This window comes from Homo sapiens, chromosome 14, assembly GCF_000001405.40.
Source record: "Homo sapiens chromosome 14, GRCh38.p14 Primary Assembly".
Taxonomy (NCBI): domain Eukaryota; kingdom Metazoa; phylum Chordata; class Mammalia; order Primates; family Hominidae; genus Homo; species Homo sapiens.
In genome coordinates, this window is record NC_000014.9 from 90,253,568 (window position 1) to 90,471,752 (window position 218,185).

Below are 218,185 nucleotides of genomic sequence, written 5' to 3' on the forward strand. Positions count from 1 at the left end.
TTGAACCTGGGGGGTGGAGGTTACAATGAGCCAAGATTCTGTCACTGCACTCCAGTCTGGGTAACAGCATGAGACCTTGTCTCAAAATAATAATAATAATCAGAGTAGCTGATACCTAGAGTAATTGTCCTATGCCAAGTGCAATTCTCAGCATTTTACTTTAGTCCTCAAACAATGGCACCATGAAGGAGGAACTATAAAGGTCCCTATTTCACAGACGACAGAACTGAGACACAACAACACAGCTCACTGGTGACAAGGCTGGAAACGAGACCTGGCGTTAACCCCTTGGCTGTTTGATTAGTAATTATTCTTATTTTTTAAATAAAAAGTCATTCTGATGGCTTCTTCCAACACACGAATGGGCCCCTGGGCCACCAGGGTGTGGCTGCCCTGCTTTGCAGACCAGTGTTCTGGAGTTCCGGCTCTAAAAATGTGGTGTATGAGTCACCCAGCCTCAGAATCCCTTGGGGTATCTGTTAAAATGCAGGTGTCTGGGCCCTGCCATGGGCCTATAGAATCACAGTCTCTGGCGGATGGCACCAGAGTCTGCATTTTGTCAGCATCTGGGCTGGTTCTGATGTGCTTGAGGTTGCAGGGGGGCTGCTGAACAGGATGCACGCTCGCCTCTGGCACCTGCCCTCTGTCCACCCCGGCCCCGCCCCCTCTGTCCACCCTAGCATGAGCCCTCCGTCCACGTTTGGACACCTTCCTACCTCAGCCTCCATTCCATCTACTTTTGGCAAAAATCTCTTAAGAATCAAAAAACAAGAGTTTTATCCTCTCCGTATCCTCAGCCGGCAAGGTAGATAATTATCCCGTTATACAGATGAGAAAATGAGGATGACTTGCTGATGTCACACAGCTAGAGCAGAGCCTCCGGAGAGGAAACCTGTTGGTATCTTGATTTTAGCCCTGTGAGACCCAAGTTGAACTTCTAACCCAGAGACCTTCTAGCTTTGAGCACTACATTTATGGTCACTTTCTTTTTTTTTCTTTTTGAGATGGATTTTCCTTCTTTTCGCCCCGGCTGGAGTGCAATGGCGCAATCTCGGCTAACTGCAACCTCCGCCTCCCAGGTTCAAGCGATTGTCCCGTTTCAGCCTCCCGAGTACCTGAGATTACAGGCATCTGCCACCACTCCCAGCTAATTTTTGTATTTTCAGTAGACATGAGGTTTCACCATATTGGTCAGGTTGGTCTTGAACTCCTGAACTCAGGTGATCCACCCGCCTCGGCCTCCCAAAGTGCTGGGATTACAGGCGTGAGCCACGGCGCCCAGCCCCTGTGCATCTCTTTTGCCCTATGGCTGACTCTCAATCCTCCCCACCCGGTTGACAGTCATCTCTGCAACTCTCCCTCTTTTCCACTTGCAACTTCCAACCTCCCCAAGTGCTGAGCACTCCAAGTAGTCTTTCTAATCCTCTCCCTGCTTTCTCTTAGCTGTCCATTATGTAGATAAACTTAAATTTTCTGCTTACTTTATGTCACTTCCTACAGCCACAATAGGAAAGTCTGATGCCAACGTTGGCTACTCTCTTCATTACTGGGTTCTATTGACTCGCCTTTAACCGCTGAGCTTCCACTGGGAGTTATGTGCCTGTTTCTGACTTCTTCACTATATGGTGTCTCTAATCTCCATCCTCTGCAGCTTCTACTGCAGGGCCTCTGCCCTGGCTGTTCCCTCTACCTAGAAAGCTCTTCCACCAGATATCTGAATAGCTTACTCCTTCATGCCTTACGGGCTTTTGCTCAAGTATCATCCAATTTAAAGTTAAAATCACCCACCACTGCTGCATGCTCCTAATCCTAGGCATTTTTCCTAGGCATTAATTTTTCCTATGGCATTTACCACTATGTGGCATACTATATATTTTACTATTTACTTGTTTCTTGTAAAATGCATTAGGGAAAGGATATTTATTTTGTTTTTTAAATTTTTATTAATTTTTTTTTTTGAGACAGAGTCTCGCTCTGTCACCTAGACTGGAGTGCAGGGGCGTGATCTCACTGCAACCGTCGCCTCCCAGGTTCGAGAGATTCTCATGACTCGACCTCCCAAGCAGCTGGGATTACAGATGCCCACGATGATGCCCGACTAATTTTTGTATTTTTAGTAGAGATGGGAGTTTCACCATCTCTATCCTATGTGTGATACTGTCCTATCGTGTGATTTCATGTGTCATGTACACTAGATGCCAGATTTGTTAACAGAGGTCGATAGTGCTAAGACTTTCTATTACCGTGTTGCAGTGATGATGAAAAGGAAGAAGTATACCTGTTGTGTGTTCATAAGGGAAATATTTTTAGTGTTTCACAACTAAAATCCCTAAATCAATCTGGAGCAGAAAAAAAATCATCCATTTCTCCAGTTCAGAAAGATGCAGTATTTTGAGCACTTGTTAATGAAATTTCCAGAAACAGAAGGGATTGTTGCCATTTTTCTGATGTCCTGGAGGGTGTAACAAATGAGGAACTTTACCAATCAGCTTCAAGATGAGGAATTTAAGACATTTGGCATCATCACAAGTCACAGGTCATCAGAAAAAGACAGGTTTAGAAGACTCGTTACACACATACTCCCAGATGTGCAGGTTAAATTCCAGAAGCTGAATAATAACTGAAATATTTGTGCAAATGTATATGTCAACTTCCCAGTTCCAAATACCATTCCAGTTTTTAGAACCATAAAGTTCTTCCCAGTTATAAATTTTGCATAATTTAAATATTTTATATTTTCACGATTGTCCTAATTCTTTGACAGTAGGGGTCATTGTCTTAAGTTGTTGACAAGCGCCTCATAACGGGTATTCAAAAATTTCTTTCAAGTAAAATATTTATAAAGTTCACTTTATGCTTATAAACTGCTGCGTTGCCCTAGACCGCCCGCACAAGCCCTTGGAGCACAACTTGGTCAGCGCAGAATTTGGTTCCTATCAGCTTCCGTAGCGTCCCTAACGACTTCCGCCTCTGGCGGGCCGCAGTGGTGGAGGAACTTCCGGCAGCGGCAGCTCAAGTGGCCAAGGCAAGATGGTGAGTGACTAAGGGTTTCTTTCCGCTGGTCGTCGCGGTGCGATGGGGTCTCAGCAGCCTGAGGCGAGAGAAAGAGGCGGCTGCCCGAGGAACTGGGACAGCCCTCTTCTCCTTTTGCCGGCCTGATCTTCTCGGCGGGTGGAGGCTCCCAGAGACCGCGCTCATGTCCACCGCGGGCCGGGGCCGACCAACGGGCCTTGCCCGGGGATCCTGGGGCCGGGGCTCAGAGCAGAGAGAGGGTCTCCTGCGTGGTCTTGTGGGGCGGCAGAACGGATCAGGCCGCTGGCTTTGCTGCTCCGCCGACCAGGGCTTTGCTGATCGGCGCTGGGAGTTTCGGGGGCGCCTCCTCGAGTCACCGGGAAAAATGCTTTTTGAGTCGGGCAGGTGAAGGGTGCTGGAGAAGAGGGTGGGATTCATTCCACCTGAGGAGTTGAGCGCGGAGTCGTGGAAGGCCTTTCGGAGCTGGGGGCATTTGAAGGAGGCCTTAAAGACGTTGTTATGACAGGCGGAGCTAAGACGGAAAGGGCCCGTGGTGCAGTAGTAATAATAAAAACAGCTAGCATTTATTCATCAATTCACTAAACAAGTATTTACTGAGCACTTGGTGTTTTGTTGTTGTTGTTAAACTTTTGGCTAGCTTCTGTTGTAGACACTGAGGATTGATTGAAGTCCCTGCCTTCATAGTGCGTACATTCTAGAGCAGAAGGCAGACAATCATCAGAAATATGTAATATGATGTCAGGGGTGGGGTGGTCATTGTTGTATGGTTATTGTATAGAAAGGGATAGCTTGGAGGAGTGGCTGCTTTTTATAGAGTCAGCGAAGGTAGCTCTGAGGAGGTGAAATTTGAGCGGACCGAAATTGAGGGAGTAACCCCTGCAGATGTCTGAGGGAAATGTGGTCAAGGCAGAAGATACAGCAAGTGCAAAGGACCTGAGATGGGAATGTTTAACCTGTATCATGAACGGCAAGAAGGCCAGATCTCATAGAGGTCTTTTTTATTTTAATTTTAATTTTTATTTTTTTGAGACGGAGTCTTGGTCTGTCGTCCAGGCTGGAGTGCAGTGGCGCGATCTCCGCCTCCCGGGTTCAAGCGATTCTCCTGCCTTAGCCTTCCAAGTAGCTGCGACTATAGGCGCCCGCCACTACGCCCGGCTAATTTTTGTATTTTTGTAGAGACGGCGTTTCACTCTGTTGGCCAGGCTGGTCCTGAACTCCTGACCTTATGATCCGCCCGCCTCGGCCTCCCAAAGTGTTGGGATTACAGGCGTGAGCCACCGCGCCCGGCCTCATAGAGGTCTTATACGGATTTCTGGGTAGTATTCTAAGCATGTACCAAGTACTTTTCCAGCATTTTCTCATTTATTACAACAGTTCCCTCGAGGTAATTACTACTGTCCTCATTTTGATAAGGAAGAAATGGAAACACAGTAAGTGGCTGTGCTGGAACACAAGCCCCATCGTTTTTTTTCTAGAACAGTAGAGAAACACCCAGGTTTTGGCATTCAGCAAACCTGAATGTGATTCCTGGCTCCATCTCTGACAAGCTTTGTGACAACAGGCAAGTCATTTAAGCTCTCTGGGCCTTGGTCTTCTTATCTGCAAATGAGGGGGTAATGATGGTACCAGTGTCATCGTGTTTGTAAGAATTAAGTGGGATAATACTTGGAGAATGTTTAGGACACTGCCTGGCATATAGTAGGGGTTCAGTAATTGATGTACTTGTTATTTAAGACTGAGAAACATGTAAAATGCCCAAGAGGTGAAGAAGTGTTGGTGTATTAATTTAGAAGTGCCTGTGTGGAGCTGATTTGAGGGAGCTGAGTGGGCCCTTCTAATCAGTAAGTTCACTCATCTTTATATTTGAAATGCCACCATTTCTGAGACATTGCTCAGTGTTAAGCATTGTCCTATAACTGTAGGGTCTCTTAAAATCAGGAATCCCACTGAGTTTATTAATACACTAAGTTCTTAACACCTTAAGGTGATGGAGCTTTTCAGATTGAGAAGAAAGACCTGCCCCAGAGCCCCCTGGCTTTAGGGGTAGGAATTGGATAAGGTGCTATTGGAAGGAAAGTCTTCTGGATCTTGGTGTGATCTAAGTAAGGGGTAAATGATTGGTAAACGATTTTTGAGTGTGTAAAATGACGTAGCTTTCATAGCCTGATTTTATGGAATACATTCTTGATAGCTTCAGTCCGGTAGTTTCCTATCAAGAGATGTGAAGCTCCATATTTTCCCCTCAAGAGGGGGGTGATCTTAAGACTCTCAGCCTCTTTAGTTGTATCTACTTCTCAATAGAGTTGTTCTTGATTCTAAGATGCAATCAATTGCCAGGTGCACCAGTAATCTATCGAACATCTTTTCAGGGAAAAAGAAATTCTGCCACACTAAATGCACACATTGACTGCAAGTATTACATCTTGGGTTCAGAAATGTTCAAATGAGGGAGAAATGTTACTCACAGGACATGTTATAGACTCACAGGACAGTATAAAGTTATTCTTTTGAAGTGATCATATTCTGAATTTACATCTGTGCCTGATTTTTCTCCTCCAGGGTCAAAGTCAGAGTGGTGGTCATGGTCCTGGAGGTGGCAAGAAGGATGACAAGGTAAATATGCCAGATTTGTCCTGTGATATGAGCAAATTGTGGAAAATGTCATGGGTCTCGGCTGAGAAGTTCTGTGGGGATTCATGAATTTTAAAAAGTAGAATGATCCAGTAGTTTTTAAACTAGCCTGTCCTACAGATACAATAAATATGCTTTTCATGCTTTAGAAAAGGTTATTGACCTAACCATCAGATAGGTATTTATGAGTTATTTATTTGTGTAAAAGCAATGACATTATAGAAGTATTAAAGTAAATTGCCTATAATTTTGGTGTCTAATAGCCTGAGGTATGAAGATTGTCTCAGGTTACCTAAACTTTTGGCATATAACTTGATTCTTAACCCTCTATACCTTATTGGAATAATATGGCTAATTGTCACTTATGTGTATGGTAAAACGATTACATTTATTTTCATTTGTTATTATTATTATTATTGAGACGGAGTCACCCAGGCTGGAGTGCAGTGGCATGATCTCGGCTCACTGCAACCTCCGCCTCCTGGGTTCAAGCAATTCTCCTGTCTCAGCCTCCCGAGTAGCTGGGATTACAGGTGCCTGCCACCACACCCGGCTAATTTTTGTATTTTTAGTAGAGATGGAGTTTCACCATGTTGGCCAAGCTGGTCTCAAACTCCTGACCTCAAGTGATCCTCCCGCCTCAGCCTCCCAAAATGCTGGGATTACATACGTGAGCCACCACACCCAGCCTACATTTACTTATTATAATCATATTTACTTATTAAAATTGCAGGAATGTGAAACAAGTCAGGTTTTTAATAACATCCTAAAAGATAAGGAAAATTGTACCACCTGAAAATAGATGATGGTGGTACAGAAATAAATGTGTGTTTTAATATGATTTTCATGTGATTTTTTTTTCCTGCTATTCTAACAACTCAAGGACAAGAAAAAGAAATATGAACCTCCTGTACCAACTAGAGTGGGGAAAAAGAAGAAGAAAACAAAGGGACCAGATGCTGCCAGCAAACTGCCACTGGGTAATGACATGGCTTCTCCTTGCCATCTTTCCAGTTCTTAGGATAAACCATCTCTGTGCATGTAGCTTAGAGTCTGAAAGGGGTAACAGGAAGTAGAGGGGCAACTGAAGCTCTAGCTTTGTGATTCATTTCTACCTCACTCTTGAGTGTGGCATTCCTCTAGGTTGGCATACAAGTTATCTTTTGTTTTAAAATACAGTATTATATGATTGTGTCTCACTTTAAGAAATGTCACCGTGGCGGGGTGCGGTGGTTCACGCCTGTAATCCCAGCACTTTGGGAGGCCGAGGCGGGCGGATCACAAGGTCAGGAGATTGAGACCATCCTGGCAAAACACGGTGAAACCCTGTCTCCACTAAAAATACAAAGAATTAGCTGGGCGTGGTGGCGGGTGCCTGTAGTCCCAGCTACTTGGGAGGCTGAGGCAGGAGAATGGCATGAACCCGGGAGGCGGAGCTTGCAGTGAGCTGAGATTGCACCACTGCAGTCCAGCCTGGGCGACAGAGCGAGACTCCGTCTCAAAAAAGAAAAAAAAACAAAAAAGTCACCATTTTTCTTTAACTGGCTCCTCTAGTGGATTGAAAGTATAGTTTTAACTCGAACCCAGGAGGCAGATTGCAGTGAGCCAAGATTGTGCCACTGCACTGTAGCCTGGATGACAGAGCAAGACTCTGTCTCAAAATAAATAAATAAAATAAAAGTATAGTTTTAAATGACAAAACCCAGGTTGAACTTTAGTAACTAAGAATCATGTTTATTTCATGAAATGAAATGCCACTGTATTGAAATTCAGATCATGCAAGCCTGAAGTTATAATAAAATTTTTCAATGGCTTCCTGCCGAACATAGAATAAAATTCATACCAAGTGACCTGACCCAGCCCACCTCTCCGACCTCAGCCCTGCCACTCCCCCTTGCTCATCGGTCACACTGCCTGCCTTATGTTTTTTTGACTTTTGTACATATCAGGGCCTTTGCCCTTACTCACTCCTCTGCTTAAAATGTTCCCCCAGTTCTTCTCATGGCTACTTGCTTCTCATCCTTTAGGCTTCAGCTCAAATACCTCCCCAAATGCTCATCTAAATATGCTCTTCCCTGCTTAGAAGAAAAAACTAAGAAGAAATACTTAAACTACTTTAAAAAATATTGTTCAGTTAATTGAAGGAAATCAGTAAAACCAGCCATTGGTCTACCATAATGAATTGGTATGGTATTGGTACAGAAAGAGGCCACCAGAACAGAGTAGGAAGTCCAAAACCAGTCATGTTACATGGATATTTAATATACATTGAAGGTGCCACTTCAGGTCTGTGGGGAATAGGGTGGGTTATTTAATATAAAAGGCATTTCCATCAGAGAAATGCAAATCAAAACTACAATGAGATACCATCTCACACCAGTTAGAATGGCAATTGGCAATCATTAAAAAGTCAGGAAACAACAGGTGCTGGAGAGGATGTGGAGAAATAGGAACACTTTTACACTGTTGGTGGGACTGTAAACTAGTTCAACCATTGTGGAAGACAGTGTGGCGATTCCTCAAGGATCTAGAACTAGAAATACCATTTGACCCAGCCATCCCATTACTGGGTATATACCCAAAGGAATATAAATCAAGCTGCTATAAAGACCCATGCACATGTATGTTTATTGCGGCACTATTCACAATAGCAAAGACTTGGAACCAACCCAAATGTCCATTAATAGGCTGGATGAAGAAAATGTGGCACATATACACCATGGAATACTATGCAGCCATAAAAAAGGATGAGTTCATGTCCTTTGTAGGGACATGGATGAAGCTGGAAACCATCATTCTGAGCAAGCTATTGTAAGGACAGAAAACCAAATGCTGCATGTTCTCACTCATAGGTGGGAATTGAACAATGAGAATACTTGGACACAGGGTGGGGAACATCACACACTGGGGCCTGTCGTGGGGTGGGGGGAGGGGGAGGGATAGCATTAGGAGATATACCTAATGTAAATGACGAGTTAATGAGTGCAGCACACCAACATGGCACATGTATGCATATGTAACAAACCTGCACGTCATGCACATGTACCCTAAAACTTAAAGTATAATAATAATAAAATTAAAAAAATATAAAAGGCATTTCAAAAGTTTTTGTCCAGAGAAAATGAAATTAGATTCTTGACTCTTGCCAAATGGAATACAGGTATACATGTGAAAATAAATAAATGAAAATTCAGAAATATATTTAACCTTAGGGAAGAAGACAGTTTTTGAAGTAACTTGGAAAACCCAGAAACCATAAGAGAAAAGGTTGACATATTTATCTGTAAAAATGATACAATTCCCAGCACTTTGGGAGGCTGAGGCAGGTGGATCACGAGGTCAGGAGATTGGGACCATCCTGGCTAACACGTTGAAACCCCGTCTCTGCTAAAAATCCAAAAAGTTAGCTGGGCGTGGTGGCACACACCTGTAATTCCAACTATTCGGGAGGCTGAGGCAGGAGAATCGCTTGAACCCAGGAGGCAGAGGTTGCAATGAGCTGAGATCGCGCCGCTGCACTCCAGCCTGGGCGACAGAGCAACAAGACTCCGTCTCAAAAAAAAAAAAAGACACAATTCTTACGTGGCTTGAGACTTCAAAGCCAAAAGAAACAATAATGTATGGAAAAAAAATATTTGCCATATATGTGATAAGCAGGGTTAATATCCCTGATATTTCAAAATTCTACAAATAGATGAGTATGTATATAGCCAGCATACAACAGTGTATACTGCCTGAGCAACATATGTAACTTTTTATTAGTACCTATGGGAAAAAATAAACCAGACCCAGGTATCTGATGGGTCAGTAGCTTTTTTCTTCTTTAAGTATACAGACTATTCAGCCAGGGTGTGTCATTTGGGGCTAGCTATTTGGTCATAAACCCCATCCCCATTTTGAAGGGCTTGATTATATAACAGCCACACTCCCCTTTCCATTTTGGCACCGGTTTACTTAGAGTTACCAAACTGAATTTTTCTGAAGCTATCGCCAACAAAAATGAGCGTATTTTAAAATCTTAATATTTTTTCCTTACTTGCAAACTTCAGGGTCCACATATAATGAAACTTTATATTTAAATTTCAGTGACACCTCACACTCAGTGCCGGTTAAAATTACTGAAGTTAGAGAGAATTAAAGACTATCTTCTCATGGAGGAAGAATTCATTAGAAATCAGGAACAAATGAAACCATTAGAAGAAAAGCAAGAGGTAAGTTGAAAAGTTACTATCATTTTCTTTTTTACAAATTGAATTCTATAAAATTGTCAACAAATAAATGAAATTCAAGTAGCTGAACCTGTCCAGGCTTTCATGAGTATTATTAGCTGCCTTTTACAAGCATCGGCTGCTTTGTAAATCTAGCGAACTATCAGGATCATCTACTTTGAGGTCTAGTCTGCTTTTTTCCCTTGGCATTTTCATATGTAGGAGGAAAGATCAAAAGTGGATGATCTGAGGGGGACCCCGATGTCAGTAGGAACCTTGGAAGAGATCATTGATGACAATCATGCCATCGTGTCTACATCTGTGGGCTCAGAACACTACGTCAGCATTCTTTCATTTGTAGACAAGGATCTGCTGGAACCTGGCTGCTCGGTCCTGCTCAACCACAAGGTGAGGTGATAGTCTTTTTCAGAAAGCCCACGGAAGTGCTTTCTCTTCTCACTTAGGTTCATCTTCCTGTCCCGTGGAAGTAGATCACCAAAGCACTCCTCAGGCAGAAGGATGCCATGACTGGCATTGCTTTGCTGTAAACAGATCCAGCAAACCTCACGTTCCTGTGTTAAACCTTGATGTTTCCTGTTAGGTGCATGCCGTGATAGGGGTGCTGATGGATGACACGGATCCCCTGGTCACAGTGATGAAGGTAGAAAAGGCCCCCCAGGAGACCTATGCAGATATTGGGGGGTTGGACAACCAAATTCAGGAAATTAAGGTATGATTGATTGGTAACCATCTCTGGGTTTCAGTTTTGGTTTCTGTTGTCCCATTTAGGATACTTTGCAGGTGTTTTGTATGTTTGCTTATTTATTAATCAAACCAGTAGCTGAGTCAGAGCTTGCCAGTTGTGGTATTTTTGTATTTGTTAATACTGAGTTAGGTGATAGAAATAACAGTCAGTTGTGTGATAGTTCCTGCAGCAGCTGCAGCTTCCTTCTTTTTAGTGTAATGTTGAATGCATTGTCTGTGTGAATATGTAATGTTTCTGATTATGTTGACTTCAGTTGTGTTTATCTGGAAGCCTCCAGTGCTTTGTGGAGATAGCATGTGTACTTGCACACATTTAGACAGCAGTGGGGTTGGAGCATAATCCCAGTGCCTTCAGCAGCCCTGGGGGCTGGACCATATGCAGGGCATATGGTCATTGAGGATGGCCGTCGGCTCTCTGCATGATCTTTCATAGGGAAGTCATTCCGAGCCATCACAGATCTCTGCTAGGGACCTCTGAGGCAGCTGAGAAATAGCTGTAATGTCCCTAGATGGGAACAGCCATCAGGAAGTCTTTCCTAGTCCTATCTGTAGTTTAATTGAAAAGGGTCAACTTGAGCTTTATTAAGTCTCTCTTGCTCAAGAAGAGCTCCAGGCTGACTTCTACTAGAAAGTAAAAGGGGAATTGGGTGTGGTTAGGGAGATGGAACGGGTGCGGGGAACTCAAGCAGGACAGGTGTCATCTTCAGTATGTCTTTGCTGCTAATAGAAATCAAGCACATTGTCTCTAAGAAGAGTAATTGAGATTTTTACTTATTTTTGTTGAAAGCAAGATATTGTCATGTTGCCAATTAGTAAATATGCTAATAATTTCAGTAAAGCCTTTCATTCATACTGTTTTTCATAGGAATCTGTGGAGCTTCCTCTCACCCATCCTGAATATTATGAAGAGATGGGTATAAAGCCTCCTAAGGGGGTCATTCTCTATGGTCCACCTGGCACAGGTATGCTCTGTTTTTGACACTTTCCAGGCACCCAGCTGGTCTCTTGAGCAGCAGCATTGGCTAGTTATAATTACTGAACTAATAAGAGAGGACACCACAATTCCTTAGTTTAAAACAGGGCTGCTCAACCTTGTCTGCATGTTGGAATCACCTTGGGAGCTTTAAAAATACTGATGGAAAAAAAAAAAAAAAGCCTGAGCAACTTGGTGAAACCCTGTCTCTATAAAAAATTAGCTGGGCGTGGCCGGGCGCAGTGGCTCACGCCTGTAATCCCAGTACTTTGGGAGGCAGAGGCGGGTGGATCATGAGGTCAGGAGTTCGAGACCAGCCTGGCCAATGTGGTGAAACCCCGTCTCTACTAAAAATACAAAAATTAGCCGGGTGTGGTGACGTGCGCCTGTAGTCCCGGCTACTCGGGAGGCTGAGGCAGGAGAATGGCATGAACCCGGGAGGCGGTGCTTGTAGTGAGCGGAGACAGCGCCACTGCACTCCAGCCTGGGTGACAGAGCGAGACTACATCTCAAAAAAAAAAAAAAAAAAAGATTAGGTGGGCGTGGTAGTGCATGCCTGTAGTCCCAGCTATCCAAGAGGCTGAGGTAGGAGGGTCACTTGAGCCCTGGAGGTTGAGGCTACAGTGAGTCATGATCACACCACTGCATTTCAGCCTGGGCAACAGAGTGAGACCCTGTCTGAAAAAAAGAAAAAAAAAACTGATGCCTGACCCTTCCTCAAAGATTTTGATCTATTCATCTGGAGTATGGCCAAGCCTAGGAGCCATAGTGGAGAAGTGCTACTTTAAAAGCTCTATTCTGAGCATGGTGGCTCATGCCTATAATCCTAGCACTGTGAGAGGTCAAGGCGGATGGATGACTTGAGGCCAGGAGTTCAAGACCAGCCCGGCCAACATGGTGAAACCCCATCTCTACTAAAAATACAAAACTAGCCAGGTGTGGTGACACACATCTGTAGTCCCAGCTACCTGGGAGGCTGAGGCAGGAAAACTGCTTGAACCTGAGAGTCTGAGGTTGCAGTGAGCTGAGATCGTGCCACTGCACTCCAGCCTGGGTGACAGAGCGAGACCATCTCCAAAAAAAAAAACAAAAAAAACCCACCCTATTCTGCAGTATCAGATTCATTTGGTAGAGCTCAGGACTTAGAAGTTCATTGCTGTGCAGATTCCAAAGGAAGCACAGTCATTTGAGAGAATTGACAGTGTTCCTAAGAAGATCCGTGCTGAGGGGTACCCACAATGGAGAGACGGAGACACCTGTACCCAGAGGCCGAGAGCTAGAAGAGATCCCTCTTCTACAGCCCCTCATCTTACAGCTTAGGAAATTATGTTTCAGAATGGCCGGTGACTAGCCCAAGGCCCCTGTGGGAGTTGAGCTAGTAACAGGGCTGGAGCTGGAACACAGGCCTCCTGACCCACAGCTGCAGGCCCCCTGTGGGGCTCTAGTACTAAAGGGGCTGCGGTACAGGGCTGGGAGGCAGGACTGGACAAACAAGTCTGTCAGAGGAGCGGGCAGCTTGTTCAGTGAGCCCTCTGACCGCAGAAGCAGCCCACTGGCTAGACTTGGCTGCTTCTGCACGATAACATCCTATCCACTGGAAAGGTCCTATTTGTTTTCTGTTCACCTTCCCTCATTGATGCTTTCAGGGAGCAGTCCAGCCTTTGCATCTGCTACTCTGCCTGTCTAAAAGCAACATCATTGCCACATGTTGCAAAGCTGAGCTTTGTGTCAGCCATCCCATTTCTGGAAAGTCTTCCCTGTCACACACCAGCTAGCCACCTCCACACTCCTCCCGTGCTGGCCCGAGGCTGCCAGCTCTGCCCCTAACTGCCTCTGTATCCTGAGGCACCTACCCAGCCCTTGTCAAGGTCCTCACTGACCACCAAAGGATCCCAGGTCTTCCAATTCAAAAATTCTCAAGTTGGGCACTCTTTGCTGACTCTTGTTTTTCTTTTCTTTTTTTTTTTTTTGAGACGGAGTCTTGCTCTGTCGCCCAGGCTGGAGTGCAATGGCGCGATCTTGGCTCACTGCAATCTCCGCCTCCCGGGTTCAAGCGATTCTCCTGCCTTAGCCTCTCGGGTTCAAGCAATTCTCCTGCCTCAGCCTCCCGAGTAGCTAGGATTACAGGCATGTGCTGGCTAATATTGTAACTTTTTTAATAGAGACGGGGTTTCTCCATGTTGGTCAGGCTGGTCTTGAACTTCTGACCTCAGGTGATCCTCCTGCCTCAGCCTCCCAAAGTGCTGGGATTACAGGCGTGAGCCACCGCGCCTGGCCAGCTGACTCTTGTTTTTAACCTGAAACAGAAATATCAGCAAGTAGAGCAGTATTGGAAATGATGTTTGAGCTCTTCCCTGAGATCAGTGGGAGGAACTGCCTCTCCCTTGGAAGGGCATGCCACAGCAGCTCTCACTGTGGCGTTCATCAAGAGCTGGTCCTGTCTCAGCTGTCTGAGCTGGCAGCAAGCCCACCCAGTAGCTACTTTTCTGGAGCAGTAGGCACTGCATGCCTGGAGCTCAGGAACACTTCGTGTATCTCCTTAGGGCCAAAGCTAGGATTCCCAGACCCTTTTTTCCAGCACTGATGGTTTCCTAGGAGTTTACTTTGGCTCTACAGCCCTGGGTTGGATGGGTCAGGTTAATGTATGCAACTTTGAAGGGGCCCAAGACAGACTCAACCAGAGAAAAAAATGAGATTTATTTCATTACTGGAATGAAGCAATTCTTCGTACAGGTAATTATAGTTCGCAGCTTTTCAGGGGAAACTGGGTCAAGGTTGGAAAATAACCAAGTAAAAAGTATTTTCTGACGTTATCATAAGTTCAGCAAAATAGCTAAGGATAATCCAAACATGTTAGTAGATTTTTCTAAATGTCCTCTTATCTACTTAGGAGAATGGAATGTCGTGACACTTGAATTGGTGCCATGCCTTAGCATGAGGGCCCGCCTGTTTTTGGTGTCCATTTAAGGTGGTAATGATACGAGTTTTTAAGTTAAAATGGCACTTAAGGTGTCTTTTTTTTTTTTATCTTTTTCATCCAAAATAGGTAAAACCTTGTTAGCCAAAGCAGTAGCAAACCAAACCTCAGCCACTTTCTTGAGAGTGGTTGGCTCTGAACTTATTCAGAAGTACCTAGGTGATGGGCCCAAACTCGTACGGGAATTGTTCCGAGTTGCTGAAGAACATGCACCGTCCATCGTGTTTATTGATGAAATTGACGCCATTGGGACAAAAAGGTAGACTTTCTCATACTTATTTTGCCTTGTTTAGTAGGGAACACCGCATAGCTCTTCTCTTGAGAATGAGCAATCTCAGGGGGCTCTCCCTATGGCCACAGTTCTTGCTGTGCGTGGCCTTCCATGCATGCTTTAGGCTCTGCTCTCCCAGGAGCCAGCTAACAACTGCCCAGTAACTGTGAACGTCTGGAGAGATTGGTCAGTTATGAATAACCATGTCTTGAGCACCCGCCCTGATCCAGGACCATCTGGACTCTAGGGACACAGTTGTGAGCACAAGTCTCTGCCCTGGAGGAGCTCACAGGTTGTAGGGATCAGATACCAAACATGGAAACAGAATAAATGATACAATTTCAGACACAGAAACTGCTATGAAAAAATATGATCTGTAACTTGGCTGATGGGAGCGTCTTAGTCCATTTGTGCTGCTAAACAAAATACCTTAGGACTGGTATTTGTATAAAGAATAGAAATGTATTTCCCACAGTTCTGGAGGCTGAGAAGCCCAAGATCAAGGCACTGGCATTGATGTCTAGTGAGGGCTGCTCTCTGCTTCCGAGATGGCACCTATTCTGCAGAGGAGACAAATGCTCAGGGGACAAACAAAAGAGCAAAAAGGGCCTACACTAGTTCCCTGCAGCATTTTTTATAAGGAATACATGCTGTATAAGGCCTTTTTCTCTTTTTAGAAGGAACTCATGCTGTATAAGGCTCTGCCTCATGCCTTTAGCCCTTTCCAAAAGGCCTCATCTCTTAGCCACACAGTAGGGATTAAGTTTCAACACATAAATTTGGGGAAATACATTCAGACCATGGCAAGGGGTGCTGAATTTATTTTTTCCGAGCATAATTGAGGGAGTGCCATGTGAGTTGAAACAGGAATGTTTGTTAAGGTGTTTTGTCACAATGAGGTCTTTGCTGTAATTCCCCTTGAGCAGGCGATCAGTTGAGTCTTCATTCCTTCCCTTTTTTTTTTTCCAAAGATATGACTCCAATTCTGGTGGTGAGAGAGAAATTCAGCGAACAATGTTGGAACTGCTGAACCAGTTGGATGGATTTGATTCTAGGGGAGATGTGAAAGTTATCATGGCCACAAACCGAATAGAAACTTTGGATCCAGCACTTATCAGACCAGGTTAAATTTGCTTTGGTTTCATCATGGAGATTAATGTGTTTATATATTTGTGTTTAAGTGTGCTTTGGGAGGCCTATAAAATGATACATAAAAAAGCAAATACTGCAGTGAAACTTAGGATAATTTACAAAAAAATAGGTCCTCTTGAGATGAGGGTTAAAACAGAGCATGATATGGTCTGTGCACCTTGGCCCTTTGAATTCCAGTCTTATGTCTTGTCTTTTCTTTTCCATAACATTCCCTTTTTAGCCTCAAGAACTTGCTGCTTTTTCTGGAAGAAATAATTCATGTGATGGTAGGATTTGTCCTTTTTACATTCAGGTAGCATCAGAAGAAACAGTGATTTGTTTGCTGTCTTTTGTAATGTTTTTAACACAATAGGTCTGCCCAGTTTCACTCAGGAATTGCTCCTTTCATTTATTTCTGAAGGTACCAAAGCAGAGAGAGTTTCTTTTAAATGAAGAGAATTCAAATGTAGAAATCTACAAACTACAAAAATATATGTTTACTTTTTAAAATTTAGACATCCTTCCCACAGAATTCTGTCCGACTGAAACTTCGTATGTAAGGAGATGGGCTGAGGCCTCTGAGCCATGGCCGAGCCTGGGTTTGGATGTTGGTGTGACTTCAAATCTCTTTGTACCTGCAGGCCGCATTGACAGGAAGATTGAGTTCCCCCTGCCTGATGAAAAGACGAAGAAGCGCATCTTTCAGATTCACACAAGCAGGATGACGCTGGCTGATGATGTAACCCTGGACGACCTGATCATGGCTAAAGATGACCTCTCTGGTGCTGACATCAAGGTGAGAGCCTAGCCGTGTCAGCTTATTTCTGGGAATGTGGCCGTCAATCAGGAAAGAGTCTATATGTGCTCTTGGGATGGTGGTTGGCCTGGACAGGTGGGTGTCTGTATTTTAATCATCATATTGGTTTACGATTACATCCAAATGGTATATGTGCTTGATATTGAAGTCATTCTTAATGCATCATTTTATGCAGTGAATGACGCTAAATCACCTGGAGCCACAAGGCTGAGTCGCTGGTACTAAGCCTTAGGCCCAGGTGACTTTCTCAAGGTGTGTCAAATGTAGCTGCTCAGTCCCAGGTCAGGGGAAGGGTATGTCCTGGGAGAACTCTCCCCAGAGCCGCAGAGTGGGGACCAAGCACCCGCTGCATTCATCTCCCAATCTGTGTTCTGGAAGGTTGTACCAGATTATACTTCTTGGTTTTATGACAAATGTACATGAGTTAGGACATTTCCTCCCAGCTGACCAGAATTTACAGCAAGGTCTGGCAGCGTTGAATATGGGTTCTACCTGCTTTTCCTGGAAAGAGCTGGGTTTTCGTTGGGCATAAATGCCATGGTTAGGTAGGGACAGCACAAGCAGTGCCTTTCCAGGCCAGCACCTGCCCTGAGCCCACGGATCATTGGCAGTTAGTCCTAGAGAACTAGATGTCTCTGTTGGCAAGTAAAATCTATCTTCTTTTTTAAAAATTGAAAGATCTTAAAATTTTAAGATAAGAACTTACTTTGACAATTTTCAAGCCTTCAAAAAAGTTGCAACAATAGCACAGTGATTTGCCAAGAGTTAACATTTTACCTGTTTGCTTTTTCTCTTTCTATACACAAAACTTTCTTTTCACCCGAACCATTTGAAGTAAATAACCTGATGGCCATCACCAAACAAACTTCTGTGCCAGGATTGTGTTTTTTGCCACATCTTGTTTTTGCCACAGTAATTACTGGCCAAAAGAAAAAGAAAACAATAACAGTAACCCACATAATATGTTTGTTTGCTGTCCTTCTCTATCTATTTCCTTCATTTCTCTTTCCTTTCTAAACAGATCAGGCCTAAAACAATAACAGTAACCCATGTAACATGGGTTATTGTTTTCTTTTACTTTGGGCCAGTAATTACTGAGAAATTAAATATATTGGAATAAATGCTATACTCTGTAGTATTATTCCATAGTATAGATACTGCCACTTACAGTATCTAACCAGAATACATGTTCTTTTATGACTATAAGTAAATGAAATAGACATATACTGTCAATTGCCTCTAAGTTTCAGGGCATAATTTTGTTTATTTCCTAGGAATATTATTCTCTTTAACAAAAGTGGTGTTGTACAAGCCACATAGCTTGTTAGAACCTGAGCCAAAACTAGAACCCACAGCCCTGACCCTTGGGTCAGTCTTAGTTACAGTAACTCCCAGTTTAAGCCACTTCACATCCTTTCAGAAAATAGGATGCTTAAAACATTTTTTTTAAAAATCAAATCTTTCCCAAATAAGCAATTTGTGTTTAGTCTAGGTGTCTCATGCTTTATTTCAGAACAGATTTTTTTTTTTTTTTTTTTGAGGTAGAGTTTCGCTCGTTGCTCAGGCTAGAGTGCAGTGGCGCGATCTCGGCTCACTGTAACCTCTGCCTCCCGGGTTCAAGCAATTCTCCTGCCTCAGCCTCCCGAGTAGCTAGGATTACAGGTGCCTGCCACCGTCCCTGGCTAACTTTTTGTATTTTTAGTAGAGATGGGGTTTCACCGTGTTGGCCAGGCTGGTCTTGAACTCCTGACCTTAGGCGATCCACCTGCCTCGGCCTCCCAGAGTGCTGGGATTACAGGTGTGAGCCACCGCGCCTGGCCTCAGAATAGGTTTTTTGGAATTCCTTGTTAGAATAAAAATGAGTATGTCACTTTCTGAACACACTCTTCTTTCTTACAGGCAATCTGTACAGAAGCTGGTCTGATGGCCTTAAGAGAACGTAGAATGAAAGTAACAAATGAAGACTTCAAAAAATCTAAAGAAAATGTTCTTTATAAGAAACAGGAAGGCACCCCTGAGGGGCTGTATCTCTAATGAACCATGGCTGTCATCAGGAAAATGGTTGGGAGATTTCTCAATCCCTGAAAGGGATGAGGTTGGGGGAGTTGCCCAGAGGAATCCCTGTTCCCACTGATTTTTATTAGCAAAACATCCTGTGTCTTTTGGAGTACGATGTGTAAGTGCCCATTGGGTGGCCTGTTGGTCACTGTGCAGCAGTCTGCTTCCCAATAAAGCGTGCTCTTTCACAAACACTTCCTGTTTCTGCAGTCTCCACACACACCTACCGCTCAACAGCAGCCTGTGGGTGGACCCAGCTACAGGGAAGCCTTTGGACAGGAACTCAGGCTGCGGTCCCAAGGAGTGTGGACCTCACTATGCGTTCGCCACATCACACCCCCAGAGCTGGCGTTCAACGGTAATTACAGTGGGAAATGGTCACTACCACAGAGCCAGGGATATTCGTTGTTTAAATAATAAAGGCTGCGTTAATGTGGCTATTGCTTCCAAAGGAAGTACAGCTTTCCTTTTTGGAAGTTTTGTGGACCATGCATGTTCTTAGCACTCTGAGGGCAGAAAATAACTACTGGTGTTCCCAAGAGACTGAGGATTCCTAGAGATATCTTGAAAGCCCTTCTGAGCCCTTGGGCTCAGAAATCTCATCCCTTTCAAGGTGTTCAGAAACATGTCAGAACTTCCCCTTCCCTTTCTCCGTCTATTTCCGTCATTTCTCTTTCTGAACAAATCAGGCCTAAAGCTATTAAGTGGGACAGATCAAGGTAAGCGTTCCCTTGACAGGTGGCCTGGTGTGGGTTGTAGGGCCCACACTGAATGAGGAGTGTGTATTAGTTTTCTGTTAATACTATAACAAGTTACCACAGGCTTTGTTTAAAAACAGCACAATTTGGCCAGGCACGGTGGCTCACGCCTGTAATCCCAGCACTTTGGGAAGCTGAGGCAGGCGGATCACAAGGTCAGAAGTTTGAGGCCAGCCTGGCCAACATGGTGAAACCCCATCTTTACTAAAAATACAAAAATTAGCTGTGCGTGGTGGCAGGTGCCTGTAGTCCCAGCTACTCAGGAGGCTGAGGCAGGACAATCGCTTGAACCCAGGAGGCGGAGGTTGCAGTGAGCCAAGATCCCGTCACTGCACTCCAGCCTGGGCGACAGAGCAAGACTCCGTCTCAAAAATAAATAAATAAATAAATAAAAACCACAATTTTATCTCAGTTCTGTAGGTCAGAAGTCCAACACGAGTGTCTCCAGGCTAAAGTCTTGCTGTTGGCAGGACCGTTCCCTCTGGCGTCTCTAAGGGAGAATCCGTTTCCTTGCTGAGGATTATTGTTGGCAGAATTTAATTTCTTGGAGTTGTGGGCCAGCTGAGGTCAGCATTTCCTTGCTGGCTGCCAGCTGAGGCCTTTGCCAGTCTGTGAAGGCCACCCTCCCTCCTGACTCGTGGCACTTCATTTTCCACCAGCAGCAGCAGGCCCAGTCCCTCTCTCCCACCGACCCTTCTTTCTGCCTGCCTTTTCTATTCTTATGGATCCTTGTGATTGCATTGGACCCATGCAGATGATCCAGGATAATTTCCCTGTTTTAAAGTTTACAATCTTCTTAATTTTTATCTGCAAAGTTCCTTTTGCCATGTAACATTCACACGTTCCAGGGCTTAGGGTGTGGCCATCTTTAGGGGCGCCACTCTGCCTACCACAGAGGACATCCACACGTGGGGGTGGCCCAGTGCAGGGTAAGGACGGGGTGCTTGTGGGGAGGGCGGGTGTCAGCCCAAGTAGGGTGTGGAGCTGTCCATGTGGAGGAACACCACAGCACGGGGACTCAGCATGGGCAGGGTGAGGCTGGCATCCGTGTGGGGTGTATGTGCAGGGCTGGGGTGGTCCGATAGGGGGAGTCAGTGTGGGCAGCCTGATGTGCAGTATGAGAGCCCAAGTGGGTGAGGAAGGCATCTGCAGGGACGGGGTGGTGGCAGGGGAGGGAGGCTGCTTATGTATGGAGGCAGTCAGGCAGGTAAACAGGACAGTGGGAGCCAGGTTTCTCTGAGGAGTTAGACACAGAAAGAAGAAAACAAGAACGACCTCTGTCCACTGGGAGCACCTGGGAACAGTGACACCCCAACTGCAGTGAGCACCCCTAGACCCAGACCTTTGCTGCTAAAAGTATTATTCTCCACTAAAAGGAGTGAGGGCTGATTCCGGGGCTAGGCAGGGAAAGGACAGGATGAACCCAAAGTCTGTTTTGCCAGAAAGCAAGGGAGTGCTCAAGGAATGATAAGGACATGTCCTAAGGACACCGAAGCCTATGTGAAGGGGCTTCCACTGGCCAAACTCGGGACAATCTGAGCATCCTAACAAACAGTTACTATTAATGGAATACAGTATAGCCCTTTAAATAGGGAACTACACACACACACACACACACACACACACACACACACACACACACACACACACCCCAATACATATGAATTGATCTGAAAGTTTGCTGAGGAAGGGGTATTTACAGATTTTGAGAGTCTGCCACAAAACACTGTTCAGTTAGAAAGGGAAAGTCACACTGGAGATGCCCAGCAGACACCGTCTTCACCAAGTGGTCAAATGCACATCATCAGTAATGGGCACTTTGAAAGTACGTGCCACCCAAGAGTGTCAGTGCTGTCACACTCCTGCCAAAGATGCTTAGCCTGAATCCAGTGCTGAGGAAACACCAGGCAAACACAAACTGAGGAACATTCTACAAATTCAGAACACTTCAAAAGTATCCACGTCTTGGAAGTCAAAAAGCTTCCAATCAGAAGGAGACCAAAGAGATGACAACCAAGTGCAGCTCCTGCTCCTGAACTGGATCCTTTTCCTAGAGGACATGACTGGGCCTGAGGACCTGCTAGGAGTACTGCGTCCATGCTGACTTCCTGTTCAGTGTCTGTATCGTGGGCGGGTAGCAGACTCTCAGCAACTGACTCACACGGTTCAGGAAACAAAATTCTTTGTAACGCACTTGCATCTTTTCCTAAGTTTGAGATTAAAAAAAACAAAAAACCCCAGCACATCAGTATTGCCTTTTCCTCATTGGTAATAGCTGAGCGTTTTCCTCTAGAGGGACAGTCTCCCTCATGTCAATTCTACAAAAGCAGCTAAAGCAAATGCCAGGGCCTAGAGTGTCAGGGTAGCGGGCTGAACTGCGCCCCACCCCAGCTGCTTCTCCAGTTTGCTTACTGACCAAAATGCTGAAATTACCGTTTCGGCAGCTGGTCACTGAGGCCTGCGGTGCCAAGTGCAGGGATGCAGGTATGAAGTGCTTGTGAAATAACAGAATTCCCACAGTAATTTCTTCCCTGGCTTCCTGCACTGGTGAGCCGGACAGGGAGAACCCCGTCTGCCTGCGGAAAACCCACTGGCTCTTTGGAGCCCTTCCTCAGTAGAACAATTTAAGGTGAACTCTCCCATCACTCCCTCTGCAGCAAGCCTATCTTCACTTTTCCAATGCAAAATGATATGTGTGCCTTACAAGTAGTAGCTGCCTCCTCCTACTGGGAACACAGCACAGAGGTGCCTCCTGGCCTCCTGCAGGCCCAGCAATCCTGTGCCAGAGGCATTGCCACTGCTTCATTCCAGGAAAGAACACTGTCCCAAACCCGAGGTGGGCCGACCCCTGTGGTCTGATGTGATCAGTGACTCCTTCGGGGAAATGACGAGCGTTCCTGATGAAACACATGAGCCACTGTTTGACTCCAGCTGGGAACCCCCTTCTCAGCCCTCCAAGCTGACGGTTAGTCTTGGGAGGCACGTAGTCATCTTTCAGAAGTTCATGTCAGCAATCTCAAACGGGCTGTTTTTTTTTTTTTTTTTTCGAGACGGAGTCTTGCTGTGTCGCCCAGGCTGGAGTGCAGTGGCGCGATCTTGGCTCACTGCAAGCTCTGCCTCCCAGGTTCACGCCATTCTCCTGCCTTAGCCTTCCGAGTAGCTGGGACTACAGGCGCCAGCCACCACGCCCGGCTAATTTTTTGTATTTTTAGTAGAGACGGGGGTTTCACCATGTTAGCCAGGATGGTCTCGATCTCCTGACCTCGTGATCCGTCCGCCTCGGCCTCCCAAAGTGCTGGGATTACAGACGTGAGCCACCGCGCCTGGCCTCAAATGGGCTTTTAAATAACAACAGTGATGCTCTTGACATCTTGTTTTCTGTAAAATGCCCTCAAGGAATCTTTGATTTGTTTTAAACCTCCTCCCATGCAGCAAGTAATGTGCTCGCAATCTGTTCGAGCAGCCGCTTTATCCTCTCGGGGGCTCACTGCCCACTGCTAAGAGCCATTCCTGGCTCTCAAGGGACAGGTTGCCACTGGGGTTTGGAGGGAACCAGCTGATCAGAGGCCACGCCCTTCTAAGTTCTGAACCAGATGAGAAGAGACATGAGTCAGATGGGGACTGAGGCGCCAGCTGCTGTCATGGGGAGCATGGTTTGGTCCTGGACTTCCTACTCCCTGCCCCCAATCAGGTCGGTGACATGTCTGGCTGATGTCTGCCCCACGCAGAGGACAAGGGTGGAGAAGGTCCCTCTTTGTGGGCAGCCAGGAACTCATGACAGTTCAAGCCAGTTAGCTCTCAGGGAGGGGGAGCAAGTCCACCTCGGAGTGGAGCTCTCAACTTCCTCAAGTTGAGGGTTGTTTCTGTGAAAAGGCATCAAGGGGAGCAGCTGACGACCTGTCTGTCGCTAAGGAACACCCGGTGGGCTTCTGCCTACAGCCACCTGTAGCTCAGGGACTGGGGACGAGCAGGAGAGGGCAGTAGTGGGGCTGGGCTGGCCAGTTTCCCACCGTGCCCTGGGAGGTGCTCTCGTGCGCTGCCCTGCCTGCTGCTGCCCGCTGCGTCCGTCAGTTGCCAGCCAAAATTATACACTGGCTTTTCTAAATGTGCTGAGGAGATACAAGTATACAGCAATTCTAAAGAGAGGAAAACAAAACAAAAAAAGCCAGAGAGAAGCTAGCCAGTCTAGAGCTCGGAGAAGATAAGAAAACCATTCCTTCCAGCCATATGTTAATAGTGAAAATCACTCAGCACTAAAAATCTCTTCGGAGGCAGAACAAGTCTGAAAAATGGATGTTGACATTTCATTCTGTTCACAGCCCTCGAATGCAACACCAGAACCAGGCCAGCCTTGGCCTTCATAGTGTAAGCAGCGTTGCTGCACAAGCGTGCCGGGCCCCTCATGCAGGCAGGGCTGGGGCTGGCGGTACAGCGTGCTCGGCTCCTAGACGGCTTGGGAGCAGGCTTCCCCCAGAGGCTGCCAGTGCCCCGGGCAGCCTTCCACACTCAAGTGGCCTGGGACCTGCTGAAGAGCGGGTTCTGACTCCACAGGCCTGAGTTTTTCAGCAGCCCCAGGGCACGCTGCCCCTCCAGCTCCAGGCGGAGGCATCGCCGCCGAGGTAAACTCAGGGAACTTGCCACACACTGCGTGCAGGCCAGAACACCAAGCGTTAACTGCGGGTCTCAACACAAGAGCAAAATCTCCTGCTCACCAGCCTGGGGAAGACATCCTAGTGCTGAAAAACCAGACCTTTATCTCAGAGAGGGCCTGGCAGGACCACCACGACACCAGCGGAGGGAACACATTCACCGTGCGGGGGCCAGTGCTGGCTGCGCACAGGGAGAGAATGAGCAAGGACGCTGCCACGCCTCAATCATCATCGGTTTAATGACCACGTGGCATGACTCTCTGGCTATGTACATATATACACATATTCACATATATAATATGTAAATAACTTTTGTGTCATTTACACACCCAAAAAGTGTGCAAGATGTGAGAGGCTGGCAGCCCACATTATTACTATCGAGAAAGAACATTTCAAAAGCCGAGTTCTCCTAACACACACGTTCTCTGCTCGCGCCTCCTAGCTCCGCAGGGTGGGCAACTTGGCCTCGCAGGCACAGCCCGTTTTCCCGCTGCTCTCTAATCCTCCAGCAGCAGCTCCAGCTCCTCCAGCGGCAGGCGCACCCGGAGCTCCTTCTCAGTCATCAGGTCCAGGATCTCCTGCATCTCATCGGGGAAATACTCCACGGCGTCCAGGTACAACACCTAGGGGGCAGGCAGGAAGGCCGCCCCACTCAGCCGCCACTTCCTGTCAGCCTGGAGGAGCTCAGGAAGCAAGGGCCAGGTTCCTGGTGACCCTGCCCTCCTGTCGCCCTCCACGGCCCCTGCTCCCCTTGGCTGAGACTTTCTTAACTCGGGCAGCACTGGGCATGTTCAGGAAGGACACTGAACTCGCAAAAGTGAGCAAACGCCAAGCGAGGCCTTCTCTTTTAAAAGGGGTCCAGGAATTGCTGGCCGTCGCCCTCAGTTTCACTTCTGAGTGTCACCTGACCTGGGCTCTCACAGCCAGGCTGGGACATGATCCCAACTCTTTCAGCATCTGGGCTGGACTCTGACCAAATGCTGGGAAACCAGCTACCCACGGCAACACTTCCATGAAGCACCAGCCCCAGGTAGGGCCAGGCTCTGACTCCACAGGGGACAGTTTCACCAGGAAAAGGCTCTGGATGTACCTTGGGACAGGGTATGGCGTCCATGAGCCGAGCATCCCCGGTGCCGCGGGGCAGGCCGGGAAGACACTAGCTGGACGGAGACCTGGCGGGAAGTTTTCGGGAAGCTGAAGACACCATGGCCTTTAACACTTACCTTTGCCCAAGGGCAATTCTGAAGTGCTTTGTAGAATACACCTTTGCTTCTTTCTTTATTTCCTAAGGAAACCTGAGGTGAGGGGGAGAAAATACAAACATGATTAGTTGACACAGAGAGGCTAAGGCTACACAAACGCCCCTGGATGACGGGCACAAGCCCTCAGCTGCAGTGAGCCCACCTGTGCAGAGGGCCTGGCACCGTCACGGTGGCTGTGGGACAGGGGCAGGTGCCAGGGAGCACTCTCAGAAGCCACTGCTGTGTTGGGGTTGTTTCCTCCCATTCAAATGGCCCCAGAGTGTCAATCCTGAACACTACTGACTTTTTAAAGTCTCAGATCTCCTCCTTTGCTGTAGGCTGTCACCTCTGGGTGTTAGTAACAGTGCTTGAAACCAAGGAGTGTCAGTGAGGTGAGGCTGAAGACATTATACAAATAGAGAAAATCTTCTACAATACTTATCTTAGAAAACATAGAGAAGACACTTGCTTTAATACTTGCCATTTTCTGAAAACTATCTTTTAGAGAAAAGAGATGGCCAGGACTGTGATCACTGACCTTACAAAAGGTGCAAGTTCCATCGGCAATCTCAGTATCTGTGTGGATATTCAGCACGTGTTCTCTCTAGATATAAAACCCTCCATCTCGACTCAGCCACACAGCCTCCTTCCCAGCCCAGTGTGGAAGGAGACCCAGCCTGGGACCTCCGCTGACAACAGCCCCTCTCAAGCCCTCCAAGGAATCACAGCCCACACGGGCAGCTCCACAGGTAGCTGTGCAGCCAGGAGTGGGCACAGGCAGGGCTTGTGGAGCTGAAGTCTCTGTTTCCACCCACCCCGTCCTGCAGGCTCCCCTCCCTCAGAAGGTTCTAGGGGACGCCAGCCCTGCCCAACCAAGCGGCCGGGGCACAGCATCCAGCCCGGGACCAGTGAGGGCTGCTGACCGGCTTCCCAGAAACCTGAACAGTGGCATCCAGGGACTCCACTCTCCAATTTACATCTCAGGAACTCCATCTACCAAGGATGGCCTCACTCCCTTTTCTATTTGTTTTTTGTTTGGTTTTTTTGGTTTTTTTTTTCACTGTCTATGTTGCCCAGGCTGGCCTTGAACTTCTGGGCTCAAGCAGTCCTCCCACCTCAGTCTCCCAAGTAGCCGGGACTCCATGGCCAGTCCTTCTCAACCGTTAACTCCCACAGTCACAGGGACGGAACTGTGATAACCTTGCTTCAGGCAAGGCCCAGTCTTTCCCCAGCCTCTGTGAGTGCCACGCACAGGGCCAGCTGTGAGGCTCGGAGGACTCCTGCGTGTCCTCCCTGGTGGAAGCCTCCAGTTCTGAGGCTGAGCCTCTGAATTTATAACCAAAGAGCCACTGAGCGCTGTCCTTCCTTCCCATGCTAACATACTTCAGTGTCCTTTCCTAAGATACTGACAAAATGTAACAACCATGCACAGCTAATCTCGGAACCCAACAAATCCAGGTACACAGCTGGCCAGCCTCCATCAGCGCTGGAGATGCCCTCACTGCACGGAGGTATGGAAGGGCTGGATGCCAGGTGAAAGCTTGGTGGGGACCACGTGTGGCTTCCGTCCATGATTTCATCTTCTGAGACGTGGCCTGCGTGTACCTTTGACCTCTGACTGGCGCAGTCTCGAGGGAGGGAAGAGTTCATGGGCGCTATCTGGCTCTCCTGGTCCTCCTTTCTCATCTTCTGAACTGACAACTGAGACCCCTCATGAAATTCCTAAGTCAGGACTGAAACATAACAGGGGGCAACTCTTCTTTGCTGGAGTTCCCATGGTACTGTGTCTGCACCCTATGGGATTGTGTCCAGGTAAACGTCTCCTCAGGTGGACTGGGAGCATCTCAGGTAACCAACAGGGTCTTTGCTGGGAACCTAAGAAAACAGCTAATGGAGGAGCAGAACTGCCGTGATGGGTGCCCGAGTGAGTGTGTGATTCGGCCAAGGGCAGTCTCCCAGAGGGAAGCAGGAATGGAGACTTCACACAGAGGCCACTTCCCTCACACGAAGCCCCAGGAACCGAATCTCATACAAACCATCTGAAGAACTCAGCCAACAAGATGCTGGCCGGACACGGTGGCTCACGCCTGTAATCCCAGCACTTTGGGAGGCTAAAGAGGGCAGACTGCTTGAGCTCAGTAGTTCGAGACCAGCCTGGGCAACATGGCAAAACGCTGTCTCTACAAAAATATAAAAATTAGCCCAGCACAGTGGTGCGCACCTGTGGTCCCAGCTAAGGTGTGGGGAATGCTTGAGCTCAGGAGGTTGAGGCTGCAGTGAGCTGAGACTGCGCCACTGCATTCCAGCCTGCATGACAGAGCAAGACTCTGTCTCAAAAAAACAAAAAATGCTTATGACTCAGACCTGAGCTGGGCCATAATAATTCTCCCCTGTGCGACCACGGGGGAGGCGAGTAACAGTGGCAGGCAGCTGCCCATTGGCTGCATCACTAACGTCCCAAGTGTTTGAGTCCTCCGTGTAGAGAAGCTATTTGGTGCTTTGTAATCACTTGTTTTGGCATTTGTCTACCTTCTTAGCAGACGTGTGCCACCTCCCCATGGGGGAAGCAACATCTCTAAAAAACGAGGAAGCTGAAGGTCTTAAGGCTTTTGCAAATTTTGATTCTCTTTTTTTATCTCCTTATAAACAAATGTGAGCAACTGTTAGCTTATACAATTTTTTATGTAACAAAACATAACCAACCTTGTCCAAACAAAAAAAGATGCATTTCTATAATGCTCCCTCCATGTGCTCCTGAGAGAAGACTGACACTCTGCTGAGAGGTTTATTGGTTTATCTCTGATAGAACTCAGGGGGATTCTTTTCCCTCCCACCAGCTCTTGTAAATGATGGCCTTTCAATATATACCAACTCCTGCCAGCTGTCAACAGGATGGAACAAATTATACTAGAGGGTAAAAGAAAATCTAATGATTCACAATTCAGAAATGCCACTGTTCCCTTTTTATTTAAGACTTCATCAATCCCATGAAATCAACTAACTGGCTTATATACTCATAGTTCCTTCTTTATTGTGTAGGTAGATGACCAAATTAAAGGATTTTAAGTATCTTGAAAAAACTGCAATTTTAGCTAAAACAACAAAACAATAAACAAGCCAGGCGCAGTGGCTCGCGCCCATGATCTGAACACTTTGGGAGGCTGAGGTGAATGGACTGCTTGAGCCCAGGAGTTCGAGGCTAGCCTGGACAATATGTGAGACACCATCTTTACAAAAAATAAAAAAAACAGCCAGGCATGGTCGTGCATGCCTGTAGTCCCAGCTACTCAGGAGGCTGACGTGAGAGGATTGCATGAGCCCAGGAGGTTGAGGCTGCAGTGAGTCGTGATAGTGCCATCGCACTCCAGCAGCCTGGGCAATAAGAAAGACCCTATCTCAAAAAAAAAAAACAAAAAAAACTTTGGCTGAGAGTGTTAATGTATATGCAAAACAGCGCATTTGAAAGTCTCTCCTAAAAATGAGGTTTTAACCTGCTAAATTCCAACATTAGTGGAAAATTTTAATTGCTGTTTGTCCAATTCCTTTCCCTCCCATATTCTCCGTGGCCAAGAATAAGCTTTAATTCCTTCAAACTTTTTTTTTTTGAGATGGAGTTTCACTCTTGTTGCCTAGACTGGAGTGCGGTGGCGCGATCTCGGCTCACCGCAACCTCCGCCTCCCGGGTTCAAGTGATTCTCCTGCCTTAGCCTCCCGAGTAGCTGGGATTACAGACATGTGCCACTACGCCCGGCTAATTTTGTATTTTTAGTAGAGACAGGGTTTCTCCATATTGGCCAGGCCGGTCTCGAACTCCCGAACTCCTTCAAACATTTTTACAGGGAAAAAAGTGCAAGCAAGCAAATAAGCTTGCATGCATGTTGCAAGAGTATATGTATGTGCATATGTATAAGCAAGCACGTATATGCACATGTACACAAAAAGGCACAATCGCACAACCAACCTCACAGCCCTCCTCCAGGGAGCCTTAGCCTTCCCCCCGGCCTGCGAGGCTCCCTTCTCCCGCCTCTTCAGGCACTCGCTACCTTCACCTTGCATGCTGGCCCTAATGTGATTTTTCACTGTGTTAACAAAGTGCTAGGAGCCTGCCCAGATGCCTCAGGAACTGCTAGGGGCAGTCTCTGCTCTAATTAGTCCTTAGTTCCAATACTACCTTTCCAAAAAGAGAGAAATTCTCTAAGGGGCCAGATCTTTTTTTCAAAGCCAATAAGCACTTTTTGTCTACAACCGAACCAAACTAGGCTCATGGAAGATTCTTAGTAAAAATATTGTACATTTGCACCTTACCCTGCCTCTACCTGTAAAAGACTGGGTAAGTTAAACTGGCAAATGTGCAAACTCCACCATTTTAAATGTAAAGATGGGTGGAATCTTTATGCTGGGAATATCAGGGAGCATCTGCTCTGCTCCCTCAGCTGAGCAGCCTGATGACAGGAGTGGAGGTTTCACTAAAACCCTGGGCTCCTGACTCTGCTGCCTCAAACTGTTGTCTCTACTAACAGCAGCATCCTGCCTGCAAGTTTCCAGCTCACACACGAGTCAAACCATAAGATCAGAGCTTCTGGGTCTGAAGAATAAATGTTAAGAGAAATGCATAAACTTTTGCAGGTTTTTTGTTTTTTTTTTTTTTGAGACAGAGTCTGGCTCTGTCGCCCAGGCTGGAGTACAGTGGCGCAATCTTGGCTCTCACTGCAGCCTCTGCCTCCTGGGTTCAAGCGATTCTTCTGCCTCAGCCTCCCGAGTAGCTGGGACTACAGGCACCTGCTACCACGCCCGGCTAATTTTTTGTATTTTTAGTAGAGATGGCGTTTCACCGTGTTAGCCAAGATGGTCTCAATCTCCTGACCTCGTGATCCGCCCACCTCGGCCTCCCAAAGTGCTGGGATTACAGGCATGAGCCACCACACTCAGACTTGGTAATTCATTTTTGATGCCAACTTCTGCCCCCAAGAATGTGCCCATTATTCCTGAGTGTGCCCATGAGCAGCTGTCCTGAGGTCACAGGTCCTGCCCAGCCCCTCAGGCCTTCAGTGCCTGGCTCCTTCCAGAGGTCAGAGAGACACACCCGATGAATTCTGGAATCAAAGACAGGCATGAGTGGGGGCCCAACAGATACGGATACTCGCTCTGTATCTCTTTACACTCCAGTTTTGTCATGTGTAACATGATCAAGTTTTGAGAATTTATCCTATGGAAATCTTCAGATATATACGTAAGATTTATGAGTAAGGAGGTCACTTTGTTTTTTTTCTATTTTTTTTTTTTTTTTGAGACAGGGTCTCACTCTGTTAACCAGGCAGGAGTGCAGTGGTGCGATCTCAGCTCACTGCAAACTCCGCCTGCAGCTCACTGCAACCTCCCTGGTTCAAGCGATTCTCCTGCCTGAGCCTCCCAAGTAGCTAGGATTACAGATGCCTGCCACCACATCCAGCTAATTTTTTTTGTATTTTTAGTAGTGACGGGGTTTCGCCATGTCGGCCAGGCTGGTCTCGAACTCCTGACCTCAGGTGATCCGGCTCCCTCAGCCTCCCAAAGTGCTGGGATCACAGGCATGAGCCACCACACCTGGCCAGGAAGATCACTTTTGATTTCCGAAACGTACAATATTCATTGAAGACCACTTGGATATGACTGAGTACCCCTGAACTAAAGCAAGAGGCCTCGAAGACTGTTTCTAAAAAAAAGTGCAACTTGGCAACAGATGTGTTACAATAAACGAGGCCCAGCCCAATGCCAGACCTTTAACCCAAGGCTGAGCCAATTCATAGACTCTATTAAGCCAAAGAGCCACCTTTCAGCTTGTACATTCACATTCACAAAATTGAACGGTGTCTCACCATATTTAATCTCTATGGTACTTTTAAATGAACACAAAGCTGCTTTAGAAATGTCGATTTTAGGCCGGGCGCAGTGGCTCACACCTGTAATCCCAGCACTTTCAGAGGATGAGACAGGCGGATCACTTGAGGTCAGGATTTCGAGACCAGTCTGGCCAACATGGCAAAATTCTATTTCTACTAAAAATGCAAAAATAAGCTGGACTCACGCTTGTAATCCCAGCTACTCAAGAGGCTAAGGCAGGAGAATTGCTTGAACCTGGGAGGCAGAGGTTGCAGTGAGCCGAGATCCCACTACTGCACTCCAGCCTGGGCAACAGAATGAGACCTTGTCTTAAAAAAAAAAAAAAAAAAAGGAAATGTTGATTTTTTTTTTCTTTTTTTTGAGACGGAGTCTCACTCTGTCGTTCAGGCTGGAGTAGAGTGGCATGACCTTGGCTCACTGCAGCCTCTGCCTCCCGCGTTCCAGCGATTCTCCTGCCTTAGCCTCCCAGGTGGCTGGGATTACAGGTGCATACCACCACACCCAGCTAATTTTTGTATTTTTAGTAGAGACGGGGTTTCGCCATGATGGCCAGGCTGGCCTCGAACTCCTGACCTCAGGTGATCTGCCTGCCTTGGCCTCCCAAAGTGCTGGGATTACAGGCATGAGCCACCATGCCCAGCCGGAAATGTTGATTTTAAAAATTACATTCTAGATTACATTTTTTTTTTAAGAGACAAGGTCTCATTTTGTCACCCAGGCCGGAGTGCAGTGGTGTGATCATAGCTCACTGCCACCTCAAACTCCTGGGCTCAAAGAATCCTCCTGCCTCAACCTCTGATGTAGATGGGACCAAAGGCTCACAGGCACCATGCCCAGCTAATGTTTTAATTTTTTTGTAGAGATGGGGTATCACCATCTTGATTAGGCTGGTCTCGAACTCCTGGGCTCAGACGATTTTCCCGCCTTGGCCTCCGAAAGTGCTGGGACTACAGGCCTGAACCACGGCACCCAACCTGAACCTTTTAATAACAAAACAATCAGGACCTAGAAATTCTTATGAGCAGAATAGCAAAGAATATAGGTCTCTTTCAAAGGAAAGCTCTTAGACCATTTTGCAAGTTACCGACTTAAGTCAACTCAGAGAAACCCACATTAAATCCTATTGCACTGAATAGCCCAGTAACTACTCAACTTCGTTCTACCAAATATTTCGAGAAGATGGACTACTTGCAACCTCTTCCCAAGTCCTGAGAGATCTGACATTATTCCATCAGGATTTCTTAGAGATTCACCAATGCCAAGAAGATGAGAGTGAAATATGGCCTCCCAGCTCTCCTGGGCAGGGGCTACTTCTCATTTCATAAATACCTTCTCATTTATGAAGGAAGAGGTAGAGCTCTGCATGAACACAAAACATCTCAATATTTTCTTACCAGAAAGTTCAAATACATCCTCCACAGCAAGGGGCACTGGCTGCCACTGTCGCTGCGCATGGCATTTTCAAACAGGGCTTGGATCCGATGCATTAAGCCGGTCTCAGGAATTGTGGCGTGGATCTCTCTACCGTCTAACCTGCAAGGCAAAGGCTCACGTGACTCTGACACAAGCTCTCTCATCCTACATCACAGAAGGAAGAGATGCCTGAGTGATGATAAGTGTCAGCAACAACCAGATCAGACAGACTCAGGGGAGAACTGTCCCTCAGGCGTAGAGCGCTGTGTATGGGGCTTCTCCAAGGCCAGGAGAAGGCACAGGCCAGAGTTCTGTGGTTTCCACACCACATCGAATCTGTCTTGAAGTCACACAAAAACCCACTCGCCTCTGTTTTCTAAAGAAAGCTACCCTTTGCTGGGCGCAATGGCTCATGCCTGTAATCCTAGCACTTCGGGAGGCCAAGGTGGGTAGATCACAAGGTCAGGAGTTGGAGACCAGACTGGCCAATATGGTGAAACCTTGTCTCTACTAAAAATACAAAAATTAGCTGGTGCCTGTAGTCCCAGCTACTCGGGAGGCTGAGGCAGGAGAATTGCTTGAACCCGGGAGGCGGAGGTTGCAGTGAGCTGAGATCACGCCACTGCATTCCAGCCTGGGCAACAGAGTGAGACTCCGTCTCAAAAAAAAAAAAAAAAAAAAAAAAAAAAAAGAGAAAGAAAGCTACCCTTTAATCAGCAGAATGCAAATTCTACTTTACAGGAAGAAAAGACCTTTTGATTTATAATAGAGAAAGCAAGGCTCACATAGAGTGAACAAAATCCCAATGGAAGAAATAAAAAACAAGTGAAATATTATTCAAAGACAATTTTGGCTTATAAGGTCAGAGTGAAGCAACAGCAAAGATTCTGGGAAAACAATGATGCCTAAGCTAATGTGTCCCCCAGATTAACATTTAACCTTTAGAGAGAAAATACTGGATCAGGCCGGACACTGTGGCTCCCTCCTATAATCCCAGCACTTTGGAAGGCTGAGACGGGTAGATCGCTTAAGCTCAGGAGATGGAGACCAGCCTGGGCACTATGGCAAAACCCCGTCTCTACAAAAAATAAAAAATAAAAAAATTAGCCAGGCGTGGTGGTGCCTGTAGTCCCAGCTACCGGGGAGACTGAGGTGGGAGGATCACTTGAGCCCAGGAGGTCAAGGCTGCAGTGAGCTGAGACTGCACCACTGCACTCCAGCCTGAGCGACAGAGTAAGACCCTGTCTCAAAAAATAAAAATAAAAAAAGAAAATATCGTATCAAAGATGGAATTTAAACATGACACTTCTGTCACTAGGAATGCTGACAGAAGCTCCCAGTCATTACACACTTTGTACCAAGCACTTACCTCACTGACCCCTCAGAGAGACCCTATGAAGTAGGTTTTTCATTCCCATTTGACAGAGAGGGAGCTATGAGAGGGGAAGTGGCCTGCTCGAGTTCACCCAGCCGAGAAGAGCTGGCACTGGAATCCAGAAAGCTGCCACCTGGCCCCGGTGCTCTTAGCCATCAGGCTTTCGTGACGGCTTCTCAGCATTCCCGTGATCTGACAGCCACCACCCATGCACACAGAAACAACATTCATACTCCCCAGAAGCACACCCAGGCGACAGCCACCAACCCCCCTCCTGAGAGGCGCCGCTACTTTGTGTCTCGCTTGCCTTTCAATCCGTTATCCTATGACACCTACAGCCCCACGGCAGGTGTTCTGGGCACCGTGCCATGTTCATCCCTGTCTTCCTGAGACCCAGCAAGGTCAGGGCAACACAGCAAGCATTCCATAAACATTTGCGGGGCACACGAACAGAACGGTCTGGAATTACCTCTGGACAGTTTCCACCAGTCTCTTCCTCAGTTTCTCAGCTTCAATTGCAAACAACCAAGGCTCCAAGGGTTTGGCAGACCTGGTGATTGTGTCAAAAAATCTCCTGGTTTTGCTGGCACTGTGGGACTTATTCTGAATCTGTACATAGGACCTCCAAAGAACCTGGTTGCCTGGATACAACTTTAAAGCCTGTGAGAGTGCCTCTCGCAGAGGGGCCAGCGGGTAAACACTCACTTTCATGTGGAATCTCAGCAGGCTCGTGTGCATCAGTGTGATGGCTTCGAGAACACTGGTCCAACTCTGGGAGCTGGCACTGTCCCCCTCGCCAGAGCCTTCTGGGAAAACAGAACTGTTCAGTTTTGCAAACACCTGTTCGTATATCTGCACAGCAGCATCAATCCCTATGGTCAAATACTGGAAGAGCATGAAGCATTTAGCCAGGCTAATTAGGCGGCTACAGGAATCGGTGGGAGCTGGATTGGAGACACAGCTGTCACCCAAACAGTCCTGCAGTGCGTGCTCATAAGCCTTTCGCGCTTTCAAAATGTGAACAGCCAACACCTGTCCAGTGTAGGGCCCATAGGGGCTGCTCTCAGTCAGCTTGGTTAATATGTGAACAGCTCGAGCTGTGGCAGCCCTTCTCACTTCTGGCGACAGCTCCACCTCCAGCTCAGCATAGAGCAGACTGAGCTCACAGAGGTCAGAGTCTTTCAGTTCTCTGCTTCCTGCCATGCCAAGTGCTGTGTCAAAAACTTTTCTGGCATCCTCCGTGTTGCCAAGCAACCACTCCAGATGTGCATACTGCTTCCACAGGCAAAAGTTGTTGCAGTTTTCTGGCTCCTTAAGGAGATTCTTGGCTAGTTTTTTGCAGTTCTTCCCTTGAGACTTTAATCTCTTCTTGTTTTTAGTGTGCAGGCACCAAATGACCTACAGGGAAAAAGAGAAGAATGACTGCAGGTGCTCTGTAATTAAGGCGTCCTCTGCTGCCAACTGTAGAAAGCACTGACAGGAAAAAAGGCGTCTACGCTTCCTCCCTTTATCACGGGTCTGGTAAACACTGAGGCTCTCTGAGCTGGAAAAGAAATAAGGATTTTTACCAGGGCCACAACTGCCCCCAAATTTATAATCCAGGGTTCCAGCTGAAATCTCTATAAACAAAGCTGATACCTACAAATGTTCTTCTCCAAAGAGATGTGGCCACAACATTTCAACACACTATTTCAATACAGCCTGGTGTGTGTAATCTGTAGTTGAAGCTTCAGAACTTGGGTGCTAAGAGAGCCAGTACTAACTGTGGCCAGCAGAGGACAGAACAGCTGATCCAGACTCATTTCTAGCAGAAACAGGAGGGTAAGTATTATCAGTAGCTTATCTATTATTTATTTTTGAGATGGAGTCTCACTCTGTCACCCAGGCTGGAGTGCAATGGTGCGATCTCAGTTCACGGCAACCTCTACCTTCCATGTTCAAGCGATTCTCCTGCCTCAGCCTCCTGGGCAGCTGGGATTACAGGCACACGCCACAACGCCCAGCTAATTTTTGCATTTTTAGTAGAGACGAGGTTTTGCCATGTTGGCCAGGTTGGTCTCGAACTCCTGACCTCAGGTGATCCGCCCGCCTCGGCCTCCCAAAGTGCTGGGATTACAGGCGTGAGCCACCGCGCCTGACGCTGATCTATTTTAATAAGCCCCTGAATGCTCTGACGCTGCTTTAAAACTATTTTGAGCACTCATTGTTCATGTAAGGACGGGGACCTGGTAGTGCAAGATAATACAATAAACAGCTCGAGAGTCACTGAGGTAGCCTGACTCGTTCCTGCCTTACTCCTCTTCACTGCGGACCCTCAGAAGGGCAAACACACACAAGGTGCCTTCAGGGTCACTGGAGGAGGAGGTGCTGGGGCATAGTTCCAGGGAGAGCACTCGGAGGCTTACAATCCCGTTTATAAACACTGACATGAAATGAAAAGTCCCCAAACATGGGAGGACGAGTCTGGAATTACCTTTGCAATCTCATACTGTAACCAGGAGAAGCAGAGCTGGGACTTCTCTTTGCCTGAAAATAAAGGCATGACAAGGTGGAAGACATTGCGGATGAACTCCTCGCCCTCTCGGTTCTGACCCCTGGTCCAGCGAGGATAGCCCAACCTATCCATGCGGCCAACACAGCTAGCCCCAGAAAACAAAGGGTTGAAAAAAGTCAAGGGCTTTTCATCATAAAGTCCATTATCAAAGATGCTGTTCTCATCCATGGCCAGATAAAGACAGGAGGCTGGAGGAGTAAAGCCAGAAGGCACACCCAAGAACTGCAGGAAGGCCTCCACCAGCTGGAACTGAAGATCATGGCTGGAAAGTCTGATCAAAGATTGCCCAATATCATCAAACAACACCTGCAACAAAGACAAAATAAAGCGACCCATGTAACAAAACAAAACCCGCACATTTGTCACAATTCTCTTTATATGCATGTACTAATGGTTCAACATTATTCAAATTAAATCAATTTTAAACAGACAGGAGCTAAGCTCTCTGTTAGCACAAGCCAGAGGCCTTGCAAGGCAACCTGGACAGCTGGAGAATAACTGTTAGGCAGCCCTGTGGTGCCATTAACATTTCAACACATGGGAAAGCCTGAGGAGGAGAGAAGCCATGAACGGGTTTAAGCCAGAAGCTTTCAAAGTATCCTGATGGATTTGTAGAAAATCTAGAAACATGTTCACTTCTGAAAGCATACATAATTGCTTTTGTACTTTGATAACGCATGATGGTGAAAAATTTGTATTGTAAGATGGAAGATAAGAACTTTACTATTTGTGGTTTCCTTGTACAAAATTGCTCCAAGAAATGAAAAATATACTCAAAACTAGATAAACAGACAAAACTAGATAAACAGACTCAAGGTAAGAAGGAACCTACAGGAGCAATGGAGCACATTAAAAGCAATTATAAGAGCCTAACACTAACTGTAAATGTCTACAGCTGAGTTCATGTAATAATTTAAAAACATAAGGGCCAAGGAGGCCACCCTTTGTGTCCTGGTGCTGCTTATCTGATTGGTCTTTGTGGCTCTCAGCAAAGCGGAAATCATAACACAAGCACAATAAACTAGAGTATGTGGGACTCAATCAAAACCATCAATTAATCAGAAAGCTGCTCTTTATGTTAAAAATAAATTAGAAAGCTTTTCTCCCCCAGGCTTTGATTACAGAAAAAGCTAAATGGCAAGAAATCGCTTGCAGCAGCAGTCTGCTCCAGAAATCTGCTTCCAGGAGACTGCTGGGACTCTAAGCCTTGAGAAATGACTTCCAGAAGGGTGGCTGTGAACTCTACAAAATCCTCAGATACCAAAGAAAGATTCCACTCTTCTGCAGACATTCAGCTTCAGCGAGGCAAGAGGCCTCCCAGGTAAGTACCCTCTCCAAGACTTCCAGTGAGTTGAGGCTTCCCTAGAAGCTGGCCCCTTCTTCCTCCAGAGATCACCTCTGTCTCTATCCCCACTTCTCTGTGTCCTCACTCCAGTCTGGCCACCCCATTCCCCACTCCTCAAACGCTCCTGGCACTCTGGGGCCTTCACTTGTGCTGATCCCTCTGCCCAGAGCAGATGCTCCGTCATCAAACAAATATTCCTTCAACATCCAAGAGGATTCACCGAGTGCTCACCACAGGACAAATGCTGTTCTAGGCACTGACGTCAGAGCACTCAACAAAAGGGATAAACTCCTTGCCTTCAGGGCGCCTCGTTTGTAGAAAAGGTCACAGAGCTCCAAGACACAGAGTTGGTATCTGGTTAAACTGGATCAATTCCAGGTATCGAGACAGCATTTCTTCATTTTAATTTAAAACCTCCAGAGCTGCTGGCCACTAAACACAGAGCAGCATGTAACAAGTCACACGGTAACAGTAAATGAGATAACACAGATGAACTGCCTGGCACGCCACAGGTATTCAATAAACACTAGTTTCTTCTTCCGCAAGACACGCTGATGCCAACTGTCCAACATGGACCCTACGGCCAGTCCCTCTTGTCTTCTAGAGTCCAGTCTATCTGCTACAGCTTCACGGACCCAAGAGTGGGGTGGGGAAAGTGGACACAAGGAAAGAATCTAGGACAGTGATTCCGAGTTTTTTGAATAATCTGTATGTATCCCACAGGGCTCCACATGAAAAATTAACTGAATGACCTGGAAGACAATCTCCAGAGGGGTGACCACAAGGGCCCACCCACCTACTAGGGGACAGAAGCTCTCTGGTCAAGCACCTATATGCTCCCCCATCACCAGCAGCCAAGGAAATTCTACACTGATATCCAGCAGGAAGGAAGTTTCCACAGATGAGAACAGGAGCAGGTTAGCATCTCCTAAGCTAGCCAACTGCTAAGAGAGCTCCAGCGGCCTCCTTTCAGATAACCAAAGCGCATGGGAATGGAAAGCAGGCAGGGACCCCCTGGACAGCTTCCTGCCTGGGGCGGAGGATACATGCCTGTCTCTCGGGATCCTCACAGTCTTCCTCGGTTTGCTTCTTGGTCTTATCAGGGCGCCAGGGCCGCCAGTGCCTCTGGTCACGGGAACGCTCAGCAGCAAGCCAGATCTGCCACCTGGGCAGAGTCTTATCTTTTATTTCCTGGTCATCCTCTTCTGGTTCATCGTCATCCTCATCTAGACAAGAATGAGACTTCTTCACCTCATCAGCAAATAAAACCACCATCGCCACTCAATCAGCCTGCTATGTCAGGGACTGTTGGGCACCCGCAATGCCAAGATGTGTAAGAGCCATGCCAGTCTCCCAGGATACTCAGTGGCATTTAGGAACTCTTTGTAATCAATCAAGTCCTCAGGAAGCAAAGGAAGACAAGGTGATCAAATCAAATTATTTTTAATAGTATAGTGATTAAAATGGAAATGACACATACTCTAGAACAGTACTGTCCAACAGAACTCGCTGTGATGATGAAAATGCCCTACATACCTGCATTAACAGGGTAGCCACATGTGACTCACTGGGCACTTGAGATGTAGCTAGTAAAGGAACTGAATTCCTTTTTTTTTTTTCTGAGATGGAGTCTCGCTGTTGTCGCCCAGGCTGGAGTACAGTGGCACAATCTCTGCACACTGCAATCTCCGCCTCCCAGGTTCAAGCAATTCTCCTGCCTCAGCTTCCTGAGTAGCTGGGATTACAGGTATGTGCCACCATGCCTGGCTAATTTTTTGTATTTGGTAGAGATGGGGTTTCACCATGTTGGTCAGGCTGGTTTCGAACTCCTGATCTCAGGTGATGCACCTGCCTTGGCCTCCCAAAGTGCTGGGATTACGGGCATGAGTCACCAGGCCTGGCCTGAATTCTTAATTTTATTTAATTTTAAATAGCCACATGTGGCTAGAGGTTACTGTATTAGACAACACAGTTTTAGAATGCTAAATGACATTTGATGATGGCACTAGTTTAGATTTTCTTAAGTCATCCGAATTTTTAGCCAGGGACCGTATAATTAATTATGACCTATGCTCACTAGAACTTGCCTTTAAAAAAGCCAAATCAATATCCAATAATTTATTTCACTTTGTTTCCTAACTCTGAACATGTAGAAGGGAAGAGGAAGAAAGCCAGAGTTATCTGTAAAGTTCAAGGTTAAAAAATAAAGTATACAAAATGGTACAGCCACACAGGAAATCATTTTGGCAGTTTCTTACAAAACTAAACATGCACTTAGCATAACTGCACTCTTGGGCACTGATCCCAGATAAATGAAAACCTACGTTTACACAAAAACCTATATGCTAATACTCAGAAGCAGCTTCATGCATAATCGCCAACACCTGGAAACAATCCAAACATCCTTCAGTAGGTTGAACAGTTAAGCTGTGGTCCATTTACACAATGGAATACTACTCAGCAATCAACATGAACAAACCATTGATATATGCAACAATTTGTAGGTATCTCAGGGAAGTTATGCTAAGTTAAAAAAGCCAATCTCAAAAAGTTACACAAAACACAACTGTTCCCAGGGATGTGGACAAATCGGAAGCCTGGTGCCCTGCTGGTGGGAATGTAAAATGGTGCAGCTGCCGTCTGCTGTATGGAAAACAGCATGGCATACTAGACACAGGATTACCATATGAGGCGATTCCACTGCTGAATATCTACCCAGGAGAACTGAAAGCAGAGTCTCAAACAGATACTGTACACCCATGTTCATAGCAGCATTATTCACAATGGCCCAGAGGTGGAAGCAACCAAAATGTGCATTGACAAATGGATGGTATACACACATAGTGGAGAAGTGTTCGGCTTTAAAAAGGAAGGAAATCCTGGCGTGACATGGATGAACCCTGACGACACTACGCTAAGCGGAATCAGCCAGTCACAGGAGGTCAACTACTGTATGATTCCACATCCACCAGGTTCCTAACGTAGTCACATTCATAGAGACAGAAAGTAGAATGACTGCTGGGGCCTGGGGGGAGGGAGAAGTGAGGAATTTGTCTTTAATGGGTACAGACTTGGGGAAGATGAAAAAGTTGCAGAGGTCGATAGAGGTGATGGCTGCATGGCAGTGTGAATGTACTTAATGTCACTCAACTGTACACTTAAAAATGATCAATTTTATATTATATTTTACAACTAAAAAATTTTGTTAATGTTATATACCTTATGATTCCATTTATATAACCTTCATGAGATAACAGGAAAACAGAGAGAGAACAGATTAGTGGTTCCCATGAGTTAGGAGGGGGAAGGGGCAGACGTGGCTAAGAAAGGATACTGTGAGGGAGCCCTGCAGTGATGAAACAGTCTGATCTTGATTGTGGTAGTGATTACACAAAGCTACACACGTGACAGAAACTGCCTAGTACCATAGAAACACACACACCAATGAGTGCATGTAAAATGGTGAAATGTGAATGAACTGCAGACTGTACCAATGTCAGTTCCCTGGTTCTGACATTATACTGTGGTACTACCACTGGAAGGAACTGGATGAAGGGTGCACAAAACCTCTGGGTACATTTTTTCTACTTCTTGTGACTCTATACTATTTCAAAATAAAACATTTTTAAAAACTTAAAACACATAATATGTATACGTAGTATAATAATAATATATTGTGTATATTAGCATTATAGATCATATATATTAGCATAATGTATATATTAGCATTCTATTATTCCACCAATATTCTGCCTAAATGCTCTTCTGAGTTTCTCAAAGAAGAAAACTGAATGTATTTATCACCTTCTTCTAAAGATCTATGTTTAAAGTAATCCTTTAATCACCCTGAAAAACTCTTATAAGAGAAATTACCTTTGTGAGTCATACATCAGACTTAGATACCTGAATTTACTACATTAAGGACTCAAAAGATTACAGAGCTTTGGACACACATTCATGTATAACAACTACATACTAACAGAAAGTGAGGGCAAGAGAGAAGAAACATGCTATGATAAATGCTTGACTGCAGGATGAAATCAACTACCCTCTCAACGCTAACCTTTCAGGGTAAATAAGAGAAGTTAAAAATAAAATAAAAACAAAAATTGTTATCAATTAGGTTTGCTGGAATCAAGAAAATTTTCAGCCTTTCTTTTGACCCTTCTAGTTTTTTGGAGGACTTCCATTAAATTCATTAGAAAGAAATTCATAAATTCAGCAAGTTTCTCCATAATGGAAATGTGTGAGAAGCTTGCAGAGAATGTAAGTACCAACACAAGTCTCTAACTTGATGCTAAAAGTCAAGGTTTTGATATTCATTTGCATTCCCTTTTGGAGAAAACTAACTTTACACCTGATTTTAAGTGACCATTAGATATCTGGAAACTTATCAGAAGTAAAATTAGTCTGTGGACACTGCTATGAAAACTTTATTGTCACAGAAATGCAGAACACAGCAAACCGTGTAACAGATACTATGCATTGTAATGGGCTCGCTCTCTAACAAAAACCAAACAAAACCAAAAAACAAAAAAACTAAGCCTAAAAACACAGACCCATGCTAAGTCAGTCACTCAGAGAGGAGAGTTACTAATCAGACTTCTGTTTTTTTGGCCTTTGCTTATGCGGTCTTGCAGACTCAGTGGCTGAGTGCAATACCTACTTCCGTTTCATGCAGGCTGTTTTTCTTCATACATAAAACCACTGGTCAGCCTGATGAATAGTTCTCATTCTTTTTGGAAAAGAACACTCCAGGGAAATCTAAACAGCTGAGACTCTGACAGCCCCAAGTGAGGCATGATCACTGCCTGACAGCACTGCCCAGAGGAGAGTTACCCCAAAACACCTGAAGGGCCCCTCTCGCTTCTTAGTGGTAATAGAGATGCTCCCTGGCCCGGAGCTCTGAACTGTCGTGCAAGACAATACCTAATCCAAAGTTTTCATGGTGCAAATGAATAAACAAAGAAAGGTCACACCTGTGAGAAGAGGCTCACTGAGCCTAGGCAAGGAGTCAATCTCCTGAGTCCTTGTCCATCACTCTTTCCCTATAGAACTTTCAACGAAATCATCATCTGCCTGGCAGATCTCTCTCTATGCTGGAACTGCCTTTCGGGGAGTGAAGCAGTTCCTGAATGTCTTAGAGTTGTGCTGTCCAATACGTCACCATTAATATGTGGCTATCAAGCACTTGAAAAGTAGCTAGTCTGGGCTGGGTGCGGTGGCTCACATCGGAAATCCCAGCACTTTGGGAGGTAGAGGTGGGCGGATTACTTGAGGTCAGAGGTTCCAGACCAGCCTGGACCAATACAGTGAAACCTTGTCTCTACTAAAAATACAAAATTAGGAGGGCGTGGTGGTGCATACCTGTAATCCCAGCTACTTGGGAGGCTGAGGCACAAGAATCCCTTGAACCTGGGAGGCGGAGGTTGCAGTGAGCCAAGATCGAGCCACTACACTCCAGCCTGGGCAACAGACCAAGACTCTGTCTCAAAAAAAAAAAAAAGAAAAAAAAGAAAAGTAGCTAGTCTGAACTGAGATTTGCTAAAAGTGTAAAATACACACCAGATTTCAAAGAGTACTAAAAAAAGAATGCAAAATACCTAGTTAATAATTTTTTTTCTTTTTAAAGCATGCAATTGGCATCTGAATCTCTGGTTAATAATTTTAAAATACTAATTACATACTGAAATGTTTTGATATACTAGATTAAGTAAAATACACTATCAAAATTAACATCATCTGTTCCTTTTTACTTTTTTAATGTGGCCACTAGAAAATTTGAAATTACACAAGAGGCTCACATTATATTTCTATTGGGCAGCTCTGTATTAGAGTATAAATCTGGAAAGTATTTGGGGGTCATTTAGAGTGACAGTTATGTAAATGCTAGGTAATAATTACTTTATAATAGTCCTAAAAAGGTATTTTTCAAAGTATCTGTTGGTCTGTACACTGACAGGATAACAAAAAGACTGTCTGAAATACACACTAAAAAAGAATGGGGTCGGGCGTGGTGGCTCACACCTGTAATCCCAGCACTTTGGGAGGCTGAGGCAGGCAGATCGCTGGAGGTCAGGTGTTTGAGACCAGAGAGACCAGCCTGGCCAACATGGCGACCCTATCTCTACCAAAAATACAAAAATTAGCTGGGCATGGTGGCAGAAGCCTGTAATCCCAGCTACTCAGGAGCCTGACGCATGAGAATTGCTTGAACCCAGGAGGCAGAGGTTGCAGTGAGCTGAGATCCTGCCACTGCACTCCAGCCTGGGTGACAGAGCGAGATTCTGTCTCAAAAAAAAAAAAAAAAAAAGAATGAGGATTGGGGCAGTTATTAACAAGATTCCTTCTTCAGTTGCAGCCTATAAAAGGAAAAAGGGAAATTACAGAAACTTTCAAATCCTCAAAGCATTATGTACTGAAGGAATAAGTCCACTGCTTTAAAACTTCTAAGGGGAACCCATGACATCTACTTAACATTTTTGACATTTTGATGTTTGTGCAATATTCTGAAGCTACTGATAAATAGCTTAAGCAGATAAATAATCATGAGGATGTAAAAACAAATTCCAGAAGAAACAGAAGTACACGTCTTCAATGAGAGGTGACTTACCTGGGTTGATGACCACCCAGCCACCTCGTTCCTGCTGGTGCATCCACGCCTTCCAGCCTCGGGCTCCCTTCTCCCCAGCCCGGGGCTCTCCACTGTCCCAAAAGGGTTCAAAGAATTCCACCTGTTCAGATTTTAGAATGGACGTTAGACCTCACTTGTATAAAACTGCTGAGTCAGTGGGCAAAATCCGCGCTGGTGGATATAAGAGAAGCTTATGATCCTTGAAATCATGTTTGCCATCAGTCTTTGAAGTAGATACATGCTACACACCCCAAGATAGAAAAAAGATCTATCTAGCGTGGCAGGCAGCTTCCAAGATAGCCCCCATGACCCTACCTCTGCCTTGTGGTTTTCACACTCGCATGTGAGCTGGACCTAGTGATTCCAACACACAAAATATGGCAAAAGTGATGGGGGGTCACTCCCGGGATTAGGTTACAAAAAGACCAGCTGAGGTTCAGCAAGAAGGGTCTCCAGATGGGTAGGAAGGGAGTAGTTTCCTAGTTCTTATCCTGCCAGGCCAGTCTAACCAGGGACAGTGGCACTGCCAGTTCACCTAGTATCACTGGACCCCCGAGCTAATTCCTAAAGTCATGCCGCTTTCAAGATATTTTGAGAGGAAGGTTCCAACAAGACAGACCATGAGCTACGTGACACAACCATATCTTAAGTAACTATATATTCCTAACACCTGGCACAATACTTACTGCCTAGCAGGGACTCAATAAACGCTTGTTGGCACAGATCTGAACAAGGCAGGCGACCAGGGAGTAAAAAGGTCTGCATTTTTTATTTTTATTTTTGAGACAGAGTCTCGCTCTTGTTGCCCAGGCTGGAGTGCAGTGGTGTGATCTTGGCTCACTGCAACCTCCACCTCCCCGGGCTCAAGCAATTCTCCTACCTCAGCCTCCCGAGTAGCTGGGATTACAGGCATGAGCCACCACACCCAGCTAATTTTGTGTTTTTTTAGTAGAAACAGGGTTTCTCCACGTTGGTCAGGCTGGTCTCCAACTCCTGACCTCAGGTGCTCTGCCCACCTTAGCCTCCCAAAGTGCTGGGATTACAAGCCTAAACCACCGCGCCCAGCCTAAAGGTCTGCATTTTAAAGCCTGGCCCCATTAGCACCTCCCTCATTCATTCGAGCATTAGGTGTGTGGTAAGCAGCTCACTGGCAATAAATCTTTCCCTATGGAACAGAATGTGAACACAGCAATGAACAGAAACGTGATCATGTTATCAACTGGAAACAGGACTGTGAAAGTGAGCCAATAACCTACTCAGTGAAAGCTTTTGTAAGAAACCTTTTGAAGAGGACAAGCAGGCTTCCAGTGGGCACAGCATGGGCCATGAGCCACAGGATTATCTAGCCTGAGCCCTGGGCAATGCCACACACGCCTGGAGGAGTATTGCCTCCAGGAGAGTCACGTCAGGGCAGGGCAAACGTCCTGACACGTCAGTCATCCTCAGAAAGGGGAACCAGGACGACTACGCTCCCTCTTTAGAGGTCTGGCTCTTGTAAGAGTGAAGAAAGAAAGTTTACTTAAGAAAAAAAATTTTTTTTAAATAGTGTGATAAATGAGTATAATCTATTTGTTTATTCCACAGAAACGCAGACCAGTAATATCAGACCTGCCTGTGTTAAATCACGCTACTGTGTTCACGGTAACAACGTCTCTCAGTTATAAAAGCAATATGGAATATTAGTAAATAAGAAACTTTATTCCAAAGTTGTCATGTAAATGCTTTGGAATCACATGTGCTATTCGTGTTTAAAACCTCAAGCACGAGGATCGGGGTCTCCCAACACTTTAGAGCAGTGGTCTTCGATGGGTCACATTTGTAGGCAGAACCCTCCACCCATCACTCTGTTCTTATCACAGAGGGTCTTAGGAAAGGGGCAGGGGGAGGGGGTGAGAGAAATTCTGATCCTGACCCACAAGGTTCCTTAGAGTCAGCTGAGAATCACTTCTGTAGTACAGCCTATTCTTAAAATCTCACAGCATGTCTTAAAATTACTCTGTTATATGGTTTATTAATGATTGATTATAGCAATTTAACTGGTATAATTCTTTAATCCAATTTTTTCTAGAGGTAGCATCATGATAAAAATGGTCTTTACTGGCAATTCATGAAACTCCCACATGACGGAGGCCTTGGCCTCTCAAGAAACACTTTTGAATGTTCACCATAAACTCATATATTCTATTTATCTTCCACTAGACATCTTTACAGAGTAGAAAACTGAGTTTTATTTAGTGGAAAAAGGGAAAAGATACATTTTCTTATATACATAGCTCTATAAAAATTCTTTATTTCTTCACTTATCTTCATTTATCTCAAACATTGGCAATGCTCGCTTGTCATCTAAAGGATTAACCCTTCCCCAATAAGGATCACTGTTGACAAGGTATCTCTGTGTAATTTCATTTGCAACTCTAGCGAAGATTGTGGGTACTTAGAAGGTTAACTGAGGAAGTGATGCAAGACCCAAACTAGAATGTGTAAGGGTGGAAGAGAGTAATACAAGGTTTAAAATGGCATGACAACTGTTTCCCTGACTAGGGGAGCCAATCAGCATTTAAACAAAGGCAGAAAGGGGATGGGGGGGAGGAGGGGAGGGGAGGAGGAAGGGGAGGGGAAGGGGGCAGGGAAAGGAAAAGGAAAGGAGGAACACAGGCAGGCAGGCAGGCAGGCAGGGTGGGAGGGTGAGTCCTCAGAGAGCCTTTATGTTGTGAAGGAGGGGGAAGCTTCTTTACCTATCCACATCTCACCATTTTCATTACAAAACTTTCCTCAGATCACTGGACTATTTCTGAGAATTCCTCCTCAGCAGACTGATATAAAGGAGGATATGATATTTTAAAAACACTACCACACCACCTCTCATTATCCACACCACCTCTCATTATCCACACCTTCCCCCTCTCCCTCCAGAGAAAGAGCCAGGAAGAGAGAGATGAGGCGAGCAGAGCTGGGTACCTGTCCTTTGGTAGGCAGATCTTTCACGCTGTCGGGTTTGAAGAAGGTGAAGTCCACCATGGCCTGGAACAATGAGATGGCCTTCTCAGAGTGGCCAGCCTGCCGCAGAAAGTGGCACTGCTGAAGAAAGAGTGCTGCGAACAGGAGGGCAAAGGGGAAGAAGCCTGGTTGATACCGTTAAAGGGAAAGAACCTAACTTCTCAAAACAGGCAATTAACACATTGAGAACACCTTTCACCTGCAATCACTATTAATTTACAAAGCTGTGATACATGTCTTGATTTAAAGCGTCTCACACAGTATTATAATCCAAGTATGTTTGTTCTAATTTTTGTATGAAAGCATCACAGAACACAAATATTAACAACAAAAACTATATATAGTACATAAAAATAAGTCAAGAGGTTGGTCTGAATGCTATCAAATAATCACAGCTCATTATCACAAGAAAAATTATAGAAAAAGGATGGCGTAGCAGATTTTTATCAGAAAGCAAAGAGCTGTATTCAGTTGATCACTAGATGGCATTACTCACCAGCAACTTTCATCCTATGTTCAGAGTCGGCTGTAAACAAATCAAGGTTCCATGTCTGAACATTCCAGTTCATCTTACTTTTGGTACAATTCCAGCTACTAAATAACACTAAGCTATTTGTGTAGATCACATACAGTGACAAATTCAAGACTCTGTGTCAGTGTGATAAATGCTTATATTTTGAGAGCAATGTATTTCTATCTTTAGATGCCAACAGTAATTAATACTCAATAACAGGGGTTGTGATCAAATAAATGCCTGCTCTGTGCCGGACACTGAGCTAGACTCGCCATGGATTATCTCGTTTACTGTGCAACACAGTCCTGTAAAGCAGGTTTATAGTATTGTTGCTGATGGAGAAACTGGGGCTCAAAGAGGACCTGCCCAAGGACACAAGAGAGCCAGTGAAGGGCAAACCCTTCAGGATTCAAGGTCAAAAGTGATACTCTCTGGCTCTGCATAACATGCAGCCTCCAACATCTCATTACTGTCAAAATTAATGTTCCAGGTTCCTTCAGGACACACCAAAAATGTTAACAGCATAATAATACCCAAAACTTCTATTTATGCAGTGGTTCCCAGTCAGGGCATCTCACGGACATTACTGCCTGGGACCCTACAATTGGGTGAGACAGGTACATGCATCTCGACAGATAAGGCCACCGACTGCCAAAGCAGTTAAGAGACTTGCCTATGTTTACTTGGCTAATCAGCAGAACCTTGTCCAGTGATATCTTAACTCTACTGGCCCTATTGCCCCCACCTGCCCTGGGAGCTGGGGGCAAATTTGTTATCAAAAAGAGTCGTAATACTTTTTTAAAAAAATCAGTTCTATCAAACAATTTAGACTTTTTCTAGAATAAATCAAAAATAGATCTTCATTTTCAAGTAAAGCCAAAAGAAAGTCTAACTCCTCCCACGTAACTGGATCTGGTTATCTCCTTACCAAACATGGCCTCTTCCGTGCCAGGCAACGCAGGGTGAGATAAGATGCTGCCGTCCTTAACAGCAGACAAAGTGCTCAAGCATTTTCCATAAAGACTGTGAATTTTTGATATCGAAAAGGTACTAAACTGGCTCTGGCAAAATAAAAGGTATTTCTGCCAAAGGGCTGTATTATTGGGATGCAAAAATATCAGTTTCTGCCACTCTTTGACCAGAGTGGAGGGCTCCCAGAACTCTGTGCAGAGCTTCAGCTTGGCCAGTTTCAGATCCACACTGCTCTGGTTGCTCTCAATGGCCCGCTCCAGAATGGCCAGCTTCTTCTCCAGAATGAGCTTCAGGGACCTCTTTCGCTTTTCCTGCTCTCCTTCCTCGATGGCATACAGGCCAGGACTTTTCATGACCTCGTCCTCAACAACAAAAACACCAATTTACAAATGCAAATGGACCTGGGAGATCCTGAGTTTCAACAATGCTTACTGATTTTCTTACCACCCCCTAGGGACTTTCTTAAACCACCAGTTTGCCACTATTTCTTTTAAAGAAAACCTGGATCCTAAAGTGCTTGTGTCACCTGATATGTTTGATCTTGTATTTATCACTTAATTATCCACTCTCTGCCATTTTAAGCTTTGATTTCTGCATCAATGACTAGCATACAATGCCTTGAAAGTCTTTTCTGAAGAGCAGACCTTACCAATAAAAGGGCCAAATGTGGCACAAAATATGGTAATTGTATGAGTGGTTCAAAATTAGGGATTCAGACAAACCTACAAGTTTTCGAAAGAGAATGCATGGCTCTAACTGGGTAATACACTGAACAGCCCTCTCTCTTTCACAATTCCGTGAGCTCTGCCTGTTCTGTTTGTACTTCAGGAATGCCTCTCCCTACCTGGTGAACATCTCTTCTTTCAAGATTGTGTTGAACTTCACCTTCTCCTTGGTAGCTCTTTCTCCTCCCTCAACACAAGCCATTCCCTCACTCCACTCCCAAGTTATACATTACAGCATTTACTACCCCAGGGTGCACTTATTCTTCGCATGTCCATTTTCCTCATTGGACTTTGAGCGAGCTCAGGGCAAAGGCTCTATTCTAATAATCTTTGTATGCCCAGTGTCAAATTTCCTCATTTGCTCAAAAATTGCTGCACAGTCCATCAGTTTGCCCAAAATCAGGAATGTCCTTCTAAGGTAAGAGAATTGGGATGGCAACACATACCTGAAAAGCAACAAATGCCATCCACAGCTGCGTATCCCGAGGATTCTCCCGCACCCTCCTGTTAAACTCCTCCACCTTGGCCTTGAGAGCCGCACTCTCGCTGTCTGGCTGTGCGTCTGGCTGCTTTGATTCCTGCTCTGGAGGACCCTGTCCTTGTAGCCAATGTGTGGTTGACTGATCATAAATCCCCAGAGGATTCAACCAGGTTGTAACAGGAGCCGCATCTTCCAAGTCCTTCACTGGTATAAAGGAGATGGGCTCAGATGAGGGAGGTTCAGTTTTACTGCTAATGGCAACTCCATCGATGTTCATTAATCCCACACTCTTCTTAGTAAAATAGCGTTCAACCTGCTTGCGTGAATGCTTCTTCTCTGTGGAAGTCCCTTCCCAAGATATGCACTGCTTCTTAGGGTTAATGCCAAGGCAGGAGTCTCCTTTCCTCTTGTATCTGATATTAGAAAAAGAAAAAAAGTTACTGAGGGAATACGTGTACTACCTCTGAATGACTAAAGGCGCATTAGACCTAAACTCTCGTTATGCAGGTTCACTGCATATAACCAAATTCACCTCACCTTCAGATTGTTTCTATTTGGAGATACACAAGGACTAGTAATTAACTTTCTTTCTGCCTGGCTTGACTTCTTCCTATAACACTTCAACTCTTCTTTAACATCTCATGAATTTAAGATCATGCCTGTCTTCTAGATCTTAGTAATTTCTATTTTCCTGGAGCCTTGTAAAGAACTGTCACACACATTATGTCATTTGATCATCACAGCCATATGTGACAGGCAAGGCAAAAATTATCATCCCTTCTCTTAACTGTTCCTAAATAAGGACACTGAGGCCTGGGAACCTGGATCATCTGTTTCCTAGACCAGTCCTGTTTTCTCAATATTTTCCTGTGTCCCTACTTAAGAAGATAACATATAGGCCTAAGATTCTTTTTTTAATCCTGAAACAAAGTATGTCAAATGAAATTACATTTGGTTATTTTCTACTCTAGAGGAAAAGAGGTTGGGTTCTAAAACGCTTTTATGGAACATGTAGGCGTCCCCAGAGTTAACAAACACATGACTACTGAATATTTGCACAGGCAAAAGCTAAGGAAAATTGTACATTTTTCTGTATGTATGTTAGCAAACAATTCAATTTTAAAAACGGGCAAAAGATCTGAACTGAAATTCCACAAAAGAAGACATGAATAGCCAATAAGCACATAAAAAAAAAAACAACTCAACATCCTTAGTCAACAAGGACATGCAAATTAAAACCACAATGAGGTACCCCACACACCAACTAGAACAGTGTTAATATTTAAAAGGCTGACAACACCAAATGTTGGTGAGTAACCTGTGGAGTAACCAGGACTCTCATCCGCTGTCAGCGGGAATGTAAACTGGTATAATCACTTTGGGAAAAGATCTGGCTGTTTCTTAAAAAATTCAACACAGACCTAACCTATGACCCAGCAATTCTATTCCTACATATTTACCCAAGAAAAAGGAAAGCACATGTCTACACAAAGACATGAGCACAAATGCTCTCGGCAGCTTTATTCCTAACAGCCAAACACTGAAAGAGTCCACGTGTCCATCAATAGAAGATGGATAAGTAAACAGAGGTACAGCCATACAATGGAATACTACCAGCAGTAAAAAGGAGCTACTGGTAAGTGCCTTATGGACGGATGATCTCAAAAACATTACACTGAGTGAAAGAAGCCAGAAGCCAGATACAAAAGAGTACACACTGTATAATTCCACTTACATGCATTTTAGAACAGGTAAAAACGAATTGAGGGTGGAAACAAGTAAGAACGGTGATTGCCTCTGGGAGAATGGGGTACAGACTTACCAGAAAAGAGCACGAGGAAACTTCTGGCGGTCAGAGTAATATTTCACATTTTAACAGAGGTTCGGGTGAGAATGAAGCTTTGTGCATTACATTGCATGTAAATTTTCAATTAAAGGAATAAAACTAAATAAATATTGACCTCTAGTTAATAATACACATGCTGAAGTATTTAGGGGGTTGTTTATTGATCTGCAGTTTACTTTGAAATGCATCAAAAAAATAGGATGGGCTGATGGATGGACACATATGACAAAACAAGTACAATACAAACTTAATGGATACAAAGTTAATGGTAGATGTAGGGGGCAGTTATACGAGCATTCACTGTAAAAATCTTTCAACTTTTGCTGTATATTAAAATTTTTTCCTAATAAAACCGGAAATGCCGTGGGGAGAAAAAGGCAGGGGAGAACTGCCTTCATCTTCTGTCAGCTCCCAGGAAGCTCCGCTCCACTTCACCTTGGTTCAGGGCCGGGCTCTCTCCCTCACCTCTGTGGCTTCTCTGCGGTCAACAGGTCCCCTCTCTAAGTGCCTCTGCCCTCCTCACTGACCAAACACAGCAAATTCCACTGTAGGGGACTATTTTCTCACACAGACATAAATATTCTCTCTCAAACCTTTTATCTAGCCTCCCTCCCAATTCTTTCAGACTATCTCATGACAGTCTCTTGCCATTCCATTTATGAGTCAAAAACAACCTTAACAAAGGTGTGATGAGATAAAATAGCACTAATGTAGGCCGGGTGTGGTGGCTTATGCCTGTAATCCCAGCACTTTGGGAGGCTGAGGCGGGTGGATCACCAGAGGTCGGGAGTTTGAGATCGGTCTGGCTAACATGGTGAAACCCCGTCTCTACTAACTATACAAAATTAGCTGGGCGTGGTGGCACACGACTGTAATCCCAGCTACTTGGGAGGCTGAGGCAGGAGAATCACTTGAACCCAGGAGGCAGAGGTTGCAGTGAGCCGGGCTCAAGCCACTGCTCTCCAGCCTGGGCAACAGAGTGAGACTTGGTCTCAAAAAAAAAAAAAATAGCACTAATGTAGTTCTAAACAAGGCTGCCATTCCCTAAGGAACAAACTTTAAGTTAAAAAGCTAGTTTTGTTCTCCTTTATCCTCTTTTAATAGTATTGATTCCTCATTAGTCTCACAAAAAATATACAGTATTTTAGATATTCATAAAATCTCTTGAAAAATGTTTACTGTTTCCTGACTTTAAACTAACAGCTGCATTTTTATAACAAATTAGATGAAAATGATAAGGGAAGGGGAAAAATGTTACTGGCCTATATTACTATCTACTTTCAGACACTATATGTGTTTCAGTATGTATATATATGTGTGTGCACATACATCCTTTTTCAAAATAGTTGATATCACATAGTTTCAGGCCTGCCTTCCTACTTTAAAGCATCTCCTCATACCATTAATCTTAGAAAATATAATTTGTATTGACTTCAAACTGTTCCATTGTATGGATGTGCCATAATTTATTTAACCATTTCCCAATCATTAGACATTTAGGTTATATCCAATTTATCACTTAGCATGAGATCTTAATAATTATACAGGACCTAGGCTATAATTTAACACAATGTTTCCCTAAATGAAGGCACTTTTGCTATAAAATCCTTATCAAATAATCAACTAACGGCCAGGCGTGGTGGCTCACATCTGTAATCCCAGCACTTTGAGAGGCCGAGGTGGGTGGATCAATTAAGGCCAGGAATTTGACACCAGCCTGGCCAACATGGTGAAACCCCATCTCTACTAAAAATACAAAATTTAGCCAGGCTGCTCTTGAACTCCTGACCTCAAGCGATCCGCCCGCCTCAGCACTTTGGGAGGCCAAGGTGGGCGGATCACAAGGTCAGGAGATTGAGACCATACTGGCTAACACGGTGAAACCCCATCTCTACTAAAAATACAGGGATTACAGGTGTGAGCCACTGCACCCAACTACAGAAAAATTTGTAGGGTTTCCCTCTGTTACCCAGGATGCAATGATGCAATATAGCTCACTGCAGTTATGCAATATAGCTCACTGCAGCCTCAAAATCCTTCAGCAGTCCTCCCACTTCAGCCTCCTGAATAGCTGGGACTTCAGGCACATGCCACCACACTCAGCTTATTTTTTGTAGAGATGCAGCCTCACTATGTTGCTCAGCCTTGTCTTGAACCCCTGGCCTGAAGCGATCCTCCTGTCTTGACCTCCCAAAGTGCTGGGACTACAGGTGTGGGTCACTGCACTTGGCCAAAAATGTTTACATAAGTCCTTAGAAGAGTGTCTGCCATATAGTAAGGGTTAGATAAGTTTAAATTATTATTTTTATCAAAGTTGGCTCCTAAACATAAGCCAACTATTTTATCTGGTGTATAGCCAAAGAAATAACAATCTATTCCAAAAATGGAGAAAAAACTGACTGAGCTGAACTTCACCATCAGACAGTATATTAGTCTTAAGGAATTTTCCAAATATAGTTTGACTCTAATTTTCAAGTTATACACTAACTTTAGAACCTAACCCCTGCCTACCACAATACTCCCATACACAGTGTCACTGCGGGATGCTCACGGGAGTAGAGGATGTGCTACTCTATACTGAACCAAATCTGACTTCCCGGAACTTCCACTCATTAGTACTGGTTCTAACTTCACAAGTCACACAAAACATTGCCAATCCAGCCTCCAAGGGACAGTCCATCCAAGCTTAAAAGACAATGATTGGGGGTGGGAGGGAGGAAAAAAAGAAAAAAAGACAATGATCATATCCCTGCTTAAGGCCAAATGCCCATCTAGTCCTCACATGACAGTGCTGGTCAAATCCTAACCGTTCACCTTCATTTCAATGTTCTCGGCGTGTCAGTGTTCCTCCTAAAGTGTGAAAATTCAGTACCTGACACAAAATTGTTAACTGCAGAACCAGTTCAAACTACTTCAGCTTTGTCAATAACAGAACAATGAGTTGTTGTTCAGTTGCAGTGGACCCACAGCTCGCAAGTCACAAGCATGCACAGATGAATCAAGCGTGCCCAATTGGTGACCCCAAAGCCAGGGAACAAAAATGTCAACCGCACAGGGAACCAAGGTACCTAAACCAAGGAGCACGGACCAAATTAAGAAGTGAGGAGAGTTGCTGCAGTATGAATTTAAGAGCCAATAACCCACAGGCCGGGCGTGGTGGCTCATGCCTGTAATCCCAGCACTTTGGGAGGCTGGGATGGGCGGATCATGAGGTCAGGAGATTGAGAACATCCTGGCTAAAACGGTGAAACTCCATCTCTACTAAAAATACAAAAATACAAAAAAACTAGCCGGGCATTTACCTTCCCAGAGTCCATGCATGTGAGTTGGGTCGCACGCATTGGCCCAAGAGAAAAAAGAAAGAAAGAATAAAAGCTGGAGAGAGGGAAGCAAATGGAAGATACAAAGTGGGATGGAAGAATTAAATCCAAAGCGCCAGGCAATCAAGATGAATGCAGGCTGAATAAATTTGGGCGAATTTTAGTGGCATACGGGAAAAAAAAAAAAATTAGCCGGGCATGGTAGCACTCGCCTGTAGTCCCAGCTATTTAGGAGACTGAGGCAGCAGAATTGTTTGAACCTGGCAGGCGGAGGTTGCAGTGAGTCGAGATAGCATCACTGCACTCCAACCTGGGCGACAGAGCAAGACTCTGTCTCAAAAAAAAAAAAAAAAAAGAACCAAGAACCCTACACTGTCTGTCTCCATAACCCAATCAAATCACGCCTCAATGCACTTTCCTATCTCCCTCACAGTTACTCTCTTCCTATAAAACACACAGACTCCATCTGGGGGAGACAGATTCAAGTGCTGCCTCCTATTGACCTTGCAATAAAGCTGTTGCTTCTCTCAAAAGCTGGTGCCATAGTATTGACTTCTATGCACTTGAGGCATTAAGCCCATTGCTCAGTGACAGTATTCCCACTGTCCTCTGACCAGCTCAGACTGCCATGGGATCAACATCTTCCCAGACCTGGACATTAACAGTTATATAGCTACTAATCCAGGCAAGATTTGTCTTGTGTAAACTTTACCAAATGGCTAGGAAATAACAATGCCCTAAGCCCTTTAGCAGTGGTATCCTTGCAGTTTAGATTAATAAGGCTGTTTCCAATTACTCTCTCCCTAAGCCTGTGCCATTCATTAGCAGAAGCTCAAGAGCCACTCTTTGTTAGTACACTCCCCTCCTTTCACCTATTAATAAATACTAACCCTTTATATTTGCACACCAATTTCCAATTCCATATCAAATATTCTGATACTTGAGCGCAAGGCATGGCAGAAGTTACAATTTCCAATTTACAAATGAAGCAACAGAGGCTCAGACAGGTCAGGTGATTTGCCTGGGACTTTATTGCTAGTAAATGGCAAAGTCACAAAGAGAACCAGAGTCCTCTGTTTCCAAATCTAGAAAACGTCCTACCACACACCCTGTCTCATCTTTCTGCATGGGTGGTGAAAGAACATTTGAAATGTGAAGTCAAAGACACGCGGGTTCAAATCCCAACCTTGCTGCTGCCTGGCTGCATGATCTTGCGCAGTTACTTAACCTCTCTGCGATTCCTTTTCCTCATTTGTAAAATGAAGAGGGTTCTCCTCGTCCTCCTCACAGAGCAGCTGTGAGGATCAGACAGGCTAACTTAAGTGAAATAACGCACACAGCACCACAGCCACTACCTCATGTCCAATCTCTGTTTGTTGACTGCCCTTTTTTTTTTTTTTTTTGAGACAGAGTCTTGCTCTGTTGCCCAGCCTGGAGTGCAGTGGCACAATCTTGGCTCACTGCAACCTCCATCTCCCAGGTTCAAGCAATCATCCTGCCTCACTCCCCTAGCAGCTGGGATTACAGGCATGTGACAACATGCCCAGCTAATTTTTGTATTTTCAGTAGAGATGGGGTTTCACCACGTTGGCCAGGCTGGTCTTGAACTCCTGACCTCAAGTGATCCCAAAGTGCTGGGATGACAGGCGTGAGCCACCATGCCTAGCCCAGCTGCCCATCTTTTACTGGGAATCTACCACATCTGGGGTAGTACCCTGTGGTGGCATGGAAAACCAAGTAATACCTCAAGGAGCATTAAGATAACTCAAAAATATATGAATACATTGAAAATATAATAGTCATTTATACTCAACCATAAAGTTTCCATTGACAGTAGGTAGATTAAATATGTACTGAATAAAACAACTGTTATTAACTCATTGGGAAGGAAATTTTAGTTGGAATTGCTTATGTGGTGAGGTATAATGTCAGGATGAGTGACAATAGGATTAAAATTTGGAGATACAGCAAAGTAATGGAAATGGACATTTATTTCACAAAGTCATTAGTCTATAAAGAATAATAATCTTCAAGATCTCCTCTTGGCTTTATATTCTAAGATTGATGATTCTCTATCTTCAATTCTCATTATCTGTAAACTATCTGGGAACAGACTGTGTGTTATTGTTCTTTATGTTCCCCACGGTTTCTCACAAAGTACTAAATGTCTAAAGCAGGGGTATCAGATATGGTTTGGCTCTGTCCCCACCCAAATCTCATCTTGAATTGTAGTTCCCATAATCCCCACGTGTTGTGGGAGGGGCTTGGTGGGAGGTAATTGAATCATGGGGGCAGGTCTTTCCTGTGCTGTTCTCGTGACAGTGAGTGTCACGAGATCTGATGGTTTTATAAAGGGCAGTTCCCCTGGTTTTATAAAGAGCAGCCACCATGTAAGACGTGCCTTTGCTCCTTCTCCACCTTCCACCATGATTGCGAGGTCTCCTCAACCACGTGGAACTGTGAGTCCATTAAAATTCTTTTTCTTTATAATTTACCCAGTCTCAGGTATTTCTTCATAATAGTATGAAAATGGGCTAATACAGTATCCAATCTTTTGGTTTCCCTGGGCCCCACTGGATGAAGAACTGTCTTGGGCCACACATAAAATACACTAATACTAATGATAGCTGATGAGTTAAAAAAAAAAATCACAAAAAAAGTCATAATGTTTTAAGAAAGTTTACAAATTTGGGTTGGACAAGTTTGGTCTAAAGGGTTTAGTAAGTACTCAAATATTTTTGATTGCCAAATTAGAGGGGAAAAGTTCAAACTCATTACTAAAGCAAATATCATCTATTTTTATGATTATCTGATGGTGTATGCCAGAAACATTTTGAAAAAGTCCTTACCACTAAATGTCATTTTTTAAATGACAGATGTGGGGAGTGGATAAATGAAAGCTTTCCAACTTTAAAAAATGACATATAGGTTAGACCAAATGGTTACCAGATAGTCTGTCACAATTAATTATTACAAGGTACTTTTGGATTCATTTATTCAACTAATACTTATTGAACGCCTACTGTGCCAGGCACTATGCAAAGCACCAGGGATAAATAAGATTAATCTGACTTGACTTCAAGTGTTAAGCCTTCATTTTAGAATAGGAGATGAGACATGTGCCTGAACAATGCAATAAATAAAACCCAACAGAACTGATGAAAGAGAGAAACAGGCAGGCAGACAGTGCCAAGAGAGTTCCGAGGAGAAAAAAGTCACTTTCCTACAGTGAAAACTGGGGGAAAACAAGGTGACTACCTTGCTATATCCCCTCGGTAGAGAGACTTGTACTCCCAGTTCGCAGGATCTGGTTTCTTATCTGTTCTGAAGGTTTCTCCCGTCACAGCCTGAATGTCCTCAAGCCAAACAAAGCGATGTCCAGTATCAGCTGCAGCATTATTTCCTTGACTGTGGGACAAAGGAAGAAGAAGAAGGGAGAGGCACTTTAAAAAATCTTCCAGTGACGCAGGTGGCATTTTCAGCAATATGAGAGTTAAACACTTCAAACTCCACATGGCATCAAACACACCTAAGCACATTAAATGTACATGTGCCACAGAGATGGAAGAGGACTCTAGCTCTGGGCAAAGAGTTTTAAAAAATAAAGCAAAACCTGTCACCACTAAATGACACTCTACCAACAAAAGAAGTCTTCCTATCTCAAAAATTAACCTGAAGAATATAGGTATACAGCAGTTCTTTTAAAATATTTCATTTAGATTACTGTAACCTGAATTTCAAATATATTTATAAACAAGGTCTTTTCCTAAAAAGTATTCCTGCTCTGAGGCACCTTAGAGGGCTAGGCAGAGGGAACTCCCACACCTCCAAAGGTGACAACACCAATAATCAAGTGTGCTGCCCTAACTTCGCCTAACTTACTTGAAAGTGCCTAGATACTTATTCCAACTCAAAACTTCTCTAAAAAGCCATGGTTCTGAACTGCTCAGCCTCCAACATCACTTAGGCTTGGTCTCAGCCTCATTTTTTTTTTTTTTTTTTTTTTTTTGAGACGGAGTCTCGCTCTGTCACCCAGGCTGGAGTGCAGTGGCGCCATCTCCGCTCACTGCAAGCTCCGCCTCCCGGATTCACGCCATTCTCCTGCCTCAGCCTCCTGAGTAGCTGGGACTACAGGTGCCCACCACCACACCTGGCTAATTTTTTGTATTTTTGGTAGACATGGGGTTTCACCATGTTAGCCAGGGTGGTCTCGATCTCCTGACCTCATGATCCACCCGCCTCGGCCTGCCAAAGTGCTGGGATTACAGGTGTGAGCCACCGTGCCCGGCTCAGCCTCATTTTTATGGTCTGGACTCTGTATTCGCTGTTTTGCTTATACATCTGGACCTCGTAAATAAAGGGCAGAATCACGAGGCTCCCCTGAAGACAAGACCCTAATGTATCTCTCTGAACCAATGTGTAGGCTGGCAGACTTTCAGCTCAGATCCAAAAGGAACCACTCCCGGGGCGTTAAGTGAGAGGGAGGGAAGGTTTCTCTGGCATCTAACATCTTCTTCCTCTAAAGAAAATCAGTTCATAATGCTGCTGACACAAGAAGGTGACAAAGTAGTCAAAACAGCCATTAACTGTTGTTCCATCTCTGCTTTTCAGCTCTGCCCAGGTACAAATAAAGATTTTGGAGGCTTCTTAATTATTCTTGGCAGGGAATATAAGGGAATGGCATTTCAGGAACACTAAGTAGCTATTCAATAAATAGTTGTTGAATGATGAGCCTCAGGTTAATGTATGGAGATTTTAACACATTTCCCAACTGCAGAGGGCTTCCTGTCTACAAAAACCATAACGGGCAATGAAAAGATGGAGAGCCTACTGCAAACTGATTGATGCATTTGAGAAATAAATGGAAAGCCAACTGGGAGAAAAAAAGGAGAAGCCAGCTGCAGACCGCCCCTGAGGAGTCAACAGGCCCTTTCCTCTCCCCTCGGCGGTACTGAGCTAAGGAAGCAGGATATGGTAGTCTGGGCTGTGTGCAAGGAAGGAGCTGCCTCCACCTGAAGGTGAGGGAAAGCTCATCCCAGAAACTCAAGGTCAATTAGTAGCTGTGGCCTCTGGGGAAGTCATTTGTCATCACCCTGAAACAGAGTCTCATAGGGTCTGCTACCCTCACGAACCCACTTTCCTGACATCACAGAAAGACTCTCACAATTCACTAATATTGTAGTCCTTGTCTATGTGGAAATAAATAATTCTTCCAGGTCACCTTCTTGGGAAGAGAATACATAAGTTAATAACAAGACAGTAAAAGAGAAGGACAAGAACAATCTTAATAAGGATATTCTATAAAATATCAATAAACTTAAAAATGCTATCTGGATCATAAAACTATCAAGAGGCTGTAAAGATTCCCTGACATGATTAAGCATAGGCTGAAATTAACTATCCTTCAAGTTCTAAAGATAGTTCCTGTGTGGTTTCAGGAAATCCTTTAAAACTCATTTTCCCCAGCTATAAAAAAGGACAAGTAGCTAGAAGTTGAGTTTTGGGAAGACGTAACAATTAAAGTAGCTTGCTTTAAAGACACAGTAAAAGGTAAGGACACCAATAACATATTCATTCATTCATGTAACAAAAACAAATTCAGTGCTTACTCTGTAATGGGCCCTGTGCACCACGTGCTGTGGGAATATGGTGGTAAGCAAGACAGGCCTGATTCCTACCCTCAAAAATTCAGTCAAATTCAGAACCTTTTTGCCGGACTGCTTTATTTTTTCCTCTAAAGAGCAAGCTTGGGGGCTGGGTGCGGTGGCTCATGGCTGTAATCCCAGCACTTTGGGAGGCAGAGGCGGGTGGATTACCTGAGGTCAGGAGATCGGAGATCGAGACCAGCCTGGCCAACATGGAAAAACCCCGTCTCTACTAAAAACACAAAAATTAGCCGGGCGTGGTGGCACATGCCTGTAATCCTAGCTACTTGGGAGGCTGAGGCAGGAGACTTGCTTGAGCCCGGGAGGCAGAGGTTGCAGTGAGCCGAGATCGTGCCACTGTACTCCAGCCTGGCCGACAGAGCAATACTCTGTCTCAAAAAAAAAAAAAAAAAAAAAAAAAAAAAGCTTGGGTTACAAAAATTAGCTGGGTGTGGTGATGCATGCCTGTAGTCCCAGCTACTTGGGAGGCTGAGGCATGAGAATCGCTTGAACCCGGGAGGCGGAGGTTGCAGTGAGGCAAGATCGTACCACTGCACTCCAGCCTGGGTGATAGAATGAGACTCTGTCTAAAAAAAGGAAACAAAAATTCCTGAAGAGTTGCAAAAACCTCAACAGCACTATTTCTTTTTTAGAGATGTTCTAGACAGGTACCTAAGTTTTCTCCCTTCTAGACCATATGAGCAAATAAAGGAGAAAGTTAAATGAGCAATAATTCAGGTAGTTTCACCATATACCACCTGTCCCACCTACACGCAAATACCCCTCTACTTAGGAAGACATTCAACTAGGCACAGAGAAAAGGCTGTATTGAGCACCTATGCTGTGGCCATTCTGTAGAATGAATTGAACAATATGCTCAAGGTAGAAAGCAGAGTAGGCCACAGTGGCTCATGCCTGTAATCCCAGCACTTTGGGAGGCTGAGGCAGGTGGATCACCTGAGGTCAGGAGTTCAAGACCTGCCTGGCCAACATGGTGAAATGCCATCTCTACTAAAAATACAAAAAATTAGCCAGGCGTGGTGGCAGACGCCTGTAATCCCAGCTACTCGGGAGGCTGAGGCAGGACAATCGCCTGAACCCAGGAGGTAAAGGTTGTGGTGAGCTGAGATCGCACCACTGCACTCCAGCGTGGGCAACTGGAGTGAAACCCCGTCTCAAAAAAAAAAAAAAAAAAAAAAGAAAGAAAGCAGAGTAAAATATGGGAGAAATAAAGCCCCCAAGGAATGGAAACACTGTAATCATGAGCTGTTTTCCACTGCCTTCGACATAGTGGTCTTAAACAAATATGAAAAAGAAAAGGAAAAGGACAAATGTAACAATTATTTAAGTGCTACGTTAATCTTAAAGTGTGTGTGATCATGTATACACACAGGAGTTGATAGGAGTGACTGAATGAAAGATATATCAAGGCAGAGAAAGAAGATGTTTCTCCTACCCAGAGTGTGGAGACCCACGGCCCTCAGAGAGGGAACCGTTATCTATGTGATAACGGCACTGACTCACAGACCCACTGTGGCACATCTGCCATCTTTTGAAAATCCCAAAGACTTTTTGTCTAAAAGAGATTCACACAATCATTACTGTGTCTAAATAACATTTCTCAAATAAAATCGTGTCCCTAATTTTTCTCCTTCTCTTTTTTAAGCTGATATAATGGTAGAGCTCTCTTCCGACTGAGTGACTAAATGGTTATTCAAATATCTAATTTGCGGCAACAATTAAGGGAGAAAAACTCAAGACTTAAAATATCATAGGTGCTTGAGAACAGCAACCTACTTCGGTTCCTCAGATTCCTTTTTACTGCCTCCAACGCCTCTGGAAGGTTTGTCCTTTTCAGAATCGGTGTCTGTCTCAGACCTGCTGCTACTCGACGGCCCATGCTTCCTCTTTGTTTTCTTATGATGCTGATGCTTCCTTTTTTTCTTTTTCTCTTTCTTCTTTTTTCTACTTGTTTGTTTGAGCTTTTTGTTAGTGTCACTTTCATCTGAAGACTCTGATTTCAGATGACTCCTGTTTGGGAAAATCAACTTTAAAATTACTTTCTAAAAAGATGTAGGAAAAATAATACTATGTAAATAAGTCAACAAATATTTAAGATGGAACTATATAAATGTTCACACAGATTTACTATTTGCCCATATATTACACAGTAACTTACTGGATTACACCTCACCTGCAAGACTTAGGAATTGGATCTAAAATAATAACAGGTGAAGAAATTCCAATTTTAATAGTTTCTAAACCTATACTTTCTTATTTATACATCTTTAAATGAAAGTAACCTACCACTTAACAAATATAGTATTTTTAAGACATTATTAAAGGTTGGCTGGGTGTGGTTACTCATGCCTATAATCCTAGCACTTTGGGAGGCCAAGGCAAGAGGACTGCTGAAGGTGCTTGGGAGTTTGAGACAAGCCTGGGCAACGTAGCAAGACCTCATCTTTATTTTAAAAATAATAATAATAATTTTCAAAAAAAATCATTATAAAAAGGTTTATTTTCAGTGCCACATATTATGTCAACATGTTGTTAATAAAAAAACCAAAACATTTAATTGTGGTCCTTGTTTTTGGAGATGACAATGAGCTCTTCTTCCTCATTACTGAAATATCTAATATCTACCAACTTCCTCTCATACATCAACTCTTCTCAATTTCCAAAGGCTTCTTACACATTTAGAGTACCGGGTTTCACAACCTATTCACCCTATTAATGAAATCTAGTCTGTATTTGTAAGACAGCTTATTTCTCAGTTCAATGATCTAAAACAAAATTCTTTCACAGCTGAGGAGAGATGTGTGCCATCTTGCTTTCCCTGACGTTTTGATGCCATTTTTAATCTTATACAAGCTCCCTCTCTATTTTTACAAAAGGGTTGAAAATGTAACTAAAAAAATACCTGAATTATGATGTTCTAAAGGTTACTAATGAGGCTAGTAAAGTTACTCGAGAATCACAATGATGCCATTTCCCTCTTGGCCTAATTACAGGCACTAACTGTGTCATGTACTTGCCACTGCAAAGCAAAGAAAAAAAAAAGAATACAAGAGGTAAGGGAAAATAGTCAAAGATCACCTTATTACTTTAAGTAAGAGTTTTACATACCTCTTTTATTAGAGTTTTCTAAGGAGCTTCATTTCAGCTAAGCTATAGACAGTAAACTGACAAAAACGAAAACACATCTGTCAAACAAAAACTACCTTGTCAGCGGTAACCCTTCAGAAACATGGGCTGGAGCTGCTTCAGTTTGTTGGCTCAGGGACGTTATGGATCCAACACAAAAGCTTGGGTTGCTCAGCCAGTCTAACTCTGCACAGGCAAAAGGAGAAAAGATCAATGAAATTAGTTCAATATGATTCTAAAGCAGGAGATCTATCCATCTTATCAGCTGACATCCTAATTCACAGCCAATGCCAGCCAGACGTTTTGAACAGTCAGTCCAAAGTCCACAGAAGCTGAACAGAATCCATGAAATTTTTATTTCACAGGGCATGGCTTTAATACCCTCTAAAATATTCTAGACCAAAATCCTTCCGTGATATCAAACTGCAGCTTAAGCAAAAGCCATGTAACAAGTACGGGCTAAAAGGCAACAAGGCATTTTGCATTCCATCCATCCACACTGTCTAATGAGTGTGAATGCTTCCAAAGCATTAGGTTTTTATGACCTCAAATTTGATTCAGACAATTCCTAAAAGTTAAAAGATCAAATCGGCTGGGTATGGTGGCTCATGCCTGTAATCCCAGCACTTTGGGAGGCTGAGGAGGGCAGATCACCTGAGGTCGGGAGTTTGACACCAGCCTGGCCAACACGGTGAAAAACCATCTCTACTAAAAATAAAAAAATTAGCCGGGTGTGGTAGCACACGCCTGTAATCCCAGCTACTCGGGAGGCTGAGGCAGGAGATTGCTTGAACCTGGGAGGCAGAGGTTGCAGTGAGCCGGTATCACGCCACTGCACTCCAGCATGGATGACAGAGTTAGACTCCATCTCAAACAAAACAAAACAAAACAAAAGCAAATCAAATCATGCATAAAAGCCCACCATGCTTAATATTATTACAGAAGATTAAGATCTTTTAAAAAATATTCCATGTTCTACCTTAGTACACTAACTTAACAAACTTTTCCTTATAATAGTACTCTTCTTTGGAAATAAAAACCTAAGATGTTAACTTTTAATGCTAAAATTATATAAATGTGAATACTGTGATGATTATCTCTAGGTGATTACATTAAATGTCTAAAGATTTTCTTCTTTCTGCTTACCCCTAATTTCTTACTTTTCTACAGTGAACGATTTCTAAATTACTTATTTTCTAACTTTTAGGAGTCTTAGCTGTGAAGGGAAGAAAAAAAACATGGGATGGCAGCAGCAAGGGAGCCCACGGGGGGTTTGTATTTTGTCCTGTTTTGTTTGGATGGGAGGCCAGAGCTTATTCATATCCTAAAGAGGAAGAACCCGTTAAATGGTTGAAGGTACAAAAGAGGAGGGTGACTGCATTTTTGAACAGTTTTATTGAGATATAATTTACATACCATAACTCAGCCATTAGTCATGTACAATTTAACAGATTTTTAGTATATTTACAGAGTTGTGTGGTCATCTTCATAACTTTAGAACATTTTCATCATCCCAAAACAAAACCTCAGACCTATTAGCAGTCCACTCCTATCACCCACCTCCTGTTTCCCTGCCCCGCCCACCTCACCCCTAGCCAAACACTAACCTGCTTTCTATCTCTCTAGATTTGCCTATTTTGGACATTTAATATAAATAAGCTCATATAATATACGTGGTCTTTTGTAACTTACCACAATGTTTTCAAGGTTCATCCATGCTGTAGTGTGTATCACTACCTCATTCGTTTTTATTGTCAAATATCTCATTTTATGGATTTACCACATTTTACCTGTCCATTAGTTGATGAACACTTGGGTTATTTCTTCTTTTTAGCTAATATGAATACTACTACTCTGAATATTCATGTACAAGTTTTCATATGGACACATTTTCATTTCTCCTGAGTGGATACCTAGGAGCGGAATTGCTGGGTGATATGGTAACTCATATTTAACATTTTGAGGAAATGCCAGATTGTTTTCCAAAGTAGCTGTACCATTTTAGATTCCCAATAACAATGTATAAGAATTCCAGTTTCTCCATATCCTTTTTTGTCATATTATCTTTTTTATTATAGTCACCCTAGTGGGTATGATGTGTCATCTTGCTGTAGTTTTGATTTCCATTTCCCTAATGACTAATGATGCTGAACATCTTTTCATGTGTTTATTAGCCATTCACAGATCTTCTTTGCAGAAGTTCTTTATTCTGGGTACTAGCTCCTTAAGTAACTGTATTAGTCCGTTCTCACACTGCTATAAAGAAATACCCAAGACTGGGTAATTTATAAAGGAAAGAGGTTTAATTGACTCGTAGTTCCACATAGCTGGGGAGGCCTCAGGAAACTTACAATCATGGTGGAAGGTGAAGAGGAAGCAAGGACCTTCTTGATGTGGTGGCAACAGAGGAAAGAGTAAAGAGCAAAGGGGGAAGAGCCCCTTATAAAACCATCAGATCTCATGAGAACTCACTCACTATCGTGAGAACAGCATGGGGCGAACTGCCCCCAGGATCCAATCACCTCCCACCAGTTCCTCCCTTGACACATGGGGATTATAGGGATTACAATTCAAGATGAGATTTGCAGGGGCACACAGAGCCAAACCATATCAGTATTTGCATCTTAGTATGGAGGAGATACCATAATGTATGCTTCCTGACAACAGGTACTGTTTTAATCACTGGCTTATAGTAAGTGTTCAACAAATACTTGTGAGAAAGAAGGAAAAGAGGAAGGAAGGAAAATCCCAAAGAAAGAAAGGCATATTAAACAGCACAGAAAAAAGGGAAAGAAGTGACAGGTTCCAACTTAAGTGCCTACAGCAGGCCAAACACCAGGCTAAGAACTTACATCCTTTTCATCTTTTAATCCTCACAACAAGGCTCTATGGGAGGTATTATGATCACCATTTTATAGAAGAGGAAACTAAGACTCAAAGGGGTTAAGTAATTAGTAATGTCATACCTAGTAAATGTTAAACAACTGCTCATGCAACCTTCTACTCTCTTTTTCCTTCTGAGGTTGGTTCCCTTCATTTGGGCCTAATTCCTGGCAAAAGATATGTGAAACTAGTTCCTGTTGCTCACTGAGATCAAAATTATTTCCACAAAAATCAGATTCTATCATGAAAAAGTGGAAAAAGATGGAACAAACAGTATTCAGGAAAAGATGCTCTCAAACAATTCCAGTATATTTCTATATAAATATTCTAGATAGTGATGACAGCTGGAAGAAAATGTAAAGAAATACAGACATCACAACATACAGTGTGTGACTCTTCAAAGTCCTTCAGAAGACACAAGAAAGGCTTTTTAAATTTGAGAGATGGGGTCTTGCTGTGTTGCCCAGGATGGCCTCAAACTCCTACACTCAAGCGATCCTCCTGCTTCAGCCTCCCAAGCAGCTGGGACTATAGGCGTGCCACCACTGTGCCAGGCTTTTGAGGATACAATTGAGGCTTTGCTGTATGGCACTACTGTGGGGGAAAAAAATTCAGAAAGAAAGAAAACTTGGCCAGTATATCTATTATACTAGCACTTTGGGAAGCTGAGAAGGGAGGACCACTGGAGCCCAGGAGTTCAAACGAGCCTGGGCAACATAAGCAAGACCCCAGCTCTATTAAAAAAAAAAAAAAAAAAAGAAAAGAAAAAAAGAAAGAAAGCTCTTGGGTTTTGAACATGAATCATCATGGATCCTCTGTGACCTTCATGCCAATCAAATGACCTCCTGTGGAGCAAAAGGTATTTTCATCTGACAAGAAGCTCTGTTTTGCTTTATTTTTTGATAGCATATTAGCAGTGCACATGCAGGGAATACTAGAAGTAATAATCACTGTATGGTAGGCTTGGAAAGATTTTGGAAGTCCTCTAGTCCATGGACTTCCAAACTTTTCTTAGCCAAGGAACTCACTTCAAACAGAATCTTCCACAGAAGTCCAACATGAAGAACAGAAAAGGCAGGGATGCTCTCTAGTTGGGAGTTCAGAGGGAGGGGCTGGGTCTGAGATGGCTCTTCAGAGCACAGCCTGGACACCACCTCCTCCCCTATAGACCAACAGCTGGAGGCCCAGCTGTGGCCAAGGGCAAGCATCTGAACCTGAATCTGTGACTCTTCATCCAGTTCTCTCCACCCCACGCCACGGAGCTTCTCTTCACTTCCTCAACTAAGGAGGCTGGTTCTCCTAAAGTCTCCCTGCAATTAGTACACGGGGCTCTTACGGCAATCTTCACATTGTAATCTCATTATCTTCCCACTATACTCTAAGCCAAGGGTCAAAAACTCAAATCCTTATAGGGACCAGATTAGTAATGACTACTGTGATACTACAGAAGTGGCAAAAGAAAAAATAAACACCAACTAGCTTACAACTCTTATATCCCAGTTTCTAGCTCCCTCCCCTCCTCCCACCTGTCACTTCCCAAACTCCATGAGGGCAGGGCCATGACTATTCACTACTGTATTCCCAACTCCTAGCACAGTGCCTTGGTACAAAGCAAATGGACTCAATAAATACCTGTTGAATAAATAAAATGAATGAGGATATGCACCATATCTTTGCATGTTTATACCCCCAACACCTAATCAAATGAACTGAAGAAATTAGAAATCTTCAAAAAAAAATCCATTATCTAGGTATAAAGTACAACTAGTGTAATTCTTCCTTTCTTCATTGTAAATGTATATTTAATCATTACATAAGTTAATGAATACCAACTACACACCCAGGCACAGGTCTAGGTACTGGGGGTATAGTGGGGAACAAGAAAGGTTCTGCTCACATGGAGTTTATAATTATAACCTTCACTGTCAAATAAAAACTTGCATTGTTAAATTCAATTTTAATTCAACAGAATTCTGGAGAGAGTTATCTGAGATGAAAAGATGCTTTATTAATCAGACTGCAAAGTCATTTTCAACAGTTACATCCTCACATAATTTACATACTTGATAGATATAAAATGTGTACATAGATAATTGTGCCAATACTAAGCAAGATGTAACATTTATAGAGAAGACCAGCAGCACACCAAATGCCTACGGTTTAAGAAAGAGAATCCCACTGGCTGACAAGGCTTTTGTCCTTGCAGGTTAGTAAATTACGAGTTGGAATGTGCCTGGAAATTAACACTCTGCCATACATTGTATTATGCATACACACCAAGAAATGTGGAAACATCAGGCAGAAAAACCACTTTAGAACTACCGCCTAACAAAAATAGGCAGGTGTCTGGTAGAAATGTAGCATGTATAAATTTTCAGGGTAATTTAACAGAAAATAATATAATGAATCATCGCTGAATAATTTAAGCTCAAATACTTTTTATGAACATTTATTATGTAACCCTATTTCTCTACCACTAGTAAAAATGCTTTAATTTAATTCTATTACACATAGAGGGAGGAAGGAATTGCCATGAAAAGATTTGAACTTTAAAATATATTTTTAACTATAATTGGATAAAATATCCAAGTTCTACATCCATTCCCCTTCTATTATAATGAAATAGCACTGATTACTAGTTTGTTTAAGTGAACTCAGAGGTAAGTGCTCCTCCTGAGATGGTAATTCAAAAAACATTTCTAGGGCCAAGTGTATAAATAAAGTAGTGTATATATTATGGAAGAAGATTTGTTCCTTTAAAATGAGTAAGTCTAACAAAGGATCTGGGAGTACAAACCTATTTATACAAAAAGCACCAGCAAACATGGCTGAGAACTGCATTTAAGATGATTATTACAGAGAACCTGAGCAAATTCAGCCCTTCCATGGAGTTAACCTACAATTTGAAGAGGCCCAGGAATTCCAAAGGTATTATATAAAGGACCAAAACCCAATGTTCTAATATCGTAGCATGGCTTATAACACAAGCTCTGTACGTAGAAGAACTTGTATTCAAACTGGCTGTTTCTTGGTTGTGCAACTCTGAACAAAATAATTTATCTGAGTCTCTTTTTTTTTATTCCGTAATTTTTTACTGACAGCCAAGTACTGGTCTAGGTGCTAGGAATGCACGATGAATAAGACAAACCCAACACTACCCTCATGGAGCTGCCCTACTAGCAGTCACTTCTATGCAACGTGACAAATGCAAAGAGAGAGAAAATAGGGAATAATGACAGCACGCTCTCTAATTCAAACAAGGTCTGGATCAGAGAAAGCTAACTGAGAAAATCTCTCAGCTAAGATCTAAAGGAGGAGGAGTGAAGGAAATATGCTCCTAGAAAGTGTTTGGGAAATAGACAGTGAGAAATAGGAGAAGCGATTGTGGCTTGGCCATTGGGACTGAGGGGAAATGGGGGCAAAATGAAGCAGGAGAGGTAGGGCCTTAAAAAACATGTTTGAGAGCTTGGCATTACCCTAAGAGCAATGGGCAGATGGTCATGTTTTGAATGAGAGTGACAAAATCAGATATACTATTTGAAAGATGAGCAGCAAAGAACAGCGTTTAAGAACACACATTTTAGGCCGGGCGGGGTGGCTCATGCCTGCAATCCCAGCACTTTGGGAGGCCGAGGTGGGCGGATCACTTGAGGTCAGGAGTTTGAGACTAGCCTGGCCAACATGGTGAAACCCCATCTCTACTAGAAATACAAAAATTAGCCAGGTGTGGTGGCGCACACCTGTAATCCCAGCTACTCGGGAGGCTGAGGGAGGAGAATCGTTTGAGCCCTGGAGGCAGAGGTTGCAGTGAGTGGAGACGCCACTGCACTCCAGCCTGGGTGACAGAGCAAGGCTCCGTCTCCAAAAAAAAAAAAAAAAAAAGAGCACACACTTTGAAGCTAAATTGTGTGAGTTCAAATCCTGACTCTGTGACTTACTAACCATGTGACCTTCAGAAGTTACTTACTGGTTCCCTCTGTGCGTACATTTGAACAGCACTAACTTCATAGAGTTGTTACGTGCATTCAATAAGTTAGTATTTGTAAGGCATTTAAACCAGTGAATGGCACATAGTGTTTTTAAATAAGGACATTTAAAAGTTCTTGCAACAGTGTGGAGAGTGGCTCAGGGAGCAATGGCAGGACTAACGGCGGGGACGCTATTTTAGGAGGCTGTTGTAGTAATCTAGGAGACGATGACGGCAAAAGTTAGGTAATGGTAGTGAGACTATGAAGAAACTAAGGACTTTCAGAGTTGTTTGGAAGGACTAAAGAATTGAATGGGTGGAAGTGGGGAGTCAAGGTACGTGTCTAAGTTTTGGTTTGGGTGAATGGTAGTGCCATTTTTTGATTTGTGGACACGGGAAGAAAAAGGTTTGGGGGAAAAAGATAATGTGTTTAGTTTCTTCCCCAAATATGGATAATATGTCTGCTTCATATAATATGAAGATTAAATAAACTAATATACCATCTTCCATTCCAAATCTGTCAAATATTTGATTCCCAAGCAACAATGTTCTAGGGTACACGATCCTAGTCAACAATCTGAGGGTAGGAAGAAAAGCTCCAGAACTGAAGGGGTCAGATGCTGGGCACTCTCTGCTGCTCCTGACACAATGGCTGCTCCTATTCTTGTTTCCTGAAAGAATGAATTTTACTAAACATAGTCCCACCAGACTCCTTACTGAATGTGATGCCTACTTAAATCCTGGCCTCTTTGCTTTTTTTTGTTCTGAGATGGAGTCTCACTATGTCAGCCAGGCTGGAGTGCAGTGGTGAGATCTCAGCTCACTGCAACCTCCACCTCCCAGGCTCAAGCAATCCTCCCACCTCAACCTCCCGAGTAGCTGGGACCACAGGAACACACTACCACACCTGGCTAGTTTTTGTTGTTATTATTAGAGTCAGGGTTTTGTCATGTTGCCCAGGCTGGTCTCAAACTCCTAAGCTCATGTGATCTGCCCGCCTTGGCCTCCCAAAGTGCTGAGATTTCAGGTGTAAGCCACTGTGCCCAGCCCTTGGCCTAACTTTTAATGGTAGCCAGAAAGAGGAGAACAGCACCCCTCTCACTCATTTTGGTATTGGCTGTCTTTCCTGTCCAGGAGTTTAACGTTTTTTTTAATTGAAACTCTGCACCCACTTCTTGCTAACACTATTTTACATTTTTATAACATTTTTTATACTGTAAGGCAAAAAGTACACTGCTTCTATTTATAACAGCCAAAGACTGGAAAGAGTCCAAATGTCCTTAATAGGGGACTGGTTGAATAAAGCATGTGACAGCCACACGATGGAGTTCTGTGCACTAGTAAAAAGAAATGAGGAAGATCTCTATAGAGTGTAGAGCGATCTCCAGGATCTAAGGTAAAATGCAGAATAGTATGCATTTAAGAAAGAGAGGGAGGCCGGGCGCGGTGGCTCACGCCTGTAATCCCAGCACTTTGGGAGGCCGAGGCGGGTGGATCATGAGGTCAGGAGATCGAGACCATCCTGGCTAACAAGGTGAAACCCCGTCTCTACTAAAAATACAAAAAATTAGCCGGGCGCGGTGGCGGGCGCCTGTAGTCCCAGCTACTCGGGAGGCTGAGGCAGGAGAATGGCGTGAACCCGGGAAGCGGAGCTTGCAGTGAGCCGAGATCGCGCCACTGCAGTCTGCAGTCCGGCCTGGGCGACAGAGCGAGACTCTGTCTCAAAAAAAAAAAAAAAAAAGAGAGAGGGAAAATGTAGTTGCTCTTATAGAAGGGAGGGAAAAAAAATGGGAGGATACCATGGGCTAATGAAAATGTTAGTCTGCAGGGGAAGGAAAGTGACAGGTTGGAGAAACAGAGATGGAAGGTTTTTCTCCTCTGAATATACCTGGTTTACAATCTCAACGTTAGGCTAAGCATTTTACATCATTATAAAACAAAATCAAATTAAAAAGAAAAACAATCCCTAAAAATGGAAAATATTTATATCACCATATATCAAACTGGTGGTAAAACCACACAGGGAATTGTTTCAAGTGATTTTCAAACTCAGTAAATTGACCGCATATCCACTGTGGGCCATGTCCTTAAAACAAATAGAACCATAAAAAAATCTGAAACTGTTAGTATTAGTCACATTAATACTGTTATTTTGAACAAATAAAGAAATTTAAAAATTAAATCAAAGAAGTAAAAGCTTCATAATCTTACATTTGGACTGGAAATACTAATACGAATTCATGATGTATTTTTCTCTTCCTGGTTCCATCCACTGAAAAAGTCTAGAAGTAATGACAACACAGTGGTGATGATACCCCTAACAACCCAGTGTGTGGTTTTCATATATCCATATCATTTTCCACTAAAAGAAACCAGGATTCCCTGGAGAAATGGCCAACTCCAGGCCACAAGAGAAAATGTAAGTGATGATTCCTGGACATCTCTTAGGACAGAAAGCAAGAAAGCTATTAAATAAAGATGATTGGGTCAGGCCCGGCATGATGGCTCATGCCTGTAATCCCAGCACTCTGGGAGGCCGTGGCGGGAGCACTGCTTGAGGCCAGGAGTTCAAGATCAGCTTGACCAATGTAGCAAGACTCTATCTCTAAAAAAATAAATGAATCAGCCAAGTGTGGTGGTGCACACTAGCAGTCCTAGCTACTCAGGAGGCTGAGACAGGCGGACTGCTTGATCCCAGGAATTGGAGATTGTAGTGAGCTGTGATTGCGCCACTACACTCCAACCTGGGCGACAGAGTGAAACCTCATTTCTAAAAAAAGAAAAAAAAAAAAAGCCTACCTGCAATGGATTGAAATATAAACATTAAAAATTCATGACTTCATAATGAAAACAAAAAACTTCACACCTCACTGGTCACCTCTAGAAGTTACTGGGACCCCCAACTCATTATTCTGAAACTAACGAAAGGAATGAATCAAGTATTTATCCCAGGCTAGGCGAGGTGGCTCACGCACTTTGGGAGGCCAAGGCAGGTGGATCGCTTGAGGTCAGGAGTTCGAGACTAGCCTGGCCAACATGGTGAAACTCTGTCTCTAGTAAAAATACAAAAATTAGCCAGGAGTAAGCTGGGCGCAGTGGCTCACACCTGTAATCCCAGCACTTTGGGAGGCAGAGGCGGGCGGATCATGAGGTCAGGAGATTGAGACCACTCTGGCTAACATGGTGAAACCCCCTATCTACTAAAAATATAAAAAATTAGCCAGGCGTGGTGGCAAGCGCCTGTAGTCCCAGCTACTCGGGAGGCTGAGGCAGGAAAATGGCGTGAACCCGGGAGGCGGAGCTTGCAGTGAGCCAAGATCACACAACTGCACTCCAGCCTAGGCGACAGAGAGATATTCTGTCTCAAAAAAAAAAAAAAATTAGCCAGGAGTGGTGGCGCATGCCTGTAGTCCCAGTTACTAGGGAGGCTGAGGCAGGAGAATCACTTGAACCCAAGAGGCGGAGGTTGCAGTGGGCCAGATCTCACCACTGCACTCCAGCCTGGGCGACAGCTAGACTCTGTCTCCAAAAAAAAAAAAAAAAAAAGAAAAAAGTATTTATCCTGTCTTTCCTGCCTAACTAAACTGTATTCAGGGTATCCCAATAGTTCTTCATAGAATAATTGATGTTAATAAATACAGGAGGAATGATATAATTAGAAAACAACCATTTTGCAACCTCAATGAAATAATAATGAACCTAAACAATAATCATAAATGGCTGCAAAAATCATTAGGTGTAAGGTTCATGGGCTGCTTCATATGGGATGAAACAGGTTGCAAACACATGAATCCACTGGTCAATCTTAACATCACTAAAACAGAGAACGTTAGACAGGGCATCCTCCTGAAATGATTCCATAGCAAGTGCATTGCTCCCCCAATGAGGTACTTTCAACAAAAAGATTAAATCTCAATCTAATTAATTGACTAGAGGTAAATACCAGTTTACAGGAAATACTGGAATACAGAAGCATGTTAAGTGACACTATGAGGATTTGGTGGGAAACATTTACAGGACAAATGACACGGTTTCCTCAACAGATCGATCACATGGAATGAAGGAGAGGAAGAAACCGATTTATACTGAAAGAGACCTAAGGCATATATCCACAAAATGCAATGTTGGCTGTATTTTGGAAATTGACTTGGACAATCCAACTGTAAAATCCCATTTTTGAAACATCTCGTGAAATTTGAACACTGACTGGTAAGTGAAAATGACCAGAAAAGAATTAAGGCTTTTTTCCATTACAAGAGATGATGCTGTGTTTATATTTTTTCAAAAGACAATACTTTATAAAACATACTTTTACACACATTTTCCTGATTGTAGATATCCAGAGGATGTCAAATAAATACTATTTAAGAGTAAGACTCCTCTGCAAAAGTTCGATTTCCCCCTCTCAAAATAAAAGGATAAAGCTTTGACATGTTATTAAAGATCACTATCCTCCATCACCACCAGCCCAACCATATTTCCCAAGGCTCCTCTTTATGCCACTACACCTCCAGACAAACTAGATGATTTGCAGTTCTCACACTTTTCTTCTGCAGGACTTGAAGGCCCTGGTATACACTTCCCCCATTTTATTTGTCCAAATCCTACTCTCTTGAAGATCCATCCAAAACTTAGCTCCTGGCTAGGCACAGTGGCTCACGCCTGTAATTCCAGAACTTTGGGAGGCTGAGGCAGGAGGATCACTTGAGCCCAGCAGTCTGAGATCAGCCTGGGCAACATAGCAAGACCCTGTCCCTACTTAAGAAAAAAAAAAGTAGGCTGGGTACGTTGGCTCACACCTGTAATCCCAGCACTTTGGGAGGCCGAGGTGGGCGGATTATCTAAGCTCAGGAGTTCAAGACCAGCCTGGCCAACATGGTGAAACCCCATTTCTACTAAAAATACAAAAAATTAGCCAGGTGTGGTGGTGCATGCCTGTAATCCAAGCTACTCGGGAGACTGAGGCACAAGAATCACTTGAAGCCAGGAGGCGGAGGTTGCAGTGAGCTGAGATTGTGCCACTGCACTCCAGCCTGGGTGACAGAGTGAGACTGCCTCAAAAAAAAAAAAAAAAAAAGTAAAAGAAAAAAATATTAGTTCCTACATAAAGCCTTCTTTGAACCTTCTATTAGAAGTAATTATTCCTGGGCTGGGTGTGGTGGCTCACAACTGTAATCCCAGCACTTTGGGAGGCTATGGTGGGCGAATCACTTAAAGTTAGGAGTTCGAGACCAGCCTGGCCAAAACAGTGAAACCCCATCTCTACTAACAATACAAAAATTAGCCGGGCATGGTGGTGAGTGCCTGTAGTCCCAGCTACTCGGGAGGCTGAGGCAGGAGAATCACTTGAACCCAGGAGGCGAAGGCTGCAGTGAGCCAAGATCGTACAATTACACTCCAGCTTGGGCGACAGAGCAAGACTTGGTCTCAAAAAAAAAAATAAATAAATAAATAAATAAAAAGAAGTAATTAATCCTGCAGTTCACCTATGGTATCTGTAATATCCCACCTTGTACTATACACTTCTTTTAGGTGCACTCATGCATTCCTGCAACACGTAATTATTAAGTAACTACTATCGATCTGTACATCCAGAAAATATTTATTGAACACCTATTATACTTTGGACCTGTGCTAGGGGCTAACTATGCTACAATGAATAGACAAACACTGCCCAACCTGATAGAGATTACAGTCTAGTAAGGGAAGACAACAATTTTACACAAGAAATTACTCACAATTATGAGAAATAGGACAAGCGCAGTGGCTCATGCCTGTAATCCTAGAACTTTGGGAGGCTCAGATAGAGAATCGCTTGAGCTCAGGAGTTCGAGACCAGCCTGGTCAACACAGTGAGACCTCGTCTCTACTAAATATTAAAAAAAATTAGCCAGGCCTGGTGGTGCACACCAGTAGTTCCAGCTATTCATGAGGCTGAGGCAGGAAGTTAAGCCCAGGAGTCTGAGGCGGCAGTGAGTTATGACAGTGCCACTGTACTCCAGCCTGGGCAACAGAGTGAGACCCTGTCTCAAAAAAAAAAAAAAAAATTAGGAGAAACGTTACAGAAAGTGTAGGAACTATATTAGAGGATATAACAGACAGGTAAGACTCAATTGCGCCCTGTCACATATGGCACATAATTTAGAATTACTTTTTTTTCTTTTTTTTTTAGAGACAAGGTCCCCCCACCCCAGGGCAGGATGCAGCGGCACGATCATGGCTCACTGCGGCCTCAAACTTCTGGGCTCAAGCAATCCTCCTACCTCAGCCTCCTGAGGAGCTGATACTATAGGTGTGCACCACCACGCCTGGCTTTTTTTTTAAGAGACAGGAGTCTCGCTATGTTGATCATGATGGTCATGAACTCCCGGGCTCAAACTATCCTTCCACCTACAGGTGTGGGCCACTGCTCCTGGCCAGGATTAATTACTTCTTAAATGAACTATGTACCCCAATTTTGAACAATGCAGCTCTGCTGGAAATGTCTGGGACTTAAGTAAAATGTGTAAAGCCATAACCTGATACACACTAGGCCCTCAAGAATAAATGTTAGTTATTTTCACTGGGTGCTGTGCCCCTCCAGAGAGAAACTGATTAGGTTTTGGATACTAATCCCCTAGCTCTAGGCCGCTAAGTAATACCAATCTAATAAGCATTTCAGAAATAAGTATAACAGGAAAGGAAGTAATATGTAATAAAAACATTCTGCATTTGCATCAAGGGTTTCCTCGAGATGTCGAGTATCATTATTCCCAATTTAAAGATGAAGTAACTGAGGCTCGAAAAGAAGAACAGGACCTAACAACATCGTACAGAAGTCCCAGCTCCAGGGCATCTGCTGGTCTTTCTCCACCCCTCCATAACTCTACAACCTTGGTCCAGAACAGGCCTCTGGGCCCCAGACCTCGGAGGGATTGAGCCTTTCCCAGAAGGCTTTGCAGCGCCGCGGAGAACTCTGGGATACAAATGGATACACAAATCCAAAGCAAAAGTCTAGACCTGGGCCCGAGAAACAGCCTCTTAAGCCCCCCAGGTGCCTTCTTCGGCTCGTTTGTGTGCTTACCTTTCCTGGAGCTCCCGCCATCGGGAGCCTCACTAAGCCCCGCAAAGGCTGGGAACAGCGCCATGACCACAGGCCGTACCTCCGTTCTTCTCTATAGGGATGGCGCCGGCGAGCGAGCGCCGGTCTGAGGACCCCTGCCGTCGCGGTGCACTCTGGGAAATGTGGTTTTCGCGGCGCTCTCTGGGGCTTGACCCCGAAGCGGGAGGGGCGGGGCCCAGAGAGGAGGGTCGTCAAGGGACTGGGGCGCGGCGGGGCAGGGAGAGGCAGGGCAAAGCAGGGTGGGGCGGGGCCAAGGGGGGCGGAGCGAGGAGTGACGGGTTCCTAGTGGTTGGGACCCTGTGAGAACCGGAACTGCGAAAACCGGAGAAGGGAATTGTTGACCGCGAAAGGGACTAAGGAAATTGGGATTCCAGTTCGACCCCTAAATTCACACCATCCTTGCTAACTGGGTCAACTTAAACGCTCTAAGCATTACTTTCCTTATCTGCAAAATATTGAGAAGATTAAATGAACATATTTATAAAGGGCCTAGCATTGAGTCCGGCCCATGAAAAGCACTTAATATGTGTTAGCTATTATGTGAATTACGACTGCAAGTTCGGCTCAAAGTCATGTGAGATATCCGAACTTCAATCAGGTTACCATATTAAATACCCCAGAACAAGGAAAAATGGAAAGTCCCATCAAGTTCAAGGGTCTTTGATAGTTAGGAAATACCTGTCTGTGAAGCATTCTTGACCCCGGTTCCTCCCACCCAAAATCTAATCACACTTGCTACCAGAAATATAGAGAGTAAAGGAACAACTTAGAAGACTTTGTACTACCAAGAAACAATTAGCCAAATCTAGAATATGGGAAATTATAGAAAACAACCGTGCTTCCTTAACATATCAAGGGCTTTAAGAGGGCAGGAGATTGTAATAGATACGAAGATCTTACAGACACATCAAGCAAATACAACATATTTGTGGCCTCATTATAATTCTGATTGGACAAACTGTAAAAAGACCTTTTTAAGATAGATGGAGAAATAAGAAGGTAGGCAGAGTACAAGCAATTCACAAGTAATTCTTGTGAATTCTGTTAGATGTACTAAAGTACTTATGTCACTGAGGTGACCCTTATTTATTTATTTTGAGACAAGGTCTCCTTCTGCCACCCAGGCTGGAGTGTAGTGGTACGATCTCTGCTCACTGCAGCTTCGAACTCCTCGATTCAAGCAATCCCCTCACCTCAGCCTCCCAAGTGGCTGGAACCACAGGCATACACCACCATGTCTGGCTTAATTTTTTTTTTTTTAATAGAGACAGGGTTTCACCATGTTGCCCAGGCTGGTCTCGAACTCCTGGGCTCAAGCGATCTGCCCCCCTCTGCCTCCCAAAGTGCTGGGTGCCTGTGCCTGAGCACCCCCCAACCCAGCCTGAGATTACTTTTTAAAGTTCTTATATATTAGAGATATATACTGAAATATTTGCAAGTGAAAATAGATAGGTAAATGAAGATATATTTATTGGGATCCTAGGGAGTTAAAGATCTTTAGTTAGGAAATACATTATAAACCAGAGATGCAAATGTAATCATCTAATCAAGGAATGGATGGACTCTGATGAAGTCTGCAGACCTGCATAAGAATTAGGTTCTATGAGTCCAAAATAGACACCCTTAATGCTTTGAAGTCCCTGGCAGAGTACTTACAAAAAGGAGCTTAGTATGACAATAGGGGCAGTAATTCCTGTATGTCTTCAACTTTAAATCTCAGGTTCTGCCAAAATCTTTGACTCTAAGTTACCTCAATTAATTGGGGCAGCATTTGTCTTTCTTAGCAGATCACTTCAGGTAACTGGGATGGAAATAGTCTATCCCAATGCCTCCTATCTTTCCACCCCAGAAAAGTAAGAATTAATATGGAAGTTTTAAGAAATTAAAACCATAATAATAATGTTTCTGTAATACAAAGGAATCTGGGTATACTAGGTATATTGTGTACTTACAAATGTATAAGAGAATGTTGCTCAAGAGACCCTCCTCATAAGAACAACTGAAAGTGTATAATCAAGTAACTGATACAGACTCCTGGTTTTAAGTTAAAATCTTTTTGTGTTTGTTTTGTTTTTGAGACAAGATCTCCTCTCTCGCCCAGGCTGGAGTGCAGTGGTGCGATCATGGCTCACTCCAGTCTCGACCATCTGCCTCAGCACCCCGAAGTGCTGGGATTATAGGTGTGAGCCACCATGGCCGGCAGTAAATTGAAATCTTAATGAGGTTTAAGCAGTTTCAGGATATCCAAGAGAATCTAAAGCTCGCCATATTTGTAAGTGTAATTGGTTAGCTTTATAAGAATAATGGGGTCCTATTGCAGGAGCATGAGGGAGGCTGAAGATTCCATTTCGAGGCAGCTCTGAGCTCACGAAATAGACACCATGAGCAAAGCTCACCCTCCCTAGTTGAAAAAAGCTTTTGGACAAGAAGTTAGAAGCCTTAGAATGAGTATAAATAATGGCTGTTCAACAATAATAATAACAATAGGAACAAACTACTGATACATACAACATGAATGAATCTCAAAATTGGTATGCTGGGTATAAAAAGCCAGGCACAAAGAGTGTTTACTGTGTTATTCTCTTTATACAAAATCCTAGAAAATACAAATTAATATATAGTGACAGAGAGTGGATCGGTGTTTCCCTTGCTCTGGGAACGAAGAGAGGGATATTCCACAGAGGGGTGTGGAGAATGTTTTGGGCTTGATGGAAATATTCTGACTCTTGTTTATGGTGGGGGTATCACAGGTGTGTAACTGACCAAGTTCTTAAAAGCTTAAGAACAAACAAGGGTTTTCAATTTGTTTTTAATACATTGGATGCCAATCTTTTAAACACTGTGTCTGCAAATTTTTTTCTGGAAAGAGTCACATAAAACATATGGTATTGGCTGGATGCAGTGGCTCACACCTGTAATCCCAGCACTTTAGGAGGCTGAGGCGGGTGGATCACTTGAGGTCAGGAGTTTGAGACCAGCCTAGCCAACATAGTGAAACCCCCGTCTCTACTAAAAATACGAAAATTAGCCGGGAGTGGTGGCAGGCACCTGTACTCCCAGCTACTCAGGAGGCTGAGGCAGGAGAATTGCTTGAACTTGGGAGGCAGAGGTTACAGTGAGCCAAGATCGTGCCACTGCACTCCAGCCTGGGCAACAGAGCATGACTCCACCTAAAAAAAAAAAAGACATGTGGTCGCAACCACACTGAAATTTGAATTTTATACAATTTTCACATGTCATAAAATGTTATTTGCCTATTTTTTCAACATTTATATACGTAAAAATCATTCTTAATGCATAGGTCATACCAATTGGCAGTGGGCTAACCTGACCTATTGCCGTAATTTTCTAGACCTATGCAAACTTTTTATTATTAGAGTCAACTAAAAGTAAACTTTTGAGTAGTCTTCTCTGCATTGAAAAACAATCGCAGAAAGAATAAAAACAACTCACTTTATTATTATTATTATTATTACTATTTCAATCTATAGGCTTTGGGTATTTCCAGTGCATATGGCAGGGATTTCTCAGAATAAACAAAGATGTTTTCAGATAATGATTTGGCTTTGTATATAGCTTGACTAAAGGAAGGGACTGAATTTCTCAACCACTTTTAAGTATCTCTCTTCTTTGTGGCAGAAATAACTCACTCTAGACTGTTAAGTTGCTGTTTTGCATCTATCTCATTCTCTGGGGTATTCTCATTAGCCTGTATTTGTCACAGATCTTGATCGCCTCTGGACCCTGACATGAGTGAATCTTTTCCCTGAAGATGGCAGGAAGGAAAAGGAAAAACAAAAACAAAAACAAAAACAAAAATCCTGCAGGAGAGAAATGTGAAAAGAGGCTTTGTTTTAGTTGCAGAGGAGTTGGATAAGAGTTTTGATCTTAATAAAGCAGGCAGCTAGTCTGTCCATAAAAAACAAACAAGAGGCTGGGTGCAGTGGCTCATGCCTGTAATGCCAACACTTTGGGAGGCCAAGGTGGGAGGATGAGGTGTTTGAGACCAGCCTGGGCAACAAAGTGAGATGCTGTTTCTACAGAAAAAGTTAAAAATTAGCCAGGCATAGTGGTGCATACCTGTGATCCCAGCTACTTGGGAGGCTGAGGCAGGGGGATTGCTTGAGCCCAGGAGATCAAGGCTGCAGTGAGCCATGATCGCACCATTGCACTCCAGCCTGGACAACAAAGCAAGACCCTGTCTCAAAAAAAGAAAAGAAAAGGAAAAAAAAAAAAGAACGGAAAAGAGGTGGGTATGAGTGAGAGCTAAAAACTATAGAAAACAACCTTTAGGTTATTCCAGAAGACATGATATGAACAAAAGGATCGGCAAGAGGCAGCTAGATACAAAATAGGTAGGTACTCAGTACTTGTTTGCTGGCAAAATACTGCATACATAATTCCCACTCACTTTTGGAAGAGGATATTATAGAAAAAGGAATAGGGGGCCAGCCATGGTGGCCCATGCCTATAATCCTAGCACTTTGGGAGGCTGAGGCAGGTGGATTGCTTGAGCCAAGAACTTCGAGACCAGCCTGGGCAACATAGTGAAACCTCGTCTCTATCATTTTTTAAGTAAAACTAAAAAAGGAAAAAGGAATAGGTAGTGAACATGTTTTATTTTGTTTAACTGGCAGGCTCCTTTCTGAATCCACAAGAAGTCCTATCAGTACAATGTGGTCTGGCTGTCCCAGCCCCATCTGACAGGTTAGGGTAAGTGCATGACCCAGCTCGGTCATGTCCTTAGTTGATAGGTGCTCAACCCAGCTCTGACCCAAGCCAGGCCAAGCAAAGTTCTTTTCCATGAATTTTGAAACTAGAACTGAAAAGGAAAAAGTTGTCTGTCTTTGTGTGTCTAGACTGCAAGATATAATAGTCCAGGAGCTGGTGGAGAAGCAGAGTAAACTGCCTGTAGAGAGAAGATAAAACCAGGAGTGAGCTGGACAGGACGGGCCCTGGGATTTTGGAACTCTAATTCTAATTCTCCCTGGAGCTCTGCTGCATTCCTATGCTTGGGTTCTAGGAAACCCAATATCAATATCATTATAATACATCTCACATTTCAGTAAACAAATTCTGCCACTTGCTACCAAGAGTCCTAAATGATACAAAATGAACAAGTGAATGAATAAATAAATGATACCATTTCCACACTCAAAGTCACAAACTCAGAACCTGAGGGTACTCCAATTATTAATAGTTCGAATGACAAATGACACTTTTAAAATGGTGTACTCAGAACATGTATAAACAAACTTCATTCACCTTAAGAGGGAAAGAATCCTCACTCACTGATCAAGAAAACTGGAGAAACGGGTCTATCAACTCCATCAATCTTTAGGAATTTTCTGGTAGTTCCTATGAAGTCAAACAAAAGAAAATGTGCCCTTTGGACAGAAATATCAGCAAGGAAATAAAAGAGCCTGAGCCACTTCACTGGTGTGATCTTTTTTCTGTTTTATTTTATTTTGTTTTGTTTTGGGGTGATGGGGGTCTCAGGTTGGAAATGTCTCAATATGTGGACACAATCCCAAGTAACAGATCTTCAGTCATAGCTAAACCAGCCTATTTATGCCTAACTCACAATTCACGCACTCCAGAACCTGCTAAAATACGTAAGGTTATGCAGAAATTAGAGAAGAATGACACCAATAACACTTAATAACTATACCGCCATCTAGAATAATCATTAAGAGAACCCTGCTTGGGTTTACTGTGCTATATGGAGGCTGGTGTATTCTGGGTGAGGACATTTTTAAGAGCCTTGGATAAGAGTGACTTTAACCAGAGTTTTAAAAGGTTAAATCAGTATTCTTGGGTAGCTCACTCTTAAACTAGCCCCTCTTCCCAAAGTGCTCTGAAACAATTTTCAGCTTTCGTTGTGATTATAGCTCTTCCAGAAAGTGATAGGTTTTATGTTATGTTGATAGTGAAAGAGATCAATGAAACAACACAAACCTCTTTTTAAAAAAATAATTAAAAAATAGGCAAATAGTTAAATCCCCACTGTTCAGGCTGCCTTTCTTTGACTAGAAAAATGACATTTTAAGAACTGGTTTGGTCCCAGTCTCCATTTAAAATCTCCTTTTTTGTTGTTGACTTTTGTCTCTCTGGCAATTCTCCTGGCTTGTGGGTGCCCATTTTTAAAGTGTGGCCAGAGGTATTGGCTGGTTCCTGTCTTCCGCCTTGTATTCCCATCTGCACCTCTCTTCATTGCCTCCTCTCATTGCCAAAAAGAGCAAAAGTGTGAATTTTTTCACCTGTAAATTTCCAGTTACAGGAGAAAGTATCCAAATTAAATTTGTTTTCACCTTTTGCCTATTTATTTAGGAATACAGAGAGGAACTATTCTCTCCTACCATTTTAAGCATGATACAAGAAAAGTTTTCAATACATGAAAGTATAAAAAAGATGGGGAATGATCACCCATGTTTCCATTACCCAAAGACAAATATTATTTTGGAGTTTGTTTTTATATTTTATTTTATTATTATTTTTTATTATTCAGACAGGTCTCCCTCTGTCTCCCAGGCTGGAAAGCAATGGTGAGATCACGGCTCACTGTAGCCTCAACCTCCTAGGCTCAAGGGATCTTCCTTCCTCAGACTCCTGTGTAGCTGGGACCACAGGCGCACATCATCACGCCAGCTAATTTTTTAATTTTTTATAGAGATGGGGTCTCATTTTGTTGCCCAGGCTTTGTTTTGTTTTTTTTTAGAGATGGATTCTTGCTGTGTTGCCCAAGCTGGAGTGTCATGGTACGATCATAGTGCATTGCAGCCTCAAACCCCTGGGTTCAAGCGATCCTCCTGCTTCAGCCTCCTGAGTAGTTGGGATTACAGGTCTTTCTTTCTTTTAGGTTTTTCCTGTGTCTTAGATTATGGATAATTTGTTTCATCATAGTTGTGATTGCTCTTTCTCTTCATGTTATACAAAAGCCTTTCTGTTTTATTACAAACCTCATAAACATGTAGTATTAGGTTGGTGCAAAAGTAAGTGCGGTTTTTGCCATTCCTTTCAATGAGGAATGGCATTGAAAGGATGTGTAATATTTCATTCAATAGATGGAATTACAACATACTTAACGACTCCCTGTAGCTAGATATTTAGCAAACCTCACCTCTTATGTCATCTCATCAATATTATCTATGAGTTCTCTAAACTGTGAACTGGCTGGTCAGGATTGTCAATCATAGGATTTGATTTTATTTTATTTTTTGGGATGGAGTCTTGCTCTGTCACCCAGGCTGAAGTGAAGTGGCATGATCTTGACTCACTGCAACTTCTGCTTCCCAGGTTTAAGTGATTCTCTTCCCTCAGCCTCCCAAGTAGCTGGGATTAGAGACACCCACCATCATGCCTGGCTAATCTGTATTTTTAGCAGAGATGAAGTTTCACCATGTTGGCCAGGCTGGTCTCGAACTCCTGACCTCAAGCGATCCACCTACCTCTGCCTCCCAAAGTGCTGGGATTACAGGCGTGAGCCACCATGCCCTGCCAACCATAGAATTTTAAGTTGTAGCTTGTCCACCAGCAGCCAAGAGGGACATTGGTGATGATGAACAGCCACTTCACTGGAGCATGAGGAATGAGGTGTGAAAAGAGGAACCAAGAGGGGCACAATGACACTTTCTAAAAAGACAAATACGGCCTGGTGCGGTGGCTCACGCCTGTAATCCCAGCACTTTGGGAGGCCGAGGCAGGAGGATCACCTGAGGTTGGGAGTTCGAGACCAGCCTGACCAACATGGTGAAACCCCATCTCTACTAAAAATACAAAAATTAGCTGAGCGTGGTGGCAGGCGCCTGTAATCCCAGCTACTGGGGAGGCTGAGGCAGGAGAATTGCTTGAACCCGGGAGGCGGAAGTTGCAGTGAGCCGAGATCATGCCACTGCACTCCAGCCTGGGGCAAGAAGAGTGAAACTCCATCTCAAAAAAAAAAAAACAAAAAAAAAAAACAAAAAAAAACCAGACAAATACAACTTCAGGTAATAAAGGCAAGGTTCTACTCAATGAGTATTCAGCAAAGGCCATATGCTAAGTGCCAAAGGTACATACGGGCATCTCAACCAACAAGTCTGCCTGAAGAGTTAAGTGCAAAGATGATCTATAAATGAACAAAGGATTACTACCAGCACTGCGGAGGTGGAGATTAACTCTGCCCCTTTGGAAGGCTCCAAGGAGATGGAGCTACTTACCTGGGTCTTACAAATGAGAAGTAGTTCCTGGGACAGACAAAGGAGAAAACAAACATAGGCAGAGAAAACAGCATGTGCAGAAGTCCCAGGTTATGAAACAGCAAGGTGTGTTCAAGGATCCTCAAGGGTTCTCTGGCTGCAATGTAATGGGAGAGGCTGGGGAGACTGCGAAGACTGTCTGGGATCAGGACGTGAAGAAATCTGATGTCATAGGTTGTTTAATAATTTGTCCCTGGTTCGGCTGGGTGTGGTGGCTCACGCCTGTAATCCCAGCACTTTGGGAGGCTAAGGCGGGGGAAATTACGAGGTCAGGAGATCGAGACCATCCTGGCTAACACGGTGAAACCCCATCTCTACTAAAAATACAAAAAATTAGCCGGGCGTGGTGGCGGGCACCTGTAGTCCCAGCTACTCGGGAGGCTGAGGCAGGAGAATGGCATGAACCCAGGAGGCGGAGGTTACAGTGAGCCGAGATCGCGCCACTGCACTCCAGCCTGGGCGACAGAGCGAGACTCTGTCTCAAAATAATAATAATAATAATAATAATAATAATAATAATAATAATAATAATGGTTCTTTCCGGGTGTTAAACTCTAAATCTTTGGAATTTCCCCAGTGATAGGATAGGAGTGACTTTGTTATTCATGGTGCGCCCCAGACTACACCTGAGTTTATGCTAACAAGATGACTCAGATGGGGGATGCCTGGAAAGACCAACTCTGTGATTAGAGAGGTGGGGCTTCTAGCCAGCCCCACCTCCAGGGAGTGAAGGTAGCTAGAGACTGAATTTGATCATATTTAATAATGAGCCAACAATTCAGTCCATCATTCCTATGTCATGGAACCCCAGTAAAACTCTAGACACAGGCTGAGCAAGCTTCCTGGTCGGTAAACACATCAGCATGCATCCTGATTCTCAGAGGGCACAGAAATTCCACATTCAGGACCCTCTCAGAACTGTCATTTTGCTGGTCTTGATCGATATCTTTTTTTTTTTTTTTTTTTTCGGGCAGAGTCTCTCTCTGTTGCCCAGGATGGAGTGCAGTGACACAATCTCTGCTCACTGCAACCTCTGCCTCCCAGGCTCAAGGGATTCTTGTGCCTCAGCCTCAAGTAGCTGGGATTACAACTGTGTGCCACTATGCCCGGCTATTGTTTGTATTTTTAGTAGAGATGGGGGTTTCACCATGTTGGTCTCGAACTCCTGGCCTCAAGTGATCCACCTGCCTTGGCCTCCCAAAGTGTTAGGATTACAGGCATGAGCCACCGCGCCCAGCCCTGATTTGTATCCTTTATAATAAAACTGTAATAGTAAATATAGCACTCTCCTGAGTTCAACAAGTCATTCTAGGGAATTATGGAACCCGAGGGTGTCATGGAAACTGCCAAATTTATTGCCACTTGAGCCACTGGGTGTGGTGGCTCACACTTGTAATCTCAGCACTTTGGGAGTTTGAGGCGGGAGGATCTCTTGAGCTCAGAAGAGTTCAAGACCAGCCTAAGAAACATGGTGAAACCCCATCTCTACAAAAAATACCAAAAATTAGCCACATGTCATGGCACATGCTTGTAGTCCCAGCTACTTGGGAGGGTGAGGTGATGATCAGGAAGAGCCCAGGAGGTCGAGGCTGCAGTGAGCTGAGATTGTGCCACTGCACTCCAGCCTGGGTGACAGAGCAAGACCCTGCCAAAAAAAAAAAAAAAGAAAAGAGAGAGAGAGAGAGAAAGAAAAAGAAGGAAGGAAGGAAGGGAGGGAGGGAGAGAAGGAAGGGAGAAGAAAAAAGAAAGAGTAGGTGGCCTGAGGACCTCTGGAACCTGCAGCTGGCATCTGAAGTCAGGGTGGTCTAGTTGGGAACTACGCCCTTGAATCTGTGGAGTCTGTGCTTACTCTGGGTGCCTCACATAAGAACTGCATTGCCGGCCGGGCTCGGTGGCTCAAGCCTGTAATCCCGTCACTTTGGGAGGCTGAGTTGGGTGGATCCCTTGAGATCAGGAGTTTGGACCAGCCTGGCCAACATGGCGAAACCCTGTCTCTACTAAAAATACAAAAATTAGCCAGGCTTGGTGGCACACGCCTGTAATCCCAGCTACTAGTGAGGCTGAGGCAGGGGAATTACTTGAACCCAGGAGGCGGAGGTGGCAGTGAGCCAAGATCAGGCCACTGCACTCCAGCCTGGGCAACAGATGGAGAGTCCGTCTCAAAAAAAAAAAAAAAAAAAAGAGTTGCATTGCAGTATTTCATAATGCATACACCTTATTTTGAGACGTTTTAAGTGAGGAAATATCAAATACTTGTGTCAGAAAAACCAATCTGCAGCAGTATAAAGAATGGATTAGACAGGGTAGAATATGAAGGGGGGTGTGTTGCAGATGGCTAGGAATCAGGATGATCAATAAACCAGGCCAACATACAGTGATCAGGAGTGAGACTGTTCTTTTTGAGTTAACTTTTAGGACAACAGTGTGTTTAAGAGAGTGAATTACAAACATCTCTGTGAAATACGTGTGTGCAGAGGCAGATGAAAGAGCAGCACCCCCAGGGGTTAGTTCTGCATGTGACCAGCCTGGCGTGGGACAGGAGGAACACAGCAGTTTATTGGCAACATATCGCTTTAGATTATTGGTGAGCTAAAGGATTTGGGTTTTTTTGTTTTTGTTTTTGTGTTTTGTTTTGTTTTTGAGACAGAGTGTCGCTCTGTTGCCAGGCTGGAGTGCGGTGGTACATCTCAGCTCACTGCAACCTCTGCCTCCCAGGTTCAAGCAATTCCCCTGCCTCAGTCTCCCAAGTAGCCAGGACTACAGGCATGCGCCACCACGCCTGGCTAATTTTTTTTTTTTTTTTTGTATTTTAGTAGAGACAGGGTTTCACCATGTTGGCCAGGATGGTCTTGATCTCCTGACCTCATGATCTACCCGCCTCGGCCTCCCAAAGTGCTGGAATTACAGGCGTGAGCCACCGTGCCCAGCTTGGATTTGGGTGTTTTAAAGATACGTTTTCCTTTTGAGTTTTTGGGAAGAATTTAAAGATACAAAATAATAAAACAGGCCAGATGCAGTGGCTCATGCCTATAATCCCAGCACTTTGGGAGGACAAGGTGGGCAGATCACTTGAGTCCAGGAGTTCGAGACCAGTTTGGGCAATGAGGCAAAACTCTGTCTCTACAAAAAATACAAAAATTACCCAGGTGTGGTGGTGCACCCCTGTGGTCCCAGCTACTTGGGAGGATTGAGCCGGGGAGGTTTGAGGTTGCAGTGAGCCAAGATCACACCACTGCACTCCAGCCTGGGTGACAGAGTAAGACCCTCTCTCAAAAAATAAATTAATAAATAATAATAATAATAAAATAAATGATAGAGTGCTCTCTCCCACCCCCAATTTAGCACATGCTAACATTTTCTTCACTTGTTCTATTTGTGCTTATTTGCTTTTTATTTAAATCAATGGCTCTCAACATGATGGTGTGGGGAGTGGGGGTGCTGTGGGGGGGAGTGGGGGCGGCGTGGGGGGGAGTGGGGGCGGCGTGGGGGGGAGTGGGGGCGGCGTGGGGGGTAGTGGGGACGCTGTGGGGGTAGTGGGGGCGCTGTGGGGGGGTAGTGGGGGGCGGTGTGGGGGGGTAGTGGGGGTTGGTGTGGGGGGGAGTGGGGGCGGTGTGGGGGGGAGTGGGGGCGGTGTGGAGGGGAGTGGGGGCGGTGTGGGGGGAGTGGGGGCGCTGTGGGGGGGAGTGGGGGCGGTGTGGGGGGGAGTGGGGGCAGTGTGGGGGGAACAATTTTATTTCCCAGGGGACATTTGGCAAAGGCTGGAGATACTTTTGGTTGTCACAATTTGGGGTGCTATTGGCATCTAGAGGGGAGAGGCCCGGGATGCTGCTGAACATCCTACAATGCCCAGGACTGCCCCAACCACAAAGAATTATCTGGCCTCAAATGTCAATAGTGCTGAGACTGAGAAACTCCAATTTAAATAAAATACATAAAATATTATAGATAAAATCGAAGTCCCTTTGTACCCCTCCCCAAACCTGAACACACTTCCATCCACTGTCTCCCCCAAAGCAACCACTATCATGAGTTAGTTCTAAGGACAGAGGGGTTTTGTGTATTCCAGCCAAATGGAATTCTGCAGATAAATCTACTTTTATAACTAGGGACAAAAACTCACTACATCAGCACATATTGGTATTGTACCTGATTGGTTTACCAACTAATTCAGTCCCAGGCATGACATCGCTTTCCCTTAGTGAAAAATCATCCCTATTTGCTTCTTATTTTGAAGGCGTTTTTGTATAGAAAGAATCAAAATTCAAGTCAGGGCCCTTAAATTCAAAGACCTCAGCAATGAAATGTTGCATGGTGGTGACAGTCATTTAGACGAAGCAACATTCCTAGTGCAGTTCTCCATCCTGCCTCATTAGAGATGCTTATGTCATGGACAGAACCTCCACAATGCAGCTTGATTGGCTTAAGCAGAAGACACAGATCTTTCCATGTTAGACTGAAAGGTGGCATCGAGGATGGAAATTCACCCCCTTATTTTTCACTATCCTCAAATGTTTAGCTAACGGATTCATCAGAACTAGTGAGAGCATAATGTCTTTCAACATCTCTCAGGAGTATCAAGCAGCTGATTGCAACTTTTCACATTCCCTCAGCATATGGGCTGTATAATCTACAGGGGATTCTGCAGAATATGCTGATAATGGTTTCCTCCTTGACCTTCAAGCTAATTATCAGCAGGGAATCTTTAATGCTTTAAAAATACATGTCGCTTATTTTGCTTGCAAGTCAGTGGTTTAATAAATGCCAGCGTATATGTTAAATTTTGTTAATGTTTAATATCTTTATCAGCCAAAGTGCATTAAAAATTAAAAGAAAATTAATTCCCACTTTCCCGTTTTTATGCTGTGGGGTAATGTTATTTTACATCGTGCTGTAGTGTTCTACAAATGGATGTTCAGTGCTTTGAATTAGTGAACTTGGTGATTTATTTACCACCTTGGGTGTTAGTCGTTACTTTTTCAATTACTGTAAACTTTATGCATCACAGCATGAGACTCTGAGAAAGCAGATAAACAGTGCTGGGGAGATTTTCTTTTAAATGGGATCACGTAATAAAGACAAAAGACTAAATTAGTATCTCTCATGTGCCAGCCAGCAACATTGGTTTCCATGTTTGTGAGCTTGTGAATAACCTTCCAGAAGTGAACCTTTCACAACCAGAATGCATGGGAAATCCTGGTCTTCTGCCTTTGAGTCACTGTACAAGTCATAGCAAGCCATCCTTATCCACACAGCTCAAAAGCAAGAATCTCTAGGATCCAGTGTATTAGCAAGAGGAAGCTGAGATTTTGACAGGACTGACATTGTGTCATATCATCCTACAAACCTTTCAAAGTGCCAGCAGTGATTGCTATGCTATGCACCAATACCTCAATGTGTCCATGCATTTGATTTCTTTTCCTATTTATTTTATTTATTTATTCATTTATTTATTGGAGATGGAGTCTCCCTCTGTCGCCCTGGCTGGAGTGCATTGGAGCCATCTCAGCTCATTGCAAGCTCCGCCTCCTGGGTTCACGCCATTCTCTTGCCTCAGCCTCCTGTATAGCTGGGACTACAGGCGCCTGCCACCATACCTGGCTAATTTTTTTGTATTTTTAATAGAGATGAGGTTTCACCGTGTTCAGCAGGATGGTCTCGAACTCCTGACCTCATGATCCACCCGCCTCAGCCTCCCAAAGTGCTGGGATTACAGGCGTGAGCCACCACACCCGGCCCTCCTATTTATTTTATATAGCCCTGACAAGATTCCTAGCACTGTCCTGGGCTCTAGGGGTTGAGAGCATATAACACCGAGATGACATGCCCCTGGGGGAGGTTTTAATCTCCTGGAAACCCTGTGTCATTACCAGGAGGGGCATGCCACTGGAACATGGTCCCTGCTGTAAAACTCACAGGGAGGTGAGGCTGAGGCAAAGAAAGGTTAGAGGAGGCCTCATTGGGCTGCTTCCAGAATCACTACTAGAGCAGTGGGGAGCGAGGAGGAGCCGTTGGCAAGGTGACAGAAGCCGCAAATGGGCTCAGTGGGAGTCCAAATTCAGCACCTGCAAGCCCTGCTGGCCTGACTGTGGTAAACACACAGCCACAGGGATTCCAAGTAGTCCCTGGACTGAAGGTTTCTTCCAGTCTGTTCAGCCCACTCTGCCTGGTGGTCCTAGACCTACAGGTATTTAAAATGTGCCAATAAAAAACAAAAGGAAAAAAATGTGCCACTTGAAAGGAAAGTGTTTCAGGACAGGTGTGGCGACTCATACCTTTAATCCCAGTGATTAGAGAGGCAAACCCAGCATTTTAGCTTGAGCCCAGGGGTTCAAGACCAGCCTGGGCAACATAACCCACTTGTCTTTCTTTTTTTTTTTTTTTTTTGAGACGGAGTTTCGCTCTTGTTGCCCAGGCTGGAGTGGAGTGGCACTATCTCAGCTCACTGCAACCTTTGCCTCCCAGGTTCAAGCAATTCTCCTGCCTCAGCCTCCTGAGTACTGGGATTACAGGTGCCCGCCACCACACCCAGCTCATTTTTGTATTTTTAGTAGAGACGGGGTTTCACCATGTTGGCCAGACTGATCTTGAACTCCTGGCCTCAGGTTATCCTCGTGCCTCAGCCTCCCAAAGTGCTGGGATTACAGGCATGAGCCAACACACCTGGCTTTTTTTTTTTAATAAGGGGAAAAAATTTATTAGGTCCAGAAATCAAAGATGACTTAGGGTAGAATTATGATTACATGCAGAATTGGATGGTTAGAAATGAAACCAATCTATTTAAGTCCAGCCTAAGGTTCTGATAGCCAATCAGTAGACACAATGAGAGTAGTAGTATTCCTAGAAACCCGGATAAATCTCCAACTTGCGTGAGTTTAATGAACCAGGTAGATTATTGTATATCTGCCCTTATCCCATTCTCAGTCAGATGAATTTTCTTGCTCATGAAGTCCACATTGAAAACAGCATGCTCAGAAATGGGAGTGAAACCCCCTTCTCTACAAAGAATTTAAAAGTCCCAACTACTCAGGAGGCTGAGGTGGGAGGATGGCTTGAGCCTGGGAGTTTGAGGCTTGAGCTCCTTCCCTGCGTCCTCCTTGACTTAAACCTCTCCCTTTGATGAGGCCTGTGTAAGATCCTCCAGGAACTCCTCACTCAGGACAGGTTCCCACCCAGCTGACCCTGGTTCCTCCAGCTGAGCAGAACCAAGGCAGGTTTGGATCATTTGCTTTTTTGGGGCCAAGGAGAAAAATCTTTGGCTTCAAGTCTTACTGTTGTGGACCCAGGAAATCTGAGACAGGTCTCAGTTAATTTAGAAAGTTTATTTTGTCAAGGTTGAGGATGCGCCTGTGACACAGCCTTGGGAAGTCCTGATGACATGTGCCCAAGGTGGTCGGGACACAGCTTGGCTTTTTTTTTTTTTCTTTTTGAGATGGAGTCTCGCTCTGTCACCCAGGCTGGAGTGCAGTGGCTCAGTCTCGGCTCACTGCAAGCTCCGCCTCCCGGGTTCACACCATTCTCCTGCCTCAGCCTCCTGAGTAGCTGGGACTACAGGCGCCCACCACCATGCCCGGCTAATTTTTTGTATTTTTAGTAGAGACGGGGTTTCACCGTGTTAGCCAGGATGGTCTCAATCTCCTGACCTCGTGATCCGCCCGCCTCGGCCTCCCAAAGTGCTGGGGAGCCACCGCGCCCGGCCTACTTGGCTTTATACATTTTAGGGAGACACGAGATATCAATCAGTATATGTAAGAAGTATATTGGCTCCATCTGGAAAGGCAGAACAACATGAAGCAAAGGCAGGAAACAGGGAGGGAGCTTCCAGGTCACAGATAGGTGAGACACAAATGGCTGCATTCTTTTGAGTTTCTGATTAGCCGTTTCAAAGGAGGCAATCAGATATGCATATGGCTGGGCATGGTGGCTCACACCTGTAATCCCAGCACTTTGGGAGGCCAAGGTGGGCAGATCACTTGAAGTCAGGAATTGGAGACCAGCCTGGCCAACATGGTGAAACCCCGTCTTTACCAAAAAATAGAAAAATTAGCTGGGCATGGTGGCGCAAGCCTGTAATCCCAGCTACTCAGGAGGCGGAGGCAGGAGAATCGCTCGAACCGGGAGGCGGAGGTTGCAGTGAGCTGAGATCGCACCACTGCACTCCAGACTGGGTGACAGAGCAAGACTCTTCATACATAAATAAACAAATGACAGACTTTGGGAGGTCAAAGACGAGGCATTCCTTGAGGCCAGGAGTTCGAGGCTGCAGTAAGCTATGACTGTGTCACTAGCCTGGGCAGCAGAGTGAGTATAAAATAAATAAATAAATAAAATAAATTAAAATAAAAAAATAAAATGAATAAATAAATAAAATAAAATAATTCCAGTTTTTGCAAGTTCTGGAGAGTGACAGTCTTTTAGGCCTATTATGCCATAACCATCCTAATGGGTTCCAAAGGCTATGTAGCCCTTGGGAAGTAAAGATTGCTTTTGGCCTCTGAAACTGACACAGAAAGTTATTTTAGCAAATAAACCTCTCTGCCCAGAAATACCAAAATAATGCATTCTAACGTGTCTACTTTCCGGGTTCTTCAGATAAGTGTAGGTTATATATAGTGAACAGAGGGTGTAGGTTCTGAGAGTCATGACTAGCATTCATATCTGGGGTTCATATGGCATGGTCAGTCCCAGCCTGGACCCATGCAGTGTTCTACGTGGCCTGTCCAAGGACCACCAGACCACCAGACCCTTCGGGAAGGTGGCAACGGCCTGGGAGGGAGACTGAGGGAAGATTCAGAGAGACCTCCCATCTCAGTGTCTGGAATAGGTGTGTCACTTTGCTCCCAGTCAGAACTGATGAATTCCCCAAATCCAAATGTCAGAGTTACGATTTCTTGAACAAGGTGGACGACAGCCCCAGATATTTTGGAAACTAACCATATTGTTTTCCCTTACCTCTCTTAGGAGAGCAGTTACCAAAGAGTTCCCATCTGAGTACAGGTTACAGGGTCAATAGACACTGATGCTCCAGCTGTCAAGGGAGTGATTTAGGCAGAGAATCTAGAACAGCAAAGAGACGTGCTATTTCGACTTCGACTCACACTGCCTCCATGCAGCAAAGAGGTTCTGGAAAGTGATTTTGAAAAGTTCAGAGATCTTGACATGTCTGTTCATCTTCAGCTTATTATAACTATAATTTTATTTTTTTTATTTTTATTTTTGAGACAGGGTTTCACTCTGTCACCCAGGCTGGAGTGCAGTGGTGCGATCTCAGCTCACTGCAGCTTCCGCCTCCCAAGTTCAAGCAATTCTTGTGCCTCAGCCTGAGTAGCTGGGATTACAGGCATGTGCCACCATGCCTGGCTAATTTTTGTATTTTTTGTGGAGACAAGTTTTCACCATGTTGGCCAGGCTGGTCTCGAACTCCTAGGCTCAAGTGATCCGCCCACTTCAGCCTCCCAAAGTGCTAGGATTACAGATGTGAGCCACTGTGTCCAGCCAAGCTTATTATAACTATAATTTTAAATTATCTGCTTCTATTCTGATCTTGACTCTTACAACTGAATTTGTAAGCTTTATAATGAATATTAGTGGAATAATTTACTTAGGAATTCACCTGGTGTCTATTTTTTTGTATGGTTTTAATGACAGTGATCCCAAACTCTTCTATGAATATTACCTGCACAAATATTGCCCCTATTATTTATTTTGGAAAATACTTGACTGCTTTCTGCTTTTGTGTTAATTCAGAGAGCTCATTCATTCTCAAAATGGAAACTGCGATTTAACCAAATGACTCAGATCTCTGCCCCCCGCCCCCCAACATGCTGCCAAAAGCACAGCTCCCGTCACACGTCCTGTTGCATGAAAATAAACTTGTTAAATTCTTTCCCAAACTACTTCCTCTTCCAAGTTTCCCTATTGATTTCCATCAGTTGCCCTGTGCAAATATACCTCTTTCCTTTGGGGATCTCAAATTCATTTATTTTCTTACCCACCAGGACTCATGAACCTCCCCAAATTACTTAGTACACGTATGCATATTTTTCTGGGGAGAAGACCCATCGCTTTCATGCTATTCTCAAGGAGCTCGTGGCTCTCTCCTCCTCCAAAAGGATCAAAATGATCTGCCATTTTAATCCATGCCATCATCACATAATACTAGTATTATTAAAATCAGCTGGGCGCGGTGGCTCACACCTGTAATCCCAGCACTTTGGGAGGCCGAGGCGGGCGGATCACTTGACGTCAGGGGTTCAAGACCAGCCTGGTCAACATGGTGAAACCCCCTCTCTACTAAAAATACAAAAAAAGGCCAGACGCAGTGGCTCACACCTGTAATCCTAGCACTTTGGGAGGCCCAGGCGGGCGGATACAAGGTCAGGAGATCGAGACCATCCTGGCTAACACGATGAAACCCCATTTCTACTAAAAATACAAAAAAATTAGCTGAGCATGTAGTCCTAGCTACTCGGGAGGCTGAGGCAGGAGAATGGTGTGGACCCGGGAGGCAGAGCTTGCAGTGAGCCGAGATCATGCCACTGCACTCCAGCCTGGGTAACAGAGCGAGACTTCATCTCAGAAAAAAAAAAAAAAAAAATAGCTGGGGATGGTGGTGCGCGCCTGTAATCCCAACTACTCAGGAGGCTGAGGCACGAGAATAGCTTGAACCCTGGAGGCGGAAATTGCAGTGAGTCTAGATCCTGCCACTGCACTCCAGCCTGAGCGACAGAGCAAAACCCCGTCTCAAAAAAACAAAAAACAAACAAACAAACAAACAAACAAAAAACAGCATCCTGACTAGGTCACTCCCATCTCCTCCTTCCAGCCCATTCGGGACGGGACGAGGACGCAACACCACTGCTTCAATCAATGGAATACAGGGGCTAGCCACTCCCACTCCTGTCTGTCTGAAACGTCTGCAGGAGTCTAAAGCCATACCATCCTGAACATGCCCGATCTCATCTGAAAGGTTTGCAGGAGTCAGGCCAGTCTACTCACCTTGGCGCCACCATTTCACCTCTATTCCTAATTCGTTTGCTGTTTTCTTCCCGAGAACCCCTCCCATACCCACTTCCCCACACCTATCCACACTTCAAGGCCCAGCCAAAGATGCTTCACAGACCAAGAGCAGCCCAGAGAGAGTTTAGTTTCAGACGACAGAATAACTGAGTGGGCATGTGGCTCCAGAGTATAAATATTTGGAAATGTTAATATGATATATATCATAATACATAATAATATTATTATAATAAATGTTAATATATATTAAACATTTGGAAATATCTGCACAGAGCTTAAACCCTTGTAAAAAGATGAGCTCTCCAAGGTAAATAAAAGCAGAAAGCAGTCAAGTGCTTATTCTCAATTTCTACCGCACTTAGGCGCCTAGCCCAGTGCTTAGGAGAGAGTAGCACTTGACATTTACAGAATAAATGTGGAATGTTATATTTAAAATAAAACATATGGAGGCCAGGCGCGATGGCCCACACCTGTAATCCCAGCACTTTGGGAGGCCGAGGCAGGTGGATCACCTGAGGTCGGGAGTTCGAGACCAGCCTGACCAACATGGAGAAACCCCATCTCTACTAAAAACACAAAATTAGCCAGGCGTGGTGGCATATGCCTGTAATCCCAGCTACTTGGGAGGCTGAGGTAGGAGAATCACTTGAACCCGGGAGGCAGAGGTTGCGGTGAGCCGCAATCGCACCCTGGCACTCCAGCCTGGGCGACAAGAGTGAAACTCCATCTCAATAAATAAATAAATAAATAAATAAATAAATAAATAAATAAATACAAACATATGGAGCTGGGCACACCTGTAGGTTCAGCTACTCAGGAGGTCAAGGTGAGAGGATGGCTTGACCCCAGGAGTTCAAGTCCAGACTGGGCAATGTAGCAAGACCTTGAACCTAAAATAAAAGTTAAAAAATAAAAATAAATGCCTAATTAACTTTTGAGAGGTGTTCAACTCCACTAGCCATCCTGAAAATTCAAATTTAAATAATACAATACCATGACCTAACCATCAGAATAGCTAAAATGAAAAGAAAAGAAAATGCCAGGCTGGGCGAGGTGGCTCACACCTGTAATCCCAGCATTTTGGGAGGCCAAGATGAGCGGATCACCTGAGATTAGGAGTTCGAAACCAGCCTGACCAACATGGTCTCTGCCAAAAAACACAAAACGAGCTGGGCGAGGTGATACCTTCCTATAGTCCCAGCTACCGGGGAGGCTGAGGTGGGAGAATCGCTTGAACCTGGGAGGCGGAAGTTGCAGTGAGCCAAGATCACACCACTGCACTCCAGCCTGGGTGACAGAGCAAAACTCTGTCTCAAAAAAAAAAAAAAAAGAAAGAAAGAAAGAAAGAAAATGCCCAGATTGATAAGGATAGGGAGTAATCTACACTCATGCACTGCAGGTGGGGATATAAACTGGTACAACTACTATGGAAAACTGCATGGCAGCCCCTACTAAGGCTGAACATATGTATATATATGACCCAGCAATTCCACTCATAAGGACATACAAGCCCCCTTCAAAAAAATAGCAAGACCTCAACTCTAAAAAATAAAATAAAACCCCTTCCTATCTAAAGGGGATTGGGAGTTTCACATGGTCAAAATTTGCCAGCAAAATGTGTCGAACAAAGTACTTTGTAAAAAGTAGATGAATTATTGCCCTAGTCCTTGCATTCAGAATGGTTTTTACAAAAGCATGGTAGTTGTTAAGCAACTGAAAGCAGTGCATTACATGTCAAATGACGTCTTTAATAGGTGTATAGTAAATACACACCTTTCTAGCAACATTTGTCATAGATATGATTACAAAGTCAATTTAAAGTGGAGGGAAAGAAAATACACTTTGAATTAATAATTAATAAATAGTCATCTCAGGCATTTATTAATTACTATTACAAATGTAACTAACCCCAGGCATAATTATTTAGGAGAGAATTCAGGTCTTCTCAGAACGCATTCTAAACTGATATTGTTGGTCTCTAAGGAGTAAATGTGTTCACAGCTAAGTTAGGTGTTCAATATTATGAATCAATATTAATTTTAAACTTGGGCTGAAGAGAGAAAAATGGGCTAGTGCACAGCTGCATAACCATTCTCTCGCCTGTTACTTATGCAGACAACTCCAAGTCACCCCAATTTTTTCTTTTTCTTTTCTTTTTTTTTTTTTTTGAGACGGAGTCTTGCTCTGTCGCCCAGGCTGGAGTGCAGTGGCACCATCTCGGCTCACTGCAAGCTCCACCTCCCAGGTTCATGCCATTCTCCTGCCTCAGCCTCCTGAGTAGCTGGGACCACAGGAGCCCACCACCATGCCCGGCTAATTTTTTTTTATTTTTATTTTTAGTAGAGACGGGGTTTCACCGTGTTAGCCAGGATAGTCTTGATCTCCTGACCTCGTGATCAGCCTGCCTCAGCCTCCCAAAGTGCTGGGATTACAGGCATGAGCCACCGCGCCTGGCCTTTTTTTTTTTTTTTTTTTTTCAAACAGAGTCTCACTCTGTTGCCCAGGCTGGCGTATAGTGGTGTGATCTTGGCTCACTGAAACCTCTGCCTCCTGGGTTCAAGAGATTCACCTGCCTCAGTCTTCTGAGTAGCTGGGATTACAGGCACGCATCACCACGCCTGGCTAATTTTTGTATTTTTATTAGAGACAGGGTTTTGCCATGTTGGCCAGGTTGGTCTTAAACTCCTAACTTCAAGTGATCCACCCGCCTTGGCCTACCAAAGTGCCGGGATTACAGATGTGAGCCACTGCGCCCAGCCCCAAGTTGCCTAATTAGGCGTTATTGAAATGGAAGACCAAGCAGGAAGCTGGTGGCTCAGAAGATGGGGCTTGTTCTTCATGTCCACGGTGCTCACTAGTAGAAGGTTCGGGCAAGTGCTTATCTTCATTGGAAGAGGATGATGGCTAATATCAAGACCAGAAAAGTTCAGTCACTTGCATAGGTCCCAGCCTCCAGGCACATAGCAATGTTAGACCACACCTCCACCTGACAATCTATGCCTTCCCCAATCTGCAGTGGTTCTGTGTCTCTAAGTTTCCTTCTGGACTTAAGCAGGCCCCTTTGAGCCTCCACACACAGAGGGCCTGCTAAAAACCTTTCCACTAAGCTCCTAAGAGCTCCAGAAACAAATCACTGGAGGCCGGCATGGTAGCTCACGCCTGTAATCCCAGCACTTTGGGAGGCCGAGGTGGGCAGATCACCTGAGGTCAGGGGTTCGAGACCAGCCTGGCCAACATGGCAAAACCCTGTCTCTACTAAAAATACAAAAATTAGCTGGGCACGATGGCACATCCCTGTAATCCCAGCTACTTGGGAGACTGAGGCAGGAGACTTGCTTGAACCCAGGAGGCGGAGGTTGCAGTGAGCCGAGATCGTGTCACTGCACTCCAGCCTGGGCGACGAGTGAGACTGTCTTAAAAAAAACATCACTAGAGCCCTCCACCGAACCCTCATCCTCAAGGCTGGCTGGCCACTGCATTCCACCAGTGCTCAGACCGCATGGCGCAGCTGCGCCCCAAGCCCACAGGAGAATTTCAAAACAGGAGAGCTCACAACAGCCACTGCCCCTGTGTACAATGTTACGGGAGATGACAAGGAGGTCTGGAAAATCTGAGATCTGAGCCACAGACCAGGCAGCTGGCTCATAGCCTGGCTCCTCCCAGTCCGGGGTAGGCTTCCCAGGATCCCAGTCCTTCCAGCTACTGGTGACGGTGGAAACACCACACAAAAGAGAGCTGGCTTTTCAGGAGGTGCAAGTAGGGTCCTTTAGGATAACGGTCCCTAATGGTCTCTAACCTTTTTGGCACCAGGGACTTGTTTTGTGGAAGACAATTTTTCCACGGATGGGGAGGGGAAAGGAGGAGGGGAGACTGAAGGGAAGGGATGGTTTGAGGATGAAACTGCTCCACTTCGTATCAGGCATTGGATTCTCATAAGGAGCCTGCAACCTAGATCCCTGGCATGCGCAGTTCCCAAAAGGGTTTGTGCTCCTTTGAGAATCGATGCCGCTACTGATTGGACAGGAGGTGGAGCTCAGGTGGTAATGCTCACCCGCCTGCCGCTCACTGGCCTGCTGTATGGCCCCGTTCCTAACAGGCCATGGACAGGTGCTGGTCCACAGCCTGGGGGTTGGGGACCCCTGCTTTAGGAGTTCTGAACACCTGAGTTTTTTAGTATTACTGGAAAGATATGATGCCAATACATTAGATTTTTTTCCTTATACAAATTGATCCTCCACCCTTGCCAGACCCTTCCTATTCATTTCCTTTGGAAACAGTCTACCTTATTGCCCCTACACTGTTACCCAGTTTTGTACTCAGGGATCCCAGTCTACTAGACCCCTTTGTCAAGCTCAGTGAGCACTGGCAAAGAATGGAAGGAAAGGGCCAGAGCTTCAGAGGTTTTATGATGTAACCAGTGGCCAAGGTCTGGGACGTGAAACTTGCCTGGGGTACCCATGACTTCAGGAAAGGCTTGAAGGTGGCTTGGCAGAGCACTCACCTCCATGCCGGTATGGCTCAGGACAGCCCTTCTGCTGATGAGCTCTGGGGAGGCCCTGTCCTTCCCTGCTCCCTCACCCTTTCATCCTTCCTCACTGGTGTAGGCAGATGGCCCAATTCGTCAGCAACCAAGGCAGAGACAATGGGCTGAGCTGACTCATTTAGGAACAGTAATTCTTCCCAAAGAAGATTCCCCATTCATTTAGACACTGAAGCAATTATTTGCGGGCTGACACTTGTAATTACTTTTTACTGCAGGTAGGTAACTGTTCCAAGCTAATAGGATTACTGGTTTCTGAAGGACTTTTGGAACAAGCAATTTTCAAATAGCACAGCATGTTCAATGAACTTTCCACCCAGGGCAAATTCCTTCCTCTGTGGCTCCTCATGACAGGCAAGGTGTGGATTCCTGGATAGGGGGCACTTTGGAACTGCAGGGGCATTTTTCTTCCATGCTCCTTTGTTTGTAAATGGGACCAGAGCAAATTATGCCTGGTGATATTTTATGGGCTTGCAGGTAATTATTCTAAAATTTTCAACTGTTCTGAAAGTTGGCATTAAATTATATCAACCAATCAATCTTCTTAGCAATAGCAGGGAAAATCATTTTCCCAGTTATGGTATCTCATGGTTACGCCTCCCTCTATATTACGCATTTCTGAGGGGAAGTTAAAAAAAAAATCCAGGCTGAATGTGATGGCTCATGCCTGTAATTCCAGCACTCTGGGAGGCTGAAGCAGGAGGATCACTTGAGCCCAGGAGTTTGAGACCTGCCTGGGCAACATGGTGAAACCCTATCTCAACAAAAGTACAACAGTTAGCCAGACGTGGTGGTGCACACCTGTAGTCCCAGCTACTCAGGAGGCCGAGGTGAGAGGATTGGCCTGAGCCCTGGAGGTCGAGGCTGCAGTGACCTGTGATTGTACCACTGCACTCCAGCCAGGGTAACAGAGTAAGACCCTGTCTAAAAAACAAAATCAGGAGGCCTTTTTGTCAAGGTTTTTTGTTTGTTTGTTTGTTTGTTTGAGACGGAGTCTCCCTCTGTCACCCAGGCTGGAGTACAGTGGTGCAATCTCAGCTCACCGTAGCCTCCACCTCCCAGGTTCAAGCGATTCTCTTGCCTTAGCCTCCTGAGTAGCTGGTACTACAGGTGTCAGCCACCATGCCCGGCTAATTTTTTTTTTTTTTTTTTTTTAGATGAAGTTTTGCTCTGTCGCCCAGGCTGGAGTGCAGTGGCGCAATCTTGGCTCACTGCAACCTCTGCCTCCCGGGTTCAAGCAATTCTCCTGCCTCAGCCTCCTGAGTAGCTAGGATTACAGGTGTGCACCACCAAGCCCAGTTAATTTTTGTGTTTTTAGTAGAGATGGAATTTGACCATGTTAGCCAGGCTGGCATTGAACTCCTGACCTCAAGTCATCTGCCCACCTTGGCCTCCCAAAGTGCTGGGATTATAGGCATGAGCCACTGCACCCAGCCTTAGTCAACATTTCTAACAAGATGATCAACTGTTGTAGACCGTAAATAATGATTTTGCAACAAGGTTCTCTATTTGATAAGAAAAAGTCCATTTGAATGCTTGTCAATATTTGACCCTATCAACTGGTTTGACATTTAGCAGTTTAAAAAGCACATCCACAGTCTGTTGGAATGACAGTTTCTCTTACTGAGAAGGTATTTGGTTGTTGTTGTTGTTATTCTTGCTTACTCAAACATTCCCAACTGCTCCACTGTCCATCCGCTAGTTAGACAAACTCTGAGGGGGTCATAACCATTCTCTTTGTTTGCAGGAACCATCCTGCCACCTGCCCTGAAGAGCCTGCAAAATGCAAAATTATATGGCCAGGAGAAGATTGGGAGAATTTAATCCTTGCACCTCAAGAAGGAACAGTTCTGCTTTTAAGTAGAAGAGGACAGTGAGTAGCTGAGAATCCAGGGAGCGTGAACCATGTAGACTGCTGATTTGGAGAGTAGTTTTTAGACTTCTAGACATAGTCGATGCCTAGAACTTGTAAAGAAATTCTATTATCAGTAATAGGTACTCTCGATTTGGTTTGCTGATATGCAAACTCATTCAAGTCTGGGATCTGCAGAGAAGGAATTGTAATCCCACAACAAATGTCATTTGCAGCCCTTAGAAATAAAAAAACCTCATGTATTGTTAGGAAAATTGAGAGTATGCTACAGAGCAATCTCCAAAGCCTGAAAAATGCTTAGCTGAAAATCTGATTTTATTTATTTACTTTTTTGAGATGGAGACTCACTCTGTCACCCAGGCTGGAAAGCAGTGGTGCAATCACAGCTCACTACAGCCTCAAACTCCTAGGCTCAAGCGATCCTCCTCAGCCTCTCCAGTAGCTAGGACCACAGGCACACGCCACTATGCCTGGCTAATATTTTTTAATTTTTTGTAGAGATGGAGTCTCACCATGTTGTCCAGGATGGTCTCAAACTTCTGGGCTCAAGCAATCCTCCCACCTTGGCCTCCCAAAGTCCTGGGATTACAGGCATGAGCCACCATGCCCAGCCTGTACAGGCAGGCACCTGTAATCCCAGCTACTCGGGAGGCTGAGGCAGGAGAATTGCTTGAACCCGGGAGGCAGAGGCTGCAGTGAAAACAGGTTTAAAATTTTCTTTTACTATTTAAAATTATAAAAACCTTTAGTATTACCACAACCTTTCAAGTCATTCTGATAGGGGCAACTAAAGTCATCCTCAATTGCGAGCCCCCAGCTCTACAATATCAGGGGCATAAAGTTTGCAAATTGAGAGCAAGTAAGTAAAAGTACAAGTTTGGAATCAGACAGAATTGGATTCAAATCACTCCCTAATACTTCGAACCTGTGTAGAATCATTATCTCCCTCATAAGGGTGGAGACAATGAGATCACACATGTGAAGTACTTAGTACTATGCCTTGTGCATAGTAAATGCTCAAACTGTGATCAACACATTACCCATACTGAAGAGTCATGCTTCCTCCATGACATTACCATTAACATTTCTGAATGAAGCGCACACCATTTGCTAGCCAAGCCTCCTTTATGGCAGATCTAACCTTCTGGGATTGAGAAAGTTTCAAAGGTACCCGTGACACCTACGCCATCATAAAAGGTCAGTCCAGTCACTGGTCCCAAAGGGTGGTCAGGCGGCCACTGCACCTGCATTACCAGCAGTGCTTGTTTAAAAAGCTGGTCCTGGCCAGGTGCAGTGGCTCACGCCTATAATCCCAACACTTTGGGAAGCCGAGGCAGGAGGATCACTTGAACCCAGGAGTTCAAGACCAGCCTGGTCAAGATGGCAAAGTCCTGTTTCTACTAAGAACACAAAAAATTAGCTGGGCATGGTGGCAGGCACCTGTAATCTCAGCTACTCGGGAGGCTGAGGCAGGAGAATTGCTTGCCTCGGCCTCCCAATGTGTTGGGATTATAGGAGTGAGCCATAGTTCCCAGCCTTCTTATGTATGTATTAGAATTCTTCATATATATGTATATAGGATGTTACGCAGATCTGACATATATTCCGCAAATATATTCTCACAGATTGTTTTGCATCATAAGTTTTTGCTTAAGTTGGAATTTATTGTCATGTGAAAGTTTTTGCAAATTCCTTTTAGTCAAACCAGCTTATTTTATTGTTTCTGCTTTTGGTGTCATGTTTAGAAAAGTCAAGGCCATCCCTAGAATATATAAATATTCATCAAAATTTTCTTCTAGTTCATTCTAGTTTCAATTCATACATTTAATTCTTTAATTAATCTGAAATTTTATGCTGATGTATGATGTAAAATAGAAATCAAACTTTTTTTTTTTTCTAAACACAAGCTGGCCAATTGTTTCAACTTATATTGTCAGGTAGAGACTTGGAAGACGTTAATTTCCACTAAAGCGAACTAAGATTCCAACATGTGCTGTATCCTCCTTCAAAGCCCAGAATCTTAGCTACCTGCTTTCTAGAGCACTATCTGTGCTCCTGGGCATCCAGGAAGAGGTGTCAGCAGCTCCTCCTAAGACACGTCTGCTTTTGCCACATTTCCAGACTTTCTTGGATCTCTGACCGAATGGATTCTGGCAGTAGTCATTGTCATGGTGCCCACTCAGTACCCAGCCCCTGGTCAGCTCCCTCGTCAGAAGCTTGGAAGATTTGTCAAAGCAGAACAGGGAGTTCCAGGGAAGCACAGGTTGGGGAAGTAGTGGAGGTAGAAGGGATGCCACAGATCTTTTCCCCAAAAAATCGAATACATATGCCTAGGATACCACTTCTGTGAACGTAACCTAAAGAAATACTTTCCCAGGCGGGGTGCGGTGGCTCACGCCCGTAATCCCAGCACTTTGGGAGGCCAAGACAGGCGAATCACGAGGTCAGGAGATCGAGACCATCTTGGCTAACACGGTGAAACCCCATCTCTACAAAAAATACAAAAAATTAGCTGGGCGTGGTGGCGGGCGCCTGTAGTCCCAGCTACTCGGGAGGCTGAGGCAGGAGAATGGCGTGAACCTGGGAGGCGGAGCTTGCAGTGAGTGGAGATCGCACCACTGCACTCCAGCCTGGGCGACAGAATGAGACTCCGTCTCAAAAAAAAAGAAAAACCAAAAAGAAATACTTTCCCATATGGACAAAGATGGAAGAGTAAAACTGTTCATTGCAACATTATTGTTAACAGCAAAACACATCAATAGAAAATTGGTTACATAATGATACATCTGTATTATGGAATACTTTGCAATGTTTGAAAAGAATAAAAGGGAGAGTAGAAGGGAGGAGGAAGATAAAGACTGCAAAAACATAGGAAAAGAAAACCAAGTCATAGAATATTATGTACAACATAAACTTGTTAATGTAAAAAAAACCTATAAATACGTAAATATATATACATATATATTCATGAATATATGTGTATGTATACACATACACATCCAAACATACATATTCATATATATTCAAAAATATAGAAGTATTTCAGAAAAGATATTGAAAGGATGGAAACCCCACTGAGAAAAGAGTGGATGGAGTTGATAGGGGAGTGCTAGAAAGAGAGATGACAGAGGTAGTTTTTTTGGGTTTGTTTTTTTTTTTTTAGCATATTACGCTAAATACTTCTGTATTTTAAAAATCTTTTTTTTTGTTTTTGTTTTTGTTTTTTGAGACGGAGTCTCACTCTGCTCACTCTATCACCCAGGTTGGAGTGAAGTGGTGGGATCTCAGCTCGGCTCACTGCAACCTCCACCTCCTGGGTTCAGGCGATTCTCCTGCCTCAGGCTCTTGAATAGCTGGGATTGCAGGTGCCCGCCACCATGCCCGACTAATTTTTTTGTTTTTTGTTTTTGAGATGGAGTTTTTCTCTTGTCGCCCAGGCTGGCGTGCAATGGCGCGATCTTGGCTCAATGCAAACTCTGCCTCCCATGTTCAAGCGATTCTCCTGCCTCAGCCTCCTGAGTAGCTGGGATTACAGGCGCCTGCCACCATACCCGGCTAATTTTTGTATTTTTGGTAGGGACGGGGTTTCACCATGTTGCCCAGGCTTTTCTCAAACTCCTGATCTCAGGTGATCCACCCGCCTCAGCCTCCCAAAGTGCTGGGATTACAGGCGTGAGCCTCCGTGCCCAGCCCAGTTTTTTTATTTTTAGTAGAGACGGGGTTTCACCATGATGGCCAGGCTGGTGTTGAACTCCTGACCTCAGGTGATCCACTCACCTTGGTCTCCCAAAGTGCTAGGATTACAAATGTGAGCCACTGTACCCTAAAAATCTTTTACAATAAAACATTTCAGGAAATGCATATGTAATTTCTTTTTTTTTTCTTTTGAGACAGAGTCTGATGCCCAGGTTGGAGTGCAGTGATACAATCACTGCCACCTCCACCTCTGGCATTCACGCAATTCTCCCACCTCAGCCTCTCAAGAAGCTGGGATTACAGGCGTGCACCACCATGCCCTGTTAATTTTTTTGTATTTTTTGGTAGACACTGGGTTTCACCATGTTGGCTAGGCTGGTCTAGAACTCCTGACCTCAAGTGATCCACCCAGCTAGGCCTCCCAAATTGTTGGGATTACAGGCGTGAGCCACCACACCCAGCCATAATTTCTTAAAAGACAAAAATTAAAAAGAAAGGTTTTCATGGAAACCCTAAGGCTATATACACCAGGATGAACTGGAGTGTTCCTGAGTTGGTCACCAACTGGGGCTCAGTCTTTCATTATCAGTAGCATTAGTAAGCCCAAGAAGGCTCAGCTGAAAGCCAGCCTACACAGGCATACCTGGGGCACAAAACTGGATGTAGAAAATGCAGAATGAAATACATTAGAACAGGAAAACACGAGAGAATGTCCAGAATGCCCATATCAAGGACCAATTTAATCTAGAATTCAAAAAACAAAAGGAGCCATAAATAGTGAATACAACAGGATGAATCATCTCCCAGATGGAGAAGACTCGATGGCCTTTGTTCTGGGTTGAACCTGGACTAATCCCTGCATGAAATAATCATATAACTTTTTTCCCACTGCCTCAGAAGGAAAAATAGAAGGGCAGCCTGGGCAACCTAGCAAGACCTCGTCTCTACAAAAAACAAAAAAAATTACCCGGGTGTGGTGGTGCACACCTGTGGTCCCAGGTACTGGGGTACTGGGGAGCAGGAGGATCCTTAAGCCCAGGACATTGAGACTGCAGTGAGCCATGATCGCATCACTGCACTCTAGCCTGGGGGACAGAAAAAGACCCTGTCTAAAAAACAAACAAACAAACAAACAAAAACAAAAAGAAGAAGAAGAGGAAGAAGAAGAGGAGGAGGAGGAAGAAGAAGAAGATGAGGACGAGGAGGAGGAAGAGGCGGAATGCCTTGAAGTGACTGAAAATTACAAAGTTTTTTTTTGTTTGTTTGTTTTTCTTTTTGTTTTTCTTTTAAAGTGGGAATGATCACCTATTTTGACACTTTGGCATGTCTCATGATTTACTCATCAGATTAGTCTTCATCTGTTTGGGCTGTTATAACACAATACCATAGACTGGGTGGCTTATAAACAACTGAAGTTCATTTCCCACAGTTCTGGAGGCGGGGAAGTCCAAGATCAAGGTGTCAGCATGTTCTGTGTCTAGTGAGGGCTCGTTTCCTGGTTCGTAGACAGCTATCTTCTGGCTGTGTCCTCACATAGCAGAAGGGGTGAAGGAGCTTTCCAGGGTCTCTAATGCCATCCAACCCTCATGACCTAATCCCTGTCCAAGGTCCCACCTCCTAATACCATCACACCGGGGCATTAGGATTTCAACACATGCATTTTGAGGGGACACGAACATTAAGTCTATAGCAATTACCAGAACTGACTTACTAAAGACCTGACCTTTGGATCCTCCTATATTCACAGCAGCTGCCAGATTAGACTCTAACAAACAGGGAAGTAAGAAGCCCCCTGTCCCAGCCTGCAGCATCAACCCAGTTCTAAGGCCCATTTGAGGCAGGAGGAGTGGGGGTCTCCCATCTAACACACTGGAAGCCTACTTTGCTTTGTCACACTGGAAAGCCAGGAGGGCAAGACGGTGGGCACAGTGATCCCCTACCTGTCAAGTGCCAGAGAGAGAGCACTCAAGTGACCCTGCTCCTCAGATGTTGACTTGTTGAGGGCAGAAGCACACAGGAGGTGGGAGGGAAGCAGAGAAGCAGTGGATCCTGAGGAAAACACTGCCAGCACCATCTTTAACAAATCCTCTCCTTGCAAATTTATTTCCCACTTCCTTTGTCTCTTTAACTCAGCTCAAACTTTCTCAGGGAATGTGTCCTGGACCCCCTGGCTGGGCCCAGGTGGTTAGATACACACAGCGCTGTTTCTCCTTCATAACATTTACCACAGTTATGACTTGACATTGCTGCATATAATTATTTGACAATATCAGAATCTCTCATGAGACTACAAACAGCAGGAACTGTGCCTTTCTTTAGCTCATCTTGGCATTCCTGTGCCTAGCCTAGTGCATGGCACATACTGGAGCTCTATAAATAGTTGCTGAATAAACGAAGGAGAGAGAGCAGTAGGAGGAGGCATCTTGGAGATGAGACTGGAGGCTAAGACCTTAAAAGAAGGCAGGATAAAAGAGAGTTTAACCTGATATAATTTCCAGAAGGGCCCTAGAATACATTTGCTGCCAGATGAATCTATCATTCCATAACTAGAAAAGTTTGAAATGTACATACTCCTGAGAGAGGTAAGACATTAACCTAAATTTGCATTTGCATATTAATAACACTTCCTTTCCAGAAAGCTTGCAGAGAGGTTATGCTGTGGAGAATACAAAATCAATACCCTGAGCCAGGCACGGCGGCTCACGCCTGTAATCCCAGCACCTCAGGAGGCCAAGGCAGGTGGATCACCTGAGGTCAGGAGTTCGAGACCAGTCTGACCAACATGGTGAAACCCTGTCTCTACTAAAATACAAAAAATTAGCCGGGTGTGGCTGCGGGTGCCTGTAATCCCAGCTACTCAGGAGGCTGAGGCAGGAGAATCTCTTGAACCCGGGAGGCAGAGGTTGCAGTGAGCCGAGATCACGCCACTGCACTCCAGCCTGGGCAACAAGAGTGAAACTCAGCCTCAATAATAAATAAATAAATAAATAAACAAATAAATAAATAAATAAATACCCTGAACATCTGAAGGTGGAAGCTGTGGCTTGATGACCATGGAGGAGGAAAAGTAAAGACCATGGTGAATGGTGTCAAAAACCATTCACCATTCTTATGTCATAGTTTTGCTAAGGGTCAGCTTACTGTTGGTCAGAAACAAACCACAGTTCACCCTGGTCAACAAGACCCCTTTGCAGTGCTGCATGGAATTCTAATGCAGTGCTGCATGGACGCTGGACAGGCACTGGCAGCCAGGGAGCCACTTCCTCTTTCAACTAAATGCATGCTAAGGGGTGGTGGAAGATATGCAGCTGGTATCCACCCAAAAGGAAGAATCATGCCCTTGAGTTCTGATCACAAGGCTCTTCTGCCGTAATTAAAATGGAATAATCTTCACCATCAACCAACCTCCAGATCCTACAAGGTACTGCCACCAAACATGGCTAGTTATCGAAGGATAGTCATCTCTTGGGGAAGATCAAACTCTAGAACCTAATAAAAGAAATGAACCTCACATCCTATTAAAAAAGGACTTCCTGGCCAGGCACAGTGGCTCATGCCTGTAATCCCAGCACTTTGGGAGGCGGAGGCAGAGGGCTCGCTTGAGCCCAGGAGTTTGAGACCAGCCTGGGCAACATGGTGAAACTCTGTCTCTACAAAAAAATATGAAAATTAACTGGGCATTATGGCATGTGCCTGTGATCCCAGCTGTTCCGGAGGCCGAGGTGGAAGGATCACCTGAGCCCCGGGAGGTCAAGGCTGCAGTGAGCCATGATTGTGCCACTGCCCTCCAGCCTGGGTGACAGAGAAAGACCCTGACTCAAAAAAAAATTTTTTAAAAAGAACTTGCTGAAGATTATACAAAAAGAAAAGAAACTTGAAATGGATAATTGCTTTTATTAAGCTACAGGAGTTGGATATTTTTCTCTCTCTACTATCAGGATGCCTTTAAGACACCAAGGTGGGAAACAGATTTTTCTGCGTAGCCCCAACTCAGGATATATTCCCATTAACAATGACTGGATACCCTAAAAATGCCCCCCATTCATACCCTCTGAAAGTGTTAAGGTTAACTGCATAAAAGATCATTTGAAGTTTACTAAAATCTTAGATTCTTAGAAGGGATCTCTGAGTACATCTGGATTATTTTTTATTATTAATAACAAAAAAATTCTATGGAAAACCAAGAGTGATCCTCAACTTATGCTTGAGTCTTCACAGAAATAGGATCTATACAAGATGAAATGGGCCAAAAAAAAAAAAAAAAGAAGGATCTGGTTTGCTTCTTTTCTACCCAACTTATTCCCTTATTCCATTATTAAGCAATTCTGCTTAACAAGCTTTTAAAATACATCTTATTACACAAGGTCCTATATAGCCAACTGGCTCAGTTTAAATGTACACTGGTACCTTGTTCTCCCAAAAGTAATTGCCTAAAGAAAAATATTTTAGTTGCATAATTAAGTAAAAGGCAAAAAAATGGCAATGATTTCATTTCTGGATTTATGGCCACTGGAACATTCCTGTGGTAGGACAGAAAGTAAACTGAACTTTGAAATTAAATAGATAGCTATACATTTATGTTTTGGCGTGTAAATTACACATTTGCAGTCCTTCACTGAAGCCCAGTTTCAGATTTATTTATTTGTTTTTTAGACAGGAGTCTCACTCTGTTACCCAGGTTGGAGTGTAGTGGCGCAATCTCGGTTCACTGCAGTCTCCGCCTCCTGGGTTCAAGTGATTCTCCTGCATAGCTGGGATTACAGGCACCCACCACCACTCCTGGCTAATTTTTGCATTTTTAGTAGAGACAGGGTTTTGCCACGTTGGCCAGGCTGGTCTGGAACTCCTGACCTCTGGTGGTCCTTCTGCCCCGGCCTCCCAAAGTGCTGGGATTACAGGCATGAGCCACTGCACTCGGCCCTATGTTTCAGAATTATTTTAAACCTTATCTTTTTTTATGTGAAACTTAGAGCCTCATAAAACACTATTTGTGAGGTATCTTTTCCATAGTGATTTATTCTTGTGAACAAAATTTCATTTCTATAAAATATATTGTTGGCAATTGGTATAGTCATTTAATTTTATGACAGTGTATTTTAGGAATAAATGCATTCCCCAAAGGGGCACTGACATATAATTAGCAATGGAAATGATGTCACTGCTGTAAGGAAATTCAAAGTGGCTAAGATTCCAGAGACCCCTGCAGAGGTCTATAGCCTATGGATTATTAAACACTGCTACCTGATTAAGGGGGGGACAAAAAGAACAAAAACAAATGTACATGATTTAGAAATTCTGAAACATGATTTGAGCAACTGGAAGTAGAAATGAAAAGCTTTCTCAAATATGCTTTAAGTAAACTATCAGAGTCAGCCTACAAAAGAATACTTTTTTTTTTTTTTTTTTTTTTTGTAGCCCAGAGGTCCTTTATTATTATTATTTTTTTTAACACCTATTATGCCATGAATTCACAGGGAATAGGTTCCAGCAGCTCAGGCTCCTTCCCACTGGTTCTCACAAAGTGTGCTTCTCTGGGTGGAGCAGGCTGGCGCTTTAGTTGAACCCAGGTACCTTTCTCTTTGGCTTCTTTCTTTTTCTGATCATTTTCCTTCACGCGTTTCAGGAAGCTATCTTGGCTCTTAGAGTGCTTAATGTGCTTAATACGCACATTAATTCTCTTGGCAAGAATCTTGCCCTTAACTTGTTTGTTTACAACAATGCCAACAGCATGCTGGGTAACACTGTAGACTCTTCCAGTTTTGCCATGGTAACACTTGTGGGGCATTCCTTTTTGAACAGTACCCATTCCCTTGACGTCTACAATATCAACTTTCTTATAGATTCGCATATATGTGGCCAAAGGAACAACTCCATGTTTTCTAAAAGGCCTAGAGAACATATATCGGGTGCCTCTCCTCTTTCCCTTTGTGTTCGTCATTTTGGCGAATTACTGGAACATGGCGGTTCCGGCCGAAAGGCAAAAGAATACTTTTTAACTTTGACCAGCAATTTAAAACTTTTAAAGTATTTATAAAAATCTTAAATATATAATCAGTTTATACAGAAAAATAGGCCAGGCGTGGTGGCTCATGCCTGTAACCCCAGCACTTTGGGAAGCTGAGATGGGAGGACTGCTTTAGCCCAGGAGTTTGAGACCAGCCTGGGCAGCATAGTGAGAGCCCCTCTCTACAAAACACTTAAAAATTAGCCAGGTGTGATGGCATGAGCCTATAGTCCCAGGTACTCCCAAAAATCATTAATAAGACTTGATCGGCTCAAGAGGAAATTCTAAAGAAAGGGGATCTGATAATTAAATCATGAGATGTGTCTTGGACCTCCTGGCATTAACCTTCTGGGAGGCAGCAGGAAGGAGGTAATCTCAGCCAATGTCTCTATTCAGCAAAAAAAAAAAAAAAAAAAAAATGGAGCCCAGAGAAGCTAAAATGGTTGGGGTAGAACTCCACAGTAGTTCTCTCTGATTGATATGGGCTGTCTATGTTTGATTCAGTTGTAGGAATCCATATCAATGAAAATTGGTTATGGCAGGAGCTTGCACTTGTCAGCCATGACCCACTATTGCCTTCTACTACACTATAATTACATTTCCACTCGAAAGAGATTAGGACCTCCACAAATACTGAAGTGTACTGAAAGTAAATTGAAAACCAGTGGGAAACAAAATGCAGTTTAAAAAGCGTCACAAAACCAGCAACCTTAAACAGAAGAATTACCATTTTGCCCCAGATAAAATCTCAGGATGCCCATCAGAAGCAATACTTTAAGTATTTCAGGGTCTCAAATTGTATTAGTGGGAAGGAGGCAAAACAATTCTATTTGGATTTGCACTGAACCAAAGTTAAATTAGAGACAAATTCCATAATTTAACTGGGAATCAGAGTCTTTTTCCCTTGTCTTTTATTTACTTTTTTTTTTTTGAGATAGGGTCTCACTCTGTCACTCAGGCTGGAGTGCAGTGCAGCAATCATGGCTCACTGCATCCACGACCTCCCAGGCTCAAGCGATCCTCCCACCTCAGCCTTCTGAGTAGCTGGGAGTACAGGCACACGCCACCATCCCTGTCTAATTTTTCATCTTTCGTAGAGACAGGGTTTCACTAGGTTGCCCAGCCTGGCCTCAAAACTCCTGGGCTCAAGCAATCCTCCCACCTTAGCCTCCCAAAGTGCTGAGATTACAGGTGTGAGCCATCGTGCCCAGCCTATTTACAGTATTTTTAAAGTTACAGCTTTGAAAGAGTTGAAAAGTGTTTTCACTACCTAACTCTACCCATGCTCATTGTGAACAGAAGTTCTGTGTTTTGGATCCTCTACGTGACAGAAGATAAATACTAAGTGCATCAGCGGGGGCGGGCGGGGTGGGGGGGTGGAAGAAGTGAATTCCATAAATGCTCACCCTAATGTTTTCTGCAACAGAAAATCATCTATTCTCATCTTCTTTTAGCTATATAAAAAGAAGAAAGGAAGACTGTTTCACAGTCGTGGATGAGTAGCTGATCACAGCTTTCATAAAATATGCATGCCAGCACTTCCGCACAATTATCTCGAAGAACCAGTCTCTTGTTCCAAACATTTCAACAGCAAAAGACCTACCTGTAGCCAGCTATTTAGAAAGTGAAGTGTTGCCTAGAAAATAATTATTGAAATCAATAAACAATTAAAATTGGGGGTGGGGAAGTTCTTAGATTTACCTGATTTTTTTCCTACAGATTTAAAGTTAAGAATTATCAAAGAAAATAAATTTCAAACTACTGTATAAACTCCTGTGGATACAAGCTACATGTACATAAGCAGGTATTCTCTTAATTTGTGTCAAAATTATCTCCTGACACTATCAGACATACCACCCTTTCTAGTAGTACCATTCAGGATCCATAAGATGGCAGGCCTAGATTTCACAGTAGTAATTATAAGTGTATACACACTGATTGCTTTGAAAAAAAAAATACATCATATTATCAGCAGCATGTGGCTGGTAACAATCTTAGGGGCATCTATCAAATTAAATTTGTAAATTGAAAAACACAGCAACTATTACCAGGTTAATGCATGCTATTAATTCATATTGAATCACAAAATATTATTGCCAGAAGAAAATTAACATCATCTACTTTAGTCCTGCCTATTTCTATGTAAAGAAACCAGAGTGCAGATACCAGAGCTTTGCCCAAGATCACATGACAAAGTGAGTAGCAGAGAGAGGACCAGAATCCTGGTCTCCTTCCTCCCAATCTGTATCAGTCCTATTGTTCCCAGTATTTCTTCAACTCCTCATGGTGGCATCAAAGTCCAAATGACTGCTCTGCTGTCGAGCCCTATCCTTGCAGTTTGCCACAGATTGCTGTTTCCTTGTCAAAGAGTCACTCATGAGTCACCACTAGGACAAGGATCTGGACTCCACATGGAAGCATGGAATTCCACAACTCTCTTCATAAACCAGTTGTGTGCATCTCAAACTGGGTGTGATGATGTGTGGGGTACTTGAAGTCACAGGATAAATAAGTACTATCTCCTTTGATGATTTTGGTGGTGGTGGGGGGCAACATCTTTTTAATTAGAAGGAACATAAAATGTGTATGAATGTCAAACATGAAATGCATAAAGGTTCAAAGTAATGTGTAGCTTTATGTAGGCTAGATCAGGCCACTGTGCAGGCCTGCAGCAGTACAGCTCTTCAGTCCTCTGTGCTATCAGGGACACTGTGGTGGAAAGCTTAGAGAAGTATCTCATTAAGAGGCTCCCTCCTTCAGTACATAACCTGGAGCGCACCTTGTCTTCCATGATGTATAGAATAAGCTCACCTTACACTTGTGTCTTGGAAAAATTGACACACTGCTATCCAAATACTATGTGGGTAGTCCTAAGGCATATTTAACTTCTATATGACAAGCATTACATTATAAACATTAAGATATTCACCAAATATCAACTATTATATATGATAAACATGTAACAGAGGTCACTGCTGGGCAGAATTCTTAGACAAACCCAACACAGTGGATGGAATTAATAAAAATAAGCCAAACTACAACTTTTTGTAAGCATTATGCTACAGAGAAATGTACAGAGATCCAAGAAGCAGGAGAGCTGGAGGATTTTTTATCACTCATCTAATGTGTCTTACTCTATTTTCTCCTATTTACTCATCTATAAAAAGGAGATTGGATTGGGTTAGAACAGGGGAAAAATTTAGAATTCTAAGTTGTTTTTTGCTCACCCTTTGCTCTAGCATTTCCTTGGGCATAATTTTTTAAGTGAATGTAACATAAGATAATTAGCACCTAAGCATTTGCCTGTGCATTTTGACAGTGATTAATTCAGTTTCTCGGAATATACTCACCTCCTTAAAAATTCTCGGTATATTGATTGGCTAGAAATCAGTAAATTAGTTAATGTCATGAAAAACAAAGAAAGACTGGGAAACAATTTCAGATTAAATGAGACTAGAGAAAGGACGTCTGAATGCAATACATGATCCAGGATTTCATTTTGCTATGAAGAACGTTATTGCCATTATCGACAACTGGCAAAATTCAAATGACCACTATAGAACAGGCAATATTAGACAATGGCGTTGTATCCATTTCCTGATTTTGATAATTGTACTATGGCTATGTAAAAGAATGACCTTGTTTCTGGAATTACACACTGACACATTTAGGGACAAAGGAGCATCATGTCCACCGAGAGAGAGAGACAGAGAGAGAGAGAGCGCAAGCCTAGATGCCAGTGTGGTAAATGTTAAATCTGGGAAATATGAGTGAAAAGTACATAGGTATTCTTTGTACTATTCTTGTAAATTTTCTGTAAGACTGAAATTATATTAAAATAAAAAATTAAAAGAAAAAATCTTAAAGACAACCTGTTTGATGGCTGCGTATAGAACTGCAATGGAAACCAGATGTAGAAAGATTAATAAAGAAGGCAAAATTACAGTTGAAGGGAATCTGATTTATTCATAACATATTTGCAATTTATGAGTTTAAGATAATAGACATACTATACTATACTGTGTCTTGTATAAAAGGATGCATCTGGTGAACACTCATCTAAAAATTCTTATTTGATAAATATTGTTATAATGTCACCCTGTAGTTTATTTCTTGGGGTTTAAAAAATTTATATATAATAACTATAATATGTCTTTATTTTTCTTTCATGTTCTTCTGTAGTAAATCTTTACCTATAACCAGTGTTATAACTTAAAATCTGTTCACAGACAACTCACGGGGAGACTTTCACTCAGAATCTATGTAAAAACATAACCAAAATGATTAAAGACAGCTTTTGACTACGAAAGAGAAAATATATATGTTGAATAAAAAAGCAATTTAAAGCAAATTATAAAAAACAAAATGAAATTTCAAAAATACTTTTACATTGAGTGCCATGGTGCACACCTATAATCCCAGCTACTTGCATCACTTGAGTCCAGGAGTTTGAGACCAACCTGAGTAATACAGTGTATTTGTCTGTTCTCGTGCTGCTAATAAAGACATACCCGAGACTGGGTAATTTATAAAGGAAACAGGTTCAATTGACTCAGAGTTCAGCATGGCTGGGGAGGCCTCAGGAAACTTACAATCGTGGTGGAAGGGGAAGCAAACACATCCTTCTTCACATGGCAGCAGCAAGGAGAAGTGCCCAGCAAAAGAGGGAAAAGCCCCTTGTAAAACCATCAGATCTCGTGAGAACTCACTATCACGAGAACAGCATTAGAGTAACTGCCCCCATAATTAACTTATCTCCTGCTGGGTCCCTTCCACCACACATGGTTATGGGAACTACAATTCAAGATGAGATTTGGGTGGGGACACATAGTGTCCCCATGTCACATAGTGAGACCCCCATCTCAAAAAAATAAAACATCATGTTATATCAACAAACGGTAAGATAAAACAAGACACTAGACAATAAATTCTGGTCTATACCTCACCTGCATGCATAGGTAGATTATCTGTTGTTCCCAGGATTTAGCACATAGAAATGACATTGTTTAATATTTTTTCATGATGATTTTCAAAGGGTAAATGATCTCCCATATGACTATTTAAAAACTATATTTATTTTTCAGTTGCTCAGTACATGTAAACTTTAAAAATTAGCTTTTTCTTCTGTAAATACTTGTTTCTGACTTACACATCTCAAAGTGAAAACACTTTTTTTTTTCTTTTCTTTTCTTTTATTGAGATGGAGTCTCGCTCTGTCACCCAGACTGGAGTGCAATGGTGTGATCTTGGCTCACTGCAACCTCCGCCTCCTGGATTCAAGCGATTCTCCTGCCTCAGCCTCCTGAGTAGCTGGGATTACAGGCTCCCACCGCCACACCCAGCTAATTTTTGTATTTTTAGTAGAGATGGGGTTTCACCATGTTGGTCAGGCTGGTCACGAACTCCTGATCTCTGATGATCCACCCGCCTCAGCCTCCCTCCCAAAGTGCTGGGATTACAGGCATGAGCCACTGTGCCTGGTCCAGTGTTTACCTTTTCATATAGTTAGCTGATAAAAAAGCTTTTGTGTATATACCCTGCATATCAAAATGGGGATAAATTAAAGTTAAACTGAGATGATTTTCATCCATATCTGAAACTCAAAAATCTTGATCAGTTGATAACAAATTTCACACAGCCCACTTATATCTACAAAGTGAAGAGTAACCGATCTACTCAGAGCGTGGCATCATCAGAATAAAACATTTTGAAAGTCCGTCCTTGAAGGACTAACACAAAAGTATGTTCTCATCTTTACACGAGGACTCTAGATTATTTTCCATGCTTTTGTGATGAAGTGCTGTTTTGTTATATAATTTTGACTTGGATTCTTCCCAATTATACTTGTTTATGTAATTTCAGGAGGAATACTGAACATCTGAGTTCTGGATGATACTATTATAGTAAACTAATAATTGCATAAGTTAAAAAAAAACCTGCATCAATTGCACCATTGCACTCCAGCCTTGGTGACAGAATAAATCCCATTTGTTTCTTTCTTTCTTTCTTTCTTTTTTTTTTTTTTTGAGACAGTTCTACTCTTGTTTGCCAGGCTGGAATGCAGTGGTGCAATCTTGGCTCACTGCAACCTCTGCCTCCTGGGTTCAAGCGATTCTCCTGACTCAGCCTCCCAAGTAGCTGGGATTACAGGCATGTGCCACCACGTCCGGCTAATTTTTGTATCTTCAGTAGAGACGGGGTTTCACCATGTTGGCCAGGCTGGTCTCAAACTCCTGAATTCAGGTAATCCACCTGCCTTGGCCTCCGAAAGTGCTGGGATTACAGGCATGAGCCACCAAGCCCGGCCCCCATTTCTTAAAAATATGAATTCATCCAGCCTGGTCAACATGGAGAAAGCCCGTCCCTACTAAAAATACAAAAATTAGCTGGGTGTGGTGGCGCATGCCTATAATCCCAGCTACTCGAGTGGCTGAGGCATGAGAATCCCTTGAACCCAGGAGGCGGAGGTTGCAGTGAGCCGAGGTCACGCCACTGCACCCCAGCCTGGGCGACACAGTGAGACTCTGTCTCGAAATAAAATAAATAAATAAGTAAATACATACACTACATACATGAAATACAAGCAACATTACAAAATAGACGTTCTCCTTATTTCATTTAACTGTTTTTTTCTCTCCAGCTATTTTAATTGATTCAAGATGTTCAACATATATTTATTTAGCAACTAGTACATGCCAGACATGGTTGTTAAGTATTGAGAATATAAGCAAGCAATATGTAATGAAAACCTGCATAAACAAAAACATGGTCTCTGGCTTCATCCTGGTTACAATCTAGTCCTGAGAACTTAAGTGCAGGAATGGGTTTTACAAGCTTGGAACCCCGCCGAGTGCCTTGCATACGCAAGAACCACAGTAACACTCACTGATAATACTGATGATGTCTGCACTGCCTATAGATCTTTCTTATTGGTAGAAGAGAGATTCTTCACGCTGTAATCAGATCTTTTTACCTTTGAAAATAGGCTTTGACCAGGCGCAGTGGCTCACGCCTGTAATCCCAGCACTTTGGGATGCCAGGGCGGGCGGATCACGAGGTCAGGAGCTAGAGACCATCCTGGCCAACATGGTGAAACCCCATCTCAACTAAAATACAAAAAATTAGCCTGGCATGGTGGTGCACACCTGTAGTCCCAGCTACTTGGGAGGCGGAGGCAGGGGAATTGCTTGAACCCGGGAGGCAGAGATTGCAGTGAGCTGAGATCGTGCCACTGCACTCCAGCCTGGCAACAGAGCGACACTCTGTCTCAAAAGAAAAAAAAAAAAAAAAGACTCCAGCCCAGCTGGGCCCAGTGGGTCACACCTTTAATCCCAGCACTTTGGGAGGCCGAGCAGGCAGATCACCTGAGGTCAGGAATTTGAGGCCAGCTTGGACAACGTGGTGAAAACCCATCTTTACTAAAAATACAAAAAAGTAGCCCGGCGTGGTGGCACACAACCGTAGTCCCAGCTACTTGGGAGGCTGAGGCAGGAGAATCACTTGAACCCGGGAGGCGGAGGGTGCAGTAGGCCGAGATCTGGCCACTGCACTCCAGCCTGGACAATAGAGCGAGATTACGTCTTAAAAAAAAAAAAGAAAAGACTTCATCCAGCAAGAAAGAAATCTGTCATACCGGATTCCTAAAAGTCAATTGGAATCTCATCCTTTTTAGTAATCTCAATAGCCTTGTCTTACTGAAATAATAAAAATTGCAACAGGTTTCCAGGCACAGGCAAGGAGCTGTGGACCTTTGTAAACATTTTTCAGTGTCCAGTAATCCCTTTGTTAGTTATTCACATGCAGAATAAATTCTCAAATAACAGCTCTTGCTCCCTCTCTGCACCATTTAACACACATATTTTACACAAATTAATTGATCTCATATACACAGCCTCAGGTTCTAGATGACAGGGCTTACTCTTCATCAGTCTTTTTTTTTTTTTTTTGAGACGGGGTTAGGCTCTGTCTCCAGGCTGGAGTGCCCTGCCGTGATCTTAGCTCACTGCAACCTCCACCTCCCGGGCTCAAGTGATCTTCCCACCTCAGCCTTCCAGGTAGCTGAGACCACAGGCGCCCACCACCATGCCCAGCTAATTTTTTTGAGTTTTTGGTAGAGATGGGGTTTCACCATGTTGCCCAGGCTGGTCTCAAACTCTTGAGCTCAAGTGATCTGCCTGTCTCAGCCTCCTAAAGTGTTGGGATTACAGGTGTGAGCCACCATGCCTGGCTTCATCAGTCTTTCTGTAATAAAAAATCCTTGTTTTTTTTTTTATACAGAGTCTCAGTCTGTCGTCCAGGCTGGAGTACAGTGGCATGATCTTGGCTCACTGCAATTTCCACCTCCCAGGTTCAAGCAATTCTCCTGTCTCAGCCTCCTGAGTAACTGGGACTATAGGCGCGAGCCACCAGGCCCAGATAATTTTTGTATTTTTAGTAGAGATGGGGTTTCACCATGCTGGCCAGGCTGGTCTCGAACTCCTGGCCTCAAGTGATCCGCCTGCCTTGGCCTCCCAAAGTTCTAGGATTACAGGTGTGAGCCATCATGCCCCACCCTTTCCATAATAAAACTTAGCAAATGCTGATGTGAATCAGAAACATCAGTACAAAGGAAAGAACACAAAAAACCCATTGGTAAGTGGTTCTGAAAATAACTCATACAATCACTGTTCTCTTTGATGAAAATATTTTTTCAAGATGATAAACAAGCACTGCAGATACCTACCATTGTGTTGCCTACAGTATTCAGTACAGTAACATACTGTGCAGGTTTGTAGTCTAGAAGCAATAGGTTATTCAGTATGGCCTAGGGGTATAGTAGTCTACACCACCTAGGTTTATGTAAACATACTCTATGATGTTCACACAACGATGTAACTGCCTAATGACACATTTCTCAGAACATGTTTCCACTGTTAAGTGATGCATGACTGTACGTTAATGTATGTGTGTTTTTCTGGGAGAAGGTTCCTATGACTTTCATTAAATTCTCAAAGGTGTTAATGATCCGAAAACTTCCTAAGAACTATGACCCCAAAAGAAAATAATCAGCACTCGTATTCTAAGGAAACTGGCACATAGAATGAATTCAATAAACATTGTGAAATGAAATCTGAGTAAATAACTTTTATGTAGAGTATCATTAAACTTTTTTAATGCTGCCATCAGAGATACATGATCAGTATGAAAGATAAATCAGAGAAAAGAGGAGAAAAATGACAAATCAAGATGGAGTGACTACTACATTCCGGACGATAGTGCAGGCGGTGGGAGGACTTTGTTAAGGTAATTTCTGCTTTTTAGGAACATATGATCTAATTGGAATGATAAAACATACAAAGTGGTGTAAGAATATTAGCAAAGGGAAAAAAGCAGTCAGTGTATTATACAATATATACTAGAATTTCTAAAGGTGATAGCCTCTGAGTGAGAAGTCTAGGTTTGAAGGAGTTTTTCACATATACAGGGTTTAATTGTGCTATCTGCAATAGGAAAAGACTGGAAGTATGAGGTATTGAATAGAAGGTATTGGAATAAATGAAGACTGCCCCTTCCTGCTCCTCTTTTTACAGGTTTCAGCTATCACGAAGAGAGCACCAGGGCAATGGGAAGCAATCCAGCGGTTTCTGAAGGGCGCACTCCCTGGCTCAACCTCCTTATGCTACTTTTGTGTTGGGGGGTTGGGGGCAGTTTGCTGACTTGACCAGAGGATAAGGAAATCACTCCTCCAGTGCCCTGAAATCATTACAGATTTTTATTTGTTTTTATTTTTATTTTTGGAGACGGAGTCTCGTTCTGTTGCCTAGGCCGGAGTGCAGTGGAGCAATCTTGGCTCACTGCAACCTCCGCCTCCTGCATTCAAGTGATCCTCCTGCTTCAGCCTCCCAAGTAGCTGGGACTACAGGCATGTGCCACCACGCCCAGTTATTTTTTTGTATTTTTAGTAGAGATGGGATTTCGCCATGTTGGCCAGGGTGGTCTTGAACTCCTGACCTCAGATGATCCACTCGCCTTGGCCTCCCAAAGTGCTGGGATTACAGGCATAAGCCACCCCGCACCTGGTCCCATTATAGATTTTGAAACAGGTATTAGCCCAAGAAAGATCTTTACCCAGAGGCAAATGCCTTGAAAAATTCCAGTTTATATTTGGGAAATGTCCCCAGTGGGAATATTTGAAAGCATAAAAGTACACCTCCAAGCCAGTGGTGCTGCCACTTCCTTCTGTGAGGCTTCTAAGAAGTTCCAGCAGAAGGCCAAATCCAACTGGTATCTAAACTCTTTCCCCATTTTGCTATTATGACTTTTCTTAAAGTGAGGCATATCTGCAGCAACATATTTTGCTTACTGGTATCTTATTTTTTTACTATAGAAAAGTATCTAGGAAATATGTGATGAGGCCATTACTGGGGGAAAAAAGCCCAGGAATTTAGTCCAACTATGGTGATATTTGTTGTTTTTTCATTCTTCACCTCAAATATAGAGTACAAAAATATTACCAGGCATAGTGGCTCATGCCTGAAATCCCAGCATTTTGGGTGGCCGAGGCGGGAGGACTGCTTGAGCCCAGGAGTTCCAGACCAACCTGGGAAACATAGTGAGACACTATCTCTACAAAATAATTAAAATCAAAAATTTTAATAATAATTAAAATTAAAAAATTAAAATAATTAGCCGGGCATAGTGGCTAATGCCTATAGTACTAGCTACTCAGGAGGCTGAGGTGGAAGGATAGCTTGAGCCCAGGAGTTTGTGGCTGCAGTAGCTATGATCATGCCACTGCACTCCAGCCCGTGCGACAGTCAGACCCTGTCTCTAAAAAAACAAGCAAAACAAAAATACTATCACTTACAAAAGTTATCATTTCTTACATCTTCTCCTTCCCTAAACCCACTGCAACCACTTTCAGATCATAATTAACTTAGGGGCTGAGTACTACAAACCAGAAAATGAGTTCAACTTCCAGCTCTGGATGAACCTGGACAAGTTATTTATCCTTTGTAAGCCTAAAGTTCCTTATTTGTGAAAAGGAGTAAATAACAAGGTTTTTGTGAGCAATAAATGAGATACTGCAAGTAAAAATATTGGATGGCATACTGTAAGTGCTCAATAAGTATTTGCTATTATTCTTATTACTGCCTTCACTAGTCTCCCTATCTATAGTCCTTTGTAAAATTCACCACGTGGCTGGGCGTGGTGGCTCATGCCTGTAATACCAGCGCTTTGGGAGGTCTAGGCCGGTGGATCAACTTGAGGCCAGGAGTTAGAGACCAGCCTGGTCAATGTGTTGAAATCTTGTCTCTACCAAAAATACGAAAAATTAGCTGGGTGTGGTAATGCACACCTGTAATCCCAGCTACTGGGAAGGCTGAGGCACAAAAATCGCTTGAACCTGGGAGGCAGAGGTTGCAATGAGCTGAGACCGCACCACTCCAGCCTGGGCGACAGAGCGTGACTCTGTCTCAAAAAAAAAAAAAAAAAAAAAAAGAAAAGAAAAAATTCACCTTGCACTTTGCTAACACATTTGGCTTTTTATTTTATTTTATTTTATTTTGAGACAGGGTCTTGCTCTGTCACGCAGGCTGGAATGTAGTGGCATGATCACAGGTCACTGCAGCCTCGACCTACCAGGCTTAAGTGAGCCTCTTGCCTTAGCTTCCTGTGTAGCTGGGTCCACAGGCATGCGCCACCACGCTCAGCTAATTTTTCTTTTCTTTTTCTTTTTTTTGGGAGGGGTATTTTTTGTAGAGAAGGGGTTTTGACATGTTGCCAAGGCTAGTCCCAAACCCATGGGCTCAAGCAATCCACCCACCTCCACCTCCCAAAGTACTGGCATTACAGACAGGCGTGAGCTGTGGCACCTGGCCATATTTGGTATTCTTTTATTTTTTCCCCCTTTTTCAACTCATTGCTTGCTAACACATTTGATATTCTTAAATCACCTTTGAGTTTTGTCAGTTTCTTTTCAAAACTCTTCAGTGGATTCCATGCATACAGGATAGTCTTATCTTCTTGCCTGGAATGTGTAGCCATTCCCTATCTGGCCTTAACAAACTTGATACCAGCTTGGTCGTTCATGATGCTCGTTAATAACAGACTAAACTTCTTCCCCTTCCCCAACACACCCTGCTCTTTCAGCCTCTTTGACTTTTTTCCTGGTGTTGTGTGTGTGGAATGCCTTCTCTATGTACATCCATATGGGGTGCTGAAGATGCCACCTTCCCCCACAAGGCTCTGATCCCTCTAGCAGAGCAAACTCTCTCTGGACTCCTGAAATACTTGTTATTTTCTCCTATCTTGAAAAAGTGTTATTTAGGTTCACATTATCTCCCAACCTAAAATATAAGTCCTTTAAAAACCAAGGTTCACGTTTGTTACATTTTTACATACTCATGGCCCAGGGTCACACTCACAATTGGTACAAATACCCATTATGAAAGTAGAACGTGGTAACAGAAGACAGTGAAATAAAGTGCTGAGGGAGCCCAGTGGAGGAAGAGTTTATTTCAGTTGCCTTCACATTTGAAGTAAACCTTTAAGGATATTAGAACTGTGTTGGGCAGAAAAGATGGAAATCGGCAATCTAGGCCAAGGGAGCGACATGAATAAAGGTGGAGAGAGAAATGCACAACTGAAGAACAATTTGTATGACTAAAATTTCGGTGGCAGGTTGTTAGGACTGAAAAGGCAGATTATGGAGGGCCCTGAAGGAGCTCCTAAATGCATTTGGACTCAATTTTGAGGCCATGGGAAGCTACTGAGGCTTTTGAGCAGGGAAATGACATAGTAAGATGTATGTTTTAGGAAAATGACTATCAGCTGGGCATACAATGGAACTAGGGATGAGACCATTAGTTTGCATGTATGTGTCCTTCCAAAATTCATATGTTAGAACTTAAACCCCAAGGTGATGGTATTAGGAACTAGGGCTTTTGGGGAAGTGATTAAGTCATAAAGGCTCCACCTTCGTGAGTGGGACTAATGGCCCTATAAGAGAGGCATCAGAGAGCTGCTTGGCCCTTCCAGCTCTTCACTCACGTGAGAACACAGCATTTATCCCCTTTCACCCGTCTGCCTTCTGCCACGTGAGGATGCTGCAGCAAGGTGCCATCCTGGAAGCAGAGACCAAGCCCTCACCAGACACCAAATATACCAGTGCCTTGATCTTCAACTTCCCAGCCTCCACAGCTGTGAGAAATAAATTTCTGTTGTTTATAAATTACCCAGCCTGTGGTATTTTGTTACAGTATCAGGAATGGACTAAGGCAAAGACCAATAGTTAGAGACTTTCACAATAGTCAGGAAGACAGTGACGGTATCTTGAACTACAGTGGTGGCAGTGAGAATGCAAAGAGGCAAGATGTGAAAGGAGACAGAGTGGAAAGAGAACTTCAATGGGGGGTGATGGAGAGGAAGCAGGTGTTCTCAACCTGGAGTCTACGGAGAGAACTTAGGAGGGGTCCATAAACTTGGACAGAAAAATAGAACATCTTTATTTTCATTAACCTCTAAGTTAAATGTAGCATGCCTTCAATTACGAATACAGGCAACACACCAACGGCACCGGACTTCATCAAATTGGCAAAGGGATCCATGGCATAAAAAATAATTTCTTCACTCTAAGGGCCTAAAAGTCTGGTAATGTCTTTACCAGAAACAAAGACTACAATTAAATAGGAAAACTTTAAAACATTAAAAATAAAAAAAAATTAAAAAAAAAAACCCAACAATGTGTGGGGACTGAGGGAAGGAAGAGTAGTAAAAATGGAAAAAGTTCTCAGTTTGACTTTGGATGTGTCGAGTTTCAGGTGGCAGCCCACCCTTATTTCATAAGAGGACATCTGATTTCTTATGTCCAGTCGCCTTCAGCTGCAGGGAACCTGAATCATCTCTATACAGTAGGAATCTGCATTTCTCATTCTGTTCCTCCTCCCATCTCTCAGCATTGAAAAGAGTCCAGGGGTGACCAACTGTCCTGGTTTGCCTGGGACAGAGGGGTTTTCCAGGACACATTCAATGCTAAAACCAGGAAAATCCAAGCAAACTACGATGAGCTCATCATCCTAAGCGCCCCTCAAATCTGGCACTGTATGCTAATAAGGCTATAATAATACTATCTACATTACAAAACTATGCTATTTAAGGTTTCTTTTAGATCTGAGTTTTGTCCATCTGTTCTTCCCATGAGATGGAAAATCCTGAAGGAAAATCTTCCTCTCATAAGGTCAGACTCAACAAATCCATTAGTAACTGCATATCATTATGTCAACAGTTCTACAATTTATACAGTTCTGGCACATTCACATATCATGCAATCCTCACAAGAACTCCATGAGGTAGCTTGGATTCTCTTCATATCACAGAAACCGAGTCTCTGCAAGATTTATTACTCCGCTTTACCTCACCCAGCAAGCAAAGTGGCCGGCTCCTAGCACTGCAGCTGTCAAAGAACACTGAGACACTGTGTGCTCTGTACAGAGACAAGAGTGGCTGTTGCTACACGGAGATTATGCAAAGCTGCAAGTTTCTTTCTATTGCCATGCCCAGGAACTCAGTGCTTTGACATTACACTGATTTACAATAATATGAAGTGTTAATTTTAAGCACAAGGTACCCTAAGGTAAGGTGTCGGCTGACCTAAGGGAAAAGGCAAAAAAGCCAATACATAAATGTCCAAAACCAGTAAGATTAAGCAAGAACAGCAATAATCTGCAAATCAAAATGTATGGCAAATGGTACAAAAACTATGCTCCCAGATGCAGCATCTAATCAGAAAATCTACACACGGTAGTGAGTATACCTGTATTAATCAATACAGAAAATCAACATGCCCGAGTGTGCCTGCATTGATCGATCCAGGAATCTTGGCCGGGGATGGAATGGTGAAAGCCAGGATAGATAAACCACGGTAGTAACGTACTACTAATGCTCCATACACTTAAGGGGCCTGGCCCTGCCAGGTTTATTGACCCTGCAATTCACCAGCTACCTCCTCCTGTCGCCATGGCAACACCCACACCCAAGCAGCTCCAGAATTCACCTTTGGATATCCAGAATTCACCTTTGGATATCCACAATCCACCGAATTTGCACCTACGCAGTTCAAATAAACCAACAAAAGATATCCCCACCCGCTAAACTGAGACAACCACGACCTTTTCCATTTCCCCGATCTCTAATTCATCCACGGAACATGTCTTTAATTTTTCACCCATATCCACTGAAGGGAGGGTGAGTCCTAAACAACGACCACTTTTGATACAGTAAGAGGTTTTTTCCTTTCCTCCCCCTCCCCCACTCTTTTTTTGCGGGGTTGGACATCAGAGACGAATGAAAACCGGATGCGCACACAAACAACATTTGCCTAAAAAAGACAAGTTAGTTGGTATGATCAAAATAATTTTCAGCCAACGTCTCGTGGCACGTCTGTCAGGCAAGCTGAGTTTTGCCTCTGCAGGCGACCGCCTCTGGAGCTGAGAAATAGTTTCCAGCGCGGCTGTTTGATTTACAGCTCTCAAAAGCAAAAACGCATTCTGTGCCGACGGGACCGCGCACAGCGTGAGCAACAACCATGACGTATTCGGGAGAGTTTTCCAGAACGGCTCTCCGGCTCCAGCAAGATGCCCAGGCAGCAAATCTCATTTCTGCTGGGAGAAATGGAATCAAATCGCACCCCACTGCCCGAGCCCACAGAACGCAAATCAAGCGGTTTCATTACAACGGTAGTTAAACCCTTCCTCAGACCCTGAGCTCTGCCCCGAGCCCCGGGGCCTCGCTTTCTACCCCCACCACATCCCTAGGACCTGGGAAAAACAAAACGACCCGCCGTAGAGGAAAAGGAAACCCCAAACAAAACTCGGGCGCAGAGCCTATTTCTACTGGCCAAAGAGCGCCGCCAAGACCCCTTCCGTCCGGGGCTGTCCGCGCTGCCACTAGTAAAGATGGCGGCCATAGGCGGAGCCGCTCACTCCGAAGGCCGCAGGCTACCCTGCCGGCCACGACCATTCACGCGGAGCCCTCCACGCCCTTCGCGGCTTGACGCATTGCAGGTGCAGCGCGACCAATCAGACGGCGCGGCTCTTTTCGGCCAACCACTGCAGGGTCGCGCCGGCCTATCAGAGCGTCCTTGTCAAACTGAACGAGGAAAGAAGCCTCAGCAGCGCCAACTAAGCAACCGGCTACAGACCGCGTTCCGGTGCGTGTGTGACGACACCGCCGTGTGCTCCTCCGCTGGGAGATATAGTGCCCTCGCCCTTGCCTCGCCCCGCCCGCGAGCGCTCCAAAGGCTTGGGCGTGCGGCTTGCTCTTCCTCTCCGCTTGACGGGCGGTGGTTCCCCCGAGACAGAAACTTGACTGAAAAATAATACCAAATACCCGTGCTGCGGCCCGTGGCCCTCCATAGGGCCACCTGAACTAGCCTCGCCTGTCCCCTTGCTCTTTGCCGTTCGTCCTTCGCGTTTTGTGAAAACAGTTGGCGCCGCAGAAATGAGATAAACGCCCCTGAGCTCGAAACCCGCACTCGAACTGCCACCGAGCCGACCCTTCCTGTTTTGGAACTCAGGGCCCGGCCACCCGAGAAGCACCCTCATGGGCACTTTGTTTCTACAAGGGCCCGTTTCCATTTCCTTCCTAAGGTTTCCTTATCCCCTGCGGCAGGAGGGGCCCGCTGGGCTCGGGTTTTCAGCTGCGTTGGAGCTGCAGAGGCTGCGGAGTGAACGCGGCCAGGAGCCCGCCTGGGAGCGCGCAGCGCTCTAGGAGCCGAGAGCCGCTGCTTGGCCCTCGCTGGCCGGGTAAACCGAGGGGAAGCTCCTGGCCTCCTTTCCCTTAAGCCCCTTATTGCTTCTGTGGGGAAGGCCCTCCTAGGTAGAGGCGAAGGACCGGGGAGATAACCTCTCCCATGGGCCACATCCGCTGCCATGGTCTGTGTCGTGCCAGAAGGTACCTCTCAGCCCTCAGTGCCGTGAAAAATCTGACACTCAAGAAGGTCGATTGACACGCCTAACGTCGCACAGCAATTTAGTAGCACAGCACAGAATAGAAGCTACCCAGGCTGGCTGTCTCCCAAGCCTGTGTTTCTCTACCACACACAGTAACACTGCGTCTTCCAGAGCTGAAGCTGTAGTCGTGAGATGGCTCAAGCATTTGGGGGAACTGGAAGGCAGACCTGGGAATGAAGAGAATTGTTTTCTTTGAGCAGAATTTTCAGTCAGTGGCCTACAGAAAAAGTAGAGAAGAAACATTACTTGGTTATTGTCACTGTTCCAAGAGGCTAGCTAAGAAAATTAAATCGTGTGGATTTCTTAAAACTGCTGTTTCGTGTAACCTCCAAACATCTATCTGTGACTTTGGCACAAGGTGGCTTGGATGTCTGATCTTTGTGATTGAACTATATTCACATCCTGTTTCTAAGATTGTGTTACTAATGGTTTTTCCTGAGGTTTTACAACCAGTAGTGGTGTCTGCGCTGTAGTCAAGTGAAGGTTCTTTGATCTAAGGCTATACTTGTCAGTTGCTGTTTATTGCTTCTTAAACTTTTACTCAAAGTCTTCTTCAAAAAGGAGAAAAGCTGTGGTTTTCTTTCTGTAGGCGGTTAGTAGTCATTCCCAAAGATGTTTGCCAAGTGAGCAAATATATTGGAACTTCCAAATGAGCATTTCACTGTAAAAATACCTGCCCCAAAAACAATACGACATGTTTCTTTTGCAATTTATATGGTATAGGAAACATGTTCTGTGACTTCTTTGTAGCAAGCCAGATCCTGATGTGAAAAAAGAGATCTAACTGTGCCAATAACAAATTGAGAATTCTTGAGTAAGTTCCTTTCCTGTGTTCTTGGGACCTCAGTTTTCTTTTTGTTTGTTTGTTTGAGACGGAGATTCGCTCTGTCGCCAGGCTGGAGTGCAGTGGCGCGATCTCGGCTCACTCCACCTCCACCTCCCAGGTTCAAGCGATTCTCCTGCCTCAGCCTCCCAAGTACCTGGGATTACAGGCATGTTTCACCATGTTGGTCAGGCTGGTCTTGAACTCCCAACCTCAGGTGATCCGCCCGCCTCAGCCTCCCAAAGTGCTGGAATTACAGGCGTGAGCCACCGCGCCTGACTGGGACCTCAGTTTTCTAGTATGTAGAATTTGAGGATTGGATTAGAGAATTTCCAGATTCCCTTCCAGCTCTAGTATATGATTCCACTGTGGAGAAATTGGACCATAACTTCATTATGTCATTATACTTAGGCTTATCTGTTTCTGTGTATAATGCTTGACATTGTACAAGTTGCTTATATGTTTATTTTTATATTCAGTCTTCCCAATATTTATTATACTTCCAGAGGAAAGGGTCCCAGTTTTACAGAGAAGTTAGGCTTACCAGGAAGCCTGAACTACATTTATCTAAATGTGAATTGGTGTGCCACAAAATATTCCTTGAGGCTTATTACTTCAATCCTAGTACATGTAAAACTTGCTTTTTAGTCGTCAGCAAATGAGCTCACTAAATTGTGAACTCCTTAAGGACAAGGCCTATTCGATTCATCATGATATTGTCTGTGCCTAGTGAATTTCCCTTACATTTCTAGATAAAGATTTACTGAAGGAATGAATGAACAGTAATTAGGACAATAGTAGAAGAATCTGGATTTGAAAGGGTCTTTGAGTCCCAAGAAAATCAATCAAAGGCCGGATGCAGTGGCTTACACCAGTAATCCCAGCACTTTGGGAGGCTAAGGTGGGCAGATCACTTGAGCCCAGGGGTTCGAGACCAGCTTGAGCAATATAGGGAGACCCTGTCTCTACAAAAAATAACAAAAATTAGCCGGGCGTGGTGGTGCGCACTTATGGTCCCAGCTAATTGGGAGCCTAAGGTGGCAGGATCACCAAAGGCCAGGAGTTTGAGGCTGCAGTGAGCTATGATCGCACCACTGCACTCCAGCCTGGGTGACAGAGTAGGACCCTGTCTCAAAAAAGAAATCAACCAATATTTATGGAGTATCTACAATGTAGAAGGTTCGGTTTCTTTTTTCAACACAATTTTTTTTTCCTCTGGTTGAGTTGTCTCCATTTTTTATTTTTAAATTAAAGAAATATCATTATGGAACACTAATGATCTTAAATATCAGGGCTTATCTCCAAGCTCTCCTTTGTATGTATTCTGTTACATTCTTTGAAGAATACAAGGATTTAGAAGAAAATGACTTTTAAAAAACCTATCTGACTCACTCAAACAAAATTGCTCACTTTCCTGATCTATTGTTGCTTTTCTGGTCTTTGGAAAGAGATGATGTCTTCTACCCGGCCTTGGATTTTTTTCTTTTTTGTCCTTCCTTTTTTTTTGGTGGGGGCAATTTTTGGAAGTAAATGTCACAATCGATCAGTCAATCTGAGTAGGCATGGTCTAGTCTGTCCTAAGTATTTTATATGAGTACCATTTGACAAAGTCAGAATTCTATAATGATTCTTAACATTTTTTTTTTTTTTTTTGAGATAGTCTCATTCTGTCACTCAGGCTGGAGTGCAGTGGCGTGATCTTGGCTCACTGCAATCTCTGCCTTCCGGGTTCAAGTGATTCTCGTGCCTCAGCCTCTGGAGTAGCTGGGACTACAGGCGTGTGCCACCACACCTAGCTAATTTTTGTATTTTTTGTAGAGATGGAGTTTCACCACGTTGGTCAGGCTGGTCTCGAACTCCTAGCCTCAAGTGATCCACCCGTCTTGGCCTCCCAAAGGGCTGTGATTACAGGCGTGAGCTGCCATGCCAGGCAGATTTTTAACACTTCTAAAAAGTTGTAACTCTTGAGACAAGTCCACTGTGACCTCAGATGTATATACATCCACATCTCTAAGAGTCTCCTGGTTACTAGGGAATTCCGCACAAGTTCCTCACAAAATTCACAAGCAAGAATATTTAGAATCATGAAATTCTAAATCTGGGAAGAACCAGAGAAAGTCCATCTGGTCTAACTTTTACATTTTCCAGATAAGAAAACTAAGTCCCGAGAAGGGACTAGTTAGGGAAAGAGCAGGCTTTTAGACTGCTCTTTCCTTTGACCTTTGAAAACATTTTAATCAAAGAACAATCATAATAAGGGGAGTAGAGGAATGTTATCATTCACAGGGCTTCCAAGTGACTGTGGAAAATCTTGGGAGGCTTTGCTTTGGACTTTGTTATCCATTTAGGGACTGGCTGTTCTGAATTGTTCTCTGTGCTAGGCCTTATCTAAACCGCTTGCCTTAAATCTTTGACCTTCATTTAAATTGCTGACACTTTCCCCTTGTGAAACTGTATCATAATTTCTTCTGTCTTCTTTAGGCTAGCAGCATTTCCCTTTCTTATTCCCAGAAGAGCTCAGAGAAGCTTATTTTTTTAGATGAGTGATGCATAAAAAGGAATGTGGCTGCACAATTCTAATTATTTCATAAAGTTCTGAGGTATTTTTAGGGTGTTGCAAAGTGCTAATAAAAAATAATCATATTCATGGACATACAGAGTGGAATAATAGACACTGGAGACTCCACAAAGTGGGAGGGCAGTGAGGGATGAGAAATTACCTGTTGGGTACATCGTATACTACTCAGGTGACAGTCACACTAAAAGCCCAGACTCCACCACTGTGCAATATATACATGTAACAAAAATGTACCCTTTAAATCTATAAAAAATAAATCCTTTCTAGCCCAGTTTGCTAAGGGTTTTTTTTTTCATGAAGAACATTTATAATAAACTCTTTGTTCTGCATAAAAAAGGAATAATGTTTATGTCTTTATTTCCCATTATGTGACTTTTAGGCTGCTTTCTAAAATTTTGATTTCTTTTCTTCAGGTGGTTAAAACAGTATGATTGGACTTGTTTAGAGCATGGTGCTCTTTCACAGAAAGAGAAACTTGTTCCAAGGCTTCAGCAGTATCCTAACCCCCTAACCCAGCTGGCCGTCTAGCAAATATTCACAGCATACAAGTTTCGAAAGTCAGAATGGCTCGGTGGGAGCCTATGGTGTCACCATACGGAACACAGTTTGAAATGTGTGCTCAAACCACGAAGTATTCCCATATGCAAAGGTTCCCACAGGTCTCAATTGAATCTGTATAAAAAATTAAAAAATAAAAATAAAGTTCCCACAGGTACAAAGCGCAGAATACCTTTTCTCAGTTCTTTCCCCTTCTTTAGGACTTGAAAATCAGAAATGCCTCTAGTAGAATCTCCGTGTCAGCAGACCATTTAAAATATGGCTCATATGTTTTGCTGCTATTCAGTTTTAAGGTCATTTCCTAAGTTTCAAACTTTGTGGGAAACAGGTGCAACTGTGAACCTTCGTGTGGCAGGGAAGAGCTGGAGCAGTGAAACATGAAACTACAAATCAGTTCTCTGAGTCACAAATCTCTTGGGCTGCTGTGGAAGACAGTGATGACTCAGCAGAATTGCATGGGACTGGTGGAGGGTGAGGCGGCTGAGGGCTCAGTGCCCTGAGTACCAACCTGTTGGGGGTGCTGCCAAATGATGGGAGACCGAGTTGGATCTTCCCACTGCTGAGCCCTTCCGCAGACTAAGTCAGACCCCCTGACCTGGGTTCTGAATGGATTTCTGACCCACCCATTGCCATTTAGCACAATGATATTTTAAATATTATACGCAACCACATCGTATATTTCCCTAGGGTTTGTTTATTACACTAATGTTACAGATGAGATAGCTGAGTCTGCCTGGCTAAGTGGCCAACGAATCAGCCATTTAACCTAGCAAATGAGATGCAGCAATATGGTCCTCTTCTTGGGAAAAAGCTATTTGCTTTGTCAAAACAATGAAAATAACAAAGCCTTGAGTAACCCTTCATCAAAATAAGACAAATTTTCTGTCTATGCTTTTTGGTTTATGAGAATGAGAATGAGAAGGAAGGTGACACACTGATACTCAGTTGTACAACTTGAAAACACTCCTGAAGGTACATCTTTTCAGTGGCCAAATGATTCAATCATCCCGTTGTGATGCCTGGAGTTGGTTTATTAGCCAATGACTCAGAGCCTCAACTTAGAATGAATAAAACTCAATAAGCATCTTCACTAGATTCAGATGGAGGTGGTTTTTCTGTTCAAAGACAACTTCCCTTTGACCATATTTTCTCCATTATAGGAAGCAGAGGATGGATCCAGTTATGTGAAAGTCTGAAGAAAATTGCCAAAGGATGGGTCAGCCAAGGTATACGCTTGCTCGTGACTGTAGAAGGATACAGGTTGGGATCAAAGCAGGGATAGTTCAGGATGTTCCTCAGGAGGTGTGGCCTCCCACCTTGCTTTCAGAATTAAAGCAAAGGACTTTCTTTTCCTTTTGTATTTTGAGAAATTCACTTTTAATATCCTCTTCAGTCCTGAGAGTGAATTGAGCTCAACACTAATCAATTAAATAGTTGACTGGTGTTTAATGAGTCAAATGCTATGCTGAGTTCAAAAAGTATATCTTGGCTTCTACTACTATCTGGTTGATGTTAGATATATGAAACGATAATATCAGGTAGAAAAGGACAAGAGGGGTAGGAATTCAGCGGAGAGGAAGTTCATTTGGAGTTGTGATAATCAGGAAAGTTTGAAACATGTTGCATTTAAACTGGGCATGAAGGACCCGTAGGATTTAGATAGGTGGTGAGGATATGGATAGGCATTTGGACACTAGGAATGGCATGGAAAAGGCAATGAGTTGAGAGGAGACAATGTATATTCAGGGGACAGAGACGATACTGATTTGTCTGAAGCAAAGAATGTATAGAATAACAAAGGATGGTAATGCTGAAAAAGTAGATTGGCAAACTGTTGAAAGGCATTGGGAGGCATTGAGGGTTTTTGAGCATGGGAGTGACATGATGAAACTGCTGGCAGCTGTGCATTGGATGGATCAGAAGGGGACAAGCTCATTGGGATAGACAAAGATCATGGATGTGCTATTAGAAATTTTGGGATCCTCAACATTCCTGATCCAGGCAAACACAGATACTTCCTTTTTTAAAATTTCTAGAATGGAGCTATCTGATGTAACTTATTGGAATGATGGAAATGTTCCATGCTGCCCAATATGGTAACCACTAGCCATATGGGCCTATTGAGCACTTGAAATGTGGCTATAAAGACTGAGGAACTCAATTTTAAATTTTAATTAAGTTTGATTTAAATAGCCACATGTGATTAGTGACTACTGGATTGGGCAGCACAGCTCTAGAAGGCAGGACAGAGGCTATTTATTGATTGAAAACCAAACCACACAGTTGCCAAATTAGATCTTAAGTCTGTTGGAATTGGTGGGGCCAATTCTTTAATATAACCCACAATCAGCATCAATTTACCTGATTTATCATTATGGTCTGGTTTTCCGTGTATCAAGACCTCAGCAACAGTACCCATTTGTGCCAATCACTGGTTCTGCTCTACAGGCAAACTGAGTCACCCCAAAACCCTGCCATTTCAGTTTATCGCTGTGGCCACATATCCCTCAACTGAATAGCTGTTAAATCATTTGTAAACTGCTAAATGTCTGTTGCTGCGTGGATAAGCTTTAGACCTGTTCTATGGTTTGACCTGCATTCTAGCACATATGTTGAAATATGAAGTTGCTGGTTATCGTTTGGATGCTAATTGAAGTTACTATTGCCCTTGCTTTCGGATTAATGAGGAAAATGATAGTTTAAGAATTTCCAGGCCTGGCTGGACACAGTGGCTCATGCCTGTAATCCTAGCAATTTGGGAGGCCGAGGCGGGTGGATCGCTTGAGCCCAGGAGTTAGAGACCAGTTTGGGCAACATAGCGAGACCCCATCTCTAAAAATAGTAATAATAATAATAAATTAATTAATTAAATTTAAAAAAAGAATCTCCAGGCCAGGCGTGGTGGCTCACTCCTGTAATCCCAGCACTTTGGGAGTCCAAGGCAAGAAGATTATTTGAGCCCGGGAGTTTGAGATTACAGTCAGCTATGATCATGCCATTGTACTCCAGCCTGGGGGACAGAGCGAGACCCTATCTCAGAAAACAAAAAAAGAAAGAAAAAACCCAGCTTGAAGTTAGTGTAAACAACTAAAGCACAAAACTATGATCTTATCCCACTGGACATTTTACTATCTGAATTCACTCACAGTACTTGGTCCCTAAGTCTGTGTAACCATTGCTGGCTGCCTTTGACTTAAGGGCTCAGTTGGTTAAAGCCCAAAGCTGAGGCTCAAGTCATGGGTCCAGTCTCATTAATGGCCAGTTATTTTGCTCTGTTCTTATTCTATATCCCGGACCCCACTTTCTGTGTTGCATATTTATGACGTTGGTCACGAGGGTGGCTTGACCAGAGAGGGAACAGAGGAAGGCAAATCCATCACCACAGCTACTAGCAAAACAAGCACAAATCCTGTGAATGGAGGATAAGATATGTTTTCTCCTATAAAAAGCAAAGTGTTTCAAAATAAAAAAAAAAAACAAGAATGAGGCACTCAAAGCTAGTGAATGGTGCTGTTTGGAAATACTGCACTTCAGACTACTGAGTATACTGGTGACCATCACAAGCTGGAACATACAACAGGACAGTTAGTCTGGCTATGAGTCATTTGAAATCATGGGACACTAGCCGGGTGCGGTGGCTCACGCCTGTAATCCCAGCACTTTGGGAGGCGGAGGCAGGCGGATCACGAGGTCAGGAGATTGAGACCATCCTGGCTAACACGGTGAAACCCCATCTCTACTGAAAATACAAAAAAATTAGCCAGGCATGGTGGCGGGTGCCTGTTGTCCCAGCTACTCAGGAGGCTGAGGCAGGAGAATGGCGTGAACCCGGCAGGCGGAGCTTGCAGTGAGGCCAAGATCGTGCCACTGTGCTCCAGCCTGGGCTACACAGCAAGACTCCGTCTCCAAAAAAAAAAAAAAAAAATCATGGGACACTAAACAGACGCCTTATATGCTAAAATGGATAATATTTTTCTCATGGTAAGTTGTCATGGCCTAACACTTGCTTATTATGTTCTGATGGTAACATATTTTCAAATTTAAATGTAATGTAAGAATGTTCCCTCTGCTCATTACCTATATGAGTCATTCATAAACATTATAACAACAAAAAAGATAATCACAAAATTTTAAATGGAAAAATAATGGAGTATTTTATTTATTGATAGAGATAACAAAACTTTTTGTAATAATCCTGAATAGAATTTAATGAAATGTAAATCCAAACACAAACAGCAAGAATCTGTTCTGGCAATTGGAGATGATTAGTGAAGCGGAGAATCCTGAATGGTGGATATTCATCTAAGTACTATTGGACCACGGGGTGGAGAAGGAGGGAGTCGAGGATGGTGAAGAGGTATTACTGACTCTCAAACCAACCAACCAACCAACCATATGTGTCTCTACCTCTCTCTCACACACACAATTGGATGTTTGACAGTGAGCAAGCCTCTTGACCTCTCTAGACCTCAGAGGCAAAATGAGAAGTGTCCTCCAGCTAGAAAGCATCACAAATTAAATGTTTTGCTTTAGGTTTTCTTCCCCAAACACTCCATATTCCTTATGTAAAAATAGAGCCATTACTACATTCCTATGATCGTATTTTAAATTATTGGGTAAGAAGTATCTCTTTATAAACCAAATTTTCATCTTAATCTTTGCCACTTCTGCCTCCTACCCCAAATTAAAATAAAAATAAATTCTACTACATTGCAGGAGATAGTTATAATGTAATGCTTAAGTGCTTGGGCTCTCAGCTAGATTTTTGGGTTCCACTTAAATTAGGCAAGTCACTGACTCGTTCAGTGCCTCAGTTCCTTTGTAAGAATAATGATACCTGTTTCACAGGATGGGTAGGAGGATGAAATAATACATTTAGCACAAGGCCTGGCCATAGTCAATGCTGAGTAATTATTTTTTATTTTTATTTTTTGAGACAGAGTCTTGTACTGTTGCCCAGGCTGGAGTGCAGTGGTGCGATCTCTGCTGACTGCAACATCTGCCTCCCAGGTTCAAGCGATTCTCCTGCCTTAGTCTTCTGAATAGCTGGGATTACAGGTGCCTGCCACCACGCCCAGCTTATTTTTTGTATTTTTAGTAGAGACAGGGTTTCACTATGTTGGCCAGGCTGGTCTTGAACTCCTGACCTCATGATCCACATGCCTCAGCCTCCCAAGGTGCTGGGATTACAGGTGTCAGCCACCATGCCGAGCAAGTAATTGTTATTTTTAAACTATTTCCATTTCTCCATTTGCATTCTCCATTTCTCCATCTTCAATATATGTATATGTGTGTATACATATATATGACAGAGGTTATATATGTATATGTTATAATCATATAACCTCAGACACAGGGTTTCACAGCTAGAAGGAATTTCTACATCAAGTACAAAACTCTTGTTACATCTGTGTCCTTTCTGTCAGATTCAGAGGGTTAGAGTGATTTGGTTAGTGACGGAAATGATACTTAAACATGAGATTCCTGGCTTGAGGCTGCATCGTTTTTACTTTTCTTCCATTTACTTTTATCTTATTTAAATAACTTCCTATAGAACAATTTCCTTTAAATATGAAATGTTCCATAGGTTTTTGGTTCTCAGTAAATTATGATATTACAATAATGCGGTTTATTCTCCTGATTGCTGATCTCTTCATAAATTAGGACGTGTATTCACTTAAAGCAGTCTATTTGATAATGAAAACCCAGTGATTTCTAAATAGGCAGTCAGAAGAATCTGCTTTATGAAACAGACAAACCCCTAACATTGGGCCTTTAAAATGTTCGGATATCAAGACCACGAATATATTATCTAAATTAGAGCCCCTGAGCAAGGACTCAAGCTCTATTTTATGCCCCATCCCTGACTCACAGTAAGATCCTGGGCAAGTCACTTGACCTTCTTATATTTCAGAGTGTCAAACTGTGAAAAGCATGTCCATAAAACTGTGCAAGCATGACCTCATTATAAACCCGATGAACTTGAAAGCAAAGATGTGCTTTGATACATTAAAGAATTACCAAAATAGAACTCTAGTTTGTAAAATATGAAGAATCAGGAAAATAAATTTTACTATACTAAGTAAAAGGATTCTGAAATGTACAGTTTTTAGCAAGTAAAGTCATAAAAAGTTTCAAAATGTTATATTTAGGTGAAATAAGGTTAATGACAGAGGAAAAATATTATTTTAGAGAATGCTTGGCTTTCAAAACCATAGATTGTAGCAACTTAACCAAAATAATCACAAGGAATGGAAGACTATCAGAAACGAGTAGATCCTTAATAATTAAACACATTTCTAGGCCATTATTTCCCCCTACTTATACAATGCATATCATGTTTTAAAATGTATTTCACTGGCTGGGAGCGGTGGCTCACACCTGTAATCCCAGCACTTTGGGAGGCCGAGGCAGGTGGATCACTTGAAGTCAGGAGTTCGAGACCAGCCTGGCCAACATGGTGAAACCCCATCTCTACTAAAAATACAAAAATTAGCCAGGCGTGGTGGCAGGCACCTGTACCTGTAATCCCAGCTACTCAGGGGGCTGAGGCAGGAGAATCGCTTGAACCCACAAGGCGAAGGTTGCAGTGAGCTGAGATTGCACCACTGCACTCCAGCCTGGGCAACAGAGTGAGGCTCTGTCTCAAAAAAAAAAGAAAAAATGTATTTCACTAACTACTATATGAAAAGCCCCAGAGAAAGAATACCAATACCCTTAGGAAAGAAGCAGTTTTAGTATTATTATTATTATTGGATGGAGTCTCGCTCTGTCACCAGGCTGGAATGCGATGGCGCTATCTTGGCTCACTGCAACCTCCGATGCCCTGGTTCAAGGGATTCTCCTGCCTCAGCCTACTGAAAGTAGCTGAGATTACAGGCACGCGCCACCACACCCAGCTAATTTTTGTATTTTTAGTAGAGACAAGGTTTCACTATGTTGGCCAGGATGGTCTCGATCTCCTGACCTTGTGATCCGCCTGCTTCGGCCTCCCCAAGTGCTGGGATTACAGGTGTGAGCCACCGCGCCCGGCCAAGATGCAGTTTTAATAAGGAGTTTGGCCATTTAGGCTTGTAACTGACTGGATTATTGCATATTCTTTAAAATTAATTTGTATTAGTCCCTTTTCTTCTATTTCCTTATCTCCAACTCTCGCATTAGTATGCACGCTTTATTCCTACTCAGGTTTTCCCCTATGAGCCCAGGAGTATTATTATTATTTTTTTGCAGGGATTAGGATCAGGTTTGTGAAGTGAATAGTGTCTTTCTAATCTGCAGAGGGAAGGCAGCATCCCCTGGCTTGCTGCTGCAGCCTCTCTTTAAATTAAACAGCAGGTTCACTCTTTCTGCGGCATTCCAGAAGGAACATCAGTAGGAACAGCTCCACAGATGCTGACGTCTTGTCTAAGGTTATCCCAAGAAGTCCTGTGGCATTTGCAATGTGCCTGTACATTTTTCCTTTTTTAAAAAACATATTCCTGCAGACTTTGTTGAAAGCAGAAACAAACACAAGCAAGCAAAGCCCTTTCTAGCACAGCATGTTAATCACACACTTTGCCATATTCTGTGAAACAGTAAGCAAATGATAACCTCCAACTGTTGCCCGGGCCCTGTAAAACAGAAGATCAAATTCTGTGTTCTGCCTTGGCAAGAAAAGAAACTGCAGCATTTTGTCTAGATTTTTACAAGTCCTGGGGTTCACATTACTGGCTGAAATTGTTCTTTCTCTACTTTACAGAAAAATGGAAAACACTAGTAAACTTAAAGATTTAAATATTATTTTAAAAGGAATATAATAAAAAATGGAAAACACTAGTATATTTAAAGATTTAAATAGTCTTTTAAAAGGAATATAATCAAAACTGTAGTTTAAAATACAATCTAGCTCCATAAGAGAGGCAATTGGCTGTGTGTTCCACTTGTAATGCAGAGGATTTGAAGCATCTATTTTTTCCCTTGTTTCTATGGATTTATGAATAAAGACTCTGACCCTTCTCAGGATCAGGAAAATTACGAAAAATTTAAAGCCTGGGTTTAAGGTCTGTAGAAGCTGCACAGGTACACTAATTTTAGTAAGACGGGCGCCAGGAAAAAGAACAAAATAGTAGGGGAGAAATATTCAGGCATCCTAAAAAATATTCAGTGGAAACGTAAAAACATTAAAGACTGATTAAACATCGCAGCATGACACAGATTTAGCAACTGAGCATAAATAATTTGACTCGGATACTGCTCCAAAATCCGAAGAGGACCAATTTCTTCCAGGAGGACAACTACCTCGTCCTCTGCAGACCCCTCTCCTCGGCAGCTGAAGGAGTGTGGCCAATCTGCCTCCACCTCCCCGCGGACCCCCTACTCTCAGGACCTCCTGCAGCACCCCAAACTGGAAGTGGCCGCTGCAGACCCAAGGACGAGGGGCACGCGGGAGCCGGCAGCCCTAGTGGAGCGGTTGGAGATGTTGAGGTGGGAGGGTCACCCAGGTGGGGTGAGGCTGGGGTAGGTAGCGGAGTGAACGGCTTCCGAAGCTCTGGGCCGCCCCCAGGTTGGACTAAGCAGGCGCTCTGTCTTCGCCCCCGCCCAGGGTGGGCGTCTCCTGAGGACTCCCCGCCACACCTGACCCGAGACCGCGCGCCCAGCCTAGAACGCTTCCCCGACCCAGCGTAGGGCCGCCGCGACTGGCGCGCAGGGGGCGGCGGGAGGCCTGGCGAACCCGGGGGCGGGACCAGGCGGGCAAGGCCCGGCTGCCGCAGCGCCGCTCTGCGCGAGGCGGCTCCGCCGCGGCGGAGGGATACGGCGCACCATATATATATCGCGGGGCGCAGACTCGCGCTCCGGCAGTGGTGCTGGGAGTGTCGTGGACGCCGTGCCGTTACTCGTAGTCAGGCGGCGGCGCAGGCGGCGGCGGCGGCATAGCGCACAGCGCGCCTTAGCAGCAGCAGCAGCAGCAGCGGCATCGGAGGTACCCCCGCCGTCGCAGCCCCCGCGCTGGTGCAGCCACCCTCGCTCCCTCTGCTCTTCCTCCCTTCGCTCGCACCATGGTAGGTCGGGAGTGGCAAATGCCGGCGTAGCAGCTGCCCGAGATTTCTTCCCAGATTTCTAGTTGTTTTGTTTGTTTTTTGTTTGTTTTTGGTTCTTGGAGGTTTTTCTTTTCTGAGTGTTACGCAGCAGCTGCGCTTAAAGGAGGTTGCATTTTGGATTTGCATCTCGGCGACCTCTGCCAGGGAGCTTCATTTATTGGTTCCCCTTGGAGCTGGACTTGGTCGTAGGCCGTCCACGGGCAGGGGCTCCGGCCGCAACTGCAGCGGGGGTTTCTGCATCCAATCCCCCTGCCCCCCGCCCAGCCCCGCACCCACTGCATCCACTAGCGCCGCACCCGGGCTGCCTGCAGCGCAGCGTTTCGGCCTGGGAGCCGGGCGGGGCCGGGCACTAGACCCCCCCCCCCGGCCCGCCCCTCCCCACCCCGCTTCTCCGCCGGCGCGAAGGTGGCAGGTCGGGCGGGCAGTGGAGAATGAATGGGCTGGAGCTGGCCGGTGGCGCACATTGTTCCGGCCGGGTGTTGAGGGGCGCAGTCAGCGCCCGCCACCTCCCCACTTTGGCCGGCCCTGCTGGGCGCCCTCCCTCGGTCGCTCTCCCCTCCTTCTTCCCGGGGGGCGCGGCGCGGGCGTGGGCTGGGAAGGAAGGAGCCGGGGAAGGGTGGGGTTGGGGGCAGGAAGGCGAGGGGTTGGGGGCGGAGAGGGCGGAAGCGGCGGCCGGGCCGCCCTGCGCCCGGGCGGGGCCCTGCGGTGTGGCCGTGGCTTGTTCCTGCCGCTTTCGCACCCTGCGGCCCCCCACCCAGTGCAGCAGTGCGGGCGGGCGTGAGCCTCGGTGCACCAGGAGGCACTTCCCGCGGGAGGCGCTGGGCTCGCGCTAATTGGGGCGGGGGGGGGGGGCGGCGGGGGAGGAGGGAACTGGCGCGCGGCTTGGTTTCCATTAGAGACGCAAAGTTTCTGCTCCGGGAGGAGGCGGCGGCGCCGCGGGCTCGTCGCCTGGGGGAGCAGAAGCGGGTGGGAGGTGCGGGTGGCCTTGGCCTCAGCCCTGGTGCGCGGGGGCCGGGGGTGGTGACCCTCCTGGCCGAGGAGGGGCGGCGTCCAGACGCCCGCTCGGGGGCCGCCTTCCCCCCCACGCCTGCCCCCGGGCACGCGCCCTGCCCGGTCCCTCGCCCCGCGCCACTTCCAGTCCGCAGAGAGATGCCCTCCACGTTTCTGCTTTCTCTGCAGCCTCTAGATTGCCAGATGCGACTGTGCGCCTCGCTGGGTGTGTTTTCCACAGCCCCTTCCTCCTCGGCGTGCAGGGCTGACATCACCGACTGCGTTTCTGGTTTGGCGGGTGGGGAGATGGTTCCCCGCAGGGTTCTGGTACACCTTTGCCCCCAGGGCTAGCGCCATTTGGGGGAGGAGGTTTTCGTTGTCGAGAAAGTTGGATGCTCCTGGTAACCCCTCTAACAAGAGAGTTCTGTAGCGAGGTGGGACTGTTCTCCCCATAAGGTGACAGTTTCTCTTGCGAGGTGTGGCAGCGCTTCCTGTTGTACAAGACAGATGTTGCCTTGGCGTTACGTAAATCATCGTGTCTCCGTCATTTAAAGAAAGCCAATTTTTAGTGATTGAGGTAGAAAGAAAGATCCGTTTATAATTTGTAAAAACAAATTTTCACCCAGAATCAATATATTGGAACACCATTCCTACTGTTAAAGTTTTCACTTAAGAGTATAAACTTCATCAGCTTTCTATTAGGACTTATTTTGTAATTGGCTTCTTAGGCATCCTTCTTTAAAAGAGAAATCCACGTTAGCTCTCCTTGAGGTCTCGAGTTCCCTCGGCTGGAGGCACAGGTTCAGTGGAGACCAAATAATGCAGGTGAATTACCTTCGTGGCCATTACTGCCTCCAACGAAGTGTGTTTATTAAGAACAGTTCTTATGTCATTCTTAAGGTAGGTAGGGTTAATACTCTCCAGCAAATTTAGTAGATACTCTTTGCCAGAAAAGAGAGGAGTATATATAGTTTGATAATTATTGTGTAGTTTTCTGTGTACTTAATTTTTGCAGTTTTGTAACACTTCATTTGTAAGATGGTACCATTTTTTCCTGGCTTCTGAATCATAGGATAGTTTGACCCAGGGCATTAGCCATTGTAATGGTAGGCTTTTAACAAATAACTGCCTAATTTAAAGGATTGGAAAGCATTTGTTACATGGAAATGAAGTTGGTGGCGTACCCAGTTGCTGTATCTTTATTTTTTCTACTTAATTATTTCTCATAAAATGGATATAAAAGCCTGTTAATCCAACCCAATGCCATTATGTAACGCCAGTTTGGAGATTTCGAGGGCCTGGAGCAGTGCGCAAGGTGCGCTGAAAGCCTGCCCCTGGATGAGATCCTTATCCTGGCTGTGATGGCAGTGGCAGTGGGCTGGGTCCCTTGTTGAGTGGAAAGGGGGACTGCGGTGTCCATGGTGCAGTAGGTGGCGCTCTTCTGTCTTAGAGCCTGCCGCCACTGCAGCTGGTGCCAAGGGGCCTTCTGCCACTAGAGGTGCCATTTTTCACATGATGAACTTAGCCTAGTTAGATCGCAGAGCAAGCTGTAAGCCATGGGCCCAGAAAAGAAAACTTGAAGTGAGCAGATGTTGTCACTTCCTTGTAATCCTTTGTTAAAATAGCATAAGGAGTTTTCTTTATTCTATTTACTTTCATTAAATGACCGTGCTACAGGTTTCAAAGGATTTTAAGATTGATTTTTGAAAGATCACAATATTAAAAGTATAACTGGAAAACCTATGTTGAAATCAACCAAACATGTCGTGGACTGAATGATAACCTTTTCTTTCTTCATATAGGCTGATCAGCTGACCGAAGAACAGATTGCTGGTAAGTTGACAACTCCAAGGAGTCCCCAGAAGGCCAGAACTAGGCACTGACTCAGTTTTGGTGACTCCTCTGTTCCTCCCCGCTACAGTCTGGGCAGTTTTCTAAGAATTTATTTAAATAAGAACAGTAAGCAGAAACACTGAGGTCAGATGTTATTCTTGCCAGTACTTTATAGATGAGGTGAAAGGAAGTAAAACTAAGGATGCCCACATGTTAAACTCTGGAGAATTTGACCATGTTTCACAATGTGCAAAGTTTGCGTATGATTAATTGTACTGAGCCTGCTACTCAGCGGTTTAGTTTACAATTCTTATGCCATGGGTCTTTCAGTAATCTGCCACGAAAGCTTGTGCTCGCTATCCTAAAATAAATGGAAATGGGTGAATATGAGTGTTAGGACCACTGTAGTAATTGGGAAGAAAGTTACATTAGTTAAACTCTGTTGCCCAGGCTGGTCTCTAACTCCTGGGCTCAAGCAATCCTCCTGCCTCAGCCTCCTGAGTAGCTGGGACTACAGGCATGTGCCACCACGTCTGGCAGATTTTAGCTTTTTAATATTCCTGGAGGACTTGTTTTGAGACTGTTTCTCGTTAGGAAACCAGGAATGCTTCTGAAATATTCTAAAAGTCATGTGGAGAGAGTTTACCTGGGAATGTACATTTCTAGTAACCATTTTATTTGTTATGAAACAAGGGATTCTTATGGCTTTAGAAATGTAACAGGAAGGGATTTGAAGGGGGCACATGGACCAATCTTGTCAGATTGGATTTAGTCCCTTGAACCTGGGAGGCAGGGGTTGTAGTGAGCTGAGATTGCACCACTGCACTCCAATCTCGGTGACAGAGCGAGACTCCATTGTTTAAAAAAAAAAAAAAAGATTGGATTTAGGACTAATTTAAGCATGTTCCAGCTTAGCCGCCTTGAAACCTTTGGGAATATTGTGGTGTGTGGCACTGTTTATTGGGAGCAGTGTTTGCTTTATGGGCTGCTGTATGAAGGCCAGTCCAACAGGACTATTGTGGTCATTATTTCAGTAGATAAAGACCAGACTTCTGATACGTTGCACAACTTGAATGGCTGGCTTTGGCAAGCCCCCGGCAAGTGTGTATTGTGACTGGGTTGGATAAAGACATTGATTCTAACGGGTCAACTTTTGTTTTCAGAATTCAAGGAAGCCTTCTCCCTATTTGATAAAGATGGCGATGGCACCATCACAACAAAGGAACTTGGAACTGTCATGAGGTCACTGGGTCAGAACCCAACAGAAGCTGAATTGCAGGATATGATCAATGAAGTGGATGCTGATGGTAAGAGCTTTAAAACCATGAATGAGGGCCATTGTTGTGTAATTCAAGTTCAGACATGTTACAGGATTGTCTTTCAGGTCCCCAGAGCAAAGCAAATGTGCAAAGATCCTTTCTGTGGTTGCCCCAGGGCCATTGACAATTAAAATAGAAGATGATGGGCCTTGCGTCCATCCTGCTTAGTGTCTAGAATGTTTTCTGCATGGGATCACTATTGTTTTCTTCCTGCTTGGTGCGACCTAGAGCTCAAATCTATTTTTTTTTTTTTTTTTGGAGACGGAGTCTCGCCCTGTCGCCCAGGCTGGAGTGGCACTGGCGCGATCTCGGCTCACTGCAACCTCTGCCTCTTGGGTTCCAGCGATTCTCCTGCGTCAGCCTTCTGAGTAGCTGGAATTACAGGCGTGTGTCGCCACGCCCAGTTAGTGTTTTGTATCTTTAGTAGAGATGGGGTTTCACCATGTTGGCCAGGCTGGTCTCAAACTCCTGACCTCGTGATCCGCCCTCCCCGGCCTCCCAAAGTGCTGGGATTACAGGCGTGAACCACTGCTCCTGGCCGAGCTCAAAGCTTTTATCAACTGGCCCATGAGTCTGCACTGAGTCTTGAGGGGGGAGGTGAAATTAAATAGCCATAGAAAGTGCTTTTTAACAAACTTACTGTGTTTAAAGAGGAGGAGGAACCCCCAGATGAAGTAGGTGACGAGCACTCTTAGAAGTTACCATAAAAGTGAGTACAGTGTGAGCTGTAGATGTGTTTGCTGCAGAGGAGCATGTGAGGTTTGGAGGCGGATGTGTGGTGACTCCAGGGGATAGATTTGCAGAACCTAACGGAAAGGGAAGCTGTAAGGTGCAGGGCCAGAGGGAACCAGCAGTAACCCTGATAGCGGTCTGTCATCTGTTCCTCTCGACTCTACAGCAGCGGACAACAGAACTTTGATTGCTGATTTCCATCAGTAAGCAGGCTTTGAAGCACACTTCCCCACCCCTAAAAAAAAACCACGTATTTTGGTAAATCCTATATATATTCTAATGTACTGTATGACAGTATAGAACATGATTTTTAAAAGATGAGTTGGGAGGAGAAAAGGATAAAAGAAAAAATAAAAGAAGCATTAAGAATAAACAATTCGGATCTAGATTTTACTTTCTAGATGATTGACTCGAGGGTGGTGTAGTAAAATCGCTTGTCTGGTCACAAACATTTGGCAGCAGAGCTTTTGATTAGGTTCTTTGACAAAGCCTTCAGCACGTTAGAGTGGTTTTCACTAATAGTGTTTTGGAAAGAAAAGGTTGTCCATAGTTCTCTAGTTTGCTAAGATGATCAGCTACCCAGGAACGTGGAGTAACTTCCTCTTGTTTGTGGGAGCCCCGGGAATCTGTGCCTGGGGAGGGGAGAAGTCTGTTAGGCTCTTGGATTGTGTGGAAGAAGGAGAAGTTGTGCCAGGCTACAGAATCCTGTGTTTGCACTGAGAAAACAGGATGGTACCTGACCTTCTCTGCATGGCTGTGAGATAGCTTAAAATAATTTCTTTTGTTTTTGATGAATATGAACAATATCTTAAAATTTTTGAGGCTAAAAAAGTCTTGAAGGGATCCCTGAGGTATTTTCTTTGAAAGGTACTGGTGAAAATGAGTAACTTAACCTAAGGGTTTTTCTTTCTAATTTTATTTCCATTTAGTTCAATGACACTGTTAGTCTGGAGTGCTTGTCTTTGGGGGTATTCATCTCTTAGTTTTAAAGAGGAGTTGTTTGGAGTACTGGCCGTAGAACAGATTGTTCTGACAGTTCCCTAAGTGTTACTAGTCTGAGCTGTGAGAATGCTCCTGAGCTTTTCCCTTAATGGGAAATAAAGATACTGAGTTGGAAGAAAACAGGTGGCTAACCATCATAGCGTGGCCAAGAAATGATCCTGGAGAAGACTTGGTAAGACTTCATGGCCCATGCATGGCATAACAGAATCAATGTTCCTCTCTCATAATCTTTTCTCCTCTGAAACACTTTATACACTTAACCTGCAGCTCAGTTCTAGGCCTTTTTTGTGTTACTGCTGTCACTAACCAAGGCAGAGTGAGACCTGAGTGATTTCCCTAACTCAGGGATGGCAGTCGGGGGCGCTTTCTTCCCTCGGAGTGGAAAGATTCAGCCTGCGGAGTGGTGTATGCTATTTTTCTCTTGAACTGTACAGCCCTTCATGACCCTTCCATGGGCTTGAATCCAGATGTGCAGTTTCCTTTGTATAATTAAATACTATCCTGGGCACTGATGATGAGTTTGAAATTATGTGAAATTGCCCTGTGAAGTGTTTGAACGTTTTAGACCTGCAGATGATTGAACCTAGTAAGATAGTCTGCCCCTTTGTCCTAGTACATGTTTACCGTTCCGTACAGTGGTTCTGAAATGATTACTGCAGAGCAGCGTTAATGGAGTGCTTACTTTACATGAGCTTTTTGTTTTTTAATTCGAGGTAATGGCACCATTGACTTCCCCGAATTTTTGACTATGATGGCTAGAAAAATGAAAGATACAGATAGTGAAGAAGAAATCCGTGAGGCATTCCGAGTCTTTGACAAGGTAATCCAGCATCTACATAGCAGATGGTACTTAAGTATGGCTTCTTCCGCTTTCACTTCTAAAAGCTATAATAATGTTATAGACAGAAGACTTAAATCTAACTGCCTGAGCCTCTGATCTCACTTTCAAAAATCCTCCTTATGGTAACCGTATCAGGGGAGGGTAGGCATAATAAATAGGAATTTTGGACCATGTTTCTTGACTGTTACTTTGAATTGTTGTGAGCTTTTGCAAATCCTGTTTTCTGCATTAGCTGTTTGCATGTATTTAGTAGGTTAGAGGTGGGAACTAGAGATCAGAGAATTGTTTATGGCAGCAGAGTTAGCAGTAACTTGAGAGGGCATAGCTAAGTCAAAGACCTACTTCCCCACACTACATCATTAGCAATAACAATTGCTGAATGTTCACAGGATGGCAATGGTTATATCAGTGCAGCAGAACTACGTCACGTCATGACAAACTTAGGAGAAAAACTAACAGATGAAGAAGTAGATGAAATGATCAGAGAAGCAGATATTGATGGAGACGGACAAGTCAACTATGAAGGTAAAACTAAATTCTCTGAGCTCAGTGTTTCATAGTCTTACCTTTAGATCTGTAAGCAAGCCAACTGCTTCACTAGACAGCCTTTGACTTTATTTTATGTACAGTAAAGATGTTGTGTTCATTAAAGCTGTTTTCAAAGATAACCAAAAGTTACTATTATATTTGTCTTTTCAGAATTCGTACAGATGATGACTGCAAAATGAAGACCTACTTTCAACTCCTTTTTCCCCCCTCTAGAAGAATCAAATTGAATCTTTTACTTACCTCTTGCAAAAAAAAGAAAAAAGAAAAAAGTTCATTTATTCATTCTGTTTCTATATAGCAAAACTGAATGTCAAAAGTACCTTCTGTCCACACACACAAAATCTGCATGTATTGGTTGGTGGTCCTGTCCCCTAAAGATCAAGCTACACATCAGTTTTACAATATAAATACTTGTACTACCTTAATGATAAGGACTCCTTAAAGTTCCATTTGCTAATGATTAATACACTGTTTGGGCTGGCCAGTTTTTCATGCATGCAGCTTGACGATTGAGCACAGTCAGGCCTTTGTATTAAAAATGAAAAATGAAAAAACAAATTCAAAACCTATTCAAATGGGTTCTAGTTCAATTTGTTTAGTATAAATTGTCATAGCTGGTTTACTGAAAACAAACACATTTAAAATTGGTTTACCTCAGGATGACGTGCAGAAAAATGGGTGAAGGATAAACCGTTGAGACGTGGCCCCACTGGTAGGATGGTCCTCTTGTACTTCGTGTGCTCCGACCCATGGTGACGATGACACACCCTGGTGGCATGCCCGTGTATGTTGGTTTAGCGTTGTCTGCATTGTTCTAGAGTGAAACAGGTGTCAGGCTGTCACTGTTCACACAAATTTTTAATAAGAAACATTTACCAAGGGAGCATCTTTGGACTCTCTGTTTTTAAAACCTTCTGAACCATGACTTGGAGCCGGCAGAGTAGGCTGTGGCTGTGGACTTCAGCACAACCATCAACATTGCTGTTCAAAGAAATTACAGTTTACGTCCATTCCAAGTTGTAAATGCTAGTCTTTTTTTTTTTTTTTCCAATAAAAAGACCATTAACTTAAAGTGGTGTTAAATGCTTTGTAAAGCTGAGATCTAAATGGGGACAAGGCAGGTGGAGGGGAGGCCAGTGTACATGTAAATGCCCACAGCCCAGCATTGGGTTTCCCTCCCAAGGCCCCAGCACCAACCTCTGAGCCCAAGACCTTGCCTGAAAACAAGCAGATACCGATTGCTTCATCCTATTTATGGACATGTAGGTCTAGTTGCATTTTCACTGGGGGGAGGGGGGAAGGTGAATTATGGTAACTTTTAATGATCTATTCAGGCAGTAGAGCTCTTAAGGAAAAAAAAAAACCCACTTTCTCTCAAGCATGTATTTAGGGGTTGTTCTCAATTGTGCTGCTGATTACCTGTCTTATGTAACTACTTGAGACCATCTGCAAGAGACATGATTTAGTGTGTCTGTAATTCAATCTTCGCTGTGTGTGGTAGAAGCAGTAGTCACTTTTGTAAGCCAGTCTCTTCATGCCTAAAAGACACTACCAGTCACCTTTGATTCGCGACTTTTAATTTATGATTATACTTAGCCTCCTCCTCCTTTTTTTTTTTTTCCCAAGTTGACTTGACTTTGCTTTTTTCCCCCCAAGTAGAACTAATGCTAGCTTCCAGCTTGAAAGTAAAACTCCAGTGTGGAGTGAATTTTGTGTCTAATTATAAACCTGTAACCAAAACTCAGACATCTGGTACTGGTCTTTGCATTGAGATTGGTCCCTGTAAAACCCCCTTTAAAAGCATATTGCATTTAGTACAGAGCTCTTTTTTGAAATGAAGGCTGGAGATGTGCATTTTTCACGGTGTTAACTGGTTGTATCTTATTAGCAAGGAGATTGGGGTTTTGAGTGTTTGCGTGGGTGGTTTCAATTTGCCAGGGAACAGTGGCAGGCTGCTAGCAAGGCAGTGAGAAGCTCTTGGCAGCCAAATGGGTGCATTCAGGGCTGATTTATAGAGACCCTTGGCTTCTCCTTCTCCTACTCCCTGTCTTTCTGGCATTTTGTAGCTTGTTAGATTTTCTGCCAGAGGGGTGGGTCAGAGCAGTGGAGGGGAGACATCGCCCATGTGCTTCTGCTACTGGTCCTTGGGCTGGGTGGTTGGTAGAGGAGATGTTGACACTATGAGCTAAGGGTTGGCTTTTGTAATTACCTGAATCTGAAAGGAATGCCTAAGGTTACCTTGGGGTTTCTCTTCTGGTGAGATAGGGTTCCTGGTTTGAGTAAGTTAATGTCCTGGATATTTCTTGTGGCAGGGGGTGGTCAAAGAGCCTGATTGCTGACCCAGTCTCAGGCCTGTGGTCGATGACCTCTCGGTAGTTTCAAAGGGGGCTGGAGGGGGATATTTGACTTGTTTTTTCGAAATGTAGCCTTCTAACCCTCAAGTCTTTAGAAGCTGGGTGGACTCTTAGTGGTCCTGCAGCGTATCCTAAAAGACTACCTTTGAAACAGGATTCTTGTATGGCCAGGATCCTGTCTGGGAACCAGAAACCCTACACCCTCCCCCTCCAGGGAATGCTGAGTTCCAGTTTTGAGCAGAGGTGAGGCAGAATCCACTGTAGCCTTCCGCCCTGGTATTTGGGGGGATGACCAGCCCAGGCGTTGGGTGTTAGTCTGCATGAGTTTGTGAGAGGAAATAGCTGGGTGTCCTGGCAGTGCCCTTGAAGTTGGTTAGGACCTTCCTGTAAACTCTTGCCCCTACTTCTAACTACTCTATAAATATATACATATATTTATATATAAAGTGATTAGTTGAACTGGCATCCTGCTTTAGCCTGAGACTTGCCATAAGAAACTGCTGAGTACTTGGCAAACCCTTTCATAGTTTTGTTCTCCATCTGTTTGGGGTAGGTGTTGAGCGAGGCAAATGGATCTCGATATTTCAGATGGGCTTTTGATGCACTGTTGCCAAGGAAGGCTTTTTCTGATTTTTTGACAAATGAATTTTTGCACACTTTCATTGGTGTCTTTCGGCAACTTACACACATTGAAAATGAGCTATTGTACATATTTTTATATTCTCTTTATAAATGCATGTCTGATTGTACTTGTAACAATATTGTAATGAACGGCTGTGCAGTAGGCCCAGCGCTGCTGTGTCTCGTCAGAGGAATAGCTTACCACGAACCCCTCAGCATACTGGGAATCTCTTCCTGAACAACGAATGTAAATTTGGTCAAGTCTACTCTTCCGTTCATTCAATTATTTTAAGCATTTGAATTATTTATTGTATATCCTAAATATATTTCTCCTTTGGCAGTGACTAGATTTCCACTAATGTGTCTTAATCTATCCCTCCAGCTGGCAGTTACTGTTTTTTTAATCCCCTGAAGTTGTCCTGTAGGAGACAGAAATTCTTTGCTGTCTGTATCCCTTGGAGTAAGAAGGTAGTGGCATGGGTGGAGTGTGTGTTCTTTCTCCAAATCTATTATGATGTTTATTAAACACTTCTGTAGCAAAGATGGTGGTAGTTCTTTTGTTACTGAAGTTGCCCTTCACCATGGCTATTTGAAAAGGAGATGTACTTGGACGTTTCTGTAAATCTTGAGATAAACTGTTTGGAGATTTAACCACCTCTCTGATGGGGGACCAACTCTATGGAAATTGTAAATACGTTTTATTTATAAACCTGGCACTGTATTCAATAAACATTTCTGCAGCCTTTCATCTCTAACTGCGAACTGTGTAGGTTTCTAGCTTGCATAGCTTTCAATTCCTTTTGCTCTCAACAAGATAGACCTGCCCTCAGATGTAATTTCACTGGGTCTCTAGTACTGTGAGAGTGAGGGGCCAGAAATAACCGTAGACACATCCCACAACCGTCTTACCCTAGTTTTAAGTAGTTTGAGTGTTAATAGCTGACATTTTAACCTATTCTCTTAGCCTATTAACTTGTCCATGCTTGCTTTTTATGCGGAAAATTTACACCATAAGGATTAGTTTCCTTTTAACCCCAATCCAAGCCTCTTTAGGACTTGTATAAAGAAATACATTTTTTTCAATAAGATGGGAATTTTAGATGACAACCAAGATGATACCTTGGTTCATGTCAAGAGCGGGACAGCTGAGGAAAGTGGGGTGGGATGCAAGTACAATTTAGGACCTTGGCATTGAAGCCTTCCCCTTAGTCAACACTGGCCCAGACCCTGGTTCTTAGATGTAGCAGGAGAGGCTGCCTGCTTCTGCCCCCTTTGCTTCCAGAAAGGCCTTTTCCAGCTGCCTCGTGTGTTTCCCACTCTGCCCAGAAGGAGTGAGAGGGCTGAAAAGCGGGGCGGGATAAGGCCCTGCTTTCGACAGAAGGCTTGAGACACATCTCCAGAAAGCATTTAAAGAGCCCCTCCTGCACATAGGAGCTGGGACTATAAGGACATGGTCATCACCGTGGAGACGGCCCTCTGCTCTGAGGCTTTAGACCTGGCTTCTGGATTTGGTTCTGTCCCTCCAGCCTCAGGCAGGTTCTTTACCTTTCCCAGGCCTTGGTATCCTCCTTGGTAAGATCATATTGGACTTGGTACCTTCTGCCTGTGGCTTTCTAGGATTATGACCGACCTGGTTTGGCATCACTTTGTGTTTAGATAGATGAAATTGCAGCCTAAAGGATGGGAGGCAAAATTGTGTAGGAGTGCTGTGTCCTTTGAGATGACAAATGGGATTTAAAAATTCTCACCAGCTTCATGTTGGAGGTGGAGTGGAGGTTAAGCTTGCTATTAAGACGTGATGTAATATTGGAACCTGGGTCAGAGAAACTGATTGTTAAGTGACTTCCATTCTCCCAGGACGGAAATAGGAGGCTACCACTGGGCCTGTAAGGGATTCAGTCCAAGTGACATCATCTGGTTTTCAGCAGCTCCGGTTTAGAAAAACACACACACATTTCCGATTCAAGCTGAACTTTCCCGGGCACTGGGGGGCTGGAGCACCCAATGACTCAGGATGCCTTAGAAGGAAATAAAACATAAAGCTTTTTATAGCTTGGTGCTTCTCTCCCACTGCCCTCAACTCTCTGCCAAGGAGTGGGAGGAGTTAGCTCATGGACCAGAACTCCCATTAAAGCCCCTGAACTCTGATTAAATCAAGTGGCAGTTTTCCTCATGAGAATTATGTTCTTTGTGTCAGGAACCTTAGGAATGAGTGTGAATTGACACATTCAGATTGTGGGGTTTTTTTTTTCTCTTTTGAGGTGGGGTCTCATTCTCACTCAGGCTGGAGTGCAGTGGCACAATCACAGCTCACTGCAGCCTCCACCTCCCAGGTTCAAATGATCCTCCCACCTCAGCCCCCCCAGTAGCTGGGACTACAGGGATGTGCTGCTGTGCTCAGCTAATTTTTAAATTTTTTTATGCAGACGCGGTTTCACATGTTGCTTAGGCTGGTCTCAAACTCCTGGGCTCAACAAATCCTCCCACCTTGGCCTCCCAAAGTGTTGGGATTACAAGTGTGAGCCACTGTGCCTTGGCTCAGATAATTTTTTTTTTTTTTTTTTTTTTTTTTTGAGACAGAGTCTTGCTCTGTCACTCAGGCTGGAGTGCAGTGGTGTGATCTTGGCTCACTGCAACCTTCGCCTCCTGGGTTCAAGCAATTCTCCTGCCTCAGCCTCCTGAGTAGCTGGGACTACAGGCGCACACCACCACGTCTGGCTAATTTTTGTATTTTTAATAGAGACGGAGTTTCACTATGTTGGCGAGGCTGGTTTTGAACTCCTGACCTCAGGTCATCTGTCCGCCTTGGCCTCCCAAAGTGCTGGGATTATAGGCATGAGTCACTGTACCCAGCCCCAGATAGTCTTTTCAATATCATATCTTAGTTTTATTTTCAGTTTTACAAAGGCTAAAAGGAAAATCCAGAGTTTCCTCTAGCAATATAATTATTTGAACATTTTGTTACAACAAGATCTTTAGATCCTGGCTGTATGTAAGCATGTTTGCTTTTAAACTGATTTTTCATTTTGAGTCTTTGTATACCCTTCAAGTTGTGATTTTTTTTAAGTTACTGCATTTTTTAGCAAAAGATAGATTTTTTCCTGCATAGACATATCAGAATCAAGATTTGAGATAGATTGTTTTAAAAATGGAAAATAAGTAAAAAAGTAATTATAAAATCATATCTTAGTTAAAAGGAACAGGTCATATAGGTAAAACTTCCTCTGAGTGCAGGTATCCATATCTGGTGATTCTCAAACTTGGAATACTTCTAACACTGGACATCTAATCCTGTTTCCACAAGGCAGAACTTGGGCTTTCTCCCTTTCAATGACAAGAAGTTAATTAACAGCCCATTCCCATTTTTATTTTTATTTTTTTGAGATGGAGTCTTGCTCTGTCGCTCAGGCTGGAGTGCAGTGGCCTGATCTCCACTCACTGCAAGCTCCGCCTCCCAGGTTCACACCATTCTCCTGCCTCAGCCTCCCGAGTAGCTGGGACTACAGGCGCTCACCACCACACCCTGCTAATTTTTTGTATTTTTAGTAGAGACGGGGTTTCACCGTGTTAGCCAGGATGGTCTCAATCTCCTGACCTTGTGATCCACCCGCCTCAGCCTCCCCAAGTGCTGAGATTACAGGCATCAGCCACCGTGCCTGGCCAACCCATTCCCATTTTTACAAAAGCATTTTTCTGAATTTAATAGAAATGCTGTTGATTATTTAAAATTTGTGATGTCAAATGACCCATAACCTATAAACTATAGCTGAGACTCTGTATTTCCTTTTGGAATTTTTTTCTCACCATATGGATGCAGAGATAGGGTTTACAACATGGGGTCCCACTGTATGTGTAAGTTTTTTTTTTAATAAGCATACTATTCTTTAGTATGTACAATTACATGTTGTATATATACGAATATATTACAATCTTCTTACTCCTTATAACTTTTTCTCCTCACGATATAATTTATGTACCATAAAATTCACCTTTTAAAAATACACAATTTGGTGGTTTTTAGTATATTGACAGGGTTGTACAACCATCACCACTATATAATTTTAGAACACTTTCATCACCCTGAAAAACCCTGTACCCATTGGCAGTGATTCCCATCTTCCTTTCTGCCTCCTTCCCCCCATCCCCTAATCCCCGGAAACTACTATATTTTCTGTCTCCATGGATATGCCTATTCTAGACCCATATAAGTGAAATCATGTATTCATACTTTTTAAATCCTCTTTTTCCCTTTTTTTTTTTTTTTTTTTTTTCTGAGACGGAGTCTCTCTCTGTTACCCAGGCTAGAGTGCAGTAGCCCAATCTTGGCTCACTGCAACCTCCCCCTCCCCGGTTCAAGCGATTCTCCTGCCTCAGCCTCCCAAGTAGCTGGGATTACAGGTGCACACCACCACACCCGGCTAATTTTTGTATTTTTAGTAGAGATGGGGTTTTGCCATGTTAGCCAGGCTGGTCTTGAACTCTTACCTCAGGTGATCCACCTGTCTCGGTCTCCCAAAGTGCTGGGATTACAGGCACGAGCCACTGCACCCAGCTTCTTTTTTACTTTTTCTACTGAACATTTCTCCATCGCTTTACATTCTTGAATATAATTTTTAAGATCTGGCTGTATTAATACAGCATCATTTAGCTAACCAATACCCTAATAAAGGCCATTTGGCACATTCCCATTATTCTTTTCTTATTTCTCCAAGAAACATTCCATTTTAAGCTGCTTTAACTGTGAGCACATTCTTACTAGGCTGGAATCTGCTTCCTTTTAACCCCACCCATTGGTGCTATTGCAGCTTGTGGAGCTAACTCTAGACATCTAATCCTGTTTCCACAAGGCAGACCTTGGTCTTCCTCACTGTCATGGACCCCTCCCGACTTGTCAGGCTTAACATTTTGCTCCTTTTTTATTTTTTATTTTATTTTAATTAATTAATTAATTAATTAATTAGAGACAGAGTCTCACTCTGTCGCCCAGGTTGGAGTGCAGTGGCGCAATCGCCACTCACTGCAACCTCTGCCTCCTGGGTTCAAGTGATTCTCCTGCCTCAGCCTCCTGAGTAGCTGGGATTACAAGCGCCCGCCACCACGCCTGGCTAATTTTTTGTATTTTTAGTAGAGATGGGGTTTCACTATGTTGGCCAGGCTGGTCTTGAACTCCTGACCTCAGGTGATCCGCCTGCCTTGGCCTCCCAAAGTGCTGGGATTACAGGCGTGAGCCACTGCGCCTGGCTGGTTGTGTTTTCGTTAAGTGCACTGGTTTTGAGTTGGTTGCTCCTTCTTTTTTAAAACCACTCTTTGAGAGAAATCAACAAGATGTAGTGAAATTTACCCAGGCTGTGTATTCAAACATCTGTGTTCAAATCCTGGAATTACTGGCATGTGCCACCACACCCAGCTAATTTTTGTATTTTTAGTAGAGATGGGGTTTTGCCATGTTGGCCGGGCTGGTCTCGAACTCCTGGCCTCAAGTGATCTGCCTGCCTCTGCCTTCCAAAGTGTTGGGATTACAGGTATGAGCCACCATGCCTGGCCTACAACATATACCAACTTTAATATGTAAGAACTGATGCAGGCATAGCATGAAAATGCATCAAGTAAGAATTAACAATGGTAAGAATAAGAAATCCATTATTATAGAGATTTTAATATACTTCTGGTAATTGAGAAATCAACCAGACAATAGAAGATTTGAACCACAGAATTAACAAGTTTGATCTCTTGTATATACATAGAACATTAGACCCAGCAAGTAGAGAATGCACATTTGAAATATTAAATATTAATCAGCACTATTATTAATCACAAATTAATAAACAATATAACTATGTGGTTATAATATATAATTGTAAATACAAATATATAATTATATAAACAACAAATTAATGATATTAGTGTAATAAAGTTACTAACAAATATCAATTAAGAAGATATTAATTAAATAGATAATTAGGATTGACTACCTGTTAGATCATAGGGTAAATCTCAACAACTACTTTAAAAATCCTATCATATTGACCTAGAAAATAATTCCAAAAATACAACTTTAAAAATAACTGTTTAGAAAATTAAAATCCACTTCTAATAACACATGGGTAAGAAGAAATCATAACGAAAATCTAGAAAATATTTAGGATTGAATGAAAGAAAATTCTACATTTCAAAATGAGGTACAACTTAAGCAGTACTTAGAAATGTATAGCCTTGGCCGGGTGTGGCGGCTCATGCCTGTAATCCCAGCACTTTGGGAGGCCAAGGTGGGTGGATCACCTGAGGTCAGGAGTTCGAGACCAGCCTGGCCAACAAGGTGAAACCTTGTTTCTACTCAAAACACAAAAATTAGCTGGGTGTGGTGGCAGGCACCTGTAGTCCCAGCTACTCAGGAGGCTGAGGCATGAGAATCGCTTGAACCTGGGCAGTGGAGGTTGCAGTGATCTGAGATTGTGCCGCTGCTCTCCAGCCTGGGCAACAGAGCAAGACTCCATCTAAAAAAAAAAATTTATAGCCTTAAAATGCTTATAATGGAAAAGTAGAAAGGCTAAAAATAAATAAGCTAAGCATCCAACTTAGGCTAGCAAAAGAATAGAATAAGCTCAAAGAAAGTAGAAGGAAAGTATCAAGGATAACCACAGAAATTAATGAGAAACAAAACAAAGAAGATCGACACAGACAAAAAGTGGGCTCTTTTACAAAAAGCATGGCAGTTTGTCAAAAAAATTAAACATGGAATTACCATATGATCCAGCAATTCCAATTCTGGTTACAGACCCAAAAGAATTGAAAGCAGGGACTTAAATAGATATTTGTACACTTATATTCATAGCAACATTTTTCGAAATAGGCAAAGGTGGAAGCACCCAAATGTCCACTGACGGAAGGAAAGATAAAATATGGTACAGACATAGAAGAGAATATTATTCAGCCTTTAAAAGTAAGGGAATTCTGACACATGCTACAATGCGGATGAATCTTGAAGACAGGCTAAGTGAAATAAGCCAGGCACAACAAAACAAATACTGTATGATTCCATTTATATGAAGTACTTAGGGTAGTGAAATTCACACAGAAAGTAGAATGGATGGTTGCCACAGACAAGGGAATGAGGCGTTATTGTTTGATGGGTATAGAGTTTCAGTTTTGTAGAATGAAAAACTTCTGGGCCGGCTGCAGTGGCTCAAACCTGTAATCCCAGCACTTTGGGAGGCTGGGGTGGGTGGATCACCTGAGGTCAAGAGTTCAAGACCAGCCTGGCCAACACAGTGAAACCCTGTCTCTACTAGAAATACAAAAATTAGCCAAGCATGGTGGCACATGCCTGTAGTCCCAGCTACTTGGGAGGCTGAGGTGGGAGAATCGCTTGAACCCAGGAGGCAGAAGTTGCAGTGAGCCAAGATCACACCACTGCACACCAGTCTGGGTGACAAGAGACAAAAACAAAAACAAAAAAAAGCAAACTTGTGGAGATGGATGGTGGTGATGGCTGCACAACAGTGTGAATATACTTAATGTCACCGAGCTGTATACTTAACAATGGTTAAAATGATTAATTTTATATGTTTTACCACAATTTTTTTTAAAGTCAAGAAAGTGATGAGAACATTACAGAAACCTAATGTTATCCTGGAACCTGCTTATATTGCAGGCGATGTTTCATGTATCATTGATTATTTTCTCCTATTATTGCATTCACTCATATGCTGTTTAATTATTATAGCTTTAAAATAAAATCTAATTTCTGGTGTTTCAAGTGAAAAAAAGATTATTAGACAAACTTCAGGGAGTGCTGATTTTTTAAAAAATGGTTCTTTTTGTTTGTTTGTTTTAGAGACAGGGTCTTGTTCTGTCATCCAGGCTGGAGTGCAGTAGTGCAATCATAAACCAGAGATTTTTTTTTTAAGTGTATTATTAAAAAGTTGATGTGGCCAAGCGCAGTGGCTCATGCCTGTAATCCCAGCACGATGGGATGCTGATGTGGGAGAATAGCTTGAGGCCAGGAGTTTGAGACTAGCCTGGGCAATATAGCTACACCCCCTCTGTGTAAAAAAAAAAATAAGAAAAGAAAAGAAAAGATTGATGCTAGTAAATATGAAGATGCATAAAATGGACAATTTCCTAAATTTCCTAGAAAATGGACTCAAGTAGAAATCGAAAATTTAAAATAAACTGTTCAAGAAATTGAAGCAGTAGTTTAAAGTATATGTATTTGTGATGGATGCTTATAAAATGATGTTACTTTCCCACTGAATGAGGGAAATCTTTGTCCCATAATTTTTTTTTTTTTTTTTTTTTGATATGGAGTCTCACTGTGTCGCCCAGGCTGGAGTGCAGTGGCGCGATCTTGGCTTACCGCAACCTCCGCCTCCCAGGTTCAACCAATTCTCCCACCTCAGCCTCCCAAGTAGCTGGGATTACAGGCGCGTGCTAACACACCCAGCTATTTTTTTTTTTTTTGTATTTTTAGTAGAGACAGGGTTTTGCCATGTTGCCCAGACTGGTCTTGAATGCCTGGCCTCAAGTGATCCACCCACCTTGGCCTCCCAAAGGGCTGGGATTATAAGCATGAGCCACTGCACCTGGCCAACTGGGCCATTCTTTCTGCCATCCCCATCCAGGTGCCAGACATGTAAGCGAGGCCATTTTGGATCCTCTAGACGAGGTCATTCACCAGCTGAATAACACCAGGTAGCCTCAGTTGACCTACACAGAGTGGAAGAACCATCCAGCTGAACTCTGCTTGAATTCTTCACCCACAAAATCACGAGATAAAATAAAATAGTGGTTGTTTTAAGCTCCATACCATATGGAGTCCTCTGTTTTGAACTAATAGATAAAGCACTACTGAAAACAAAACAATTATCCCAGAGAATTTAAAAAAAATCACACTGTGACTTTTTACCTATTCTTGATAAATTCTTCCAGAAAAATAGAATTTAAAAAAAAGAGCTTATATTAAGACCAATTACCACACAAGAACAGAAGAAGGAAAAAAAATTACAGGCTGGTCTTATGTACATAGATGCAAAAATATACAAATCTAAATATTAAACTTAATTTAGCAGTGCATTAAATAAAACATATCATGACCATGTTGGTTTTCACCCAACCATTCAACGCTTATTTCAGTGGAAGAATTGAGTCCCATGAGGGGAAGAACAGGCTAACAACCAAGCCCATGGAAGGGCAGATGTCCTGTGGCTTCTTCGGCTTTTCTGGAACTGAGGACTCCCACTCCTCCATCAAGACTCTGTCTCTCTTGTCTCGTGCCTTGCCTTCCTTCCCATTTCCTGCAGTCTGGCTTTTCCCTACAGCAGGAAACGTGGCCAGCACGATTTCTAAGCTTTACGTCCTACAGCTTTAGCCAGGCAGAGATAATCTGGCTCAGTTCCAGTTGCAACACTTGTCATTTTTATTATTTTTTTAGAGATGAGGTCTCACTGTGTTGCTCTGGCTGGCCTCAAACTCCTGGGTTCAAGCACTCCTCCCACCTCAGCATCCCTAATAGCTGGGACTACAGGCGCACGCCCCCACACCTAGTTCCAGTTTCATTTTTGAGAAAGGATTCTGGTACAGTTTAGCTAAGCTGCCCACCCTTGGACCAATCAACTGTAACAGGAATTGGAGTCTAGAGAAAGGACTGTGTATCAGTTTTCCTCACGGGTTTGGGGGAGGTGGGGAGGTCAGCAAGTTGATGGCAGGGTTCGGTCCTGGAGGAATGGTCCTGGCTGGAGAGTCAAGGCAGAACCCAAGAGGCTTTAATGTAATGTTGTTCTGATTGTATTCTTATAGAGTCTAGCATATAGCAAAATTTAATACATTATAGCTTTTTTATTTTAAAATATTACAGTATAATTGCCTTTCTCCCTTGTTTTTTTGTTTTTTTGTTTTTTTTTTGAGATGGAGTCTCACTCTGTTGCCCAGGCTGGAGTCCAGTGGCAAGATCTCAGCTCACTGCGACCTCTGCCTCCCGGGTTCAAGCAATTCTCCTGCCTCAGCCTCCTGAGTAGCTGGGACTACAGGTATGTGCCACCACGCCCAGCTGATTTTTTGTGTTTTTAGTAGAGATGGGGTTTCACTGGGCTAGCCAGGATGGTCTTGATCTCCTGACCTCACGATCCACCCACCTCAGCCTCCCAAAGTGCTGGGATTACAGGCGTGAGCCACCATGCCTGGCCCATTGTTTTTATTTATTTGTTTGTTTATTTATTTTTTATAGAGGAGGGATCTCACTATGTTGCCCAGACTGGTCTCGAACTCCCGGGCTAAAGTGATCCTCCTGCCTCTGCCTCCCAAAATGCTGGGATTACAGGCGTGAGCCACTGTGCCCAGCCTCTCCCTTGTTTTTTTAAAAACTGTGACGAAATTCATATAAGATAAAATTAACCATTTTAAAGCGTACAATGCAATGGCATTTAGTACATTCAAAGTGCTGTACGACCACCACCTCTATCTAGTTCCAAAACATTTGCATCACCCAAAAGAAACCCCTGTGCTCATTACCGCTCGCTCCCCATTCCCCCTTCCTCCCAGCCCCTGGCAACCACCAATTTGTGTTCTGCCTCTATGGAATTACCTACTCGGAAAATTTCATATAAATGGAATCATACCATATGTGGTTTTTGTCTGGCTTTTTTCACTTAGCATGGTGTTTTCAAGGTTTATCCACATTGTAGCAGGTATCAGTATTTTGTTCCTCTTTATGGCTGAATAATATTCCACTGTCTGGACATACCACATTTTGTTTACCCATTCATCAGTTGACGGACATTTGGGTTGCTCCCATCTTTTGGTCTCCCTTGTTTTGGTCAGTGATACATGCATCTTAGCAGGTTTTCAGTGACCTAAGAAAATGCTGGCCCAGTGTGTGTGATGCTGCATATCACAAGTGAGAAGATAGCTTGTGCCCCACAGTCCCTGTGCCCATTTTGCTGCCTGTGGGGACAATGCTAAGAACCCAGTCACTGAGTCACTGATATCTGGGTTTGAGCCCTGGCTCTGCCACTTAGGCTCGCAGGACCTCACCTACTGAATGAATGAGTTGGGAGGCTCCATAGATGTCAGAAACCTTTGCAAGCTGGGAAGCTGAGCTGAGGTGCAGCTGCTGTTCATCCCCAGGCTGATTCAGAGTATAAAACCCCAGGCTTAGTGCAATCCAGGATGTTTGGGTTCAAACCTCAGCTCCTCTCTTTACTAGCTGAGTGATTTCGGCAGGTTGTCAGCTTCTCTGAGCTACTTTTCCTACCTGGGCCCCTGAGCCCTGCTGGGCAGGGAACCCCTTTCTCCTGCCTCCAAACTTCAGACTCCTTCCTCTGAAACCATGGAAGGGGACACCTTTTATTAAACTGCTGTGGTGAGATGAGTGACAGGCTCTCTAGTGAAGCTGGCCTGTATGAGCTTGAAGATGCAAACCTTCACATGGACATACACACATGTACATAGTCACAGGGCAATTGTCAAGATGTGTAACAACAGGGAGGGTCCCCTGTTCTTTCCACCAACCAGAACACTCTCTTGCTTTTGCTGGTGCAGGGTTGAGAGTTAACCCTTCAATTGGAGGCTCATGGGGGAGGTCCCAGGGGTCCAGGGAGGGAGCTGGGGCAGCAGGGGGCCCTCAGGGGGTGTTGAGGCCGGTGGCTTTTACCAGCAGGTAAGGAAGCTTTAGAATATTTTAAGGCTGTTATGGCCACGATGGTATGTATCAGACGAATGCCAGCATCGCACACCTGTGAACCCTTTCCCATGGATAGGCCCATACAAGGGCATGCGCCTTCCCACACGCACACACACACACATCCTGCCACACATCAGACTTCCTAGCTTCCTGCAGTTAGTTTTCCTCGAATGAGCCAAAGCTGGGCTGACTCAGGTGGCAAACTGCCAGGATGCTGATATTTCCCTCGGCTCTGGCCTGAGAAGCTTCAGGGAAAAACCCACTCACATCCTGAATCCTCACCTGCTCCAGGCGGGCCTGCAGGCCTCCTGGCCCGGGCGCCGGCGGCAAGAGCCTCAGTGACATCCTGCTCTTCCTGAATGCCAAGCATATTGGCAGGGAGAAAACCCTGCCACACCCAGGGTTTCTCCAGAGTCCTCCCAAGGAAGAGGTAGAATGAGGCTGGTTTTCTTAATGTTTGGAGCTGGAAAGTTATGCTGAGATAACTGGTCTAGGCTCCCACTTTTTTTTTTTTTTTTGGTAGAGACAGTGTCCAGCTATGTTGCCATGGCTGGTCTTGAACTCCTGGCCTCAGGTGATCCTCCCACTTGGCCTCTCGAAGTTCTGGGATGACAGGCATGAGCCACCACACCCAGCCCCAGGCTCCCACTTAATAGGTGAAGAATTTGGTCCCAAACAGAGACAGAGAACCAACCAAAGTCCCACTTGCAGAGGGTGGTAAGCCCAGGACTGAACCCCGGCCTCCCGATGCCCCAGCCAGCACCTTCCACCCAGCAAGCCACAAATGACTGGATTCCCCCATTCGGTGTTCTGATTGCCTCCTGGGCAGTCCCCCATGGACACAATGGCCTAATCGGCCAAGTTTTCTCTTCCAGTTCTGCCCCATGTCATTCTGGAGGCCTGTCTTTCTCAGCTCCCAACAGAACTTACCTCGCACGTGGTAACAGAACTTACCTCGCAGCGTCAAATAGGTCCACCTGTTCGGCCAGCTGATGAACATACTGATGCACTTTATTTTATTTTTCTGAGACAGAGTCTCGCTCTGTCACCCAGGCTGGAGTGCAGTGGTGCGATCTCAGCTCACTGCAGCCTCCGCCTCCCGGGTTCAAGTGATTCTCCTGCCTCAGCCTCCCAAGTAGCTGGGATTACAGGTGCCTGCCACCATGCCTGGCTTATTTTTGTATTTTTAGTAGAGATGGGGTTTCACCATGTTGGCCAAACTGGTCTCGAACTCTTGACCTCGAGTGATCTGCCCACCTTGGCCTCCCAAAGTGCTGAGATTACAGGTGTGAGCCACCATGCCCGGCCTGATGCCTTTTTTTTTTGAGACGGAGTCTTGCTCTTTCGCCCAGGCTGGAGTGCTGTGGCGCGATCTCTGCTCACTGCAAGCTCCACCTCCCGGGTTCACGCCATTCTCCTGCCTCAGCCTCCTGAGTAGCTGGGACTACAGGCATCTGCCACCACGCCTGGCTAATCTTTTGTATTTTTAGTAGAGATGGGGTTTCACCGTGTTAGCCAGGATGGTCTCGATCTCCTGACCTCGTGATCCGCCTCCCTCGGCCTCCCAAAGTGCTGGGATTACAGGTGTGAGCCACCGCGCCCAGCCGTGATGCATTTTAATTAATTTCCTCTCCTGGGTATTCGGGAGGCCTTCACCTGGTCAAAATCCATAGGCTCGGGATACCTCCCAAGAAGCGATTCTGATAAGTAGGGGCCTGTGGGATCTTCCATGCCCACACGGGCTGCAGCTGTATGCGCGTGGGCATGCCACATTGTGCGTTAGTTCCTTCGTTTGGTTATTCGACCCCATGCACCTTCCTTCCCAGGGCTATTACCTGTGGTTTTCTCCCTGTCCACTGCACAGCTCCATGCATTGTCCCCCAGACACACTCTGCCAGACCCCTGCTGGGCCTCTGCTCCAGATGCACCTTCAACCTGGGGTGCCTCCCTTCAGAATCAGCCAAGTTGCTGTTACAGACACAGAATTCCAGCCCCTGCCCCAGAGAGTCCCACTTGGTAAGTCCAAGGTTCACAGACAACACTGGTCCTTCCAGGCCCAGGTTCACTGTCATGTCCTCCAAGGAGCCAATCTCCCTCTTCAAACACTGCGATTGATGGACTCTCCCTGAAAAGGCATGGGTTACAGATGCTGTCTCAGCTCGACTGCTGACAGCTGGGGAGGTGTGTGTCCCCTCCCCACCACGGCGGGGGACTGCGACCTACTGAGGGGTGACAAAGCCTCAGAGGTCATCCCATCTACTCAAGCATTGTTCAGCACCTGCTCTGGGGATTCGTGGCATATCATCAGTCACTTTTCTCTGCGCTGCTGTGTCCTAGCATGGGGCCTGGCCTTGAGCAGATGAGGCCTGCATGAAACAGAGGGGCCTCCAGGCTGAATGCCTGAGAGCCCCTGACCCTAGGGCTGATGGATCCATGTGACAATCACTTTCATTTAGCAGAGAGTCCCCCCAGGAGCCTACAGCATGGAGGGGATATAGCTCAGTTGACAGTGATCATTTTCAAAGGTCAGTGTTGTCACAGTGGTGGGGACAAAACTCCTGGGAACAGAGGGAGGAGTACACAGGTGGACAGATGGACCAAGCCTTTGTCCCTGGGCTGCCAGGAGGTGTGCCGAGGTCTGCGGCACTCAGCCCTGAGTTCTGGGCCAAGGTCAAATATCCCAGGCCTCCCTCTGGCCTCTACCCCCTGCCCCAGCCTTTCTCCCTCCCTGGGACTTGGCATTTATTTATTTATTTATTTAGACAGAGTCTCACTCTGTTACCCAGGCTGGCTCAATCTCAGCTCCCTGCAACTTCTGCCTCCCGGGTTCAAGTGATTCTCATGCCTCAGCCTCCCGAGTAGCTAGAATTACAGGCACAGGCTACCACTCCCGGCTAATTTTTGTATTTTTTTTTTTCAGTAGAGATGGGGTTCCATCATGTTGGCCAGGCTGATCTTGAACTCCTGACCTCAGATAATTCACCCACCTCGGCCTCCTGAAGTGCTGGGATTACAGTTGTGGGCCACCACACCTGGCCACTGGGACTTGGCCTTCGAAAGCTTCCCCTTGAGCGAAGACAGAATATTCGTCCCCACCCTCTGCCCATCCTCTGGTGCAAACACAGTGTCTGAGCACGGAAGCCGTCTCTTCTCTACTAAGCGTCCTTCAGTGGCTCCCATTTTCATTCCTTCCTTTGAGAGCCCATGTGTCTTGGCCCCTGGCCTCCTTTGTGGCCTCTCTCCTACCCCTCTACCTGTCACACACTCTGCCTTGTTGCTTCTTGTGCTCACCAAATGTGCTCTTGCCTCAGGGCCTTTGCCCTTGTTGTTCCTTCGGTCTAGAACATTGTTCCTTCCAGAAGGCCAGATGGCTCCTTCTCCCCATCCTGTGGTCTCTGCTCATGCCCAGAAAGCAGCCACATTGTCTCGCCTGGACCCCGTCCCCCGTGCCTCTGGAGAGTTGGGGGGGGGGGTGTCTTTTTCGATGATGGCTGCTTAGACCTTCTTTTTTATTTTATTTTTAAATATTTATTTATTTATCTATTCTTTGAGACAGAGTCTTACTCTGTCACCCAGGCTGGAGTGCAGTGGCACGATCTCAGCTCATTGCAACCTCCACCTCCCGGGTTCAAGCAATTCTCCTGCCTCAGCCTCCTGAGTAGCTGGGTCTACAGGCATGTGCCATGATACCTGGCTAATTTTTGCATTTTTAGTAGAGACGGAGTTTCACCATGTTGGCCAGGCTGGTCTTGAACTCCTGACCTCAAGTGATCCACCTGCCTTGGCCTCCCAAAGTGCTGCTATTACAAGTGTGAGCCACCCTGCCTGGCCTGCTTAGACCTTTTAAAAATTATTTGCATTTAACCCAAATTTACTTCCGGCCACACCACCCATCAGTTCCTCCCTGGATTCTCTGGCTTGCTTCTAGATGCTAGGTCCAAACGACTCAGCCTGCCACCCTGGTCCACTAGCATTGGCCCGAGGTGTGTGTGGTGACAGGTGGGCATGGGCGCCTGGAGCCAAGCATCTTCCAGGCCCAGGCCTCTTGTTCCCAGTCCTCTCCCACCCAGTGCACTAGGCTGAGAGCGTCTCAGAGCCCAGGGCTGGTCCTATCGACCCATCCTCACAGAGCCCGGCGCAGGCCCCAGCTCTGAGCAGGCAAGTTGGATGCAGCAAGGCCCCAGCGCCCCCTCCCCGGCAGGAGTGTCCTGATTGTGAATAGGAGGGCTGGGGAGAGGTCTGGGACTCGCCAGGAGCGTAAGTTGTGGGGTAACTCAGCTCCTCCCATGGGCAGTGGGGAGCTGCTGGGCCCTGTGGAACTGGTTCTGCTCCGCCGCCCAGTCTCACCCCTGGCCGTTCCCTGCCCTGGCTCCACATCATCATGGGCGTCCCTGCCTCTGGCTTCCAGGCAGGGCTGGCCAAAGGGAGGCACCATGGGTGACTGAGGAGGGAGAGAGTGAGGCCAGGTGTTGATTGCCAAGTGGCAGCTGGGCTGTGCGTTAGCAATGGCTGTGTCCTTCAGTGAGGGTCCCAGCCTTTGTGGACAGCCCTTTCCTGCCGCTCTGGCTCAGGCCCACCCTTCGACCCCTTAAGGGCAGGGGCTGGTGCCTGTCTAGCCCTGGGGTGCTTCGACATTCTGTGTTGGTAGCCCTAACCCTGCCCATACCCTGTAGACAGCCCCAATCCCCCTGTCTGAGTGTGGCCCCTGTCGCCTGCCTGCCAGGACACTGGCAGTGTGTCCTGCCAATTTAGTGACATACCCACGAAACTGTATTTACGACATGGTGCATCAGGACGAGAGCTGACAGACACCATTTTGGAGAATGAGGGGAAGGGGCCAAAAGCAGAAAGCATCGTAAGTGGGACTCTGGGGACTCCAGCTGGCAAAATGGAGGCTCAACACCAGAACAGGCCCCTTTGGGAAGCGAGACCTCTGAGCATAGCAGTTTCCCAGATTCAGCTGGGGCCCTGGGGCTGAGGCTGCACAACCAGCTGAGGCCAGAGAACAGTGAGGGGGACCCCAGCCTGGCTCCCAGGAGGAAGAGCTCAAGGCTGCCCTTCACAGGCCCAGGCATTAGCGTGTCCAGGTGCGCAGACAGGCATCTCAGGAAGGCTGGGGCAGGGTGCCTGCTCCCACCCCGCCCCCGAACCCTGCAGCCTGAGACCTGGGCTTCTAGCAGGCACATGTGTTACTGGAAAGGGGTCCCGATTGAAGAGAGGGTTCTTGGATCTCATGCAAGAAAGATTTCAGAGTGAGTCCCTTGTGCAAAGTGAAAGCAAGTTTATGAAGAAAGTAAAGGAATAAAAGAATGGCTACTCCATAGACAGAGTAGCCCCCAGGGCTTCTGATTGCCTATTTTTATGGTAATTTTTTAAATTATATGCTAAACAAGGGGTGGATTATTCATGCTTCCTCTTTTTAGATCATATAGGGCAACTTCTTGATGTTGCCATGGCATTTGTAAACTCTCATGGCGCTGGTGGGAATGTAGCAGTGAGGAGGACCAGAAGTCACTCTCGTAATTGCCATCTTGGTTTTGGTGGGTTTTGGCCGGCTTATTTACCACAATCTGTTTTATCAGCAAGGTCTTTGTGACCTGCATCTTGTGCCGACCTCCTGTCTCATCCTGTGACTGAGAATGCCTTAACCTCCTGGGAATGCGGCCCAGTAGGTCTCAGCTTCATTTTACCCTGCCCGTATTTAAGATAGGGTTGCTCTGGTTCAAACACCTCTGACACGTGGACTCTTTGGAGCTCGATGGAATTGCCCTGAGCCTCAGGGAGACGTAGGAAGGGGAGTGAGGTCTACTTGAGGACTGTTCAGACTCCAGCTTTGCCCAGTCGGTGGTGAATCCTGGGGGGCAGCTCGTTACACTGGGGCTGCGGCTTGCCCCCTTCCCGTGCCTGGACTTTGATCCAAGCCTACTTAAGAAGCTGTGGAGAGCTGCCTTGGCCTCTCCAGAAAACTGGAGCGAACAAAGAAGCAAACTTACCAGTTACCATGGAAACCATCCAAAATTTAAAAGACTGAAACAACAGTTTAACGTTTCCAAAACCCTCCTGGTTTTTGTTTTTCTCTATTAAAAACAGACACACATACAAATCCCACCGTATCACATTAGTCTGATGAGACACTGGCCTGGAACGAGAGAAGGGTTCAGGATCTTAGGGGGCCATGCGGCTTATGGAATGCCTAGAATTAGTTTTAGGGATTTAAATCAAAACATGAATAACATTTAAAATGCAAAAATCTAAATCCTCGGGCTCCTCTGCAGATGAAACAAGGTAAAAGCTTTTTGCTGGATTAAAGGCAGCGATCATATGAGGGTGGGGAGGAGCTGGTGAAGCCAAATGGGCACTGGTGGAGGGAAGGCTGGGAGCCGAGGCCCTGCCCAAATCCCAGCTCTCGGCTCAGCCATCACTCCAGCCCCAGCTGGCCTGTTGCACTCTCTGTCTGCAGGGCCTGAGAGGTGAGGGGATATCCTCAGTGTTGCATGGGGTTGCTGTGGGTAAGTGGGGACTGAGCTCACTCACTCTTTGTGGAGGCCATCGGGTCACCGTCTAAATGCTGGGTCTGTACCAGGTATAGTGGCTCACGCCTATAATCCCAGCACTTTGGGAGGCCAAGGTGGCCAGATTGCTTGAGCCCAGGAGCTCGAGACCAGCCTGGGCAACATGGCAAACCGCATTGCTACAAAGAATATAAAAATTAGCTGGGCGTGGTGGTGCACGCCTGTAGTCCAGCTCCTCAGGAGGCTGAGGTGGGAGGATTGCTTGAGCCTGGGAGGTACAGATTGCAGTAAGCCAAGAGGTAGAATTTGCAGTGAGCCAACATAGTGCCACTGCACTCTAGCCTGGGTGACAGAGCGAAACCCTGTCTCTAAAATGAAATGAAATGAAATAAAATAAAATAAAGTAAAATAAAATAAATGCAGGGTCTGGCTGGGTGTGGTGGCTGAGGCCTGTAATCCCAGCTCTTTGGGAGGCTGAGGCAGGAGGATACGGACGCTGCCCTGGTGGGCCCCTTGCTGCCATTCCACACTGCTGGCGGGAGGAGCCCCAGGGTTTGCCCGCTGCCCTCTGCTTCTGGGAATGGTTTCCTTCACGTTCACAGGAAATCACCATCCTCCGGGCTCAACCACATGTTTGTATAGAACTTAATCCCTTCCCCAGTTCCAGGAGAGAGGCCTGATTTGCCATAGGGATTGGTTAAATGACAGGTAAGGATCCCAGTTGGGGCAAGTGACCTGCAATTAGATGCTGGCCTGGAGTTCTGTGAAAGAGACGCCTATCTTCCTCTGGCCTGGAACCTGGAAGTGTGATTTTGAGCCCTCCTGAGCCCACGAACGGGGAAACCTCCCTGGAGAAAGCAGCCTGTACTACCCAGCCCCACACCCAAATTCTTCAGTTATATGAGCCAATTCATTCTTTTTTTGGGCTGAAGCCAGTTTGAGTTGGTTTTATGATCATCCCCTCCTGAAAAAATTCTACTTGGGACAAACACTCAACCCTGGGCCTGGCTGGCATTCAAGGGTCTTGTCATCTCTCCCCTTCATTTTCTTTCCCTTCTTCCCACACTCCCACCGCTGCTCGGTGCTATTCCTTCACTCAGCACACGGATCCAGTCGGCCTCTTCCAAGCACTTGGCAGGAGTCCATCCACCAGACCGCTGCTGTCAGCACTCTCCCTGCCCGGAGTGCCTGCCCCACTTATTATCTACATACGGCTTCCTTAGCACTAAGTGCTACTCCTCTAAGTAGCTACTTACCTTCCAAGGCCTTCCTCCCTCGTCCAGTGAGACTTCCTTGCAAATCTCCCATGCATTGCCCTGGCTGCCCAAGTTTCTCGTCTGGCCTGGACGAAATACATCAGGTGGTACCAGAACCCTGATTATCATCCCTGATGTAGTTCAGCAGCTTCCCAGAACTTTTTTTGTGTGAGATAGAGTCTCTCTCTTTTGCTCAGGCTGGAGTGCAGTGGCGCAATCTCGGCTCACTGCAACCTCTGCCTCCTGTGTTCAAGTGATTCTCCTGCCTCAGCCTCCCGAGTAGCTGAGACCGTAGGCACCTGCCACCACGCCCGGCTAATTTTTTGCATTTTTAGTAGAGATAGTGTCTCACCATGTTGGCTAGGCTTGTCTGAAACTCCTGACCTCAAGTGATCGGCCCACTTCGGCCTCCCAAAGTGCTGGGATTACAGGTGTGAAATAGCTTCCTAGAACTTATTCTACGGAGCCATTCCGGCATGGGAGCTGTGCCTCAGGAGAGCTCTCCCCAGACCCTGGCCTCGCCCTGTTCAGAAAGGAGATGCAATGATCATTTCATACTCGTTTCCTCCTTTGGTCCCCACAACGACCCTGAGAGGTACAAGATTTCAATCTCACTTTAAGAAAAGGATCTTGAGGCCCAGAGCAGCCTAGTGACTTGTCCAGAGTCACACTTCCCTGCCCTTGTGAAAACAACGACCAGACCTGTGACCTCAAACCCAGGTGTTCTGATTCTACCCCACTGCGTTCCCTTGCTCTTTCGGCTGATGAGAGACAGATCTGAATGTGAGTGAGAGGCCCCAGGGGATGAGTGTGCATCGCTCCTTGGCTCTGCTGAGCCAAGGTGGCACCTGTCACCTCCTGGCCTGGCTGGTGTTCTTCCATCCTGGATCCGGCAGGCCAGCCTCATCCTGACCATGTTGAATCCCAGAGGCCTTGCCGGGGGGCCGTGCCTCTCCAGATGAACAACATAAATTCATGGAAATGTTTTCACAAGGGCGTTTTTCCTCTGCTGGCCTCCATTTCCTTGAAAAACACAGACTTGGAGGTAAACAGTCTTTGCTGTTGCAAGGGAGCAAATATAGACTTCCTTCCACATCCCCCACCCGGCAGCTCCGCTTCCTCCACCTTCCTTCCAGCCCCCTCCAAAGTCCCCAGGGAGGTCAGAGAGGGCGAGGCTCCAAGGATGGAGGGCGCCCCACAGTGGGGGGTGGCACCTGGAGCCCCGGATGCTTCTGTCTCACCAGAAGTTAGGGTCCCCAAGTACCTCCTGCCCGCTGACTCCCCCCACTCCCATCAGACTGGGTCTGATGCCCTGGAGAAGCAAAAGAGGGGGGCATTGCTGAAAGGAGGGGGTGTTGTCAGGCGAAAGTGGAGGCTCCATCCTAATGGGGGAAGATAATCTGTAGGCTTGAACTATGCTTTCTTCTTAATTCCAGACCCTGGAATTTGCTCATAAACAACACATCGTCAGCTCAATTCTTCAGCTTCTTGAAATTAAACACCCTGTTAGGAAGGATTTGAACGAACTCTCCTGACAGCACAGGGCAAAGTGAGAGGAATTACTTTGTCTATTTACTCTGTACACTTTATGCTTGCAAAATGCTCCAAAATGCATTTGATTTTGTCTCTGAGTTCCCCCACCCCGCCCCAAGATCCTTGTGGGGATGCATCCTTCTGGTAGTTCTTGGATACGGATTGGAGGAAAACAGTGGTGGAGTGACCCATCCTCAGCCACTTGCAAGATAGAGATCAACTTGATGGGTTTGCCTGGGCATATGGGATTATTGGTTGCAATTCTTCACTCCCTTGTGCTTGTATTATACACCCACATGCTTGCCACAGCCTCATGGGGCAGAGTAGATTTCCCTGCCCCACTGACATTGAGGTTGAGCATGTGACTTGCTTTGACCAATGGCAAGGAGACAGAAGGAACAGTGTACCAGTTCTCAGCCTGGGCCCCAGGAGACTGTGTGTTTCCACTTGTTCTTTGTTTGCTTTTTTTTTTTTTTTGAGATGGAGTCTCGCTCTCTTGCCCAGTCTGGAGTGCAGTGGTGCGATCTTGGCTCACTGCAACCTCTGCCTCCAGGGTTCAAGCAATTCTCCTGCCTCAGCCTCCTAAGTAGCTGGGATTACAGGTGTGTGCAACTACACCTGGCTAATTTTTGCATTTTTAGTAGAGACAGGGTTTCGCCCTGTTGGGGAGGCTGGTCTCGAACTCCTGACCTCAGGTGATCCATCTGTCTCAGCCTCCCAAAGTGCTGGGATTACAGGTGTGAGTGACTGCACCCAGCCTCCACTTGTTCTTTGCACTTCTGCCATCTCTGTAGCAACCATTTCCCCTGTAGCCCCTTTAGCCTGGGCCCCAGAGTGAGCACATAGCAGGCAGAGTCTTGCCCCAGTTGACCTGCAGACCCTCGAGTGAGGGTAAATGATGGCTGTTTAATTCTCTGAGTTTTGGGGTGGTTTGTTACACGGTATATCATGACAGTAGCTGACTGATACAAGTATGCAGTAGAAGTTCTGTAGATAGTAGGTGATTGATAAATGGCACCATTCCTGGCACACGTGTTACATCCAAATTTACAGAGCATCTGTTTGTTTTGTTTTGTGTGGCACTATGATATCTTAGGTGCTTGGGAAACAGGTAATAAAAATCAATAAAATAATAATAATAACCAACCTTTATTAAGCACTTACTGGTTTCCAGGCATTGTGTTGATCTAATTTCATTTCCCCAATATTCCTATGAAGAAACTGAGGAAACCGGGGCTTTGAGAGCGTAAATGGCCTATTCCAGATCATATGGCTGGAAAGACCCAGTCCCTGTTCTCAGGAAACTCACAGTCTGGCAAAGAGGGACATGTTAGTGGCAAACACTCGTGCATGCTTATTGTCCAAGTATGGATTCTGTAGCAAGGCAGCAAACGGCAGACTGGCAGTTTTGATAGAAAAGTCTGTTTCACTCCTATCTTCAGGCACAGCCCTTGGAGCTGAGGGCTGCTAGGAAGTCAGGGGACAGTGAGGTTACCATCTGGCACCAAATTGCATGAAGGCTAACATGCCAGGAAACCCATGGAGGCTGAGGAAATCCCTGCCTTCCGAGTTGTAAAAGCTTAAAACTGGGTTTCTGTAGTTCTGGGCCATCTCTCCCGCAGGCATGTTGTGTGATCTTGGGTCCATCCCTTGCCTTCTTTTGACCCTAATCTCCTCACCTGGAAAATAAGCTAGGGGATGCAATTGGGTGAGCTCTATGGCAACTTCTATTTCAGAGATGCTAGAGCCCTGGATCCCTGCTTTGGAAGGAAAATTCCTCCCTTTCTCTTTGCTGTTGTTATCTGCAAGAGGGGAGGAGTATGGAGTGAACATGTCCTTTCAGCAGTTTTTTTTTTTTTTTGAGACAGAGTTTTGCTCTGCTGCCTCAGACTCCCAAGTAGCTGGGATTACACCACGCCTGGCTAATTTTGGTATTTTTAGTAGGGACGGGGTTTCTCCATGTTGGTCAGGCTGGTCTTGAACTCCCAACCTCAGGTGATCCGCCCACTGTGGCCTCCCAAAGTGCTGAGATTACAGGCGTGAGCCACTGCGTCTGGTCGTTATTTTAGCACTTGTGTTCAAGGCAATATAAGCAGTGTGTCTTCATGTGCCTTCCTCATAATGTGATGTTTGTTTTGTTTGATTAGAGACCATATTTACTGTGGTCCTTTCTCCTGAAAACTGAACTGGCAATAAACGCTATGGAGCAGGATTTTAGCACTAGCATATGGGGTGTGTGTGTGTGTGTGTGTGTGTGTGTGTGTGTGTGTTGTGCGGGTGGTGGTGGTGTTCTGTGGGTTAAATTTAGCTTTCCAAAGCGAAAGATTACAACCATAACAATAGCTACCGTTCATTGAGCAACTATTATGAGCCAGGCACTTGCATTGTCTCAATCAATCCTCATAGTAGCCTTGAGAGGTGCCTGGTAGTAGGGTTTCTCCATTTTACATTAGGGGCCTGCCATAGTGCTTTCTCTTGCTCAAGATTTTCTCCCCTTAGCTTCTCTTGGGAGAGCAAGATGTTCCTCATAGCTATGTGATTGTGGACAAGTTCTGAAACTTCTCTGAGCCTCAGTTTATTTATCTATGCAATGGGCATCTGATGTCCTTCCTCACACTGTTTCACATTAAGTAATATAAAAAATCTGGGACATAGAAGACAATCAATAAAGGTGATCATTTTCTTTAATGCATAATAATTATGTACTTACTTGAAATAAATTAGTAAGTCATCTTCAGGTGAAATACTTCCAACTCCATCTTTTCCTAGAAATTTCTGTTCTGCTTTTACAATTATTTTGCTCAACTCAATTTAAACCACAGAACCCCAGAATGCCAGAGCTCATAATCACCCAGGGTCTCCCAGTCCAATTGGTTTTCATATTTTTCTGTTGTTTTTTTTTTTGGGGTGGTGGGGTGGGGTCCTAACCGGAGAACACCTTTTTCTAACTGAACCTTATGGGGAAGCCCAATGAATAAAGCATAGAGTAGGCCAGGTGCGGTGGCTCACACCTGTAATCCCAGCACTGTGGGAGGCCAAGGTGGGCGGATCACCTGAGGTCAGGAGCTCAAGACCAGCCTGACCAACATGGAGAAACCCTGTCTCTACTAAAAATACAAAAATTAGCCAGGCATGGTGGCTTATGCCTGTAATCCCAGCTACTCGGGAGGCTGAGGCAGGAGAATCGCCTGAACCTGGGAGCTGGAGGTTGCGGTGAGCAGAGATCACGCCACTGCACTCCAGCCTGGGCAACAAGAGCGAAACTCCACCTCAAAAAAACAAAACAAAAACAAACAAACAAAAGCATAGAGCAGCAGGACTGTTCTGGTTGAGGCAGGAAGGGTGGGTGGTGCACGGCTGGAGTCCTGAGCAATGGGGGTCTCTCCTCTCCAGAGTGGGGGCTCCTCAGTGCCCCTGAGGAGACTTGCCCCACACTCCTTACACTGCAGTTGTGACCCACTAGGGTCGTCATCATGAAATCAATTCAGAGGTCACCACCTAAACAGAATAAAATGAAAAACGCCAGTGTGCATCGCACATGGTAGGGGTGAGTGTTGGTATGTGTCAGTTCTGTTTCGGTTCCGTGGTACCCATGTGTTCACCGGACTGGGAAGTAAGCAGTTGTTTCGCATTGTGACTTGCCATCAAAAAGTTGGAAAATCACTGCCGTTCACTCTAATCCCCTCATTTCATGTTTGGGAAACAGAGCGCAGAGGAGGGAAGTGACCTGCCTGAGTTACAGCTGCAGCCAAGATAAGAACAAACGTCTCTGGCCTCCTTGCTCCATGTCTTCTTTTTGAGACAGAGTCTTGCTCTGTCACCCAGGCTGGAGTGCAGCGATGCGATCTTGGCTCACTGCAACCTCTGCCTCCCGGGTTCAAGCAATTCTCCTGCCTCAGCCTCCTGAGGAGCTGGGACTACAGGTAACTGCCACCACGCCCAGCTAATTTTTTCTTTTTTTGTATTTTTAGTAGAAATGGGGTTTCACCATATTGGCCAGGCTGGTCTCAGACAACTGACTTCAGGTGATCCTCCTGTCTCGGCCTCCCAAAGTGCTGGGATTACAGGCATGAGCCATCGCACCTGGCCCCCTTTTTTTTTTCTTTTGAGACAGTCTTATTTTGTCACCCAGGCTGTAGTAGTGCAGTGATGCGATCACAGCTCACTGCAGCCTTCACCTCCTGAGTTCAAGTGATCCTTTCACCTCAGCCTCCCAAGTAGCTGGGACCACAGGCACACACCACCATGCCCAGCTAATTTTTAAAAAAAATTTTGCAGACAAGCCTTTGTTCAAAGATAAGCCTTTGTCTTGAACTCCTGGGCTCAAGTGATCCTCCTGCCTCAGCCTCTCAAAGTGCTGAGATTGCAGGTGTGAGCCACTGTGCCCAGTGCTCCATATCTGCTTGAAGCACCACACAATGGAAGGGTTAACAGTTACTGAGCCTCAGCCTCAGGACGTGCCAGGCACTGCACTCAGTGCTTCAGATTGAGACCACCTTTGCAAAATTATGACTGAGACAGTGAAAGAGACCTAACTTAACTGAGTCCATCTTGCTTCTAACCTTCAAACCGTCCTTGTTTATTCCTGGGCATAGGTTGAACTAACTTTGGGAGAAACTTAGTTTATAGCTTATAGTTTAAACAAAGACGGTAACAGCCCTTTCTCAAAGCAGATCTCCTTCTTGCCTAGGGACTAGATTGCCTTTGTAGGACTAACATTAGCCACAAGATTAGGAATTATGGTTTAGGAGTCATGCAGCTGGAGGTTACAAGATACTGACCCTCCACAAATTGCTCCTAAGATCAGTGCTTGAGATATTTTGCAGACCTTGCATTTGATGGATCAGCTGTCACCACTCAAATCAATAAATTGGCTCACCTGATCTTGTGGCCCGCACCAGGAACTGACTTAGTATGAGAAGACAGCTTCGACTCCCTGTGATTTCCGCCTTGACCAATCAGCACCCCTGACTCACTGGCTTCCCCCCACCCACCAAGTTATTCTTAAAAACTCTGCTCCCCTAATGCTCAGGGACACTGATTTGAGTAATAACAAAACTCCGGTCTCCCGCACAGCTGGCTCTGCGTTAATTACTCTTTCTCTATTGCAATTCCCCTGTCTTGATAAATCGGCTCTGTCTAGGCAGTGGTCACAGTGAACCCCTTGGGTGGGTACAAGATAGGAAGTCATTTCATCCCCACCATGACTGTATCAGTCACCTAAGGCTGTATAACAAATGCCACAGACCGGTGGCTTAAAAACAGAAAGTTATTTTCTCATAGTTCTGGACGCTAGACTTTTAAGATCAAGGTGTCAGTAGGGTTGGTATCTCCTGAGGCCTCTCTCCTTGGCTTGCAGAATGGTCTTCTTCCCCCTGTGTCTTCACAAGGCCTTATCTTTGTGTCTGTGTCTTAATCTCCTCTTCTTTTTTTTTTTTTTTTTTTTTTTGAGACAGAGTCTTGCTCTGTCCCCCAGGCTGGAGTGCAGTGGCGCAATATCTGCTTACTGCAACCTCCACCTCCCGGGTTCAAGCGATTCTTCTGCCTCAGCCTTCCGAGTAGCTGGGACTACAAGCGCACACCACCGTGCCTGGCTAATTTTTGTATTTTTAGTAGAGATGGGGTTTCACCATATTGGCCAGGCTGGTCTCAAACTCCTCACCTCGTGATCCACCCACCTTGGCCTCCCAAAGTGCTGGGTTTACAGGCGTGAGCCACCACGCCCAGCCTAATCTCCTCTTCTAAGGACACCAGTCACACTGAATTAAGGCCACCCTAATGACCTCATTGTAACAAAATCTCCTCTGTAAAGACCCAATCTCCAAACACAATCGCATTCTGAGGTCCTAGGGGTTAGGGATTCCATGTAGAAATTTGGGGATGGGGATGTAATTCAGTCATAACAACCTAGCAGTAATAATACCACTGCTACTATCATCTTCATTGACAGGCGAGGATATTGAGGCACAGAGAGGGTAAGCTGCCAGGGCCCACGGGGAGGAAGAATCAGACCTGATCCAGACCTGGACATGTGGCTCTGAGCCTGTGCATCACTCACAGTGCCCTGCTGCCAGGAAATGAGGGGAACTCATGGGGAGCCCGTGGGCTGGATGGGGAGGTCAGACCAAGGAAGAAGGAACACTGCATTTCACCTGGCTAACGACTGCAAAGAGCCCAGATAGTGAGTGGGTTGGGGAGCTCAGAGGAAGGGGCAGCAGGGCGGTCCCCTCCCACCTTCCATGAAGACTTACTGCTCTCAGCCAGGCTTCTGCAGGACAGGGAGTGGCATGCCCAGGCTGGGGCTGGGGGTCCCCACTTGCTGCACCCCAGCATTCCCGGTCCTGTTCCAGAAACATTAGGGAAGGCAGGGAGCAAGGGGGGCCTATTAGGGGACAACCTTGAACCTCAAGTTCTATTGATATGAATTTGCAGCTTTACCCATGCAAATTACTCAACACGCACCTTCCCGGTGATCTCACTTGAGACACTGAGGTGGAAGGCAGTAGGCCTGCAGCAAAGAAATCGTGATTTGGTTTTTCTTTTTAATATTCATATTCTCAGCACAGCCCCTGCGACTCTTCTGTCCTGTCTTTGTCTCCTTCTTCATCACTGTCCCAGACTCTTGCTGTGTCTCCCTGGATGATCCAGTCTTTCCCTACGGGCTCTGTCTGTCTGTCTCTCTGCGTTACCATTTCTTCCTCTCTCTCTGCCTCTCCCTCCTTTTTTTTTTTTTTTTTTTTTTTTGACAGAGCCTTGCTCTGTCACCCAGGCTGGAGTGCACTGGCGTGATCTGGGTTCACTGCAACCTTCATCTCCCAGGTTCAAGCGATTCTTCTGCTTCAGCCTCCTGAGTAGCTGGGACCACCAGCGCCCACCACCATGCCTGGCTAATTGTAGTATTTTTAGTAGAGACGAAGTTTCGCCATGCTGGCCAGGCTGGTCTGGAACTCCTAACCTCAAGTGATTTGCCCGCCTCGGCCTCCCAAAGTGCTGGGATTGACAGGCGTGAGCCACCGCGCTGGCCTGCTTCTTCCTCCTTTGTTGCTAATAGGAGCAGAGCCTGGCTGCTCTGAATTCACAGTTGCCACCCCATTGCTAATTGTACCACTCAGACCGAGAGACCAAAATCACACTGGAAAACGCTTTCTTGTGCAAACTTCAGAGTGAGCCCCCCTTTCCCATTATTCTCCCCTACTCTTGCCCTAGGAACGGAAGGGGGCTGTTAGAAGCTGGTTTCTCTATGGGAAGCACTAACAGTGCCCTGGCAGCCACTGCGGGCCTTGAGTGTCAATTCCTGCCCTGGGGTCCATTCAATTCCAGAGGGAGCCAAAATATCCACACTGGGCAGGGCAGGGGATCGCCCTAACACTAAGACACAACACTGTTTCCCTGTAGCATTCACAGGGATCTTCCTAGTTGTGCTGTGAGGGAGGCCAATACTGTCCTCATTTTATAGGTTGGGAAACTGAGGGACAGAATGGCAAGCGAAGTGACTCGACAGAGGTCACACGGCCAGTTCACAGCAGTCAAGACTCAAATCCAGATCTTTTGACCCCAACTCCAGTGCTTCTTCCCTGAGACCTCTTGAGATGGAAACTTCAGGAAAATAAATGAACATTGGTGGAGAGAGACAAAGAGGAGGAGGATGCTTAGAATTCTGTTTCCTCGGCCGGGTGGTTCACACCTGTAATCCTGGCACTTTGGGATGCCAAGGTGGGCGGGTCACCTGAGGTCAGGAGTTTGATACCATCCTGGCCAACATGGAGAAACTCTGTCTCTACTAAAAATACAAAAGTTAGCTGGGCGTGGTGGTGCGTGCCTGTAATCCCAGCTACTCGGGAGGCTGAGGCAGGAGAATCGTGTGAACCTGGCGGGTGGAGGTTGCAGTGAGCCGAGACTGCACCACTGCACTCCAGCCTGGGCGACAGAGCGAGACTCCGTCTCAAAAGAAAAAAAGTCTGGGCCGGGCGCGGTGGCTCACGCCTATAATCCCAACACTTTGGGAGGCTGAGGCAGGCAGATTACCTGAGGTCAGGAGTTTGAGACCAGCCCAGCCAACATGGTGAAACCCCATCTCTACTAAAAATACAAAAATGAGCCAGGCATGGTGGTGGGTGCCTTTAATCCCAGCTACTCAGAAGGCTGAGGCAGGAGAATTGCTTGAACCCAGGAGGCAGATGTTGCTGTGAGCCAAGATCGAGCCATTGCACTCCAGCCTGGGCAACAAGAACAAGACTCTGTCTCAAAAAAAAAAAAAAAAAAAAAAGAATTCTGTTTCCCACATAGCCACCTCCTCTATTTCTTTGGGTTAACATGAAGAAAAGTAGCAGTGGCCTACTCCCAGAAGGGTGTAGGGTCCTCAAGGCAGGAGGGGCGGTGGAGCAGCTGGTGGGTGAAGCCCTCACACTGCCCCGAATCCCATGGGGCTGGGGCAGGGCCTGTGGGCTTGGAGAGAGCTGGAGCCAGCAAGCCAGATGGCCTGGCTGCAGGCGACTGTTTATTTCCCCTTTGGCATCGCAGGGATCCTAATCCAGTCTTTTTTTTTTTTTTTTTTTTTTTTTTTTTTTTTTTTTTTTTTTTTTTAGAGAAGTCTCTCTCTTGTCCCCCAGGCTTGAGCGCAATGGCTCAATCTCAGCTCACTGCAACCTCTGCCTCCCAGGTTCAAATGATTCTCCTGCCTCTGCCTCCCAAGTAGCTGGGATTAAGGCACCTGCCACCACGCCCGGCTAATTTTTGTATTTTTTTTTAGTAAAGACGGGGTTTCACCATGTTGGCCAGGCTGGTCTTGAACTCCTGACCTCAGGTGATCCACCCGCCTTGGCCTCCCAAAGTGCTGGTATTATAGGTGTGAGCCACCATGCCTGGCCGATCCTAATCCAGTCTTGATTAAAGGTTTTGGTCTGCTGCTGGGTGGGCAAAGGGGAGTGAAGGGAAATTAGAAAGAATGGTAAAGAGGGGGCAGCACCCTGGGCCCCCAAAGACACATGGTGGTAGTGTGGCAATGAGTGTGGACGCCCTAAAGAGGGTCTGGGAGACCCTCAACAGTTGGAGCTGTAGGGGCCTCTCTCTTCACTGTCAGCTCTGAAAGATCAGGCAGGGATTTTTATGTAGGGAGCTGAGGCTGGTGGGCTCAGTGGGTAACGGAGTGGGGTGGGAGGCACTAGTCCATTGCTATCCATTCTGGGGATCCACCTGTGGTTTAAGGAAGCAGCTCCACCTCATCCGGCCTCTCTCGCAGGCTGCCTAACTCCAGGTCTATCATTCTTGTTGCGCAGTACATAGCCTACACTCCTCTACGTGGCTGCCTTGTCTGGGAAGAAGAGGCACCTGATTTTGAGGCAAACACAGCCCAACTGATCTTTGCTCTGGAGCCTAAAGGCTGGTCTCGGTCCACTTTAGTGAAGAACTTATTTTCAGGTTGAACTAGCACATACTCAGCTCCTTTTATGTGCCAAGCTCACAGTAGGTGATCTTTCTTATCAGAACCTCCCGTCTCCCAGTGCAATTTCTGCTACTTTTTTTTTTTTTTTTTTAAACAATCTTGCTCTGTAGCCCAGGCTGGAGTGCAGTGGTGTGATCTTGGCTCACTGCACCCTCCACCTCCCAGGTTCAAGCAATTCTTGTGCCTCAGCCTCCCGAGTCACGGGAGGATTACAAGTGTGTGATTACAGCTGGGATTACAGGCATGTGCCACCACACCCAGCTAATTTTCGTACTTTTTGGTAGAGACAGGGTTTCAACCATGTTGGCCAGGCTGGTTTCCAACTCCTGATCTCAAGAGATCCACCTCCCTCAGCCTTCCAAAGTGCTGGGATTACAGGCATGAGCCACCGTACCTGGCCTCTGCTACATTTTTGAGTTGGAAAGAAATTTACTTGCTTTATTGATGGAATGACCATATTTATATTCTCAATGGCAGATGGTGCATTTACAAAATTTATGTCAGTTTTGCAGTCACGTCTGGCTTGCAATGTCCTCTCTTTGTCCCTTTGAGAATGGTTGGGACATTTGGATTGGTACCCAATACCCTCTGTGTGGCCCTGTTGATGTCCCTTCTCACCCTGGTGACTCCCTGGCTTCTAAGCAGTCACTCAAAGGGTCTCTGGGCCCTTGGCTTTTAGCCAGCCTAGGAGGAACCAATGATTCAAGGAGGTTCTCTAGCATTAGGGGCTAGGGCTAGGGCTGGAGACTTGGTGGGTACCCAAGTGAGAAAGTACCCCCAGCCCATCCCCACTCCTTTAAGGGAGATCTTGCCCTCTGAATTTCAGCTGAGATTTGGGACTCTCCTCCCTACTCATGTCTGCTTGCTGGAGTTGCCTATGAAGCTGGAAAGGCTGTGGGCCTTCTCATCAGAACTGGGTTCAGCTGTTGCTTTTCTTGCTTACTAGCTGTGGACCTTTGATAAGTTTCTTGCTGTCTGTTTTTGCATATGTGAAATGGGATTACAATGCATGCTATATTATAGCTTGAGGTTTACAGGAAGTAAAAAGCATCTTTTCACTAGGCACGGTGATTCATGCCTGTAATTCCAGCACTTTGGGAGGTTGAGGCGGGCGGGTCACTTGAGCTCAGGAGTCTGAGACCAGCCTGGGCAACATGGCAAGAATTTACATTTAAAAATTTTAAAAATTTGCCTCTACAAAAATTTAAAAAATTTACTGGGCGTGGTGGCGTGCGTGAGTGGTCCCAGCTACTGAGCCCAGGAGTTTGAGGCTGCAGTGAGTTGTGGTCATACCACTGCACTCCAGCCTGGGCAACAAAGTGAGACCCTTTCTCAAAAAAAAAAAAAGGTATCTTTTCCTTTCCTGAGTACCTACTGTTAACCTGGCCTGTGAGCACTTGGCATTTGTTAGGTCTTGTGACTTGTACCTGGCACAAAGTAGGTCCCCACTATTTGCTGAATGAATGAATGAATGAATGAATGGGTTGGTGTCATGAGTGTACAATCTAGGCAGTCATATCAGAAGGGACCTGCGCTTGGTTTAATGCTTTGTTTTCACCATCTTGAAATGTTTTAATAATTTTTGAATGAGGGGCTACACATTTTCATTTTGCTTTGGGCCCTGCAAATTATGTAGCCAGTCCTGCCTCTTCATCTTATCCAGTGGACCATATCTAATTCTACCACATCATACCCATTCTACAGATGCATAAACCGAAGCTTGGAGTGGTGAAATGCACAAAAGTACTCAACCTCTAAATTGCAGACCTGGGCCCAGACATGGACCTTCATAAATGGAGCCCATTTCACTGGGGTGGTGGCCGTGTTTCTGTGGGCTGCCTGGGCTGGGCCCGTGAGTGGACAGGTTACGGCTCAACAGACTCAGTGGCCTTTCCCCTCTGGCTCTTAGAGGCCAGGGACTTGGAGGATCTCACCAGTCTATCACAAAACTTTCAGTTTTTAACGAAGCAGTGAAAATGGCCTTCTGTCTGCCTCTTTGTTTCTTTCTTATTCTGGAAGACAAGTGAGAAGGAAATGGGAAAGAAACAAAGAAGAACAAATGTTATGGAAAGTTAGTGGCACCTCCCTCCTCAGCCTGAGCCAGGCCACAGGGACAAAGGCGAATGTCAGAGAAGAGCAGCACCCCCACCCCTAACCCCAGGCCTGGGGCCTCTGGGTGGCTGAGTGTCCACAGCTCTCTGACCAGTGCTGAAAATGAAAACTCAGGACAAGCTGATCCCCACTGCCCAGAACAAAGAGAGGCTGGTGCATCTTAGTCACTGCTAATTTCTGGCAAATTACTGGGCTCGGGAGCAGGACTGCTCGTAAAGTTCCTGGTTCACCAAGCTGGAGGCAATTTATTCAAAGGGAAATCAGGCTGCATCTGCTGAGGGAACGAGGAGACAAGGGAGCCTCTTGCACGCTTGTAATGTCTGAGCCAGATCTTAGATTCACCTGCAGCAGGCCCAGCCCTTTTCCCCAGCCTGGTTTTTATGCCTTTGGAGAGGTTTGCAGAAGGATGCTCAGAGGGCTGATGGGAGCTCGGGAGGGTGTGTGTGCGTTCTTTAAAAAATAATAAAGCCCTCGTCCACGCCTGAGGCTGAGCGCATCTGAAAGGAGTCGTGGGTGGGAGGAAATTGCAAATGTTTTTTTTTTCAGCCTGAGATGGAAGGCGTTGGAACTGGTTCCCAAGGAGAGGAAATGCCCTGTGGGCTCTTAATTCCAAGGTGGCTGGATTCACACACACACTGCAGGTGCTCAAGGCAAGAAGGGAGCATTGGGGTCCAGGAGGGCATACATCTTGGGGCTGGAACCCTTGGGAGGGTAGGGGGAGAGAGGGAAGAGGAGATGTCTTTGCCTTCTTAGGCCTCAGTTTGCCCCGCTGTAAAATGGGACATGGGAGGCTGGACTACAATGGTTCCTTTTAGTGTGGACATTCTGGATTCTGAACCTAGAGAAAAAGGACAGGTGAGAAGAGGAGGTTCTTCCTGAGCCCTAATATGTGGACAGCACTTCAGTTTACAAGACTCTTTAAATCCATCATCCATTTTTTTCTTTTTCATCATCATTATCATGGCAGACATACAGAAGAGGACATACACAAATGGAAAGTGTATGAATAACTGTAATTGTAATAATCATAAGGAAAACACCTGTGTAACCAACAACCCAGGTCAAGCTTGAATGATAGATGATACCAGCCTCCCCAGGTGGCCCTCCTCACTCACACTCCCTCTGTCTCCTGGGTACTCACTGCTTTACTTTCAGGAAAATCATTTCCTTTTCATTTTTTCAAATTTATTTTATTTTATTTTTTGTTTTGAGACAGAGTCTCACTTTGTCACCCAGGCTGGAGTGCAGTGGCGTAATCTCGGCTCATTGCAACCTTCGCCTCCCAGGTTTGAGTGATTCTCCTGCCTCAGCCTTCTGAGTAGCTGGGATTATAGGCATGCCACACTACGCCCAGATAATTTTTGTATTTTTAGTACAGACGGGGTTTTACCATATTGGCCAGGCTGGTCTCCAACTCTTGACCTCAAGTGATCCACCCGCCTTGGCCTCCCAAAGTGCTGGGATTACAGGTGTGAGTCACTGTGCCTGGCCCATTTCCTTTTTTAAAAATGATTTTGCTATGTATGCATCCTTAAATAATAAAGTTTAGTGTTGCCTATTCCTGAACTGTATATAAATGGACTCATATAATATGTGTTATTTGTGTTCAGCTTCTTTTACTCAAAGTCACGGTTGTGACATTTGGCTGTTACACAGATGAAAAAAATGAGGTCCCAGAGAAGATAAACGACACATCAAAGGTCACATAACTAGTCGTGGCAAAGCTGGACATGAGCCATGCCTTCTGCCCACTCCACTACCCAGAGTGACCAGCTGTTGGTGGTGACTTCCATTTCCAGCAATATGGTGGACTAGATAGCCTGAGAACAGGAGAGATGGTCCCTGTGGCTGAGCCGAGATCACAGGCCCCAGATGGGGAGCCTCTATCCCCTGTGCTTCATGGTAGGGTGCCATACCTGGAATCATCTCCCCACCGAGACAAAAAACATGGCAGGGAGGTAATTCCCCAAAAGGAAATGGGAGTGAATTAGAAAGGGGATGGATGCTGGACAGCCAAAAACAACATGTCCCTTTATTTGTCCTGTGCAAATGAAGGACAGTCATTTTTAATTTTTCCTGTCTCACTTCTTAATATACAAGTTAGGACAAAGTGTCAGAATCAACCCCTAAGAACATGTCAGGCATCCTCGTCTCTCAGATCAACAGTTAGCAAATGAAGCTGATGGAAACATTGATTTTCTGAATTTCTTCTCCAAGCTTTGAATTTTCTCCTCACTCTTGCTCATGAAGCTGACACAAAACTAACATAAAATCATGGCATTTTATGGCAGCTGGATGCCCGCAGGGCCAACTTTTCCAGCTTCTGCTTGGACAATTGTTCTTTCATGTTACCTCTGCCTTTGCCTGGACCCTCAACTTCATGCCAGAGACCTCCCCAGTCTTGAACAACACCTTGAAAAGCGCTATTAATCAAACAGCTTCCAACAGGGGCATAAAGTGGTTTCCTCATATCCTCTTAAGTGGAGCCCCTGGCAAGTCATTTACATCCTAGCATGCAGAGAGGGTCAGGTTTTCAGAAGAAATTAGCAGCTGGGATGAGATTTGTGGGGAGGGAGAGATTCTTGTCTGAAGAGGGGAGATAGGAAGGGAGAGGAAATGAATATCTGAACAAATTAGACTGGTAGAGCCTGGGGTGTGGGAATGGCAGCCTAGAAATCACAACACGGGGGTCCAAGTGTTTAGGGAGGGGGCAGGGTGGGCAGAATAATGGCTTGGCCCAGCCCCTGGGATAGGGCAGGTCCTCTAGGGTGCTCCTGACATAGCCTCTTCCAGGAGGGCACAGAGCTTTCTCCAGGGACCCCCCAGCCTCAGATGGAGCAGCAGGCACTGGACTGGATGTTGGGGAGCCCTGGAGACATGTGTGGCGCTGCTGTAAATATGCTCATGTCTTAGGTCATTTGAGGCTTACAACCACCCAGCACATTTTATTGGCATCATTATTTTATCTTGAAAGAGAACAGTGCTGTTCCCTTTTGCCAGGTGGGAAAATAGAGGCACAACGATGCTTGAAGCTGCGCCGTGGCAGAGCCAGGATGTGAAACTCTGGCCACCTGGCTTAATTTTTTTAAAAAGGTTAAAAAATGAGGGGATGGGACTGAGCAATATCCACGGTCCTTTCCCATTCCACCATCCGAGTGGCTGATGGTCTTGTCTATTGGCTTTCTTGCAGTCTAGGGTCACATAGGGCAATGAAACAAACCTTACAAAAAAACAAGCTGCTTTGTAAAAGATGAGCCTGTCAGGCTAACCCGATTTCCTTCCTTGAGATCATGAGATTATGAGAGAACAGCCAGGTGGCCTGTGGAGTGCGGATGTAAGCAAAGGGTCCCAGGAATCTCCCCTGCGTTTTGTGCCTCTCTGAACCAAGCATACGCTGCCTCCTACCTCTAATGCTGGGGGAGCTCACCCTACCTCTCCAGGACACACCACCCACTGCCCAGCCCACTGCCTGGCCAGCACACACCATCAGAAACACCAGTGAGAGGACTGAAGACAGGCCTCTGCCATCCTCTCGCCATTGAGCAATACCAGGTCTGCATAAGGTGGGGTCCACCCACACAGAGTCAAGTAACCCAATGCTTTCATTGGCCTGATTTAACCCTGGAGACTGCTTAAGCAGAAAAGCAAAGACAAGTCATAGAGGGTGGCACGGAAGAGCCGCCCGGTCATGCTGGAAACAAACAAGGCCCTGGGGTGAGAGAGAGAAAAAGGTGGCGCCAGCTCTGGGGTTAAGCTCTGAGTGTCAGGATTGAAGTTATGGTAGTGCTTGGAGCCCTTGGGCTTCCCCGTTCCCTGGAGAGATGACACTGTCAGCTTGGGAGGAGCCTGCCCAAGTCCACGTAGCTCATGGGAGGGTGGAGCGACAGTTCAGGCAGAATCTCTGGAACCAAGTCTAGTGCTCATTCCGCCTGCCTACATGCCTTCTCATCTGGTACCAGTGCAGGAAGCCATACCCTCTGCGACACTGGTTCCAGCACCCAGGAGGCCCCATCTGCAATGCCAGAAACAGGAGACTCAGAAACAGGAAAGTGAGCTTGTCCCATTTTGCAAGGGAACCTTCTGTGATGGTGACTCAACAGCAGCTGCATCCCCTGAGTTCTCAGAACTCCTCCATCCAGAAACAGAGTGCCCAGGAGTAGGACCGGCTTGGCAGCTCTCTGTGCCTCTCCAGGGCAGGGGGACACGCCTGGTCATGGCCTCAGGTGCCTCGGCTAGCAGGCCCCACCTTGGCAGCCTGTGTTGTGTCTCCTGGGAGTGGATGTTTCCTAAGTGCTCCACTCACTCTCCCAGTTCCCCTGACACAGTGACACAAATGGAATGCTCATTACACATGCATGACAGTGCTCATGACACAGGTGAGTTCATTTACATTTCACAATAACTCACTGAGGCTGATGGGGTATTGCACAATAGCATTTTACCAGTGAGGACTCTAAGGCATAGCAAGGCTAAGTGCCCTGCCTGTATTAGTTAAGCACAACTAGTAAGCGGCGAAGCCAGGATTGCAAACCCAGACAGCCTGGTTCTCAAGTCCATGACCCCAACAACTGCACTGTAAAGGAAATGAAGGAAATGAGCTTTCCCAGAGCGAGGTTCCCTCCTCCTTTCTCCTTTCTGTGGTAATTTCACTCACTCAGGACTGCTTGCTTGCTTTCCTTTCTTTCTTTCTTTCTCTTTCTTTCTTTCTTTCTTTCTTTCTTTCTTTCTTTCTTTCTTTCTTTCTTTCTTTCTTCCTTCCTTCCTTCCTTCCTTCCTTCCTTCCTTGGTTTTTTGTTTGTTTGTTTTGTTTTGAGCCAGGGTCTCTCTCTGTCACCTAGGCTGGAGTACAATAGGTCAAACACAGTCCATGGCAGCCTTGACCTCCTGGGCTCAAACAATCCTCTCACCTCAGTCTCCTGGGTAGCAGAGACCCACAGGTGTAAGTCACCACAATGGGCTTATCATTATTTTCTATTTTTTGTAGAGATGTGGTCTCCCTATGTTGCCCGGGCTGGTCTCGAACACTTGGGCTCAGATGATTCTCCCACCTCAGCCTCCCAAGGTGCTGGGATTACAGGGATGAGCCACCATGTTGGTCACCATTTCTTTTTAAGAAACCACCCCTCTTCCATCCCATGAGATCAGTGGGCGGGCACAGTGCTCAGGCTGGACCAATCAGACTCTCTGGGTGCCTGTCACTTAGGCTGAATGACAAAGAAGCCTGAAGTCCCCCTCCCAGTGGTGCCCTCCAAATCCGCACTTCTGACAAAGTTTTCTGAAACTGCCTTTGTTTCTTCAGCTTTTCTTTAACTTCTATAACCTATCCAGTTTGTTCCTAATAAATGGCACTTTTTTCCTCTGCTTGTGAGCCAAAATTAGGTTCTACAATTCAAGAACCCTATGGATACGACCATCACAGAAGTGATTTGCCTTTCATTTTGTATACTTGATTTATTTTTTAATTTTTAATTTTTGTGGGTACATAGTAGGTATATATATTTATGGATACATGAGATGTTTTGATACAGGCATGCAGGGCGTAACAATCACAGCATGGAAAATAGACTATCCATTCCCTCAAGTATTTATTATCCTTTGTGTTACAAACATCCAATTATACTCTTCTAGTTTTTGTTTTTGTTTTTTTTTAAGACAGAGTCTCACTGTGTCACCCAGGCTGGAGTGCAGTGGTGCGATCTCAGCCACCACAACCTCTGCCTCCCGGGTTCATGTGATTCTCGTGCCTCAGCCTCCTGAGTAGCTGGGATTACAGGCATGCACCACTATGCCTGGATAATTTTTGTTTTTTTAGTAGAGATGAGGTTGTACCATGTTGCCAGGCTGGTCTCGAACTCCTGACCTCAAGGGATACACCTGTCTCGGTCTCCCAAAGTGCTGGGATTACAGGCGTGAGCCACCATGCCCGGCCTCTTCTAGGTATTTTTAAATGTATAATTAAATTATTTTGACTATAATTACCTTGTTGTGTGGTCAAATACTAGGTCTTATTTATTCTATTTTTTTTGTACCCAACATTTCATATGCTCTAGTGGGCACCAAACATGTGTCCAAACAGGTCTAGATTCAAATGTAGATTCTGCCACTCATTAGCTGTTGTGATCTTGACGAAGCAACCTCACCTCTTCCAGCTTCAGATTCTTCATCTGAAAAATGAAGATACAACCTGGTTGTACCATTATAAGGAATATTCCAGGAAGAGAAAGAGCAGGTGCAGAGAAATAGAAGTACGAGAGTGTTTGCCTCAGGCCACAGTGGCAGGTTTCATGAATGGCTCCCACTCTTCAGCCCTCCCTCTGTGCACACCCTTTGCCATGTAACTTTGCAGTGCCCTCCTTATTGTAGGTGGGAGGTACTTCCCTACCTCTTGATTTTGAGATTTAACCTTAGCCACGTGTTTTGGTCAACGGGGTGATAGCAGATATGGCTCAAGCAGAGACTTGCAAAGGGCTTGCAGGACTGAGTTTCCTCTCTTGTGCCACTATCATTGCCTTCAGGTGGACATAGCCAGGATAGCCCACTGGTCCCAGCAGGAGGCGGGAGACGCATGGAACAGGGGCATCCCCAACTGACCCAGCCTAAGGCAGCTGATCACCTAGATCAAAGCTCATTAGAGATGAGGAGAACCAGTCAAGCTCAGCCTGAATCAGCCAACACCCAGCTGACTGACAGACATGTGAGGAATGAGGAATGATTGCTATTTTGAGCCACAGAGATTTGGGATAGTTCATTATGGAACAACTGCTAACAGGTACATAAATTGGTACCCAGAAGTGTGGTGCTGCCATAACAAAACTTAAAATATGCAGCACTGGTTTTTTAGGACTGGGTGGTAGGAATGAGTAAACTATTAGGGGAGGCAGGAAAAATAGCAAAGAAACTGCAATTGGAGGTGGAAGAAGAGGCAACCCCATTGTGTAATAGGGAATTATTAGCTAAAATTGTTGTCTTTAGTAACTTATTGGGAAATAAGTGTATCTAATGAACTCTTGGTCTTGGGCAAAGAGATTTCTAGGCAGAATACTGAAAGCATCCTTTGGCTTTTATGGTTGTGTTTGATAAGGTACTGCAAAAAAAAAGAGATGACTTCAGAAAATAACTGCCTAGTTTGAAAGCAGTATTAGAAAGAATATAGAAAAGGCCCAGTGTGGTGGCTCACACCTGTAATTCCAGAACTTTGAGAGGCAGAGGTGGGCAGATCACCTGAGGTCAGGAGATCAAGTCTAACCAACATGGCAAAACCTCATCTCTACTAAAAATACAAAAATTAGCTGGGCATGGCGGCGCTTGCCTGTAATCCCAGCTACTCGGGAGGCTGAGGCACGAGAATCGCTCGAACCCAGGAGGCAGAGGTGGCAGTGAGCTGAGATTGCACCACTGCACTCCAGCCTGGGCAACAGAGTGAGGCTCTGTCTCAGAAAAAAGGAATATAGAGAAGTTTGAATGTGTTCTGTTGATATGAGTTTTAGCACATGGGGTAGAACGGAATTCAAGATATAGGGAACCCATCAAATTTTTAGAGTGTTATGTTGGCAAAAGGACTCCCAGCCTGCATGAAAAAATACCAAGGCTGTTTAAAATGCAAAAAGACCTCTGGGTAGGAAGCAGTCTGAAAAGATTGCCTAAAGGATGTGTTTTACAATGCCTTCAGAAGTGACTAAGGAGGGTGATAGAAAAGGAAGAACATCGCAGAGGCTGGAGCAGGAGCCATGCAGAAAATGGAGATGAACCTCTCTCTGGATGGAAATCTGGGAGCTAATCAGGGAATATTACCTACCGCCAGGACAAAGGCAACTGGAAACATTTTCCTAGCAGGATTTCAGAATTGCTATGGACCAGTGACGGCTATGGGCCTCTGTTTCTTCCCCTGTTTGAGTGGCAATGTTTACTGCAGGTAAGGTGGATAACTTACCAACAGATCTCTGGATTACGAGGAGCTGCATCTGAACCTGATGAGACCATGAGAAAGTGGATTTTGGCTCGATGCCATTGGTTGCTTAGGGGTTGTTTTGGAGTCTTGTGATGGGAGAAAATGAATTTTGCATACTGGAAGGACCTGGATAGTTGGGGTCATGGGCATGGAGTGTGGTAGTTTGATGACATTAATGGACGCAATTCTTCACCTTTCCCTATAACTATGTCCTTTGCCATGTAACTTTGCAGTGCCCCCCTATGGTGGGCAGGAGGCAGTTCCTCACGCTTTGATTTAGCCTCAGTCATGTGACCTGCTTTGGCCAATGGGATGTTAACAAACATGACACAGCACTTGCATGATGGAGCTTGTCCCCTTGCACCTCTGACATCACCGTAAGAAGAATATGCTCAGGCTAGTGTCGTGATCTATGGAGCAGGACAAAAGCAGTAGAACCACCTCAAGCTGGCTAGCTGCAGACATATGCATGAGTCCATAAACCCCTGAAGAACCACCAAACCAACCCAGCGTAAGTCAGCCGACCCCCAGCCAATGCATAGACACATAAAAAACAAAAAATACATGACTGCTGGTTTAAGCAACGGAGTTTTTTTGTTTGTTTGTTGTTGTTTGTTTGTTTTCTTTTTTGAGACAGGGTTTCACTCTGTCGCCAAGGCTGGAGTGCAGTGACATGATCTCAGCTGACTGTAACCTCCACCTCCCGGGTTGAAGCGATTCTCGTGCCTCAGCCTCCTGAGTAGCTGGGATTACAGACGTGTGCCACCACACTTGGCTAATTTTTGTATTTTTAGTAGAGATGGGGTTTCACCATGTTGGCCAGGCTGCTCTTGAACTCCTGACCTCAAGTGATCCGCCCACCTAGGCCTCCCAAAGTGCTGGGATTACAGGTGTAAGCCACTGGTCCTGGCCTAAGCAACGGAGGTTTAAAGTGATTTTTAATGCAGCAGTTCTAACTAATATAGACACAAAGTGGAATTTTTCTCCACGTGAGGCTGCTAGCCACACACAAAGATGAAATGAACTCCTTTGTCGTGTAAGAATCTCTCCAACGCTGATCACTATAATAGTAACAAAAGCTGCCACTTATTGAACTCTCATTTTGGGCTCTGTGAGAAGTGCCACGTATATATTATCTCGTCAAATTCTTGCAACAGCCTTAAGAAGCGGGTATGATTATTTCCATTTTACAGATAAAAAAAAAAAAGCCCTAAGGCTCAGAGAGGTTAAGAAACAAAGCCAAGGTCACGTAGCGAATAAGTGGTAGAGTTTGGATTCAAGTACAGGCTGGTCTACCTCCCAAAGCTATGCCAGAGAGGTGGCACAGGCACTGTTGTTAATGGGGTTTCTTGGGAATAAGTGGCCCCATTCTTCAGGTCAAACTATGGGTCACACAGTACTTGTTGGTTTTGTTTTTCCAATATAATTTAATATAAGAAACTTACAGTATTCAATATAACAATTAAACACTTGCCCAGTCCAAGTCCCCTTTTCTCCCCGATGCCATTCCCTCTGTTTTGGAGAACTGAAAAGATGAGAAGGAGACACCAGGATAACACAGAGGTGGAACCTGCAGGAAGCAGCAGCCACCCTTACATCAGGGAACAAAGGGAAGTGTGGGAGTTATCAGAGCCTCACAGCTGGGAGGAAGACCCTGCAGAACAGGGGCCTTGTCTGGCATCTCTCAGGGGAAGCTCTTATTTTTTTCTTTTTTTTCGAGACAGAGTCTCACTCTGTTGCCCAGACTGGAGTGCAATGGCACGATCTCGGCTCACTGCAGCCTCTGCCTCCTAGGTTCAAGCGATTCTCCTGCCTCAGCCTCCCAAGTAGCTGGGACTACAGGTGTACACCACTATGCCTGGCTAATTTTTGTATTTTTAGTAGAGATGGAATTTCACCATGTTGGTCAGGCTGGTCTCGAACTCCTGACCTCAGATGATCCACCCACCTCGGCCTCCCAAAGTTTTGGAATTACAGGTGTGAGCCACTGTGCCTGGCCAGCTCTTATTTTTGACAGTGAACAATGCCAAGGACATCAAGGAACACAGCTGGCTGGTTGTGGGGGGTAGGGTGGACTGGAAATATCCAGTCTGGAACCCCACTTTTTCCACATGCAAAGAAGATGCCCAAGGAGAAGGAATGGCAAGAGGGAGAGAATGGGAGTTGGATCGGGCGTCGGAAGACAGTCAGGATTTGGATAATTGAAGACATCTGAAAGAAGAATTTGCTCATCCAAGGTCCTGGAGCTAGGATGGGGCAGGGCTGGGACTGAGCACAGACCCAGGTATGTGTGCTTCTCCCTCCAATACTGCGTTGTGGGGAACTCTGCCCTGGCACCTCCTGCCATGGCGCTGGGCATAGGCCTGTCCACCCTCTGACACAATGCCCATGGGCACCTGCAGCCCTGGGTGAAAGCCTCCTAGGGAGGGGCAGGTGACAGAGTGGTGTCCTGAGTTGGCAGAGTGTGGTGGTCACAGCTTGGGCTCTGCAGCCAGACGACCTGGGACCAAATCCTCACTGTGGTACCCACTAGCTGCATGACCTCAGGCAAGTCACTTAACCTCTTTTATTTTTAAACATTTTATTTTGAGAGAATTTTAGATCTACAAAAGAGTTGCAGCAAGAGTTCCCATATACTGTTTGCCCAGTGTCACCTAATGTTAGCATCTGACATTACCTAGTGCATTCATCAAAACTAAGAAATTAACATTGGTACACTGCTATTAACTCCACTCCAGACTTTATCCAGATGTCTCCAGTTTTTCCACCAATGTCCTTTTTCTGTTCTGGGATCTAATCCAGGATACCAGCTTGCATTTAGATGTCACCTCTCTTCAATATCCTCATCTATAACATGGGGAGGATGGTAATGACGGCATCAATCCCATGGTCCTGCTGTGAGGAGCAAGCGACTGCTCACAGATGTACTGCATTAGCTGGTGCCTGGCACAGAAAAGTGTTCCATTAACTAGAGGCCACGATCCTTATGCTTAAGCCCTGTGATATTGTCTCATGCCCTCTGAGAGCCTATCTTGGAATGTGAGCCCAGGCCTTGCCCACTCACTCAGGGCCTAGGTTATTTTGTGCCCCTCTGGCAGGCTGGGTGGGGTGTCAGCCAACCCAGCCACTATCACTGAGGCCCACAGGGGCACTCCCTCTCACCCTACAAACTGGCCAGGGGTCTGGGGCATTGGCTAAGGACCTGCTTTGGAATTAGGCAGTCCTGGATTCAAATCCTGCCCTCCCCAATTAGTCCCTCTGTGAACTCAGGCAAATCAATGAATTTCTCTGAGCCTCCATTGCCCCTGCCTCCCAGGGTGGCTAGAAGAGAGGGTGGTTGACAGTAGATGTCAGCCTCAGGCAGGGTACACAGCAGCCTCCCTATTTTCTGTAGCCCACTGCCATGCTTCCCAGGGCGAGCTCTCCCCATGCTGTTCTGCAGCTGGGCTCGCCAGGCTTGGTGCCTGCTCGCACTTATGTGTCCACATTTGGACATATGGCCTGGCTAATGGGGAACCCAGTCTGCCCAGTCTGCAGTTCCGTCTCCTCTCGCTTCCCTCCCCACCCCTTACTTGTCCCCAGCTGATGCTTCTGCAGAAAAGCCAAGCCAGGCCATCAGGACCCTCCCTGAAGGGCGGTCTAGGGTGGCACGGCCATATGCGCCACCATCCCGGTCTCCTCCCAGAGCCTCTCCAGCACCACCCTCGATTAGGGCTTCTGGTTGGCATCGTGACTTGGAAAGGAGGGACGCAGGCTGCCGGAGACCATGCTCTGCTGCTCATCTTCTCTCTGGGCTCCTGTCCCAGCTCCAGTGTCTCCTATTTCGGCTCTGCATCCTACCTTCCCACCCCCCTGGCATGCCCCAGTCCCCTCGGACCCTGAGCCTATGAAATCCTGACTACAAAAATGGTGAGTGTGTGGTAGCAAGTGTGTGAAGATTCAAAGCCTGCCTCTGTCACTTCCCAGTGGTGTGACCTTAGGCAAATCCCTTAACCTCCCTGTGCCTCATCTGTCAAATGGCAGTAAAGATTGTACCTACCTCAAAGGGTTATTGAGAGGAGTAAATTAATTAAGGCAAGATGCTTTTATTAACTGATCGCATTAACGTACAGTGCTTAGAACGATGCTGCAGAGCTGATGTTATCATTGTCATTAGCAGGGCTGATACTCAGAGAGGTGGTGGGCAGCTGGAAGAGGAACTTCTGGTTTTGGTTTCAGATAAAACCAGAGCTCTGGGCCTGTATCCTGGCTCCTTTACTTCCTAGCTGTGTGACTTTCGGTCAGTCACTCAAACACCCTTGATTTCCCTGGTTTCCTCATCTGTAAAATGGGGAGGAAAGCAATAACCACCTTGTAAGTTGTTGGGAGGGTTTGATGAGATGATGCGTGAAAGCGCCTAGCACAGAGCCAAGAACAACCCGCAGGCCCTCAGTGGATACTTGGTAGATGGCAGGAGGATGGGTGGAAGTCCCTGCCTTTGCCTGCAGCATGGGATTTCAGACCTTGGTTCTCATCCTCAGAAGGGGCTCCCCGAAGGCCTGGGCAGGGGAGGGCCCTGGTGTCTATGGGTTCCTGTCCCAGCTGCAGAGTTCCCCAACCGGAGCCCACAGGACCAGTCACATCCTGTTTCTCTTTTAGGCACCTTCTTTTGGGACCCAGCGCCCCAGATAGTATCCTGCTATTCATTTAGCTTATGGTGGGTGTAGGGTGGAATGTTTAGGTAAAACTTCACAAAGAGCTAGACTTCAGGTGGGCCTTGAAGAACAGTAAGTATGCCAACAGGTGGAGAGAAGGGGGCGGAGATGGTGTTTGCTGTACACTGGCTGCATTTGTGGATCCAGAGAAGGGCCTCTGCACATTTGTGCCCTTTGCAGTGAGGCTCTGCTGCTCCTCTCCACCTTCTGGATCTTGGGTGGCCTCAATACTTGCTTTAGCAGGGAGAAGTGCAGCAGAAGTGATGATGTGCCAGTCCTGAGCCTAAGCCACGAGAGGCCTTGCAGGCTGCAACTGCCACCTCAGTGTACTTAAGCCTGGGCTAGCTTCTTGGAGCATGAGAGGCCACACAGAGCAGAGCCAAGCCAGCCCAGGTGTCCCAGCTGAGGACCTGGACAAGTGGGAGAGCCCAATCTACACCCCAATCTGCCAGCTCACCACAGATGCAGACACATGAGTGAGACCAGCCAAGGTCAGAACTGCCCTGCTGAAGGAAGCACATGCTCTTAAGCCACTGGATTTGGTGGTTTATTGAGTATCACTGTGACCATAGGCAACCGAGACAGTGAAGGTAGAGAGAATGGAGAGGCAAACATGCAGAGGAGGGACAGTGTGGGAGTGCCTGGTGGGGGATGAGAAGCCCAGAATTTCTGATTCATACGGGCCTGATGGCAACCCCAAGTTCCCTCAAGCCAGGAGGTCTGAAGCCTGTGTGGCCAGTGACCTGCCCGCTGCCGAATGATGGATTAAGCGCATGTCTGATGTACCGAATTGGCCACCAGACTGCTGGTTGGATGTCTGCCAGGTTCCCTCACAAGCAGGCCTGCCTGATATGTTTTCTCAGCCTGTTTTTTCCTATTTGCCAGAGCCCAGGCCTTTGAAACTGCTATCACAAGGCTGCTTCCACTTCCCCCCGTGGATCCTGGTGGAAGTTTCTTGATGTTGAGCAAGAACTCCCAGAAACTCCTGGAACCTGCTTCTCAGCCATGCGCGCCGGCGCAGCCCTGCTGTGTGGCCTTAGGCGCCCCTCTCCTGCCCCCGGGCCTCCCTCCACTGCGTGACCGGCCACATGGCCATGGCTGCTGCTCTGTGCCTGTCTCCTCATCTGTGAAATGAGGATACAGTCATGGACCTCATGGCGGGGGTGCGGGGGGAGGATGGTGGTGGACGGAGGCGGGGCAGGGCCTTGGACTACTGTGTGCAGTTTGGATTCCTCCAGGCTTAAAATCGGCTTCCATCCCCAACTCTCCAGCTCCCCGTCTCCACCCAGGCCATTTGAACGATCTTGTTGAAAAGCACAGTGGTTTCCAAAGCAAATCCAAGTCTTGTGCGGCTCTGGGCTGAGGGTCCCACGCTTTTCACCCAGACCTATAATCATCACAGATGTTTAGAGGAGGTGGTAAGTACAGAGCTGCATGCTTTATTTCTGCTGACCCAGGCCCCCACCCTCCTCCCTCCTGGGTACCAGGCTGCCTCCCAGGCTAGCGGGGCTGGTGCCTCTGTCTCCTCCTAACACTCCTGAGATTTGCATCCCCGCAGACGCCAGGCGCGGCGCTGCCCCAGGAGGTGGGGTGTTTAGAACCCGCTCCCCGGGCTCGCCCAGGAGCTTTGTGTTTAGTAAAGGCAGCAGTCAGTTCCCTGGTAGGCTCAGGGAAGGACGACAGCTCCCGGCTCAGTCCTCAGCCTCCAACCCCCACTCTTCAATCTCCTTCCCAGACCAATGACCCCCTCTGCGGGAGAACCTGCGGCGAAAGGCAGAGCCCCAGAGCAGGGTCTGGAGTGGCAGGACCGGCAGCCAATGAAGGTGAAGGCCGAGCATTACATCATCACCGTGGTCTCCCATTGGTTTACATCCTGGGCTTCCTGACTCCGCCTCCCAGCCTTAACAATGGGCCTCTCTGCTCCCCAGGCTTCTGACCCTGGTGCCAGCTTTGCCCAGAAGGCCACAGTCGGGCAGAGTCCTGGGCTAGGCGGGAGCCCGAGGTCTGGGCTGAGCCACTAACTAGGGGTGAGGCATAGTGTTGCCAGGTGTCATCTTCCTCACCTGCAAGAGGAGAGGGTTCCAGCTGTTAATCTCGGGTTCTGCCGCAGTTCACCCACCACCACACACTCGCCCATGAACGTCCTCCTCGCAGACCCCGGGGACCCTGGCCGGCCAGGGGTCTGGTCTGCCATGGGCTCCCTTTCCTCCCCAGAGCCTGGCAGGAAGTGAACATATGGAATGATGGTTAATGTTAACTGATGTTTTCTAAAGAGCACACACTGGGCTAAGCCTTATACATTATTTTATTCGTGTCCTAAATATTAGCCCCCCACGCAGCCCTAATTGTTCAGAGACAAGCACTGACTCTGAGGCTGGGCCAGGTTGAGTGATGGCCAAGGCCACGGACCTGGTGAGGGGGACAGTCAGGATTCGAACCCAGGCGGCTGGCTCCAGAGCCCTTCAAACGATGCCATGGGAATGGATGGGGGTCACTAGCCTCCCTATTGTGACTCGTTTGAGCTCTTAGCCCGGCGTGTAGTCTGGCGGGAGCCGTCCCTGGATGGGGGTCACTAGCCTCCCCATTGTGACTCGTTTGAGCTCTTAGCCAGGCGTGTAGTCTGGCGGGAGCCGTCGCGGCTGGCTCGGCAGCTCCAGGCTATTCCGAGGAACAGTCTTCAGAGAGCCTGGGGTGCTGATGGGGAAAAGCTGTTGCTGAGATTTGACAAGTTTGGTCCTGAGATGTCAGAAAGGATTTCAGCTCTTCTGCCACCCCAAGGACGGTGGCGCGTAAATCACAGTGAGCTGGCTTATGTCAGGTCAACTGTGGAATTTGATCCTAGCGCATTGCTCCCTCCTCTTCCTTGCCTGCGTCTCTCCCTCTCTCAGCTCTAGTTTGAGATCAGCACAGATTCCCTGGGTGATTTTTGAGAAAACTGCCTCCTCTTTAGGACTTGGCATCCCCTAACCTGCATCAGGAAAGGGTGGCGACAGATACTCTCACACCCAGGGAGGCTGCAAGGCCCACCCTCTACCCTCCACCTGGGTTCTCTGGCGTCGAGACTTGTGCCCTACAGTTCTGGGCCGTTGGGGTGATGTCCCAGTGGGACCAGGGTGAGGGTGCAGGTATCTGAGGGAGTAGTAGGACCAGAACCTCTAACCTTAGGGAGGCTTCCTGGGAGCCAAGCTTGGTGACTTAGAATGTGAATGTCTGACCCATATCCCACTACCTTTTGGTGGGTGCTGCAGAGGACAATGGAGAGAGAGTCAACTCTGAAGAGTGGTCTTGTGGAAGAGGCAGCTGGCTGGTTCAGTGTGGCACTGGCAGCCTCCCTAAGGTTCCCAGGTAGAAGTTTCTGACAGGTAGATTTCAGCTGTGTTTAAGGAAGAACTTTGAAGTTGTCAGAATGAGCGGTCTTGTGATAGTGAGCTCCCTGTCTCCAGAGGCATGCAAGCAGGACACTTTCACATATGCATTCAAGATGACCTATGCAAGGCGTTGTGCTAAGTGCTAGGAGTGCAGAGGAGAACGAGACCCAGTGGGGAAACAGGCACTTGCAATGCTGCTGTGAGTGTGAGCAGAGGTCAGCGTGGGCATCTGGAGCACAGGGAGGGAGTCCTGAAGGCTGGGTTGAGGATGAGGATACAGCTCATTGCTGAGCCTTATGGTGAACCAGAAGTTTACCAGGCAGACAGGAGCTGGGGAGAGGGCTGGCATTCGTCCATTCAGGTTATGTTTTCTGAATTATATATAGAAGGACATGTTGCAGAAGAAATGCAAGTACAGTGAAGAATAAGACTGGGGAACTTTTACAATTCAGAGTGGCCTTCACTGTGGGCGGTCCGAATTGATCCCTGTATACAGGTGCTTCTGGGGTGACATTTTCCCTGCTCCATGGAGCTCCGGGAGGAGTGCGGACCAACCCCTTCTTTGCAGGCCTGTCTGTGGGGTGCCACTCCTCCTCCCACCTCCCCACTGCACAGACAGCCCATCAGTGTCCCTGAGCTGCTCCAGAAGGATGCAGCTCTGAGGAGGCTCTGGGAGCGGTGTATCCTAGCAACCTCTGAGGCTGGCATCTGCAGGGCTAGGCCCAGACTCAAGGCTCTTTCTAATTTGCCAGCCTTCCCTTAATGATAAGCTTTCCCACACGGATGTGGAGTGGGGAGGAAGAGGGGAGAAGTGGGCAGGAAGTGTTGCCTCCAACCCCATCACAGAGTAGGTCAAGCCTCGCCCACAATACTGCCGGGGATGGGGAAGGAGGGAGGGCACAGTGAGTCCGTTAACTGAATATGCCACTTGTCCATCACCGTGGCCGGTTTATCACCATTTAGAGGACAATGAATCCAGGCAGTGATCCACCAATGATAACTAACATCATAAAAAGATACATGGCCGGATATGATGTTCCTTCTGACGGAAGACCACAACACCTGCTGAAAAATCAAATCTGAATCGGATCAAGCCTCTAGAGGTAACTCCCAGCTATAGGAATTAGAGAACTGGGGGGCATGTTAATATGTCAAGGTGTTTAACCCTCACCACAGGGAGGCGGCCAGATTTCCTCTCAGGAAAAAAGTTACAGGTTTCATCAACAAAGTGGAAGGAAAAGGAATAAAAGAAAAAAAAAACAAAACATAAGGAGAATTTATAGATTAACAGAAGCTTAAGAGAAATATCAGCCAATTACAACATATGGACTTTGGATTCTGATTCTTGCGAACAAACTACACTACAGTGACAATAAAAATGAGACGTATTCATGAGACAATTGGGGAAATTTGAACACTGAATGGATACTTAACATCAAGGAATTGTTTTTAATTTTTGAGCAATGTGAAAATCGTGTTTGGGATTATGCTTTAAAAGAGTCCTAATTGTTGAGGGATTCATACAGAAACATTTATCGATGAATTAATGAGGCCAGGCACAGTGGCTCATGCTTGTAATCCCAGCACTTTGGGAGGCCGAGGCAGGCAGATCACCTGAGGCCAAGAATTAAAGACCAGCTTGGTCAACACGGCAAAACCTCATCTCTACCAAAAATACAAAAATTAGCCGGGCATGGTAGCACACTCCTGTAGTCCCAGCTACTCGGGAGGCCGAGGCATGAGAATTGCTTGAACCCGGATGAAGCCTGTTCCCAGCTACTCGGGAGGCTGAGGCATGAGAACTGCTTGAATCCAGATGGAGGAAGTTGCAGTGAGTGGAGATCGCGCCACTGCACTCCAGCCTGGGCGACAGAGCAAGACTGTCTCAAATAATAATAATAATAATAAAGATGTCTGGGATGTGCTTTAAAATAATTCATTGCAGAGAGAAGAAGGAAGTAAAAGTTTGGATGAAACAAGGTTTGCCCTGAGCTGATTGATCACTGTGGTAGCTGGGTGATGATGGGTGCATGGGGATCATGATACTACACTATTAATTTGAGTCTTACAAACTCGCGATTATTTCACCATTTTTGACTTTCAAAATGATTTAATGTGGTGCAAAGCAATCCTTTGGTGTACGCTGGAAATTTTTTCACAATAAAACATTCTTTTCAAGCAAAAGGTGAAGGGCAAACCTGCTTTTGCAGGAGGCTCTGCTCAGGAAAGAGGTACCCAAGACTCACACTAAAATCTGTAGGGCTGTCATTAAAAAAGCCAAAAATGACTCTCAGAGGCAGCTGTAACTTGCATGAATTATTTCTGTTCAGATAATAATAATAGTAATAGCAATAACGATGATAATAATAATAATTTACTGGTTGCTGTCAGCAAATGCTGAGCAACATGCCTGGATATGTTGGAACTGCAGAAGATGGCTTCATTAATGTCTTAGTTGCTCAATAAGGAACAATAAAAAGTTAAAGGAATCCAAACAAGCAGTAGACCAGGCATTGAATGGAAATTCTTCTTGCTTGCAGGAGGCAGCACCCAGGGTCATTCCTGGAGCATAAACGATCCCTGCAGAACATGGGCTAGAAGACCCCACAGTGGGGCAGAGGCAGGTCCTGGACTGGGATCCCAGCAGTGAGAAGACCTGGACATCAACCCTATTTCATTGTGCCTCTGCAAATCTCCCAACTTTTGGAGCTGTAGCTGCAAGCTCAGACTTGTGGTTTCCTGTACCTGGAGGAGGCCCAGGTCATTCTGTTAAGTCCCTTGTCTATTTCCTGCTTTTATCTGGATGCTGAGTTAATTATTTGATCCAACAATAAAACTAACAAGGTTTTATTTGTTTTTAATGTCTTCTCTTTGCTGAACGCTGTGCTGGGTGCTGTAGCTGACATGGTTTTTGTCTTAACAGCTCATGAATCAAATCCCAGCTCCACCTTTTATAGCTTTAGACAAGCATTTAACCACCACTTGGGCCTGTTTCCTTACCTGCAAAGTGGGGATAATGACAGTTAATAGCTACTTCATTGTGACTTTGTGAGGATTAAATAAGATACGGCAGATAAACTACTTAATAGGGTCTGGCACATTGTAAGCCTCAATAAATGGCAGCTACTTCTTGTATTATTATTATTGTATAAAACTATGAGTGTTTAACAATGAATATATAGTAAACTGTGATTCTGAGTGATGTATGATGTAAGATATCCTCCAGGACTGGTGTCACAGGGAAGTCTTGCACTAGACCTTGAAGGATAAGACTCAGAAACTGCTAGATGCCCCCCATTACTGACTATCCCCATTTCCTTTAATAACAAAGCTGAGACTACATTTCCTAGCCTCCCTTGCTGCTAGATATGGCCATGTGATTAACTTCTGGCCGAGGAAATGGATGCACAAGTGTTATGTGGAACTATTGGAAAGGCTGCTTAAAAGGAACTGGTTGAGTGGGAAAGAGAATCCCTTTGTCCCATTTCTTTCTACTGCTGGTCTGGAATCCTGATGTGATGGCTTGAGCCCCAGCATCCATGCTCGGGAGTGAGTTAAGGGTTTCTTAATAAGACCTTGCATATAAAAATATGCACCAGGGATGATGGAGCATGATGGAAGCCTGGGTTTCTGATGACAATGTGGAGTCACTATAATGTCCCTATCTCCTTACTTCATGTGGGTATGAGAGAAGTAAGCTATCTTGTTGAAGTCCCCCTTTTTGCTGTTAAATGCAGCCAAGCTTACTCTCAGGGATGGTATTGAAAATATTTAACAGCCAGAATGGCACGGGCACTGATGAGGAAGGGTTTAAGGTAGCAGAAGGCTTAGAACCACAGATATTTACCAACCAGTATGAAAGTATTTAAATATTTTAACAACCAGCTTAGTCATAGCAATACAAAACAGCTGAGAACCAGCTGAATACTAGCCCTGCCTAACCTTAACTAATACAATCCATAATATTTGGGAATAGCTAAAAAAAAAAAAAAAACCAAGAAGATGGCCATTCAGGCCATGGGTACAGCCTGAGTAAAGGTTTAGAGGGTGAAGGGAGCTCCATGAGTTGATGTACAATGAGAACTGGAAATCAACCTGACTTGGTGGGAAGGTTCTCTTGAGTGTGTGTATGTGAGTGTGTGTGGATTATAAGAGGGGCTGGAAGATATCATTGGAAATAACACCAAAGAGGTCAAATAAACCAGACTGTGGAAGCCTGTGAGGATTTAAGGCAATAAGGAGGATTTGTGGGCTTTTGGGTGAGTAAGAGAGCAGATGACCCCTGGGAGTGAGGAATCTCGGCTTTGCAGTGCCAGGCGGTTTTTCAGTTAGCACTGCAGTGTAGCACGCCATTCCTATTAGTCAAAGAAATCACAAGTCCACCCAGATTCAAGAGAGAGCAGGCATAGGTGCCGTCTCCCAATGCGAGGAGTGTCAAGGTTACATTGCAGCAAAGCTCATGGATGGAACTGCTGCAGCCATCCTTGGAAATGACAACCTGGCACAGGTGGTGTCCCTCCTCCCTGGCACCTGTCTTTTTTTTTTTTTTTTTTTTTTTGAGACAGAGTCTCCTCTGTCACCCAGAGTACAGTGGTGTGATCTCGGCTCACTGAAACCTCCGCCTCCTGGATTCAAGCGATTCTCGTGCCTCAGCCTCCCGAGTAGCTGGGATTACAGGCGTGTGCCACCACACCTGGCTAATTTTCCTATTTTTAGTAGAGATGGGGTTTTGCCGTGTTGGCCAGGCTGGTCTTGAACTCCAGGCCTCAAGTGATCCACCCACCTCGGCCTCCCAAAGTGCTGAGATTACAGGCATGAGCCACTGCGCCCCACCACCTGTCTTGTTAAGAAGTCCCTCAGAGTGGGTACCTTCTCTTTCTTAGCAGTTCCAGCCTGCTCAGAAGTATTAGGAGGCTCTCGCTATCTTCTAAATGGGATATGCAGTGTGCACTGAAATTATTTATGGAAACCAACTCTATCTTTGGTGGAAAATGTCCAAGAAAAAGCATAAGCACTGAAGTAATTAGCTAATATAATTGAAATGAAGGGAATAGTTCAGACTCTTTAAGTATGACTTGAAAATGAAGAGACATGCTTTTTTTTTTTTGAGACAGAGTCTTGCTCTGTCACCCAGGCTGGAGGGCAGTGGTGCGATCTGGGCTCACTGCAACCTCTGCCTCCCAGGTTCAAGCGATTCTCGTGCCTCATCCTCCCGAGTAGCTGGGACTACAGGCATGTACCACCATGCCCGGATCATTTTTTTGTATTTTTAGTAGAGACGGGGTTTCACCATATTGGCCAGGATAGTCTCGAACTCCAGAGCTCGTGATCCACCCGCCTTGGCCTCCCAAAGTGCTGGGATTACAGGCGTGAGCCACCGCACCCAGCTGAGACACGGATTTTTTTCAGTGAGAGGTGATATAATCCCCATCACTATCCCAAATGGGATATGGAGTCACTCAGTTAGCAAAATTTTCCCGAGTGTCCACTAGATGCCAAGCATCGTGCTAGGTCCAGGTTGAAGATGAAGGTGACCTGCCTCCTACCTGCAAGCTGCTGAAATGCAACGGAAATGACCAAAAAATGTGGACAGTGATGTGCTAAGTGCTCTGATGGAAGGCAAAAGGTAAGGCGTCTGGGAAGGTGGGAATGAATGGGCTCCAGGGAGCCACCTTGAGCTGAGTTTTGGAGAAGGAGACTAGTGTACCAGGAACTCAGGGGCAAAGCAGGGCAAGGACCTTCCAGGCAACCCTGGTAGTTTCCTGAGGCTGGATCTTCTCAACCACGGCTGAATGTTGATCTGTCACACAGGCCCAAAGGAGAGATGGAGAGAGACAGACAGACAGATACACACACAGACACACACACACACACACACACACACACACAGAGAGAGAGAGAGAGAGAGAGAGAGAGAGAGAGAGAGACTGTCTTTTATCATAGTCTTAAGATAAACAAGTCAGAAACACACCAGAGACCAATCATACAGCAACATGAGGACATTTCATGAAGGGGCAAGCAGCACCCCCAAATCTCCATAAGCCCAGAGAGAATCATCCAATCATATTTAGGGCAATTCTGGGCCATCTGCATTTAAAATGATCTCTTGGATCTATTGTTTGAATGAGGCACATTTTAAAGAACACTATATCTTAAAGGAAAGTCAATTATCCTTACTTAAGTTTACAAAGGACGTTTTATACATACACTTTCTTTTCTTTTTTCCCCTGCATCTTCTTAGAGCAAGAAAGGAATACACATATGCTTTTTATTTTATTTTATTTTATTTTATTTTATATTTATTTATTTATTTAGAGACAGACTCTCTCTCTGTTTCTCAGCCTGGAGTGCAGTGGCACAATCTCGGCTCACTGCAACCTTCATCTCCCAGGTTCAAGTGATTCTCCTGCCTCAGCCTCCTGAGTAGCTGGAACTACAGGGGCCCACCACCATGCCAGGCTAATTTTTTTCTTTTACTTTTTTTTTTTTTTTTTTTTTTGTATTTTTAGCAGAGACAGAGTTTCACCATGTTGGCCAGTCTGGTCTCGAACTCCTGACCTCAAGTGATTTGCCGGCCTTGGCCTCCCAAAGTGCTGAGATTACAGGCATGGGCCACTGTGCCCAGCCTGTTTTATATATTTTTAGATACAAGATCTTGCCATATTGCTCAGGCTGGTCTTGAACTCCTGAGCTCGAGTGATCTTCCCACCTTGGTAGGATCCCAAAGTGCTGAGATTACAGACATACACTTTAGTCTAATTTTCTTGACAGACCTGAGAGGCAGTTTATGCCCATTTTCCTGATAAGGCTCAGAAAGGTTGAGTGGCTTGTTCAAGGTCACTCCATTAAAATCAGAGATGGGACTCCAACCTAGTTCTTCAGAAATGTTTTACTTTATTGGATAATTCATTTCTGTGGAGCAGCTGATTCTTTTGTGCCAAATCAATGACAGGTGAATGAATTCAGGGTGACATTATGGAGAGGAGGAAGTAGTGTTCTTTCATCGTGTTGACCCCCTAGAGTCACTCTGGGCTTTGACAATCCGGTGGTAGGAAGAGGAAGAAAGAGTGTGGAGCATTCGAAGGGAGATTTTCTGGGCAAGGTCGGGTCATGATGCACATCCCATCAGCTCCCATTCTATGGTCAGGACTGTCATGTAGCCCCATTGCAAGGCCAGGGTGGCTGGGAAATAGAGTCCCCAATTAGCCAGGCACTTCTCAGCCACCATTTACACTAAGGAACAAGGCATGTGAGTGCTCAATGTTCCAATGCTCATCTCTGCTGCAAGACAACACTTTCTGAGTGCTTATGATCTACCAGGCAATGTTCTAAGAGCTCCACTTTTTTTTTTTTCTTTTTGGAGACAGGGTTTCACTGTCACCCAGGCTGGGGTGATTATAGCTCACTGCAGTCTCGAACTCCCAGGTTCAAGCCATCTTCCCATCTCAGCATCCCAAGTAGCTGGGACTGCAGGTGTGTGCCACCACCCCGGGATAATTATACAAATTTTTTTTTTGTAGAGATGGGATCTCCCTATGTTGCCCATGCTGGCCTCAAACTCCTGGCCTCAAGTGATCCTCCCTCCTCAGCCTCCCAAAGCACTAGGGTTACAGATGTGAGCCACTGTGTTAATGCATTTAATCCTCACAACACTCCCCTAGGTGGAGGTATTCCTGTGAGTCCCATTTTAGGATGAGGAGCCTAAGGCACCGAGAGTGGTTGAGAAACTGGACTCACACTGAGATCCCTGCTGGAACTAGGAGCCCGATGGGCCCCACCCCCTGCATTCCTCCATGATTTTTCCTCTGGATGCCTCCTGTCTCGGCCTCCTCCTCACCATTCCTTTAACCCTGTTCCAGGTCACACCGTTTCATGTCTCCTGCGTCCTCCTTTCCCTCAGCTTCTCCCCTTCCATCCACTTCCCACCATGCTGCCAGGGATCTTAATGAAAGTCAAGTGTGATCCTGTCCCTGCACCTTCTTACCAGCACCCATATGTAGCCTCAGGATCAAGTGCAGACTCCCTTCCTTGGCATCCTAGGCTGATGCCATTTGGCTCCAACCACGTCTTCCTCCTAATCTCTCACCACCCTGTGTGCACCAAATATGCCAGGCTGCAGTGCCTCTGAGCTTCTACCATCCTCACAAAGAGCCTAATTGTGAATCTAGGCCTTTGCAACGCTGTTCCTTCTTTCTAGAATGTTCTTCTCTTCTTGCATTTGCCAAATTCTCAGTTCCTGAAGACGACGCTCAGAAGCCGCCACCCTATGCCTCCCCTCTTGGCTTCCCCAGCCAGGTCCATCCCTCCCTCCTCTGTGCTCCTGGGATTGGAGTTTTCCTGCAGACGGAAGCCCTTCCCACATGGCCTTGTTGTTGGCTCTTTACTTGTGTATCTCCCTCCCCAGACCAGGAGCAATTTTAGATCAGGACAGATCTTACCCATTACCATGGGACCCAGAAGCGGGGCTGAGCCCTCACACTGGCATATCAGGAGGAGAGGGGCCTAGATTCCATGGCCTGCTCTGCCCCTGGCTAACTTTAGAGCCTGATCAGTGCCTCGCCTCTCAGTGAGAGGAGAGCATTTGTCCAGTCTGTGGTTTTGGACCCTGGGAACCTTGCAATTAATACTGATGGCCAAGAACCACCCCCAGGGATTCTGACTCAATTGCTCCCAGGCAATTCTAATATGAAGCCAGGGTTGAAAACCACTCTGAGTGCTTCCACCTCCTTGATGTGCACACAAGTCCCCTGGGCCTTGTCTAAGAGTCGTTTCTGGTGCAGTAGGTCTGGGGTGGGGCTGGCGTGTCTGCATTTCTCACAAGCTCCCAGGTGATGACAGTGCTGCTGGCCCACTGACCACCAGTGGAGTAGAAAGGACTTAGCCAATCTCTCCCATCCTTGGCCTGGCATTCAATGCCACTGAGATGGGAAGAGGAGACCTGGAGGCCTGCAGTTTAGGAAGGAGGGAAGGAGAGGTGGAGGGAAGTAGTGAGGCTGAGGATGTAGTCATACCTGAGCAGGGTGTGGGCAAGCAGCCACCCCCAGGGCGAGAGGCAGGAAGAGCAGCGTGGCCCCTGCCCTGTTCATTCACAAGCTCCCTGCTCCCTCCCAGCTGCTTAGGATTTCAGTCCTCATCAGGCCATCATTCCCATTCCAGCATCTGACTCTCATGATCCTGGCCCATGGGCCACATAATGACTTGTCTTTTGCAAGATCGATTTTGTTCTGTTATTTACTAATTGCTTAGTTATTATTTTGATGGACGGAACAAGGCACCCAGCCCTCTGGGCTCCTGTGAAACAAATTGACTTCTAGCCCACACCACTTGGATAGATAATAGATCCTCCCATTGGAAAGCCCAGGCAGGTGTATGAGGACTCCATGTTCCCTGTGTCCCTTGCTCCTGAGGACAGATCCTGTATTAGTCTGTTCTCACACTGCTAATAAAGACATACCCGAGACTAGGTAATTTATAAAGGAAAGAGGTTTAGTTGAGTCACAGTTCCGCATGCCTGGGGAGGCCTCAGGAAACTTACAATTATGGCAGAAGGGGAAGCAAACATGTCCTTCTTCACATGGTGGCATCAAGCAGAAGTGCCCAGCAAAAGGGGGAAAAGCCCCTTATAAAACCATCACATCTCATGAGAACTCACTATCACGAGAACAACAGCATAGGGGTAACCACCCCTATGATTCAATTACCTCCCACTGGGTCCCTCCCACGATATATGGGGATTATGGGAGCTACAACTCAAAATGAGATTTGGGTGAAAACACAGCCAAACCATATCCGACCCCCTTTGCCTTACATCAGGTGGGCTTTTGTGGAGTAGCTACCCCATCTGGTAACCTCTATAGCTGAGGTCAGAGCTCCTCCTTGGGGACCCTGATTGCTAAGGGGGCAGATGTCCTGAGCTCCAGCAGGGGAGAGAGAGGGAGACTGGCTCAGGAAAAGAGCTATCCAAGCCAGAGGGAAGCAGACAAATAGAGAAAAGGCCTATCCAAGGCCAGACCCTCCCCTGTCCCCGCCACAGTCTTATGGGGTCTTCATGTCTACTGGCATTATTATTGCCTCCACCGTCAGGCTCGGGGCTCCAGCAGCATCTGAATTTGATTCATCCCTGTTATCCCAGGATCCAGTGTAGGGCTTGATGGAGTTGATGAGGTCCTGTACATCCCACAGGAGAAGAATGACCAAGGGCTAGAATTCCAGTAGCTGTACCCAGCCTAGCATTTGCCACTCATCCACCACGCATGTGATGTGTTTGACTCTTGCTCCCAGTAGCTCACATTTATGACGCATGCTTCCTATGCTAGGTTATACTCTGGTGTGTTGTTTATTCATAGCCAGTATTTCCACTTGATGAGATCCTATGGGATTTTGCAACTTATGTAACAAACTCTTAGGGAGCATTTGCTGTGAGCTGAATACTTTTTTAGGTGTTTATCTAGTCCTCATAATGGTCCTATGAAGTAAGTATAATCATTATCCACATTTTATGGAAAGCTGAAGCACAGAGAGATGAAGTAAACCTGCCAGGAAGTGAGGAGGTGGGATTCAAACCCAGGCTCCCTGGCTCCTGAGCCTGTGCCATCGCCCTCAGCTAAGCTGCCTCTCCTGGGTTTTCTCATTTCCAACCATTCTCTCTTTTTTGGATGTTGTATGCCTGCCTTGATCATCATAAAGTAGTCTCCAAACTTTTTGATCATACACTCCATCAGTAAACATTTTGGAGCATGTTTTCCTCCAATATATGTATGGAATGCCTGCAAATTATATACAAGCACCACTGTCAGAAATTAATATCTCAAGGCTTGGTATGCATTTAGTGCAATGATGGAAATAAATCCACATTTCAAATAGTCCCCTTAAGAATCTCAAATTCGAGGGCAGGAAATTGTTCCAGATTTGTCACTGGTTTTATTTCATATTCTGTCATTTGCTTTATTTTTTTCTCCTGTGCTTAAGTAACTAGTACTGTCTTCACTTCGTAGGTCCTTTGCAGGAGTCCTTTTAAGTCATCTATCCAGTAGGTGAGGGCTGATTTAATGAAGAGTAGATACTTTGCAAACCCAGTTTCCTGGACAAACTTGAACTGCCTTACAGCACTAATGAAGGAAGCTCATTAACCCCTTCACACTATGGCCACCTGACCCAGGATTACCTCAATATCAATTCGTAAATGAAATATGAGTAAATCCTCATTTCTTTCCTCATTTTTACACAAAGATATGAATAAAAATTCTAATATTATCTTCCTGCCCCTGGAGTGCACAGGCCCCCAATTACAGACTATTTCTTTGTCCTTCTCATGTTTATTAGCATAATTTCTATGGGTTTCAGGGGTTGTTACATGTGATTCAAACATTTTCACACAGGTTAAACCCTTGGGTAACCAAACATTTTTAAATATCCACAGAAAATTATTTGATTAAATAAATACATGCTCAGGAACACAAACAATTCTCAGAAGCACTTTTATGTGCAGTGTTAAGTTCCAAACAAGTGATCCATGTTTAGCATTACACATGGTACAAATTCTAAGCTTGATTTTAACAGATTGAATAAACAAATGCTCCAAAGGGCTTAACGATTCCTTCAAGCAATTCCCACTTCCCTGTGGCTTGGTGGATCATTTACAAGGTAACAGGCCTGGGTCTTAGGTGAGCTTGGATGCTCGAGTGATCATCCGCTGGAGCAATCATGTGATTAGTGGGACCAGCTGGACTTGTATCTCCCAAATAAACATTTTAAGCAGAGAGATTTAATAGGGGAAGTGCCGAGTCTCAGAGAGACTAAAGCCCATACTGATAGTTAATGGTGGATTAACTCCCCAATGCATCCATGTGTTCTCATTGTTCAGCTCCCACTTATAAGTGAGAACATGGAGTATTTGGTTTTCTCTTCCTGTGTTAGTTTGCTGAGGATAATGGCTTCCGGCTCCATCCATGTCCCTGCAAAGGACATGATCTCGTTCCTTTTTATGGCTGCATAGTATTCCATGATACTACATTTTCTTTATCCAGTCTATCATGATGGGCATTTGGGTGGATTCCATATCTTTACTATTGTGAATTGTGCTGCAGTGAACATATGCGTGCATCTATCTTTGTAGTAGAATGACTTCTATTCCTTTGGGTATATGCCCAGTGATGGGATTGCTGGGTCAAATGGTATTTCTGCTTCTAGATCTTTGAGAATTTGCCACACTGTCTTCCACAATGGTTGAACTAATTTACACTCCCACTAACAGTGTACAAGTGTTCCTTTTTCTCTGCAACCTCACCAGCATCTGTTGTCTCTTGACTTTTTAATAGTCACCATTCTGACTGGTGTGAGATGATATCTTATTGTGCTTTTGATTTCATTTCTCTAATGATCAGTGACGTTGAGCTTTTTTCCATATGTTTATTGGCCACATGAATGTCTTCTTTTGCAAAATGTCTGTTCATGTCATTTCCCCACTTTTTAATGGGGTTGTTTGTTTTTTTCTTGTAAATTTGTTTGTGCCTTGTAGATTCTGGATATTAGACCTTTGTCAGATGGATAGATTGCAAAAATTTTCTCCCATTCTGTAGGTTGCCTGTTCACTCTGATGACAGTTTCTTTTGCTGTGCAGAAGCTCTTTAGTTTAATTAGATCACATTTGTCAATGTTTGCTTTTGTTGCAATTGCTTTTAGCATTTTTGTCATGAAATCTTTTTACCTATGTCCTGAATGGTATTGTCTAGATTTTCTTCTAAGGTTTTTATAGTTTTGGGTTTTACATATAAGTTTTTAATTAATCCATCTTGAGTTAATTTTTGTATAAGATGAAAGGAAGGGGTCCAGTTTCAATTTTCTGCATATGGCTAGCCAGATTTCCCAGCACTATTTATTACATAGGGAATCCTTTCTTTATTGCTTGTTTTTGTCAGGTTTGTTGAAGATCAGATGGTTGTAGGTGTGTGGTCTTATTTCTGAATTCTCTATTCTGTTCCGTTGGTCTATGTGTCTGTTTTTGTACCAGTACCATGCTGTTTTGGTTACTGTAGCCTTGCAGTATAGTTTGAAGTCTGGTAGTGTGATGCCTCCAGCTTCGTTCTTTTTTTTGCTTAGGATTGTCTTGGCTATTCAGGCTCTTTTTTGGTTCCATATGAATTTTAAAATAGTTTCTTCTAATTTTGTGAAGAATGTCAATGGTAGTTTAATGGGAATAGCATTGAATCTATAAATTACTTTCAGCACTATGGTTATTTTCATGATGTTGATTCTTCCTATCCATGAGCATGGAATGGTTTCCTATTTTTGTGTCCTCTCTGACTTCCTTGAGCAGTGGTTTGTAGTTCTCCTTGAAAAGACCCTTCATTTCCCTTGTTAGCTGTATTCCTAGGTATTTGATTCTCTTTGTAGCAATTGTGAATGGCAGTTCATTCATAATTTGCCTCTCTGCTTGCCTGTTGTTGGTGTATAGGAATGCTAGCCATTTTTACACATTGATTTTGTATCCTGACACTTTGCTGAAGTTGCTAGTCAGCTTAAGAAGCTTTTTGGCTGAGATAATGGGGTTTTCTAGATATAAGATCATGCCATCTGCAAACAAAGATAATTTGACTTCCTCTTTTCCTATTTGAGTACCTTTATTTATTTCTCTTGCCTGATTGCCCTGGCCAGAACTTCCAATACTATGTTGAATAGGAGTGGCGAGAGAGGGAATCCTTGTCTTGTGCCGGTTTTCAAGGGGAATGCTTTCAGCTTTTGCCCATTCAGTAAGATATTGTCTGTGGGTTTGTCGTATATGGCTCTTATAATTTTGAGATATATTCCTTCAATATCTAGTTTATTGAGCATTTTTAACATAAAGGGATGTTGAATTTTATCAAAGGCCTTTTCTGTGTCTATTGAGATAATCACGTGGTTTTGTCTTTAGTTCTGTTTATGTGATGAATTATATTTATTTATTTGCATATGTTGAACCAAACTTGTAACCTGGGGAGGAAGCCAATTTGATCTTGGTGGATAAGATTTTTTGATGTGCTGCTGGACTCAGTTTGCCAGTATTTTATTGAGGATTTTTGCATCGATGTTCATCATGGATATTGGCCTGAAGTTTTCTTTTTCTGTTGTATCTCTGCTGGGTTTTGGTATCAGGATGATGCTGGCCTCATAAAATGAGTTACAGAGGAGTCCCTCCTTTTCCATTGTTTGGAATAGTTTCAGTAAAAATGGTATCAGACTTTCTTTGTACCTCTGGTAGAATTCAGCTGTAAATCCATCTGATCCTGGGCTTTGTTTTTGGTTGGTAGGCTATTTATTACTGCCTCAATTTCAGAACTTGTTATTGGTCTATTCAGGGATTCAATTTCTTCCTGGTTCAGTCTTTGGAGGGTGTATGTGTCCATGAATTTATCAATTTCTTCTAGATTTTCTAGTTTATGTGCAGAGAGGTGTTCATAGTATTCTCTGATGGTTGTTTGTATTTCTGTGGGGTCAATGGTTATATCCCCCTTATCATTTCTGATTGTATCTGTTTGGTTCTTTTCCCTTTTCTTCCTTATTAGTCTAGCTAGTAGCAGTCTATCTATTTTATTAATTAAAAAAAACAGCTCCTGGATTTGTTGATTTTTTAAAGAGGTTTTTGTGTTTCTATCTCCTTCAGTTCCACTCTAATCTGGGTTATTTCTTGTCTTCTGCTAGCTTTGGTGTTTGTTTTTTCTTGGTTCTCTAATTCTTTTATTCGTGATGATAGGTTGTTGATTTCAGATTTTTCTAGCCTTTTTTTTTCTTTTGGACACAGGGTTTCTCTCTGTCACCAAGGCTGGAGTGCAGTGGTGCAATCTCGGCTCACCGCAACCTCAACTTCCCAGGCTCAAGCAATCCTCCCACTTCAGCCCCCCAAGTAGCTGGAACTACAGTCATGTGCTACCATGCCCAGCTATTTTTTTTTGTATTTTTTGTAGAGACAGGGTTTTGTCATGTTGCCAAGCTGGTCTCAAACTCCAGAGCTCAGGCAGTATGCCCACCTTGGCCTCCCAAAGTGCTGGGGTTACAGGTGTGAGCCACTGCATGTGGCCTCTTTCTAGCTTTTTGATGTGGGCATTTAGTGCTATAAATTTCCCTCTTAACACTGCTTTACCTGCATCCCAGAGATTCTGGTATGTTGTCTCTTTGTTCTCATTACTTTCAAAGAACTTCTTAATTTCTGCCTTAATTTCATTATTTACCTGGGAGTCATTCAGGAGCAGGTTGTTCAATTTCCATGTAGTTGTGTGGTTTTGAGTGAGTTTCTTAATCTTGAGTCCTAATTTGATTGTGCTGTGGTCTGAGAGACTGTTATGATTTCAGTTCTTTTGCACTAGGCGAGCACATTTTAAGCCTCTGCTCACTTCCTGGCCACTAATATGCCAATGTTACTTGGGCAAGCCCAAAGTCAATGAGTGGGAAGGTTTCTCCCTCCCACCATGAGGCTATAGCAAAAGTGGGAACAAGTCCCTTTTTCATTCATCATAAGCAGTGGTTTGAGTCCACAGGGACCAAATCCCCAGCTACCTGAATGGACCTGAACTTGTGGCTGCTCTCTGCCCAAAGGAGGGGGCTGGTCTCTGAAGAATTGCAGTTCTGCCTCTAACAAGGCCTTTTTTTAAAAAATATATTTTTGTTATGAAAATGTCCAAGCACACATTAGAGAGAGAGTAGTCTAAAGAACTCCCACACACTC

At 45.0% G+C, this 218,185-nt stretch overlaps 3 protein-coding genes, 3 long non-coding RNA genes and 1 pseudogene across 10 annotated transcripts, besides 34 other annotated features; 4 read left to right on the forward strand and 3 right to left on the reverse strand.

Annotated features, from left to right (window-relative positions):
* Positions 2,632-3,161: an enhancer, noted in NCBI's record as "OCT4-NANOG-H3K27ac-H3K4me1 hESC enhancer chr14:90722543-90723072 (GRCh37/hg19 assembly coordinates)". NCBI's record gives its function as "activates a minimal SCP1, AML or CMV promoter by ChIP-STARR-seq in primed H9 embryonic stem cells {active_cell/tissue: H9 hESC(primed)}" and the evidence as "EXISTENCE:reporter gene assay evidence [ECO:0000049][PMID:30033119]".
* Positions 2,632-3,689: a biological region, named in NCBI's record as "OCT4-NANOG-H3K27ac-H3K4me1 hESC enhancers GRCh37_chr14:90722543-90723072 and GRCh37_chr14:90723073-90723600".
* Positions 2,986-21,862, forward strand: PSMC1 (proteasome 26S subunit, ATPase 1). 2 transcript variants are annotated; one of them, NM_001330212.2, is made up of 12 exons: positions 4,372-4,417; positions 4,509-4,594; positions 5,593-5,646; positions 6,548-6,644; positions 9,751-9,875; positions 10,095-10,280; positions 10,474-10,602; positions 11,503-11,599; positions 14,657-14,846; positions 15,830-15,981; positions 16,631-16,785; positions 18,706-21,862. In NM_001330212.2, the coding sequence occupies exons 5-12, from the start codon at positions 9,816-9,818 to the stop codon at positions 18,838-18,840; spliced, it is 1,104 nt and encodes a 367-aa protein (NP_001317141.1). In that variant the 5' UTR covers positions 4,372-4,417; positions 4,509-4,594; positions 5,593-5,646; positions 6,548-6,644; positions 9,751-9,815; the 3' UTR covers positions 18,841-21,862. The 2 variants fall into 2 exon arrangements, with proteins under 2 accessions (NP_002793.2, NP_001317141.1); NM_002802.3 differs by lacking the exons at positions 4,372-4,417; positions 4,509-4,594 and adding an exon at positions 2,986-3,033.
* Positions 3,037-3,276: an enhancer, noted in NCBI's record as "active region_8874". NCBI's record gives its function as "activates an Ori minimal core promoter by ATAC-STARR-seq in GM12878 lymphoblastoid cells {active_cell/tissue: GM12878}" and the evidence as "EXISTENCE:reporter gene assay evidence [ECO:0000049][PMID:35858748]".
* Positions 3,162-3,689: an enhancer, noted in NCBI's record as "OCT4-NANOG-H3K27ac-H3K4me1 hESC enhancer chr14:90723073-90723600 (GRCh37/hg19 assembly coordinates)". NCBI's record gives its function as "activates a minimal SCP1, AML or CMV promoter by ChIP-STARR-seq in primed H9 embryonic stem cells {active_cell/tissue: H9 hESC(primed)}" and the evidence as "EXISTENCE:reporter gene assay evidence [ECO:0000049][PMID:30033119]".
* NRDE2 (NRDE-2, necessary for RNA interference, domain containing) lies at positions 14,293-78,374 on the reverse strand. Its single transcript, NM_017970.4, has 14 exons — positions 78,274-78,374; positions 64,438-64,546; positions 63,011-63,244; positions 58,827-58,976; positions 50,368-50,815; positions 49,153-49,558; positions 47,672-47,805; positions 44,693-44,813; positions 39,130-39,305; positions 36,654-37,040; positions 34,650-35,578; positions 32,787-32,925; positions 25,495-25,566; positions 14,293-24,894 (listed from the first exon to the last, which is right to left on the reverse strand). The coding sequence occupies exons 1-14, from the start codon at positions 78,335-78,337 to the stop codon at positions 24,769-24,771; spliced, it is 3,495 nt and encodes a 1,164-aa protein (NP_060440.2). The 5' UTR covers positions 78,338-78,374; the 3' UTR covers positions 14,293-24,768.
* Positions 37,836-39,035: an enhancer, noted in NCBI's record as "CDK7 strongly-dependent group 2 enhancer chr14:90757747-90758946 (GRCh37/hg19 assembly coordinates)". NCBI's record gives its function as "activates an origin of replication core promoter dependent on BRD2, BRD4, P300/CBP, MED14 and CDK7 cofactors, with strong dependence on CDK7, by STARR-seq in HCT116 cells {active_cell/tissue: HCT116}" and the evidence as "EXISTENCE:reporter gene assay evidence [ECO:0000049][PMID:35650434]".
* Positions 49,238-49,532: a silencer, noted in NCBI's record as "tiled region #379; HepG2 Repressive non-DNase unmatched - State 14:Gen5'". NCBI's record gives its function as "represses a minimal TATA promoter and a strong SV40 promoter by Sharpr-MPRA in HepG2 cells {active_cell/tissue: HepG2}" and the evidence as "EXISTENCE:reporter gene assay evidence [ECO:0000049][PMID:27701403]".
* Positions 72,310-72,811: an enhancer, noted in NCBI's record as "H3K4me1 hESC enhancer chr14:90792221-90792722 (GRCh37/hg19 assembly coordinates)". NCBI's record gives its function as "activates a minimal SCP1, AML or CMV promoter by ChIP-STARR-seq in naive H9 embryonic stem cells {active_cell/tissue: H9 hESC(naive)}" and the evidence as "EXISTENCE:reporter gene assay evidence [ECO:0000049][PMID:30033119]".
* Positions 72,812-73,311: an enhancer, noted in NCBI's record as "H3K4me1 hESC enhancer chr14:90792723-90793222 (GRCh37/hg19 assembly coordinates)". NCBI's record gives its function as "activates a minimal SCP1, AML or CMV promoter by ChIP-STARR-seq in naive H9 embryonic stem cells {active_cell/tissue: H9 hESC(naive)}" and the evidence as "EXISTENCE:reporter gene assay evidence [ECO:0000049][PMID:30033119]".
* Positions 78,128-78,307: an enhancer, noted in NCBI's record as "active region_8875". NCBI's record gives its function as "activates an Ori minimal core promoter by ATAC-STARR-seq in GM12878 lymphoblastoid cells {active_cell/tissue: GM12878}" and the evidence as "EXISTENCE:reporter gene assay evidence [ECO:0000049][PMID:35858748]".
* Positions 78,458-78,607: a silencer, noted in NCBI's record as "silent region_6006". NCBI's record gives its function as "represses an Ori minimal core promoter by ATAC-STARR-seq in GM12878 lymphoblastoid cells {active_cell/tissue: GM12878}" and the evidence as "EXISTENCE:reporter gene assay evidence [ECO:0000049][PMID:35858748]".
* Positions 99,690-99,882: a silencer, noted in NCBI's record as "fragment chr14:90819601-90819793 (GRCh37/hg19 assembly coordinates)". NCBI's record gives its function as "represses an EF-1alpha promoter that drives an FKBP-Casp9 reporter gene in an ReSE screen in K562 erythroleukemia cells {active_cell/tissue: K562}" and the evidence as "EXISTENCE:reporter gene assay evidence [ECO:0000049][PMID:32094911]".
* On the forward strand, positions 110,987-115,356 carry LOC105370618 (uncharacterized). Its single transcript, XR_944132.3, has 2 exons — positions 110,987-111,095; positions 115,133-115,356. It is a non-coding gene; the product is annotated as an uncharacterized LOC105370618 (long non-coding RNA).
* Positions 113,068-113,655, reverse strand: RPL21P11 (ribosomal protein L21 pseudogene 11; annotated as a pseudogene).
* Positions 128,707-129,234: an enhancer, noted in NCBI's record as "H3K27ac hESC enhancer chr14:90848618-90849145 (GRCh37/hg19 assembly coordinates)". NCBI's record gives its function as "activates a minimal SCP1, AML or CMV promoter by ChIP-STARR-seq in primed H9 embryonic stem cells {active_cell/tissue: H9 hESC(primed)}" and the evidence as "EXISTENCE:reporter gene assay evidence [ECO:0000049][PMID:30033119]".
* Positions 129,235-129,761: an enhancer, noted in NCBI's record as "H3K27ac hESC enhancer chr14:90849146-90849672 (GRCh37/hg19 assembly coordinates)". NCBI's record gives its function as "activates a minimal SCP1, AML or CMV promoter by ChIP-STARR-seq in primed H9 embryonic stem cells {active_cell/tissue: H9 hESC(primed)}" and the evidence as "EXISTENCE:reporter gene assay evidence [ECO:0000049][PMID:30033119]".
* Positions 129,380-129,679: an enhancer, noted in NCBI's record as "active region_8876". NCBI's record gives its function as "activates an Ori minimal core promoter by ATAC-STARR-seq in GM12878 lymphoblastoid cells {active_cell/tissue: GM12878}" and the evidence as "EXISTENCE:reporter gene assay evidence [ECO:0000049][PMID:35858748]".
* Positions 129,762-130,288: an enhancer, noted in NCBI's record as "H3K27ac hESC enhancer chr14:90849673-90850199 (GRCh37/hg19 assembly coordinates)". NCBI's record gives its function as "activates a minimal SCP1, AML or CMV promoter by ChIP-STARR-seq in naive H9 embryonic stem cells {active_cell/tissue: H9 hESC(naive)}" and the evidence as "EXISTENCE:reporter gene assay evidence [ECO:0000049][PMID:30033119]".
* Positions 129,800-129,869: an enhancer, noted in NCBI's record as "active region_8877". NCBI's record gives its function as "activates an Ori minimal core promoter by ATAC-STARR-seq in GM12878 lymphoblastoid cells {active_cell/tissue: GM12878}" and the evidence as "EXISTENCE:reporter gene assay evidence [ECO:0000049][PMID:35858748]".
* Positions 129,900-130,119: an enhancer, noted in NCBI's record as "active region_8878". NCBI's record gives its function as "activates an Ori minimal core promoter by ATAC-STARR-seq in GM12878 lymphoblastoid cells {active_cell/tissue: GM12878}" and the evidence as "EXISTENCE:reporter gene assay evidence [ECO:0000049][PMID:35858748]".
* Positions 130,660-130,809: an enhancer, noted in NCBI's record as "active region_8879". NCBI's record gives its function as "activates an Ori minimal core promoter by ATAC-STARR-seq in GM12878 lymphoblastoid cells {active_cell/tissue: GM12878}" and the evidence as "EXISTENCE:reporter gene assay evidence [ECO:0000049][PMID:35858748]".
* On the forward strand, positions 142,935-154,701 carry CALM1 (calmodulin 1). Of its 3 annotated transcripts, none has more exons than NM_001363669.2 (6): positions 142,935-143,091; positions 146,498-146,528; positions 147,692-147,835; positions 150,295-150,401; positions 150,812-150,947; positions 151,122-154,701. In NM_001363669.2, exons 3-6 carry the CDS (start codon positions 147,766-147,768, stop codon positions 151,148-151,150), a joined length of 342 nt encoding a protein of 113 aa, NP_001350598.1. In that variant the 5' UTR covers positions 142,935-143,091; positions 146,498-146,528; positions 147,692-147,765; the 3' UTR covers positions 151,151-154,701. The 3 variants fall into 3 exon arrangements, with proteins under 3 accessions (NP_001350598.1, NP_008819.1, NP_001350599.1); NM_006888.6 differs by lacking the exon at positions 142,935-143,091 and adding an exon at positions 143,462-143,666; NM_001363670.2 differs by lacking the exon at positions 142,935-143,091 and adding an exon at positions 144,600-145,520.
* Positions 143,154-143,573: a silencer, noted in NCBI's record as "silent region_6007". NCBI's record gives its function as "represses an Ori minimal core promoter by ATAC-STARR-seq in GM12878 lymphoblastoid cells {active_cell/tissue: GM12878}" and the evidence as "EXISTENCE:reporter gene assay evidence [ECO:0000049][PMID:35858748]".
* Positions 143,258-143,552: an enhancer, noted in NCBI's record as "tiled region #5900; HepG2 Activating DNase unmatched - State 1:Tss, and K562 Activating DNase unmatched - State 1:Tss". NCBI's record gives its function as "activates a minimal TATA promoter and a strong SV40 promoter by Sharpr-MPRA in HepG2 and K562 cells {active_cell/tissue: HepG2 | K562}" and the evidence as "EXISTENCE:reporter gene assay evidence [ECO:0000049][PMID:27701403]".
* Positions 143,674-143,723: an enhancer, noted in NCBI's record as "active region_8880". NCBI's record gives its function as "activates an Ori minimal core promoter by ATAC-STARR-seq in GM12878 lymphoblastoid cells {active_cell/tissue: GM12878}" and the evidence as "EXISTENCE:reporter gene assay evidence [ECO:0000049][PMID:35858748]".
* Positions 143,854-144,013: a silencer, noted in NCBI's record as "silent region_6008". NCBI's record gives its function as "represses an Ori minimal core promoter by ATAC-STARR-seq in GM12878 lymphoblastoid cells {active_cell/tissue: GM12878}" and the evidence as "EXISTENCE:reporter gene assay evidence [ECO:0000049][PMID:35858748]".
* Positions 144,024-144,573: a silencer, noted in NCBI's record as "silent region_6009". NCBI's record gives its function as "represses an Ori minimal core promoter by ATAC-STARR-seq in GM12878 lymphoblastoid cells {active_cell/tissue: GM12878}" and the evidence as "EXISTENCE:reporter gene assay evidence [ECO:0000049][PMID:35858748]".
* Positions 144,654-144,723: a silencer, noted in NCBI's record as "silent region_6010". NCBI's record gives its function as "represses an Ori minimal core promoter by ATAC-STARR-seq in GM12878 lymphoblastoid cells {active_cell/tissue: GM12878}" and the evidence as "EXISTENCE:reporter gene assay evidence [ECO:0000049][PMID:35858748]".
* Positions 144,764-144,833: a silencer, noted in NCBI's record as "silent region_6011". NCBI's record gives its function as "represses an Ori minimal core promoter by ATAC-STARR-seq in GM12878 lymphoblastoid cells {active_cell/tissue: GM12878}" and the evidence as "EXISTENCE:reporter gene assay evidence [ECO:0000049][PMID:35858748]".
* Positions 144,894-145,193: an enhancer, noted in NCBI's record as "active region_8881". NCBI's record gives its function as "activates an Ori minimal core promoter by ATAC-STARR-seq in GM12878 lymphoblastoid cells {active_cell/tissue: GM12878}" and the evidence as "EXISTENCE:reporter gene assay evidence [ECO:0000049][PMID:35858748]".
* Positions 150,874-152,073: an enhancer, noted in NCBI's record as "CDK7 strongly-dependent group 2 enhancer chr14:90870785-90871984 (GRCh37/hg19 assembly coordinates)". NCBI's record gives its function as "activates an origin of replication core promoter dependent on BRD2, BRD4, P300/CBP, MED14 and CDK7 cofactors, with strong dependence on CDK7, by STARR-seq in HCT116 cells {active_cell/tissue: HCT116}" and the evidence as "EXISTENCE:reporter gene assay evidence [ECO:0000049][PMID:35650434]".
* Positions 165,644-165,844: a silencer, noted in NCBI's record as "peak2228 fragment used in MPRA reporter construct". NCBI's record gives its function as "represses an SCP1 promoter by STARR-seq MPRAs in K562 erythroleukemia cells {active_cell/tissue: K562}" and the evidence as "EXISTENCE:reporter gene assay evidence [ECO:0000049][PMID:32103011]".
* Positions 185,764-186,527: an enhancer, noted in NCBI's record as "NANOG-H3K27ac-H3K4me1 hESC enhancer chr14:90905675-90906438 (GRCh37/hg19 assembly coordinates)". NCBI's record gives its function as "activates a minimal SCP1, AML or CMV promoter by ChIP-STARR-seq in naive H9 embryonic stem cells {active_cell/tissue: H9 hESC(naive)}" and the evidence as "EXISTENCE:reporter gene assay evidence [ECO:0000049][PMID:30033119]".
* Positions 198,496-201,550, reverse strand: LINC02317 (long intergenic non-protein coding RNA 2317). 2 transcript variants are annotated; one of them, NR_146492.1, is made up of 3 exons: positions 201,530-201,550; positions 201,184-201,337; positions 198,496-198,746 (listed from the first exon to the last, which is right to left on the reverse strand). It is a non-coding gene; the product is annotated as a long intergenic non-protein coding RNA 2317 (long non-coding RNA). The 2 variants fall into 2 exon arrangements; NR_146493.1 differs by lacking the exon at positions 198,496-198,746 and adding an exon at positions 199,648-200,507.
* Positions 198,980-199,029: an enhancer, noted in NCBI's record as "active region_8882". NCBI's record gives its function as "activates an Ori minimal core promoter by ATAC-STARR-seq in GM12878 lymphoblastoid cells {active_cell/tissue: GM12878}" and the evidence as "EXISTENCE:reporter gene assay evidence [ECO:0000049][PMID:35858748]".
* Positions 200,294-200,911: an enhancer, noted in NCBI's record as "H3K27ac-H3K4me1 hESC enhancer chr14:90920205-90920822 (GRCh37/hg19 assembly coordinates)". NCBI's record gives its function as "activates a minimal SCP1, AML or CMV promoter by ChIP-STARR-seq in naive and primed H9 embryonic stem cells {active_cell/tissue: H9 hESC(naive and primed)}" and the evidence as "EXISTENCE:reporter gene assay evidence [ECO:0000049][PMID:30033119]".
* Positions 200,294-201,529: a biological region, named in NCBI's record as "H3K27ac-H3K4me1 hESC enhancers GRCh37_chr14:90920205-90920822 and GRCh37_chr14:90920823-90921440".
* Positions 200,838-201,132: an enhancer, noted in NCBI's record as "tiled region #3433; HepG2 Activating DNase matched - State 10:DNaseD, and K562 Activating DNase unmatched - State 4:PromP". NCBI's record gives its function as "activates a minimal TATA promoter and a strong SV40 promoter by Sharpr-MPRA in HepG2 and K562 cells {active_cell/tissue: HepG2 | K562}" and the evidence as "EXISTENCE:reporter gene assay evidence [ECO:0000049][PMID:27701403]".
* Positions 200,912-201,529: an enhancer, noted in NCBI's record as "H3K27ac-H3K4me1 hESC enhancer chr14:90920823-90921440 (GRCh37/hg19 assembly coordinates)". NCBI's record gives its function as "activates a minimal SCP1, AML or CMV promoter by ChIP-STARR-seq in naive and primed H9 embryonic stem cells {active_cell/tissue: H9 hESC(naive and primed)}" and the evidence as "EXISTENCE:reporter gene assay evidence [ECO:0000049][PMID:30033119]".
* Positions 201,663-205,338, forward strand: LINC00642 (long intergenic non-protein coding RNA 642). Its single transcript, NR_033986.1, has 4 exons — positions 201,663-201,811; positions 202,875-202,984; positions 203,452-203,591; positions 205,029-205,338. It is a non-coding gene; the product is annotated as a long intergenic non-protein coding RNA 642 (long non-coding RNA).
* The last annotated feature ends 12,847 nt before the right edge of the window (positions 205,339-218,185 follow it).

Bases quoted from the DNA above. Each gene is read 5' to 3' on its own strand.
- CALM1 (NM_001363670.2), top strand. The intron at 150,402-150,811 runs GTAATCCAGCAT...GAATGTTCACAG, and splicing joins CATTCCGAGTCTTTGACAAG to GATGGCAATGGTTATATCAG. The intron at 150,948-151,121 runs GTAAAACTAAAT...TTGTCTTTTCAG, and splicing joins CGGACAAGTCAACTATGAAG to AATTCGTACAGATGATGACT.
- PSMC1 (NM_002802.3), top strand. The intron at 6,645-9,750 runs GTAATGACATGG...TTTAAATTTCAG, and splicing joins TGCCAGCAAACTGCCACTGG to TGACACCTCACACTCAGTGC. The intron at 15,982-16,630 runs GTTAAATTTGCT...TTGTACCTGCAG, and splicing joins TCCAGCACTTATCAGACCAG to GCCGCATTGACAGGAAGATT.
- NRDE2 (NM_017970.4), bottom strand. From the start codon at position 78,337: ATGGCGCTGTTCCCAGCCTTTGCGGGGCTTAGTGAGGCTCCCGATGGC. The intron at 37,041-39,129 runs GCATGTATCCTC...TCTTTGTTGCAG, and splicing joins GTGAGGATCCCGAGAGACAG to GTGTTGTTTGATGATATTGG. The intron at 35,579-36,653 runs GTAATTCCAGAC...TTTTCCCTGTAG, and splicing joins TACAGTATGAGATTGCAAAG to GTCATTTGGTGCCTGCACAC.